Source organism: Puma concolor, chromosome C1, assembly GCF_028749965.1.
Source record: "Puma concolor isolate L17-30 chromosome C1, mPumCon1.1.hap2, whole genome shotgun sequence".
In the NCBI taxonomy this organism is placed as follows: domain Eukaryota; kingdom Metazoa; phylum Chordata; class Mammalia; order Carnivora; family Felidae; genus Puma; species Puma concolor.
In genome coordinates, this window is record NC_141674.1 from 85,796,498 (window position 1) to 86,084,855 (window position 288,358).

General features: G+C 38.2%; 7 protein-coding genes, 1 long non-coding RNA gene and 2 pseudogenes across 22 annotated transcripts in view; 5 read left to right on the plus strand and 5 right to left on the minus strand.

Annotated features, from left to right (window-relative positions):
• Positions 1–5,258: 5,258 nt before the first annotated feature.
• SLC71A1 (solute carrier family 71 member 1) lies at positions 5,259–49,735 on the plus strand. Its single transcript, XM_025930952.2, has 12 exons — positions 5,259–5,492; positions 20,737–20,832; positions 29,087–29,149; positions 29,905–30,032; positions 32,028–32,142; positions 36,683–36,901; positions 37,176–37,289; positions 38,050–38,121; positions 44,505–44,617; positions 45,733–45,830; positions 47,206–47,369; positions 48,411–49,735. The coding sequence occupies exons 1-12, from the start codon at positions 5,409–5,411 to the stop codon at positions 48,615–48,617; spliced, it is 1,473 nt and encodes a 490-aa protein (XP_025786737.1). The 5' UTR covers positions 5,259–5,408; the 3' UTR covers positions 48,618–49,735.
• Positions 49,736–50,002: 267 nt separating this feature from the next.
• SASS6 (SAS-6 centriolar assembly protein) lies at positions 50,003–107,927 on the minus strand. 2 transcript variants are annotated; one of them, XM_086717665.1, is made up of 17 exons: positions 107,722–107,927; positions 97,565–97,625; positions 95,915–95,994; positions 95,308–95,412; positions 94,172–94,343; positions 93,174–93,239; positions 92,191–92,310; positions 80,448–80,639; positions 77,758–77,952; positions 77,560–77,649; positions 77,305–77,484; positions 76,860–76,941; positions 75,790–75,926; positions 73,160–73,288; positions 54,603–54,700; positions 52,095–52,189; positions 50,003–51,995 (listed from the first exon to the last, which is right to left on the minus strand). In XM_086717665.1, exons 1-17 carry the CDS (start codon positions 107,784–107,786, stop codon positions 51,889–51,891), a joined length of 1,974 nt encoding a protein of 657 aa, XP_086573791.1. In that variant the 5' UTR covers positions 107,787–107,927; the 3' UTR covers positions 50,003–51,888. The 2 variants fall into 2 exon arrangements, with proteins under 2 accessions (XP_086573791.1, XP_086573792.1); XM_086717666.1 differs by lacking the exon at positions 97,565–97,625 and having other exon boundaries at positions 107,722–107,874.
• Positions 107,898–127,917, plus strand: TRMT13 (tRNA methyltransferase 13). Of its 3 annotated transcripts, XM_086717670.1 has the most exons (11): positions 107,898–108,273; positions 110,753–110,799; positions 110,888–110,954; positions 112,882–112,944; positions 113,137–113,206; positions 113,362–113,468; positions 113,816–113,987; positions 116,817–116,885; positions 121,867–121,941; positions 125,288–125,720; positions 126,024–127,917. In XM_086717670.1, the coding sequence occupies exons 1-11, from the start codon at positions 108,127–108,129 to the stop codon at positions 126,217–126,219; spliced, it is 1,446 nt and encodes a 481-aa protein (XP_086573796.1). In that variant the 5' UTR covers positions 107,898–108,126; the 3' UTR covers positions 126,220–127,917. The 3 variants fall into 3 exon arrangements, with proteins under 3 accessions (XP_086573796.1, XP_086573797.1, XP_086573798.1); XM_086717671.1 differs by lacking the exon at positions 113,816–113,987 and having other exon boundaries at positions 116,813–116,885; XM_086717672.1 differs by lacking the exon at positions 125,288–125,720 and having other exon boundaries at positions 126,024–126,231.
• Positions 125,847–155,426, minus strand: LRRC39 (leucine rich repeat containing 39). Of its 2 annotated transcripts, none has more exons than XM_086717679.1 (9): positions 155,284–155,426; positions 142,994–143,186; positions 136,818–136,923; positions 135,372–135,528; positions 134,666–134,802; positions 131,758–131,903; positions 130,881–131,033; positions 129,530–129,669; positions 125,847–126,499 (listed from the first exon to the last, which is right to left on the minus strand). In XM_086717679.1, the coding sequence occupies exons 2-9, from the start codon at positions 143,104–143,106 to the stop codon at positions 126,444–126,446; spliced, it is 1,008 nt and encodes a 335-aa protein (XP_086573805.1). In that variant the 5' UTR covers positions 143,107–143,186; positions 155,284–155,426; the 3' UTR covers positions 125,847–126,443. The 2 variants fall into 2 exon arrangements, with proteins under 2 accessions (XP_086573805.1, XP_025767925.1); XM_025912140.2 differs by lacking the exon at positions 155,284–155,426 and adding an exon at positions 146,745–146,897.
• LOC147578198 (ragulator complex protein LAMTOR5 pseudogene) lies at positions 149,644–150,400 on the minus strand (annotated as a pseudogene).
• A 4,540-nt stretch (positions 155,427–159,966) lies between the features above and the next one.
• DBT (dihydrolipoamide branched chain transacylase E2) lies at positions 159,967–213,078 on the minus strand. Of its 4 annotated transcripts, XM_025934967.2 has the most exons (11): positions 212,932–213,078; positions 207,434–207,557; positions 203,332–203,407; positions 186,937–187,118; positions 177,580–177,701; positions 172,579–172,795; positions 171,775–171,941; positions 167,778–167,855; positions 166,351–166,542; positions 166,120–166,191; positions 159,967–161,663 (listed from the first exon to the last, which is right to left on the minus strand). In XM_025934967.2, the coding sequence occupies exons 1-11, from the start codon at positions 212,980–212,982 to the stop codon at positions 161,496–161,498; spliced, it is 1,449 nt and encodes a 482-aa protein (XP_025790752.1). In that variant the 5' UTR covers positions 212,983–213,078; the 3' UTR covers positions 159,967–161,495. The 4 variants fall into 4 exon arrangements, with proteins under 4 accessions (XP_025790752.1, XP_086573794.1, XP_086573793.1 ...); XM_086717668.1 differs by lacking the exons at positions 186,937–187,118; positions 207,434–207,557; positions 212,932–213,078; XM_086717667.1 differs by lacking the exons at positions 186,937–187,118; positions 203,332–203,407; positions 207,434–207,557; positions 212,932–213,078 and adding an exon at positions 179,342–182,765.
• Positions 189,748–190,427, plus strand: LOC112871879 (large ribosomal subunit protein bL35m pseudogene; annotated as a pseudogene).
• Positions 213,079–219,105: 6,027 nt separating the features above from the next.
• Positions 219,106–245,252, plus strand: RTCA (RNA 3'-terminal phosphate cyclase). 3 transcript variants are annotated; one of them, XM_086717680.1, is made up of 11 exons: positions 219,106–219,382; positions 219,491–219,591; positions 221,359–221,502; positions 224,751–224,874; positions 227,606–227,664; positions 229,204–229,345; positions 229,953–230,077; positions 232,567–232,625; positions 238,728–238,822; positions 241,628–241,732; positions 244,889–245,252. In XM_086717680.1, the coding sequence occupies exons 1-11, from the start codon at positions 219,338–219,340 to the stop codon at positions 244,988–244,990; spliced, it is 1,101 nt and encodes a 366-aa protein (XP_086573806.1). In that variant the 5' UTR covers positions 219,106–219,337; the 3' UTR covers positions 244,991–245,252. The 3 variants fall into 3 exon arrangements, with proteins under 3 accessions (XP_086573806.1, XP_086573808.1, XP_086573807.1); XM_086717682.1 differs by lacking the exon at positions 219,106–219,382 and having other exon boundaries at positions 221,281–221,502; XM_086717681.1 differs by lacking the exon at positions 219,106–219,382 and having other exon boundaries at positions 221,344–221,502.
• Positions 245,253–281,115: 35,863 nt separating this feature from the next.
• LOC147578199 (uncharacterized) lies at positions 281,116–284,096 on the minus strand. Its single transcript, XR_015254920.1, has 2 exons — positions 284,046–284,096; positions 281,116–281,364 (listed from the first exon to the last, which is right to left on the minus strand). It is a non-coding gene; the product is annotated as an uncharacterized LOC147578199 (long non-coding RNA).
• Positions 284,097–286,080: 1,984 nt separating this feature from the next.
• The window catches only part of CDC14A (cell division cycle 14A), a 196,412-nt gene continuing 194,134 nt past the window's right edge, over positions 286,081–288,358 (plus strand). The window contains exons 1-2 of one of the 6 annotated variants that reach the window (XM_086717683.1): positions 286,081–286,201; positions 288,130–288,220. In XM_086717683.1, the coding sequence (XP_086573809.1) occupies positions 286,108–286,201; positions 288,130–288,220 (185 nt within the window). In that variant the 5' untranslated portion in view covers positions 286,081–286,107. Of the gene's footprint in view, positions 286,202–286,760; positions 287,322–288,129; positions 288,221–288,358 lie in introns of those variants that run through there. The other 5 variants (XM_086717686.1, XM_086717687.1, XM_086717684.1 and 2 more) reach the window with 5 other exon arrangements.

Here is a 288,358-nt window from a genome sequence, read left to right on the forward strand (position 1 = left end):
AAGTTTACTCAGAGAAGACTAGTTGTCATGCCATTCTTTCACCCCATTCCTAACCACCCCCCAAGGTGGTATTTGCACTAGTTGCTAGTTTATACTTCCTGTGTTTCCTTTTGAAAAATAAAGTTATGTATATTGCTATATTTACTGTGTTTCTTTTGCTATGTGGAACGTGTTCTCTGCTTTTAAGATTTTTTTTTTTTGTTTAGAAAGCTAGGTATGTTCTAGCAATTACATTTATACTGTTGACATTTTATGTAATGCTCTTAAAGCCCCCCTTTTGCTTATCTGGGTTTCTGTTTGTCATTTTTTTTAAGTTTTATTTATTCAAGTAATCTCTACACCCAAGGTGGGGCTCAAACTCACGACCCTGAGATCAAGAGTCCCATGCTCCTCCGATTTAGCCAGCCAGGTGCCTCTAGTTTGTCATCTCTAAATGTTCTTTGATTCTGGGGCACCTGGGTGGCTCAGTCTGTCAAACATCTGACTGTTGATTTCAGCTCAGGTCATGAGCTCACGGTTCATGGGTTCAAGCCCCACATTGGGCTCTGTGCTGACAGTGCAGAGCCTGCTTGGGATTCTCTCTGTCCCTCTCTCTCTGCCCCTACCCTGCTCGCTCGCTCTCTCTCTCTCTCTCTCTCAAAATAAATAAATAAATACATATTTTTAAAAAATATTCTTTGATTCCCATCTAATTGCCTCATGACACCACTGAACTTATTCCACTCCTTCCTCTAATCTTCATGTTTTTAGTTCCCTTATTTCTATTTGATTAGAACATGTATAACATTTACACACTATTTTCTCACTCTAATGCCTGCTTTTGTTATAATATTAAATATATTTTAAATCTACTTAATACTCTCCACTAGTACTTATTATTTCTTTTAACATTTATTTATTTTTGAGAGAGAGAAAGAACGAGCTAGGGAGGGGCAGAGAGAGAGGAGGACAGAGGATCAGAAGTGGGCTGACCACAGAGAGCCCGATGTGGAGTTTGAACTCACAAACCACGAGACCATGACCTGAGCTGAAGTCAGAGCTTCACCCGTTGAGCCACCCAGGCGTGCTTCCACTAGTACTTTGGCTGAATCCTCCCCAGTCAACTCATGGCTGGATAAAGCTCTTCCAGTAAAGTACACAAGGGAGAACGTCTAGGCACACTGTTCCTCAAGTTCTGGCATGTTTAAAATTTCTCCTGGAACCTGGATACTTTAAGTTCACCTTGACTGGATATAAAATTCTTGGCTCAAACTTTCTTGGGTTTTTTGGAGAATGTTGCTCCGCTATTGTATTGCTTGGTTTTAGTGTCAGGCTGGCACCACTTCTTATCTGTCTCCTTTGGCAATGTTAGTTTTTCTTTTTAAGATTTTAAGTGGTCTCTACACCCAACATGGGCTTGAACCCACAACCCCAGGATCAAGAGTCCCATGCTCCACTGAGTCAGCCTGGTGCCCCTGGAAATATTAGCTTTGTTGTTGACTTTTGCCTGGAGGCTCAGATAATTTTTGCTGTCATTTTCTCTTTGATGCTTTTTGTTGTTGTTGTTGTTGTTGTAGCTGATTTATTCTTCTCCCCCATGTTTCTTACCTTTATTATATCTGTTCTCTCTTAGAAACCCTGTAATTTAGTATTCATTTTTTTTAGATGATTTTATTTTTTCAGTATATTGGCTGAGTTTGATTAACTCTCAGTTCACATATTCCTGCTGGGTTTTAAACCTTGTATATGTTGCATCCTTTCACATCTGCAGTTGTATATTTAATGGTATTTAATTAATATTGAGAATGTTGTATGCAGTTTTCCTCTGCTTCATATTTTCTAGAGTGTAGTATCTTTTAATTGAAAAGTCTTCATTTTCTGTTTTCTTTTTATAGTAGCCTTGTATGGGCTTTTGGTGGCTTTTTTGTTCATGATAAAATGTTCTGGATTTTCCTGGATCAGCAAGAAAAGGTGGTTCTATGGAAGAGATGGGTGAAGGGGTATCAGTGACTCAGTTTTATAGTTAAAGAAAATGATCTTCTGTTGATATAGTGCAGTTTCTTTAATAAATGGTGCATTTTGAGGTTTGGATTCTGTGATATAATCTTAAGGTTTTTTAGGAATATTTAGCTTCAGCCACTTGTTCTTCTCTCCAAGGGATCCCTGTACCTTCCAAAGTACCTCTTGAAGTATTCTCATGAACTTCCCAAACCTTGGTTCTTACCTGTTTTCAAGCCTGATTTTCTCATTATTTTGGGGGACTCCCAATATCCTTAAAAATCATTACCTTTTGCTTATGCTGGCCAATGCTAATTTCTGTTGATTGTAACCAAAGAACCCTAACTGACCCACACTAACCACTTAATGTAAAGTTTGTGAATCTTCACAACCCCAAATAACATACAAAGCCACACATGTATACACAATAAGTCGGTTAGTACAAGACTGATTACTCTTGTTTACTATTGCAGCTCTTCCAGTGCAAAGCCTGAGATTCTGGACATTCAATATGTATTAAATTTCTCTTATTACATTATTTCCAACAGCACTTGCCACAGTCTGCAATTATCTGCCTTTTGTTTGTTTCATAACTTTTGTCACCCAGTATAATTAAGCTACATGTAGATAAATATGATCTCATTTATTTACATATCCTCAGTGTCTAGTAAACCAGTGAAACACTTAGAGTACTCAAAAATATTTTCTGAATGACTAAACAATAATCAGTTCTTGAGGATGGCAAAATTGGTATAGCTGAGGGGCTATGAAGAATCAGAGTAACCAGACAATAAATGATCTTACCAGCCCTCTATATCCATCCAAAACAAGCTCCTGGGAATTTATTTATGAAATCTCGCATGACTTTCTCTAAACAGTTTCAAGTTGAGGCTCAATGAAATGTTTCTGCAAGAGAATATTTTTATTTTTTATGGATTTTTTTAAAAGTTTATCCATTTATTTTGAGAGAGTGCACTAGCAGGGGAGGGGCAGAGGGAGAGAGAGAGAGAATCTCAAGCTTGAGATTGAGGGGCTCGAACTCACAAACCGTGAGATGATCTGAGCCAAAACCAAGATTCTGATGCTCATCCCAGTGAGGCACCCAGGCACCTCAGAGAATATTTTTAATGTTCTTATTTTTGAGAGAGAGGGAGACAGAATCTGAAGCAGGCTCCGTGTTGTCAGTGCAAAGCCCAATGCGGGGCTTGAAACCATGAACTAGGAGATCATGACCTGAACCAAAGTCGTTTGCTTAACTGACTGAGCCACCCAGGCACCTCCCGTCCCCCCACCCCCTCCCTGCCATCCCACCACCGAGAATATTTTTAAACAGGTGATCTGGGGTGTGTGGCTGGCTCAGTCAGTACAGCATGATACTCTTGATCTTGAGTTCAAGCCCCACCTTGGGTGTGGAGCCTACTTAAAAAATAATAAACAAATGATGGGTTTACTTATTGATGGGAAAATGTAACTTGAAGTATCCATCAGGCTAACTGCCTTTCTTCTCCCTTCCACGGAAAGTGGTTTGTTTTCTATTTCTAGTCAAATGTTTTACATAGAAATAGGACAGAAAATTCAAATTTATCTTTTAACATTTTATTTTGAAATAATTTCAAACGTACATAAAAGTTACAACAGTATTACAGAAACACATTCCCTTTACCCTGTGTATTAGCTATCTACAGCTATGTTACAAATTACCCCAAAACTAAGTGGCTTAAAACAAGTACTTTTAAAAAAAAATTTTTTTTTTTAATGTTTATTTATTTTTGAGAGAGACAGAGACAGAGCGTGAGCAGGGGAGGGGCAGAGAGAGAGAGGGAGACACAGAATTCGGAGCAGGCTCCAGGCTCTGAGCTGTCAGCACAGAGCCCAACACAGGGCTTGAACTCACAGACCACGAGATCATGACCTGAGCTGAAGTCGGATGCTCAACCGACTGAGCCGCCCAGGCGCCCCTAAAACAAGTACTTTTTATCTTACAGTTTCCGAGGGTCAGGGAACCCGGAGTGGGTAATCTAGGTGTTCCTAGCTCGGGGTTCCTGAAGTTGCAGTCAGGATGTTGGCATGGGTTGCAGTCAGCTAAAGGCTTAACCAGGACTGGAGGATCTGCTTCCAAGACTACTCGCATATCTGCTGGTAGGGGGCCTTAGTTTCTGGACACCTAGATCTGACCACAGGCTGTTGGCAGTGTCCTGACATGGCAGCTGGCTTCCCCCGGACTTGGGCCCACAGTGAATGAACAAGACCTAGCTAGAAGATACCATGCTTTTATGACCTACCCTCTGAAGTCAATGGTGTCACTTCTCCTATATCCTATTAGAAAAGAGTCACTCAGCCCAGCCCTACACTCAAGGGGAGGAGAATCAGACCCCACCTCTTCCAGAGAAGAGTATCAGTGAACTTGGGAACATATCTTAAAACCACCATACCCAAATACACTATTTTTAAATAATTTGCCATTTTGTCACTCTTACCCTCTCCTCACATATATAAACATGTTATTTCCTAACTATTTGAGCGTAGGTAACATGCATCACATCGCTTCACTCAAGACTTCAGTGTATTATGTAAGAAAAGGGATATTCTCTTAGCTAACAATAGTTAGGAAAATCTGACTTTTAACATGGGTGATACTCCAATCTGTAGTCCATATTCCACTTGTGTCAACTGTCGTTTCTATAATCCTCCCCCCCCCCCATTGATTTTTAAAAGCAATAGTAAAACAAGTAGTAGGTTACACAGTGTGACATGACATAGCTTATGTAAGTTTTTTATTGGCAGGGAATAAAGAAAAGGTCCTGGAACAGGCAGGCTCCACTTTGGGATGGCAGTGGCTGAGCACGAAGACAACATACTGTTTCTGAAAAACCAGTTTATCTTTATCCCTTCAGTTACCCACTATTTCTGGGAAACGATTTCAACTGTTCCCTTCGGTTCCCGTCCTGGTTAGAATACAGTTGGGAGATAGCTCTAATAGTTGAAGACGCCTGGTGAGAACTCCAGGGCAACCATTTATCAGCCGTATTTCCATGAGCAGGTAACTTTCAGAAACTTACATTTCTTTATCTGTGAAGACGAACTATAAGGGTCTCTATCGCCCAGGGCTGTTGTGAGAACCAAGCGAGCTGATGAGAGGAGAACACCGGCTGGCGCCAGCCGAGAGCCTAGCGGCTTCCCTCTGGGCTTCCCTCCCCGCGCGGCGAACGCACCGCGACCGAGAAGGCGGGGCGGTGTCACGTGGGTGGGGCGGGGCGGGCTCCTCCGCTGATCGCACGATGTGACGCGCCGCCGGAGGCAGGCCGGGCCCTCAAGATGGCGGCGGGCGCCCCGAGCGGCTCGGCCCGGCAGTAGCGGCGGGACGGCACTCGCCGCTGGGGCCGGCCGCCCCGGGAGTGGCTGCAGCAGCGCCAGGAGTCGAGGATGGTAAAATGACCCAGGGGAAGAAGAAGAAACGGGCCGCGAACCGCAGTATCATGCTGGCCAAGAAGATCATCATTAAGGACGGAGGCACGGTGAGCTGGGGTACCGCGCTGGGGAGCGTCCCTCGGGGCTCCCCATCCCATCTCTGTCCCCCACGCCGCCGCCACCAGCCTCCCTGAGTGCCCCTGCCCTCCCCCACCCTGTAGGCGGTGCCGGTGTCTCAGTCTCCAGGGCCCTCTCGCCTCTGCTCCGGGGGGCTTTCCTCCCTCGCCCCGGCCTGCGGCCTCCGGGGCCCGTCCTCTTGGGGAAGCCGCTTTCCTCTCCCGCACCTGCCGCCCTTTCCTCCGGCGGCCCCTGGAGGCCCTTCGGCCTCGAGCCCCACGTGCGCCTCCGCCGCGGGCTGGAATTGACGCCGGGCTCTCCAGCCGGCCGGCTCCCCGCGTCGCCCCGGCGGTGCTGGTCCCGCCGCGCCCCTCGCCACCGCAGCCTTGCCTTCGCCGCCGGGCCCCGCGCCGCCGTCGCTGCGCTTTCGAAGGTGCTGGGAGCTATCCCTGGCTTCCCATATGTTTCTAGCCGGGCGGTATCTGGTGCGACGACCCCGCTGGGGCCCCTTAGTGCCTTGGCTTTCTTCTTCCACCTGGTTCTGGGTCAGTGCTCCTGCTCTTAGCTTCTTCCAGTGCGGTAAACACTGTCAGAAGGTGGGCTTTCCTCTTCACTTCCCGGAGTCTCAAGCGTGACGGAGGACACCCGGGGCCTAGACTTAAATCATCTGGTTTCCAAAGAACACATACCACTCTGTTGTTTTAAAATCACCTCCTTTATTTTAAAATAAAAGCCGCTAAATACAATTATCATGGTCTGAGGATTAGAAGACACTTTGAAAGGAAGACAGAGGGTAAGAAATTGTGCTTTTTAGAAACAGTTGTCATCACACAATAAACTTTATGCAGTGTGCTGTAGTTAACCAGCAGGGGACGTAGGATTTTTAACTGAAAATTTAACTCGCCTATACTTTTATATACTGAAATTTCTATGTTGCTACACTCTCCGGTCTTTGTTGCATTCTTTGCTATCACATTCTGAAATAGAATGCAAAGGTGAAATACCCGTTTCACTTTCCTGAGGAGTGTGCAGAAATGATTCTTTTTATTCCGTATTTCTGTTTATTCCAACATATTTGTATGTGTATGTATATAATTGGAGCCCTCATCAACTGCTAGCATAGTGCTAAATATGTACAGTAATTAGGCCACCCCTGAGGATTTGCTGAATTCATTTGAAATAAATGACAAAGGTTTTTTGTTTTGTTTTGTTTTTGACATTTCAGAATAGGGGCCCCATCAATATGCTGCTAATATATTTAGAAGGCTTGGGACATAGGCAACAATTTCAGAATCTCCTTTTAGCTAACTCTAAAAATAATTAGATGTCATAGCTTTGACATTTGGTGAAAAAGAAACTTCATGTCCTTGGATCTTTTTGTTGTACTTGATTAATTAGGACATTACTTTGATTAAATCACTTATGAATAGTCAGGGCCCTTTTGATGAAGTTGGTTCAAACTACTATGTAGGGAGAGACATAGCATGAAAGAATACTGGTAGTCTCTTAACCAACAGGACTTGATATTTTAAGTTCTATATAAAATCTATAAAATAGAAGCAACAAAGGATTGTATTTTATAAAAGCAAGTGATTTTTAAGATCAGTATTCTTTGCAAAAGAATGAAGCTCTGATCAAGAAACACATCTTTTTTCTTGAGGTAAAGTTCAGTTGTGTTACCTCTTTGGAGTTTCATTCCATTCGCTTTACAGCAGATGCTTTTGTTCCAAATCCTAGGAGATTTGGAAGAGATTATTATTTTTTATCTTGTTATTAAAGTTGTAGTGAATTCATAGCTTGTTTTTGGAGGTAAAATACAATTTTTTTTTTACACTGGCAGTAAGTTTTTAAGAGGGCACATAGAATAAATGAAAGCTTTTCTTGAGAACTATGGGCATGTGGGTATTATTATTTGTCATCTTTATACACTTATGTTGCACTTTCCAATCTAAAAGCACTGGACACCTCTTTAGAATAGAAACTTGGTTAATGCATATTTTAATTTTATGGGGCCTAATATGAATTTAAAGTGATAAAAACACATTTAAAGTGATTTTTAAAAATGTGCTAGCACATTCCTAGTGTTTTTATTGTAATTTTATTTATTCCTATATTGATTATATGTATATGTATAGATGGAATATTTATATCTCTAGAAATATCAGTAATTTTTTGCAGTATTTGTGTTTTAACCTACTCTAGCTGTAAATGGAAAATAGTATAACTATTATAGTTTTTTAAATTTTAACATGGCATTTGCTTTTCTGCCTCCCTACTTATAATTGGTCAGACTACCCTTAACGTTTTTTAAAGAAAGGGAATAAATTGCCGTTTGGTATTGGTGTGTGTGTGTTTAAGTTCAGCTTGTGGATGGATTCATTTAGAGGCAGGTGTCTTAGACTATATGGTCATCCTTGACCATCTCTGAACAGTATTTCAGGTCCATGGCCAATGATACTGATCTGATTCCCTTCCATTTTCTTTCTAGTGTTCAACAATGTTAATAAAATTATTTTGCTTCATCTTGCTAATGACATCTTTGTAAGTCTGACTAATGAATGTTAATATTTATAAACAAAACTAATAGTTGTTAATGATTTGTCAAAAACTTAGATTTGTTACCATTTTTGACAGTTGAAGAGGTGAACCCTTCTAAATGAACCAGGTTAATCATAAGTTACTGTTTTTCTTTTCTTGAAATTGTATTTGATTAGGCTCTGAAACCAGAGTCAGGCTAACTAATACTTGCCCGTTTGAGTTGTATACAGTTAAGGGAAATTACATGAAGGTGTGTGATTCTGTGTCAGGAGTTCTTAACTTGGGTCTGTACACCCTGCAGTCATTTGCAAAATTTTCTTTGACTATCGTTTTTTTTGAGAGAGATTCCCAGAAGAGTCCATACCTCCCCAAAGTTTAAGACCGGTTGTCCTATTTGAAAACAACATGCATAACTACAAAATACTTCCACAGGTTAAATTCAGTAAATATGTATTTACTCATTTCCTGTATACCATTTTACTGATGTAAGTAATTGTAGCATTACTGGTGAATTTGCTTTCTGAAGCATCCGTATGTAGAAATACAGTCTTTGGTTACAAGTTTTAATGTATGTGGCATTTTGATGTATCCTTTAGTGCAGACCATTTAAGTCAGTTGAATTAAATGACATTTTAGAATACTTTCAGTTTTGTTGTTAAATTCTTACCGTGTATTACCAGATTGTTTGTAAACATTCCTGTTGGAGGCTAAGAGCTAAGGAGTTACATTCGTGAGTTATTTATTTGTGTCATCAAAAACAGAATTTTTAAATTATTTTTGAAGTTTGCTTATGTTTTTACATGATCTTTACTGTTTTGTTAATACAGTTGTGAGATTGCATCTCTGACAAAGCGAAAAATGTCCAATTTTTTCACAAATAAATTGGTGAAATGACTTTAAAGATTTGATAGAAAGCACAGCATGTGTGAATTAATTTGTTGGAAGTACCTGAAAAAAGTAAAAAAAAATGGGTATTTGCAAAACGAAATATACCCAGAGAAGCAGAGCACCAGATTTTTTTTTGTAACTCCGATTTTAAGTACATAAGTCAGAGTCACCACCGTTTCAAAAGTCTAAACTTAAGCTCTGATCCGTCGCATCCTTCACCTACAAAGATGGCTGAGGCAGTTGCAGGATAGCTCTTCTTAGTCCCCAGAGAGCCGCTAAGTAAACAGCCTCTAATTGCTAGCATACAAGCCATGAGGAGGCCCATGGTGCCTTCAAACAGCAACTGTTCTTCGAAGTCACTAGCCCATGCCTGGAAACATCAGGATGCATGTACCATCTTTGGCAAGCTTGTAGCAGGCAGTACCATGAATGACTTACCTCCTTTTCTCCGTGGTGTGCTGCAGCATTTGCTTTAGCTTAGTATGTTTGGGGATAAATTAGTAAGCAGTTTTTTCAGATTTTATATCCAGTTCATCCTAATATAGTTTGCAGACCTACTTCCCAATAATCATAGCATCTGCAGAAATTCACTAACAGTTGAACTGTAACTCATTTACAGCTACCAAAGTTTGAAGTTTAAGTAAAAAGAAGAGCTTTTTCCGGGTAGCATTCTGACAAGTATATATATGATTTACGTTTTTCAATTATTTAAAAATTCAAGTTGTCTTTTAGCATTATTTTGAATTAAAAGTGTCAAAGAAACATTTGACAGTTGCAGCCAGGATATATCCAGCTTCCTGAAATGGTTTGGTCTCTTTGAGGGCCAAATGTAGTAGCTTATTCTAAATAATGGGTCTACTTTCTCAATAATGTGTAAAAGCAATTATGAATTCTACCACATGAAATACTACCTTGTTAGTGAGTTCAGTTTGTGGTCATTTGAACCATGTAACACATTAGATGTTAATGTAATGATGGCTTACCTTGAGTTAGCAGTTACATCTTTTCCTCCTCAGAATGGAGAAGGAATACAATAGATTGTCATGTTGCTTAATCTTTTCAGAATTTACCACAAAGTAGGGTGCATGGCTGGCTCAGTTGTGGAGTGTGTGACTCTTGATCTTGGGGTTGTAAGTTTAAGCCCCATGTCGGATGTAGAGATTACTTAAAAATAAATCCTTAAAAAAAAATTTACTGCAAAGTAATACAATCTTAAACTCTAGTTTGTTTTTTTTAACAGTAAAATTTGGTCTCATCCTAATTTTGTTAAACGTGTTTAAGAAGTATATTTAATTTCTATTTCAGAGTAATCTTTTTTAAAAATTAATTTTTCTTTTTTTTAAGTAGGCCTCAGGCCCAGCACAGAGCCCAATGCAGGGCCTGAACTCAGGACCCTGAGCTCAAGACCTGAGATGAGATGAAGGGTCCGACGCTTGACCAACTGAGCCACCCAGGCACCCTTAGGAGCAATTTAACCAAAACCTCTTCACTTTTGTGATAACATACAAATATTAAATATGTGTCTTTAAAATTGATCTGTAGCCTATCAGTAAAATCTAAAGTCTCACTGCAAATTAAGCCAAAATGGTTTACTTAATGAGTATAATAGTGTAGCAACATGTTTATGGTGATTCATACTTCCAGGAAATTAAGGGTTGGTTTTGTTTTCTTTTTGCTCTACAAAACTAATGGATCTCGCTTTGCTTGATTAAAGTCAGAGGAAATAAGAAAACACCACTTGACTTTGTGAGAAAGGAAACATGATGCCTGCTTACATTTTCTCTAGTTATGCCATAATGTGTCAGTATCCCATGAAAGCAGCTTTGTAGTTACAGGGGTTTTTTTTAATGTTCTTCCATGAAAAGCTACAATTCTTAGATGCCTGTAACTAAGCACCTTTGTATTTTTTGTGTGTAAGACTTTTACATGATGTTATTTTAGCTTAGTTACGTATCATTCAGAGGAAATTCAAAGTTTCTTTTTGAAGCTATATTTTACTCTCATTTTAATTGTTTTTTAAGTTTATTTATTTTTGAGACAGAGAGAGAGCAGCTGAAGGGCAGAGAGAGAGGAAGAGAGAGGATCCCAAGCAGGCTCTGCATTGTCAGTGCAGAACCTGACGCAGGGCTTGAACTCATGAACCCTGAGATCATGACCTGAGCCAAAACCAAGAGCCAGACGCTTAATTGACTGTGCCACCTAGGTGCCCCTACCCTCATTTTTGATTGATAACTTGTCTGTATTAAATTTTAAGATCAATGGGGCGCCTGGGTGGCGCAGTCGGTTAAGCGTCCGATTTCAGCCAGGTCACGATCTCGCGGTCCAGGAGTTCGAGCCCCGCGTCGGGCTCTGGGCTGATGGCTCAGAGCCTGGAGCCTGCTTCCGATTCTGTGTCTCCCTCTCTCTCTGCCCCTCCCCCGTTCATGCTCTGTCTCTCTCTGTCCCAAAAAAAATAAATCAATGTTGAAAAAAAAAAATTTTTTTTTTAAATTTTAAGATCAAAATTATTCTCCCTTATACTTTATTTTTTAAATTTTTATTTACTTGTTTTAAGACAGCAAGCATGAGGAGGGGGAGGGGCAGAGGGAGAGGGAGAGAGAGAATCTTAAGCAGGCTCCATGCTTAGCACAGAGCCTGACTTGGGGCTCCATCTCATGACCATGAGATCATGACCTGAGCCGAGATCAAGAGTTGGTTGCTTAACTGACTGAGCCACCCAGGTGCCCCTACTTTATTTTGGTTTTTATAATGTTTTTAAAATTTTTCCCAACTTTGGAGAATTTTTAAACTACAGAAAAGTTGCAAAAATAGCATAATGAGTATTCATCTGCCCATCCTACAGATTCACATCACAGATTAACATTTTGCCACATTTTTTTTTCTTCTCTTTATATATGCTCACTTTTTTTTTGTTTTGTTTTGTTTTGAACCATTTGAAGAGTTCGTTGTAGATATCAAGACACTTTACCCCTATAAAACTGAGAATGTATCACCTAAGAAAAAGGATGTTCTCCCACATAACCACAATGTAATTACCACATTTGGGAAATTTTAATGTATTTTAAAAAATTTTTTTTAATGTTTATTTTTGAGAGAGAGCACATGCATGAACAGAGGAGGGGCAGAGAGAGGGAGACACAGAATCTGAAGTAGGATCCAGGCTCTGAACTGTCAACACAGAGCCCTATGCGCGACTCAAACCCACAAATCACGAGATCATGACCTGAGTTGAAGTTGGACGCTTAACCGACTGAGCTTCCCAGGCGCCCCTGACATTCAGGAAATTTTAACGTTAACATAATAGTATTAAGTAATATATTAGCTGTAGCCACATTTCTCTAATTGTACCTCCTTAATAGTTGTCTTTTTTTGGGTACAGAATTTAATCATTACATTTAGTTGCCTTGTCTCTTCAGTCTAGAATAACTTGTTTTTTTATGATATTGACACTTTTTAATAGTTTAAGCCAGTTGTTTTGAAGAATGAGCCTCAGTTTGGCTTATTCTCATTGTTTATTCACATGATAAATTCTGTTTAATAAGTGGGATTAAAATGCCCAGTTATAGGTAGAATTAATTCTGTCTTCTGGCCAAAAATCTCTATAAACCCCCAGTTCACACCGATAGATATACAACATAAGTTATTAAAGTCAACATCCTGTATAATAATTGCTGCATTCATAAACCCTATTGACTGGGCAAGCATAGACCCAAAATTTGGGAGCTAGATAAGGATTTAGGTGAGAGATTAATAAATCTCTTCCTGCTGAGAGAGGTAAAGTGACTAACTTAATTTCCCTAGCAGCTCAGTGACTGCATGATTAGGGCTATCAATCAGCCATGGTCATGAAATACCTTTTCTAGACCAGGCATTGTGCTACACATTGGATACTAAAATGGAAAAAAACTGGATCCCTACACTTAAAAGAGTAACAGTCTGTGGTAATGTATTCTGTATAATCACCAAAACCAGCATAGCTGTAGACTTGGGCTCTGGAATTGCCTGGATAGACTCGATTCCATCTCTTATTTGCTGTGTTAGACTATAAAATGGAGGTAACAGTGTCCAATCTGAAAGGTGGTCAGGAAGAGTAAGCAAGATTTTGAATGTAAACCGTTGTAAGTTTTCAGTAATACTTTCATTACTGTTTTAATCTAGTGTATGTGTGCAATAAATCTGTGTGATAGATGACACAGTGGGATATCAGATATTAGAGTGTAGAGGAGGGTATTAGTAGAGGAAGGTGCAAGTTTAACTAATAATAATTAATAAAAGTTTAATAGTCTTTAAATACAGTAATTATACTGAATACCTGTGGTGATAGAAGGGACTTACAGAGTAATTCACTTAAGTTCTACAGACATTTATTAAGCACCTTTGTGCTATGCATGGACCAGATGCTCCAGATCATAGAAGAATAAAGCATAGGGCCTGTCTCAGCAGAAGCCTAGAAAGGTAAGTTTAGGTTAAATAAAATGAAATAAGGACTTTACACAGTGAAATATAAATTTGTGGACGTTACCTAGGATAGAAGAATAAATGATTTTAAAAGGCTTGGCCCAAAGCCTAGATGGTGAAACCATACTTGATTACCAGTAGAAATTATGATTTAGAAAATGGGAATTAGATTGGAGGGTGGAGGTGAAGAAAGGAGATTGTCCCTGACTTCTGAGGTTAAAGCTAGAGGCGACTGTCATGAAACCATCCCTCTATAAGAGAGAAATTACTTACCTGAATGGAGGACTTTTGGTGTAGTAATTATCATGGTTGTAGATGGCATATCTTGGCTTTTGGGGTTGGACATGTGTTTATATTCCGATTTATCTCCTTCAAAATTTTTCACTTGGTACCTCAGAATTCTTTTAGCATCCCTAAATGTTATCTGTTGATATAATCTCATTGTGATCTAAACTCTCTACTCTTGATGCTGTAAACTACTTACTGGTCAGATATTTGCCCCTACTTGTCTATTAATTTCCCCTGGTCTTTCTGCCCAGGCCATGACCCTCGTATTCTTTCTCTAATTGTCCTAGAATTTTGCTTGTGGACAGATATTCCATTAAAACCACTAGTGCTTGTGTCAAAAGTCCCACCTGGAAATATTTGTATTTTAAATCAGTAAAATATTTTAAAAATTTGTCAATTTTATTAAGATCTTGTATTATTTTTGAATTCATTCAAAACAAAAAAGTTGAATATGGATATAATATAGCTCTCAAAATTACCAGTACTTTAGGACAAGCAAGTACCCCTACCTACCCCCCTCATCCCCTCCTTTAAAAAATATACAACACACACACACTTTTTCCTCCCACTTCTGGGAAATAATGAGAGAATGGCTCAGAAGGGGCAAGTATATGCAACTACCTATATTTTTCTATTCTAGTTTTTATCTAGTTTTTCTCTTAAACATTTCCCTTGTATTTAAAGTATAAGCATGCCTATTAAAAAAGATTTAGAAAATTCAGAACAACATAATCAAGTTTATGTCTCTTAAAAGTGCTATCTAATATAATTAACATTCAGATGAGTTTTTGTTTTGCTTTTCATAGTTGAAATTACTCTCTATACACAATTTTATATCCTGCTTTTACTTATTTTTTTTGTTTTTATTTTCCCACTTATATTTTTTAAATTTAACATTGCCATAAGCATTTCCACATATCATTAAAGATTATCCATAAACAGTTTTTGGCTGCATATTATTCTGATTTACACACTGTGATTTGATTATAGATGTTACTAAACGTTGAACATTTAGATTTCCATATTTCCCACTATAAATGATGCTGCCATGAACATCTTTATGATGGTAGAGCTTTTTCTGAATGTTTAATTATTTCCATAGGATAGAATATTATTAGCTGCTTTTAAAATTATTTGTTTTTATCTATTATATTTTTGTGGTGTCTTAATGTTGTTGTGTTTTCTTATGAATGCTTTACCTAGATATTAATCTTTATTTCTTCCGTATCTTTCTCAATTTGTTGCCTTCAAATTCAGCTAATGTTGTACATGTTTTTCTCAAACTGGTTTGCCAAAAATGTGTTAATCTCTTGTTCTTTCCCCTTTCCTCACTGCCTGACTAAGCCAGACACTGAAATCTTACCTTTTCATCTTTGATCTTCCCTTACTGTCCCCTGCTACATCTAGTCAACCACTGAGTCCTTTTGATTCAACCTCCTGAGTGTTTTTTGTTTCCATTCACTTTGCTCCATCCCTACTACCACTGTCTTATTCTAGTTACTATTACCTCTCTTGTGTGTTTCTTTCTTTTTTTTAATGTTTATTTGTTTTTGGGAGAGAGCATGAGCAGGGAACGGGCAGAGAGGGAGACAGAAGATCTGAAGCAGGCTTTGTGCTACAGCAAAATGCTCAGTGTGGAGCTTGATGCAGGGTTCGATGTGGGGCTTGAACTCATGAACTGTGAGATCATGACCTGAGCCAAAGTCAGATGCTTAACCACTTAACTGACTGAACCACTCAGGCGAGCCCTCACTCCACCCCACCCCCCCGCCATATATTTCTTCAATAGCCTGCTTTCTGGTCTTCCTCCCTCCCTCCCTTTCAAAGTCTTTGCCACAGTGCAGTGCAATTTTAATGTTCCAAGAAGACAGTCCTATGATGTGATGTTACCTTCTGTCTTGAATTGTTTCATTTACCCTGCTGCCTGAAAGTTAAAGGCCTTCATGTGACTTAAGAGACCTTTCTCCAGTCACCGTTTCAGTTTCACCTCTCCTCACCTCGCAGCCTCATCTTTTACCACTCTCCTCCTTAGACATCAGGTACTGAAATAGGTTTTGCTGTTACCTGTGTTCTGGCCTTTGCATATGCTGTTCCCTTTCCCTTTCCCTCAGATGCTCTTGGCCATCATTCCCCTCCACTGACATCCTGCACCCAAACACGTACACATCTGACAATCCCAGTATATTTCCCACTGAACTTTGAAGTCTCAGGTAATATCATTTACCTCCCTGAGAAGCCTTCCCTGACATTTTCCTCAATTGATTGAGTCCTCTTCACTAAAACAGCCACTAAAAAAATTTTTTAATGCTTATTTTTGAGAGTGAGAACGAGCATGAGCAGGGGAGGGGTAGACAGAGAGGGGGACACAAAATCTGAAGCAGGCTCCATGCTCTGAGCTCTCAGCACAGAGCCTGATGCGGGGTTCAAATCCATAAACCGTGAGATCATGACCTGAGCTGAAGTCAGACGCTTAACCAACTGAGCCACCCAGGTGCCCCTAAAACAGCCACTTTTAACACATCATTTCCCTCCACCTTTTTTGCTGTGTGTGTATGTTTATACACATTGTTATATAATCATTATCTTTTTTTAATTTTTTTTAATTTACATCCAAGTTAGTTAGCATTATAGTGCAACAATGATTTCAGGAGTAGATTCCTTAATGCCCCTTACCCATTTATCCTATTCCCCCCACCCACAGTTCCTCCAGTAACCCTCTGTTCTCCATAGTTAAGAGTCTCTTATGTTTTGTCCCCCTCCCTGTTTTTATATTATTTTTGCTTCCCTTCCCCTATGTTCATTTGGTTTTTTTTTTTAATGTTTATTTATTTTTGAGTGTCAGAGAGACAGAGTGCAAGTAGGGGCAGGGCAGAGAGAGAGAGGGAGACACAGAATCTGAAGCAGGCTCCAGGCTCTGGGCTGTCAGCACAGAGCCCGAAGGGAGGACTCGAACTCACGAACAGTGAGATCCTGACCTGAGTGGGAATCAGACACTTAACTGACTGAGCCACCCAGGTAGCCCCTCCCTTAAAAAAAAATTTTTTTTTTAATGTTTATTTATTTCTGAGAGAGAGAGAGAGACAGAGCATGAGCGGGGGAGGGTCAGAGAGAGGGAGACACAGAATTGGAAGCAAGCTCCAGGCCCCGAGCTGTCAGCACAGAGCCCAACACGGGGCTCGAACCATGAACAGTGAGAACATGACCTGAGCTAAAGTCAGACGCCCAACTGACTGAGCCACCCAGGTGCCCCATGTTCATCTGTTTTGTATCTTAAAGCGCTCATATGAGTGAAGTCATATGATATTTGTCTTTCTCTGACTAGTTTTGCTTAGCATAATACCCTCTAGTTCCATCCACGTAGTTGCAAATGGCAAGATTTCATTCTTTTTGATTGCTGAGTAATACTCCATTGTGTATGTGTGTGTGTGTGTGTGTATATATATATGTATATGTATATATATGTATGTATATATATATGTATATGTGTATATATATGTATATGTATATATATATATGTATATGTATATATATATAATACTCCATTGTGTATGTATTTTGATGGCTTCCTGTCTTATGATTAGGTCTTTCATCCATTTTGAGTTTATTTTTGTGTATGGTGTGAGAAAGTGGTCCAGATTCATTTTTCTGCATGTCGCTGCCCAGTTTTCCCAGCACCACTTGCTGAAGAGACTGTCTTTATTCCATTGGATATTCTTTCCTGCTTTGTCAAAAATTAGTTGGCCATACATTTGTGGGTCCATTTCTGGGTTCTCTATTCTGTTCCATTGATCTGAGTGTCTGTTTTTGTGCCAGTACCATACTGCCTTGATGATTACAGCTTTGTATTACAGCTTGAAGTCCGATCATCATCTTACTTTTTATCAGTATTTCCCAAATAGTTTTACAAGGAACTCAGATGGCCGTGAGATACTGTCTGTTGTATGAAAGAAGGATTCTGTCAAGTTTGGAATACAGTGTTCACTGTATCTTCTTGGAAATTCATAATGTAAATTAGCATGTTAAGGGTCCTGAGAAGTTCTAGGCTTTTCACTAGGTGCTGAGTATATGTGGTGGTAGACAAAACCAGTTTGGGGCTTAGCAATCCTAAAGACATGTTTTGACCTTGCCTTAACAACTTGCTCTATTTGGTACTGCACATCACCCCTTCCTTACTAAAACTGCTCCTTTATCTTCAGTAACACTGTATTCTCTTAAATCTCCTGATATTTCTCTGATTTGTTCCTTCTTTATATTCTTCATGGTTCATTTTCCTCTGCTCACTACTTAAATGTTGGTGTTTCTTAGAGTCTGGTCTTAACCCACTGTTCTTTTTCCACTTCTTCTCTCGATAATCTCACCCACTCTGGTGGTTTCAAACATCAGAATTCATGCTAATTAGTTTAGTCAGCCCTCAAAAAACAGTAGAAATTTTCAAGTACAAGGAGCAATGTCTTAGATAGTACCTGAAGTAAATCTGAGCCTTATGGGAGAAAAGAGCTGGGAAGTCTTTCTTCACTCTCCCTCCCAGATTTATCAGATGCTGCCTATTTCACATTCTAAAGACTATATCCATTCCCTCCCCTTCAGCGTCCTTGCCACTCCTCTGTTCCATGCCCTCATCATCTCTTGTTTCAACTGTTTGAAATAGCCTTATTTTACATGCAGTTTGCTGCTTGGTTACAAACTTGAGGAAATCATCATGAGGTATTGAAAAATGCAGGTCCAATCATGCCATTCCCTTGCTTGAAACCCTTCAATAGTTCACTATGGCTCTAATGAAGAGAAACTCCTTAACAAGGGTTACAGGCTACCTACCTCTTCTGCCTTCCTTTCTTTACTCCATGATGACTTTATTCTCCATCAGCCCTAAACTGTCATGGCCCTTGTCTATTTCATTATGGTTTTCTCTGATGAGATTGTCCACACTATCTCCTTTTCTCGCAATATTCCTTTCTTGCTTCCCAACTTGTACATATCTCTTTTATTGCATTTGCACATAAGCAGATGATTTATAATGAGGTTCCTTCCTCTCTAGACTGTGAATTCTTTGACACACTCCCTGGAGTGTGTCTTAATGGTTTTTGTAATCCCAGCATCTCTGTCACATAGTAGGTGCTCTGTTAATGTTTGTTGCATGAATATTGAACAAATTCATTCCCACCCATGGTCCTTCAACTCTTGTGTCCCCCATTCTCCACCCTACCTCTTGTGTCTCAAGTTCCTAAACTGCAAGTTCTACCAAAGGAGTTTTCAGGGACCTAAATTCTGAAGGTTGGGAGAGTTACTGTTTTTTTTAAATAATGATGATATATCATGACGATATTAAAAATGATGTGGCATCATTTTTAGTATATAGAGAAATCCAAACACTTCATAGTTTCCACATAAGACTATTGAGTATACTTTAAAAGTTAAGTATAACATTGTAATATGTGGTGGTTAAACTTTTTATTATAGAAACCTGTTAGTGGAGACTGAGTTAATGTTAGAGGTCATTTGCTTTCCATCAATTTAATATTTACCTTAGAATATGAAATTCAACAACTAAAGTAATTCTTAAGACATTGCTTGGAGCAGTATAAACTTAATTTTTGTATTTTCTTTCTTGTGTATATCAGAGAGAATCTTTTTAAGTTTGTTTATTTTGAGAGAGAGAGAGAAAGAGAGAGCGCGCGAGCGAGCATGGGGGAGGGGCAGAGAGAGGAGTGAGAGAATCTCAAGCAGGCTCCACACTATCAGCGCAGAGCCCCACACAGGGCTGGATCCCACAAATCATAAGATCATGACCTGAGCCGAAATCAAGAGTCAGATGCCTAACTGGCTGAGCCACCCAGGTGCCTGTCTTGTGTATATCAATTCCAGATCTCTCACGTATTACTCTGGGGACTCTTCTGCTTTTTTTTTTTTTTTTTTTTTTAAAGAAATTTTTTTTTAATGTTTATTTATGTTTGAGAGAGAGAGAGAGATCATGAGTGGGCGAGGGGCAGAGAGAAGGGAACACAGAATCTGAAGCAGGCTTCAGGCTCTCATTTGTGTCAGCACAGAGCTCAATGTGGGGCTCGAACCCACAAATCATGAAATCATGACCTTAGCCGAAAGTCAGACGCTTAACTGACTGAGCCACCCAGGCGCCCCAGGACTGTTCTGCTTTTGAGCCATGTTAATATCTGTTACAATTCTTGCCACCTGCTTCATTTATGCTTTGAGATTAGTGCAGGAGTCTCCTGTGTGGGTTGTTTTTTTTTTTAAGTTTTTTTTATTTTGAGAGTGAGAGAGAGTAAGCAGGGGAGGGGCAGAAAGAGAGAAAGGGAGACAGAATCCCAAGCAGTCTCTGCCTGGTAGCCTTGATGCCGTGCTCCGACTCACAAACTGTGAGGTCAGGGCCTGAGCTGAAACAAAGATGGATGCTTAACCAAATGTTTAACTGGATGCTTAACCAGATGTTTAACCGACTGAGCCACCCAAGTGCCCCGTGGAGCCTCCTGTTAATATTCCTCAGTTTTGCCCCCTTCTAATCCATCCATCTGCTACGCCTTTGCCAAATTGATCTTCCTTAAAACTTTCATCTGGTCGCATGAATCGTATCATCCTTTAGTGGCTCCCCATTGCCTTCAAATATAGACTCCTTTGCATGGAAGTTAGTCCTGTGTGCCTCTCGCTCATCTCTCGAACTCCTGGTATGCGGCCTGTGTTGTAGCTGTACTGAACTATATGAGTCCTGTAATGCCTCCTGCTTTCAAGCCTTGTATAGGCTGCTGCCTTGATCTCTCTTGTTCACCTTCCTACCTCTCAGTCTTGTGTGACTTACACCTTTTCATCGTTTTAGTGTTCCTCCTGGAAGTCTGATGTTCCTATCCCTACCTTGGATTCTGCACACTGTGCTTTTATAATGTATTTGTTCCTTGTCTGTCCCTGTCACTTTGAGGACAGGGATAGCGAGTATCCAGATGTTTGACATAGTGCCAATACATGTATGTTCTCAATAAACATATATTGACTATTGCCATAATTGTTAGTGATTCTGGAATGCACTGTTAACTTTTTTAAAATCTGTTTTTATAGCCTCAAGGAATAGGTTCTCCTAGTGTTTATCATGCGGTTATCGTCATCTTTTTGGAGTTTTTTGCTTGGGGATTATTGACAGCACCCACCTTGGTGGTAAGTAATCTTTTAATTTATTTATTGTGAACTTAAATCTTGTTGTTCAATTTTGGGGGAAAACGTGGCCCTTTTCACAGTTCATTCTTGTGCCAATATTGTCAACCCTTCAGGTACTATCTTTTCCTGGTTTAGTTGTCTTTTCCAATCTTTACTTCTCCTTTACTGTTTGGGAAGGCTTGGCTAGGTGCGGTTTTTCTTGTGAACGCCACACGTGGGTCAGCAGGGACTCAGCCCACACTCTGGATAGGGTGGATGGGATCCTTAAACTGACAGGCTTAGGAAAGATGGTATCTATGACCTGAATCACTCAGTATTATTATTTTGAGATTCATTAATGTAGCTGCATTTTCCAAATGCAAGTTTCTCTTAGTTTAGGCTAAGGCTGTAAAGGTAACCATCTAAGAAGATCATTTCTTTTCACAACCCTAAGCTGATCTTGCCCACATATTCCCAGGTTTGGAACCTTAGAAAAAACATCCTTGCCAGCCCAAATATCCTTGCTACCCCTGGATAGCTAGTTGTCTCCTATTGGTGGGGAATAGAATAAACAAAGGAGTCATTATGGCAGAAGTCAGTAATATCTTGAAAGATGTAATTAGGATAAATATACAACTTACCAGATCTAGAAGAGTAGAATTTTAGAGAGATATGCTTCCTTATATTTTTTTGAGATTGTTCATTGTTACACAAAAAGGGTTTTTACAAAAAAGTTTGTTTATAAATAAACTGGATGATCATATAAGTAGATATATGTTCTAAGAAAGAAAATTTATGTTCCATATATTTCCATATTTATTTTATGGCTACATAGTCATTACTGGATCTACATAAAATACACATGTTTAGTAATTATTTTGAACATATAGGGTATATTCATGAATACTGTTAAAACCAGAAGAAAAGAAAATGTCAAATAAATACAGTTTCTTCTATAATAAACCATGCATTGCAAGTGAGATTAGTTCCCTGAATAATGACAGTTCCTTAACATATAATTGTAAGAATGCTGATTCGAATATGTTTTCACTGAGATCTTTTACTTTTTAAGAAAGATTTACTTGTAGTAGGTCATCAGTTTTACATTAATATATTGTCAAGATTGAAATGTGGACTTTTAAAATGTCTGATCTTTTTGTTTGTTTTTGTTAATAATTTCTGATGGAAGTCCTTCAAAAATTAATGTACACATTTCCTGCCTTCATAATCCATGTAGTCTGATTTGGAACTTGATCAGGTGATGCAAGTTCATTATGACATTTGTAACTTCTTTACATTGTAATAACCTGATGTCGCGGGCCACTGAGGTGCTGTGATAACTATGTGGTCTCACACTTTTCTGTTAGCCTTCATAATGTTCTCATGTGCTTTTTTATAATCTACTACCAGTTTAACATATAAATGTCTGGTAGATCATCAGTCCTATGATTTAAATTACTTGAGCTTTGTGATAGTAAACAGTGTATTTTTATTTATGTTATGATGGGTCCAGACAGTGTCCTAGGCACTTTAAATACATTATAACTTTTAATCCTCAAAATCACCTTATGGGTGAGGTATTAGCCTGATAATAGAGTTGAGAAAATTAAGGTTTAGAAAATTAAGCAACTTACTTGCTACAACTGTGAAGGTAAACTGCAGAGTTCGTATTTGAAACTAGGCTTGCTTTGTTCCAGTGCTCAGCCTAGGGGAATGCTGGCAGTCGCTGGTTTATACCCAGGTTTTAGGTAAGGTTATTGGCAGTCCAAACAGTAGCTAAGTAGAGAGATTAAAATGTTTTGGGTAAATTGTTCACAAGCCATCAAAAAAGCTTTTTGTGATGTTTCCATATTTGTCAGCAGGATTTAAAGTGTGTATGGCAATTTTTAAAATTTGCTTCTGGTTTATATTCTTTAGATATGCCTGTTTTTTGTCTAACTTTGGTATTTTTCTTTCCTAATTGGACAGAGACTGTCTTCTTTAAGAACAAGGAAAGAATCCAGTTATTTAGACATAAAGGCTTGATTATTAGTTCATTTATCATAGTTATGGGAAAACTAACTTTGTGCTTAGTGTATTTTTAATTCTTTTTGTTAAAAAATGTTTAGTGCTTTTGATTTTTTTTCTTTTTTAAATACAGAATTTAATTCTGATCAGGAAAATAAAAGGTGCCAATTTGTGAGGACTTAATTTTTTTTTTTTGCTAGCATGATTATATTTTTTGTAATAATATCTATAACATTGCCAGTTGATGTATAGCAAGACTTTTCCCCCCCATGGTTGTTATAACAGTTATTCTTAATTCCCATTTTTGTCATTTATATCTGAATTTTTTTTTTAATTTTTTTTTTCAACGTTTATTTTTTATTTTGGGGACAGAGAGAGACAGAGCATGAACGGGGGAGGGGCAGAGAGAGAGGGAGACACAGAATCGGAAACAAGCTCCAGGCTCTGAGCCATCAGCCCAGAGCCCGACGCGGGGCTCGAACTCCCAGACCGCGAGATCGTGACCTGGCTGAAGTCGGACGCTTAACCGACTGCGCCACCCAGGCACCCCAATATATCTGAATTTTTAAATGGCGAAATGAGAATCCTAATCCTTTACCTTTTTCAGTTTTTACTTCATTAATATTTTTAAAGTCAAGTGTCCTCAGGAAAGAAAACTATCAAGTTTAATGAATATTAGGCTTAGAGTTTTATTTTTCTAATTCTTTTCTCGTCTATAATATATGCATGTTTTAAATAATTTCAGTTTTTGTGTTCTATATTTTTCTCGTGTGATGAGGAAATGCTTGTGAGGATGCTGTGGGACAGAACTAGGCAAAACAAGGATTGAGTTGTAGACATTAGATTGTATCTGAATGCTGAGATTTGTTATATTCCAGGTGCTTTCAGGTACTTTGGCCTTTAGGCATTGGATAAGAGAGCTTGGCTTCAGTATGAACTTCACTTTCACCATTAAGACAAATTAGCCAACCAGAGATGAACATTTTCAGCAGTTAAAAATGTGCTGTTAGTCAGTGATTTTTTACTAGAAGTGAATATCAGTGATATTTGGAGAGTTTTTTCAAAATATCTGGGCCTTATAACCTGTCCTGCTGAAATCTGAATTTTCAAGAGTGAGGCTCAGATGTGTATTTTTTAGAAGTGATTCTCCTATATCTAGTATATATCACTAATTAAGAACCAGTATATTAACTCAGCACAGGCCTGAAAAGGTTTTGCTCATTTTGAGGCTTTTTGCTTACAAATTTTTGTTGTTGACTTTGTTGGTAGTCTTCTTTGTTTTGGACTCCTGTACTTCCTTACTCCCAACCCCCGTGTTGGTATAGCGGGCGGCAGGGGTGCGTGTCGAGGTACAAGAAGGCACCGAGTCATAGCACTTCGCCCTCTTTCTAAAAATCAGTTAATCTTTAAACATTTTATGTCTTACGTGCTTTGAAACTGATTATAAATGGTGCCTCTTAGAGGGTCACAGCTCTTAACGTATAAAAGGGAGAATGAGGATGAAGTATAATTCAGTTTATTTATATGTTAAGTCAGTATCTTTTTTTCCATACATAGTTCTCAAAAATTATAAAGTTCAACATTTTAAATTTCAAAGATCTTTGAATTGATTCATTTAACAGAGAACCAATGGTAAGGCATATTTAATGATAATAAACAGGATTATGATGTTTTGAATTTTTTTTTTAAATTTTTTTTTTTTCAACGTTTATTTATTTTTGGGACAGAGAGAGACAGAGCATGAACAGGGGAGGGGCAGAGAGAGAGGGAGACACAGAATCGGAAACAGGCTCCAGGCTCTGAGCCATCAGCCCAGAGCCCGACGCAGGGCTTGAACTCACGGACTGTGAGATCGTGACCTGGTTGAAGTCGGACGCTTAACCGACGGCGCCACCCAGGCGCCCCTATGATGTTTTAAATTTTAATAAATTCCTTAGTTTTCAAAATTAATGTGAAGTTAAAGATTTTTTTAATTTCATGTGGTTTCAGTTGTCTTTAAGTTTTAAACTCAAAGAACTTCTAGAACCTTGTATTCTCCTAGAACACAGTGAAAGAACAAAAGCTGTGTGGAGGGCCTGCCCAGGAGAGGATGGTAAAGTCTCCACCAAGGGGATTTACATTAACCAGAAAGAAGAATTTTACACTGCCAAATATTTTTTAAGGGGTAGTGGATATTCAGTCAGTGATGATTAGTAACAGTAAGTTTAGGATCTATAATGCCTAGAAGTGGGTTACTTTTTTGACCTATGGTTCTGAAAATACTAGGCCAGTGTTTGATGGTCTAGGCTGCTTAGATGCACAGTCTGTGTTATGGATTAAGACCATACACTCAGATACATAGCATCTCTTCTATGTAAATGGCCTAGTGGCCTTTGCTATAGAGATAGTCCTAAGGCATTAATATTTTAAGGACTATTTACTCTCAAAAAATTTTTAATTCCATAAATTACAAGATTTGTAAAATTTCTTGGGAAATGTTACACCTTTTCCTGTTCAGCTCTAAGTCTGGTGCTAAAAGAGCCTCAGATCAAAATCTTTACATGTTAAAATTTTGTTTAAAAGTCAAACGGGGTCACCCAGGTGGCTTAGTCAGTTAAGCATCTGACTTCGGCTCAGGTAATGATCTTGGGGTTCGTGAGTTCAAGCCTCACATCGGGCTCACAGCCGTCAGCCTGTTGGCACAGAGCCCGCTTCACATCCTCTGTTCACCTCTCTGCCCCTCCTCCCACTTGCACTCTCCCAAAAATAAATATTAAAAAAAAAAATCAAACAGGGATTGGGGTGCCTGGATGGCTCGGTTGGTTCAGTGTCCGACTCTTGATTTCAGATCGGGTCATGATCTCACCATTTGTGAGTTTGAGCCCTGAGTCAGGGTCTGCACTGACAGTGTGAACCCTGCTTGGGATTCTCTCCCTACCTCTCTCTCTGCCCCTCCCTCTCTCTTTCTCTCTCAAATTAAAAAAATTAAACAGGGATGTTTGTTTATCTTAATTTAACTATACTTTTTTGGGGGGTTGTGAAGGTTTTTATTTTGTAACATTAACTAAATTGCATAATTGTTCTGTGTTATTAAATCACTTTGAAAGCAGTATTATCAGATAATTATGAACATTTAGTAAACAGTTACTACATGAAGGTACTCTGTGTGTCACTAATCAAGATAAAGATATACTAAATGCAAGGTATAATGGATATAGTACCTGTCCTTAAGTCTGAAATACAGTTGAAAGGAAATATATATTTTAAAAAACTGAAAAATATTAGAGCTAAGTAACTTAGTATGTGATAAAAGAAATTTCACAAACCCTATGTGACTGTCATGAGTGCTGTAATCACTTATTTTGGGCCCTAAAGGAGAAATTGATTGCTCTGTACAGGAAAGTTTGGTAGCAGAGGAGCAATTTGGAAGGTTTGGGGATTGATTTACATAGAGAAGATAAGGGGAGCAAACATTCAAAAGAAGAGGATGTCATTTATAAAAGTGTGAATATTGGAAAGCCCTGGAATATTGAAAACAGTGAAGAGACTAGATTGATTGGAATAGAAGGTAGCTTGGCAAAGTGAATCGTTAGCAGTAAGGTCTAGCATATTATAAAGCATCTTGTACATATTCATTATGCCCTTTATTCTTTGTGACACACATTTTTTTGTCCCTAGAAAGATTTGGCCCTTAGTACTTACTTTTTAAAAATTTTTATTTATTTTGAGAGAGAGAGCACACACACTTGCTTGTGCCATGAGCACGCATGTGGGGGCAGGGCAGAGAGAGGGAGGGAGGGAGAGAATCCCAAGCAGGCTATGCACTTTCAGCACAGAGTCCGATGTAGGGTTTGAATCCACAAACTGTGAGATCATGACCTGAGTTGGTATCAAGAGTCAGACGCTACACCAACCGAGCTATTCAGGCGCCCCAGCTCTTAGTAATTATTGGAAGAAAACTAGATTTGATCTGTTGCAAAAGGTTTCAGGATACCCTTTAAGGAGTTTCAGTCTTAAGCAAGAACTGGCAAACTATGGCCAGAGCAAATCTTATAAATCTTGTTAGTAGCCTGTTTTTCTTTTTTCTTTTTTTTTTTTTAAGCCCACTTATTTATTTTGAGAGAGAGAGAGAGAGAGCAAGCACACAAGCAGGGGAGGGGCAGAGAGAGAGAGGGAGAGAGACAGCATCCCAAGCAGGCTTCATCCTGTCAGCACAGAGCTCGATTCAGGGCTCAAACTCATGAACCGTGAGATACCATGATCTGAGCCGAAACCAAGAGTTGGATGCTTAACCAACTGAGCCACCCAGGCGCCCCAGTAGCGTGTTTTTCTCAAATAATGTTTAATTTGGGACACAGCCACATCCATTCATTTACATATAGTCTGTGGTTGTTTTTGCTGAGTTGAATACTGGTGACAGACTGTATAGCCTACACAGATATTTGCTGTCTGGTTCTTTACAGAAAAGTTTACAAACCTGCTCTTTAGATCCATGGGTCATTATTATAAGTAAAAACAGGGTTTCTCAGCCTCAGCACTTTGACATTTTGGGCTATTTGTTGTGGGGGGCTGACCTGTGCGTTGTAGGGTGTTTAGCAGCACCACTGATCTCTACCTCTTAAATATAGCTCCCCCACAACCAAGTTTTGACGATCAAAAATGTATTCAGACATTGGCATCTGATCCCTGGAGCTCAAAATTGCCTTCAGTTGAGAAAATATATAATATATGTAATATAAAACATAGAGAGACGCCTTGGTAGCCCAGTCAGTTGAGCGTCTGACTCTTGATTTTGGCTCAGGTCATGATCCCAGGGTCATGGAACCAAGCCCCATGCCGGGCTCCACACTGAGCACGGAGCCTGCTTAAGAATCTTTTTCCCTCTGCCCCTCTCCCCACTCACTCTCTCTCTCTCTCTCTCTCTCTAAAAATTAGAGAAATAAATGAGATAGAAATAATCCTCAAAAAATACAGACAAAATATACAAATATCATAAACACGTGATTTTTCCCATGTTAATGAGTTTCTTTGACTAAACATTTCTAATTTTGTTTGTTTTTACATATAAGTTAATTTTTGTTAGATTTCCAGTTTTTGGCAGAAGAGTAACTGAAGAAAAGGGAACATTGTAATTCTTCTAAAGGTTTTTCTTAAAAGATGTCAGAAAGTGCACTTGGCATAGTTTTTCTTCCTGTAGAGATTTCCCAACTTTCTTTTTCCCATGTTGCCATTCTCTCTTGTTTTTATTGAGAAATAGGATGGTATAATGGAGGAAGCACTGGCTTTTTTCTTTTTTTTTTTTTAATGTTTATTTATTTTGAGACAGAGACAGAGCGCGAGCAGGGAGGGACAGAGAGAGAGGGAGACACAGAATCTGAAGCAGGCTTCAGGCTCCGAGCTGTCAGCACAGAGCCTGACGCGGGGCTCAAACCCACGAACCGTGAGATCATGATGTGAGCTAAGTCAGCCACTTAACTGACTAAGCTACCCAGGTGCCCCAAGGAAGCACTGGCTTTTAATTTAGGCAAGAACTCAGTCGCCTCATCTGTAAAGTGGTATTTTATCTAATCCATAATGTTGTTAGAATGAAAAGTATATAGAAAGACTCTGACACATAGGCTGTAAAAATGATAGCTACTCTTTCTCATTTATTTAGTAACTTTTACCTTCAGTTGCTTTTTCAACCAGTGGCTTCCCAGTGGCTCACTTGCTGCCCATTGAACAAATCGATGCCATGTGGTTTTGAGGCCAGGTCTTAGAAAGAATAGAATAACTTGTTATACATTTTCATAGGTTGGATTTCTTTTTCTTACTTTATGGTATCTTTCTAGATTCATTTTTTGGCAATTAAAATTGCCCTGTTCCCTATCTTAAATAATATACCTGTCTGTAAAGGAGTTGTCAGTCAGTTATATGTGGCAAACAGTGAAGACACCACATCGTGATTAAAAGCATGGACTTTCAAGCCTGACTTCCTATGTTCAATTTCAGTTTTGCCACATACTAACTATGTAGTCATGTATAAGACATTTAACATCCGTCTGTATCAGTTTTCTTGCAGGGTCATTATGAGGAATAAAAGGAATTAATACATGTACAGTGCCCAATTTAGTGCCTTGTGACATAGTAAATGCCAAATAAATGTTTGGTACTATTAGTATTTACTCATATGCGTAGTGTCATACAAATCCAAAAATTTATGAGATAAAATTATATGAAGGGATGTTTTAAAATGTAAATGTGTAAGTTTTGCTGAGACTGAAATGTGGTATTTTGGTTTTTTCTTTAGGTATTACATGAAACCTTTCCTAAACATACATTTCTGATGAATGGCTTAATTCAAGGAGTAAAGGTAGGGTCAGTGATATAATGCACACATACACACATACACTTTCGTATGCATAATTCTGCCCATATATTATTGTTACTTAATGGACCAATTCACTGTTAATTTTTACAATTTTGAGTGTATCTTGAGGGATTACTTAACACTTTTAAAATGAACTGGCTTTTATTTATTTACTTACTTATTCATTGTTTACATGAACTGGGTTTTATATATGATTTGACTCAAATATAGCCAACTCTGTATAATGATAAATCACATCATTATAGACTTCTGTATTTTATGTGTTGGCATTTTTATCCTAGAATGCTTTTATAAACCAGCAACAAGAATATAGATTGAAGAGAAAAGAATTATTTGAAAAATGCATAAATAAGTATAAAACTGTATGGTAATGTCTTGAGTATTCTATAGTCTTTATTCTTGATTCCATTTCATCAACAAGGTTTATAAACAGATAATTAGCCTGTGGATATAAAAACAGTTAACATACCTTCCTAGAATTGCCAGTGTCAAATTATTGTGACTGAGAATTCATTAGAGCATTTCATATTAATATGCAACCACAGCCCTTCAGGTGATTCTAGATAATCTTCGGGAAGTTTTAAATTATATATAGAGGAAAAATAAGCTATCTAGTTTAGTGATACTTAACATTTATGTTAGAGATAAACTTTAAAAAATCTCTTCTAGGTTAGTAGAATGATTTCTTTTTGGTCATTGATATACATAGTATACATATTTTCATTTACTTTCTTTAGGGTTTGTTGTCATTCCTCAGTGCCCCACTTATTGGTGCTCTTTCTGATGTTTGGGGCCGGAAATCCTTCTTGCTGCTAACAGTATTTTTCACGTGTGCCCCAATTCCTTTAATGAAGATCAGCCCATGGTATGTACATAATCAGATTATAGCAGTTAAACATCATTCTGTTCATTGTTTTCTAAATATTCCTTTATTTCTTTCACTTTTTCGCCATCTTACCTATGTAGGTTTTAATTTTATTCTTCCAACATATTTATTCTTCAACACAATAGAGGGCCCTTAAAAATATAGTGGCTAAGCAATAGCTCATAAAGGTTATAGAACTGGATGCTACTGTAGGAAGTGTGTAGACTATTGGCTAACCTTTTTTTGGATTTCACAGCTCAAAATAATAGTTGCTTTAATATCAAGGAAACTTATTTCTTTCTCCATATAAAAGAAGTTAGGAGTTGAATGCGCTGCCATTCTCATTCCAAGGTGGCTGCCTGAGCGGCAGCTTGTGTCACATTTCAGGCAGCAAACGAGGGAGTGGCTAGAAGAGCACAACGCCTTCCTATATGGAAACTACAGAATTCCCACCCAACCTCTGCTTACATCCCTTTGGTCACATTTCAAGCATATGCTCCTTGTTACAAGATGCTGGGCTCATGACCACGTTAATTAAAATCAGGATATTTTCACTGAGGAGGAAGGGAGGGAAGCTCACAATGAGAATGATTTTCCTGAGATAATAGAGCTCAGTGTAGTTGTAGAGTTATTAATTCTCTTATGTTCTACTCCACTGCATATTAATGTCAGTTATCCTACATCATAGAATCCTACATTTCTTCCTATTGTAGGTTAGTTAGCTAAAATTCTAAAGGCCAAACTCCGGATGAATGCTAGTCACACAAATGAAATCTTACTAAAGGAGTCCAGAGGATGGACACAAAATTTGCTGTGGAAATCAGTGTGTTAGAAAAAATTTAGTAAGCAGTAAAGCCCTAGTAGAATATTCTGAAAGTTCATTATGATTACACATGATTTTTAAAACATTCAGCATGACAATAGAAATTTCTTACTCCTGGCCAGTTATTTTGAAATCATAAATACCAAAATGCAATTTCCTTTTTATTTATTTAAGTTTTATTTATTTTAGAGAGAAAGAATGCCTGTGCACATGCTCAAGGAGGAGTGGGGGAGAGAGCGGGGGAGGTGAGAGAATCCCAAGCAGCCTCTGTGCTGTCAGTGTGGAGCCTGACCTGGGGCTCAAACTCATGAACCATGAGATCATGACCTGAGCTGAAATCAAGAGTTGAACGCTTAACCAACTGAGTCACCCAAATGCTCCTGTAGTATGCTCTTTTTAAAATAGTTTTTGGGGCACCTGGGTGGCTCAGTCAGTTAAGCATCCACCTTCAGCTCAGGTCATGATCTCATGGAACGTAGGTTCGAGCCCTGCGTCAGGCTCTGTGCTGAAAGCTCAGAGCCTGGAGCCTGCTTCGGATTCTGTGTCTCACTCTGACTCTGCCCCTTCCCCACTCATGTTCTGTCCCTCTCTCTGTCTCAAAAATAAATAAAACATTAAAAAAAATTTTTTTTAATAGTTTTTGTTCACTCTTTATAGTAATTATTCTCAGTTTCATTTGTGAACTGACACACAGGTTTATTCTATGTAAAGTCTGATTTTTTGTTTTGCCAACATTTGAAAAGCTAAAGATAGCTTATAGAATAACATCTAGTTTCTATATATATGGCATAAAATAAATAGAGAGTAACATTCCTCCATTTTATTTACTGAATTTTGTTTTTTGTGTAGTGCTGTGGTGGGAAGTACTAGTGGATGAATTATAATAGACTTTAGTTTGTTGCTGTTTTTAGTAGAAACAACAACAAAGCCATTTAACAGTACACTACTTGGGTGAAATATTGACCTAAATATATTTTAAGTATTCCCGCTTAGTAGCTGAATTATTTTTGAAGGGCCACTTCTAATGCTGTTTTCATTATATCTATGGCTTATGATTTATAGATGACTTAAGCCGTTGCCTGAAATAAGCTGTTACTCTAACTCATTTACAGAAATAAAGGAAGGTTAAGGTAATGTTAATCTGTTTTTTGTCAATTGTCTTTACATCCTAGGTGGTACTTCGCTGTTATCTCTGTTTCTGGGGTTTTTGCAGTAACTTTCTCCGTGGTATTTGCATATGTAGCAGATATAACCCAAGAACATGAAAGAAGTATGGCATATGGACTGGTATGTTTGTTTATTCTTTGTAGCTGCAGGGAGACACTTTGTTTTTTTAATTATTTCTTTTTTGTTTTTTTTGAGATTTTATTTTTTATTTCTTAAAATTCAAATCTAAATTAGTTAGCATATAGTGCAACAATGATTTCAGGAGTAGATTCCTTAGTGCCTCTTACCCATTTAGCCCATCCCCCCTCCCACACCCCCTCCAGTAACCCTCAGTTTGTTCTCCATATTTATGAGTCTCTTCTGTTTTGTTCCCCTCCCTGTTTTTATATTATTTTTGTTTCCCTTGCCTTATGTTCATCTGTTTTTTTCTCTTAAAGTCCTCATATGAGTGAAGTCATATGATTTTTATCTTTCTCTGACTAATTTTGCTTAGTATAATACCCTCCAGTTCCATCCACATAGTTGTGAATGGCAAGGTTTCATTCTTTTCAATTGCCGAGTAATACTCCATTAATTATTTCATATTACAAAGAGTGCAAGCCTTTGCATTACAAAATTTATTTTTTTGCATAAAATACATTTCATAATAAAACCATCCATTACATTAATGGATGGCTTATATTAAAAGTTATTTTCAGGGGTGCCTGGGTGGCTCAGTCAAACATCCAACTCTTGGATGGCTCACGTCATGAGCTCGTGGTTCATGAGTTCGAACCCTACATTGGGTTCTGTGCTGACAGCAGGGGCCTGCTTGGGATTCTCTCGCTTACTCTCTTGCAAAAATAAATAAATACTAAAAAAAAATTTTTTTTAAGTTTTTTTCAATACAAAGCCTTGTAAGTTTTGATACTTTCAGTATTAGTCATATATGCCAGACTTAAAATTATAGAATATTTTTACCTTATAGAAGCTCTTTTTGGGGGCGCCTGGGTGGCGCAGTCGGTTAAGCGTCCGACTTCAGCCAGGTCACGATCTCGCGGTCCGTGAGTTCGAGCCCCGCGTCGGGCTCTGGGCTGATGGCTCAGAGCCTGGAGCCTGTTTCTGATTCTGTGTCTCCCTCTCTCTCTGCCCCTCCCCCGTTCATGCTCTGTCTCTCTCTGTCCCAAAAAAATAAATAAACGTTAAAAAAAAAAAAAAAAAAAAAAAAAAAAAAAAAAAAAAAAAAAAAAAAAAAAGAAGCTCTTTTTGAAAGAATACTGAAAATAAATTATTTACTATCATGAGTTTAAAACAGTACTAATATTTAATGGCTACTCTAAAATGTAATAGGCTAATATGTAGGTCAGGTATCAGCAAAACTTTCCTGTGACTTTGTGGGCTATACAGTTTCTTTCATATTTGTTTTTGTGTGTATCTCTTCAAAAATGTAAGAACCGTTCTTAGCTGGATTTGACCCATAGGTGGCAGTTTGCCAACCTCTGAATTTTGTTTTGGGAAATGAATTTTCAGTGGTAGTGTAGTCTGCTGTCTGTCAAATCTAAGAAGAAAATAGTTTACACGGGCATGATAGTATACAGATCATTATTAGATATCCAGAAGTAGGACAGTGATGAATTTCAACAAATAAAGGACAAGCATCTTTTTTTTTTTTAATGTTCATTTATTTATTTTTGAGAGAGAGAACGTGCATGTGCTTGCAAGCAGGGAGGGGCAGAAAGAGAGGAAGAGAGAATCCCAAGCAGCCTCTGTGCTGTCAGCCCAGAGCCTGACATGGAGCTCCATCCCACGAACCCTGAGATTGTGACCTGAGCTGAAATCAAGAGTCAGATGCTTAACTGACTGAGCCACCCAGGAGCCCAGAACAAGCATCTTTTGATAAATAAGGGCTGAATATTATGTCAGGCTGAATCTTCGTTTTATAAGAGACTGTTTTCTTGATTCAAAGGACACTATATAACAAAGAATCATGGAATTTGGAAGTTTTGAGGAGAAATACCGATAGTGAGAAACTTAAAAAATAACTAATGATTTCAGTTGTAAACTTAGAACATTAAATGATACAAAGTTGACAATAGCCAGGAATTTTTTTTTTTATATGTTTATTTATTTTGAGAGAGAGCAGGGGAGGGGCAAAGAGACAGGGAAAGAGAGAATCCCAAGCAGGCCTTGCACTCTCATGCAAGGCCTGACATGGTGCTCGGATTTATAAACTGTGAGCTCATGACCTGAGCCAAAACCCAGAGTCAGACGCTTCACTGGTGAACCACCCAGGTACCCCCAAAATTTTTAAATAGTTTTATTGAGTTATAATTTACATACCATAAAATCCATCCATTTTATGTGTATAATTCAATGAATTTTAGTAAATTTATACAGTTGTGCAACCATGGCCACAATCCAGGTGGTTTTTGTTAAAGGTTTTTTTTTTTTTTTTTTTTTTGGTCATAGCCAGATCCTTGAAATTAATATTCAACCTGGAGGCTTTATATATTAAAGGCATATTCTAGCAAATGGCAGGTAATTCTTGTAAAAATAATACAGATGCAGCTAACAGCGGGGAAAGTGTTCTTTGTGGTCCTCTGTCTAACCAGAAAAGTAAGGCCACTAGGTGAGCAGAATGGAGGAGAAGGGAAATGACATGAAACACCTACACTCTAATTGGACCTTTGCTCACTGCTTCGAATACATGGTCTCTGTGAATACGATATCTCAGTGACCGTCGCAGCGAGAGCCATTGCTCCTTTGTCCACTTAAGTTCCAGAACCATGCTTATACCCAAGTTCCTCTGAGACCACAGCCCACTGTATTTAATCTGCTAGAGCTGCCATAACAAAATACCTCCACTGTCCAGTTTTAGAACATTTCCATCAGCCCACAGCCCGTCTGTCATCTGTCTCCACCCCTCACCTCAGGCAACAAACCACCAATCATTCTACGTTTGTAGTTTTGCTTTGAATAGAAATTTGACATAACTGAAATGATACAACACGTAGTCTTTTGGGTCTACACTTGGCATAATCTTTTGAGGTTTATCCATGTTGATACATTTATCAGGAGTTCCACTTTGGTATAGTGTTCCATTGTATGGAATATACTACATTTTGTTCATTCATCAGCTGATGGATACTTGGGCCGATAGCTAGATATTTAAAGTTACTAGAATGTTATGTACTTGTCAAATAATTGACCTTTGGAAATCAAATTGCTTCTTTTGAGCAGTTTTTTTTTTTTTTTTTAATGTTTATTTTTGAGACAGAGAAAGACAGAGCATGAACAGGGGAGGGGCAGAGAGAGAGGGAGACACAGAATCTGAAACAGGCTCCAGGCTCTGAGCTGTCAGCACAGAGCCCGACGCGGGGCTTGAACTCACGGACCGTGAGATCATGACCTGAGCCAAAGTCGGACGCTTAACCGACCAAGCCACCCAGGCGCCCCTGAGCAGTTTTTAATAAACAGCTAAAAATAAGCACTCCTATGAAGTTAGATCCTCCATCAAAAAGTCAAAAATGGCCTAAAAACAGAATAAAACACAGGGTGGGGAGCAGAAACTCCTGCACTACAACATTGGTCACTAATTATCCTCTACAGAGTGTAGTCTCTGTCAGGTGTTACTTGCTGTCACATCTGCTGATGTGCAGGCCATTTTGTCTAATAGGCCAGACATGTCTGAGAATAAGTTACTCTTTGCTTTTTAAAGTTTATTTACTTATTTTGAGAAAGAACACATGTGCATGCAGGAGGGGCACAGAGGGAAAGCGAGAATCCTAAGCTGGCAGCATGGAGCCCGTTGTGGACACAGACACAGGGCTCGAACTCATGAACTATGAGGTCATGACTTAAGCTGAAATCAAGAGTTGGACACTTAACTGACTGAGCCACCCAGGCGCCCCAGAATTAAATTTTTCACCTGTGTCCTCTTTAATCTGCATCTTCACCAGAGGTGTCTGGACTTCCTCAGAGTTTTAGACATGGTTAGTGATGAATTAAATGCCAAGGACCTGTGATCCCATCCTTCCTAACTCCACCACCTAAAGAGATCGCCAAGTTCAGTTTTATAATAGCGCTTAACACTCTCTCTGATGAGAAGATAAATGTCAAAGTCTTTAAGCTTTATTTCAGCCAGTCTTAAATATGCATCAAGGTAAACATACATTTCATTTTAATATTGGGGAAAAAAGTCATAGTGACAGTGGATTTCTTCAGAGCATTGTTTTTTAGACTTCTTTCAGGCCATTACGTATTTTTTTTAGTTAAGAGTCTGATTCTTTTTTTTTTTTAATGTTTATTTGTTTTTTGAGAGAGCGAGCGTGAGTGGGGGTGGGGCAGAGAGAGAGGGAGACACAGAATCCAAAGCAGACTCTAGGCTATGAGCTGTCAGCACAGAGCCCAATGCGGGGCTCGAACTCACGAACCATGAGATCATGATCTGAGCTGAAGTCGGACACTTAACCCACTGAGCTACCCAGATGCCCCAAGAATCTAATACTTAAAAAATCTAATTCTTTTCTCTTCCTGCAAAAGAAGAGAGCATAAGACAAATGGCAGAGGCAGGAGAGGGAGGGTGCAACGGGAGGACTGACGGAAATCTGAGCTATGTGGTGCTGAGGTAGAGTCAGGCTGTACTGACTAATCTCTTCCTCTCTACCTTTACTTGTCACAGGTGTCAGCAACATTTGCCGCAAGTCTGGTAACCAGCCCTGCAATCGGAGCTTACCTTGGACGAGTATACGGGGACAGCTTGGTGGTGGTCCTGGCCACAGCAATAGCGTTGCTAGATATTTGTTTTATCCTTGTTGCTGTGCCAGAGTCGTTGCCTGAGAAGATGCGGCCAGCATCGTGGGGAGCACCCATTTCCTGGGAACAGGCTGACCCCTTTGCGGTAAAAAGTTTGTTTTTTCCTTTGGCAAAAAAGGGAATGTATGATTCAGTGCAATATTGATATTTTGTTGTGGATGTTTCTTTGGGGAAAACATCTTGACAGATTTTTAAAAATGTTTTAAATACTTTCTGGAATAGTTTGGGGAAGATGAAATACATTTTTAAAAGCTAGCTGAGTATCTGTATGTACACTGCCAGAAGATAACACTGCATATTTTTAAGAGCAGGTCAGTGTTTGGATATAAAACCTTATATCTGTCTTTTTCTAATTCTAGTCCTTAAAAAAAGTGGGCCAAGATTCCATAGTGCTGCTAATCTGCATTACCGTGTTTCTCTCCTACCTACCGGAGGCAGGCCAATATTCCAGCTTCTTTTTATACCTCAGACAGGTAAAATCCTATTCTGCCAAAGTGGACTTTTCTTCCATCGTTTAGTGCCTTAATAACAGAAATATTTAATCTTGAGAGCACTATAATAGAAGGGACTGTTTAAATGAGTCCTATTTTGTAAATAATGGCTCACTAGAACTCCTCCTGTGTAGTGTGGTTTATGATCCTTATGCATATCTCTTAAGATTTTTGGTTTATGCAGAAAGATATGATTATCCTGTCGATGTATGTGGCTTGAGTTTATGTGTTGCTTATAGACATGATGGGAAGCTTGAAATCCATTCACTTACTCCAGTCTCTTTGTGATTTAGAGCATGGATTAGCAAAGCAGCTAGCCATAATGAGAGTATTAGTTTTTGCTCCTTAACACTAATCTTACCAAGCATGGTCAAGCCTTTTTTAAGACCTGTAAAAAGCACAAAACAGCACGATATTTATTTGTAAAACGGACTCAGAGTGCTTGATAGCTGTCTCCAATTTATTAAATCTAAGTCTAGATCAAGGGACTTAGATTTACCTAATCTAAATTAAGTAGCTTTTGTTTTTAGTATGTTAACAGTTAGGATTGGGTTCTCAGTGAAAGCCAGATTCTTCCTCTGAAGAATTCTTTGGTTATAAATGAGTTGTATTTTCTTTTTCTGATGTTAATGTTCAAGTAGTTTGGTGCCCATTTGATGTTAATGTACAAATAGTTGCATTAGTATGGTGTTTCTTGTGCTTTTTTTACTAATTAATGTTGCTTTTTCTGGAAACCTTCTAGATAATGAAGTTTTCACCAGAAAGTGTTGCAGCATTTATAGCAGTCCTTGGCATTCTTTCCATTATTGCACAGGTGAGTTTCTTTTTAGAGTGATGAGATAGTTACTCCTGGTTGACCATCCACATGGGCCTTATGTGATACTCAGGTGACACTTTCTTGATGGAGTCACCAGTGTCAGGAATCTGAGATTTGTAGGTTCAGAAACTCCTGTTTTGTTAAGTGTAGTTAGTCTTGATCAGATTTTGGGGACTGACACATATATTAATCAACATATGTCTAAACCAGAAAAATAGTTTGATTTACACTGCTTACCTGCATAAAGTCAAATATTTTCTTTTAATTTTTTTTTTTGATGTTTATTTTTGAGGGAGAGAGAAAGAGTGCAGGCGGGGGAGGGGCAGAGAGAGAGGGAGACACAGAATCTGAAGCAGGCTCCAGGCTCTGAGCTGTCAGCGCAGAGCCCAACGTGGGGCTTGAACTCTTGAGCCGTGAGATCATGGCCTGAGCCTACATCAGACACCCAACCGATTGAGCCACTCAGGTGCCCCAAAGTAGAATATTTTATGTTAGTCCTTAAATATTTATTGCATACCTACCATGTGTTGCACACCGGGGATATACCAGTGAACTTAATTAAATCCCTGCCGTTGTAGAGTTTGCATTCTTGTGGGATAAGAGAGAAAACTAATAAATATGTCGATGTAAACATATCAGGTGTAATGAAAACTATAAAGAAAAATGGTACTGGGGATCTAGAGATTGACTGGGGGCTGGGTGTTAATTTTATTTGGAAGGGTTGGGAAGGCCCTGCTGACACAAGGTGACATTTGAGCAGAAACACAAAAGAATGGAGAACAAGCCATGGGAATATCTGGAAGAAGAGGATTCTAAGCAGCAGGAACAGAAATAAAACTCTCAGGACAGACTGTACCTGGCATGTGTAAGAAACAGCCAGGAGCCAAGTACGGCTCTCACACAGTGAGCAAAGGAGAGACCTTTAAGAAATGGAATCTGAAAGGTGGAGAGGGAGCAGATCATCTGGGGCCTCACAGGTTGTCCTAAGATGTGACAGGAAGATAGGAAGCCATTAGAGGATTTTGAGCAGAGGAATGGCATGAGCTATTTGTCTTGGAAACCCAGTTGGTAGCCAGTGGTTGTCTGATGAATAAGATACTAATCAGCCCAGGAATTTGGATCTCCTTAGGAGATGTTTCACCTTTGCCTCGAAACTGTGTCTGTTCCATAATCAAGTACTGTGCTCCAGTGGCCAGAATTTTCTGTCAGTCCTTCTTTCTGTGAAAAAGCCCCAAACATTTCTTCCTATTTGGCTTTGTTTTTTCTAGACTCTGAGATGATCTAACATTCTCTCCCACCTTAAATCCAGTCTTCTAGATTACAGCTTTGTTTTATTCTGTTCTCAAAATGAAAGGCAGAGTCCATTTAATAGGATTCTAGTATGTTTCACCATCTCTTAGGTGTAGGATTCCTTCTGCAGATCTCATCATTTATGAATTTTTTGGTAGGTCTAGTGATAAACGTCAAATTTAAATTTAAATTCTGTAATATCCCCAAGACCCACACGTGCGTACACATGGCAGTATTAGTACTATTTCTAATTTCCATTTTATCTTGAAGCTCCTTGATCAGAAGTAATGTTGCATTCCATCCTGGCTATCAGAAAAGTGCACTTGAGCTTTGGAGGAAAATATATTGTCGCCTGTATGCATAAATAGCTTTTGAAAAAACACCCCTCTGAAGCATAACACCAAGGAAACTGTACAAATAGAGTAGAGCTTGATGAATTCTCAAATGTTAAACCAATCTTTAATCCTGGGATAAATCTTACCTGCTCATGATGTCTTATCTTTTTCTTACATTGGTGAGATTGTTAATATTTTGTTGAAGGTTTAGATGAAGAGAACTAGCTAACATTTACTCTGACACTTAAGAGATTTATAAGCTATAAAGTGTTAGGAAGTTTCATTTCATATGTAACTGGTCATGGAAGCTGCAGGTGCCTAATAAATTCAGGCAGTAACCCTGCGGAACGCTTGAGTGATGTGAGGGTGCTTCAGAGGAAATTTTCCCTCTAGTCAGTAGATGGCACCTGGCACAAAGGACACAAGGTGGAAAACAGTCTCTAAGAGCTGAGAATCCAGAGGGGCAGACATGTGAATACAGGAGGCACGTGGTTGGGTTTGTATTTAGAGCACTCATAGTGCCTTGAGTCTGGGAAGAAATGAGGCACCGTCCATCCAGCGTTGATGGTACAGCAGACATTATGTACGCGATCCACAAGGAATATGGTACTTAAATGACCATTTAGTTTTCGAGGCCTACATAGAAATACAGTTTTTGAGATGAATTTTCACATTTAAAAATAAAGTCAGAAAATCAGTTGGACTTCAAAAACAGGTGAGAGGAAGTATGTGGCATACATAGAAATACTGATAATTACATTGCTGTGTCATTATATGAACTAAAATATTAAGTATAATATATAACCCCAAAGGTAGAAGAATTATCTTGCATTCTCATTTATGTCAAGTATACATTGAGAATAACTCATTTACTGTTGAACTCTAAAGCCAGTGGAAGATCTGTGTCTTTGAGCCTCCTCTGTAGCAGCACAGAGCTTACAGCTTCCCCTTTGTTCTGTTGTACTGCTTGCCCCTGTGCTTTTGCTCCTGCTGGCCTTTCTGCCTCCCATTATTCTGCCCTAAGTATCCCTTCTCTGAGCTCCCATATTAACTAGGGCATATCTATCACCATATAGAATACACTAGCTTTTACCTGTTTATTTCTGATTATTTTTGCCTTGGTACCAAGATTGTGAGTCTCTATAGTAGCAGAGCTCCGAGTAGACTGTGAGGTTAGGAGTATATCACATTCATCTTGGTTTTTGTAGCACCCTGTGCTGTGCCTGCACCCAAGTAAGTGCATAAATTAGAGGACATTGGTTTTTTTCATGGTGTTTTAAAAACTTTATTTTTATTTATTTTTATTTTTTAATTTACTTCTGAGAAAGAGTGCAAGCAGGAGAGGGGCAGAGAGAGAGGGAGAATCTCAAGCAGGTTCTGCACTGTCAGCACAGAGCCCGACATGGGTGTGAACTCATGAACCATGAGATCATGACCTAAGCCAAAATCAAGAGTTGGACGCTTAACCGACTGAGCCACCCAGGCGCCCTGGTGTTTTAAAAAGTTTAAAGGAGCACTTGGCTGGCTGAGTTAGTAGAGCATGCAACTCTTGATTTCAGGGTTGTGGGTTTGAGCCATATGTTGAGTATACAGATTACTAAAGAAAATAAAGTATTTTAAAAATAAATAAAAACTTTAAAAATTAGTAGGAAGCATTTCAAAATTAGGAGGTTAGAGGTGCCTAGGTGGCTCAGTTGGTTAAGTGTCTGACTTTGGCTCAGGTCCTGATATTGCGGTTCATGAGTTTAAGCCCCATACCCACATCAGGCTCTCTGCTGTCAGCACAGAGCCTGCCTCGGATCCTCTGTCTCCTCCTCTCTCTACCCCTCCACCACTTGCTCGCTCTCTCTCAAAAATAAACATTAAAATAATGAAAGAGTGAAAATTGGGAGGTTATGTGAAAATATGGGTATGTAGCTTCTCCCCCAAAACAATAAGGTCTGTAAACATGGACAGACCCACTTCCCATTGGGAGCCAAACAGTTGCTGTCTATCCCCTTTGGGGCTTTTAGGCCTTATCACTTCTTTGGCGCAAGGAGGCGTGAGTTCATAATGCTTGCACTAATTAAACGTTTACGTGAGTGCTCTCATCTAGTCCTCTATATGCTGGTGACTCCCACATTTCTACCTCCACCCCAGCCCCTGAGTTCCTGCTTGACACATCTGCTGGGCATCTCAAACCGGACATAACCAGAACTAAAATCTGGATTCCTTCCCCTTCGTGCTGCTCATCTCATTTACAGGCATGACCACGCTCTTGGTTGTCAGGGCCACAAACCTTGGTGTCATTCTTGTTGATGCTTGTCATTCTTTCTCCTTACCACACATCCAGTCCATCAGATGGTATCTCCTGTTACCTCTATCTCCAAAATACATTCTGAATTGAAGCTTTTCTCATCATCTCCATTACTAGTGGCCATTACTCACCATCTCCATTACTAGTCTCTCAGCTTCCATAATTGTCTCCCTACAGTTTATTCACTTGGCAAAGAAATTCTTGTGAAGTTTTAATCCTCTTTTTTGCTTAAAATTTAATTTCCATTGCAACCAGAATAACCCTAGACTCGAAGTGACCTCATTTTGCCCCATTCTCCATGTTGTTGAATACACTCCAGTTCAGGGCCTTTGCACTTGCTGTCCCTGCTTAGAGCGCTCTGTTCTCTGAGATATTCACATAACCACCCCCTCCTCTACCTCCTCATTCAGCTGTCACCTGAGAAGGTCCTTCCCTGTCCATCATGGTTAAAGTAGCCCCTCTGTCACACAATTCCCATTTTATTTTTTTCACAGCAGCTACAACCTGGAATTCTCTTGTTAAACAGTGTGCCTATGTCCGTCTTCTCTCCAAGACAAGGTATTCTGTTTGCTGACCAGTGCTGTGACCTATTCTCTGACCCTTGGGTCAGTGCCCTTAGACCTAGAATAGCAATGGGATATAGTAGGAACTTGGCAAATATTTGGTAAACTGACCCAAACTCGTGTCAGTTAACTGTTAGCTAGCTGTGTACATCTTGGTTAAGTCATAAGTTATTTAACCTTTGGGACAAAATGAGTTCTACTAAATTAAGGGACACCAAATAATTTTTCTTGTCTAGCACACTAAGCAATTTATTCCATCATTGAGAATATTGTGATGTATCTAAAAATCACACATACTTCCCATCAACACTAAGAACTTACAATAGGTGCTAGGGATACAAAGATTCAGATATTTAAGGAAAGTTCCTGCCCTGGGGGAGAAAACCCGTGTTCCCAGTTAGAGTGTCCTATAAACGGGAAGTTTTTCTTTGCTAACTGCTTACTCTGGGTGAGTTCCCTTTTGTGATTGTGGTTGTTGAAGAATGTAATCCAGTAAGGTCTGTGCCTTATGAAACCTGGTGGTATAGTCACTTGATTTAAGGGAAGATCTGAGAGAAAAAAGCTAGGAGTCTTAATTGTTCAAGAATCTTAACAAGAATCTTCATTAGCGGGGCACCTGGGTGGCTCAGTCGGTTAAGAATCTTCATTAGCTTTCCACTGGCTTATCTGTAATTAAATCTGAGTAAACTCTTAAATGGTTGTATCCATTTAAAGAATTTGAAACTTCTGTTTGATAATTGTACATTTAAAATGTCACCAGTGGGGTGCCTGGGTGGCCCAGTCGGTTAAGTGTCCGGCTTCAGCTCAGGTCATGATCTCACCATTCTGGAGTTTGAGCCCTGCATCGGGCTCTGTGCTCACAGCTCAGAGCCTGGAGCCTGCTTCGGATTCTGCGTCTCCCTCTCTCTCTCTGCCCTTCCCCCATGCATGCTGTCTCTCTCTTGAGAATGAATAAACGTTAAAAAAATTTTTTTTTTTTAATGTCAGCCAGTTATCCACTGGTGATTTCCTGAATTATTTTCACTTTTTCCTGTATGGACTTACTAGCTATTTTAGGTAGTATATTTAATACTTTCATTAAAATAGCAAAAAATATTTTCTAATGTCCCCAGATCATTGCTAAATTTGTTAGCTTTGAAAGAAAATAAAACCCATCCACTCATAATACTTATTAAATGCTTACTGTGTGCTAAGCACTTTATGTAAATATCATTTCATCTAACCCACATGACAGAGTTTTGAAGTAGGTAATATTCTTGCCATTTTGGAAGACACTGTTTGAGAGTGAGGTAACTTGCCCAGGGTCATACAGGGAGAGCCAAGATTATGATCCAGGCGGTTTTTCCAAAGGCGCTGTTTCTTAAACTGTACTTTTCCCATATGATACTTGTTACGTCTGTTTACTGTTTGCCAAGCATCATGGTGTCAGCAATAATTTGGATGAAGGATGTAGAGTAATTGTTGTACTGTTTTATTTGTATTTAGTCAGAACAATAAGCATTTTGGATTAACTTGGACTTGTAAAAACTTTTAAAGCTATTATGTAACAGGATCTCCAAATCATTAGTTTGATCTTTTTGATGCTACCACTTAAAATTTCTGATTTAGGTGGTCATTAGAAATGTACTCAACAGAAAGCTCACTTTGCTGTTTCCAGTTGTCTTTTTCCCTGAATCTGGATCTGTGTCAGCAGAGGAACCTTTCATCTGCTGTCTGTGACCTGGAATAATGGTCTCAAGATATATTCAGGGCAATTGTTGAAAAGCCAAAATGTAAAAAAAAAGTGGTAATCTTAGATTACAGATTGAAGGAAGTCACCAGTTTTTTGTTTTGTTTTTTTTTTTTAAGCTCTTTTCTGGTATAAACCGTTCTATTCTGGTTTTTGTTCTTTTCTAGACCATAGTCTTGAGTTTACTTATGCGGTCAATTGGAAATAAGAACACCATTTTATTGGGTCTTGGATTTCAAATATTACAGCTGGCATGGTATGGCTTTGGTTCAGAACCTTGGTAGGTATATCTTAATTTTTTTAATTTTGCTGTTTTTTTATTTTTCCAGCTTTATTGAGGTTATAATTGACAGACTTTTTGTTTGTATTTGCTTCTCATCTAAGGCTTAGTATTAGACTTTAATCTGTCTTCTCCTGTGCTTTTTTCTTTTCCTGTCTAATGTATATAATACAGATTTCTCACTTGGGTATTTGTATATTTGAGACTGGCTTGAGGATAGAAAGGTGTGACATTCTTTTGTATCTATGGGACAGGTTAAAATGGGACATTTTAAAATGAGATTTAGTTTTTCAGTCTCTACTGGACATTTAATCTGTATCTTCATTAGGAAAAAACATAACCTCAAAGCAGCAAAGCTCTGAAAGCTAGCGTTACTTGCCTTTTTTGTTCTTCTGGTTAGAAGAGAAGTATTGTGTAACACCAGTGGTCATTACTGATGACAATGACACACTGGAAGTTAACTGAGAAAAGCCCAATTGTTTTGGTCCCGGCTTCATGCCAGAGAAAAGTCTCTCTGCTTCTCTTGCCAGTCTGCACTGCAGAGCGAGGGGAAGAGCGACGTTGAGGTCAGGCTGCCTGCGCACACCTCTGTGTTCACAATCACGGGACCGAAGTCCACGCTTTCCACTGATGTTTCATTCACCTGAACGTATCATCTCTTTGGATTTGGATAGGAGTCAGCATCAAGAGCGTGTTGATGCATGTTTTGTTTTCCAGGCTAGTTTTTACCAAGAGGTGCTCACAATTTAAATTATCAAAAACATTTCACGTATCAAGCCCAGAACATCCAAGGCTTAGATCAGATCTGTATCCTCACACTGAATCACAAGCCTGTGGGAACACTGCCTGAAGAGTTACTGGCTTGGGAAACATGTAATGATGTTGCATTAGGTGTATTACCCACTATGCTCAGAGTGCCCCCATCCCCACCCAGTGCTCCAGACCTCGAAGTAACTTGCCCAGAGTCACACAGGAAGGAAGGAAGGAATAGAGCAAGTACAGTTCTCCTTTTCCCTGCACCACAGCCATTTTGCAGCAAGTTACTTGGATTTTTGTGTATTTTTACTGACAGGCACAGTGGAGAATTTATTTTTGTTTGGCTGCTTTGGTTACAGGATGATGTGGGCTGCTGGGGCAGTAGCAGCCATGTCTAGCATTACCTTTCCAGCTGTCAGTGCCCTTGTGTCACGAACCGCTGATGCTGATCAACAAGGTGAGCTGATAAGAATGCATGATGATAATTATTTAAAAGTTCAGAATATTCTAATGCTATGTTCTGTCTCCTTCCTAAGTACAGAATCATAAATGGATCTTTAGGATAAAGAATTTAAAATTGCTTTCACTGTTAAGAGGAAAAGCAGAGTCCAGGGAACTGTCTTTAGGTGGATACACAACTATGTCTCTCTCTCTCAATGTGTGGTCCTGTCTGTTCTCTCGCAAGAAGATCGAGTGATCTAGGTCGGCCACCGCATATTCACTATTAAGTGTTTACTCTGATGGATGGGCTGGACACCTTGGGTTTAAATAACCCTTTTATTTAAATCTTATGTTTCAGTTAAAGACATAGACAACATTGTCTTTTGTGGTAGGAACATTTGCCTCTTGAAACGCTAAAAGATAAATAATTCTTTGAAAAGGGTAGGTTTCCTCTAGTTATAAGGGAAAAAAGGGGTGTTACAAGAGTGGCAATGATCACTTGGTTGCTAAATGAGAAAGGAAAGGCCTGTGGCTAAAGCATAGTGCATTTTACATTTGGGAGAAGATCCCAGAGAAAAAAAACCAAACTCTTAAGAAAAAATTTTTTTGGGGGGGCGCCTGGGTGGCTCAGTCGGTTAAGTGGCCGACTTTGGCTCAGGTCATGATCTCGCAGTCCGTGAGTTCGAGCCCCGCGTCGGGCTCTGTGCTGACAGCTCAGAGCCTGGAGCCTGTTTCAGATTCTGTGTCTCCCTCTCTCTGACCCTCCCCCGTTCATGCTCTGTCTCTCTCTGTCTCAAAAATAAATAAACGTTAAAAAAAAAAAATTAAAAAAAAAAATTTTTTTAAGTTTACTTAGAGAGAACAAGCAGGGGAGGGGCAAAGAGAGAGGGACAGAGGATCTGAAGCAGGCTCTTTGCCAACATAAGACAGTCCAGTGTGGGGCTCGAACTCACAAACTGAGATCCTGACCTGAGCCAAAGTCAGATGCTTAACTGACTGAGCCACCTGCCAGGCACCCCAACCCAAACTCTATAAAAAGGGTCTATATTTGATGCAATGGGGTCTTAAATAGCTGCTTGGGACAGTTTTTAACAATTATGCTTGTGAACTAATGCCTTATTTTTAGCCGGCGATGTTTCAAAGGGAAATAAAGTGCTTTTGCCCACTTATTTAAACTAGGCCTGTGTATGGGTTGGGTATACCTTGACTTCATATTTGCTGCTTACGCTTTGTAGAGCTGATGGCCTCTAAGTACTTTTTAATGTCATCGTAGTAAATTGCTAGTGTCACAAAGAAAGCTTTGGTTTTAGATTGACTTACTGTTTGTATGGGTTCTAAGGTAGGAAAAAAAAAGTAAGCAGAGCATTACATAATTTGTGTAAACGATTTAGGTGTTGTTCAAGGAATGATAACAGGAATTCGAGGACTGTGCAATGGTCTGGGACCAGCTCTTTATGGATTCATTTTCTACATATTCCATGTGGAACTTAAAGAACTGCCAATGACAGGAACAGACTTGGGAACAAACACAAGCCCACAGCACCACTTTGAACAGGTAATTCCTCATTCACATGGTGAAAATATAGTTCATTTGGCTGGATTACAAGATAAATGGGTTTTGGTCACTAAAGTTTTTATGTGAGATTATTTTAGATCTACGACACTTAAAAACCAAAGCCTAAAAGGACTGTGTTCTCCTGTCTACCCCTTTTTGAAATTGGACATAACTTTTCCTTCGAGAATTGTTTAAACATTCTGGTTTGTCCTATTACACATAACGGCATAGATTAACAACCGTTTATCTGTAGTACAATTTGTGTCTCATCTGGGACTTTTGTACTGCGGGAGTTCCCTATATTAAGCCTGCCTTCTGTACGAAAAGTCAGTTAAGTGCTGATAAACGTCTTTTGTTCACTTGTTTGCTGTACTTTCCCCCCATACAACTGAAAACGTGAACGGCAAACATGATCATTTTAGCCAATACAAACAGCGCATCAGTTTCCTTGCTTGTTCAGCAGAGTTCCACACTGATCTAACCAGCTAAGACTACTTTTAAATGAAAATGAGTGTTTGTTTGTGGGCTATCCACAGGTTAAACTGGCAGTGCAAGTTTTTGCTAAGAATGAATGTAATTTGGACTAAAACAAAGGTTTGATTCTTAATGGTAACGGCATTAGCTGTATTTTCTTCACCTTTAGTTACTAGCGAATATATTTACCTTTTAAAGAAAATAGTCATGGATTCTGTTACTGTAGCTCATAGTGTATAATAAATTTTATTACTCTTGAGATCTTGAACAGATTAAGCGAAGGCTCATAGAACGTGTTCCGATTTTGTGATGACAGTATATTTTTGCATAGGCTGTTTTTAAAACAATCTTTTGGCTGTTTCTTGGGATCAGTTGTTATCCTCAGGATATTATAGTGAGCGTGTCCCTTTTCTTCTAAAAAGCAAATGCATGTTCTAACCATGGCTTTAATGGAGAGAGGTGGTCTTGGCTTATAATTCATGGCAGTCTGTTACTACGAAAAGATAAGCAGTTCTTAAGAGCAGAGATGCTCTGTACAAAAATCCTAATTCTCTTTTCCTTCCTCAGAATTCGATCATCCCTGGCCCCCCCTTCCTCTTTGGAGCCTGTTCCGTACTGCTGGCTCTGCTTGTTGCCTTGTTTATTCCAGAACATACCAATTTAAGCTTGCGGTCCAGCAGCTGGAGAAAGCACTGTGGTGGTCACAGCCATCCCCATAGTACACAAGCGCCAGGAGAGGCCAAAGAACCTTTACTCCAGGACACGAATGTGTGATGACTGAAATCAGGAAGACTTTTCTACCACACCCAGGTCTTAGTTTTCACCTGTAGTTCTGGATGTACATTCCATTTCCATCTCAATGTACTTTAAGATTGTCTTAAGAAATGTATCTGCATGAACTCGTGGGAACTAAAGAAAGAACCAGAACCGGACAGTTTTCCAAAGATGTTACAATTTCTTTTGAAAAGAAACCTTTTGTTTATTAGCACCAATTTCTTGCCACTAAGCTTTTTTGTTTTATTATACATCCTTTAATTAAAAACTATATACATACCTTCTTAGATACTAGCAACGTCTCTGCTACCATTTCCTTCAGGTGTTGAGCTTTAACTCTATGCTGACTCACAGTGAGACAGAGTAGGTAGTACGGTTATGGACCTGTTTTAACATTGTAAAATCTTGGGTCAAATAATTCAAAGCCTTAATGCAGATGCACTAAAGTAAAGAAATGGTAAATGAACTGTTTGCATTAAAAAAAAAAGAAAAAAACTTAAGAAAATTGTACTAAATCTGAATCATGTTTTAAGCTTGTTTGTAGTAATTTTATTTTAAAAACATTCACCACTGTTTTTGAAATGAGAAAGTATCAGCCATTTAGAATTTAAATTGGGGTAGAGTCTGTAAATCTAAACACTGGCTCGAATTTGTTTCCCCAGCTACTTCTACCACTATTCTTTTAATGTTTGCATAATCATAAGAACCTCAACACTTGAATACATAATCTAAAATTATATAGTAAAGCTGGTAGCCTTGAAAATGTCAATGTGATATCTGTATGTAGATAAATATATATAGTGGCCTTTCAGGACTGTCACAGTAACACTTTATTTACAGAGCTAATGTTTGTCCTAAATTTTCAGGACCCTAGAAGAGAGCTTTATACAATTCCTGATGTGAATTTCTCTAAAGTGTATATTTTTGTGTCCAGTTATATTATTTAAAAAAGTGTTACTTTGTAAAAATTGTACATAAAGTATTGTATAGTTTACACTGTTTTCATCTTGTGTGTGGTTATTGCGCAATGCTTTTTAAACTTGGAACATTCACTATGGTTAAATAAGGTCTTAAACGAAATGTAAATATTCTGTTAATAAAATTAAATATTTTAATGATCTTTTTTTAAAAGAAAAGTCTTGATCTGTGATTCCCTAGAAGGTCTGTTTGGGCTTTATTTGTTACCATCATCGTTTTTACAGTAACAAATCAAAGCTTTACACCTTTTCCCTTTCAATCCCTTTTTTCTCCTGTACTACAAAATACTCTTGTAGGAGGACAAAAGAAATGAAACCCTGGTCCATAAATTAAATGCAAGTAAATTCTAAGCATAGTCGGTAGTTGCAGATGAGTCCGGTTTATGTTTTCATATACTTTTACATGTCTCACTCCATAAATACTTTATTAACAGAGCTCACAGTTTACAGAAATACGTTCATTGCAACCTGGTGATTATTAACACATGTACAACTGTACACTGCAAAACAATTTCAAATAAAAAAGAACTACTTGTAGATAATAAATCCCATCCAAACACTGTCACGTTTTATACATATCACATAATATTTACAGGAAAGATTACCACCAAGAGGTTACTTTCCAGATGATTAGAAGTGCTCTGAAGTTAGTGTAACCAAGTATTCTTACTAATATTAATATAGTACATTTAAATGACAAAAATCCAACCCCATAATGGTTACTAAATGTTTTAGAATAAATCCCCTAGTTAAGATTGCTTGCAACTGCCAGCAACGTTTCACGGTATCATAGGATTCAATATCGTGGCTTCAGAAAAATACTAGCAAAGATTCTCTGTCTTACCGTGAACCCAATGATACTGGTATGCCATTAATGTCTTCAATGTCTCTTTCTTCATCTGTGTGGTGAGGGAGGTCCTTCAAAATAGTGTTTTTTTTTTTTAATTTTTTAATGTTTATTTTTATTGTGAAAGAGAGAGACTGAGGGGGTGGCAGGGCAGAGAGAGAAGGAGACACAGAATCTGAAGCAGGCTCCAGGCTCTGAGCTGTCAGCACAGAGGCCGACGCGCAGGGTTCAAACTCAGGAGCCTTGAGATATGACCTGAGCCAAAATCAGATGCTCAACCAAGCCACCCAGGCGCCCCGCTTCAAAATAGTTTTTTAAATATCACACAAGTATTAGCAATCTCTGCAAACAAAAACTGATTTATAGGTTTCATAAGAGAATGCTGCTCTGTACTGGGTGGTGGTCAGCAAGAAAACAAATTGGGGACCCTCTGATACTGGGTGAATTTTTTTTTACCTAATTTTTTCAAAGTAATTCTTACTTGAAACACTTGGTTACAGGGAAAACAGCTGTTAGCTTCTAACAGTTATTCAATTTGCCTACTTTATTAAGCAAACGTTAAAATGAACCCATTGATATAAAAAAACAAATACAATGAATATTCATGATGCTCTTCCAGTATTTTTCATAGTACTAATTTTTAAAATATTCTAATACAGATGTAACTGCAAAACAAACTCATGAAATTCAAAAAAGAGAAAAAAATAGATGTGTCAAGACTTCCAGAAAACATTAAAATCCTATAAACTACAGTTCAAATGATTAAAAGCACTTTCTGCCTAATCTGGTTATGTAAATATGCTGTCCAAATTATTTTTATAATTTATCAAAATAAGTAGACTTGTTTAATAGCTAATTTAAAGAGGTTGCAAGGAAAATATTTGCTATGAAGGATTTATTTTCATTCATTTAAGGTAATTTTAGGACTTTTCCCTTTACTATAAACATCAATAATATAGGTTATCTTTGGAGATAATCATTTTCCCTCATAATTCTCAGGTGTCAAAACTTTTATTTTACCAATGAAAATAAAATGAATTATTAACATTCTTTGGTTTCATATTCTGTCTGAGCAGGTTTTCATTTACCCAGATACTCAATAGAACTAGAATGTCCCTTAAAAGGACCAACTCTTTCCTTGGAACTTCTGAGAATTTCTAAGGATTCGTTTAAAATTCGTTTAAAATTCATACTATTCTATAAAACACCGTGTTCACACACTACAAAGTGTCATTTACTCAGAATCCTCACTCAGAATCCCCCATGGGCTCCTCTAGCTTGCCATAAAAGACAGCGGTCCTTTAAAAAGGATCCAAACGATCTAATACGTTAAGCTCAAGTAACCTTGGAAACTTGCTTGGCTTAGGATTTGATCTATGCTGTTCATATATTTTTAAACCCTGTGAATTTCTAAAATTTCAATAAAAAGTAAAAGGTCACACTAGCATCAACTGTTCGCTAACTGCCCAGGGAAATAGGCTGACGGTGCAGAAGGGAGCACAGGGGGCTTTGAAGATGTCTGTACTGCTCCGAAAGTGCCATCTTTCTGATGGTCTGCAAATGAGGACAGAAAAACATTATTTGTATTCACCAAGTCTTTATATAATACAGTGAATCCACAATGTACAAGCCATTTCAACAATGTCTTCTCACCTGGATTACTGAACAGATTTTGGCTGAGTCCGCGTAAAGGAATGCTATCTTCCCTTTTCTTCAGATATTTGGATTCCAGCCCTAAATTTGCACCACTTGAAAGGAAAATAGTATTTATTTTTACAAAGTCTTGTTTTCACCTTAATAGTTAATTCTGAAGGTTTGTCTAATCTATATATATATATACATATACTATATGTAAAATAATTGAAGTTATATTTATAGCTTTGTTCTTCAGTGTTTTTTTATATTTCTTTTTAATGTTTGTTTATTTTTCACATAGAGACAGAACGTTGAGCAGGGAAGGGCAAAGAGAGAAGGAGCTGCAGAACTCTAAGCAGGATCTAGGCTCTGAGCTATTAGCACAGAGCCCGAAGTGGGGCTCAAACTCACGAACTGTGAGATCATGACCTGAGTCAAACGACTGAGTTTAACTGACTGAGCACCCAGGCACCCCTCTTCAGTGCTTTCTTAAGCAAACAATTTATCCACAAGCCAAAATACCCTTCTTCCCAGTAAACTAAGTAGCACTAATAAGTCAAAGAGCTAAGATAAAGAATGTAGGCTAGTAGGGCATGGGTGGCTCAGTCGATTTGAGCATCTGACTTCAGCTCAAGTCATGATCTCGTGGTTCGTGGGTTCGAGCCCTACGTCAGGCTCTGTGCTGACAGCTAGGAGCCTAGAGCCTGCTTCAGATTCTGTGTCTCCCTCTCTCTCTGTCCCTTCCCCACTCACTCTCTCTCAAAAATAAACATTAAAAAAAATTCTTTTTAAGAATGTAGGCCAAACGAAAGTCTAGTACTATGAAATTGTAAAACAGCAGCACTTAAGTGATGATACATGATGAAAACACATGTTTATGCTCCAAGAATACCCTTATTATTTAACAACTTCTATTTCATCTTGTATTTAATGAGTAAGATTTTTCCTTTGCCAAAAGCTCTTCAAAGTTTTAATACTTCAATTGTCACTAATAAGCACTATTAAAATTAATACACAATAATGAATTCTAGTCAGATAAATACAAGTATCAACTGCGAGGAAACAGGGAGGGGCATTTATGTAGCCCTATATTACCCTTTTCTACTACCATAGTCCTACTTTCTAAATCCATCCAGTGTTAAGTTTCTCTAGTAGTTCCTTATAACAAGAATTTAAAGGCACTTGTAAAACAATGACATTACACTCTTAAAATTAAATGGTCTTTTTCCAATTTTCAGAGAAGAGAAGAATTAAGTGGGTGAACAGGTATTTCCTTCAATTTTAACTTTTAACCTTTGATATCCACTGCCACTTTTTCCTAGCTGACAATGAATAAAGGAAAACAAAACTAAAAGAGATAACAGTCAAAATAGCTGACCAGTCCTATTTTATGGACACACGATTATGTTTGATTTTGTACCACAAATATGATATTTTCTGCAAGTAAAACTGCTGTTGGGTGTATGAGAGTTAACTGTATCAACACGAAGTTCTACCATTAACACGATTTGCAGGTGCTCCACCTCCTGAACAAGTGTGAGATTATATAAAAATTTCAGGACTTCAAAGAATTCTGACTTTTTTTTCAAAAGAGGCTCACCAACTACCATAATACTAGCGTTGGTGCCAATTTTAGAAGCCAATGAATAAGAGCCAGCTCATGACAGGCCTTAAAGTGATTAAATTTTAACTAAGAAGAGTTAATAAGAAAAAAATATTACAAACATGAAGAATACCCAGAAACAAGTTTTCATGCGTTACAAACTTCACTATGTAAAACCTGTGTCAGGTCTAAAAAATAGGAAGGAATTTCTGAGTAGGCAAAACAGAAGTCACAAATTAAAGCTTATTTTGTTAGGTATGGGACAATCTCACAAGCCTTGTTATTCTCAGCAAAGAATTCTAGCAGTTTGAAAGAGCTGGCGTCTCAGAGCACTTTACACTAGCAGCATTAATTCAGAAAAATGGAGAGCTTTCCAGAGGCAAACACAGCCATACAGGAAAACAAAAACAAAAACCACCAAGTAAGAGGAATTAAAAAGATTTCTAATCTACTTGCCCAAAAGCATATGAAAGGGAGATCTTCAGTTATGTAGGAAAGTTTCTTAAAAAATAAAATTTTACTGTATGTTTAACTGTATCTTACAGTTTAAAAAAATTATGGAAAATCTTTTTTTAATGTTTATTTAGAGAGAGAGAGAGAGAGAGAGAGAGAGAGAGAATGAATATATCTCAAGCAGGCTCCATGCTGTCAGCATAGAGCCAAACACAGGGCCTGATCCCATGAACGGTGAGACCATGACCTGAGTCAAAATCAAGAGTCAGATGCTTAACCAACTGAGCCACCAAGGCGCCCAGGGAAATCTATTTCTTACAAAGAAAAGTGACTCTAGCTTCAATCCCACTGATCAGTAACTTAAAATGTCACAGATAAATAAGTGGGCATCAAAGCTTTCAAACACTGATAAAAATTATTTAGGATGACTTTCAAAAGTGCAAACATTAAATTTTATGACAAGTACTTACTTTTCCTTATCAGTTGAGCAAGGCATACTAATAGTTGTTCCTGTTTGAACATCTCCTAGTGACGTATTTGGTTTTGTAAACTGCAAGTTAAACTGAACCTGTGAAGAGGGAAAACACCTCATGTAACTGAGTTAGTGAGAACGGAGGCAGTTCCATATGGAGATGGATGGTTAAAACTTCTTTCTCATGTATCTAGAATATAGAAGAACAGGTTCAACAAGTTATTTTATAACACAAGAACATTTTCCTGAAGAGATTTAACAACAACAAAAATCCTATATCTCCTTGCCAAAAATATTCCTGTGATAGAAGCAAGATGAACAGTGCAACATGATCTCTTAACAATTATTTTGAAACAAAAACAAACACTAATGCAGCCAATCCTTGTACAACATGGGTTTGAACTGTAGGGGCTATTTATACGGACTTTGGTCAATAAATACAGTACACCAGTAGAATGCAGTACCATCTGTCTCCTCATCCCCGCCCAGTTAGCAAAGCTGGATCCTGAAGTAACACCTACTCCTTATCCACTTGACTCCCTAGTTTCTGCTTACAGGAAATGCTGGCAAGCAATAAGCTGCTAGTTCCCTGGGGATTTTAGCTCACCACCTCAGAGAACATCCACCATGGTGGATGGCACGGCACCCCTGCCTGCTGTCTGCTCTTCACTGCAGGCTCCCTCCTTGTTGTTCTGGGGTTTCCCCAGACCCTCCAGTGGTGTGGTATCTTTCGTTCTGTGATCCTTGCCCAACTACAACCAGTAACTGGCCCTGCCACTTCAGCAAGAATCTCTCTCCAGAGCCGGTTCCTTTACTGCCTCTCAGCTCAGGCCTCAGTGAACTAACCATGCACACAGGGAGTGGAATGAGGAGTGCCAAAAGCAGGGGAGAGTCCAGCCTACCCGTATGCTTCCTCTACATTCCCTTTGTTTGTAATCATTTGGCAACTTCTTATGTTTCAATCACAATATAAAATACATTCATGGGGAACACAGGGGGAAAATATATATATATTTTTTTCACACACACATACATATATATATGAAATACAGTAGTTAAATTTGAGAGAAGTCAAAAGTTATACATGATTTTTTGACAATGCAGGGGTCAATGCCTTCTAACCCCAGCACTTAAATAAGTATCAGGTCACCTGGGTGGCTCAGTTGGTTGAGCATCCAACGCTTTTTTTTTTTTTTAATGTTTATTTTTGAGAGAGAGAGAGCAAGCAAGGGAGGGGCAGAGAGAGAGGGAGACACAGAATCCGAAGCAGGCTCCAGGTTCTGAGCTGTCAGCAGAGAGCCCAACATGAGACTCGAACCCACAAACTGCGAGATCGTGACCTGAGCCGAAATCGAACGCTTAACCAACTGAGCCACCCAGGCACCTGGAGTATCCAACTCTTGATTTCAGCTCACGTCACAATCTCACAGTTTGCGAGTTTGAGCTTACTGCCCCCCTGTCAGGCTCTGTGCTGACAGTGCAGAGACTGCTTGGGATTCTTTCTCTGCCCCTCTCCTGCTTACGCTCTCTCTCAAGATAAATAAATATACTAAAAAAAAATTTTTTTTAATTTTTAACTTTTATTTATTTTTTGAGAGAGACAGAGCATGAGCCGGGGAGGGGCAGAGAGAGAGGGAGTCACAGAATCCAAAGCAGACTCCAGGCTCTGAGCTGTCAGCACAGAGCCAGACATGGGGCTTGAACTCATGAACCACGAGATCATGACCTGAGCTGAAGTCGGATGCTTAACCGACTGAGCCACCTAGTCACCCCAAAAATTTTTAAATAAGCAAGTGTCATAGTTCTAAAAGTTTTCTCCCTATTTATAACAATGATGCATATTACAGCATGTATTCTGAGAATTCTTCCCTTTTCAAGAATTTTCAAAGTCTGTTATATTTATGGTTTCTAAATGAAAGGCTAGGAATTAGAATTTTAAAACAAAAGTAACCCAAGAATCTATACAAAATCCAAACTAAAATAGATGACTGAGCATGTTTCACACCAGGAATTTATAAATGGGTTCTATATCAGAAAAATGTATACACATAATCAAACTAATAGATGGAAAAAAAATTATGACCACTTGCATACAAAAGGAAAAGGCAGGAGAAAACATAAAATATCTACTTTTGGTAAAAAGTCAATAAAATAGGAATAGATACTAATTTCATAGGTTAAAACTACAAATTAAAAAGGTATATACTACTGTACTATCAAGCTTCAATATTCCAAAGATATTAGTTCTCCCTACATTAATCCATGCATTTCACATGACAACCTTAAACACAAAAAGGAGTTTTTAAAGTGAAACAAGTTGACTCTAATATTCCTTATAGAAAAATAAATATGGAGTGCCTGGGTGGCTCAGTCGGTTAAGCATCCAACTTCGGCTCAGGTCATGATCTCTCAGTCCATGAGTTTGAGCCCCACATCAGGTTCTGTGCTGACAGCTCAGAGCCTGGAACTTACTTTAGATACTGTGTCTCCCTCTCTCTCTGCCCCTCCCCCACTTGCAGTCTGTTTCTCTCTCACAAAAATAAACATTGAAAAATTAAAAAAAAAAGACATATGGGTGAGGAATATTAAAGTATCAGATAGCAATTCATAAGATAATTTTCAGCACCAATCACAAATTAGAAAACTGTACAAAATAAAAAGAATGGTCTCAAATACTGAACAGACAATGCACAGGTTGTATGTAACCTTTGAGAGAAATGTAATTCCCCATCAATGACCCAGCTTTCCAACTGGAGGCACACCCTAAATTCAGGTACAGAGGGAAAACATAGATCAACATCAGAATTTAGGGAGTTTGGGGTAAGTGAAAGTTAAAGGGCAGAATTCTGATGAGAAAGAAGCTATAAAGGAAAATCCCTGGAAATCTGCACATGGATCCCTTAGAATTTTTGCTTAGTACTGGCCACATGCATAGGGAAAAATGCCCCAAGACTAAAAAAAAGAAATGGGAGGGGTGCCTAGGTGGCTCAGTCGGTTGAGCATCTGACTTCAGCTCAGATCATGATCTCACACTTCGTGGGTTCGAGCCCACAGTGGGCTCTATGCTGGCAGCTCAGAGCCTGGAGCCTGCTTCAGATTCTGTGTCTCCTTCTCTCTCTGCCCCTGCCCTGCTCGCTCGCACTCTCTCTCTCTCAAAAATCAATCAACATTAAAAAAGTTAAAAAAAAAAAAAAAAAGAAATGGGAATTTTCACATGAACAATTTCTAAGGTTCATAATCATGGAGACACATGGTAATCATTTAGGGCATTCAGTGAAGAGCCACAAAGGATCACAGCTTTGTAGAAGGGCTGAACTATCCCTTGAGTAAAAGCTACTTTAGATGCACCCAAGTAAAGCTAAAGAAAAAAAATGAAAGAAACCTAGAATGCTCCAAAGGGATCAAGGGAACCCACAACTAACTTAAACACCAGCCACTCTTTATTTTATTAAGAAAATTTTTTTTTTAAATATTTATTTTTGAGAGAGAGAGACAGGATATGAGCAGGGGAGGGGCAGAGAGACAGGAGACACAGAATCTGAAGCAGGCTTCAGGCTCTGAGCTGTCAGTGCAGAGCCCAATGCAGGGTTCAAACTCATGAACCATGAGATCGTGACCTGAGATGAATTTGGAAGTTTAACCAACTGAGCCACCCAGGCAATCCTACAGCCACTCTTTAAAGGAAGATAACAAAACACATACGGTCAACAATGTAACCACTGACAGTGTTCCACAGTCTATCAAAAATTACTAGAGATGACATTAAGAAAATGTAACACCAAGGAAAGAGTCAATGGAAACAGATCCAGAAATGACAGAAATGATAACAGGACAAGGACAGAGATGTTAGAACAAAGATAACAATCAAAAAGAATTTAATGGAAATTGAAAGTATGAGAAAAATGAAAAATATAAAAAAGAATGAAATGGAACTTGCAGCAATGGCAAATTCAATACCTCAAACACAAATTTCTAACTGGACAGAAATAACAGCATATTAAACACTGCAGGAAAAAAAAAGGTGACTTTAAAACACAGCATTTGACTGTAAAAGCATAAAATAATGAACAGTCTCAACAGAAAAATATGGGATCAACCATGTATAAATGGAATATTGAAAGAAAATAATAGGAAAAAAAGTGAAGAAATAATGACCAGAATTTTCCAAGTTGTCAACCATAAACCCGATACACAGATCCTCAATAAAAGCCCTAAGTGGATAACGATATACATGTACCACACCAAAATATATTATAAATAAGTTGCTGAAAATAATGAAAAAAAAGGAAATGTGAAAAACACCCAGAGAAAAAGTCACTTTCTAAAGAGGAAAAGTGCTAAAAAAATGACTACTAATGACTTGCCAGAAACTATTCAATCCAGGCAACACAGGATAACCTCTTCAAAATGCTGAAAGGAAACAGAAACTTGTTGATTTTGATGGCAACGTAGGAAGAGGACAATGTAGAAAGACCCTGAACTCACCTCCTCCAGAGACACACCAAATCTACCTCTTTATAGAGCAATTCCTCCTGAAGATGCTGAAGGCTGAATGAACAACTTGTGCATAACAAATATAGACAGAGAATGGCAAAAGGTGGAGACAGGGTAAGAAAGGGAAACACCCAATGTCAACACTGCGAACTACACTGGTGAAAGATAGTACTGAGTAACTGTGAGCTGATTCACCTGCCCTACGCACAGAAAAAAGCCTCAGATTAAAAGAAGAGCTAGAATATAAAAGATCAAGTCCTAGAAGGGCGCCTGGGTGGCGCAGTCGGTTAAGCGTCCGACTTCAGCCAGGTCACGATCTCGCGGTCCGTGAGTTCGAGCCCTGTGTCTGGCTCTGGGCTGATGGCTCAGAGCCTGGAGCCTGTTTCCGATTCTGTGTCTCCCTCTCTCTCTGCCCCTCCCCCGTTCATGCTCTGTCTCTCTCTGTCCCAAAAATAAATAAACGTTGAAAAAAAAAAAAAAAAAAAAGATCAAGTCCTAGAATTCTGCTAAAAGCAAGAGAGCTGCTGTACCCTCTCCGAGCCACAAGGACTGGTGAGGACTGTTTACATTCCCCCTCCACCTTGATAGCGCAGACAGGGGACAGGGTACCTCAGCCAGCCCTGGGCTCCTAGCCCACACCACTTCCAGACACCTTGGGAAACAAGAAAAAAGCTGCAATTTAAAAGAGCAACTAGAATAAAAGATCCAGCCCTAGAATTCTGCCACATGGTGGAGGGAACTGTTGGAACTCTCTCTGGGTTGGAGGGGCTGGCAAGTGGCACAGTTTATTTTGCTCAGCCCTGACAGTGTGGATGAGAACAGGGTTTGGCCACCCTAGCTGGAAGACTGCTTCAGCGACCCCAGCATGGTGCACACCAGAACACCCCTAATCAGCGCTCACTGTACTGCCGCCATTTGCCACAGTAACAGGAGGGGCAAAGCACCCCAGAACACTCCAGGCCCTCACCACTTTAGCTGCAGACATCTTGCCAGGGCACCCCTAGTAAAGAATACCTCAGGACCTCCAAACCCACTGCCACATCATCTCCAGATGACTTATCGGGGTGCCTTCTGTGTAGAGTGACATGGGAAGCCCTGGCCAGTGTCCACTTCAGTTTCAGTTGTCCTGGGAGGATACCCTCTGCATGGAGAGCTCTGGGACCACCGTGGTCCCTGCCTGCTTCAGTTCAGGACCTCCCACCATGGCAGCTGCAGGACAAAGTACCCCATGATGCGCAGCCCACACAAGCCATACCTCCAGCCAGCCAGCCCAGGTCACCAGGTATACACAATCTACACAGGAGATGACCATACACAAGATGATTCCTTTAAGTTTAGGAGAAATAGCTGTTGCACCAAATTCAGAGAAGTAAACACAGAAAGTCAAGCAAAAGGAGAGAGAAATATGCTCCAAATGAAAAGACCAAGACAAAAGCTCAGAAAAGAACTAAATGAAACAGAAATAACTAATCTATCTGATAAAGATTTTGAAGTAATGGTCAGAAAGATGCTCCCTGGACTGTGGAGAAGAATGGATGAACTCAGAATTCAACAAAGAGAAAATACACAAAAACTAATCAGAACTGTATTAACAACTGAATGTAAAATACAGAAGAATCAACAGCAGATTAGCAAATGCAAAGGAACAAATCAGCAACCTGACAGGGTAATGGAAAGCAGCCAAGATGAACAGCAAAAAACAAGCTTCTTTTAGGTAAACTCTACCCCCAACATGGGGCCTGAACTCATGACCCTAAGATCAAGAGTTGCATGCTCCACCAACTGAGTCAGCCAGGTGTCCAAGATAAAAGACTTTTTAAAAAATGAGGGGGCGACTGGGTGGCTCAGTCGGTTGAGTGCCCAACTTCAGCTCAGGACATGGTCTTGCAGTTCATGAGTTCAAGCCCCGTGTCAGGCTCTGTGCTAACAAACAGCTCAGAGCCTGGAGCCTGCTTCAGATTCTGTATCTCTCTCTCTCTCTCCCCCTCCCCTGCTCATGCTCTGCCTCTGTCTCTGAAAAATAAATAAATGTTAAAAAAAATAATAAAATAAAAAATGAGGATAGATTAAGGGATTCCTGGACAACATCAAGAGAGCAAACAGTCGCATCAAAAAGATCCCAGAAGAAGAGAAAGAGAAAAGTGCAGAAATCTTGAGAAATAATACCTGAAAATACATAACCTGGGGAAACAGATATCCAGGTCCAGGAAGCACAGAGAGCTCCAAACAAGATGAACCCAAGGAGGTCCACACCGTGACACATAATTAAAATAACGAAGAGTAAAGATACAGAACTTTTTAAATAGGAGAGAAGCAACTGGTTGCTACAAAGGAATCCCATAAAGTTATCGGTTAATTTCTCATCAGAAACGTTGCAAGCCAGAAGGGAGTGGCATGATATATTCAAAGTGCTGACAGGGAGGAAAAAAAAAAAGTACACCCAAGAATATTCTACCCAGCAAGGTAAGAGTGTTTCCCAAACGAAAGTTAAAGGAGTTCATCATCACTAAACCAGCCTTAAAAGAAATGTTAAACAGACTCCTCTAAGTGGAAAAGAAAGGGCCATAATTAAAAGAAAATTAGGAAAAGAAAAACTTTCATGAATAAAAGCAAACAAACAATAAAGATAATTAAGCAATCACTTACAAAGTTAGTATGAAGGTTAGAAAAGTACTAAATTCAATTATTTCTAAAAAAAAATTAGTTAAGGGGAGTCACAAAATAAAAAGATGGAAACTATGAGGGGCTCCTGGGTGGCTCAGTCAGTTAAGTGTCCGACTTCGGCTCAGGTCATGATCTCACGGTTCAGTTCTGGGAGTTCGAGCCCTGCGTTGGGCTCTGTGCTGACAGGTTAGAGCCTGGAGCCTGCTTCAATTCTGTGTCTCCCTCTCTCTGCTCTTCTCCCACTTGCACTCTGTCTCTCCCTCTCTCAAAAATAAACGTTAAAAAAATTTTTTTAAAAGATGGACACTATAAAAACTTATACAAAAAATGTGAAGGGGAGGGAGTAAAAATAAAGTTCATTTACAATGTCTTTAAAATTGACTACCAAGATAATATAGACTGTTATATACTCAGAGTGTTATATATGAACTTCATGGTAAGTATAAACCAAAAACCTATAGCAGGTACACATAAGAGAAAGAAATCCAAGCATAACACTAAAGAAAGTCATCAATCACAAGGGAAGAGAGCAACCGAAGAAAGGAACACAAAAGAACTACAAGAACAACCAGAAAACAATAAAATGGCAATAAGTACATACTTATCAAGAATTACTTTAAAAACGTAAAGGATCTAAATGGCCCCATCAAGATACAGGGTGATGGAATGTTCCCATAACATAACAAGCCCCATCTATATGCTGCCTACAAGAGACTCACTTCAGACCTAAAGACACATAAAGACTGAAAGTGAAGTGAAGAAAAAGATATTCCAGGCAAATGGAAACAAAAAAAAGCCTAGGTAGCAATACTTACATCACACAACACAGACATTAAAGTGTAACAAGAGACAAAGAAGGTCGTTACATGATAATAAAGGGATCAATCCTTAAAGGGAACAGAACTGTAAATATCTACCCACTCAACACTGGAGCACTTAAATACATAAAGCAAATATTAACAGACATAAAGGGAGAAATTGACAATAATACAATAATAGTAGGGGACTTTAACGCCCCACTTACATCAATGGATACTGTATCCAGGCAAAAAATCAATTAGGAAACAGGATCTTTATATGACATATTAAAATTTTTTTTATTTTATTTTTTATCTTTATTTGTGAGAGAAAGACCTCGAGGAAGGGATATGGGCGAGGAGAGGAAATAGTGGAGGAGAGAGGGAGAATCCCAAGTAGGCTCCAGGTTCAGCACAGAGCCTGACATGGGGCTTGATCCCATAACCCTAGGATTATGACCTGAGCCAAAAATCAACAGTCGGATGCCCAACTGAGCCACCCAGGCACCCTGACATATTAGACCAGATAAACTTTACAAATATATACAGAACATTCTACCCCAAACCAATAGAATACACATTTTTTTTCAAAACACGTGGAACATTCTCCAGGACATATCTCTTAGGCTACAAAACAAGTCTCAATAAATGTTAAGATTGAACTCCTATCAACTATCGTTTCTGACAATCATTATGAAAGAAATTACAAGAAAAAAATTGGAAAAAGTACAAACACATGCAGGCTAAACAACACACTACTAAATACCCACTGGGTAAATGAAGAAATCAAAGAGGAAGTAGAAAAATACACTAAGTAAAATAAAATGAAAACACACCAGTCCAAAATCTACAGGATGCAGCTAAAGCAATTCTAAAGAGGAAAATTTATAGTGATAAAGGCTTACCTCAAAAGACAAGAAAAAAATCTCAATCTATCTAACTTTACATGTAAAGGAACTAGAAAAAGAACAAAGCCGAAGCCAGTACAAGTAAAAAAATAAAAGATCAGACCACAAATAAATAAATGAAACAGAGACTAAAAAAACACTGGAACAGATCAATGAAATCAGCTGGTTCTTTGAAAAGATCAACAAAATTGACAAACTTTTAACTAGACTCATCAAGAACAAAAGAGGAACCAAATAAATAAAATCAGAAGTGAAAGAAGTAGCAACTGACACCATAGAAATACAAACGATTGTAAGAAACTAAAATGAAAAATTACACACCAACAAATTCAACCTAGAAGACAAGGACAGATCCCTAAATATACACAATCTTCCAAAACTGAATTAGGAAGAAACAGAAAATTTGAACAAATTTCCAGTAAAAAAAAAATAACAGCAACCAAAAAATATCCAACAAATTAAAACCCAGAACCAGATGGATTCAGAGGTGAATTCTGACATTTAAAGAAGAATTAATACCTATTTTCTCTTTAGTCTATTCCGAAAAAAAGGAACAGGAAAGAAAGCCTCAAAACATACATTCTATAAGACCAGCATTACCCTCATATCAAAACCAGACAAAGACACTACAAAAAAGGAAAACTATAAGCCATATCCCTGAAGAACATGGATATAAAAGTCCTCAACAAAATATTAGCAAACCACATACAACATTATTAAAAGGATCATTGACCATGATTGAGTGGGATTTATTCCTGGGATGCAAGGGATGGTTCAATACCTGCAAAACAATCAACATGTGAAACACCACTTTAACAAAAATAAGAATAAAAATATCATCTCAATCACTAAATAAAAATCATTTGACAAAGTCAATATCCATTCATGATAAAAAATTTTCAACAAAGTTGGTTTAGAGAAAACATTTCAACATAACAAAGGCCATATATGATAAACTCACAGCCAACATCATACTGAATAGTGAAAAATTGAAACCTTTTCCCCTAAGATCAAAAACAGCACAAGGATATCCACTCTAGGTACTTTTATTTGACATACCACTGAAGTCCTAGCCACAGTAGACAAGAAAAAATAAAAGGCATCCAAATTGGTAAGTAATAAGTTAAATAGTCACAATTTGCAGACGACATGATACCAAACATAGAAAACCCTAAAGGCTCTACAAAAAAACTATTGGAATAAGTGAATTCGACAAAATTGCAGAATATAAAATTAATATACAGAAATCGGTTATTCCTATACACTAATAATAAAGTAGCAGAAAAGGAAATTAAGAAAATAATTCCATGCACCCCTATATTGATTAGAGCATTATTTACAATAGCCAAGTTACAGAAGTAGCCCAAGTGTCCACTGATTGATGAATGGATAAAGAAGATGGGGTATATATATACAATGGAATATTACTCAGCCATAAAGAATGAAATTTTGCCATTTGCAATAAAATGGTGGAGCCAGAGAGTTTAAGCAAAATAAGTTAGAGAAAGAAAAATAACCATATGATTTCATTCACATGTAGAATTTAAGGGGGGGAAAAGGGAGGGGAAATAAGAGAGAGACAAATTAAGAGACTCTTATTTACAGAGAATTGATGGTTACAGAGGGGGGGGGTGAGGGGATAGGCTAAATAGCTGATGGGGATTAAGAAGTGCACTTGTGATGGGTGGCTAAGTTGGCTAAGCATCCAACTTTGGCTCAGGTCATGATTTCGTGGTTCATGAGTTCCAGTCCTGCATCGGGCTCTGTGTTGACAGCTCAGACCCTGGAGCTTGCTTTGGATTCCGTGTCTCCCCCTCTCTCTGCCCCTTCCTTACTCATGCTCTCTCTCTCAAAAATAAACATACATTAAAAAAAAATGGACAAAAGATTAAATAGATATTTTACCAAAATAAATACACTGATAACAAACAAGCACATGAAAAAATGCTTTTAGCTTCATTAGCTATTAGGGAAAATGCATGTTAGAAGTCACAATAAGAGATTTCTATATACCTATTAGAATGGCTAAAAGTAAACAATTCACCATACCAGCTGTTGTCAAGAATATAATATATCTTGAATTCTCAGACTGCTGATGGATGGTTCAACCACTTTTGGAAAAGTTTGGTAGTTTCTTAAAAATGAAATATATATCTCCAGCCATTCCATTTCTAGGTATTCACCTTAGAGAAATACAAAGACTCATACACAAACAATCACAAGCAGCTTTATTTGTAATAGCCCAAAACTGAAAGTGACTGAAATGTCTATCAAATGGTGAAGAGATAAACAAATGGTGGCATATGCATTCAATGATATACTATTGAGCAATTAAAAGAACTAGTGATACACACTACAACCTGGATAAACCTCAAACATGGTGAAAGCAGACAGACAACAAAAGCTTCATATTGTATGATTCTATTCATATGAAATGCAGTGAAGCAAATGTATAGACAGAAAGCAGATCAGTACTTGCCTAGGGCTGGGGGCAAGAGTGTGGATTAACTACAAATAAGCACTAGGGAACCTTCTGGGGACATGTAAATGCTCTAAAATTGGACTGTCATAATGGTTTCACAACTCTATAAATTAATTAAAATTACTGTACTGTAAACTTAACCATGGGAGAATTTTATGGTATATAAATTATACTTTAGTAAAGTTTTAATTTTTTCTTTAAAAAGTACCATAAAGAATAAAAAGACAAGGCAAAAATTGGAAAACAGTACGTTAACATATAAAACCCACAGCAGACTAGTGACCAAGATATATATAAAAAATGCTTATGATGCCATTTTTTAAGGGCTACGCATCTCAACAAATGGATAAAGAAATAGACATTTTATCAATGAGGAAACCAACTATAAATACAAAGCTGATGTTTCTCAATAATGAGGGAAATACTAATTTTCATCATAATCACCAGACAAAATTATCTTTGACCCAGTTACTTTTAAGAATTTATCTCACATAAAGAAGATGTGGTGTATGTATATATACACAATGGAATACAGCTCAAAAAAAAAATCTTGCCATTCACAACATGGAGAGAACGAGACAGTATAATGCTAAGTTCAGTAAGTCAGAGAAAAATAACATATGATTCTACTCATATGTGGAAGTTAAGTAACAAATGACTAAAGGAAAGAGACAAACCAAAAAAAAAGACTCTTAACTATAGAAAACAAACTGATAGTTACCAAAGGGTAAGGGGATGAGTGGATAGGTGAAATCAGTGAAGGAAATTAAGAGTACACTTTATCTCGATGAGCACTGAGTAATAGAATTACAGAATTACTATATTATACACCTGAAACTAACTTAACTATATATGTTAACTATACTAGAATTAAAATAAATTTTTAAAAAGAAAGAAAAAATGAAAATAAGTAAATAAGAATTTATCTTACAAATCTACTGGTAAAAGGACATAAAGATACATATTCAAATATAATTGCTGAAGCACGGTATGAATATCTAGATTGAAAACAACCTGATCATCCATTAACAGAGCACTAGTTAAATTAAGTATAGTACCTGCATATACTGGAATACTAAGAAGTCATTAAATAACAAAAATTAACATTCTAATACATAGAAACGGACCTATTCCATAATACTACTACTGAATGAAAAAAAGCAAGGCACAGAATAGTGGGCATGTACTATTTATGATTACATATACACTCATGTATACAAACACACATATTTATACATGTACACACATATATCCTGTGTATGTTTTAAATATTTTTGGAACATAGCATAAAAAACTCCGAACAATGATTTTCTCTGAGGAGAAAACTGGGGACCACGGGAGGGACATTTAGATAGTATATCCTCCTATACATTAGGAAGCTTCCCATGCTCATATATTATTTTTTAAAATAGTTAACACAAAATAAGCAAAAATTAATTTAGAACCACATGGTGAATGAAGTATTGAGTCTAACTGAGAAATGTTATCTCTAGATAAAATCTGTCTCTGAATACACATTGTGGGCTAAACATTATCAAGATAAACCAATCATCTGATCTTAGATAGCTACTTTCTCATGGGAGAAAATCCTCACATTATAGCCTCAATGATGAAAACTGATCATGTTTGACCCTAAAGGTTTATCCCACACAAGAATCAGAATGAGACACTCTGAAAGTGTTTAAGTGATTTCACCACAAGCAATTTCTTTGACATCAAAAACATCTTCTTGATAACAGTTCTGTTTAAAAGATACTCTAGTTAGCAATCATAATGGAGTTTTCACCACAAAACATAAGCACCATACAGGCAAGGACTTTGTCTTGCTCAGTGCTTTGTCTCTTGCAACTAGAACAATGTATGGCCATAGTAAAATTCATTAAATAAATATTTATTGAATGAATGAATCCTTGCCTACTGTCTTCAAAAACAAAGAAATTATTTTGTCCATCTTACTTAAGAAATTATCAAATTTGTTTTAAATGGAAGCTATTTATTCATTCGTTCTATTCATATGTGTAATGAGAAGGCACATGCAAACAGGGAAGAGGGACAGAGGAAGAGAAAGAGAGAATCTTAAGCAGGCACCATGCTCAGTACACAGTCCGACACAGAGTCAATCCCATGACCTTGGGATCATGACCTGAGCCAAAATCAAGAGTCAGGACACTCAACTGAACAAGACACCATGACATTATCAAATGTTCTATTTGTCAGCATGCCACAATCTTTTAAAACACTCCTCTCTATTTCCTTCAGCATGATTTTGTTTCTTGCCTAATTTATGTTAATTTAACTCATTTTATTTTACATCCTCACAGTTAAGCATCTACTTGAATGTACTAAATCCCAACAGTAACATTTAAAGACACCAGATCACAATTTCAATGTCATGAAATAAAATGGTTTCTTTTACTTCAACTAAAAAGATCATGTTTTAATCACAATATCTGCTAGCACCAGACTAACCAGATCTGTGGTCTCAAAGTAGGTGGTGGTGTTTTAATCACAATATCTGCTAGCACCAGACTAACCAGATCTGTGGTCTCAAAGTAGGTCTCAAAGTAGGTGATACTATTAGTAGTATTTAATAGATAAAATAATAAATCACTTATCATGTCCCAGGCACTATTCTAAACAAATATATTAACTTACCTAACCCTCACAATAACCCAGTAAAGGAGATAAAATTACTGCTTTACTTTACAAGTAGAGACACTGAAACATTAAGAGTTAGATGCCTGTTTTTTGTGTTTCAGTGGCTGAACCAATTCACATTGACAAAGACAGGATTTAAATGCTAACATCAGATTCTACCTTCTTAACCAGTAAACTATACTGTATATAATATGCATAGTAGTATAAGCATACAATTCACAAATAAATATTCATGTGTTAAAGATTCAAGCTCAAAGTGTTTTAAAACCGTTTTCTTTTGTTTTTTAACTGTTGAGGATACAAGATCAAAAGAATACAAAAATCAATGATATAGAAAACTCTAGAAGTCTTGCTTCTAAGAATACCCTTGTTATAATGACTTCTCCAATTCCAGAAGAACATTAAGAAAGGTAATCTTGTGAGCCATAATTACTCCTACAAACTAGGCAACTATGGAAAGAGTCTGTAGTATTTCTTGTCCTCATTTGGGACATCATATATTTTCTTGGAAAGCTGTTTAAAATAAAGAAGCAATATGGAAAACAATGTGGGGTTTCCTCAAAAAGTTACAGATAGAGTGGCGCCTGGGTGGCTCAGCTGGTTAAGTGCCCGACTCTTGATTTTGGCTCAGGTCCTGATCTCACAGCATGGATTTGAGCCCTGCATTGGGCCCTGTGTTAACAGCATGGAGGGTGCTTGGGATGCTCTCCCTAGCCCCCCACCCCACCCCTTCCTCACTCATGCACGCGCATACTCTGTTTCTCTCTCAAAATAAAAAACTTTTTTTTTTTAGGTTAAAAATAGAACCACCTTATGATCCTGCAACCAAACTACTGGATATTTATCCAAAGAACACAAAAACACTAATTCAAAGGGATACGTGCACCCCTATGTTTATAGCAGTCCAAGTGTCCACCAACTGATGATAAATGAATAAAGATGTAGTACATATACAAAATGGAATATTATTCAGTCATAAAAATGTGAAATCTTGCCTTTTGCAACGACATGGATGGAACTAGAGATTGTAATGCTAAATGAAATACATCACAGAGAAAGACAAATACCATATGATTTCACTCGTGGAATTTAGGAACAAAACAAACAAGCAAAGGAAAAAAATGACAGTCAAAGCAAGAAACAAGACTTTTAATTACAGAGAACGATCTGATGGCTACCAGAGGAGAGGGGGAAGGGGAGATGGGTTAAATAGGTGGTGGGGATCAAGGAGTGCACTTGTGATGAGCACGCGGTGATGTATGGAACTGCTAAATTACTGTAGTGTACACCTGAAACTAATAACATTGTTAACTAACTGGAATTAAAAAAAAAAAAGTTAGAAAAAAATGAAAAAGCAATTCAATTATAATTCTCAAGACAAAATTTGATCCCAAGATGCAACCACACTTGAATATGCAGATATTCATGAAGAAACAATAATATTCAAGAAACCATTAAAAAGAAAAGAAAAGAAAAGAAAAGAAAAGAAAAGAAAAGAAAAGAGAAAAGAAAGGAAAAACAGATGTTGGCAAGGATGTGGAGAAAAAGGAACCCTCATATACTGTTGTTGGGAACGCAAACTGGTGCAGACACTGTGGAAAACAGTATGGAGGTTCCTCAAAAAATTAAAAAGAAAATTGCCATATGATCCAGTAAATATCAGGTATTTACCCAATGAATATGAAAATACTAATTCAAAAAGATATATATACCCCTATGTTTATGGCAGCATTATACACAATAGCCAAATTATGGAAGTAACCCAAGTGGTCCATCAAGAGATGAAAGGGTCATGATGATGCAACACACACACACACACACACACACACACACACACACACACACACACACGCACTGGAATACTATTCAGCCATAAAAAAGAATGAATCTTGCCATTTGCAATAAATAACATGGATGGAACTAAAAGATATAATAGTATGTGAAATAAGTCAAAGAAAGACAAATACCCATGATTTCACTCATGTGGAACTTAAAAAACAAAACAAGCAAAGGAAAAAAAAAGAGATAAACCAGAAAACAAAATGATGGTTACCAGAGGGGGGTCAGGAGGGATGGATGAAATTAATGAAGAGGATTAAGTATACATTTATTTATTTTTGCCCTTGAAACTTTCCAGTATTCGCTAGTCTTTTTTTGTTTTCATCTTTTATTTTTTTTAATTTACATCCAAATTAGTTAGCATATAGTGCAACAATGATTTCAGGACTAGATTCCTTAATGCCCCTTACCCATTTAGCCCATCCCCCCTCCCACACCCCCTTCAGTAACCCTCAGTTTGTTCTCCATATTTATGACTCTCTTCTGTTTTGTCCCCCTCCCTGTTTTTATATTAGTTTCCCTTCCCTTATGTTCATCTGTTTTGTCTCTTAAAGTCCTCATATGAGTGAAGTCGTATGATTTTTGTCTTTCTCTAATTTCACTTAGCATAATACCCTCCAGTTCCATCCATGTAGTTGCAAATGGCAAGATTTCATTCTTTTTGATTGCCGATAATATTCTGTGGTATACACACAAACACACCACATCTTCTTTATCCATTCATCCGTCGATGGACATTTGGGCTCTTTCCATACTTTGGCTATTGTTGATAGTGCTGCTATAAACATTGGGGTACATGTGTCCCTTCAAAACAGCACACCTGTATCCCCTGGATAAATACCTAGTAGTGCTATTGCTGGGTCGTAGGGTAGTTCTATTTTTAGTTTTTTGAGGAACCTCCATACTGTTTTCCAGAGTGGCTGCACCAGCTTGCATTCTCAAAGTGTACATCTTGATGAGCACTGAGTAATACATAGAATTGTTGATTCACTACATTATACACCTGAAACTAATATAACACTCTATATTTATTATACTGGAATCAAAATTTAAAAATAAAATATGGACAAATAAAGTTAATGAACAGTACAAGAGTTACTTAACATTGTAAAAAAACAATAGTAATCCTCTGAACACACATATCTAATGCTCTTTAACAAGCAATGCAAGAAAAGCCACCTAAGTGCATCTAAATACTCTTTACATAATGATATTCTAAGCATAAAACTCAGGTTTAGTTCTCATTTCATTGAGAATTCTCAATAGCTCCAGACGACAATTAATAAGGCTTTGGCAAAAAGGCATATGCCTAAGCAACACAAGCAGCTTATTTTTAGAGCAGCCAAAAACTAATTTAACAAAGCGTTTATTTGTAAGTTTATTTATTTTTAGAGAGCACACAGGCAAGCAGGGGGCAGAGAGGGAGGGAGAGAATCCCAAGCAGGCTCCACACTGTCAGTGCAGAGACTGACACAGGGCTTGATTTCACGAACAGTGAGATCACAACCTGAGCCAAGATTAAGAGACACTTCATCGACTAAGCCACGCAGGTTTCTTTTGAGAAAGGGTTTATAATAGCAATTTCAAAGTCCTCAGTTATTTTATAAAATATTCTTTTCAAAAATGTTTGTCTTGGGGCGCCTGGGTGGCTCAGTCAGTTGAGTGTCTGACTTCGGCTCAGGTCATGATCTCGTGGTCTGTGAGTTCGAGACCCGTGTCTGGCTTTGTGCTGACAGCTCAGAACCTGGAGCCTACTTCAGATTCTGTGTCTCCCTCTCTCTCTGCCCCTCCCCAGCTCATGCTCTGTCTCTCTCTGCCAAAAATAAATAAACATTTAAAAAAAATTTTTTTTAAAAGTTTGTCTTCAAGATTTTTTTTTAATTTTTTTTTAATGTTTATTTATTTTTGAGACAGAGAGAGACAGAGCATGAACGGGGGAGGGTCAGAGAGGGGGAGACACAGAATCTGAAACAGGCTCCAGGCTTTGAGCTGTTAGCACAGAGCCCGACGCAGGGCTCAAACTCACAGACCGCGAGATCATGACCTGAGCCGAAGTCGGACGCTTAACCAACTGAGCCACCCAGGCGCCCCAAGATTTAGGAAAAAAAAATTTTTTTGACCTAAAGTTAGTAATGAAACGGAATCAGTGGTTGGTCTGGTGGATGAAATTATTGTGAAAATAAAATTATACATATGAAAACAATATATAAACCTAAGACATTAGTAATAACAATGACAATGAAGAACTCAAGCGGGTAGGAAAAAAGTCTCAGCAAATAAATCAGATTTGAGGAAATGTTAGCCCTATGCTATTTAAGATGTTGCCAGAACTACATTGTAGAATATGCTATAATCCTGCCTTTTCAGACCTTTAAATCCTAGCAAAAGGATCCAAAAAGGTCACCATAGTTAATACATCAACAGTATGAAGTCAATAATCCTAGTTAAATTTAAGAGTTGTAAAAGATTAAACACAGAATGAATAAAAATGGAGAAAGAGGTTGAATAGGAATCAAGTTTAAGCATACTGATGTCTACCATTTTATAAATTACAGCGATTCAAGAAATACCATATAGAGCAGATAGTATTTCCTATAAGAATGAACTAGATATTCAATACTTAGCAAGTGATCAAAGGCTAAGGTAATTTTTAAAATTAAAAATATTTAATAAGTTGCTACACCTTGCCTCAAAAAGGTATTAATGTGTCTACCTTTGGTCCTGAAACTGGATGGATGTTATTTTTGGCAGATATAGGATGAGGAAAGGTATTCTGGAATGCAAATGCAGAGGAGACAGGATAACCAATCCCACAGGCTGGGTAAGTAAGTCTACCATCAACCTAAAAATAAGAACATAAAAAAGGTTAAGGAGGAGACATTAGTATTTGCCAATCCAGGAGGCATCAGCATCTGTTATAATAATTGAGTACTATCTTAGAGGCTAATCTTATCATGACACCAAAACTCTGCTTTATTACATAGCATGAGGCTAGGATACCTTAAGGCTTTTTAAAGAGTGGCTATACAAGCTTGACAAAGTCAACCATTGGATCTGGCTTTGAACGGAGTTCAAACAGCGGCCTCTCTAAACCTCTCTGAACACCTGGGTTCCCTATAGGCCTTCCATTCCTAAAAAAAGGGATGCTGGAAGGATGGAGTCACAGTTCAATAAGCCAATCAGATATAAAATAAAAATAATTTTCCACCAAAATGAGTATAAACAGCACAGTGCCTGACATGGGGCTTGAACTTACGAAGAGTGAGATCACGACCTAAGTCGAAGTCAGACACTAGCTGAGCCACCCACGGACCCCAAGACATGTTCTTACATGGACTACCTGACACAATAACTGGCTTTGTCAGTGATTTTCAATATGGTGACACCACCATTAACCAATGTTACGAAAACAGTTTATTTTTATAAGAGCGCAACTGAAACACAAATCTTAGGAAGCAATTACGTACATCAGTGCTTACATGACAAAAAATACCTTTTACAAAGTCATGAAGGTCAAGCCTGTCAAATTTTTTCAAGTTTGTCATTCAGCAGTGGGCACTTCTTTCTACACCTTTTTCTATTTAGCAAAAATCCATTCCTCTCTTTAAACATCAAGTACTATCTGATTAAGTACTACTTGATTTATTGGGATAGATTTAAACTTCAATTAAGTATTTACATTTTAAATCCTCTGCCAGTGCTCTCCAACCAAAAACTACCAGAAACGTATCTTTAGGTGACACCCTGGGTTTACTGCTCCTTGCAAACAATGGAGACTGCACACTGTGGGGAACCTAGTAAAAGGGATGTGGCAGTATGAAGGTGTTAAAGGGACTTATTTATTGGACTTATGTGTTAGGTGGTTTAAGGGAGAGTTTAATAAAGTGTGGCTTTGTTGTGGGTTGGATGCTATCTGTAAATAAGGATAACTGTGTGACTATCTGAAATAAACCTTGTAAGTCAGGAAGAATGTACTAAGGCCAAAACAATAATTGGTAACGAAGCAACAACCAACCACATTAGCCAGGATAGGAGAAAACTTGTGGTTTTGTGGCTTGGCAATGATTTTTTTAAAATTGTGGTCTGACAGGATTATGAGGTGGTCTTGTTTTTGTCTTGATCCGTCACAGTCACAAAGTGGCCTTGCCTGATGTTGATTTTCTGTTATATTGTTTGTTCAACAGGAGAGCCCCAATGCCTAGTTGTGAGTGCCAGGACAGCTCTCCTAGCAACACCGGGGCGTTGCTGATAGCAGCAAGCCAGCTCCCAGACGTAAGGAGCTGCTCTTCTGTTTCCCCTAATTTCTTGCAAGGAAAAAGCTCCTGGTACTGGGAGCTAGAAAGCTTATATTTCCTAACTAGTTCCTTCGGGAATCTAGAACTGACAAGCTTGATAAAAGGACACTTCTTTCTCTCTCTGCCCCCCCACCTCCTATTTTTCAAATAGAATTCAGTTTAGGCTCCATCCGTCACAGTTCCAAACTTGAGCCCAAAGCCTATTCTCCCTTCTTAAGGCCCTGTGAATACTGTAAGCTTTTCAGCACATGTGGCATTACTTTAGTTATGAGTGATTTCTATATGAATAAAATCTTAAAAAGAAGTGTGCCCTTGAAAAATAGCCTCTTTGCTAAGAGCAAGTATACCTATGTCACACTTCCAATAACTATAGGACTAGTAACTGCAGGACTCTAATAATAACTGTGCTAATAACTGTAGGACTCTTTAAAGTTTAAATCCCATGTCTTACTGTTCTTATAATTTGCATACCTGAAATATGCATATTAGTACCGGCACCTGAAGTCATGGAAACTTCCTCCCAGTCTGGGAATATTTTTGTTTTAGGAAATGTACTAAGACCACTCACATCGGGGCGCCTGGGTGGCGCAGTCGGTTAAGCGTCCGACTTCAGCCAGGTCACGATCTCGCGGTCCGTGAGTTCGAGCCCCGCGTCAGGCTCTGGGCTGATGGCTCAGTGCCTGGAGCCTGTTTCCGATTCTGTGTCTCCCTCTCTCTATGCCCCTCCCCCGTTCATGCTCTGTCTCTCTCTGTCCCAAAAATAAATAAACGTTGAAAAAAAAAAATTTTTTTAAAAAAAAAGACCACTCACATCATTTTTTTTTTAAGTTTATTTATTTGAGAGAGAAAGAGAGAGAGAGAGAGAGCGCGCGCGTGCGCACAAACGGGAGAGGGAAAGAGAATCCCAAGCAGATTCTGCAGCCCCACACATATCTCGAACTCACGAACTGTGAGACCATAACCTGAGCCAAAATCAAGAGTCAGATGCTTAACCGACTGAGCCATCCAGACACCCCAACGACCGCTCACACCTTAGTTTAAATCTTACCACATTAGAATTAGGAGAAATCCCACTTCTGATTGCGTTGCTGCTCGAATGTACAGGCGGAGTGGTGGATGGTCCCAATACATCTTGCTTTCTCACTAGTTGATTTTCATTTAGTTCTTTATTTAACCATGTGATTACTTAAATAAAAGAACAAAACAAGATAAAGAATTTTGATTATTTTTTTCTAATTACTTTAAACATTTAAAAATTATACTGAGATTTTTAAAATGTTAAGTCTTTAAGATTACCTTATATCACAGGAGACTACAGGTTTACCTAAATTTTTGTCATTAAAGACTCTTATTTGAGCAACCACCACATACAACTCCTTAACCTATTACAATCCAAAACATGTATTTCTGCTGGTCAAGGATCTCTTTCAAGGCTTTCATTTCTAGAATAATATCTTAGTTTACTTAAAGTTCCCACTCTTATCTGATAACCAATACTAAACACTGAGAAAATGTTATAGGCTTGATCTTATATTTTAGTTTCAAATAATTCATGTTGTTACTATTAGGTAAATACAGCAATTAAACAAGGTGTAGTGAAGAACTTTAATCAGTGAAGAACTTAAGTTATCATTAATATTTTCAACACTTAATTTTGGGTTACTGACACATGTAATATGGTTTTCTTCAGAATGGTAACCGTTTTACAGGGCAGCTGATATATAAGTTACTGTAGCAAAGACATGGAGACAGTATATTTAAAACAGAAATTATCTGTATGGAGCAGTATCTTGATCTACCTGGACTTTTATGAATTCAAATAACATTTTCAGATTAAGAGTACAGTTACAAACTTCTTCTACATAAAAAGTTAAGGGGCGCCTGGGTGGCTCAGTCGGTTAAGCATCTGACTTCAGCTCAGGTCATGATCTCGCGGTTCTTGAGTTCAAGCCCTGCGTCGGGCTCTGTGCTGACAGCTCAGAGCCTGGAGCCTGTTTCAGATTCTGTGTCTCCCTCTCTCTCTCTGACTCTCCCCCATTCATGCTCTGTCTCTCTCTGTCTCAAAAATAAATAAATGTTAAAAAAACTTTTTTTTAAAAAAAAAGTTAAAATACTTACACTTTTCATTATTTTTTAGAAGCTGTTTGCTTTCTTCAAGTTTTTGAACTGTAGCTTCTAATTGTTCTTGTAATTTGCATACCTGAAATATGTCAATCCTCATAAGTATAATAAAAATTAAAAACTGAAACGTATTTCTATTAATAATTGATTACTGTTAACTGTTATTAAATAGAATGAATTATAGCTCTCCTGTGTAACTGTGTATCTATATATGTATATACACATATACGGTACATATATATGAACACTCAAGGTACCTGAGTCATGATAACTAACTTTTCAGGTTGTAACACATTAACTTCTGTTGAAAGGTTGGGGGGGGGGGGGGGGGAGTCAAAGATATTCTCGAATATAACAAAATGGAAATTTAAAATCTACATCTAAGAAAATTTGTTAAACTTTGCAAATAGTCACACATGCAAAAACAGAAAATATTCACCACCTCTTGCTCTTTAATTCGGAGAGACTGTCCAACATCTTGTAATTCCTTTTGTTCCTTTTGTAATTTTTCTTCCTTCTCAGCTAAGAGTTTCTCTTGCTGAATAGTTACTGTATTCTTCAGTTTCAATTTACCCATTAAAGTTTTCAGATCTCCCTGCAACTTCTTGATAATTTCATTTGCCTGTAAAAGAGCTTCATATGTATATCTCTACTTAATCCAATGAAATTTAATATTCTGTTATTTTTAAAAACGAACCTTAAGAAGTTCCGCTGATAATGATTTTATTGTAGCTTCAAGTTTTCCTAGCTGTACCTGATTTTTCTCACCATTTTCTTCTAAAGCCACCTGATACATATTTTTAAAAACATGAATAATTAATAAGATGCTTGTGTTTAAGAAAAGCATCACTTGTAAATGTAATCATCAATTTGTTTCAAAAATGTTTAAATAGACCTTTTGTTCCTGGATTGTATCAAATGCTTCTTTTGTTCTTAAAACAAGCTGGTCCTTATCCTTGATTTCCTGTTCTAAAACAGCCACTTTTGTTTGTAGCTGATTAATATGCTTTTCTTTTTCATGGCATTCAGCATCTAGGGTAGAATTTTCTCTTCGCAAAGAGAGGACTTCTTGCTTAGCCCGCTGGAGCTCCTACAGAAAGAAAAAAAATGCAGCATAAAAAAGAGAAGTTGGCCCACTATGGTTATTTATAATTAAGATGTTTAAAATATTTTAAAAATACCTTTAATAATTTTAAAGTTCTAGTATTGATTTTTTAAAAAAGGATTTGGATATCCCTCTAAAGGTATATGTAACTTGTAGATTTGAATAATAATTGTAAAATATACTAATATCTAATTCACTGACAACAAGGAAAATAATCCCCATTTATGAATAAATTACTACAACTCTAAAAAACTAGTAACAAGGATTTTTTGGTATCTTTAAATTTACACTTTAAAAAAATCATTTGTCATAAACACCCATTATAACAGAATTTCAAAAACATAAAATAAATAACTAAATAAAAAGCCCTAGCATTCTACCACATGAGCAGTGGTTCTCAAGCTACTATGCATATTGAAATCACCTAGGAAGCTTTAAAAACTACTGGTGCCTGGTACCCTCCCCAAGAGAGTCTTATTTACAGTTAGTATGAGGTATGTCCTGGGCACTAGGGCATTTGAGCATTCTCCAACTGATCCGAAGGTTAGCCAAGGATGGCAGCTATGACCTAGAGTTAACATTTTGCGCTTTATACATGGATTTTTTTTAGAAAGTGCTCATACTGTGCAGTTTTATAATCTAACTTCTTTAAATATTACAAATATCTTTCCATGTCAATAAATTTGTTAGCACTTCTGGATTCCCTCTTGGTTCACTCTTAAAAACAAGCAAACATAATTGTTAATTAAAAATGGGTTATTAAAAATCTAGGGCAGATCACTCCCGAATCAGCTAATATCACCAAATACGCCAGTATACACAAGTCTTGTATATAGTATTCCTACATAACTTTCATAACAAAAACTTTACAAAATAATTTTATAGTATTATGCCATAGTGGTTTTAGAAGCAGACTCTGCTGGATTTGAATACAAATCTAGGTTCTTCTGTGTAATCTTAGGAATTATTTTAACATAAATCTCAGCTCCCTCATTTGTAAAACAGAATTAACACTTCATCAATTACTTCACTTAATCTTCATAAGAACCCTAATGCACCTTGCTTACCATAATGCCTGGTACATACTAAATAATAAATGGCAGTGAGCATCAAGTCAGGCTTTAGAGTTTCCTAAGCACAATAGACTGGTGAAATGGAATGGGAAGTGTCATGAGCCCAAGTAACACTGGTGATCATTTTTTTTTTTTTTAAACGTTTATTTATTATTTTTTTTGGGGGACAGAGAGAGACAGAGCATGAACGGGGGAGGGGCAGAGAGAGAGGGAGACACAGAATCGGAAACAGGCTCCAGGCTCTGAGCCACCAGCCCAGAGCCCGACGCGGGGCTCGAACTCACGGACCGCGAGATCGTGACCCGGCTGAAGTCGGACGCTTAACCGACTGCGCCACCCAGGCGCCCCTGGTGATCTTTAAATATGATAGACTTGGGGTGGTTCAATCAGTTAAGCGTCGGACTTCAGATCAGGTCATGATCTCACAGCTTGTGGGCTCGAGCCCCGTATGGGGCTCTGTGCTGACAGCTCAGAGCCTGGAGCCTGCTTTGGATTCTGTGTCTCCCTCTCTCTCTCTCTCTGCCCCTCCCCCACTCTCTCTCTCAAAAATAAGTAAACATTAAAAAAATTTAAAAAATATACGATAGATTTAACAAAATCTACGTTTTCTGATTAATTCATGACATTAATGTATAATAATGCTAGGAAGGAGTCTAATATCAGGGCCAAAGCATCAACAATGTGTCACTATAGCAAGATTTAAGAAATGTCTCTGTTGACTGAAAGAACAAGGGAGTTCTAAAGACAAGCAAATAATAGAGGTTCCAATCCTTTCTCTTCTACTTACTGGCTATGTGACCTTGGGCAAGTTACTTAACTTTTCTGTGCCTTAGTTTATCAGATGGCATTAATAGTACCTTCTTTAAGAGAATTGGAAAAAAAAATAATTAAAAAAATAAAAATAAATAAATAAATAAAAGAATTGTTACAAAAATTAAATGGTTTACTATATGTAAAATAGTTACACAGTGCCTGTCACATAGCATGTGTTCAGTAAGCGTAGCTACTATCATTACTAATAAAGTATCATTATTATCATTAGACACAACTTCATATAGTTGTTTGGTATGTTAGGTAGGCTGAAAGAACCAGTCCTGTCAACACTGAGTATACGGACCCATAGACACTGTGAGGATATTAAAAGTACACTGATCACTGTGCCAATGACCTACCCCTCAAAACCTTAACTAAAAATATCCAATTTTACCTCAGTTCTGTTCTGAATTATCATTTTCTATCAGATTTTAGATTCTCAATTTTTTTGCATTGTCTGAACTGACTACCCTAACACCACCAAGAGAGCCTTGCAAAGCATTAGAGAAACACCATGCACACAAGTAATAAAGTCACCAAACTAAAACACTATTTTAAATTGGTGGTGGGGGGAACAAACTCAAAGTTCAATACCTCTTCAACACCAGAGAGTTTTGTTTTCAGTTCTCTGATGGTAGAGTCTCCTTTATATTTTCTTTCCATTAGGTCCTTATTAGTCGCTTCTAACTCAGATAATTTGTTTTGTAGCTGCTGGATGTTTCGTTGATGGAGGATTTCTAAATCTTTTTTCTGTTGTTCATGCTGCTGTTGACATTGTACCTGTGCCTATTATATAAAAATATAGTACCATAATTAAAACACACACACACACACACACACACACACACACACACACACACACACACACACAGGAAGATTTGAAGAAAAAAATATCTTAGTTGTTCTATATAATTATAAAATTTCCCTGTTTCAGAGGCTCTATTTTCAATTATGGATTTCATGAAGGAGAAAGGCCAACAAAGGCAAATTTACCATTATGATCTTGTTCTTAATTTCTGCTTTTCTTAAACCCACATACATTTACAAGGAATAGTCTTCAAGTTAAGGGAAGAATGACATGATTATGTTAAAAAACTCCAAAATAGTATAGTATGAACCTATTTGTGTTAAAAGTAAATAAGTGGATACACAGGGAATTTTCAGTATTCACTTTAAATACCATTATATTATTTCAGTTTTGTACAACAGTATATATTTTTTATAATTAAAAAAAGCCCTAAATTTATAAAATCGACAAGGTATTGTTCATTAGTTCAGTCTTACATTTAGTAGCTATGTTTTACCCATGATAAAATCTATTTAAGATTTTATTTTTAAGTAGTCTCTATATCCAGTGTGGAGCCTGAACTCACAACCCTGAGATCAAGAGTCACACACTCTTCTGACAGAGCCAGCCAGGCACCCCTATGCCATGATAAAATTTGAACATTGTAATAAATATGTAATCTTGTGCCTGTTTGAATCATACTACAAGCCTATCTTAATAATTCCTATTGATGAACACTATCAAATCCTAAATACCTTTCAAAAATACAGTATATTTTTCTGATTGTGAAAATACTCAGATATGTTCCGAATAAATTTATATTGACATCACCCATACACACAATAAACACATTTAACTAATTAAGACTAAGCCACTTACACAATTTAATCATGATTCTTATTCCTTTAGCATTTATACCTTCTCATACCACTAAAACACTCTATAAACACTTTAATAGCTGCATAATATTCCATTCCATGGATATATCATAATTCATTTAAACTCTGCATTACTATGGACATGGACTTTCCAATTTTTCACAATTAGATATAAAACTATGATTACTTTTATATGCAGACATACATCCAAAATTTGGATTATTTCCTTATGATCAATCACAGCTCAAAAAAATGTAAACAAATATAAAACTTGATGCAAGTTCCAAAACTGCATTCCAGACAAGTTGTCCCTATTCAAAAATTCCGACAGGAACAGGGGAGTGTCTCCCTCATAAAACACTTGGAGAATTTTATGTAACTACTTTAAAATTCCCTCATCTTTTTAAAAAACGGAAAGGAGAGGAGAAGGGAAAATAGATATTGATAAAACAGAAGAAGTTCACAAACGACTGAAAATGCAGTGCTGGAAAAAACACTGAAAGAGCAATCAAGAAGAATAAAGAGAATAAACTGGTAAAGATGCTAACTGTAACTGTCAAAGGTAAGCAAACACATCGAAGGCAATAAAGGCAGTAAAGAACTGGTTTTATCCCAGTGACCATTAGAATTTTGGAATTTTTGTTTAAAAAAAAAAAAGGAAGTGTGAGGGATAGGGCAACATTTACATTTTCTATTGTTTAATGCAGGTGATTCTGATGCACACTAAAATTTTAAAAGCACTGCCTATATAATATCAGCAGGAAGAGAAGAATGGTCGGATTTTAAAGTCTCAAAGAACGGATTCACAATCCTATTAGAATATATAGTAACAAATAACGAATACAAACAACGCCGTCAGTCACTTTGGAGTCATAAACAAACGTACTTGTAAGTGCATTTCTAGAATTTGAAAACAACCAAAAAAAATTGAAATGACAGAAATTAGTGAACAAGGAAAAAAATAGTATAGAATAAAATGAAAAAACGCATTCTTCAAAAAGGCCAAAAAACAAACCATCCAGTCTCATTAAAAAATAAATAAATTAGGGGCACCTGGGTGGCTCAGTCGGTTGGGCGTCTGACTTCAGCTCAGGTCATGATCTTGCAGTCCGTGAGTTTGAGCCCCGCGTCGGGCTCTGTGCTGACAGCTTAGAGCCTGGAGCCTGTTTCAGATTATGTGTCTCCCTCTCTCTCTGACCCTCCCCCGTTCATGCTCTCTCTCTGTCTCAAAAATAAATAAACGTTAAAAAAAAATTCTTTTTAATTAATTAATTAAATTTAATAAAAAAAAAAAAAAAAGACAAGGAGGGTCTGGCTGGCTCAGTCCATTGAGGTTGAGCCTCCAACTAGATTTCAGCTCAGGTCAGGATCCCATTTGGGCCCTGCACTGGACCACATGCTGGGAGTGGAGCCTGCTTAAGATTCTCTCTCTCTCTCTCTCTCTCTCTCTCTCTCTCTCTCTCTGCCCCTCTCCCCCATTCATATATTCTACCAAAAAAAAAAAAGACAAAACAAATTAAGAACATATGACAAATGATACAAAGATTTTAAATATCATAACAATGTGTATGATATTGTACTAATACATTTAAACACATAGATGAAATAAATACATGGCTCTTTAAGGAAATATAAATTAGCAAAACTAAAGAAATGATAAAAAAAAATCCAAGCAGACCAAGATCATGGAGGAAATGGGAAAAGAACCTAAAGATAAATGCCTCAAAAAGGCACTAGATCCAACTGATAAGAGGCTACTTAATTCTATCGAACCTTCAAGGAACAGATAGTTCCTTGTTTTCTGACTGTTCCAAAGCATAGAGAAAACTGGGAAATGTTCTCATTTCATGACACTAGCATAATTCTAACAAAATAGTCTATAGTCCATAATTTTAACATGCAGACTAAGGGTTCAGAAAAAGGATAATCTCAGACCAAATTCACTATAAATATACAGGTGACGCTTGAACACAGCTTTGAACTGTGCAGATCCACTTACATGTGTATTTTTTTTTTTTTACAGTATTGTACACGTATTTTCTCTTCCTTATAATTTTTTTAAACATTTTAACTTATTTTAGAGAGAGAGTGAGAGCACAAGCAAGGGAGGGACAGAGAGAGAAGAGAGGGGGACAGAGGATCTAAAACAGGCTCTGTGCTGACAGCAGAGAGCTTTGATGTGGGGCTCAAACTCATGAACCGTGAGACCTTGACCTGAGCCAAAGTCGGATGCTTAACTGACTGAGCCACCCTGGTGCCCGCTCCTTATAATTTTCTTATTATCTTCTTTCCTCTAGCTTACTTTATAGTAACAACATAGTATTTAATACATATAACATACAAAATATGTGCTGTTTATATTATTGGTAAGGCTGCCAGTCAACAGTAGGCTATTAGGTACTAAGTTTTTGGGGAGTCAAGTTATAGGTGGATTTTCAACTGCAAGGCAAGGTTGGCACTACTAACCCCCATGCTGTTGAAGGGTCATATGTAAATACAAATGTCCTATATTAAGTGTTCATAGATTGATTCAACAAGATACTAAATATCTCTTTGACTAAGTATTATTCTATGAATTCAAAGATGGTTCCACACTTATCCTTTTTTTTAAGTGTCTTTATTTTCAGAGAAAGAGAAAGAAAGTGAAAGAAAGAGCAAAAGAGAGAACTCCAGGAAGGGGCAGAGGGAGAGGGAGAAAGACAGAATCCCAAGCAGGATCTGCACTGTCAGCCAGGAGCCCAGTGCAGGTCTCAAACTCAAGAACCATGAGATCATGAACTGAGCTGAAATCAAGAGTCAGATGCTTAATCGACTGAAGCACCTAGGCGCCCCAAAAATCCATTATCATTTATTACATTATTAGATAAAAGTGAAAAAAATGACATGATCACTTGATTAAATCCCCCCGAATCACTTTATCTGACTTAGCACTCTTTGAATTAAAACTCTTTCATTGGAAGGAACAAAAGAAAACTTTTTCAGACACAGAACAAACATCATTGCTAATGGGAGATATTTTAAGTTATTTACCAAAAAAAAGAATGGAATGAAGAAAGTATTCCACTATTATTTAGCATTTCTCTGTATGAGAGGAAAAAAGACATTAATACTAAGAAAACATAAATTCACATTTTCTTCATGTTAATTTATTTTTGAGAGAGAGACACAGAGCGTGAGGAGGGGAGGGACAGAGAGAGAAAGGGCAGGCTCCAAGCTCCAAGTTGTCAGCACAAAGCCTGATGTGGGACTCAAACTCACTAACCGTGAGATCATGACCTGAGGTGAAGTCAAACGCTCAACCAACTGAGCCACCCAGGCACCCCTCACATTTTTATATATTGCATATCTACCTGAAAAACCTAAGAGAATCAGCTTCAAAACTATTAGGCTATATAAGTATAATCCACAATTAATGGGTGTGATATTAATATACATCAGCAACAAATAAAATTATCACAGTGGTGGGGCATAGATGGTCCAATTTATACAGCAAAAAACTGTAAAGTCTCTAGGCAACATTTAATAAGAACTGGAAAAGAAAAAAAGAAAGGAGACAGAGGGAAATAAAAGTAAACTATAAGCCTGTTTTAAACAAGTAAGACCTGAATAAATGAAAATATATTCTTGCTAGTGGATAAGAAAATTGCAAAGATATTAGGTCTCCCTAATACTCCAGAAACAAGCTAAAATACACAAGGAATTTACTATATATATTAACAGTTGCATTTTAAATAAGTGGAATATATGGTATTAGAACAAATGACTAACTTTGTGTTAAAAAAAAAATACCTATCTCATACTGCACTCCACAAAAATATACTCCAAACAGATTAAAAAGTTAAATACGACAGGGGCACCAAGTGGCTTAGTTGGCTGAGCATCTGACTTCAGCTCAGATCATGATCTCATGGTTTGTGAGTTCAAGCCCGGCCTCAGGCTCACTGCTGTCAGCACAGAGCCCGCTTCAGATCCTCTGTCCCTCTCTCTCTCTGCCCCTCCCCCATTCATGCACATTTGTGGATGCAACTGCTGTCTCTCTCTCAAAAATGAATAAAAACATTAAAAAAAGTAAAAACAAAAAAGTTAAATACAACAAAAAAAAACTATGAAAGTATTAAAAGAAAATACTGGAGGAAAATCTCTCATAGCCTTTCGGTGGCAGAGGCTTTCCAAACATGAAATGAAGCTTTAAACCATAAAAAAACTAATTAAAATAAAAAGAACTATATACAACAAAAGAGAATAGTAAAAGGCAAAAACAGGGTGGGAGTAAATGTTTATATGATACATAATAAAGATATAACATCCCTACTTTATACCATACAGAAATGAAAAAGGCAAGCCAGACCGAAAATATTCACAATGCATATATCAGACAAAGGACTCATGTCAAGAATATGCAAAAAAGTCCTACAAATCAATAAGCAAAATACTAAAAGTCCAATTTAAAAATGGGTGAGGGGCACCTGGGGGCTCAGTCAGTTAAGCATCCAACTCTTGATTTCAACTCAGGTCATGTGATCTCACAATTCACAGGATAGAGCTCCATGTAAGGCTCTGCACTGACACTGTGGACTCTGATTGGGATTCTTTCTTTCCCTCACTCTCTGCCACACCCCCACTCATGCACCACCTCTCTCAAATAAATATTTTAAAAATATATAATAAAAATTAAAATGGGCTAAAGATTTGAGCAAACAAGAAATTCTTGAATTTCATGAGAATACTCAAGTGGTCAATATGCATATGAAAAAGTGCACATTACTATGAAGTACTATCATGCACACCCAGAATGTCAGTGTAAACTGGTATGTCACTTTTTTTTCTTAATTTTTTTTAATCTTTATTTATTTTTGAGAGACAGAGCATGAGCAGGAAAGCAGCAGAGAGAGAGGGAGATACAGAAGCCTAAGCAGGCTCCAGGCTTAGCTGTCAGCACAGAGTCCAACGCAGGGCTCAAACTCATGAACTGTGAAATCATGACCTGAGCTGAAGTCAGATGCTTAACCAACTGAGCCACTCAGGCGCCCCTGGTATTCCACTTTAAAACAAAGACTGTAACAAGAGACAAAGAAGGACATGATTTATCATTAAGGAGACAATCCAACAAGAAAATATGAAAACTGTAAATATTTATGCACCCAACACAAAAACATCCAAATACATAAAAGCAGCTAATAACATAAAGGAGCTAATTGATAGCAATACAGTAATATTAAAGGACTTTAACATCCCACTTACATCAATGAACAGATCATCCAAACAGTACCAACAAGGAAACAGTGGCTTTGGATGACACATTGGACAAAATGGATTTAACAGATATATCCAAACATTCCACCTGGAAACAGAATAAAAATTCTTTTCACATAAAACATGTTCCAGAATAGATCACATATTAGACCACAAAGTAAGTCTCAATTAATTCAAAAAGACAGAAGTTGTTCCATTCATCTTTTCTAATTATGAAATTAGAAATCAAAGAAAAAATCTGGAAAGATCACAGATATACATAAAGGTTAAAAATAACATGCTAGTAAACAATGAATGGGACACCAAGAAATGAAGCAGATATTGAAAATTACATGGAGAAAAATGAAAATGGAAACAAAATGGTTCACAAATCTTTGGGATGAAGCAAAAACTGTTCTAAGAGGGAAGTTTATAGCAAGCAATACAGGCCTACCTCAAGAAGCAAGAAAAATCCCAAATAAACAACCTAACCTTACACCTAAATGAGACAAAGAACAAACAAAATCCCAAACAAGTAGAAGGAAAGAAATAATAAAGATTAGACCAGAGGGGTGCCTGGATGGCTCAGTTGATTGAGCATCAGACTCTTGGTTTCAGCTCAGGTCATGATCTCAAGCCCTGCATTTGGCTTCATGCTGACAGCACAGAGCTTGCCTGAAATTCTCTCTCTACTTCTCTCTCTGCCCCTTCCCCGCTTGCATGCAAGCACTCTCTCTCTTAAAAGAAAAAAAAAAAATTAGAGCAGAAATAAACAACATAGAAACTTAAAAAAAAAAAAATTAAAAATGAAAAGGAGAAATAACCAATAAAACAAAAATACAAAGGGTTATAAAAGACATGGAAAACTATATGCCAACAAGTTGTACAACCTAGAAGATATGGATAAACTCCTAAAAAACATATCACATCCCAAAACTGAATCAGGAAGAAAAACAAAAATTGAACAAACTGATCACCTACAATGAAATTGAATCAGTCATCAAAAAATTCCAACAAAAGTCCAGGACCAGATGGCTTCATAGGTAAATTCAACCAAATATTTAAAGAGTATGAATACCTGTTCTTCTCAAACTATTCCAAAAACCAGAAGAGGAAGGAAAACTTCCAAATTCATTTTAGGAGGCCTGTGTTACCCTGATACCAAAACCAGATACAGATATGTATTACAAAAAAAGAATTACAAGCCAATTATCTCTGATGAACATAGATACAAAAATTCCTCAACAAAATACTAGCAAACCAAATCCAACAATACATTAAAAAACAATCATTCACCACAATCAAGCAGGATTTAATCCTGGGTTGCAAGGGTGGTTCAAAATTCACAAATCAACGTAATACATCACATCAATAACAGAAAGGATAAAACCATACGATCATGTCAATAGACGCATAAAAAGCATTTAACAAAGTACAAGATCCATTCATGATAAAAACCCTCAACAAAATATGTTTAGAAGAAACGTACCTCAACATAATAAAGACCATATATGAAAAACCCACAGCTAGTATCATACTGAATGGTGAAAAACTAAGCTTTCCACCTTAGAACAGAAGCAACACAAGGATGTCCAATCTCACCACTTTTATTCAACATAGTACTGGAAGTCTTAGCCACAGAAATCAGACAAGATGAAGGAATAAAAGGCATCCAAATTAGTAAGGAAGTAAAACTTTCATTACTTGCAGATGACATGATACTATATATAGAAAACTTGGAAGACTCCACCAGAAGTTACTAGAACTGATAAATGAATAAATGAATTCAGTAAGGTCACAGCACACAAAATCCACATACAGAAATGCACTGCATTTCTTTTTGCTTTTCTCCCCACACCCAGTGCACAGCCCAACATGGGGCTTGGACTCATGACCCTGAGGTGAAGGCCTGAGATGAAATCAAGAGTTGGACACTTAACCAATTGAGCCACCAAGGCACCCTTCCACTGCATTTCTATACACTAATAATGAAGCACAGACAGAGAAATTAAGAAAGCAATCTCATTTACAATTGCATCAAAAATAAGACACTTAGGAATAAACTTAAGGAAGTGAAAGACCTATATTCTGAAAACTATAAAACACTGATGAAAGAACCTTAAGATAACAGAAACAAATGGAAAGATATTCCACGCTCATGGACTGAAAGAACAAATACTATTTAAATGTCCATACTGGAGTACCTGTGTGGCTCAGCTGGTTAAGCATCCAACTCCTGATTTCAGCTCAGGGTCATGACCCTGAGGTTCGTGGGGCCAAGCCCTGCTTTGGGCTCTGGGCTGACAGATGAGGGCCTGCTTGGGATTCTCTCTCTCCCTCTCTCTGCCCCTCCTCTGTTCGCATGCACTTTCTCTCCCTCTCAAAATAAACTTTTTTTTTTTTTTCAACGTTTATTTTTTTTGGGGGGACAGAGAGAGACAGAGCATGAACGCGGGAGGGGCAGAGAGAGAGGGAAACACAGAATCGGAAACAGGCTCCAGGCTCTGAGCCATCAGCCCAGAGCCCGACGCGGGGCTCGAACTCACGGACCGTGAGATCGTGACCTGGCTGAAGTCGGACGCTTAACCGACTGCGCCACCCAGGCGCCCTCAAAATAAACTTTAAAAATAGAGAAATAAAATGCCCATACTACCCAAAGCAATCTACACATTAAATGCCATCCTATCAAAATACCAACACCATTTTTCACAGAACTAGAATACTCCTAAAATTTGCATGGAAACACAAAAGACCCTGAATGGCCAAAACAATCTAGAAGAAAAAAAAAAACCTGAAGGTATCACAATTCTGACTTCAAATTATATTACAAAGCTGTAGTAATCAAAACAGAATGGTATTGGCATAAAAACAGACACAAAGATCAAAAGAACAGGACAGAAAGCCCAGACATAAACCCATGATTATACAGTCAATTATTCTTTTTTTTTTTTTAACGTTTATTTATTTTTGAGACAGAGAGACAGAGCATGAATGGGGGAGGGACAGAGAGAGAGGGAGACACAGAATCAAAAGCAGGCTCCAGGCTCTGAGCCATCAGCCCAGAGCCCGACGCAGGGCTCGAACTCACGGACCGTGAGATCGTGACCTGAGCCGAAGTCAGACGCCCAACCAACTGAGCCACCCAGGCGCCCCTACAGTCAATTATTCTATGACAAAGCAGGAGACAATGTCCAATGGGAGAAAAACAGTCTTTCCTATAAAAGGTATTGAGAAACTGGACAGTCACATGCAAAAGAATGAAACTGGACCATATTCTTCCACCATACACAAAAATAAACTCAAAATGGATTAAAGACCTAAATGTGAGACCTGAAACCATAACAATCCTAGAAGAGAGCACAGGCAATAATTTCTCTGACACTGGCTGTCAACATTTTTCTAGATAGGTCTCCTGAGGCAAGGGAAATAAAAGCAAACATAAACTATTGGGACTACATCAGAATAAAAAGCTTCCACAGAGCAAAGGAAACAATAAAACTAAAAGGCAACCTACTGAATAGGAGAAGATATTTGCAAATGATATATAAAGGGTTAGTGTCCAAAATATATAAAGAACCGATACAACTCAACACACACACACACACACACACACACACACACACACACACCCACCCACCCACCCACCCACAAACCAATGAAACCATGGACAGAAGACATGAACAGACATTTCTCCAAAGACGACAAATGGCCAACAGACACATGAAAAGATGCTCAACATCATTCATTAAGGAAACCTAAATTGAAAGCATAATGAGATATCCTCTCACACACCTGTCAGAATGGTTACAACTGAAACCACAAGAAACAAGTGCTGGTGAGGAAGTGGAGAAAAAGGAACCCTGTTGCACTGTTGCTGGGAATGCAAACTGGTGCAGACAAGGTGAAAGAGTATGGAGGTTTCTCAAAAAATTAAAAATAAAGCCGCCCACATGGGCACCTGGCAGGCTCAGTCAGAAGAGCATGAGACTCTTGATCTCTGGGTCATGAGTTCGAGCTCCAGGTTGGGTGTAGAGATTACTAAAGAAAATAAATAAACTTAAAAAAAAAACAAGATAGAACTACCCGCAATCCAGTTATCACACTACCAGGTATTTACCCAAAGAATACAAAAACACTAATTCCAAAGGATATATGCACCCTATGTTTATTGCAGCAGTATTTATAATAGCCAAATTACGGAAGCAACCAAAGTATCTATCAACAGATGATGGCGGGGTGGGAGGAAGGGGAAAGTGGGTGATGGGTATTGAGGAGGGCACCTGTTGGGATGAGCACTGGGTGTTGTATGGAAACCAATTTGACAATAAATTGCATATTAAAAAAATAGTAAAATAAAACAAAAAAATAGATGAATGGATAAAGATGTGGCATACACATACAATGGAATATCATTCAGCCATAAAAAAGAATGAAATCTTGCCATTTGCAACAACATGGATGGAGCCAGAGTATAATGTTCAGCAAAGTGAGTCTGTCAGAAAAAGACAAATACCATATGATTTCACTCATATGTAGAATATCAGAAACAAAACAAATGGACAAAGGTAAAAAAAAGACCGAGAAACCAAGAAAGAGACCCTTAATTATAGAGAACAAATTGAGTTATCTGAGAGGAGGTACAGAAGCAGATAGGTGAAACAGGTGAGGGAGAGTAAAGAATACACTTTTCATGGTCACCGAGTAATGTATATTACTGTTGAGTCACTATACTGCACATATACCTGAAACTAATATAACACTGTATGTTAAGTACACTGGAATTAAAATTTAAAGCTTAATAATAATAAAAAAAAGAATATGGGGAAATAAGTACTATCATACACTATCTTTTACATTCCATTTGGTATGACCTGGCTGGCAAATCTACAACATCCATTAATACCTTATATGGGTATACTGCAATCTCCCTTCTAGGAACAAAGAACATTCACTGTAGTATTCGTGTTAGCCAAGATACTGACACGTTGAAATGTCCATCACTTAGGTAAGTAGTTAAATAATTCATGTTATATCCAAATAATTCATACTATGCAGCCACTAAAAAAGAATACTTAAAAAGAATGATCTATGGTGTCATGTTACATGAAAAAAAGTTACAATCAATATATACTGTAGGACCTCATTAGCACAGAATAAAACAAAAACCCACTAGGTGTATACAATCATGATTTACATATTTCTAAACTTACAAATATATATTTTTAAATGACATTATTTACATATCAAGAGACAAGTCTAGAAAACATATATCAAAAAGTTTATAAATTATTTCTGGATATTAAGACTTATAACGAGAAACTTAATTTTTCACATACTTCTGTAACGTTTGAACATATTAAACCAAGCATATATTACTTTTACAACTAACAAAATAACAGCAACAAAAAAATAATTTTCTATTTTCTTTTAATGTTCATACCTGCAAGGCCTTTTCTTTCTCATTTGTTAGTTCCTGGGAATGTTTATTTGACAATGCAGCTGTGTGTGATGCCCATTCATTCTGTAACTTATCTAATTCTTGCACTTTTTCTGATAAGGTCTGTATTAGAGTTCAATACAAAATATTAAGAAAGTCTTGTGAATGTTATTAGCTTAGAACATGGCAATATTTACAAAGGATATTAAAGAAAAGGAATCACACTTTCCAAAATATACTAAAAGCCTTTTCCTACACAGAATTTTTTTTTAATTTGAGAAAATCAAGATTAGAATAAAAGCAATTTTAGAGTTAGCACAGCTCAGAAGTCAAGCTTAACTATCCTTAATCTTTTAGTTAAACTCGGCTCTTCACCACCAAATCCTCTCCTCTGATATTAAGAAATAAATGTCTACCCACGGTAGAGCAAGTCAGTCATAAGGAGTGGTTCATATATACACCTAAAACCCAGTAACACAGGTTTCCTAGATGGGCTATGTTGTGCAGGACAATTTCTGCCTGAAGTCATGCCACTTATCAGATACTTTGGTCCTCAGTTTCAAGGAGTATGGGCAAAAAGATTGTAGCTATGACTAAAATGATGGTAAGCCTATCAAAATAATTTATAACACAAGTATGGAAGAGGTTTAGAAGATGTGAACTGAAAAGTTATTTTCGACAGGAGGAATGAGGTGAATAAAAGAGTGAAGAAGTAACATGTGACAGGTACTATATATTATTTAATGAAGACTTGGAAGGAACGTGTCATATACTGAAGTTAACAGAAATGTTTGTATGGAATCAAACATCAGAGAAAGCATCAGATTAAGACAATTTACTGGTAGGGGAAGGATGTCAAAAAGGAGAAGGAATCCAAAAGTAACATACTTTTAAAAATTAATACACAAAAGCCTGGACAGGATTCAAGAAGCAATTCAGAGCCAATGTTTGGATGACATACAAAGACAAAATGAAATCTGAATTACCTTTTGTGTGAATTTCAGTTGCCTAGTAACATCATCTAGTGATTGCATCAATGATAATTTTTCTTCCTATTTATAAAAATAGTAAAATTAAGCAGTTTACAATTTAATCATCTATAGCTGTGCTACTCAAAGTATAGCAAAATATAGTGTCAGCATCACCCTGGGAGTTTGTTAAAAATACAGAATTTTAGGTTCCACCTCAAACCTTCTGACTCACTCTGAATGAGCAAGATGCCTAGAGGATTTGTGTACCACCAAAGTTTGAGATGCACTAATCTATAGCATTTGACTAAAGACTTTGTGACAACTATTAAGAGGCATCCCAATGTTGCTTCTTTGCTACATATACCTTACAAAGTTAAAGAGCACTTTGTAATTCTCAAACCACTTTCACACGTCTTTCCTCATTTGAGATAAGTGCAATAGGGTAGTAGATATCTCCATACTTATCTACAAATTGATAAAACCATCAACACCTTAAGTGAACTACCTCAGATTACATAAAATTAATAAAAATGATGGCACCTAGTTTTTCAATTTTTAGTCCAGTTCTAACCTCACTATATCTTGACTAAAAATAATAAACAACCAATAAAATAAAAATAAATCCCTTACATATTACAAAAATTTACTAGACATCTTTAAAAACACTTCACTCTGAAAACAAAAACTAATAGCAATATAGCTTTTCAGTGATTTATCAGAGACTTTTGGTATTTATTTTTTAAAAAATAAATTTAGGGGCGCCTGGGTGGCGCAGTCGGTTAAGCGTCCGACTTCAGCCAGGTCACGATCTCGTGGTCTGTGAGTTCGAGCCCCGCGTCGGGCTCTGAGCTGATGGCTCAGAGCCTGGAGCCTGTTTCCGATTCTGTCTCCCTCTCTCTCTGCCCCTCCCCCGTTCATGCTCTGTCTGTCTCTGTCCCAAAAAAAAATAAATAAACGTTGAAAAAAAAAAAAAAATTTAAAAAAATAAATAAATAAATAAATTTAAATCTTACCTTGCTACTTTTCAAACAGCTGGCTAAAAACTTCTTTATTTCCACATCATTTCCAGGTAAAAGTTTTAGTGAGAGGTGTGTAAGATGCTTAAAAGGATTTGTCTCTACCACATTTAAAAAGGCAGGTGAGTTATCCAATATAGGTGCTGGAGAAACTAACTGCAGCAAAAACCTTTGAAAAGAAAAGTGTCACAATATAACAATACTTATGAGACAGTGAAACTTTCCCATTGAATCATAAGCTCCAGCGTATCAGAAATGATTAGAAGTGTCAGGAAAGGGGGCATATAGAAATCACAGGGGCCAACATGAAAGGACTCCCAATGGTTAAAGTGGATAAACTGATGTAAATAGTAAAATGGAAAAATTGGGCAAAAAATAGAAAAAGAATTCACTGAAACAGTGAATATGCAAATGTCCAGGAGTTCATTATGAAAGATGAAAATATAAAAACAAAACCCACTGAAAGCACGTAGTAACTAGAATAACAACTCTTTACTCTAAAAAATTGACAATTTAAAAGAATTTAGTATTTATCCTTTTCTATATGAATTTTCAGAGTAATCAAATAGCCCAAACAGATGAAGAAAAGTTCTTTATAAAAAAATTATACCTAGTAAGTATAAAAAGAATGGCAGAATTAGAAATGCATAACTTTGTAGTTCCTAATAAAATAATTGATTCAAACAATCATCAACTGATGACACCAATAGATAAAAGGTTGGTGAATTTTACAATGAAAGGATCAGGCTTTAGCATCACACGAATATACACATTTTCATATGTGTATATGAATATATGAATATATATGCATGTATCCATATGTATATATGAATATACACAAACCAAAATCTTATTCTCCTTTTCCAAGTTCATTATAAAAACACATACTTGATGATGTTAAATATTTCAGATAATTTTAATGGCTCTGTCAAGACATGAAAATTAAGGGGTAAATATTTCTGATTTTAACCATGATTCCTTAAAAGTTGATATTTAATAGAGCCCTAAACCCAGTTTTAAAAATAGACAGAGATACTTTTAACACATAGAAAATATTTTGCCATCAATTTGGCTTACAAAGAAGAGTTTGTCTTGAGAGAATTTTAATGATATAGAGCTCTCATGAGACTTACCTTGGAATTTCTTTGGCATGTTCTTGAGTACATTGCTGAAGAAGATCTATAAATTTTTGTGGGAAAGCTAAGAAGTCTACCAGAAGGCCTTGTTGGAATTTTAAACTATACAGAAGAAAAGAGAATTTTAAAAATTTAATTACTATTTTTAATTGTAATTAAAACCCTGAAATAGTCTTTTTTTTATTTACTGAACATGCATTATAATCAAAAACTGAGCTAGGGAACTTTGATTTTTATAGAATTCATTCAATGGGAAGGAAAAGGTCAATATACTTAGCTAAAGCTCCAAAACTCTGGGCTGTTTTAGGCAGAACTCTGATAAGATATGAAATATTTACTTTCAAAAACATCCTGGGATGCCCGGGTGGCTCAGTCGGTTGAGCGTCTGACTTTGGCTCAGGTCATAATCTCACAGTTCATGGATTTGAGCCCTGTGTCCTGCTCTGTGCTGACTGACAGCGCAAAGCCTGGAGCCAGCTTCGGATTCTGTCTCCCTCTCTCTCTGCCCCTCCCCCACTTGCACAAGCGAGCCCGCGCTCTCTCTCTCAAAAGTAAATAAAAGGTTAAAAAAAAAAAAAAAAAACAGAAAAACAAATTTAATTACCTCTGAAAATCTTCCTCAGATATAACAAGGTTATACAGAAAAAATGGATCGGTATCATCAGTCAGACGGATAACTAAATCCTAAAAGAAAGATTGTTATTTTTTAATGTTTTCAATAGATCTGGCTTTTAGCCTAATTCCTTCCTTCTTAGAAGTAAAATTATCCAGTAACAACAATGTGTCACCATTATACTTCAGATGACTTTGTTTTTTGGTGCTGCTGGGTTTTTCATCAGTCTTTAAAAGACTTAAGATTCTTAAACAGGGGTAGATATTCTGCTCCATGGGATCCTTGTGGGGGTCTATAAAAACTAATTAAATGCCAGAATTGAAGTTAAGGACTATCATCCTCTTAGGAAAATTGAGACCCAGTCCTTGCTGTACTATACCATGACAAAAACACTCAACCACTGACCATATCATATTCAATTATATTTTCAGTTTTTCCCAAGTTAATTGATACTTCCAAAGTGGCAACACATCAGCTGAAACGACAAGCCAACGATCTATCCTAGAAAAGGAGCATTCGTCTCTCAGGCAGAGGGCAGGGGTATCAAGTAACAAGTTGCCAAGGCTTCATTCTGAGGGCCTATTCCTACTCCAGGTGGCGGTGGACGTGGAAGCCCATCTGTTTTCAGTTTCAAATGAAGTGAATGTCTTTCATAAAGACCACTTTCTATGTAAATTTACAGTGTGGTGGAGCACCACAGTAGCAAAAACGGATACAGAAGTACACAGAAATTACATACTTCAGTGAATAATGTAGTAAGGAAAACAGGCATGGCAACAAGATGATGGAGGCCTAATAAAGAAGTGAGGTTAAGAATAAGCTCTCACTTCAAAATAGAATCTACTCGTGTCTACTGAGGAACTGTTAGGGTAGAGTTCTAGAAAAATCTAAACCACTTATGAGCAGTTAGGAAATGAAGAGGTACAGCAGGTCTAAGGAATTAACATGTAAGAAATATATCATCTCTACCCCAGAAAATTCGCAATCTAGGAATTTGCTCTGCCTCAGAAGGTCCTGTTCTTAAAGCAGCTTCTACTTAGGTACTTCCTGAAATCCACCCAAAATGCTATTAAAAACTGAAACTACTACTAATAATAATACTACAAGGTCCTTGAATCTTCATGTGTAAGGAAAGCTCTGACACAAAGAAAATAGATGCTGTATTTCTTAGTCATCTATTCTGTATCCATATCACTGTTAATGACTCAGACTTTTGAAGATCACATAGGACTGATGCTCTAAATGCCTCCCTTCAAAAGGCAAAGATTCAAAAAACTATATCCCTGCAGTGTTTCAATTCATTCTATTCTCACATTTACACCATGAAATGCCAATTCTACAGGGTAGCAAAATATATATTCTAGCAACTTATAAGTGCATTGGTAAAACTTAACCCCCAATTCTCCCAATCCCCAATTCTTCCTGTATGCTTCAGAAACATATGGCATAATAATCTCTCAATCACTGTCTTTGTAGATTCTATCACCCCAGATTTGCAAGTTACAAACGGGCCCAAAACTAAAAGGCAAGGTGAGTGTAACAAAAGACCTCATATTCTTAAAGAACAAAAATAATTATAATGTACAGAAATTATATTTTTAAAAAAAGAAAAAATGTGTTTCAAAAGAAATTAATACCAACCTTTCTGTGAACTGGATTAGAAACTGATTGTAGTTCAATGCTCACTCTAACACTTACTCTCCTGTATGAAAAGATATACCCAACTGTCAGAAACATTTGCATGGAATGAGTTACCACTGTCATTTGTATTAGCTAAAGTTTTCTATATTAAGTTGCAAGATCTTTCACAGGTGCTCCCTAAGTTAAAAACAGTTATTTGGAAAGCACACTGGATTTAAAGTTTTAAGTTCTTGTTCTTCCACTAATAAGTAATCAGGTTTTTAACCGGGAACTATCTATATTTTTCTCTCCTGTAAAATGGAGTTGTTGTGAGAATTAAATGAAATAAATGATGTGAAATTCCCATTACTAGACTGAGATATAACCTCACAGCCCTGATTCTAAAATAGCATCTACTGAAAGCCAGACAAACTATCAATTTGTTAACTTCACATTTAAAAAAATCACCAATTGATCAAATTGATTTATGGGAGATTCCATTTGAAAAACTAAAAATGTGAAGCAGCATTAGAATACATGGCATGTTTATAATCAAGGAAATAGAGTAATATATTCCTTCTCTTATGCATATACAAAATCCACCAACTACATCTGCTCAATATTCAATATATCCACAGAAGTACTGTCAACAATTTTATTGTCGACCTTAACCCAGAGGCAGAGTAACTCTAAACTTTATTTTAAAACGTTAAAAAAAAATTTTTTTTAATGGTTACTTTTGAGAGAAAAAGAGAGACAGAACGCGAGCAGGGGAGAGACAGAGGGAGAGGGAAACACAGAATCTGAAGCAGGCTCCAGGCTCTGAGCTGTCAGCACAGAGCCTGATGCGGGACTCGAACTCACAAACAGTGAGATCATGACCTGAGAGGAGGTCGGATCCATAACTGACTGAGCCACCCAAGTGTCCCTAAACTTTTTCTAAAGAGACCATAACTTTCCACAGTATCTACTCCATCTTAGAGAATTCAATATCAGACAGAGGCATATAAATAAAGGTGCTCATAACCATTAATCAAACTGAGCCAAAATGCTTAATTAATTGAGGAAATAAAGGGAAAATTGGTGAAAAAACAGCTCTGCACAAGTGTTCTTTATCCTGCTAGAATTAAATAACAATGGCTTTTACCTGATGTGCAGGAAACAAAAGTAAAAGTAAAAATAGAATTTATTCCATTTTAAGCTACTCTTCTAAAAATGTGTTTTAGGGGCACCTGGGTGGCTCAGTCAGTTAAGTGCTCAACTTCGGCTCAGGTCATGATATTGAGGTTTATGAGTTCAAGCCCCGCATCAGGCTCTGTGCTGATGGCTCAGAGCCTGGAGCCTGCTTCAGATTCTGTGTCTCCCTCTCTCTCTGCCCCTACCTCACTCATGCTCTCTCAAAAATAAATAAAAACATTAAAAAAAATTTTTTAAAGATGTGTTTTAAATTTTTCCCACATTCTGCTACTTATCTACTACAGAAGTAAAAAGTATAGATAGACCTAGCAACTGAGTGTTGATGGAAAAACGTGGTAATAGTTGACCAAGGCTAAATTCAATTGTTCAGATTTTTTTTATGCTCTAACTTACAATTTTTATATTTCCTTAAAAAATGTCATTTTAGTTAAGTTTCCTATTGAACATGATTGGTTGCCTAATCTTAGTATGGTGAGGTTACCATATAGTAAGTTTACCATAACTTCTGTTATCTGAATAGGAATGAGCAGCAATGGCACAGATAGGAAGAACTAACAGTGAAACCTTAAACTGCGAGTAACTTGTTCTGCATGTGTTCTGTATGACAGCAAGCATTTCTAATAAATTTTAACTTCATAAACAAATGATATCTTGCAATACAAGTAGTATGTGACACTGAATGTCCCATGATCACAAGTGAGCCCATGGTTCTTCTCTTTCTTTGTGGGATTGCTAGTGGTCCTTTCCCATGCTCAGATGCTGTCTCAGGCCACAGTGTTTGGCAGAAATCAATGATTTTTCAGAATGTTGAAAGGTGCCCACAACTGACACTAGTGTATTTTTTGTCACTTCAAAGCACCTATGGACTGTCCCCTGCTTTTCCATATAAGAGTAAGCTTAGGAATGCTTTGCTTCATTCTAGGTCAGGCTTCCTGCAGAAAGAGACCCTTTCCTCTTCTGCTTTATTGCCAGTTACATCAAATACAGTATATGACAAAAGTTTATTAATACTGTACTATAGTCAACATCCATGCAAGCGTACACAATGGCTCCCATGCAGAAAAAGACTGAAAAGAAAGGCAGTAAGAAGAAGATGATTATGGTGAAGTTAAGAAGGAAATTGTATGTGAGTGACCCAAATCTCAAGATTTTATAAGTCTACATCAGCATCTCGTCTGCAAAGGAAGAGAAAAAGGCAGAGAAAACCTTCATTTCAAATGAGATTAGGGAGATGTGTAAAATGTGGAAAACAGTACAAAATTTTGTAGAAAAGCACCACCTGAATAAGGCTGTAGCAGTGCGAGTAATGAATCTGTTTAGCGACAATGCAATGTCACATTTCCCCGAAATCCTCAAAAGGAGGCAAAAGCAAGTGTCATTGGGTAGGTTCCTTGTTAAAGTTGCACGAAAAGAAAAAGTTTCCATTGAACCAACAGATACCAGTGATTCCGTTAATAACAGTCAAAGCTGTCCCACACAATAATCCTCCTCTCGTTTCCCTCACACCAGCCATGAAGTGCAGGTTCAAAGGTAAGTGCAGGTTAATTTATTTTTCTTTAAGTTTTGTATTTTATTATTTTGTATTATATTACAGTATTGTAATCATTCGTTAAAGTTTATTTATTTATTTCGGGGGGGGGGGGCAGAGAGAGAGGGAGAGAGAGAGAATCCCAAGCAGGCTCTCTGCACTGCCAATGCAGAGCCTGACTCAGGGCTCAAACTTACCAACCTACAAGACCATGACCTGAGCTGAAGTCGAGTCAGATGCTTACCAACTGAGCCACTCAGGCACCCCTCATAATCATCTTTATATGAATATTTTTTGGGTTTTGGACCGAATCATCTGAATTTCCATTATTTCCTGTGGGGAAATTTGCTTTAATATGCAAGTGCTTTGGATTATAAGCATGTTTCCAGAACGAATTATGCTCACAAACCAAGGTTTAACTGTATTTTTAAAACAAGAGAACGTTTTGTTTCTATTTTTCTAATATCTAGTGTATTATATGTGAAACAGATTAGATTTCTACTCCAATTCTGCAAATTAAGTTCTTAGGAAAAAAAAAACCTTTCAATTTCCTAATTTGTAAGGGAAGTGAACAGAGTTAGGTTTGTGAGGGCCTTTTCAGATCTACAATGTCATTATGTTTGGTTTTTGCCTTCTGAAGTTTTTTTCTAAAACATGCTGCCATAGAGGGTATGATACTGCAGTAGATAACTTTTTATGGTGATGTACACTTTCTAAATTCCTATGGGGGCAACTGGGTGGCTCAGTTGGTTGAGCATCCAGCTCTTGATTTCGGTTCAGGTCATGATCCCAGGGTCATAGGATAGAGCCCCACATCAGGGGTCTGTGCTGAGCAGGGAGCCTGCTGAAGATTTTTTCTCTCTCCTTCTGGGGCGCCTGGGTGGCTCAGTCGGTTAAGCGTCTGACGTCAGCTCAGGTCATGATCTCACAGTCTGTGAGTTCAAGCCCCGCATGGGGCTCTGTGCTGACAGCTCAGAGCCTGGAGCCTGCTTTGGATTCTGTGTCTCCCTCTCTCTCTCTCTGCCCCTCCCCTGCTCATGCTCTGTCTCTATCTCAAAAATAAATAAAAACATTTAAAAAAAAATTTTTTTTTTAAAAAGATCTTTTCTCTCTCCTTCTGCCCCTCTCCCTTGCTTGCGCTCTCTTAAAAAAGGCGGCGGCGGGGGCGGGGGGGGGGGCACCTGGGTGGCTCAGGCAGTTAGTTAAGTGTCCTACTCTTGGTTTCAGCTCAGGTCATGGTCTTGCAGTTCATGAGTTCAAGCCCTGCAGTGGGCTCTGGGCTGACAATGTGAAGCCTGCTTGGGATTCTCTCTTTCTTCCTCTCTCTGTCCCTCCCCCACTGGTGCCATCTCTGTCTTTCTCAAAATAAACAAACTTTAAAAAAAAAAAAAAGGAAAGAAAACCTTAAAAAAAAGGTCCTATCATACTTGATAAATTTGTTAAAAAAAAAAAGTCAACTAATAAAGTATTCTTTAGATAATACTGGAAGAATCACATTAATATAATTTTATAAGCTTATTAATGATACTGTTGCATATATTACAAATGTCTATATTGCATTAGCTTTGGGGGGAAAAGGGAGGAGGAAAGGCCCACAGAATAAAGTTCTTCCCCCAAACCCAAAATATGTTGTAGAAAAGTCTGAGCTTTCAGAAAATATAGTACTTGAAATCACAAATCATATTTTCTCCATTATAATGGTTGTTATGGGAACAATATAAAACATATCAATAAAAACTCATAAAAAACGCTATTTCCCAAAATAAATGTCATACTCTGAACAACACATAAATTCACATAACATCCTCCCTACAAGTTAGATTTCATATTAGTAGAACTGGATTCTAGCCCACCTTTGCCACCTAGGAGCAGTGACCTTAAACTCTCAATTCAGACATATAAAAGCTGCTCTAAGCCAGGTAGTATGATGGATGCTAGGAATACAAACAGAAATAAACACGGTCCATGTCCTCAAATTGAGATCAGATTAAATGACTCTACTCAGATTTGCTTGATTTAAGTGCTTCAAGAGAAGGAAGAGAAGGGTTACTAACACTTACTGACTACCCGTGCTTTACATGTATCTTACATAACAATAATCTTATTAAGTAAATATTATGTCTGTCTTAGAAAGGAAGAACTGAGATGCATAAGTTACAAACGTGGCTAAGGTCACCTTGCAGAGGTGACCAAATTAGAACTCAGACATTACACCTGCACTATGCTATCTGATAAATGAATAAAGGCAATTAATCTCAACCTAGGCAACTGAAAAATTCCGTATAGTGAAGGGATTTAAGACAGACTTTGAAGGCTATGAAAGAAAAAGCAGCTGGGGCAGGGAGAATAGCATGAATAAAGGTATGGTATTGAGATTATCAGGCACAATCAAGGGATAACAAATAGTCTTGTATGACTAGTATACAGGCAGAAGAAGTTACAACAAAAATGAAAAAGCAGGTGTCAAACCATGGGCTTCAAAATTTTGCATTATTTTCCTCCAGAGTTCTCTGAGCATTATCACTATCTTTCACTGAAGTTTCTCCTTCTCTATGACTTCAGAACATTGATGTCACTTCATGTATTAATCACACTTTAATAATAACTAATGTTTGGGCAATCCCTATCAATATAGCACCAGCATTCTTTTTTTTAAATTTTGTTAATGTTTTTATTTATTTTTGAGAGAGAGAGACAGACACAGAGCATGAGTGGGAAAGGGGCAGGCAGAGAGAGAGGGAGACACAGAATTTGAAGCAGTTTCCAGGCTCCAAGCTGTCAGCACAGAGCCTGACGTGGGTCTCAACCTAGTGAACCATGAGATCGTGACCTGAGCAGAAGTCAGACGTTTAACCAACTGAGCTACCCATGCCCCCCCAACACCAGCATTCTTCACAGGGCTAGAGCAAGCAATCCTAAAATTTGTATGGAACCAGGAAAGAGCCGGAATAGCCAAAGCAATCCTGAAAAAGAAAACCAAAGCTGGAGGCATCACAATTCGGGACTTCAAGCTGTATTACAAAGCTGTAATCATCAAGACAGTATGGTACTGGCACAAAACCTGACACACAGATCAATGGAACAGAATAGAGAATCCAGAAATGGACCCACAAATGTATGGCCAACTAATCTTTGACAAAGCAGGAAAGAATATCCAATGGAAAAAAGACGGTCTCTTCAGCCAATGGTGTTGGGAAAACTGGACAACAACATGCTTGAAAAATGAAAATGAAAATGAAAAATGAAAATGCATGAAAAATGCATGAAAATGAACCCGGACCACTTTCTTACACCATATACAAAAATAAACTCAAAATGAATGAAAGACCTATACATAAGACAGAAAGCCATCAAAATCCTAAAGAAAACAAGCAACAACCTCTTTGACCTTGGCCACAGCAACTTCTTACTTGACATGTCTCTGGAAGCAAGGGAAACAAAAAGCAACAATGAACTACCAGGGCCTCATCAAGATAAAAATCTTCTGCAGAGGGAAGGAAACAATCAGCAAAACTAAAAGGCAACCAATGACAGAATGGGAGAAGATATTTGCAATGACATATCAGATAGAGTTAGTATACAAAATCTATAAAGAACTTACCAAACTCAGCACCCAAAAAACAAACAATCCAGTGAAGAATGGGCAGAAGACATGAATACACATTTTTCCCAAGAAGACATCCAGATGGCTAACAGACACACGAAAAGATGCTCAACATCATTCATTATCAGAGAAATACAAATCAAAACCACAATGTGATACCACCTCACACCTGTCAGAGTAGCTAACATTAACAACTCATGCGATAACGGATGTTGGCTAGGATACGGAAAAAGAGGAACCCTTTTGCACTGCTGGTGGGAATGCAAACTGGTGCAGCCACTCTGGAAAACAGTATGGAGGTTCCTCAAAAAATTAAAAATAGAACTACCCTATGACCCAGCAACTGCACTACTAGGCATTTATCCAAGGGATACAGGTGTGCTGTTTCAAAGGGACACATGCACCCCCATGTTTATAGCAGCACTATCAACCATAGCCAAAGTATGGAAAGAGCCCAAATGTCCATCAACTGATGAATGGATAAAGAAGATGTGGTGTATACATACACACATACACACACACACACACACACACAAACACACACAATGGAATATTACTCGATCAAAAAGAATGAAATCTTGCCATTTGAAGCAATGTGGATGGAAACTAGAGTGTATTATGCTAAGCAAAATCAGTCAGAGAAAAAGTATCACATGACTTCACTCATATGTGGAACTTAAGATACAAAACAGATGAACATAAGGGAAGCAAAAATAATATAAAAACAGGGAGAAGGACAAACCATAAGAGACTCTTACATACAGAAAACAAACTGAGGGTTGCTGGAGGTGTTTGGGGTGGGGGGGATGGGCTAACTAGGCAAGGGACATTAAGGAGAACACTTGTTGGGATAACATTGGGTGTTATATATAAGTGATAGATCACTAAATTCTACTCCTGAAATGATTATACTATATGTTAACTTAGATGTAAATTCAAAAAAATAAATTACAGATAAATAAATAAAAATGATATTCCTAAGAAAAACAAGAACTACTGTTTGGGGTGCGTGGCTGGCTCAGTCGGTTAAGTGTCCAAGTCTTGATTTCAGCTCAGGTCATGATCTCATGGCTTGTGGAATGGAGCCCTGCGTCGGGCTGTGTTGAATCCCAAGCAGATTCTCTCTCTGCTCCTCCCCCACTCGCTTGCGCTCTCTCTCAAAATAACTAAACAAACATTTAAAAATAATAACTAACATTTGCTGAATGTTTATTATGTTCCAAGCACTGTTCTAAGCCCTTTGTATTAGCTCATTTCATGCTCATAATAATCACATGAGGCAGGTACTTTCATCATCATCAATTTTCTCATCACTTAAAGGTGAAACAGAGGGGGCACCTGGGTGGTTCAGTCGGTTGAGTGTCCAACTTCAGCTCAGGTCATGATCTCACAGTTCATGGGTTTGAGCCCCACACTGGGCTTTGTGCTGACAGTGGGAAGCGTGCTTTGGATCCTCTGTCCCCTTCTCTGTCTGCCCCTCCCCTGCTCTCACTTTCTCTCAAAAGTAAATAAAAAACAAAAAAAGATGAGACACAGAGAAAACGACTGTACAAAATCAAACAGTCAACGAGTGGCAGAAGTGGAATTTAAACCCAGAAAATGTGGCTCCAGAGCCTGAACTCTTACCCTGTGCTATGCTGCTTCTCCAAAGATCTTTTTGTTTCCCCTATTAAAGTGTAAGTTCCCTGAGGCCTGACATGAAAACTGTTTTTGTTGCTAGTGTTGGGAGACAGGAGAGTGAAGAGGAAGAAAGCTTGACAGTCTCAGCATGTAGGACAATTCCTAGTACATAGTATTCATAAATATTTGTTGAGCTGAACTGACCCTGAATATTTAACTAAAATCTGGGTTGTTTTCCCTATAGGTCAGGGATCAGCACATTTTCTGTAAAGGGCCAGACAGTAAATACTTTAGGCTTTGTGGGTCATAAGGTCTCTGTCACAATTATTTATATCTGCCCTGATGGCACAAAAGCAGCCATACAGGGGCGCCTGGGTGGCTCAGTCGGTTAAGCAGCCAACTTCGGCTCAGGTCATGATCTCGCAGTCCGTGAGTTCGAGCCCCACGTCGGGCTCTGTGCTGACAGCTCAGAGCCTGGAGCCTGCTTTGGATTCTGTGTCTCCCCATCTCTCGGCCCCTCCCCTGCTCACGCTCTGTCTTTCTCTGTCTCAAAAATAAATAAAGTAGGGGGCGCCTGGGTGGCTCGGTCGGCTAAGCTTTTGACTTCGGCTCAGGTCACGATCTCACCGTGAGTTCAAGCCCCGCGTCGGGCTCTGTGCCGACCACTCAGAGCCTGGAGCCTGTTTCAGATTCTGTGTCTCCCTCTCTCTGACCCTCCCCTGTTCATGCTCTGTCTCTCTCTGTCTCAAAAATAAATAAACGTCAAAAAAAAAATTTTTTTAAATAAACGTTAAAAAAAATTTTTTTTAAAAAGAAAAAAAAGCAGCCATACAATTCTTTTTTTTTTCATTTTTTAATGTTTATTCAAAAGAGAGAGAGAGAGCAAGCATGAGGGGAGAAGAGGCAGATAGACAGGGAGACATGTGAAGAATCCGAAGCAGGCTCCAGGCTCTGAGTTGTCAGCACAGAGCCCCACACGTGGCTCTAATCCATGAACTGTGAGATCATGACCTGAGCCCAAGTCAGACATTCAACCAACTATACCACCTAGGCGCCCGCAGACAATTCTTAAATGAGAATGGCTGTGTTCCAATAAAACCTTATTTACAAAAACAGGTAAGAAGGCCACCTGGCCCATGGGCCCTAGTCCGCTAACCCCTGCTACAGGTGATAAGAATATATCAAAGGTTTCTAAACAAGAGAAAAGGTTGACAGTGTGTTTTGTTTTGTTTTTTTAATATTTCTGAGAGACAGAGGCCACCCAGATGCCCCACAATGTCTTCGTTTTTAAAACCTCCCATTTCCACACTCTAGTTTTCACATACACTTTCATTTCCTCAGCATAGGCACCTTATGTCAGTTTCACAAATGAGGAAACAAGGTTCAGAGAAGAGTCAACTAATGGGTTGTGGAACAGAGACAAAACTGAAATGTCTTGACTTCTAATCAAATCTGGTAAGTCCTAACAGCACCACTTCCTTTGTCAAAGTTTTAATTTTGCATTGATCTGCGAGACTGGCTTTTATTTCCTCCCCGACTGGACTTCAAGCTCCAGGAAAACAAGGAATGTTCTTCCTGGCCACTACGGCCCCACTACGCAGCAAGGTGTTTTGCCAATAAGCAGTATTCGTTGAATGAATAAATGAAATTTATAATTTTCCCCTCCTGTTTTCAGGCGACTAAATGTAACTTATTTTTAGTAACTAATGTGAAGAAAAGACAATACACCATAAAAACCTTTTTAAGCTGCAGCTTAAATTTACTTCCCATATGATTCAAAGGAGAGCGAAAAAAAGGGCTGGGAGCGAAGCCCTGAGTTCTAGAGCCGGCCGTGCCGTGAACTTGTTATGAGCCCTTGGGTAAATTATGTGTAAATTACTTCGCTTCTCCGGACAAAATTAACTTTCCGTCTCAAAAAGAGAGAGTAGGGCTATAATTTGCCACGATTCGGTTCAGAACTAAGTTTTGTTTTTTGTTTTTTTTTAATTAACTCGATGCGGATCAGGTTCCTATTTCCTCTATACCTCCCTTCTGCGCCGTCAGCAACGGCCAACTTGGTGAGAGAAGTTAACACTGGGTTCCAGCTGCGGTTCTCTCCGCGTCCTGAGACGCCCGCCGCTCACCCAATTGCAACTGGGTGCTCCCTGGCCAGAGCCGCCATCTTCCCCCCCCCCACTTTGGCCCGACCCCAACCGCCACCCGCGGGCACGGGGTAACGCGGAACCTCACCTCTCCTCGCAGTCTTTGCATTTCACCTGCAGCGGGACTAGTTCCTGGAACAGAACCTGGCTCATGTTGGACCGCTGCCCGTGCCAGTGAGCGGAAAAGTCCAGCAGGCCCAGCCCGCGGAACTAGCCGAAAGGCGTCCGGGTCCTGCTAAAATTTGAGTTTGGCGCTCGGCTTCCGCTGAGGAGGCGGGGATAACAGAAACCGAGGGAAGGTGCAGGAGATTTGGACCTCGTCAGCCACCATCAGTTTTTTCCGGTTTTGCAGGAGACGGCCGGCAGTTCCGGGTATTAGCCTGCGTGGCGGGACTCGCGGTGGCCATATTTGTTAAGGGAAGAGGACCCAAGGGAAGCGGAGAACTTTTCTTCCCTTCGCCTAATGTTTGCCATCCCAAACGAACCCTGAATTATGGCGGCTTCTGCGTCGACCCCCCACACGACTGACTTTCCAGCTGAGGGTCGATGCAGTTACTACGTAGAAAAGAAGAAGCGGTTCTGCAGGATGGTGGTGGCAGCGGGGAAAAGGTTCTGTGGGGAACACGCTGGAGCCGCGGAGGTCTGGTATTACCCTACCCTCTCGAGAGTTGGAAATAAGTTTCTTGGTCCGGCCCCTCGCCTCTGACAGATTTCTGCTGTCACCCTGGATATTCTAGATTTTCCTGTACTAAGCGCAGTCCTGCTCTCCCTAGGGAGCGATGATGAGTCTTAGTGAAGTGCAGTGGTTTCTTGTACTAAGTAGAGCAGCGCCAGTAGTAACCCGTTCATTTTGATCCTAACTCTTGGCAATACTAGATCTTAATTTTACTCCAGACCACCGTCTCTTACACTCCGCCCACTCTCCCCTTTCCTGAGGGGTAAAGGTAGTTTAGAAAGAATAGTGGTCAAAGATCCTAAGGTTTCACTAATCGTGTTCTGATTGTTTTGTGAGTGATAATCACTTCTTTGTGAATGCGGTTGAGAAACTTTTGAAAAAAATTTATTTATACATACGAGTCTTTAATTGTTGAAAACAAACTGATGGTTACCAAAGAGGAGATGGGTGAAATAGGTGATGGGGATTAAGGAGTGCACTTCTAATGAGCACCGAGTGATTAAAATAAAAACGTAAGAAATATTTCTTTAGAGTACAATCTTTTGAAAGTAACTTATAACTGCTGAAAGGGGTAAGGAAAGATTTAAAATCATGTAAGAATTGGCTCTTTTTCAAATCGGTAACAGGAAGGGTACAATTTTGTTTGATAATACAGTTATACATAGAATTGTACTGTCAAACGATATACAGTTGACCCTCGAACACGTATTTAAACTGCCCAGTCCACTTACATATTTAAAGATGAGATAAACATCCCTTGATCAAAAAATGGGATTTCTGATAGAAGAAAGTTTTGTTCTCACTCTGAAACCTTCTACTTCACCTTAATGAGACATCTGGAAGATGAATGCAGTTGGTGACATTAGTAGAATATGACTAGATCCTTACAAGCTGATTGGTATTCCTGGAGAGGAAGGAATGTTGTTATTGGTCCCTTGAAGAAAAATTGCAAGATAAGTGAAAACACTTTGCATGACACGATTTGGTTTTCAATGTGGCATCCTACTGAATCTGTGATTTATGATATAATGGGGTGTATGTTTCCATCTTTTTGTCTTAAGTATCATATGTAGTTGAGACCACTTGTACACATTTTTACCCACTGTTTGTTGTTGTTTTCTTAACCCACTGCTTCTTAACTGAAGGTGATTTTGCCCCCCAGCAGACTCTTGGCAATGTTTGCAACATTTTGGTTGTCACAACTGAGGAGAGTGTTCCTGGCACCTAATAGATAAAGCCAAAGATGCTGCGAAATATCCTATGATGCAGAGGACAGCCCCTCACAAAACGGAACTACCCAGCCCAAAATGTCAGTAGCGCCAAGGTTGAGAAACCCAGTTTCTAAACCCAAATAATAAAAGTGCTTTTTTCCCCCAACTCTATGGTTAGGCTTTGGGGAGTCAACGTAGAGTCTTCCCTTTTCATGGAGGTTGTATTTTAGAGTCAGCAAATAAGGAAGAATAATGCACAGTTTTTCAAAAAATATTGAAAAGTCTCTTAGCTTTCCCATGAAATTCAGTCATTTCATGGGTATACTGGGAGGCATTCATAACTGAAATAAACTGAAAAAAGAATTGTTAATAACAGTGAACAGTTAGCATTTACTATATGGCCAACGACATGCCAAGAAGTTTTTTAAATGTACTTTTAATATTAGCTCACTTAATTCTTACAAGCCTTAGGAGGTGAGACATACTCTCATCTTTTAGATGAGGCAATGAGCCTACCTCGGGTCATTGAGTTAGAAGTTGATAGATCAATATTGGCAATCCTATACTGACCTATGGTTTTAACTATTACACTATCCTGTTGCATACAGATTCATAAGAATATTGAATAGAATTGCTAGCACTATTAATTCTCCTTTGGTTTTTTTCTAGCACATGTAGTTAAATTCACGTAACTTAGAAACAAATGGGCTATAGCTCTGCTATACTGAAAACTTGCAAAGTCAGTAGGATTATGGCCACATACCAAATGGTTAAAATACCATATTTTATTGTTTCTAAGATAACTTCTTTTTCTCACATTTTAACATTTCTGAAATCAGAATGCACCTTAAAATCCATCACATGTCATATTTTAAATCAGCAGCAGATTTTTCTTCGGGGTGCCTAAAGTAATAGTGCAAATTATAGTCAGTGCTATTGTAGATTCAAAATTCCATAAGTAGATCTTCTCTATAACCTATTTGAAGTTATAAACCCTTGTTGTCCAAAGCAGTATTTGCTCATGTATACATAAACCAGCTATGTTGGAGATTTTTGTTGTCAAACTCTGTGACCTGATTTTGCCAGTGTTTTATTAATGTCCTTTTAAGGTTTCCTTACCTTGTTTTGGGAATGCATAAGCTTATGATTACACTGAAATTATATTTAGTATCTGTAAGCAACGAACGTGATATTTTTTTTATACAAATAAATACATCATTTTTCTTTATTAGGAAGAAAATGCTCGGAAGAGAATTCTGTGTCCTTTAGATCCAAAACAGTAAGTATGGGTCAGATAAGGGTTTTTCTATGCTAGAAAGATTAACTGTCACAAGTCTTATTTTAAATAATTTTCTCTTTAAATTTAGCACAGTATATGAAGATCAACTAGCAAAACATTTGAAAAAGTGTAACTCAAGAGAGAAGCCAAAACCTGTAAGTGTTTGGTCAGTAAAACTGAGTGGTGAAATGTGTGGTATATAATGTTTATGTGTACTTAGTTGATTACAAATGTGAATATTTAACAAGGCTCTGGCCTCAGGAGACTTGAATGTAGTAAATGCATTTGAGTATATATATAGACTATGAATCCACTTGTAGTCCTAATTCAGATAATAGAATTTTATGCAACAGGAGTGTCATTTAGAAAATAATTTCACAATTTATTCAAAATATTTAGTGCTTACTAAATTTATTTCAATAAAATATGGTCCCAGCCTTTAAGGAGTTTGAAAGTAAACTTGTAAATAAGGGATATTATTTAATAAGTTCAATCAAAGAAGTAAATATGTGATAAGAGCACAGACTTGTATAAAACTTAAAATTATAGCCAAGGGGTCAAGAAAAACTTCCCAGAGAGAAAAACACTTGAGCTGAGTCTTGATTTGGCAAAGAAAAGGAAGAGGAGTCCTTCTAGGTGGAAAGAACTGTATGTGCAAAGGCAGAAATTGAGAAACTACATTGAAACTTTCAAGGAACTTGGACTTTATTCTGAAAGATGTGGGGAACTACTGAAAGATTTTAAGCTAGGGAATGGAATGGCCATATTTACCTCTTACAAAACTTTCAGAGCAGTGTGGAAGGATGGCTTGGAATTAGAATGACTAGTTAAAGGCTGTTGCTGAAATCCAGGTGGGACATGATAAGAGACTAAATGAAAGAGAATAGAAAAGGGTAGAAAATAAATGCAAGAATTATTTAGGTAGCAGAATCAAAACTCAGTGGCTAAAAACTGAGAGTTGGATATGTGAGTCTGAAAGTCAGTAGAATCGTTAATTTGGAGGTCAAATACATACAGGTTATAGGCCTTGGATTTTTAAGTTACCCAGGGTAAGAGATTAGAAGGGTGAGGGAGGAACTTGTTTATTCCACAGATATTAATTGAACATTTATGCCAGACATTGTACCAAGCACCCTGGCTATAAGAACATTACAGTCTAGTGGGAGAGACAAAAAATACAATATTGTCTATGTTAAAATTGATTAAGTACAGAGTGCTATGAAAGAATAAAGGAGATGAACCTAATCCTTTTTTTGGGAGAAATAGGGGGTGAAAGAGATGGGGAAGGAGTCAGGAGGCTTCTCTGAAGGAGTATCACATATGAGACCTACAGGTCAAAGGAGAACCTGCCAGACAGGGAAAAAAACATATGTAAGGGCCTAGAAGTGAGAGAGCTGATAGCCTTGTCTGGGATTGGGCATTGCACGTGACTGGAGTATAGAATATAAGGGGAGAGCTGAGTAGAAGAGGAGACTCAAGAGGTAGCAGGTGATAGAGCATGAGACTAAGGACAGAACTATAGGTGACACTGACATTAAAGGGTGAGCTGTTCCCACCGTTTAATAAAAAAATTAAAGATATTTATTATATCACACAAAAATACATAAAATAGAAGAAACCAGACCTAAAGCTTTGTAATATCTATATCTTATCTGCTTTTGGACCTACTGCTTCTCTGCTGAATAGCCGTATATAGTTGGTACTTGGTTGTTTTTTACTCTTACACCATACGCAAAATTGACAACTTTCAGTCTATATGCTATAGACAGGTGAAAACGTTAACAAAAATTACTAATCAGTTTCTTTAGACTATACACATTTATTCAGATAACGACTCACTAGAATATAAGATCCATGAGGACATAGAGATTTTTGTTGTGTTCTCTGCTATGGTGAATCCTTGACACCGAAAGCAAATTAAGGACCGCAGTAGGTGCTCAGTGATTATTTTATTCCTAAATGGGAGAAAGGAAGGATGGCAGGTACAGGGTATGGGAAAAAGAGAAGTATCAGTTTTTCAGCTTAATTTTTGTGAGCTCTTCACATTAATAACAGTATTGTTGTGGTTTTGTTTTTATTAAGGACTTCTTTATTCAAGATATTAATGCAGGCTTAAAAGATGAAACAGAAATACCTGAACAATTAGTAAGTACTTGATTTAATATTTAATTTTAAAAGGTGTTTGTAAGCTGTCTCCACACTGGGAATAAGCTATGTTCCACTTTTTGTTTGGAATAAATTAATTGTTTTGAATTTAGAATGTATTTTTTCTATAGAATCCATATTATTAGTGACGGTTAGTTCCCAAACCAGCTCATACCCCATTCTTGTATATAGGTTCCAATTTCTTCTCTCTCTGAAGAGCAGTTGGAAAACTTAATTAAGAAATTGCGGAGAGCAAGCGAAGGTAAGTCTGCCTCCAGTTGCAAGTTAAAATTTTTGGAATAATTAGGTGCTTTATGAGTTGATACCAATGTGGTTTAAAAAATGTTACTACCATTGTTCAGAGCCCTACGGTTTCATGTTTGGTTGCTTAAGCTATTGTGCTTATATTTGGCACAGGTTTGAACTCTACACTTAAAGATCAAATTATGTCCCATCCAGCATTGCATGATGCCCTTAATGACCCTAAAAATGGTGATTCTGCAACCAAACACCTGAAACAGCAGGTATGTTTAGGCCATAGTAACTGTGCTAAAATTGGCCTTTTGTTCATTTGTCAAAAGCTAACATTCTTTCTAAATATAGTTATTAATGAGATTTTGTTTAGTTTATCTTTCAGAGTACAGAATCTTTCCATTTCAAAAATATGTGGAAACATATATTAAAAACTTTTGGCATGGATATGGTTCTGAGTACTGTGTTTTAAAAATCTTAAAGCAAGAGAAAAATTTTAAAGCCAAACAAAAATTACCAATGTGCACATGCTGCCATATGTAGAAATTACCTTGATGTTTTCCCCCTTGAGCCAAATGTGTTTGCTCTAGTTTATAAAATAATCTTGTGAAGTTTGCAGGCTTCTATTTTAGGTAACATTGAAAAATTAAAGTTACTTGGTCCAAGAAGATGTTTTGTTGAGTTTGGAGCAGGAAAAGGAAAATTGTCTCATTGGGTTGATATTGCCTTAAAAGATGCTGAAAAAGTTCACTTCATCCTAGTAGAAAAAGTGACCACGAGATTCAAGGCAAGTGAAACCATGACAGTATATTAATAACCAAGCTGCACTTTTCTTATTAAAAAAAAAATAAGAAAGAAAGAATGATACTGAGAAACATGTCGTTTTAAGAAAATGAATGTTTTGCCTTAATTTGATGTAGCTTTTTATTCTGATTATATTCATGACCTAAACTGAAGGTCATTTCTTAATCTAAATTTTGATAGTCCATTGAGCTGTGTTCTTAAAACCATTTGCAGAGATAAGAAAATATGTGGAAAGGGCCAAGCTCAAGCTAGGAGTTAAAAGTCTTGGGTCCTAACCTACCTGTGCCACCTACTAACTATTCATTCAGTAAACATTTACTGAACATACCATTAGGCACCATGATAGACATTGAGTGGAAGTCAAGACAAGTCCCTACGCTCTATTATTTATATTTAGAAAGGAAAGACAAATGAATTACAGAGAAGTATCAAAATATGAAAAAAAAACTGTACAAAGTACAGTGTAGGTTCAGAAGAGGGAGTGACATGTTTTATTTCAGGGAAGGGATGCAAATGGCTATATAGGAAAGGTGATGCCTGAGCTCTGTCTTGAAAGGAGAATCACATTTCCTAGATAGAGGGTTTAAGAAGCATTCTAGGAAGTATGAACAACGTAACCAAATACCTGAAACAACAGGGAAACATGGAAACATTTCTCTATGATGGGAATGCATGGTTCCAAGTAGAGTTCAGTGGTGATGAGATGGGAGAGGAGGGCTAGACTCTGGAAGGTGTCATATTTTATGCCAAGGGAAGGCATTTGACTTGAGCCAGCTACATGCTGGGGATACAGGGGAACAAGTTTATTTCTTGTCTTTGAGAAGCTTACATCTAGGGGGTAGACTTACGAGTATTTCGGTTCAGTTTGCTAATAAGCCTCTTACGATAATGGTGAGTACCAGAAGCCCTTAGGAGCATGAAGATAGAACACCAACCTTAGTGTAGTGTGGGTCACAGAAGGTTTCCTAGAGGAAACAACTGCTGAGAGGAGATTGAAAGAATATGTAAATGTAAAAGTTGGTGAAGAAACTAAAAGGGCTTTTTATTGTTTTGTTTTATTTTATTTTATTATTTTTAATGTTTATTTTTGAGAGAGAGAGAGAATCCAAAGCAGGCTCCAGGCTCCAAGCTGTCAGCACAGAGCCCAACATAGGGCATAAAGCCACAAACCATGAGGTCATGACCTGAGCCAAAGTCAGACACTCAACTGACTGAACCACCCAGGTGCCCCAAGAAAGGCTTTTTAAATTTTTTTTTTTTATTTTAATTTTTTTTTTTATTTATTTTTTATTTTTTTTTTCAACATTTATTTATTTTATTTTTGGGACAGAGAGAGACAGAGCATGAACGGGGGAGGGGCAGAGAGAGAGGGAGACACAGAATCGGAAACAGGCTCCAGGCTCCGAGCCATCAGCCCAGAGCCTGACGCGGGGCTCGAACTCACGGACCGTGAGATCGTGACCTGGCTGAAGTCGGACGCTTAACCGACTGCGCCACCCAGGCGCCCCTAAATTTTTTTTTTTTAATGTTTATTTATTTTTGAGACAGAGAGAGAGCATGAACGGGGGAGGGACAGAGAGAGGGAGACACAGAATTGGAAGCAGGCTCCAGGCTCTGAGCCATCAGCCCAGAGCCCGACGTGGGGCTCGAACCCACGAACCGTGAGATCGTGACCTGAGCCGAAGTCGGATGCTTAACCGACTGCGCCACCCAGGCGCCCCAAGAAAGGCTTTTTAAAAGTTCATCCTAGGGGCGCCTAGGTGGCGCAGTAGGTTAAGCGTCCGACTTCAGCCAGGTCACGATCTCGCGGTCCGCGAGTTCGAGCCCCGCGTCAGGCTCTGGGCTGATGGCTCAGAGCCTGGAGCCTGTTTCCGATTCTGTGTCTCCCTCTCTCTCTGCCCCTCCCCCATTCATGCTCTGTCTCTCTCTGTCCCAAAAATAAATAAACGTTGAAAAAAAAAAAAAAAAAGTTCATCCTAACAGTACCATTAAAGATATAGCAGAAGATTAATGAGAGATTAATGATAAGATTAATTATCCAGTAATTCAAGTAAGACATGAGCCAGAGCTGAGGCTGTTGCAGTAGGATGGAGAAGAGAAAAAAAGCGTGAGAAATGCTAAGTATTTGGAAGCAAGGAGACTTGTTGATTTATTAGTCATTAAGTATGAGAGAGGAGTTATTTCGGGTGACACTTTATGGCTTTAAGTGACTTGTGGTGCCTTTTACCTGAAATAGGGAATATACAAGGAGAAGAGGAAGAATAGGTTCGGAGAGAGAAATGATGAGTTTAGTTTTGATTGATTTTGCTGTTGAAGTAGAACTTTCTAGTTCACAACTGGGTATGTGCCTGGTGCTCATCAAAAAGATCTGGGCCACAGTGTAGATTTGGAAGTCATAGGCACATAGACATAGATCAGAATGGTGATTGTGATCTTTCAGAGAGAGTAAACGGAATGAGCCAAAAATAGTGTATTATGGGCTAGCAAAGGCAAAGGAGCTGGCAAATAACCTTAGGTTAGTCACTTAACATCTTTGAACCTTAGTTCCTTCATCAGTGAATTGGGACATTTTAGAGTTAAAGGAAATAATGATACATAAAAATTTATAAAATTTTCAAGGCTTTTAAAAATGTATGATACTGTTTTAGAGTTTTCATCAAAGAATATATAATCTTAAATTTTTTAATTAGTGATTCTGTTTTTTAAGTATTAAAAAATAAGATGGGAAATTATTTCCTCCAAATTTTGAAAACAAATAGAAATCTTTTTAAATATAAAAAACCATTGTTATGATAATGTTATTTTTGTGCAGGTAGATGGCAAACACAGGAAGAAAAATTCAGTGTTTGAGAGACTTCAAATTGATATTCAGCACTTGTGTTTGAGTAAGTTGCATAACTTTCAGTTGCTCTACCATAAATCATAGAAGTTTCAAATTCTGAGGGTTGCTTAGAAATCCAATCATGCAGAACCGTGCTTCAATGAAGACAAACTAAAATTAATGCGTTGTTAACATAAAATGTTATATCTAACATTTGAATGAATGTAAATTGAATTAGGGTTGGAACTTTTTTCCCTTTTTTTTTTTTTTTTTTTTTTTTTTTTTTTTTAAAAGAGAGCAAGCATGCAAGCGAGGGAGAGGGACAGAGGGGGAGAAAGAAAGAGAATCTTAAGCAAGCTCCATCCATGCTCAGCATGGAACCTGACACGGGACCCGGTCCCAAAACCCTCGGATCACAACCTGAGCCAAAATCAAGAGTCGGACGCTCAACCAACTTGAGCCACTCAGGCACCCCAGGGTTGGAACTTTTTAAAATGGGGTTTCAGTATCAATTAGAAATGAAGTGTCGTATTAGGAAAGAGTTTAAAAGTGTTAATAATATGTCCCTATATTATTTGTTTGTCTTGTTTAATTATGAGTCTGTTCATACCATACACTAGCCTTCTACCTATAATTAACATGACTTTACCTAAACTGTTAAAGAATTAAGGTAGTTCTTTGTCTAGCTGATGGCAAAAGATACTTCCTAGAAAGTAGCAAAGGAAATAATTCATCTCTGTGTATACAAGTCCCATTTTGTACACACACACACACACACACCCTTCAGTCCTACTCTTTGTGCCTTTCTGTACCTTTTTGTAGTTTTTCATATTAATATAGACATGTCCTAGTAACCTCTTCCATCCCACCAATTAATACAGCTTTGTGAAGCAACCCAGCATTTATATATAAATCACTGTATTTAAAATTATTTAACTGAGTATATTACTTTTCTAAAATTGAAAATTCTAGACAAGTTTTTATGGTGGGTGTTGAATTCTTATTAAGCATACTGAAAAGTAGCCTACCATATTTCTTAGTTTCTATATGACTATTCTGTGCCCACTCTGTGCCCCCATTCCATATTTTAAACCAAAATAAGAGAGATTAATAGGGAGCAAATATCTACAATCTAGTTCACTACTGCCCTTTTAGAATTTGTACCAGTTGAAAAATCTCTCTCCTGCTAAACAATGACCTACCTAAAAATATAGCCACCAGTGAAAATGTGAATCATATGGGCGCCTGGGTGACTTGGTCAAGTAAGTGTCTGACTTTGGCTCAGGTCATGATCTGCAGACTTCCATACTTTGGCTTTTTCTTAATTTTGAAAATAAAAGACTTAATGACACACTGAGAGGGATTAAAGGTAATTTTGAAATGAGAAGATGACATTCAGTTAGAGGACTTCTCTTCCTGGGGGCACGGTTGGAATTGACTATTCATCATTTTAGGGAAAGAGAAAGAACAGGAAGTTTCTATTGAAACAGTTCACCGGAGACATCCCCCCTTTGTTTTTTCTTCATTTATTGTTTTTCTTTTTTGGGCTTTTCTTAAACTTACATATGTGTGGTCAAGAGTCAAATAGTGCTACAAGTTCTTAAGTTTTTATAAAAACAGCACCAACCACTTCCTCCCTGCCATGGTTCTCTCTTTAAATCCAACCACATTTACCTCTTACAGGTGAATTTTTATATTTATCTCAAGTGTCTAACAACAGGCTTTTGTTTTTGCTGCTCCTTTTTTTTTTTCAACCATTATCTGCTGGTTTTTCCCAGTGGAAGATAAAGATTTTCTACTCCTGCCCCGCCTCAAGTGCAAACACTTCCCAATCCTCATATTTCTAATATGCACTAAAGATTAAATCATCATTTTTTTTAATCGCAGGAACATGTATTAAATTACTTTTTCCTGTACAGTTTTTTGTTGTTGTTGATAAATTAATAATTTATAATTTTGTTTACTTGGTCTTTTAAAAATGTATTTGTTGTAAGACATTCATCAAGTATTCTATTACTTTCCATCTTCCTAAAATAATTCTCCCCTGTATCCTTCAGACATGTTCTAGTCCAGACTGGATGCCCTCTGTTCTTGGCGCACAATGATCAGCATTAAAACTCTCTTCAGTCTCATCCTAGGGATTTCTTCGACTCTCTGGATGGGAATTTCTTTTTCCATATTTTTTCCCCACATCTTCCTCTGTTGAGTTACTCTTTCTTCGGGCAGAGCACCTCTTCCTATAGCTTCCTGAGAAACAATGCATTTGAGACCTTGCCTTGTCCGAAAATATCTTTTATTTTGGCTTACACTTGACTTGCCTGGGGATTTGTATTTCAAGGTTGAAAATCATTTTCCTTTAGAATTTTGAAAGTTTATTCCGCTAGTATTGTTTAAACATTCAGTGCCATTCTGAATCTTGTTCCCTTGTATGTGATCTGCTTTTTTGTTAAAATTTTATAGGCCCTTCTTTGTTGTCAGTGTTATGAATTTTCACAGGGATGTGCCTTCATGTGGTTATATTTTTATCCATTGTGCTGGACTCTTCCGTTTATAGCAGAGGTTCTCAACTGGAGCCGATTTTGTCCACCAGGGTACTTTGGCAATGTCTGAGACATTTTTGGTTGTCATAGCTGTGGGTATGCTGCTGGCATCTAATACAGGCCAGAGAGCTTCCTAGACCAGAGGCCTGCTAAATATCCTGTAAGGTATAGAATAGCTCCCCACAACAAAATTATTGGGGCCAAAAAGTCCATAATGCCAAAGATGAAAAATCCTGATTTAGAGATTCTAGTACTCTCAGCTTTCTGGGAAATTTCCTTGGCATTCTTTCTTTCATGATTTTCTCTACACCACTTTCTCTTTTCTCCCTTTACATAAGAATTCCTATGATTTGGGGTGCCTGGGTGACTCAGTTGTTTAGGCATCTGACTCTTGGTTTTGGCTCAGGTCACGATCTCAGATCATGGGTTCAAGCACCACATCAGACTCTGCAGTGGTGGTTCAGAGCCTATCTTCCTCTCTCTCTCTGCCTCTCTCGCATACTCTTTCTGTCTCAAAAATTTTTTTTTTCTCATGATTTAGCTATTAGACCTACTGGGATGGTTTTCTACTCCTCTTGAATTCTTTGTTTTATGTCTTTTGGTCTCTTTTCTATACTTTCTAAAATTTTCCCAATTAATTTCTCCTATCATAGTTTTCATTTCTAAGATTTTTTTCTTTGAATTTACCTTTATTATATCTTGTTCTTTTCTCTTAATTGCCATATCTTACCTTTCTGAGGATATTAATAATGGTTTTTAAGAATTATTCTCCCTTCATAATCTGCTTTCACCAATTTGCTCTTTTCCATTTGTTTTGGTCTGTCTCTTTCAACTTAGAGGCTGTCCTTAAACAGCTAGTGCTCCTTGATGGTATGTTCTTAGGATTGAGGGACTCAGAACTCCAAGTCCTCAGGTGGAATTGTTGACTCTGAGCTTCACTTTGGGGTGATCTGCCTAAGATGTGATCTTTCCTCTTGAGTTGGTCAGATTCCACAGAGGAGAATCTTCTGATCACCTACCTACAGGTTAAAGATCTGATTGCAAACATTCTGGGACCCAGTGGGGAAATCCATATGCACAACTCACTTATTCCTGCTCCTTTACCATACTTCAACTCTCAACTTCCTATTGTCCCTCAATCCACTGACCTCCTGATGCTCCAGAGAATTCATGCATAGTCTTCTACCAAGTGGGAAAGAGGTACTCACCAAGTAGCTATGAGGTGGGGATCTGACTACTTAAGTAGACTTTCCACCAACACTATTGTAGCTACTCAGCTCCACTTCCAAGGTACCTGATACCCCCAATTCTTAAGCCTTTTGAAGATTTGTGGAATAAATTTGGTTAATTCTCAGCCTTTCCCACTTTTGTCTCCTTTTGACCTCTTTCAGATTTTGTGAGTTTATACCTTTTCAGAAATCCTTTAATTCTCATTTTGGTAGAGTTTTGGGAGGGAGCAAACCAGATACTTGTATTCAATCTACCATCATTTCCCAGAAGTTCATCTGTTCTATTTTCCAAGCCCGAAGAAATAGGGGAGAGAGGAAATGAGGTAATTTTCAAGCATAAAGCAGAAGGGCTTTCTTAGACACCCTTTCCCTTCACCCTAACTGATGGTAAGTCTCTTGAACTATCTTAATTTAAACTTCTATCTTCCCTGACACAGGCAAACTATTCCACTTGGTACCAATTTCTCCTGGCATGTAATATAATACATTTGAAAGCAAGCAACAGAAAAGTTGAATTTACTAAGTACTTCCATTGGACTGTTCTACTGTACTAGGTGCTGTGGCTGGATTTGTAGTGGGAAGCATACTTTTCATTTTGGAATCTTAGAAAAAGGAAAATGAATGGGGAAAAAATGGAGGCCATAACGAATGTAGTACGTTTTACTGCATTACCTTGTGGGCTTTTTTTTTTTTTTTTTACTTTTTCAGGACTGTTATGAATATTTTCTTTTTTCAAAATAATGTGAAAAGCTTAAGAAAACATTTTATTTTTGAACATGAAGATATATTTAAAACTATATAACATAATACGGTTATAATATCGAATATAATATGTTATAATACATATTATTAATATATGTTTATCATGTGTATTATTTGTTCAAAATACATCTTCTAGCAGGGAAAGTTTTGAGTTCTTTTATCAATGTGTTAATAATATTTAGCAAAAAAAGGCTTCTACAGAGGAAAGTCCTGGGTCAGTATATAAGAAATAACGTTGGCCTAAGAGTCAAGAAACTTTAACTTGAGAGGAAAGGCGAGAGGGAAAGAAAAGGGAAGAAAAGAAGAAAGAAACTTTAATTCTAATTCTGGCTGGTATTTATCAGGTCACTACATCTTTGAGTCTCTCATTCATCAGCAATAAAGTGAAGTTTTTGTTTCAGTCTCTTCACGCCCTAAAATCTAAAGGTTCAAATTGGTTCTCTCTTTTAGAATGCCATGTGAATGCCTTATCTCAGAAGAGAGCTAACTCGGTTCTCATTTACTTTTATTACAGACAAGATTCCTTTGCTAAGCAAAGAAAAACTACCCGTGGTAGGAATTGGAAAGCATCTGTGTGGTGTGGCAACAGGTACGTAAACATACTAATGATGTTTACATACTAGACAAACACATTAAGTTTTAGCTTTATATGGTCCCAAACATTGAAATAGTCTCTTGAGTAGTTTATACCACTTATGCTTAAACTCATTAATTTTCATAGTAGCACTGGCCCTGTGTTATATCAAATATAGCATTTTCTTATTTATCTGCTCATTTTGGCCATTTGACAGGATGAATTAAGAGTTTTTTGTGTAAATACTGAGTCATGAGACTTTGGGTTATATTTCAACCGAAAAGGAAACAAATCATTTATGGAGACTGTATAATTCCACCCCAGAAGCTACTGAGTTTTTTGTTTTTGTTTTTTTTTAATTTTTTTTTTCAACGTTTATTTATTTTGGGGACAGAGAGAGACAGAGCATGAACGGGGGAGGGGCAGAGAGAGAGGGAGACACAGAATCGGAAACAGGCTCCAGGCTCTGAGCCATCAGCCCAGAGCCTGACGCGGGGCTCGAACTCACGGACTGCGAGATGGTGACCTGGCTGAAGTCGGACACTTAACCGACTGCGCCACCCAGGCGCCCCAAAGCTACTGAGTTTTTTAAGGAGTTGCTTGGGAAGGATTCTGAAACCTCTCCCACCAGAAGACGTTTATGTACCAGGATTCTGGGGAAAATGAAAAAAGAAATGCTAGGTAAAAAATCTAAGATCTTATCTTAGCACTTAGATCTGTCAGGTGTAGCATGGTAAAGTAGAAAGAGCATCAGATAGTCTGGGATTCAGCTGTGCTGTGTAACCTTGGCAAATTACATAACCTTTCTGAGCTTTGGTTATCTCATCTGTAAAACAGGAATAATAACATATAACTTACCAGGTTACATGTGAGTATCTGGCGCATATTAGTATTCAACGAGTGTTAACTACTGTTACGTCTTCTTCCTGGCTCCTGCTGATTTCCTCATCTCCCATCCGGGGATCTTGGAGCCTCCATAGAATGTTACTCAATTTGGCCAGAAATGGCTTTGAATATTGTATATCTGTGTTGTCCTTCATAGTTTTTAAGAGGACTTTCATGTACCTTATCTCATTTAACCCTCAGAAAAGCCTCTAAAGTAAGCCAACTCTATCCTGGGGAGGAATAAAAGCACCCTCATTTACTCTTACCCATCTAACTCAAGTTTCTCCAAAGTATAATCTATATTGGCCATTTTTCCTTGTTCCACACACTTTCCCCTCTTTTTTTAATAAATTCTGTTTTTTTAACGTTTATTTTTTTTTTTTTTGAGACAGAGAGAGACAGAGCATGAACAGGGGAGGGGCAGAGAGAGAGGGAGACACAGAATCTGAAACAGGCTCCAGGCTCTGAGCCGTCAGCACAGAGCCCGACGCGGGGCTCGAACTCACGGGCCATGAGATCATGACCTGAGCCGAAGTCAGACGCTTAACTGACCGAGCCACCCAGGCGCCCCCACTTTCCCCTCTTGATTCACTCTATCTGAATTCTCCATCACTCTACTGTCTTACTGAAAAATCTCTGCTGCAGTTGCTTGCCCTTCTTAAAATTGTTTCCTTCTCCTTTGTGATTCTTCTTTCTTGATTCTTCCCCTACATCTATGCCATTCTTTCTGGTTTTCTCATGGTCACCTTCCACTGCCTGTTCTTTAAATACTAATATTTGGACCCATTGGCTGCACACCTAATATGTCTTTCCCCTTAAAACTCTTCAATGGTTCCTAATACCTACAGCTTAAAGTCCAAGCTCTTTAACAGGACAACCTGCTAACCTAACTAACTAACCTGCTAACTAACTAACCTAACTAACTAACCTAACTAACCTGCTAACAGACAACCTGCTCTTTAACAGGACAACCAGGTCAGTGTGGCCTCTGCCTTCCAGCCTTTGCTAGTTCCTGCTTGCCCCTTTACTGGTCAGCAAATTAAAAGCCTGTATACTTTTCCCATGTACTGTACTGTGTCAATTTCTAATTTCCATAGTGTTTATCATCATTCCATCTGCATATCTCTACCTTATTGTGTTTCAATTTGTTATATAATAGCTAATTTAGTTAACTATGTTTAATTCTCCCACTGGACTGTGAAATTTTTGAGCACAGGGAATGTGCTAACACAATGGTTGGCAAATAATAGAAACAGTAAGCATTTGAGTGAACGAATAATCTTGGCCACCACTTTGCTGTGTGTTCTTGTCCCTTTCTTTGGTGTGTGGCTTTGTCCTTTAAGTTCTTTGTAAAGCAGAGGTTGAAATAGATTGTTAAAGCTACTTCTGATTCTAAAATAACTTCATTCTTTTAATAGTTTTTCTGGGTATTCACATTTCTGAAAATCATTTACTTAGGTCTAATACAAATAAAACAGTGACTGAATATATTTTGTCAGGAAATAATAGTTTATGAAATAATAGATTAGCTATCCCTTTCTCCCAATAATGTTTGTCGACTTAAACTCATATATTGAATTAAATTTACTAGTAAAAAAATCACTTAATAGTCACTGGTGACATCTTAGGGTAATACAATTTTAAAATATTTATGTTTCTGATTGACTAAGCACAGCATGCCAGTCTAATCAGACAGAAAATATGGGTTTCACAGCATAATTTTGGGGTCTTTCCAATATTGTCATCAGTATAGTGGTCTTCAGTGGGAAATAGTCTTACTCATCAAAAATCTATTTGTTTAGCTTTTAGGTTTAAAATTTTCATTTTAATTTGGAGTACATTCACCTCTAAGTTTATGTGTATAATCATCGTTACATCGCAAAGCTTGCACACAAAAGGTTCTCAGTAACTAACTGCTGAATTAATACATAAATACCTGTAAGGCTGCTCAGTGAGGCCTACTTTCCACAGTCTGACTCCCTCTTCTCAACTCTTCAGCTCATCAGCTTTTTCTGTGAACACCTTACATTTCAGGACTCACACCTAACATTAAATCTCACCAGATGCCTTACCCCTCAATTTTTTTCTTTGGGTTTCTTAAACTCAAAACTTTCCTGGAATGTAAGTGTAGATGAATAATTTTTTTCTGTACAAGTCATTTCCTCAGCTAGAGCAGGAAAAATGAGAGCCAGTTCAAGTAGTTGGACTAAAAGTTTTTACAAACTCTAGATCTTAAGCTTCAGACAGTTTTGGGGGGAAGTAGATTTTATGCAGAATAAGTCACCAGAGAAAATTAGATGCTAACAAGAACACAGGAAACATGAACAAATTGATAATTCATGGATGAATTATTACAAGTATAAACCTAAGTAGGTTTTATTGTTGGGATTTTAGAAGCCATACTGCTGAATAAATGTAAAAAATACTTATTTTTAAAGATGATGTGGTTTGGGGGGCCACATAATTGTGTTTGCAGATCTTGCATTACGATGTTTGGTTGAAACCTATGCTGCCAGTTGTGAGGAAAGGAATGAAGAACCTTTAGCCAAACGCAGAAAGAATGATAAAACAGACAAAGAAATTAACCCTTTGGCCAAGGAAGGAAATGAGAAAAATGTCCCAGAGAAGTGGACCCCTGTGGCTGGCATTGTTATTGCACTCTGTTGTCACCACAGGTGTGATTGGAGACATTATGTGGGCAAAGAATATTTCAGGGCTCTAGGCCTTGGAGCAGTGGATTTCCACTACTTCCAGCGAATGAGTAGTTGGGCAACTTGTGGGATGCGAAAAACATCTTTGGAAGCCTCCAACGTGACCTCAAAGAGAAAAGATAAGCACAGTGATGACAGTGAAGAGCATGACGATGGGGGATGCAGAATCACGGACGACAGCACTGAGAGTTTGCCTGGGTAAGTGACTACTTTGAGATGCACAACACTAAGGCAGAAATGTTTTGTTATTGCTTCAGGTTTTTTTTAGATAAATGTTACCAAGAATCTATTGATGAAGATGCATTTTACCATCCAATTTTAGAATAAGTTAAAATACACTTTTATTGTGGCATAAATAAAATGTATCTTGGAAACATGGAACATAGCACCTAGTATATCATGGGTTACTTAGCAACTTTTATCAATAAATAGAAGTGACTACAATAATTTTTTCATAAACTCCTACAAATTTTAATGATGTTTTGTGTTTATTCGATTTAGGCTCCTTACTGTTGAAGAAAAGAAGAAAATAGGGCATCTTTGTAAATTGCTGATTGACCAAGGCCGAGTCGAGTATTTACAGCAGAAAGGTTTCAGTCCTGCTTTACAGTATTATACAGATCCTCTGGTGTCTTTGGAAAATGTATTGTTAACTGCTTTACCAAATCATTCTTCATCACCAGAAACAAGTGCTTAATGGAAAAGAAATTTTGAACATCTGTCTTCCACCAAAAAAAATTTTTTCAATTGTATTTTTATATTCATGAAAATATAATTTACATAGCAGATAATGTGAACTTTAAAAAATGTTGTAGCCTCATTGAACTTTGGTAATAGCTTTGATTTTTACTTTAGAAGTACAAACATTGAGTTCACCAAATTCCCAAAGTAATTCTCTTCAGCAGGGCATCTTGAGTTATATTATCCGTCAGTATTCATAGAGATTGGTAAAGTAGTTGAACGGTTGACTTGGTTATCTGAAACACACATAACATATCAGTACACAACCAGCACACTAACTTTCTATTTGTATTAATTTTGGAAATTTTTTTCCTTGGTTTTATTCACTGCTCTTTAATTCTCAAGATGTAATGATCAATCATCAGTTCATAACAAGGGCCAATTTGAGAATTTGGTTTATGTATGGATTTTTTGTCCATTTAGATCTGGTAAGGATAATCAGTTGTGATTTTTTTCTAATGTAAACAAATTCAGAGATGTTCACAATTAATGAATTCACCTTCCGACTTCCAGAGCCATACCTGTATTTATGTATTAGCTGCATTTATCCATGACAAACAACAAAACTAAAGAGATGTTTTCAAGGGAAATAAGCTATTTCACTTCATTTTTTAATTGATTACCTAGTTAGAATTTCCAAAAAGATAAGATAAACCTCATTCACAAATTAAATTCGAATTTGCAGATAACTTCTGAAGTTAATTAGCTATCATATCTTTTAACAAAGACAGTTTTATACATATAAGTACAGCTATAAGTATATTCTCTCCTTTTGGGGAAAGTAATTTGGAATGAAGTGGAAATTAGATAATGAAACCAAAAACAACTTCACATGTAGGCCTCATTTAACTCGTAAGCAGTTTCTATGCACAAGCAGATATTAAACTGAACCTATGGTAAGGACTGTTACTCTCTTCATATTATTCTTGAATTATTTCTGCCTTTACTTGTAAAAATTGTCTTAATCATTGGTACCTTTGCCAAGACAAAGATCTGAATTACTAATTTGAGATCCTATAATGATATTCTTAGGTAACTTTTTTATCCTGTAAATAGATCTATGATTACATGAATTCTAAATTAGAAGCCTAGCCCATTTTTAATCCCTGGCCTTTCTACTTTAATCTCTTTTGTTTTCTGAGACTGCCTAGATTCAGATCCTACCCTACCACCTCAGGGTATGACCTTGAGCAACTGCTTAATCTCTTTGTGCCTCAATTTTCCTTTTTAAATGAGGGTGAAGATAATAATACTACCTACCTCAGGAGATTGTTGTAACAAATGAGATAACGTATGTAAAATGCTTAGAACAGTTCCAAGCACAATGTAAATACTCAATAAATATTAAGTGTTATAGTACTAATTCACAAATCTATTTTTAATAACAATAGGCAGGGTTGGTCTTATTATTTCTGCTTCAGTTATAACCTTTTTTCTCTTTTATAATTTTTATGCAAATATTATTAAAGTAAGGTAGTTGGATTATTTCTAAGTTAATTACTCATCTTCCCAAACAAAAGAACATAAATGAAAGTAATACATCATTCTATAATTTACATGATTTTACTGGATCAGGGAATGCTAATTTGTGTCTTACAATCTGTTTTGCATCATTGAACAATTTATGCCGAGAAATAAAAAATATTCTACAACAGGCATAATCTCAACTATGTGTCATAAAACATACATCCACACACATAAGAGTTATACTGATAACAGCCCTGCACGCATTTAACTTAATGATATGTTTCTGACAATGGTTCCAAGTACTGTATGCGCAGGTAAGTTTGTCGTTACACAAGCTATACGTGGAGATTGTTGTTTTCCTCAACCTTGTTTATTTCCCTTACTACGATATCCTAAGGAAGTGACTATGTGGGATATGTATATTGGTATTCTCTTGACCTGCTGAATTTGCAGGGTCAGCAAACCCCTTCAGGAACTTTTAGATGGATCTACACAACTGCCTCTTCCTGCATGTCCCACAACTATGTCCAATTTACTTCTCTTCCACTTCTACCACCAAACAGCTTCTACGCTTCATTTCCCCATCTCAGCATCACCATCCATCCGGTTGCTCTAACCAAAAACAGATTAATCTTGGAGTCTTCTCTTTCTCATCATTCAATCATCAGTTCTGTCCCCATCTGTCTTACATAATTATACCCCAAACTAAGCCCCAAACTATAACTTTACTTATCTTCCTCCAATCTATTTTCTGTGCTATTGTTTCTATGACTTGCTGTCACAGATCAGATGACCATTTCCTAACATCCTCCACTGGATGTTGGTAAAATGATTTCTTCTAGCTAAAAAACTCATTTGTTTGCTTGGATTACACTTATTCTCCAAAGTAACTATCTGAAGATAAATTTAACCTTTTGATTCAAAAACTTCATATTTAAAACAAAAAAAATTCACATTTTAGTGAGTTATAAAACCATGATTTATATTACTCTAGTTTCAATGTTTTTATTAACAGAATTGTTTCTTCGGCTTCTTCTAATCTTGGTTTAAGTTAAAGGCTTTAGTTAAGTGATTTAATTCTTAATTATCAGAGACTAAGTGATTGAAATTTATATATCAAAACCTCACATTTTAACTATTGGTTAAAATCTCTGTTCTCTTAATAGTCATCCCTAGGCAGAATATTGTGTTGCTATTTGTGGATTGTAGAAAGAAAAAAGAAATGACAGGGAAGGTAGTGTCCCTGAGTACACAGAAATATATAATAAACTGATAGAATTAGGTAGTGAAGATTTAAAGAATCACATCTTCATTCATCTGGTTGTGCTTCAAGCGCTTGGCCAAAGAAATTTGTTTCCTGTCTGTCTCTAACTTGAAAAATTTTCTGTATATTTACAATTTCTCTCCAAGCCTTTATCAAAATTGTGAACAGATTTGAATTTCATTTTTTTTTCCTCCCACAATATATATATATTTTTAAATATTTATTTATTTTTGAGAGAGAGAGCATGAGCAGGGGAGGGGCAGAGAGAGGGAGGCAGAGGATCCAAAGCAGGCTCCATGCTGACAGCAGAGAGCCCAATGCGGGGCTCAGACTCACAAACCAAGAAATCATGGCCTGAGCTAAAGCCAGATGCTTAACTGACTGAGCCACCCAGGGGCCCCTCCTTCCACAGTATTGACCAAGAGACAAAATTTGACGGAAAAGGTAAGATGTAATGAGAAATCTATAAAGGAACTTATATATAAACACATTCTTCTACCAAATATTTGGCTTGTGTTATAAAGAAATCTCCTACCTGCTCTTCTCCGTGACTCCTGTATATATATATGCATAAACTGAAGGCCAAATAATTCCCGTTCCTCTTCTTCATCTATGCTTTCACTAGGAGGAAGTGTTACTTCCAATTTCAGTGGGTTGTCTCTGAAGTTAACAAACCTAGCAGTTCACCAAAAAACAGTATTTTTATAGGTGCCGTAGAAGTGAACATTTATTTCCCTAGCGAAAGATCAAATGATAATATGGTAAATTAAAAAAAAAAAAAAAAAAAAAACGGTTTCAATAACCAGACATCGTGGTGAGATGTGATAAATCCTAAGAATCTTTTAAGTTTCTTTTCTAGAAGGAAGAAACCTAGCTTTAGACAACTTATTTTCAAAGCTTATAGAAGCAACTGTTAGTTCCTACCATATATTTAATGTGGAACAGTTCAACTTCCCAGAGCAATTCCAGGGCATCTCAAACATACAATTAATGCTATGAAATTAAAGTTTCTGTGTCTGTGTGTGTGTGTCTGTGTGTGTGTGTGTGTCTGTGTGTATATTTTTTTTTTAAACGTTTATTTATTTTTGAGAGATAGAGCATGAGCAGGGAAGGGGCAGAGAGAGGGAGACACAAAATCCAAAGCAGGCTCCAGACTCAGCTGTTAGCACAGAGCCTAACTCGGGGCTCAAATTCACAAACTGTGAGATCATGACCTGAGCAGAAGTTGGACACTCAATTGACTGAGCCACCCAGGCACCCCTTAGTTTCTGTATATTTTACAGACTTACTTGTGTCTTATTTATCATTGTATCTTCACCATCGATTACATGACCCAGTAGCTGCTGAATTGATGAATGAATGAATGAATAAATGAATGTATGAATGACTCTGTTTTGGAAATTGTAGGATTTGATGTGAATTCTCATGTCTTACATTCTGTTAGGAAATTAAATTTTGGAAGTAAGACACTTGAGGGAGTTCTGAGAGTAATTAACTTACATATTTACTCTATAACATGGTTACCTGTGTCCATAGTAGTCTTTTAGAAGGAAAATAAGCACTATTTTTATACCTTTTGCTTTTATTTGTAGATGAGGTTTGTTAGCAGTTGCAAAGCGATTTTCATAAAAATGTCACCAACCGAGGGTATTCCTTAAAGCTGATAATGCCAGTTTGACTTTTGTTTCAAGGATTCTTTCTTGAATAATTTTAACCAGTGTTATATGAATCCTACTTATGTAATTATAGAATTTCAAAGTTGGAAAAGATTTTTAAATATATTCATTCATATGAATGAGAACTCAAATCAATTCATAAAATTGCTCTATATTACTTTGTTCTGCAACCAGAAAGGAACATGTCTCTTTTGGGTCTACAACTTTTACCTCAGATTGGTCATCTCTTCCATGCACACTGGAATATCTTGCAGTTTATTGTTGCTGAGAACAAGAGTACCCAGGTTTTTCATGTTGCTGATTGTTTCTGGCAAGCATGTTATTTCATTCCGTTGCAGCCATAATGTATGTAGAGTTTGCATTCTGATGAATTAAAAGAGGTTTCTGTGATTAATCCATACATAATATGAAAACCCTGATTCTTAACCTAAAATCAAAGAAAGGTAATCTTTTATAACATCTCCTTTAACCAGTATATCAGTTAACTGGTTTCACATTACCTGATTAGGGAAACTGCATCAGAGACAATCCCTACACTACAGTTCTCAGCATGTGGTGGTAGAAGAGAAACCAATGTATTTTAGTGAATTCTTCACTATTTGCATAGGATTTCTTAAAGAACTGCTGTAAATGTTATCTAATCTGAATTAGAGTGTTAGGAGAAAAATCAGAAATTATTAATATGCCCAGTTAGGGCAAGACAAGTATGCATAACAGACTCTGGGCCAGGCTGCCTACATTCAAAACCTAGACTGCACACTTACACTGTGATCTTGAGCAATTTAACATCTCCACATGAGTTTCCTCACACATTCGTAAAGTGCACAGAGTGCCTGGCATGCACTAAATAATGTTATTGTCTGGCATATTCATGTCAATATGGTCGCGTCAGATAGCCGGTTTTTCTCTCCCCAAACCCTTAGGCTTATTTAAGTAAATGAAAATATTCTGTTAAAAAGTAGCATATTAGTACTACATGGATCTATTGTGATTGATTAGGTAGGGTCCCCTTTGTTTTGTCTATTATTTCTTATTTATTACGGATGGCTTCAACACATCCAATAGCATAGAAAATTATTTATTTTACCTTTCTATAGTATCAGGAAGTTGTTCAAGTCTGTTGCTTCCCATGTCGAGCCACTCAAGAGCAGGCATGTTCAACACAGCAGGAGGGATTGTAGTAAAGTGATTCATACTCAGATCAAGGTGAGTAAGCTTTAACAAATTGCTAAGCTGAAGAGGAAAGCAAAATTTTTCAAAGTGAATGTCCACAACGTAAAGTACTAGAACACTCACATTGCTAAAGGAGATACTTCACATCAAGGAATGTTCAGATTACACTTGGGCTTTATTTAGTCCTAGTAGTCCACAATAAAATAAATTAATTTTGAAATAAAAATAAAGCTAAATAACCTCCAGTTAAATTAAAAACTTGTATAGAAAGTTCATCTATTCCAAGAAAACTTATCTTCCAAATACCCAAGTTCCAGGGTTTGCAGAACCTGCTTGTGTTTTCCTTTCATCCTGTATCTGAGATTTGTATGGGAAAACCCAAGCTTGAAAATATTATTATCTTTATTGAGCCTTCTTTTTTGTGCCTGATGCTTTACATGCGTTATCTCAATCACAGGATTTACCGTTTGGTAATTCTATTTTTTAAATGAAAAACATCAATAAAAATGTATTAAGAATAATATATCAAACACCAGCATGCTCAGCTTAAGAAAAAAATAAGAGGTGCCTGGGTGGCTCAGTCAGTTAAGCGACTGACTCTTGATTTCAGCTGAGGTCATGATCCCGCTGGTTCATGAGACTGAGCCTAGCATCAGGCTCCATGCTGTTGGCACGGAGCTTGCTCGGGATTCTCTCTCATCTTGGCCCCTCCCCCTGCACGTGCACGCTCTCTCTCTCAAACTTAAAAATATATATATATTGATATGACTGCCTCCTATGTACTCCTCCCTTCTTCCTTTCCAGAGGGAACCCCTCTCCTGAATTTGGTATTTAAAATTCCTGCATATGTTTTTTTGTTACTATACACAAATATGTTTTCTATATATTTTTCTATAATTACTATTATATATGTTTTTACAAAGTTTAATATTTTTATTTGAAGATTTTGATAGTGTACTTCTCTTTAACTTGCCTTTTTCTCTCAACATCAGTGTCTCAATGTATTCATGGATGCTTATAGCACTAGTTTATTCATCAGCTTTATAAGATGAATATCATATTTCTATTTTATGGACAAAATGGGTGAGAGAGGCCATGCAACTGGAAATGATGGGTGATGTGCACTCAAGTTTTCATGGACCTAAGGCCACAAACCTCTTGCCATATAACCCTGTAGTGAAAGTTTCAAAATGTGAGTAAAAATTTAGTTAACTTTTCCAAAAAACTTTCCATTTATCTAGGCAAGTTCTGTTTTATTTTTATCTCCAGGAATGTTGAGATTCCTTCCACAATTTTAACACCAAAAAAAAAAAAAAAAAAAAAAAAAAACCCAAAACAAAATGAAACACATACACACCCAGTGTTTTGTGGGTAATACAAAAAAAGCGGGAAGTTTCCATTTAGGAGGTGATGTTTCTCTGGCTTTAGAATTCAAGCCATGGACAAAACACTTTTTCAAAATCACACCTTTAAAATTTTTCAAACGGTTTAGAATGGAGTATAAAAAGATTGTTTTTACACTGGCATAAATATGTTTTGTGTGTATACATGTATGCAGTGTAATGGCTGAGAGAGAAGTCTCCTGTTGCTGATTTCTCAGTGATACTAGAACCCTTTGATTTTATCATATTAAAAATGTTATTATCATCTGACAGTCTCTATTTTGCATATGTGAACATTGAGACCTAGTTATATAAAGTGGTGTGTTTGAGGCTACACAGCTACTTAGAGGCCACACTTGGAAATGATCCCAGGCTCAAATCTTACTTTAGTATTAGTTCCAATAAAACCTATTTCTTATGTGAAAAAATTAAGGTAAACACAGGTTAACAGACATGTCCAAATTCATACAGCATTTTAAATGATTGAACCAATCCCAGAAAGAAAATCACAAGAGTTAGAAATAAAATATTTATTGGCCCTCTTATAAGTATAAATTGTCCCTGTATCATCATTTTTATCATAAGCAAGTGCATACATTTCATTAACTTGAACTGTTGTAAGATGAAGTAGATATAAATGTAGAAATTGTGTTTTACTTGCCAGAGTGATAATTATTGGTGACATATTTACTGCTCTGGGGAAAAGTGATATTCTCACCAAAAATAGTGAGTGGAGAATGGAAAAAGGGAATAGTCTTTCTACTTTGAGTTTTATTATTTTCCTTAAGTTTATTTTGCAAAGTTAGAACACCTTGGAAATTTCTTTGCTGATTGTAAGATCATTAAATATGTTTGAAGTATGTTTGAAAGCGTCTATATCTCTATGACCAGTTTGGCTTTACTAATAACAAGGTTATCATACCAAAGCAAAGTCTGAAGGCTTTCCAAACCCATTGCCTTGTTTTTACTTGGTAGAGCCAAAGAAGCTAGCAAAGAAACACTTCCTAAACTGAAGAATTCATTTCTTACCACTTCAGCTGTATCTCAAAAAAGGAACACTGTATAAACACCAACTAGTAAACAAAAGAGCTTTTCCATCACCACATTGTGCTTTATAATAACCATTTATTCATCCAATAAGCATTTACTAAGTAACAACTACAAGCTAGCCTGGGCCTTCAATAGGAAATAGAAATAAAAAAGACTCTTTGCTCTGGCCTTTTAGGAGATCACAAATGATGTCAGTACTGTGACAATATTTATGCTAAATAGATACTTCTCTAAAAATGTTATAGTAACAGGAAACGATTACCACTAAATATTTTCTGAAATAAAATGTATAGCATTTCTTCAGTAGTGTTATTTTTAATGATCACACAATTAAGAAGTAAACCAGTAGTAGACAGAGAATAAAATCATAGGCATTTATATCTTTCTGACCTCTTGTGGAAGATCACATATATCTCTGTTTACAGCAAGTTCTAGTTTCTCCAAGCTTGCACAATGACTTAGTTCCCTGGGGACAGTCTTGATTTTGTTGTAACTAAGAATCAGCTCCTGAAGTTTAGTGAGCAGTCCTACAAAAAATAATACACAATAGAGAGCAGATAGATATAAAACAATGTTTCCAGTTATGAAGTATTATAGCATAACTTACTTGTCAGTTTCGTATTGGCAAATTCACACTTCTTTTCCCAGTATGTGTCCTGCCTCTTCTAAAGATGAAGAGCAGGTTTATCAGTGCTATAAGCAAAAAATACATGTTTTTTTTTTTTTCCATTTTGCTTTATCTACACTATATCCTGGTCAATTTTCCATTTGGGGATTGTTTTTTTCTCATCTAAGGAATCTTTCTAATTTTCTCTCTTGCCTTCAACCTATTCTCTTCTAGGAGGATTAGCTGAACAAGAAATATCATTTCCAGAATCTATACAATAATATTTCCAAAGAGACTTTTCTTGCATTGAATTCTCATCTTAAATCACCTCAGTAAATCCTAGATGCTTGGATCCCCTGGAACCTTCAATTTAGGTGTTTATAATTTCCTCAAGGCTCGGGGCTATGTAAAGATGAGGTCTTTACTCCATGTATCAAAAAAAAAAAAAAATTATCAGTAAAAAACAGAAATTAAAGCAATCTTCCTTACCAATTCCTCGAGGTATCTCTGAAATTGTGTTTCGAGATAAATCTAATACAATGAGGTTCTGAAATCTTCCAATGAATTCAGGAATTTTCAACAAACCAGTTCTATGAAGTTGCCATTCCTGCAGCTGACTCAGTTTCAGTAGAGAAGAAGGGAGGGTCTAAACTCAAGTAAAAGAAATGACAGAATTACTATATTACTTAAATTATTTTAGTATCATGTCACACTGGAGTATAATTGTAGAGAGATTGATTTGTAAAAGAACTTTCCTTACAAATTTTCCTAAATGGTTATATTTCCAAGTGCTTTGTGTTACTTCTAAGTTTTAAGACCTTTACTTTGGGAGTGGGGGTGCTAAACCTTGGCGCTCCAATCAGAATAAACAAAAAGAATGTATTTTGGCCAATAGCGTACATACATAGAGCTATGCTCTAAAGATGTTGTTGTATTAGGCTTTTTTAAGAGTACACATATGCAGTTGAAATGAGAATATGATGGTTAGTTGAAATCACAGAGAAACCAAAAAATCATTTTAATCAATAATTCAAACTTCTCTTCCCCTTCTTTTTTTAAAAAATTTTTCATGTTTATTTATTTTTGAGAGAGAGAAAGAGAGAGTGAGCAGGGGAGGGGCAGAGAGAGAGGGAGACACAGAATCCCAAGCAGGCTCCTGGCCCCAAGCTGTCAGCTTGTCGTGGCTCAAATCCACAAACTGCGAGATCATGACGTGAGCAACACCCAACTGACTGAGTCACCCAGGCGCCCCTCTTCCCCTTCTGTTTTGAAATATTTTATAAAAGGTTTTTACAGATTTTTTTTAATTTAAAGATTTTAAGAGTTTCAACTATTCTGAACTCTTTGCCTTTTCTCTTTCAACCTAAAGTAGCCAAAAGGGAAAATAAAGGACCTACACCCTTAGCTAATCATACCTATATGTATGAACATAAACACTGACCCAAGGGATAGAGGCCCTTACAAAAATTAGAGTGTGCCTAATGTAATTAAGCGTGTGTGTGTGTGTGTGTGTGTGTGTGTGTGTTTATGAGAGAATATGAACTGGGTGGTAGACCTCGAAAAAAAATGAATATTCTGTTCCATTTTGTGGGTTTTAGCTGAGCATTTATTTTGGAAAAGCTGTATGATTTTTGTTAAGCAAATGGTCATCTTTTTATGGAAAATGAGAAATTGCTTATTAGTAGGATTAGTAGGAGAAAAATTGCAAATGACCTAAATTTAGACAGAGTTTCAGCAAATTGAATTTTTACCAAAAAAAAAAAAAAGTGAAGTTATATTTCTTTTCAGTTCATGTTGCCCCAATTCATTTGGTGTATTATTAAAATGAGAATTCTAACTATTCCAGACTTAATCACACAGTCTCAGAATCATTTTCTCAACTCTCCCATAAAATGCAAAATATAGAAAATCAAATAGTACTTGTATGAAGCTAACCTTCCATTCTTCTTTTTCTATCTTCAAAATGACTCTTCCATCTTCTCTGATGACCTTTTCCCTTAGTTTGGTTAAGCTTACTCGTTCTTCCCAGATTCGCACTAGCCTAAGAGACCAGAAAACATTTTAGTTGACCCATAATGACACAGGTAGCATTCACTTTTATGTAAAAAGTGACCCATCAAAACAACCACTTGACTAGTAGTATCTGGAAATCAAAAAAAGGATTCGTTTTGCAAGAATTATAAATATGATTACTTTCATAAATGCCCTATATTTAAGTTTTTGAAAAGTGTCACAATTTTTTTTTTTAATAACAGCTTTATTGAGCTATAATTCACATACCATAAAATCAACGCTTTTAAAGTATGCAATTCAATGGTTTTGGATATATTCACAGAGTTGCTCACCAACACCACTCTCTGATCCAAAACATTTTCATCACTCAAAAAACTCTATACCCAAGGCTAACTGGTGCAGCCACTCTGGAAAACAGTATGGAGGGTCCTCAAAAAATTAAAAATAGAACTATCCCATGATCCAGCAATTGTACTACTAAGTATTTACTCAAATAATGCAAAAGTACTAACTCAAAAGGTAGCATTATGTTCTATAGCCAAATTTTGGAAACAGCCCAATTGTTCCTCAACTGATGAATGGATAAAGAAGGAAATATTAGCCATAAAAAAGAGTGAAATCTTGCCATTTGCAATGATATGGATGGAGCTAGAGAATATTATGCTAATGTGCTAATGAGAAAGAAACACCACATGATTTCAGTCATGGAATTTAAGAAATAACTGAGCAAAGGCTCCTGGGTGGTTCAGTGGGTTAGGTGTGAGATTGAGCCCCATGTCAGGCTCTGCACCTGCAGTGGGATTCTCTTTCTCTACCTCCCTTCTCTACCTCTCTGCCCCTCCCTGCTCATGCTCTCTCCCTCTCAAAATAAATTTTAAAAAAAAGAGAGGGAGAGAGAGACTGCTAAAACACTTTTAAACAGAGAAATGAACAAAGGGGGGAAAAAAAGAGACAAACCAAGAAACAGAGTTTTTAATTATAGAAAACAAACATGGCTACCAGAGGGAAGGTGCATGGGGGGATGGGTTAATTAGGTGATGGGGATTAAGGAGTGCACTTGCTGAGATGAGCACCGGGTGTTGCATGAACTGTTGAATCACTATATTGTACACCTGAAACTAATATTACACTGCATATTAAGTGGAATTTAAATTAAAACAAATTAAAAAACAACAACAAAAAACCTCCACACCCATTAGCAGTCACTCTCCATTCCTTCCTTCCTCAGCCCATGGCAACCACTAATCTACTTCCCATTTCTATGGGATTATACAATATTGTGGTCTTTCCACATAGCATAAGTTTATTCAAAGTTCACCTGTGCTGTAACATGTTTCAGTACTGTATTCCTTTTTATCGAAGAATAAACATTCCACTGTTCTGTTGATCAGTTCGTCAGTTAATGGACATTTGGGTTAATTCCACTCTTTGGCTATTATGAATAATGCTGCTATGAACATTTGTGAACAAGTTCTTGCGTAGATATATGTTTTCATTTATCTTGGGTACAGTTCTAGGAGTAGAATTGCTGCATCATATTATAATTCTACTTTGAACTTTTCTTAGGAACTGCCAAACTAGGTCCAAATTGCTAGTACCATTTTACCTTCCCTCCAGCAGCACATGAGGCTTCATGCCTTGCCATTCTTGCCTACATTTGTTATTGTCCATGTTTTTGATTATAGCCATCCTAGTGAGTGCAAAGTGGTATCTCATTGTTCTTTTGACTTGCATTTATTAAACATCTAATCCATAGATAGTTAATAACTTTTTAATGACTTGCAAATAATACAGTCCAACTTCAGAGTTAAGTTATATGTGATTACATTCCAATTTTATTCAGATTTTGTTTTTCAGATATAAAAATGCACAAAACCTTCATCATTCTGGAATACATTCCTATTGATTTTTGGTACATTGCAAATATACATAACAATAATAGTAAGCTATGAAAATGACTAGTAAAAGGTTGCAAATGGTTTATTTCTATACCAGAAAATTTTTATATTCAATTACATCACTTTTCTAAAAATTAGAACTATTCAAACAGTAAACATGATGATTGCTAACTACTTGATACTCACTAAGAGATCTATGTATTTCAGAACAAGATTTAATGACAAGTGTAATCAGGTGTCTTGTTCCCCAACCTTTTACTTAAAGAACTCATTGAGCAACCATTATATGCCAAATGCGACGCTGCACATTGTGCATGCAGAAAGCTCCGTCCTTAATGAGTTTACAGTGAGGCTATTATTCAACAAGTCTATTTCCATCTCTACAATGATTCCTAAGTTATTTCTGGATCTGAATTTCTATGATCTAAGTCCAGAATGTATCACTTAATTTGGTGACCGTGGACAACACATACCACCTCTGTGGGCTTTGCCTATAAAAATGGGGTTTCAATTAAATAATGTCTAAGTTCCCTTCCAGCTCTGGTATTCTATAATTCATCCACTGCTTAATTCAAGCTTGATGTTCTTTCAATGTTACATAGAAATTTTCTACCTCCTATGAAACTCTTTTATCATAGTCTAAAGACTTTCCCAGATTTTGTCACACCAACACTTTCCTAAATGCTTGATTTCCTCAAGGCAGCTTGGCATCAAAAGACAATGAGGTCAATTTCTGTTTAAACTTGATGCTTTTTGAACTAAATCTTTAGCCACCTTTAGCTTAGAGAAGAAGCATTAGATTACATTCCTTTTTTAAAAGTTTTTGTAATGTTTTTATTTATTTTTGAGACAGAGCATGAGTGGGGGAGGGGCAGAGAGAGAGGGAGACACAGAATCCGAAGCAGGCTCCAGGCTCCAAGCTGTCAGCAAGGAGCCTGACGCTGGGCTCGAATTCACAGACCGTGAGATCATGACCTGAGCAGAAGTCAGAAGCTCAACCGACTGAGCCACCCAGGTGCCCCAGCATTAGATTACACTCTTAATCATTTTACCCCTTGTCTGTTTTGCACAGAAAGAACTTGAAGCTACTAAAATTAAATGGTTCTTAACTAAACACGTATGATAGGTGACATTCAGGAGTTTAGAAGCAAGTCACGATTCCCGCCCACTGTTTTAAAAAAGGAAATGATGGGGCGCCTGGGTGGCTCAGTCGGTTGAGCGTCCGACTTTGACTCAGGTCACGATCTCGCGGTCCGTGAGTTCGAGCCCCGCGTCAGGCTCTGGGCTGATGGCTCGGAGCCTGGAGCCTGTTTCTGATTCTGTGTCTCCCTCTCTCTCTGCCCCTCCCCCGTTCATGCTCTGTCTCTCTCTGTCTCAAAAATAAATAAACGTTAAAAAAAAAAATAAAAAAATTAAAAAAAATTAAAAAGGAAATGATTTGTTAAGAATACTCTAGAGTTGGGGCTCCTGATGGCTCAGTTGGTTGAGTATCTGACTCCTGATCCCGGTTCAGGTCATGATCTCATGGTTTGTCAGATCAATCCCTACATCGGGCTCTGTGCTGACAGCAAGGAACCTGCATGGGATTCTCTGTCTCTCTCTCTCTCTCTCTCTCTGCCCCTCCCCTGCTCATTCGCTCTTGTTCTCTCTCTCTCAAAATCAATCAATCAATTAAAAAAAAAAAAAAAAAAAGAGTACTCTCGGGGCACCTGTGTGGCTCAGTCAGCTAAGTTACTGACTCTTGATTTCAGCTCAGGTCATGATCTCATGGTTCATGGGTCCGAGCCACATATTGGGCTCTGTGCTGACAGTGTAGAGCCTGCTTGGGATTCTTGCTCTCTCCCTCTCTTTCTGCTCCTTCCCTGCTGGTGCTCTCACTTTCTTGAAATAAATAAACTTAAAAAAAATTTAAAAAGAGTACTCTAAAGTCAAGTTTATCATAATTGTAGAATACAAATATAATGGGTTTCATAAGAGTAGCTTTATATATAAAGGGCCAATCTAGGGAGATGTAAGACCTGAGGTGAATATCATGCTTCCTGAGTCAGATTGCTTGAGTAGGACTACCAGTTCTGCATTTATTAGCATTGTGTTCTTTGAATTAGGCCTATCTCTCAGGTTTTCTGTCTCTTTAAAAGGGAGAAAATGAACACTCATGTGTGGCAGAGACTGCTTGTCATTCCCCTGTATCTGTTACTCCTCTTCTTCCTCAATAGCAGATGCTCTAAATTCAACTGGGCACAAGACTTCATTTAGCCATCCTTCCTTGTAGTTAGATATGTATCGTATCAATGGGATGTTAGCAGAAGTAGTAGTGTGTGCCACTTCCTGCTAGCTGGAATCAAACATGTTGGCTGAGGTTGGTGAATCTATTTGGGGCCATTGGGTGACATCCATTCCATTAGGAATGGAAGTCATGCACAGTTGAGCAACAAGATAAAAGCCTGACCGTGGGCAACACAGACCATCTGACTCAGTGGAGTGCTATTCCAGCCATAGATCAAGTACCAGGAAAAGTTAACATGTCTTGTGTAGAAAATATTATTTTGGTTTTCCATCTCTCATAATGCAATATAATCCTCATCAAGACACTGTTTCAGTATGTTGAGAGGATTAAATGAGATAGTACAGATAAAACATTTAGCAGAGTACTTAGTAAACAGTAAGTGCACAACAAACGGCTGCTACCTCATCGTTGTCAGCATCATTATTCTCTTGACTGGCTTTGGTTGGGAAGAGTGGCCCTTCCCCAGCCGAATTTTTGTTTTTACAGATAGCGGACACAAAATAGTTGCTTATCAAGAACGTACCTTTCCCCCTCTTCTTTGGTGGGAGAATAGCTGTTATTTTCAAGTACTTATACTTCCCCCAAGTAACCCAGGTATAAATCTTAATTTATATAAACCAATCACATAGTCTCATTCTCCTAGAATGGAACTGCATTAGGGGAGTACAAATTACCCAGTTCTGGTCAATGAGAGGTGAAGGAGAGGTTTGCTAAAACACCTCAGAAAGGCTTCCTCATTCTTGAAGAAACAGAAATAGTTTCCACTCTTCTGATAACATAATGAGGTCTGGCTATGATGCCTGGAAGTACACCAGTCATTCTGTGACACTGAGGGAGGCTACCCTAAGAACCAAACTGAGACACTGAGATTACCAGTAGGAGGTAATAAAAAGAAGCTGAATCTCTAAAGCTGTTAAAGCTTTGGAACTGCCTTGCCTCAGGACTTCCCTATTCCTTAAGCCATTTTTAGTTGAATTTTATGGTATTTGCTAACTGACACAAGAGCATTTTTTCCACTGAAATATAATTGTCATATAACATTGTATTAGTGGCAGGTGTACAACATAATGGCCCAGTATCTGTATATATTGCAAGACAAAAGACAATTTAATATTTAGAAAGAGACCTAATGAATGATAATTGTAGGGATCCATGAGGAAAGTGGGTATTCTTGCAAGATTAGATAGAATACTTTGGAGACATCCAATCAGAAAAGTGGGCAGATCTCAAGAAGGCAAAGGAAATGAGAGCCCAATTATTTAAGTACAGCCCAAATCAAGGAATCAGGTGATCCACAGGGAACCTGGCTGAAACTCGCTGCTATTCAAATAGGTGAGAATCTATACTACCTAGCATTGCTAGATGCTGTTTTAGTACCTAGGGACTATTATACTGAACAAGCCATCAGTGAAAAGTAGACTAAATGATGCTAATCAAACTATGATGAATGTTGACCAGATTCCTATGAGGGCCCAAGATAACTATTTTTTTTAATGTTTATTTATTTTGAGAGAGAGAAACAGAGAGAGGGAGAGTGCCAGCAGGGGAGGGGCAGAGAGAGGGAGGGAGAGAGAATCCCAAGCAGGGTCTGCACTGACAGTGCAGAGCCCGACACGGGACTGGATCTCATGAACTGGGAGATCATGACATGAGCCTAAATCAAGAGCCAGATGCTTTAACGACTGAGCCACCTGGTGCCCCAACTACATACAGACAGTTGGGTTTTTTGTGGCCACCATCACATAGTCACACTTAATTGAGTCAGGGATATCCCTGTTAGTTATATTTTGACTTTTCAGTAAATAAAAATCTCTATCAAATTCAACAATAAGGCACTTAATAAGTGCTCTTTTCTAGAATGATGATGTTCTGAATTTTCACTAATTCAAAATAATGAACATGTTAAAGCATACTTCTGTTGAAATTCCTTCTCTCGCTTCAGGTCTTCATTGTGTTTCTTTATTCTTTCTTCCCAAACTTCCTTTACAGCATTGACAGCTCCAGTACAAACCACATTTTCTGACATGATTTCTCCACATTGTCACAGAGTCACCAACTTCATTAGGTTCTGAATAGCTGAATCACAGATGCCATCTCAAAAAGGACCTAATTGTTCCAGAGGGGGAAAAAAGAATGTGTTTCAGAACATTCACAAAGTTCCAAAATGATCCCAGTAGCGTATATTTACTGAACACTTTCCATGTTCCCAAAATTATTTATACACTTTACATATCATGTCTCATTTAATAATCCTCTTAAAAATCCTATGACATGGGTGCTTTCATTGTCTGTAATATACAGATGAGAGAACTGAGCCTTGAAGATGGGCAATTTGTTCAAGGTCTCATATCTAATATGTGGCAGAGGTGGGAATTGAAGCCAAGTCAACTTCCTTTGTTACTATGTAATTTGCAATAATGAAAAACTGCAACTAGTTTACGTGCCCAGTTATATGAAAATGGCTAAGTAACAGATATATAAATTTAAGACCAGCGTCTTGGGAGATCTACTTAATCTAGATGCTATAGGCACAGGCGGGAATTCAGTTAAGTGGCATTATACTAGGATTACTGGCTCTTCTAAAATAAATTGCAAAGGGATAGATGTAATATTGAGGATTGTGACCTGAATCTCAGAAAGGAAAGGAAAATAAAAATAGGGGATTGGTTATGTAAATTATGGTAGATTCATTTGATGGAATATTCTTTGCCTTACAAATAATTGTATTGATTTTTTCTTCAAATTGCATTAGCAATAGTGAAAGAACATGATCCACAATTAATCATTTCCTTCCAAATTCAGGAAGTCAAAGATGTCCACAATCACAACTATTCAACATTTACTGGAATGCTGTAAGGCAAAAGAAGCAAATAGAAACGTATAAAGTTTGGAAAGGAAGAAGTGAAATATGCAACAGTGTAGGGGGACAGGTACTTTTATACACTAAAGGTGGCCATATTTGTTATTCTCTGTGGAGAGAAATTCGGTCATATCTATCAGTCTTACAAATGCACATTCACATTCATAAGAATTTGTACTGCAAATATTTTCAATTGTAAAATTACATATTATAAAGTTATTCACTTCAGTGTTTTTCATAAAAGCAAAAGATTGGAAGCAATAGAACCTTTAATCAATAAATTATAGTACATCCATATCATGGGAAATATATAGCTCCATAAAGGAAGTAGAACATTTTATATACTGATGGAAGCCATGATCTCCAAAATGTATGACTATGCCATGATTTAATTTTTCCATCCCAATGAATATGGATATTTGGGTACCAGAGTTTTGCTATTATGAGCAATATTTTCCCCAAATTCTTCTCCTTATCTTCATGGTGCTCAAGTGGGTATTGCTTCTATTGGGTATACACCTAGGACTTGAACTGCTGGATCACAGTGAATGTGCATGTTCAAATTTATGAGATAGAGCCAAATTGTTTTCCAAAGTGACTGTGCCCATTTATACTCTTACTACAACTATACAAGGTTTCCATTGATGTACATCCTCACCAACACACTGCTGTATAAAATCTCATTATGGTCATAATTTATGGGGCGCCTGGGTGGCGCAGTCGGTTAAGCGTCCGACTTCAGCCAGGTCACGATCTCGCGGTCTGTGAGTTCGAGCCCCGCGTCGGGCTCTGGGCTGATGGCTCAGAGCCTGGAGCCTGTTTCCAATTCTGTGTCTCCCTCTCTCTCTGCCCCTCCCCCGTTCATGCTCTGTCTCTCCCTGTCCCAAAAATAAATAAACGTTGAAAAAAAAAAAAAAATTTATACTTCCCTGACTACTAAATGCCATAGTTTAATATATAAAGATTGTCCAATTAAATAAAATACAAAATCCTGTGTATTATTTATAAGAGGCACACCTAACATAAAAATAGGAAAAAATGGAAAGTATAACATAGAAAAAGATCCACGCCTAGATTTATACCCAAGAGAAATGAAAACGTATGCTCACAGAGAAACTTGCACACGAATGTTGAAGTTGCATTATTCACAATAGCCAAAAAGTGGAAACAAATGGCTGTCAACTGACAATGGATAAACAAAATGTGGTATATGCATACAATGGAATATTATTCTCCCGAAAAAGGAATAAGTTCCGATACATGCTACATTGTAGACGAACTTTGAATGAAAGTATACTAAGTGAAAGAAACCAGACACAGAAGACCATGTATATGGGATCCATAGAGAAAAGAAAAAAAGTAGATTAGTTATATCCAGGGGCTTTTCAGAGGGGGAAATGGGGAGTGACTTCTAAGGGTACAAAGTTTCTTCTCTGAGTGATAGAAATCAACTTTTGAAATAAATCAACCCATGACAAAGCAAGGAAGACATGTTTACATCTAAAGAGCAGAATGTAGTAAGTATAATACATCTTGAAAATATAAAAATAAGAATAAATGCTTTAACAGAATGTGAAAGAAGGAAATGGAGCTGTAGAGGAAAGAACACCAAAAGCCACATCTTCAAAGTGGGGAGTCATAGATACTGTCTCTATTTTATGGAATGAGAACTAGACTTAAGTATTTGTTTAAAGTTCTAAAGGTAATCAAGAGAGAATCTAAAACTAAGAATATAACTCTAGAAGGGTGTAAGTGAATTTGAGCATCATCTTTCATAATGAAGTTCCGTAGATTATGCCTAAAGTTGATCAATAATAACCCCCCTTGAACAACAGGAACAAAGATGGTGACTACTGAAAACAAAATCCTGTCACTTCTAGAGTGACAGAAAAGGGGCAGAGAATACTGCTTTTCATTATTAATCTCCTCTAAATTATTAATTTCTTTAGCAGTATGCAGTGCAAAAAAACGAAAACTATGCAATGTGAGAGAGAGAGAGACAGGGGTGGGAGAAAAACTCCATTACAGAGGAAAAAATGTTTACAATTTTAGGATGGATATATAATTGCCAATATTCAGCAAATTATTAGGAGAGGGTCCCTACTTTTAAGCAATGCCTGCACAATTAGCATAGGAACAGGTTGCAAGATCTTTTTGCCAGCAAGAAACCTTGGCATACAGGTGCCGCCTAATCCAAACCCCTAGGTACATCACAGTGAACCTACAATTTATTGTCTCAGAATTGAATAAGGTTGAAGTGTTTATCAAATAAGAAAACATTTTTTAAACTATCAGGTATCTACATGTGAATGTGTATTTTTTAAACATATATAACCACTCATATGCTAATTAGGTTTCTCAGTTTGTCATTAAACTTGATCCAGCCATCAGTTTTCCTTTACCAGCAACCAGTTCCCCTTCGAGGAAAACAAGTCAGTAATAACATATGTATTTCTGCTGCTAGCATAGGATTGTGTTCCCTCCAATGACTACCATAACACAAAAGCGCATAGTATGGCAAGGACATAACTGGGAGAGTCTGCTTTCTAAGGGCAAAAGAAAGCAAAACAAAAAACAAAACAACAAACAAAAACTAAACTAAAAAAAAAATGCTTAACTTTTACAGAAATCCATCTTCCAGAGGAAGACAATTACATGAATGACTATGAGACCCCAAAAGAGACTTGTAAATTCAATTCCAAGTTCAGTTGTGCATTCCAGCAGATTCAGACCCAGTAAAGGCATCATCAGCAATCTATTTCCATGTGAAGAATAGGAAAGAAGTGTTTTGGAAAAATACTTACCACTGTCAGAGGACGCAGAAGCTGACATGCCCAAAGTTAGTGGTTATCAGCTGAAAGAGGATTTCAGGGAGAATTGTTTTCCATGTGGCTTCAGATGATTAAAATCCTCAGTCAGACTTGTAACCAAGTGAAATGTAATGTCAGCCTAGTTCTAATTTTAGATCTTGGACAAAGCTGAGAATAGCAAGAATCACATGGAGCTTCTGTGCAAAGGATCAAGTGATAACGTATGTGCATGCATTCTGTACACTGCAAAATGCTGTATATGGGGTGTTATAAAACTATCAGGTAGAACTATTTGTAAGCTGCAGATATAAAGAACTCCTATTGAAAGTCCTTCCATTTTTCATGACTTACACATTTGGAATATTTAATAGAATTTATCTGTTCCCAGCAGAGAAACTTGAAAACTTGAGAATGTACGGCACAACAAAAACCCTACGTGGTAAACGATAGATCTGTAAATATTTAAACTAAAGGTAAATGCTTCAGAAAAGAAGAAAAGTAAAGATATAGAATAGTATGGGTAAAAGGGGAGCCCCAAGCTCCTGCTGCATCCAGGCTCAAATTTAATTCTCTCTCAACCTTTATCTCTTCAGCCTTCATAGGTAGGAGTTAATTCTGGGTTCTTTGAAAATAATTATGGGGGTGCCTGGGTGGTTCAGTCGGTTGAGCATCTGACTTTGGCTCAGGTCTTGAGCTCACAGTTTGTGAGGTCAAGCCCCACATTGGGTTCTCTGCTGACAGCACAAAGGCCACTTTGGATCTTCTGTCTCCCCTTCTTTCTGCCCCTCCCCGATTAGCATGCACGTGCGTTCTCTCTCTCAAAACCAAATAAACATTAAAAAAATATTTTTTGAGTTGGTAATATAAGCACATGGACCAAAATTCAAAAGATAATGAATCCTCACCTAAGCCCACCTCTAGCGATTTAGTTCTCTTCTCTGAAGGCAATCACTATGGCCACTTATTTGGGAGCCCTCCAAAGGTGGCCTGTGAAGTTACAAACATAAATATGCCTACATTCATGAAAAGCACACACACACATGCCATCACACACATACACACAAAATGCTAGCATACTATGTATATTTTTCTATACTGTGTTTTCTTCAGAATATCTTGGAAATTGTTTCATGTTAGTATAGAGTTATACCATCCTTTTATTTTATTTTATTTTTTTAACGTTTATTTATTTTTGAGACAGAGAGAGACAAAGCATGAACGGGGGAGGGTCAGAGAGAGGGAGACACAGAATCTGAAACGGGCTCCAGGCTCTGGGCTGTCAGCACAGAGCCCGACGCGGGGCTCGAACTCACAGACTGTGAGATCATGACCTGAGCCGAAGTCGGCCGCTCAACCGACTGAGCCACCCAGGCGCCCCATCCTTTTAAATGACTACATAGCATTCTGGTGTGTAGGTGGACCATCATTTGTTTAGTTATTTGGACACTGGCAATTTTAGTGCTTTTATTAATTTTTAAAAATATTTTTAATGTTTATTTTTTTGAAAGAGAGAGAGAATGGAGGAGGGGTAGAGAGAGATCACGACCTGAGCTGGTCAGACACTTAACTGACTGAGCCACCCAGGTGCCCCAATTTTAGTGCTAAAAGCACTTAAAAAATGCCTGATTATTCCATAGAAATTCTCTAATGCTTCTGTAACAAATAAACTCAGAGTTATGGGGCCACTTAAGACCACAGAAAGAGCAAAGATCACAGAACCTGAACTCTAATCTCCTATCCAGAGTGTCTGTACCATCACATAAAATGGCTTCCCTGAATATGTTCATACAGCAACATTAAGGTGCCGGGAGGAGTTTTGCTTCTGTTAAGAAAAGTACTAAATTGTCTCTTTGGAAACAATTTAGATTTATCGCTCCCTTTAGCACTGTCTACCGTTACATTTTAATTTGACAGTATTTCTATGAAACCCACAAATTCCAAGGTTCTCTCTCTTTTCCTTTTCTAGCTTATTTCCTATGCTCTCATCTAAAGAGGCAATACAAATATAAAGTGAGACCAACTTACACATTGTTGAAGTGACTTAATCTAGAGAAATGTCAGGGAAAGAAAAAAAAGTGAATGGATTCACGACCTATTTATGAAGCATTTTAGACAGAATTTCAGTGATTTGGGGACATAATGGGTGAGAGAAAAGGAAGAGACAAGGCACTGTATAGTGCCCTCTCATAGTCTGATCATCCTTCACGTTAGTGAGCTCCACTTTGCCAAAGTAGAATTAGGGGGAAAAGTCCCAACCTCCCTTGCTACAGAACTGAGGAATGTGGCTAAGGTTCTACTAATCATGTGCTTTGATTTAGAAGCAAAGAATGTGGGGAAACTGGCTGGGTGGCTACAGTTCATTTTTGCTGGTCTGACTACAGCAGAGGCAATATATTCTGGGGTGAGTTTTAACAGCAGGAGTTTCCTGGCCACAATGGATGCAGCTGGTTCTGGGGCAACCACAGCAGCTCCCTTACCAGGCCAGTTCTGTTGTAGAGTTCCAGGACTTGTTTGATGAATACCCCTTCTTACACAAACATGCCAGGGAGATTTCCATCATCTGTACGTAAGAAATGGATGAGAAACAGATATTGCTGTTTTAACTATTTCTTGGTATATGTCCAAAAATCTGCTTATGCTATCTTTTCACGTACTGATTAGGGAATCATCTATTGACTTCACACCATAGAAGATGAGAATTCTGTGGTCTTAAACCGCCTACTCAGTAACATACATTTCCCCTCCTCCAGTCCTCCCAATATAACATAATTTTTGTTAAATTGGTAGTGTTTGTTACTGTGTAAATGTTATTCATAGCTGATCCAAATAACAGAAGTAATTGCATTCATTTCTTTTCGTACTTTGTGGGTTTTTCTGGAGTTGTGTCCCTTTTTATTTGATTTTCTGTGTACCTATCACTGTATTTTTATATGTTTTTCTTTTCCTCCAACCAGATTTATTGAACATAACAAAATTCTGTACACAAAGTGACCTAGATCTTTCTTACTAATATTTTGATGAGTCAATCTGTGGAGGGTCCAAAAGTGGCTTACTGTAAAATTAACAGACAAGTGCCCAGTGCACACTAAATAAATGGCCTAACGACTGGAACTTTAGTAGTTCTATAAGATAATTAACATAGGTAGGATTGAACCCCGATGACAGGCTGATATAGAACTGATAGGGGACGTCAAGAGGCCATTTTGTGCACTGCCACTGTGATGCCATCATTTTCCGGGATCATAATGTTCCCAGTATCTGATTCTAGACACACCACAAGAATATCAGTGGGGACTGAGGTTAGCTTAGCTGCTTGCTGGTCTAGAACAATGATCAAACAGTTATCACCCCAGCATGTTCATTGGACTGGGCCCCATGGCAGCCCCGATCAAGCCCTTGTGAATCTGTGCCATAGGACCCCAGCAATGAATGGATTCCTCACTGTGTCTTCCAAGGGCTGCTCTAAGGTCATCTCCATCGTGTCTGCCATGAGCCCTGGCCCACATCTTTATATACCTGAATATCCTTGCAAAACTCACATACTCCCTTGGCACCTCAGTTTCTTATTGGCAAAATGTAGATAAAAATCAGAGTTCTTCATGGGTTTTTGTGAGGATTAAATGAGTTAGTATACAAAAGAACTTGGACAGTGCCTGAACACAGTAAGTATTCAAAAAAGGTTAGTCTTATTACTACCCTCCAATAGTAAAGCCAAGAAAGGAGAAGATGGGAATGGATATGATTGCCATATGATCATAGGAAGAAGGTTAGCTGTGAAAGGATTTTCTTCAGAGACTGAGACAAAAATCAAAGAAAAGACAATTTTACAGAGGAGAGGTAAATCTTAACTGTGTGAAGCATGAAGCCATTTAAGTATCTCATTGTATAATATTGCACAAATTGCTTTATCTTCTCCTTCTATTGTTGTGGGTTTTCCAGCTGCTTGGTGCCCAGGTTTGCATTCTGAGGTCCCACAGGGATATATTTCATCAGAATCCATGGCCCTGGGGCCCCTGGGTAGCTTAGTCAGTTAAGTGTCCAACTTCAGCTCAGGTCATGATCTTACAGTTCATGGGTTTGAGCCCCATATCAAGCTCTGTGCTGACAGCTCAGAGGCTGGAGCCTGCTTCAGATTCTGTGTCTCCCTCTCTCTCTGCTCCTCCCCTGCTCATGCTCTGTCTTTCTCTCTCTCAAAAATAAACAAACATTAAAAAAAAAAGAATCCATGGCCTTGACTGACTACAATTGCAATGCTTGTATTTAGAAAAAGGAAACAAATCTAGAAAAACACCAAGTGGAATGGTCAGGTAAGAGAGGCTATAAAAGCACATTACAGGGGTGCTTGGGTGGCTCAGTGTGTTAAACATCTGACTCTTGGTTTTGGCTCAAGTCATGATCTCGCTGTTTGTGAGTTCGAGCCCTGAGTTGGGCTCTGTGCTGACAGTGTGGAGCCTGCTTGGGATTCTCTCTCTCTCCTCCTCTTCCTCTGCCCCTCTCCAACTCATGCTTTTCTCTCTTGCTCTCAAAATAAATAAACTAAAAAAAAAATGCACATTACAAATAAAGTGTCATTCCAAAGAACTCAAAGCAGGATCTTGAAGAGATGTCTGCACACATGTTCAATGCTTCATTATTTACAATACCCAAGAGATAGAAGTAACCAAAATACCCACTGACAGATACATAAAGGAAATGTGGTGTATACACACAATGGAATGTTACACAGCTTTCCAAAAGAAGCAAAATTATGTCACATACTACAACATGGAATAAACTTGAGAACATTATGCTATGTGAAATAAACCAGTCACAAAAGGACAGTCAATACTGTATGATTCTACTCATGTGAAGAGGCTAAAATAGTCAAAATCATACAAACCCAAAGTAGAAAGGTGGTTCATAATATGAGGAAATATGCATGATACCCTGTTACAAGGCCTCTTCAGGCCTTCAGCTGACTGGATAATGCCCACCCACACTGGGGAAGGCAATCTACTTTACTCAGACTATAGATTCAAAGGTTAATTTCATCCTCTCACAGACACACCCAGAATGTTTGGCAAATGTCTAGGCACCCAGTCAAGTTCACACACAAAATCAGCCATCACAGTGGGTATACCTATTTAATGCACTAATAAATCAAAGCTTAAAGAGAGGGAGAGACTTTGTCAAAGACATACTGCTGAAAAAGCTGAGCTAAATTCCGACTCAGAAGGATTTGGCTCCTAGACTTGGACCATTGGGTCATTCTACTTCCTTTTAAAAACAAGTTTATGGAAGTCACACAAAATTACATTTGTAGTGGACACCAACAATATCAAAGCAATTTTATTATCGCTTAATACATCTTTAGAGGGGCAGTGAATAGAGACAGGGAGGAACAGGGGGCACTGAGATTCAGGCTACATAATTCCATTTCTTTTTCACTCTATTCCATCATGACCTGTGCTAATACATAGGCTTACATTTAGAGAAAGATTATAATGGTTTTAAACATGGAACACTAAGATAAAGTAGTTATTACTCACTCTGTTTTTAAAGGCATGTGTTTTTAATTTGCTGATTTATTTATCTTATGTCATCTCTACGCCCAATGTGGAGCTCAAACTCACAACCCTGAGATCAAGAGTTGCACACTCTTCCGATTGAGCCAGCCGGATGCCCCTAAAAGCATGATTATATCAGACCTAGAGCATTTTCTTTTACAAAGTGAAATAGAACAGTCGAACTACTGATCATTTAGTCAAGCTTCTTCCCATAAATTCTGACAACACTACAGTACTATAAGGAATCATATCAAGCATAGAAGCATCTGCTTTGTGTGACCCATTTATTCAAATAAGAAAAGAAAATAATGGAACATAGGGAGAAACAATGGAAAATAAGAGTATACTACCTTGGGATTTTAATCCGTAAGGCCCTTTTATGACTCCTTAGAGTCTTTTTTAAATTTTTTAAAATTTTTTAAATGCTTATTTTTGAGAGGGAGAGAGAGGTCACATGCACAAGCAGGAGAGGGGCAGAGACAGGTGGAGACAGAGAATCCCAAACAGACTCCATGCTGTCAGCACAGATGCCCATGTGGGGTTTGAACTCATGAACTGTGAGGTCATCACCTGAGCTGAAACCAATAGTCAGACACTTAACCAACTGAGCCACCCAGGTGCCCCTCCCTAGAGTCTTTTAATAAAACAAAATGTTAGTTGTCAGAATGGAAGTCTTTGAAGCAGAAACACCATGTAACTAGAGTTCCAAGAAACATAAATATGAGCCTTGCCCTCATCAGGTAAAAAATTTTCAGTGTTAGGAATTCTCTTTCAGAGATAGAATTTGAAGCCTCTGTAATTGTACTTTGTTTATATCTTTTCCTTTTTTTTTAATGTTTACTTATTCATTTTGAGAGAGAGAAAAACAGAGAGAGTGCACATGAGCAGGGAAGGGGCAGAGAGAGAGAGAGAGAGAGAGAGAGAGAGAGGGAGAGAGAGAATCCCAGGACAGAGCCTGACACAGGCCTAAATCCCACAAACCGTGAGATCATGACCTGAACTAAAATCAAGAGTTGGTTGCTTAACCTATTCAGCCACCCAGGTGCCCCTTAAACAAGAATATTTTAAAACTGATTTGTTGAGCTGTAGGGTTTTCTGGAACATTGATATTCTTTTATGTGAAAATGTTCCATTAAGGTCGTGTGTGTGTGTGTGTGTGTGTGTGTGTGTGTGTGTGTGTGTGTACAAAGGGATGGAAAGTAGACAACATGATTGCCAAACATTGCCAATGTGGAGTCACTATTTTCCACATTTTGATACTTCTATTAGGAAATTACAGCTGCATACTAACTTGTACCACTTGGTCCAACAAAATAGGGACATTTCCTCCAAGATGATAGGAAACACTATTAGATACCAAATACCTTTCCCCTGGAGCTCAAGTTCTCAGATTCTAGCCGGTCTCACATGACTTCTGCCGCATGACCCCACAGAGTTTCAGTCTTTAATAACTGACATATTTAAGTTACTAAAATGGCTGAGAAAAAAGTTTAGCTTTAAATGTGAATTATTTCTTTTTTCTGTCATTAAACATATGTTTTATAGCCAAAAATTAATGTATTTAACTAAGAATAAAAATGTAGTTCTGACCTTAGGATTTTGTGCCGGCTGTCATTTTACACACACACACACACACACACACACACACACACACACAGAGCATTTCACTAACCTAATCAACAGTGGAGACACAAGAAATTAGTGTATTCAGACACTCATTTGTTCTGTAGCCTATGGGGAATGGGCCAGAAACTAGAAGGTCATTTGAATTTGAGTTTAAAATCTTCATTTGAGAAAAGCATGCTGTGAGTCTAATATGTAATTTAGCAAACAAAATACACATGAACAAAACATCATTTCTCTTATGAATAAGTTGGTGCTATAGTTTTCTTGTGTAAAGAATGTTCTTACAGGAAATATAAAACCTAAGCAGTAATCAGAATATTATTCAACTTTCTGGGGCAATTTAAACCTCAAATCAGATGACCACAGAATAGAAGCCACTGCAGTCTTGTTTCAAAAGAAAAAAACAAAACAAAAGAAAGAACAATACCCCTCCTATATCCACCAAATAAGAACCCCAAAACTGCACTTTCAGTCAAATGAGGTATTTTGGGCCACATAACAAAAAGATACGTTCTTTCTGCTTTTATTTTTATGCACTGCTTTTCAGTTCTACAGAAATAAAAGTTATGCCAAACTTTTAACTCTTTAACTGCATAATTCTATATGAATTACATAATATTTTGTTTCTAGGATAGAGACCCAACTTTTGAGGACATATTGTATACATTTCAAAAGACAACTACAAAAATTGTTTTTTCACATTTCCACAAATACTATGCAATTACTAAACCTGTAACATCTAGTAGAGAAGCTGTGAGAAATGACAATGCATTTAGAAAAAATTACAACCCCCCCAACATCTTTTGTAAATACCATTTTATTACAATTAGAGTGCATTACATTTATATATCAATATTTTTCATTTTCACAACCTTATTAGGGAAACTAGTGCAGTAAATGACAATGGTGGTTTTAAAAAAGCCAATGGGAGCCCTTCTAAGCTCGTGACAGAAACATAATGGGACCAAAGCCAGGTTCTTGTGCAATTTGTAAAGCCCTTGGTTTGCAGTTATTAGTGCGGCGACTTAGCTCATCGAGGACTCCGTGTCGCATTTGAATAACTAATGTTTCAAATTATTAGTCATTCTGATTTATATTCATCCCTGCAGTTTCCATTAATTTAATTACCCCTGCCATCAACGTAGTTGCTTTTGTTACTGCAGTTTGAACTCTGGCTTCCTTTTCCCAGGGAATTAATTTGTTAGGTTTTTCCAGATGATTGCACTCTTGCAACTTCCACACAGATTTTATAACCTTGATTTTTTTTACTTTTCTTTTTGCCACATTTTTAGAACTATTTAACACATATTTAGAACATATTAAGAAGCTTCCTGCAGCAAACTTCAAATGACATAGCTTACCCCAAGTTTAGCACAGTCTGACGGTTCCTCTGGAAATACAGGTGGGTAGAGGCTTTGGGGCTTGCTGGAGGGACTTGGCCTCCCCCTCCTCAGCCTGGGATAAGCTTGAACCCTTTTTTGACCATCCCGACTTTGCCTCTTACCTAACCTAAATTCTGAATCTCCCACCTGTTCTCATTTCTGTCCTTTCTCTTGTCAAGGCCCAGAGCAGCTGTTCTCAATGCTTTGTGTTGAAACATTCCACATGATACTCAGTAAAAGCCTGAGTATCTCTTACTCTTGCTCGTGATTGGGTTTTGTGGCTCTCCTCTGGACCATCTCCAAATTCTCCTGCTCAGTTCTAGCAAGCTGGCCTAGAGTTCTCTCACAAGGGTCTGACTAGCACAAGAATTAGCTCGTGGTTAAAACCCTTCGGCTCAGGACTGCAACTGCCTCATACTGAAGTCATTTCCCTTTCATTCTGAGCTTGCAGTCATCAAGGATTAATGCTACCTTCAGTGTTTGCCTAAATGGTAATGCTTTCTGGAACGGAAAAGAGCTGTGGTAATTTTGTGGGGATAACAATGATAACATGAGTCACCTCAGGGTTTGGCGTAAATAATTCAGAGTTGACCTGGTCTCTCTGAAACACGTGATGACCTTGAGACACGAAAGAGTGAAAATGAGTGCCTAGAGCTCAGGAGAGTGATGGGGGTAGAGAGAACTATTTAGGAGACATCTGGGAGACAGGTGTGGCCAAACCTTTTGCTGAACACACTGTGATTACAAGTGAGCAGCTGGGAAGGAAGCCAGATCACAAGGAGTTCAAGACCATCCATTCTAAAAGTTAGGCAAAGGCAAGAAGGAACAAGACAGGAGTGTGTTCGTGCAGAGGCAGGTACAGGTAAAGCTAACAATGTGAGAACGGAGTGTTTTGATTCTTCTCTTAGGTAGAGGGAAATTGGCTTTAGAGAAATAGAGAATTTCTTGGGGGAGGGGATGATTTTAAAAATAAGAACAGTTTGGGGCACCTGGGTGGCTCAGTAAGTTGGGCGTCTGACTCTTGATTTCAGCTCAGGTCATGATCTCACAGTTGTGGGTTCAAGCCCCACGTCAGGCTCTGAGCTGACTCTGAAGCCTGCTTGGGATTCTCTCTCTCTCCCTTTCTCTCTGCTCCTCACAAGTGTGCACCTTCTCTCTCTGTCCCAAAATAATAAACTTAAAAAAAAAAAAGTAAGAACAGTTCTCTCCATATATTTATTAGGGCAGCACGATTCAATAGCATTTTCTATGGTAATGGAAATATTCGATGTCTGTAATGTCCAGTATGGTGCACACTAGCCACATATGGCTCTTCACATTTAAATTTCAATTAATTCAAATGAAATAAAGTTAAAATTCAGCTTCCCAGTTATACTAGCCACATTTCAATTGCTCAATAGCCACAATAATCAATTGAAATTTAAGTGTGAAGAGCCACATGTCGCTAGTAACTATTGCATTGGAAAGCTCAGAGTTAGGGTTATTACTACCTAAAGTAAAAGATTAATCTGAAAATACCAGTGTCTTCAAACAATACAAGTTATTTTACCTGTATCACATGCAAACCAATCAGTACTGGGGTGTGGTGGTGGGGAGGCTTTATCACCACCTAGTCATTTGGAGATGCTTGTTTCTTCCATCTTGTGTGGCTGCCACCTTCAACATCAAGTCCTCAAGGTTGCTGTGGAGAGGAAAGAGAGGGAGTACAGAGGATCTCTTGGGAGGTTCTATGGGCCACATTTAGAAATGGTTACATCACTTTACCTTCTCCAATGGCTAGAAATAAATCACATGGCCCTCCGTAACTGCAGGCTAGGCTGGGAAATATTTAACCGTGTGCCCAAAAAGAAAAGGAAACAGGTTTATAGACATACGACATTACCCTGATACATTTATCAACAAGAAAAAAAATTAAATTTGCTGAGAGTTCTGGGATCAGTCTCCAATAACTTCTCCATGAGGAACTGGAAATGAATCTTAACCAGTGTGCTGGAGACGTGCATCTGGTACAGTTCTAGATGTAAGGAAGAGACTAAAAGATCAAAATGGGCCCATGGGATTAAACATAAAACAAGGATCAGGAGGAAGAAAAGGAATTAAAATACAGAGTAGGAAGTGTGGGTTTTGCTGAGAGAGAGAATCACATCTTCCTCCAAAAGGAAAACAAAGGGAAAGTGTGAGAATATAGAGGTTTTGAGGTGAAAAGGGGAGAAATGACAGAACCTTGGGTTGAATCACTTTGTGTTCTCTGAAGACAGAAGGAGGAGCTGTCTGCTGGGTACAACAGGGCTGGGGAGCCATTTGTGTAGGTGCTTAAACGAAGGGAAGAGACTTGGCACAGTTACTGTGAAGAATGGCTGAGGCATTTGCTGAAGAATCTGGAAGGAATCAGTTTAACCTGGAGACCATGATCTCTCATAGGATGTCAGGTAAACTGGAATGCATATCTTCTTTTTCTCTTGATAGATATCCCTATGGTAAGCCATAGCATCCTGTTAATCTTGTTTTTTTTTCATAGCAATGGACTTGGAAAATATAACTTGAACTTTTTCCTTCTGCCATAATTAATATACCAGTATAAGCGTAAAACATCAAAGCTAGTGAATAGATTAGCATGCAAAATTTTCAAGAAAGATGAATAGAAACTACTGAAGCTAGTGATTCATATTTTGACATCGGATGAATTGTCAACACCGCATCATTTGATATTTGAGAATCACATCACTTCTTGTTACTAAAACTAGGAAGAAAATACAAATATTCTTTCTCGGAGATATTGAAAAATCTTGGAATCACAACCAATAGTTTAATATTATCTTCTGTATTTACCTCTTACTCCCTATTCTACCTCTTCAACTTCCTCTGTACCCATGGTCTTAAAGAGATCTCTTAGAAAACATTCATTATTGGGGTGCCTGGGTGGCATCAGACTTCAGCTCAGGTCATTATCTCACAGCTTGTGAGTTCGAGCCCCACGTTGGGCTCTGTGCTGACAGCTCAGAGCCTGGAGCCTGCTTCGGATTCTGTTGTCTCCCTCTCTCTCTGTTTCTTCCCCACTTGTCTCTGTCTCTCAAAAATAAACATAAGAAAAAAGAAAACACTCATTATTTAATATGAGGTGGGGTGGGAGGGCAATATCTCACTTCATTTGGTTGACTTTTATTTTTTAATCTGCCCAGATGTTCTTCCAGATCTCCTTTCTTATTAGTCCATGTGCATTGGGGCTGACTGACTTCCAGGCTCCAAAGGTGACCGTTAAGATCCAAGCCTGGCCAATCAGGCCATTATACTCCTCTGCCCACGTTAATGGGTGTGAACCAAGCCAGACCAATCTAAACTTCCCTTGAGATTTTAACTGGAAACAATGTGAGTTCTGAGGAATGTAAGTCTGGGTACTTGTAGGCATCTTTGTCAACACACTGGGACAGCTTGACCTGAGAATGAGGTCAACATGAGGCAAAAAAGATCCAATAGTTACAGAGTGACGAGACAGAGATACAGAGACAGAGGCAGACAGGGACAGCAAAACAGAGACAGTCTGGAATTTATTAAGTCCCTGGATCCAGCCATACCTGAAACCGATGCCCCTGAGGATTTCAGTTATATGAATCGAGTTCCCTTTGTAACATAACCTAGTAAGAATTAGGCTTTTGCTACTAATAGTGGAGAAAGTCCTGACAGTTAAGCTTTAAAAGTAAAGGTTCAGGCTGAAGAGGAGAGAAATTTGAACAATGGAATGCAACAAGTAGTCCCTGCATTTTTATCTCCCTCAAATCTTCGACCTTTTTGATAATGGTACTTTTGACATGTCCCAGGGGACAAGAGTAGAAAAGAAAACAAAAGAAATGAAACCGCTTTCTCAATTGCTGAGAAAGCTCAGAGAAGACCTGGAGAAAGATAATGTAAAGTCTGGGCTTTGTCAGGCAATTCACTTGATAGTGTCTCAACCCAATACTACTGCCTATTGGTTACTGGATTAAGTCAGACAAGTTGGTCAGAGTTGTGTTAAGACATAAGGGGATTCACAAGGGTTGAGCGTCAGTTTGCACATTAGTGGCTATGTGACATTAAAAAATTGTTATGTATCTTACGGTCTTCTGTAACCAGAAATGGATAAAATATCTTCTGTGGCAGAGACAGCAATTATCCCCTAATATCCATTATCTCCTTCACCCATAGTAACAAAATATTTAGCTAAGCACATGCCTTCTCATTTCCCAGTCTCCTTTGCAGCTAGGTGTGGCCATATGACTAGGTTATAGTTATAATCATGGGATGCAAGGAGCAATGTCCACTGTAGATTTGGGGAATCTTCCTTAAGAGACAACTGATCATATGGTTAGTCATTTAAAAGTCTGCAAATGCCATTAATAGGGAATTGGTTAAATTATGGTACATCCTCCCATAACCCTCCCAGACAGGATTAGCAACATTTATTAGACACCCTGATAGCACCCTGTTTTTCTCCCCAGTTAGACATGTAACGATATTTTACTTTTTAGAATTATTTAATACCCGCCTCCTCTATTTGACTGTAAACTAATGAAGGCAGGGACCATGAGGACAGGCATTCTATGCCCAGTGCTTAGCACCATGCTGAGTATACAGTAGATGTTTAATATCAAATGTCTAACAAACACACACAGAATATTATGCAGCCACTTAAAAGTATGATAATGTAGAATTGTTTATTGACATGTCAAGTTACTTGTGATATAATGTTAAATTAAAAAATCAAATTATAAAATAGTAGATAAAGCATGATCTCATTTTTATAAAAAGAATAGCTATGTATACAGATACCTTGATCAAAATGTTAATAGTGGTATGATCATGGATTATTTTATTTTCGACTCTTTGTACTACCTAAATTTAAAAAATAATAACATTCATTTGATCCATTATTTTCTAATCTACAGGTCATTTTCATTTTGAAAAAAATCAAGCAGATTTAAAACAACTTTTTTTCTCACAAAATTTCACTTGAACATATAGTAATCAATTAGAAAACATTAGAAGCAAACTGGATTTCTGAATGCAAATCAAAACATTGGATTATATTCACCTTGATGCTATTTCTGATTAAAGTGGGCCTCTTACAAAATGATCATTATGATACTTTCATTTCTGTATGAGATTCATTATTTTAATGTCCATAATTACTCATTAGATTCTTCTCTCTCTTGTTATGCACATTCCATCTTAGGATATGGAGAATGGAATACATCTTAATTTCTTATTCTATTCTATGTTTTAGCTGAAGACAAGAAAGATAAAAAATAGTTAAAAGGCAATGGACTTCTAAATGTAAGACAATGTCAGCGGCTGCTACATTTAAAGCACTTCTCTTACATGAGGCAAGTTTGCAGAGGTGGTTTTTTTCCTAACAACACACCAAAAAGTTACCAATTCTAAAAGAATATTCATTTTAAGCAAACACTTTTGATAGCCTTACTGGTTATAAAACTATAACTGGGATTTTTTTTTTTTTTTTTTTTTAATAAGCTCTATGCCCAAGGTGGGGCTTGAACTCATGACCTCAAGATCAGGAGTCACATGCTTTTCCGACTGAGCCAGCCAAGCACCCCTATAATTGGGCATTTTTAAGATTAGCTTATAATTTTCTCTTTTAAAAGATACTAGTTTATATAAACAAGACATTTACAGATAATCTCTACAAAGCAACATAACCGTGGATATCTTAAAAGTTTAAGTATAATTGCACTTTTTTATACAACAGTTAGCATTATTGTGGGGAAATGAAAGATACTTTTGTGTGTAAATTCCATTTCCCAACTAAGTGTAATTGAAAAGTTTCATTAAGGGGCAATCTAAAATTAAAAGAGGAAAAGAAAAAAAAATAGGGTAAATACCAGATATTGCAATCTGTCTTTTAGTAACGTTAATTTCGTTGTTCTTCCTAGTTTCAGTCCATGGACACAAAGACCTCAGCACCATAGTAAGAAGTCACACTATGACCTACAAAATGTGACAGCCCCGGGAGAACTATTACACCGTTATTCATTTTCTGTAAAATGTCTAACAGAACAGAGATAAATATTGTGCCTGGGAACCTGAATCACACAATACAAATCATTTATAATACAAATTGTGACGAAGAACGTGTGCTGTGCAGCAAGGCTCTACATGTTCTTTGGACACTGAAAAAGTTCAATGACGCCTTATACTCTTCATTTCAGATCTAGGAGCATAAAAGCTGGGTTCTCTAAGTAGGATTTCCACAAATTAGAGAAGCGTGACATTGTAGCACCATCGATAATTCTGTGATCAGCTGACCAGCTCACGTTCATTATCTGTGCCTTAAACACTTCTCCTTTCTCGTTAAATCGGGGAAGGACCTAGAAATAAGGCAAAGAACAGAGTCAAACTTCACTTGCTCCAAGTACAAGCTTTAGCAACAGCAATGGTGAAAGATTAGGAAACCCCCCTTCCTGTGACAGAAAAGAAAGGGGCATCCCAACGACTTGAAAATTTTTCCCATCTCTGTACCTGCCTCAAGCTTTTCAGTTTCTCCAAGGCACTTCCTGTCTCCTGTATAATTTCCTTATATACAGTAAATCTCTTCTCAGATTTCAATTTGTTTTTAACAGTTATTTATTGAGCAGCTACTATGTGCCAGGTACTCTTCTTGACTCTGGGGCTAAACCAGTGAACAAAACAAATAACAATCCTTGCCTTCCTGGAGCTAACATTGTATGGAGAAAGAGAGAAAACTAAGATAAATAAGCAAAATATATAGCATGTTAGAGAAAAGTACAAAGGAAAAAATAAAGCCATGTGGAAAGGGGAGAGAGTGTAGGCAGTGGCTAGATGTAGGCAGCATTTTTTGTTTGACAGGGTGGGCAGGGAAAGCCTCACCATCGCTTCCTTACTGAAGGCAGCGAGGAAACAAGCCAGATGTATCTTCAAAGAGAGACAGAGGGGAAACATGACTTTGGAGTGTTAGAGGAACAGCAAAGTAGGCAGGGTGGCTGCAGTGGAGGGGCAGGGGTGAGAGGTGGGAGATGAGGTCATGGATGGAGCAGAAAGTGGGGCACACTGTCAAGGGCAATGCTTCTCAATCTGTTTTTGGTAAATGACTTATTGTTATTAAAAAAAATTTTTTAATACAGGGGCGCCTGGGTGGCTCAGTTAGTTGGGTGTCTAACTTTGGCTCAGGTCATGATTTTGTGGTTCATGGGTTCTAGCCCTGCATCGGGCTCTGTGCTGACAGCTCAGAGCCTGGAGCCTGCTTCGGATTCTGTGTCTCCCTCTTTCTCTGCCCTTCCCCGACTCATACTCTCTGTCTCTCTCTCAAAAATAAATAAATAAAATAAAATAAAATAAAATAAAATAAAATAAAATAAAATAAAATAAAATAAAAATAAAATTTCTAATCCATTGCAAGCTATTTTTAAAAAATATATTAAAAGTAAATTACTAAAAGAAAAATTTAAAAGATATATAAAACGCAAGCCCTAACTTCTTGTATTAGATTCAATGCACCAAAAATCACCTGTCAAACTGCTGTGAAAGCATCTAAGCCCTACTCTCCCTTTCTGTACTGGTGTCCTCACAGTCTGGATACAACGTTCATGGCCTCACATGGGTACCTGATCACACTGCATAGCACCAGTGGAAGGCCATATAGGCCACTGCAGCTACTTTGGCTCTGATCTAAGTGAGGTGAGAAGTTATTGGAGGTTTCTGGGCAGAATGGTCATTTACTGAAAGGGGAAAACTTCAGGAGGAGTAAGTTTGAGGGTGGGAGGTGGTGAGGAAAGGAACAGGAAATTCAAGATGCCTAATTAGATATCCAACCAGGATATATGAATTTCCAGATCAAAGGAGAGATATAAACTTGAGTGTCATCAGTATATAAATGGCGCTTAAAGCCATAAGATGGGATCAGATAAAGAAAACGGCCAGAAGGGGGCCCAGGAATACCCCACAGCTTAAAGAGAGAATCAAAATCTTCCTTGGGAGATAAGGAAGTTTCAGCAAAGGAGCCTCAGAGGGAATCAGCAGTAAACAGAAGGAAAGCCACAATAGCAAGGTATTCTGCAAAGTCACAGTGAAAGAGGTTTTCCAAGGAAGTGGGATGGCTCAATTGACTCAGGTGCAGCCAATAGGTTAGGGAAGACAAGGACAGAGAACTGAGTTATGTGGGGGTTTTCGTAACTTAGACTTTTTGGCAACAAGACGTTCAAAATTTATAGTGAAAACAGAAAATGACAAAGGAGAGATGACACTATGAAAGAAAGGGATTGGAGACACACTATTTGTTCCCACCCAACAAATATTAGAAGACTTATACTCCAAGAAGTATTCTTCATAGCTTTATGAAATCATGGGTAACAATGATTTGGTAAAAACACACCTATTGAACAGATATCTGCACACCAATGTTCATAGCCGCACTATTCACAATAGCCAAAAAAAGAAAACAACTCAAATACTCATTAGAGATGAACAGATAAACGAAAAGTGATGTACACAAGCAGAGTTTGTTGGGCCAGGGAAAAACTTCAGGAGATGGATGGTGGTGATGGTTGCAAACACATGAATGTACCTAATGCCACTGAACTGTACACATTAAAATGGTAAACTTATGTTTTGTAGATTTTACCATAATTATACACACACACACACACACACACACACACACACACACACAATCCAGAAGAAAATACATCTTATCTTTAAGGAAAAAGAAAAACAAAACTTTCTCAGATAGGTATGATGCTTTGGAAACTGTAGGAAGTCAGAATTCTGTGAGATTCAAATGCTGGGTGGAGAATGGGCGACAGGGAAATTATATTCAGAGACACTCCTGATTTGTAAAGAACAGAGTCTCACTATGTGTTTCTGGATCTCTCTCCCTATCTCCTCTCTATGCTAGAAGGGAGAGTAGATGCTAGGAAAAAGGAGTAACGTAGTAGCTGAGGTATTATCTGTAAGAAAGCAAATCAAAGGCTGAATGAGGGACACCCGGGAGGCTCAGCAGGTTAAGCGTTCGACTCTTGATTTTGGCTCAGGTCAGGATCTCACAGTTTGTAGGATCCAGCCCCATGTCAGGCTCTGTGCTGGCAGGATGGAGCCTGCTTCGGATTCTCTCTCTCTCTCTCTCTCTCTCTCTCTCTCTCTCTTTCTTTGCCCCTCCTCTGCTCATGTGCTCTCTTGTTCTTTCTCTCAAAATAAATAAGTGAATGTTAAAAAAAAGTTTTAAAATATTGGAAGTGCAATTACAGAGGCTTTATATTCTGTTTTTGGAAGAGAATGCTTAACACTGAAAAATTATTGATCTGATGAGGGCAAGGTTCATATTTATGTTGCTTGGAACTCTAGTTACATGTTGTCTCTGCTTCAAAGCCTTCCATTCAGATAAGTAACATTTTGTTGTATTAAAAGACTCTAAGGAGGGGTGCTTGGGTGGCTCAGTTGGTTACATGTCCAAATCTTGGTTTCAGCTCAGGTTCATCATCTCACAGTTCATGAGATCGAGCCCCACATTGGGCTCTGCACTGACAGTGCAGAATCTGCTTGGGATTCTCTCTCTACCCTTATCTCTCTCTCTCTCTCTCTCTGTCTCTTTCTCTCTCTCTCTCTCTCACACACACACACACACACACACACACACACACACACACACACTGTCTCTCTCTCTCTCTCAAAATAAACAAACATTAAAAAAAAAAAAAGTCTGAATGAAAGTATCTGTGGAGGCTTGGATGCCGACACAAAAGTAATAAACTCATGAAAGACAAGTCCCAGAGATACTCAGTATGGAAGCATCATAAACATAAAGAAAAAAGATTCTTCTGAAAGCATGAAGACCAAAATCATAGTCAATGTGGCGATGACATTTAATAATGGTGGTACTGAGATGGAATCCAGGGGCTTACTTCTTTTAACTCTAGTGGTTCTCAACACTGAGTTAATAGGGATGCCCAAGCCCTATCTGCTACACCCCGCAATTGTGATTCAGTTGGTATAGGGTGAGCTTAGGCATTTTTTTCCCAAGGTCCCCACATAGCCAAGGTTAAGAATCATTGCAACCCTTATTCTAGGTCAGTGTCTCCTAAAACATGGCCACAGGTCACTCAAGTTGGAACCACCTGGGTTCTTATTTAAAATGTTAAGTTCTGGAAGCTCGGTCCCCAAGGCTAAGAATACTGCAATTTTTTTTTTTTTTTGAAGTTTATTTATTTTGGGAGAGAGAGAGAGAGAGAGAGAGAGAGAGGGAGAGAGAATCCCAAGTGGGCTCCACACTGCCAGTGCAGAGCCTGATATGGGGCTCGAACCCACAAACCATGAGATCACGACCTGAGCCAAAACCAAGAGCCAAGACGCTTAACCGAGTCACCCAGGTGCCCCAAGAATACTGCATTTTTAACTAGTACTCTCAACGATTCTTGAACAGAGCGAAGTTTGAGAAAAATTCTCTAAATGGTGTCTCACTGTGCTATAAATAATAATTTGTACTGGCCTACTATTATCTTTGGTATTCGGAAATAAAAATTTTTGATAGAAGTAGATTGGCTAGATTTGTGGTTATCCATAATGACTCACATCAGTGCCTGGCATAAACCACGATGGTTGATCCATACAGAACAATCCAGATCACCACCATGTTATACACAGAGGCAGACACTAGAATTGCAGGCCTACCTCTTAGGAAGAAATAACTGGCCTACTGAGCCAAATGTTATACTCAAATCTACAAAGCAAGGGAAAAACCGCTGAAATGTCACTCTGTTGTGTTTACTCTCCCAATTTGCTAAGACTCTTTTGCCAGTTAGTTGATAAACATACCTTGATGGATCCGAGAGCCCCAATTGCTACTTCGGGTGGCAGTATCACTGGTTTGGCATAGGTCCCACCAATCTGAAAAAAAAAAAAAAAAGAAAAGAAAAGTAAAAAGGAAAAGTAGAAAAAGTAAGCTTTTGGGGAACAAATGGCAAATGCAATATTGTATTTTTCATTGAATATATGATCAGAAACCTTAAGTTATGGTTTATAAATTTGAACATTCCTATTACTCACTGATCCGATGTTGGAAAGGGTAAATGTTCCTCCTGTAAGGTCAGTGGTACTGAGCTGACCTGCAGAGCCCAATTTCTGAAGGCGGTTCAACTCAGTGGCGATCTCAAATACAGAGCAGATCTGAACGTTTTTCACATTAGGGACAATCAACCCCTGCTCAGTATCCATTGCTATCCCAATGTTGTGAGAAGCCTAAAAAAAAATTATAGAGTAAGCCTTTTCATAAGTTAACAGAAAAGAAAAGAACAACCTTCACTATCTTATAAAAACAACTGCCAAAAACTGTTTCTACCAGATTGGTGATGATTTAAATAATTTTTAAAGGATTTTAAAAGGATTTTTTTGCAAAAGATAAATTTTTATTGGTAATAATATAGGGCAACAGGCTATTTCTATACATTACTAGTGGATATATAAGCTGGGGTGTATATAAGATTTTCTCGGGAATATTTATCAATATGTACCAACATTTATAAAACTTTGTGTTTAGGAGATAAATATAGAAGTATATAGAGATACACAGGGATATTGAGTTCAGACTAAGTCTGAGAAACTGCAAACAATCAAAATGTTTATCAATAATAAGCCACTGGTTAAACAAATAACAAAATTATGTTTATTGACATGTAATGATGTCCATTATATATTAAATGAGAAAGCAATAAGTTTAAAACCTTTAAGTTAAAAACACAATATGTATAAATACGTATGATTTTTTTTAAGTATGTGAAAATAAAATCCTGGAAGGATGCACGTCTCCACACAAACAGTAAGTTATTTTAGGGTCATAGGATTGAAGGTAAAGATGGTTACCTTCTTGTCTGAATATTTTTTGCAACAAGTATATACTTAATCAGGAAATTGTATTAAACATATGTATGAATCATATTGTATGGGAACATTTTAAATCCGACCAGCTAAAATATCTAAGCTCACTTTCTAATAAGAAGTATAAATAAGGATCAGCATCCCAAAAAGTGTTCTCAGTTTCAATAAATCTTCAGTCCAAACAGAAGAGTTCACTCAAGTGGAATCCATACTTTCATTACTTTTCCTATTTCTGGTTAAATTATTCTGGTTTTAAAAACTGCAGGAACTCCATTTTGAGAGAGGTTATTCCTTTGAGGGGAGGATATGCGCAATGGTTAATATAATCCATTGCTTGACAGCCATTTATTTCTATTATTTTAAGCGATAAACCAAAGGGGCTTAAAAATGGTACTCCATATATCTGAACAGTATCATTATTAACAAATAAAATCATTAACAATAGTAATAAATTATACTTCGGTTTAATATTTTATCTCATACCTTTAATTCTAGTCTAAAAAAACCCCACTGTTTGAGGTACAAAAGATTTTCTAACCTACAAGTTCATCTGCACTATTTTCTGTATTTGCAAGAACTTGCCAGAACACATAGCCAACCTTATATGTTATGTTCTGGCAGTTTTCATCCACAGAAGCATTAAGGATAGGAAACTGTAGTAGTCCCAAGGAAGCAGCCTGTTTAACAGAAAGAGAATGCAACATTAGTACTTTTAACTCAGGAAACTGGAAGCAGTAAGAGGTGTGAAGGAGAGAGGGAGCTTTATTTAATGATGCTTAATTACGCTGAGCTTAATTTCAAGTCTATATGTACCTAGGTATATTACTCCCCATGTTACCTCCAAGCAGGCGCGCAACTAGGTCACCCTAATCACTTAAGAATAAAAGATAACATTGTCAAGCAGCTGTAAACATCAAGATTTTCAAAATGACTATACAGATCAACCAAAATACCATAGAAAATATCTAAATTCTATGTGGTTTCCTCACTTGCACATAGAATCTTACATGAGAAGTAAACTTGTAGTTCAAAACACTGAATTAAAACACAAGAAGGTAGTAAGCTGTTTCCCTGTGGAGAAAGAACAAGTGATAAGCATTTCCAAGGGCACCAACCATGCTCGTGTTCCAATAGGTGTCTTTGGCCTAGTTAAGGGCAGAGCTGGTGTGAACATTTACTTTAGAGTTCACCTTCCCAAACTCTCCCTCCTCTGCCTTCTTCTCCCTTAATCTTTTTTCCTTTTTTTCCTCTTCTTACTTTGTAACGTTCCTCTTCTGTCCATATTCAAGTTTTCCTAACTGTCCGCTAAATGTTTTCTGTATCTGTTTCTCTGCCCATCCAGGATCTAATCAAAGTTCACACATTGCATTTGGTTGGCATGCCGTGTATTCAATTTTAAAAATAGGAAAATAAAAAATGCTTAAAACTGTCCTTAAAATCCAGCCCTCTTTATCTAGTCCAATTAAGAGTCCTTTATATGTACTGTGTTAAGTGTTATTTTTGCCTGTAGGTCAGCAGTCATGTCAGGAAAAAAAAAAAAATCATTTCCTTGGGGCGCCTGGGTGGCTCAGTCGGTTGAGTGTCCGACTTCGGCTCAGGTCATGATCTCATGGCTCGTGAGTTCAAGCCCCACATTGGGCTCTGTGCTGACCGCTCAGAGCCTGGAGCCTGCTTCGGATTCTGTGTCTCCCTCTCTCTCTGCCCCTCCCCCGCTCATGCTCTGTCTCTATCAAAAATAAGTAAACATTCAAAAAAAATTTTTTAAAAATCATTTCCTTGAACTAGAGAGTTAAAGCAGGTTTTACTAAGCATTTGATTTGACAACTGTAACTTTAATCTGCTCTATATAAAAGTCCATAACTAAGGTTAAAGTGTTACACATAAAAACACTATTTTGAATGTAATCCAAATTTTGTAAAAGAAAAACCAAAGTGTGTGTTCACAGATACGAGGTCATTTTTTCCTTCTACAGTACATTGTAGTATTTTCCAAATGTTCTCTAATTTACATAGGCAGAAAAAAATGTTTGAAAACAAATAAAGCACACTAAATTTTATTTTCAAAATAAAGATATTTCATTCAGATTGGAACAATGAAGAAAAATAATAAAAGAAGTTCAATATATTAAAAAGTTGGTCTCTGCTTGCTTCAAAACAGACATCACCAGTGTCACTCACATTATTTTTAACTCTCCATTTTCCAGCTCTTTCCCTCAGCCTACAAATCTGTTCCAGTTTTTCTAGGAGGGGAGAGGGCAGATGGAATCTTTCTTCACCCCAAACAAGCACTATAATTGCCCTCTGTGCCTATGCTCTATCTGCTTTTTACCAGATATTTTTAGTGTTTTCCTCAATTTCTATTCATTTACCAACTAACTGGAATCAAGCTTCTACCTCAACAATACTTTATTCAATCAGTTCTGGGTAAGGCTACTCATGACCTCTTCATTACTACTCCAATAGCCTGTTCCCATCCTAACTTTTTTTTTTTTAAGGGCTTTATATTTATTTATTTTTTAAGTAATCTCCACAATCAACATGGGGCTTGAATTCATGACCCCAATATTAAGAGTCACATGCTCTACTGACTGAGGCAGCCAGGTGTTGCCCATCCCAACTTCCTTCTTGTCTCTTGGTATGAGAAGCTGAAGAAATGGCCTCGATGGTTCAAGCCCCTCTTGTATCCATGCCCTCTGGTACTGCTCTGAGCTCAGTCATGTGACTTGCTTTGGCCAATGAAATAAGAACAAACTTGATGCAGCAAAGCTTAGAAACGTGCTTGACGTTTCTGCTTCCTCTCTTCATCCCTGACAGTACTATGAGACCACGTGCAGGCTAGCATGCTGGGGGGAAAAGAAACATGTGAGGGGAGAAATGAGTTATTTCTGCCAAGGCCATCCTACACCAGCCCACCCCTAGCCAACCTACTAGCTGTCTGTAGACAAAGAAATAAATCTGCCAAGATCAGCAGACTGGTTCTGTGGACTCATGAGAAGTAATAAATGGATGTTATTTCAAAGTACTAAATTTGGGGGTGATCTGTTGATACACTGACTTCTAGGAGACTCTTTCCTGGTTGTCATAGCACTGACTCCACTCACTTTCTTCCACCGTCTCTGCCAACTCAACTTGTATCTACCCCTTAAATGCTGATGTAAAATCTGTAGCCTTCTTTTCTTCTCATTTGCACAAAATTTGGGTGATTTCATCCATCTGATTCAATTACTGTGTCTCTAAAAATGACTCTATAGCTAAAATATAACCCAGATGTCTCATTTATAGACATCTATTACATTGCATGTTTATAGAGCATTCGCTTAGTTGTTTAGGGTAGTTGCTAAAACAATGGAGATTAACAGTTTCTGCCCCAAGAAGCTCAGCATCCAGTGAAGAGAAAACAGAGCAAACATGTGCAATACACTGAGATACACTGCAATGAGAAACAAGAGTATTTAACTCAAACTGTGACAGCTACAAAAGGCTTCTGGAGGAGGGTATTCCTGAACAAAATTTGGCATTTAGGATGTGCAGGCATTTGATCAAGGAGGAGGGGGCATTTCACGTGAAGTCTTAAGTCCAGCAGCCATGCAGGCTTAATCTGATTAGAACAGGAGTGACTGAGAGATAAGGCTGGAGAGGTAGGCAGTAGAGACTGCAATAATATTTGTATGCCAAACGAAGGAGTTTAGAAACTAACCTGAAAACAATGAAGGAGACCACTGAAAAGAACTGGGGAATACTACAGTAATTTCATTTATGGAAGGTCAGTCTTGGTACAGTATGGAGAAAGGGCTAGAGGGAAGCCAGCCACACTAGAATTAGAGATACCGGTATGCATTTTTGAGTAAAACAGACCAGAACCCAAAACTTGGCTTCTCCACTTATAAGTTCCATATATCCTTGACAGGCTTCTCAATTTCTCTGAACCCTAATTTCCTTAACTAGAAAGTGAATATGGCCATATTTACACGTCAGGGGTATTCTGAGAATTAGGAGAGATAATGTATATAGCATGCTTAGTACATAGTCTGCCACATGGTACCTGCTTCATAAATGGTTGTTAATGTGAGCTAGACGTTGAGCTGCTTAAGGTCAGCTGACTGTCTTGGTTTTGTTTTGTTGTTGCTGTTTGTTTTGATTTTGTTTTTGTTTTTTTGTTGTTTTGTTTTGCTTTGTTTTTGACTGTCTTGTTTTATAATGGTCCTAAGGCCTAGAAACAATTTCCAGGACGTTCAATAGAAGTTTGTTGAGTAAATGAAAACGAACACATGTCAGTGATATGCAAGAATGATACCAAGTCTCATTTTTGTCCAAATCAGGATTTTGCTGGAGTGATCTTTTCAGAATTAAAGGCTTTACTTAACTGGCAAGACAATCCTTTAGCTAGCTCAAAGAGATGAGTTGATAAATTATGACATAAATTTCAATTTTATAAATTCCTATGAAACAAAGAAATAGTGCACTTGTACATTTTTCTAACCATATGATATGGTGAAAAGTAATATTTTTATCTAAATCCATGGTTAACACATTGTATATCTGCAAAACAAAATTTTAATGGCCTATTCAAGCCCTGTTTGAAATGAATGAATCTCACCTTTAAGAAAAAGGGCAAAAAGGAGAGTTTAATTCCACGGGCAAAAGCAATGGGTTTTAATTCTTCTCGTAACTTAACCAGTTCAGTAAGGTCAACCTCATCACAATACCCAAAGTGAGGTATCTTCAGGGCTATAGACATGGTCTTGACCATTGCTTTATGAAAGCCTGGAAAACATTAAATACATATATTTTTTTGAATTCTTAAATCCTTTAAACCTTTTTACTAAAACTGAAGGTTCTCTAATGTCTTTTACTTTTCCAACTAAACTTTTCCTCTTGAGGCTACCATCTTTATTACGTGATTTGAAAGACACTAATTCCAATGCTGAAGCACTGATTACAGCATAGCACCCAAGGTCAAGTGTAATAACATTAGGAAGTAACTGCCTTCAATGCTGTGGTATATAGAAAAATATAAAAAGATGCAAGCCATGTATTTACCTAATGGATTTCTTGCAAAGCCACGCTTCTGGAAGTTAATTATCCTAAGAGTTTATAAATAACAAATCAGAGCTAGTTATTTGGAAGGTAACTAAAAATTATAACATCTTAAGTCTTCAAAAAGAGCAATTATCAGTATACATGTGTATAGTCCAAGAAACCTGCTAACCTATTACTCTTCAGAAATTAACAGAAATACACTGAATCTTTTCTGGAAAAACTATGTTATTTCACTGCTAAAAAAGGGGGAATTTGAACTTTCCCCTCAGTAAGAATTGAAAACACCATACTATACAGAACGATCTAGTGAAGTAAATGTCCCCAGATAACTTGTCCTAGTGCCTTACATTACTGTTATTACCTTTTATGGGTTCTGTTTTGTCTTTGCCTGTGAATACTGGAGGCTTTGATATTGGTACGGGAATAGTTCTGTCTTTTGGTTTGGGTGGAGGTGGCACGATTTCAGCTTTTGGTGAAGGAGGTAATATAGCTCCAGTCTGCTTTTCCAAATAGTTGAGAATATCTTCTTTAAGTATTCTGCCATCTTTTCCTGAGCCAACAACTTCACTCAGCTTAATCTAAAAAAATGACACATTTTAATGCTAAAAATAATACTATCTAAAAATAAATATGTCCATCATTTAAATCTCTAAATGGAATTTAACCAATTGAAAAAAAAAAGGCTTTCTGCCCAATAAATTAGTATAAGGAAAGAACATTTTTATAATCTTCATAGAATGCTAACAAACAATAGCTGCCCTTCATATGTAATCATTTGTTACTTTTTAAAATTCATTTGTTACTTTTTTTTTAAGTTTATTTTTTAAGAGAGAGAAAGAGAACATGCTGTCTCACGTGAGCAGGGGTGGGGCAGCGAGAGAGGGAGACAAAGGAACCAAAGCAGGCTCCTCACCGCAGCAGAGAGCCTGATTTGGGGCTTGAACTCAGGAACTGCGAGATCATGACCTGAGCCGAAGTTGGACACTTAACTGACTGAGCCAACCAGGCGCCCCACATTTGTTACTTTTGTATATACTGTTCATTTGCCAATGTTGTAACAATGCAGTATCTGCATTGCAGATAATCTGCACTGCACTGCATATAATCCATAGCTATGAAAACTTACATTTTTAAAGTCAACTATTTTTAAACTTCTTGCAGTTCTTACTAGATTTTTTTCTTTTTTGGAGACTATATAAGAAGAACTCAAAGTTTAAAGAGTTAAACACTGTAACAAATGTCAACCCATGTTTCTGACCTTAGAGAGCAAGATGGACTCACTCATGTCAAGCAGTGACTTAAGCAGCCAAAGGTATTGCAGCTAACAGCAGGCCGCATCACCCAAACCAGCGTAGTACTAAGGACTGATACCAGTAAGGTCGTGAGAATCTGGAAGAACCAGGAACTGATTCGAATCACCAGAGGCCTGTCAAAGCCAAAGACTAAACTCCTTTAAAAAGGGAAGACTTCTGTAGCAAACAGACTCTCCAGATGCTGAGCCTTCCACATGTGACTGCATTAAAAAGGCAGTTACCACCAAAAGTTCACCTGACTGATCTCTGAACAGAAGACATCTGATCCTCTACTTCCTGAATATAATAAGCAGCATGTGCCAAGAGGTGACCCAGGCCACAGCGAGTCCTCACCTCAACTCTCAAATGCATACCACTGACTTCGAGTTTGGTTTGTTAACCTCTTAACCCTTATTGTATCTTGTTTGTTGTGTTGTATTGTGACATGTATGAAGCCCAGTTAAATGCTTTATGATTGAATAAAGCTGACATTGTGGAAAGACACTCATGTACATGCCTTTATGGCATGTTTAAAGCAACCTGGCTATCAGTACTACTAATAGTTAAAATAATCATCATACAAAAGCTCTTAGTTTTTTCTGATAGTTGTTTAAGAAAGATTAAGTACAAAACATTGAAATTAGGGGTGCCTGGGTGGCTCAGTTGGTTAAGCATCCGACTTCCGCTCAGTCATGATCTCCAGGTTTGTGAGTTTGAGCCCTGCATAGGGCTCTGTACTGATAGCTCAGAGCCTGGAGTTGGCTTCCGATTCTGGGTCTTCCTCTCTTTCTGCCCCTCCCTCACTCATGTTCTGTCTCTGTCTGTCTGTCTGTCTCTCTCTCTCTCTCTCTCCCAAAAATAAACATTGAAAAAATTGAAATTAATTTTATTGAGGCATATTTGAAATGTTGAGTTTCTCAGCCCAAGTTAAATGGCACATATGTTTTATTATTGCTTCCTATAGAATAGTAAATGACATCATTCCACTTTCCACTAGACACTCATTGTGAGATGGTGATTTATGACAAGTATATTTTTGGTCTTCCTCCCCAGATCTGGCACGGAGCTCCTAAAATCCTTGAAATGACCAGTGATAAAAAAGTGTCTTTTATTATGCTAATGCACCTTTGTAAAGCCCTTAGGGAACCTAAAGATGGAGGCTGGTTGCCAGGGGAACCAACTGTGTGATTAGACATTTGTAACTTTCAGTACCCCTACCCCAGGGCAGGAGGTTGAATCAGTTGCTAACAGGCAATGATTTAATCAGTAGGGGTTATGTAATGAAGCTTCTAAAACACCCCAAAATGCTTGGAGGCATTTAGAGAGCCTCCAAGTTGAACACTGGAGATTTGGGGAGATGGGCACACCTGGAGAGGGCATGGAACCTGTCCACCTCTTTCCACATATACCTCTATGTCCCTCCATCTGGCTGTTCCTGAGTTGTATTCTTTTATAATAAATCAGTAATCTGGTAAGTAAATGAGTTTCCTACGTTGTATGAGCTGCTCTAGGAAATTAATCAAACCCAAAGAGGGGATTGTGTGGACCTCTCATCTGTAGCCAGTAGGCCAAAAGTATAGCTAATAACCTGGGCTTGCGATTGGCATGCTAAATTGGAGGGTAGGTCAATGGAACCTTGTCTCTGTAGGTAGTGGGTCAGAAGCATTGGTGATAACCTGGCTAGAGAGCATAGGAAGTGTTGTGGAGGAAGGGTGGGCAGTCTTGTAGGATGGAATCATTAATCTGTCAATTCTGGCACTGTCTGTGGGAAGACAGTGTCAGAACTGAGCTGAACTGTAGGATACCCAGTTTTGTCCAGAGAATTGCTTGTTGTTGTTGTGGGGACCACGCCCATTCCTGATCTACACATTGGAACTGGATCCAGGAACCAAAAAGGTTCATGATTTTTTTTTTATTAAAAAAATTTTTTTTAATGTTTTTATTTATTATTTTTGAGACAGAGAGAGACACAGCATGAGCAGGGGAGGGGCAGAGAGAGAGAGGGACACTAAATCCAAAGCAGGCTCCAGGCTCTGAGCTGTCAGCACAGAGCCCAACGCGGGGCTCAAACTCATGGAGTGTGAGATCATGAACTGAGCCGACGTCAGACGCTTAACCGACTGAGCCACCCAGGCGCCCCCATGATTCTTTCTGAAAACACTGTGATCTGGCTTTATTTAATCCCCTTTGTGTTTGGTTACAGAGATAAAATATTCTTGTTAAATTTAATTCTATTTAAATAGACACATAAGCTTAGATGATGGCCTCATACTTAGTGTGTATTAACTAATTTCTCAGGGTTAAGTCCTGCTTCATTCGTATTAGTGCTTCTCTAAGGATGACTTCAGAAGAGTAAGACTTTATAGTGTCAAACATTTAGTTTATAACAAAGAATTTTGAGAATTTAAGCAAATAATTTTAGGTAATTTCAAACAACTGTAAATGCCATTGGTTTTTAATTTGATTCACAATTTATAATTTAATCATTTAAATTATAATTCATAATTTAAATTCAATTAATAAATACATAAACTGTGAAAAAAGAAAAGGTGATTTATAACAAATCCAGTGATTTCCAGTAATTATACAAATCTCTAGTTATTATATACATCTTTAAGAAATGGCATAGGAAAACAAAATCATGCATTGTTATAGGTAGTTTTTCTATATAATTAAGAAAAAACATTAGTAAAAGAGTTTATAACTTTCAAAGCAATACACAAGATTATTTCATCTGATGCCCATAACAGTGTAGTGTTTCATACTATTATTTCTATTTTCTACTATGCTAAATAGTCTTCATATTTGAACACATTGAATCACTGCATAAATTTTCATTAAGTGTTTATAACATACTTTACCCAAGCATATTCCTCATTTTGAACCATATGTGCCTTCTCACTTTGGGCTATATAAAACACTTGGAAGAATATATCCTAGATTGTTTCCTTGGGACAGTTTCCCAATGTTAGGATAATTGTCTAAAGGGATATGAACATTTTAATGACTTATTACATATTTCTAAAATGTAAGCTTCTTTTTTTTTCCCACTGTGACTTAACTGCTTCTCTCAAAAACAGACAAAAATCCTGCATTGTGGGGTACAGTGGAAAGAACCCAAGTTTGAAAAAAGACAAATTCCCAGTTCAGCTACTTACTTGATTTTAGGCAGTTTAATCAACTTCTCTGCCTTTTGTCATCTGCAAAATGGGGATAATCAAAACCACCCTGCAGGATGGCTGTGAGGATTAGAGAGAACATGTACATGGTGTCTGACTCATAAACGCTCAAATAACAAAGGCAATAATTGTTGAGGCAGTATGTAATGATCAAGGGCACTGGTTCTGCAGTCACAGAATCTCACTTCAGGATCCTGGCCCCACCACGGTGTTAGTTGTGTGATCTTGGACCTGTTACTTGACTCTCTCCAAGTCTCTAAATAGCCCCCATAATTTACAGCATTGTTGTAAAGATCAATGAGATAACACGTACACACTTATTGCAGTACCTGGGGGCCACCTAGCCCTAAAGGGAAAGCACCAATGACTGGATGATAAGAAGGAATACAAAAGGCTGGTCTGCTAGCCTCAACTCAGTACAATTCTTTGGTGTTCTCCAACTCCTTTAAATCAGATCCTTGAGACCACATCGTTGCCTGGCCCATTTCCCTTTTCTTCCTTTCTCTATCTTGCTTCCCTCATTCCCAGAAAAGGTATTCTCTCCCTCAGTCACTCCATTACATGCACCCAAAACCCTGTCTCAAGCTGGCTTCTAGGGTGCCTGATCTAAAATGCTAGTATTTATAAGTGTTCAAAAAATGGTAGCCCTGACTATTAGGCTCTAAGGAAGAATAATAAAATCCCATTGCCCAATTAATATAAGTAAGAAGTTTGCAATTTCTTCTCATTTCTTATTGGTGCTTTTATGCAACAATCACTTCTCAGTAACACACATTTTCATTTTCCTTTAATCTCAAATTGAGTCATCTCATGGGAGAGCTGGCTACTTTTTCATAGACACAAATGTGTATCTTCTGTGTAATCTCGCACTTAAATACGAAGGAAACTTACATTGTTTTCCATTGCTAGGCGGCGAACTGCAGGGGTGGCCAGTGTTTTCTGGCCCTTTATCTCTTGGTGTGTGTGTTCATCATGGGACACAGCAGGAGTTTCAACAACATCTTCTTCTGAATCTGGCAATGAGGTAAAATGGTACTCTTTAGTTGAAAATGTTAAAAAAATAAAATAAGCTTAGTGGCTTATAATACACAAATGAATTCAACTTAAAATTTATAGTCAGAAGCATACTAGTCAGGCTACTTCAAAATGGGAAAACACAACTACATATTGGGAAACAATTGGGGGAGAGCAGAGGGGCATACTGGCACCTGGTAGTTTAATGATTATTACCTGGTGTTTACTTCATTTCTGTAAAAATCATGCAGCAGCTACAAGTTAAAAAATGAAAGCTTCTTCAATAAGTTTTAAACATTTTGTATTTTAAACACTTTCCTAATAAATTTCTCATATTTACAAATAGCATAAAATAAGAGTCAAATGTAAGACAAATTACATGAAAGAATCATGTAAAATCTGTGGCAATCTTAAAATGCTTTCCCCAAATAATAAAGTATTTATAATTTTTCTCTGCTTTGAATACAGCTTAAGGAATGCTGTGGAAGATTTTATTTTCATGGCTAATGCTAATTTGGTTGGACCATTCTCTAAATCTAGAATATCTATAGAAGAAAAAGTACCCCAGACTATTAGCATGTATTTTCCAGGCTATTAGCATGTATTTTTGCAACCCAAAATAAAAAAGCGTTTGAGAGCATTTCATTGGCAGAGTCTGATGCTTGGAAATCAATGCTGCATAGCAGAAGTCTCTGTGGGAATGAGTGCATTAGAGACTAAGCCTCTGAAAGCAGGCAACTGAATTTGCTTTGACATTCGATTCAAAGCCAGTAACAATTCTCCACTGCTCCACCTATGGAAACAGTCTCTTCATTCTTCCTCACTGGTCTATGAATTGGCCCAGTGGAGCTCTCACATTTTCCCAGAAGGAGACAAAGGGAAAACAAAACAACTCGTGTTGCGCACAAAGGGTAGCAGAATATGCCACCCCAAATATGCCACTTTGGTATAGTGATTATTTTGAGCTGCAAGCACTTGAAAAACAGCAAATGCAGGCAGAGACATTCTCTGAACTCTCATACACCTAAAGGTGGATCTTCCAGAAGCAACTCCACTGTCATAAATCCCCTCCCTAGGAGTTTCATCCACCAGGGAAGATTGATTCTTATAAAAGAGGAGAGTAGAAGTCAGCAAACTTTGTCCCAAACTGTCATACCTCCCATCTATTCTCTAAGGACCCATTCAACTTCCATGAAAACTACTTACTCTCCCCTAAGAGGACTTTTCCCATTTCCCCTTTCCCTATAGAAATGCTATTTAAGCCTGAACTCTAAAGCTACCTCTTTGAGTTACTCATCTTTCCCTGGGTGCCTCCCATGTATAGATGAGTATGTACACATGTTAATAAACTTCTCTTTCTCTCTTGTTAATCTGTCTTTTATTACAAGAGTCTCAGCTAAGAACTCAGAAGGTTAGTAGGTGAATTATTTTTCCTCTCCCACAAGCACCTATTATAGGTAAAATACTGCACTACATATACAATATCATAACTTAATCTTTACTCCAACTGTATAAGATAGGTGTTAGCATCCCATTTTATAGATTTAAAAAAATTGATACTTCAAAGATGAAGGATTGGCCCAAGTTCACACAGCTAATAAAACTGAAGAGCTGGGATTCATTCCTAGGGTTGACTCACCCTGTGCTGTTTCCATTAGTTCATGGCACTAGTGAATTTTCTTTGTAGTCAAAGAAGCTAGAATACAACTCCTATTGTTCAAGGCATAATTTTGTTGTAATTTGAGAAACCTGTAGTATTGTCCACATCTGTTAAAGTTACTGGAGAAACTAGTAAGAAAGAAGGAGCATTAGGAACTAAGGTGCAAAGGGAAACCAAGGGAATTCAAATGTAGGAATTCCAAATCTAACCTGATTTAATGTGTATTTTTGCTGAAAATATGAGAAATATATAAAAGCCCAAATATATACAAAAGCTACAGGTTTCCAAAAGATCACTGAATTTATTGCCACTCACCTTTCTGGAAAACATTCTGATATATGACAAAGTAGGACTGCCTTTTAGAATAATTTGAGTACAAATATGAGTAATAAAACACTGGTGAGAAGTCATTCATATTATATATTATTTGAAGCAGTCATATAATTGTTGGAAGAAAGCTCTCTTCAGCACTAAATTACCACCTATGTAGTACTTTAGATCATTTTCTAAGTGTGTATACAAACATTTTCTCCTGTGATGATCACAACACTGTTACAGGAATGCAGGGCAGATTTCTTACTTTTATCAATGTACAAACAGATTCTAAGGAGGATGGAGTTAAGGCTAACCTAAAATGTCATAACTCTCCCCAAGGGATGTGATTTTCATGGTTCTAACACTATACTCTGATATGTGGGATTTTATTCTTTTAGTAGTGGATTTAGGAATACAGAGTTTTAAAAGACTTAATTACATTTTTTAAAGAGCAACAAAAGAACTCTGGTAAATAAGCACTTTTTGTCATGAAAACTGTCAATTTAGTGTTGCTGATATTCCTCATGTGAAGCAAATTTATAATAGAACTATTATTTCAGATTAACTAAATAAAACATTTGAATTAGTAAAAATATTAAAACTGAAGGGTGCCTGGGTGGCTCAGTTGGTTAAGTGTCTAACTTTGGCTCAGGTCATGATCTCACGATTGTGAGTTCGAGCCCCGCATCGGGTTCTGTGCTGACAGCTCAGAGCCTGGAGCCTGCTTCGGATTCTGTGTCTCCCTCTCTCTCTGCCCGTCTCCCACTCATGCTCTTGCTCTCAAAAATAAATAAACATTTTTTTTTTAATTTAAGAAAATATTAAAACTGAAATTGCCACATTCTTAGGTATTTTAAGAAATATTTCTAAAAATGACAGTAAGTAGTCAATTCACATAATTGGGGAAATTTTTCTGGAGAAAACGTTTTGAAGCACTTGAGCACTCAGGGTGTTTGAAACAATGTGTTTTCATAAAATGTTTTAAGCTTTGGTCTCTGCAAAACTGCTTAGGAAGACCTTTTTTTGTAGAACAACTGTCTAGTTTAGTTCCTATATAAATCATCATGAATTGAGAATTGATGACACTCCAATCAATGATATCTCACTGCATTTTCTTTCTCACTTCAAATTACTGAAATAGCTAATACAATCAACTCAGTCTATAACTGGCTGAATAAAACTAAGTCCTACCTACCATTCGTTGTGCACTTAGTATGCTCGGGCATTATACCATGCAACTTATGCCACTGGGTGTAATTTAATTAAATGACATGTAATTTAATTAAATGACATCTTTAACTCAGAACATTGTATTAATTCTGGCAAACATTTTAATATTATAAACTCTGTGGGACACCTTAACTGATATTGTTATAGCAGAACTTCACAAACATGAGTATCAACAGTGTTAGGAATTCATTCCCAATGTTCGAGATGCAGAATGGCGCTGATACCCAGAGGCTCTGAATAGAATTTTCAGTGGAACAAAGTGGTTAGCAACATGGGCTTTAGAATTAAACAAAGCTGGGGTCAAATTGTAGTTCTACCAGTTACTGGCTATGTCACCAGAGGCAAGATATTAAATCTCTGTGGGTCTCAGTGTTGCACATGTCAAATGCAGATAAAAATCTACATAATTTAATCTATATGATTATATGAAATAATGTGTATATAGCATTAGCAAAGAGAAAGCATTCAATCAATGATAGGTGGTGATGTTAAAGGATAAATGCAATATAATCAAGAATAATATTAGTTTTATAAAGAATTCTGCTACAGTTTATGTTCCTTCCTCTCTTTCCTTAATATTTCCCCATGGTGGCAAGACTCCACAATTAGGATTACTTAGGTATAGTGACCTCTCAGTTATCTGGTGGTCAAACATTCTGGCAATTTAATCCTGCACATAGCTTCAGGATCAGAATACCTAAAACAGCTGCCATGTGGCCTCAGCATTAAAACCATGCCCTTGCCCCAGAAAATAGGAATTTAGACTCTCAACCAGATCCTACTTTCTCTTCGTAGTAAACACTTCTTAACAAACTTAGTTACCCGTGTTCCTGGAAATTTAGGAAGGAGAGTGTTGGCCTGGCACAATGATAATGCTAAGAAGTAGGTTGAAAAATAAAAAACCAGAAGCAGAATTATGTTGTTTCCAGAATAATAAATGTTCATTAACATGTTTTTGCATAATGAAAAAAGATTTTAGGCTATACTCAATACGCTCACTTTAAGAAGGAGTAAAATATATAAAGTTTAAAAGAAAATCAGGGTGCCTGGGTAGCTCAGTCAGTTAAGCACCTCTTTTTAAAATTGTTTTTTAATGTTTATTTATTTTTGAGATAGAGAGAGAGAGAGAGAGAGACAGAGCATGAATAGGAGAGGAGCAGAGAGATAGGGAGACAGAATCAGAAGCAGGCTCCAAGCTGTCAGCACAGAGCCTGACGCAGGGCTCGAACTCACAAGCTGCGAGATCATGACCTGAGCCAAAGTCGGATGCTTAACCCACTGAGCCACCCAGGTGCCCCAGCACCTGGCTCTTGATTTCAGCTCAGGGTCATGATCTCATGGTTTGTGAGACTGAGCCACGTGGTGGGCTCCATGCTGACAGCAGACAGCCCAATGCATAGCTTGAACCCACGACTGCGAGATCATGACCTCAGCTGAAGTGGGATGCTTAAAGGACTGAGACACCCAGGCGCCCCCAGTAAGCTCTTTTCAAGTAGAGGTCTGTCTACGGTCAAAGCACTCATAGATGGGACTTGGACATCACAAGTAGAGTTTCCCTCATCAAAATTACCTTGATGCTCCAGCCTTGGAAAGGAGACAACACCACCATGTTACAAAAGGTGGTGCCAGAGAATATCATTTAAACAAGCATTAGAAGACAGGATTAATCTCCAATACTACTATTAAGATGTCTAGTTTTGGGGCACCTGGGTGGCTCAGTTGGTTAAACGTTGACTTCGGCCTAGGTCATGATCTCGCCATTCCTGAGTTTGAGCCCCGCATTGGGCTGTGTGCTGACAGCTCAGAGCCTGGAGCCTGCTTTGGATTCTGTATCTCCCTCTCTCTCTGCCCCTCCCCTGATCATGCTCTGTCTCTTTCTCTCAAAAATAAACATTAAAAAAAAATTAAAAAAAAAGATGTCTAGTTTTGATCATATACTCTTAATGGTTCTATGTTATAATTATTTTCCACCTGTAAAATGGAAATAATATATTTTATACTTCTAAAAGACTTTTTGTTTGGTAATTTTCTATTTATAGTATAACTGGTTTTACTAGCACTAAAACAAAAAAACAATATAAATTCAATATTATTACAAATTCTTAAGAAAAGGTTCACAGAATATTTAGAAACTGTCCCATTTCTAAAATTAAAGAGAGGGATATATAAATGTTTCGTAAATTGAATCTACTGTTCCATAGGCTTGCTTATATATAGGTTATGCTTTACAGTTTATTCTTATAGTAAAAAAATACAATAAAACATAAATGTAAAAGCAAAATGAAACTACAGTGCGAGGTAACTGTTCAGAATACACTCTGGCAAACAAACCAGAATAGCTAGCAAATGATCAGTTCTCTATGAGAAATACTATCAGATACTTTTCACTCTGAACATAACCAACACAGTCTCATTTTTTTACAGACATACAATAAACTGCACAAACATAAAATATAAAATTTGATAAACTGTGAAGTATGTATATACACATAAGCCATCACCACAATCAAGATAAGGAACATGTCCACCAGCTCCAAAAGATTCCTTATACCAAGGAAAACACTAATCAGTTTTCTGTCATTATAGATTAGTTTGCATTTTCTAAAATTTTACGCACATAGATTCTACAGCATGTTTTCTTTTTGGTTTGGCTTCTTTTGCTCAGCATAATTTCTTTGAGAATCATTCATGCTGTACAGATTAATTTTTGTGAAACAATTCTCTAGAAAAAAATACCCGTATTCTGAAAAAGTTCTATAATTTTGTAATTTGCTATATATCAAGATTTATTAAGTTGAATGTCATTTGAAACGCCAAAATAAACTCTAAAAATAAAACCGAACAATAAAAAAACCCATAAATCTCAGGGTGCTGAGATAGCTCGGTCAGTTGAGTGTGTGACTCTTGATTTCGGCTCAGGTCGTGCTCGTGGGATCGAGCCTCGCATCAGGCTCTGTGCTCAGTGTGGATCCTGCTTAAGATTCTCTCTCTCTTTCCCTGTGCCCCTCCCCTCAGCTCATGTGTGCACTCGCTCTCTCTAAAAATTAAAAAAAAATTTTTTTTAATTTAAAAAATCCACAAATCTCAATTGTTTACTTGTTCGTATAAATAATTCTTTTTTTTTTTTTTTTTTGGATGGTCTAGATTGGTATCTAAATCTGGTTTAAAGCGCCTGTCAGGGTGTTCTAATTTAATGACATCCATAATAGTGTTCAGCATTTTGCTTGCCTCAGTTTGTGCCAAGACTGCTGCTTCCTAGTGGCCTAGTGGTTAGGATTCAGTGCTTTCAGTTTGTGCCTCTTTCCTTTCTAGGTCCTAACTAAATTAAAAAAAAAAAAAAAGTCATTGATCCACCATAATAATTTTGTGTTTCAGGTAATTTTAAAAGGTGAATTCTTTTTTGGTTTTAATATTCTTAAATCATGCCTTTCAATAGAAGTTTGGCAATCAAGATAAAAGAAACACCCCTACTACCTACTTTATGGTCTCTTGTCCATGCCACATTAAAAGGAACAAGAGCCCTGAAGAAATAGATTAATTCCAGATCTGGGGCAGGGAATGTACAAGGTGACTTTCAGATCATCTTCCTGTGTCAAAAGCAAGGAAGCTTTTGAAAATTAATGGGGTCATGTTAAAAGAACACCCAGGAGCGACCTTGAAAGGGTCACTCCTACTAACAATTTGAGCATTAAAAAGAATGATTATAATAGATTAAACACAGCAAATCAACTGAATAGACACAAAGAGAAAGTTGGAAATTTAATATCACTATTTGAAGGGGCTATCAAAGCAACTCCTTGGCAAGGGAAAAGGATGAACCATTTATTCTGTTTTTCCAGCAGGAACTGTATTTCAGGGTAACTAATAGGCCCAGCTGATGAGGGTGAAGTGCCCCTTTACAGAATAATGCCAGCTAATAATGTAAAGATACTGACAGAATAAAAAAAAAAAAAATCATCATTCCACAACCACTAAAGCAGTTGTTGATTTAGGCCAGGATTCTCAAATGATTATAGTGCCAAAGTGACACCACCTGGGTAACTTTCAGGCTGCAAAGGATAAAATGTAACTGTACAATGACGGGGCAAGGGAATCATTATCCCAATTCACTGTTTACACTGAGCGTCACTACAGCAGGTAATCTAAATGTTATGGTGCCCTGATGTGAAGCAATATGAAGTACACAATATCACCCATGATATATTCTAGCCAAATATTTAACTTGAACCTAGCCTTTGAAACTTGCTTTCAGTTTACAGGAACTTACCATGGTAAGAACAAGTCAAACACCGTCATGGAAAAGCAACAAGACACAAAGTGTGACGTTCTGCAAAACAAATGGCACAGTCCCTTCCACGAGTCAGTGTCGTGAAGCAACATGTGGGACAGTGTAAGTCATGTGAAGAGAGACCGTGGGCAATGTAGACTCCCATATTGGACCCTAGTTTGAACAAACCAACTGAAATTTCCAGGACATTCTGGGGGTGACTGGGGAGATTTAAATACAGTCTGATCATCAGATAAAATGAAATCATTGTCATGAAAACACGTACGTAATTAAGCAAACATTCGAATACAGCAAACACAACATATTACTCTGGTAAAAAATGACTTCAGTGCGTATGTGTGAGCTTAGAAAAATGTCTGGAGTGATACACATTCATGTGTTAAGAGTGATGATTTCTGAGTAGCAGGAATATGTTTTTATTTTCTTATTTTCGATTTTCTGCATTTTATAGCTTGCTACATGCACACATATCCTTTTATAGTAGAAATTAAATAAATAATAGGAAGACTTCAATAAGTCATCTTCCACCTTCTGGAGGCAACATGTCATAGTGGAAAATAATCTGGACAAAGACAGGCCATGGAGCTCAAAATTTGGCTCAGTCACTGACCATTGGGCAAATGCAAAAATCCATTAACCTGGAATACTTCACAAGTAAGGATAAATAAAATAACAGTGAAACTTTTCATAAACTGTCAAGTATGACTGTGGAATTAGTGATTGTTGTTACTGTTAGTATTAAGTATATAGTCTGCAGAACTACAAGTCAACCAGCCACTGTAATTCAGAATTCTTCTGGACTTTCGAATGATACTACTAAAATTCTATTTGTATTCTATTCTATTTCAGCACTTCTCAGACAGATTGCTGGCTTAGGACTACATCACAAAACTTAAGCCACCTCCAGCCCCATCCCCGCATCCCCCATACAGGGCTGTTTCCTAGATGACATAACTTTAACGTATCACAACAATGCCATAAGGAACTTCCGAGGTAGACAGCCATCTAGCTGTCTGCCAATACCAGGAGAGCCCACTGTTTTAGCTTTCCTCTGCAATATTTTCACAAGGAATTCGCTTTTGTTAGGACATCTACTGCTTATAAGTTCCATGGTTGTTGCTTTTTCTAAATGCTAGTTTCTTCACTTTTCACTATGATTTTCCTTCCTTTCTCTTCCACTTCCCTTCCAGAAGTTTGGCCTTCATAACCATTACTAATGAAAGTATTTTTTTTAATATTTCTTTTTTGTTTTTTTTAGTAATCTCTATCCCCAAAGAGGGGCTCGAACTCACAACCCCAACATCAAGAGTTGCATGCTCCACTGACAGAGCCAGCCAGGTGCCCCAAGAAAGTGTTTTTGTTTTTGAATCAGTGGAAAATACAACAATCCTATTATGTTAGATTTAATCTTTTGCATACTCCAGTTTTTGTTATTAGTGACTAGTGTTCAGGGCCTGAATCTTTAATTCCTGAGAAAGCCCATCAGTTCTTTGAATACTAAGGTTTCCAGAAGGCAGGCCCCCAGATAAATTCAGTGTTAATGTGTACATTTCTAACATGGTAACTGGTCAAAAGATAATCATTCATCACAGAAGATCTTTTCTATTTTCCTGATTACAGCTTCAAACCACCAAATTAAACCCTGTAAGTTATTAAAAGTAAACATCTCTTTTAATTGGTACCAATGACAAAAGGACAACAGTAATCAATTTGGCAAAACAGATGAACACATTTACAATACCTTTTAAAGCTTCCGTTTCTATGTCTACTAATGGCTTTCCCACATAGGCAATATCGTCTAGATTATAATACAGTTTTTTAATGACTCCATCATAACGACTAGTGATAGTAACAGAAGCTTTATCACTTTGAACTTCACAGATGCTATCAAACTGAGACACTGTATCTCCTTCTTTTACATACCTAAAAGAAAAAGACACAAAACACTTTTACATGACCAATTGTAAGTATATAATACTAATCATCCTAACAATGTTACATGCTACACTGAATTAGATTGGTATCCATCTAGCACAGCAATTAGTCCCAGATGTGCACCAAAGAATGTTTCAGAAAAGACTATAAAGGCTTCCAGAGTTTCTTTAATGTATCCTCAAGAAATACTAAAACTTTAAAAACCATCTATAGATCTATAATCCAAAAATTTAATTACTTTTCAGGGGTTATGCCTCACCCAATTCTTGGAAGCAGTTATAAAAATGTTTTAAAAATGTTATTTCCTTTCATTATTTTATATTAGCCTTACCAAACTTTAAGAGATGCCTATTATTTCTATAATTAAGTCCAAAAATTGATATCCCTAACGCATATTCTTTGTAATTTCATGAATTTTGGATTGAGTTCTCTCAATCTTTGTTTCTACAATTATTTTAATATGTCCTTGTATAGGAGTCTCTTTTCCTCCTTAATCATCTTAGGTATGCTTTATGAGGCTCTTCTAGATACTCTTATTCAGCAAACAGAATAGGAGGAATGGCACCAAATCTGAACTTCAACATATAACTTTGATTCTAATACCATTCTTGATGTGTCTAGCACATTTCTGTCTCAGTACCATCAACTCTTCATTAAGATAATTGCTCAGTCATTCTTATTCCTTGTCTTCCTGTCTTAAGCAGTTCTTAGTCCATAATAAAACATCACCCTTGACATAGAAACTAGGTTTAAAAGCACATATAGAAAACTTACACTTCTAGAATGGTGGGCTAAGGACCTCCAGGATTCTGCCATTCTATAAATGTAACAAGTATACTTGGAGAAGTTGTTAAAAATTGCCTTTTTCAGAATTCTAGAAATTACAATAAGGCCTGTGACAACCAAGAAAGACTTATTCAGGAAAACTGGCTGAACCTCATTAAAAACAGCTAGTTTTATTATTTTAACTGGTTCTATTCTCATTCTCCTTTCCCCAGCTCAGCATTAGTTGTGAAAATCAACAGCCTTACAGCCAGGGATGCCTGGGTGGCTCAGTCGGTTGAGCATCTGACTTCGGCTTAGGTCATGATCTCGCGGTTTGTGAGTTTGAGCCCCACGACAGGATCTGTGCTGACAGCTCAGAGCCTGGAGCTGCCTCAGATTCTGTGTCTCCCTCTCTCTCTGCCCCTTGCCTTCTCGTGCTCTCTCTAAAAAATAAATAAACATTAAAAAAAAAGAAAAAAAAGAAAAAAAAATCAGCAGTCTTACAGCCATAGCAAGGGCAGACCCAAGTCTGGAGTTCCACAAAAAGCGATACTCCCAGAGAACACTTACTATTTGACTCATTGGGCAGTTTTCTGAAAAAATGTCACTCACAGAGCTTGTTCTTGTTTGATCTGACTCAGCTTTCTCAGGGTGTTTGCTGAGAAACAGTCCACAGCAATTGTTTAAAATTTTGACTGGCTGAGGCAGTGAAAAAGTTGAGGCAAACAAGAGGTTCTAAAAGGAAGATCTGGGTAATGAGATGTCCATACATCTTACCACAGATTTGCCACATTATTTTACGTAAAATATCCAGTTTTCAACATAAAATTACAAGACATGTAAAGGAATGGAAAAGTATGGCACGTGCACAGGAGGGAAAAAGTGGTCAACAGAAACCATCCCTGAAGATGCCAAGATGTTAATTAACGATAATTAATATTATGGGGCACCCGGGTGGCTCAATCAGTTAACTGTCCAAATCTTGATTTTGGCTCAGGTCATGATCTCACAGTTTGTAGGACCAAGCCCCGCATTGGGCTGTGCACTGACAGCATGGAGCCTCTCCCATTCACGCACATTCTCTCCCTCCCTCTCTCTCTCAAAATGGATAAACTTTAAAAAATAATAATAATGTTACTAATTAACTTTAATAAAAGTTAAATTAAATCGACAATTAAATATTCAAAGAACTAAAGGAAACCATATCTAAACAATTAGAAGGACACAGGAGAAAATGGTGTCTCTCACCAAATAAAGAATATCAATAAAGAGAATCTTTGAAGATATAATGACTAAAAACTTCCTAAACTTGATGAAAACACTAACGTACACATGCAAGAATCTCAACAAACTCCAAATAGGACAAATTTAAAAGAGCCACACCTAGACACATCATAATCAAACTGCTGAAAGACAAAGAGAGAATCTTAAAATCAGCAAGAGAAAACCACATTCATCAAGTACAGGAACTCATTTATAAGATTAACAGATGGCTTCTAGTCAGAACCATGGAGACCAAAAGGTAGTTGAATGATACATTCAATGTGCTAAAAGAAAAAAAAGACAGTCAAGCATCTTATATCTACGAAACTATCTTTCAAAAATGAAGGAGAAATGAATATACTCCCAAATAAATGAATTTGTTCCTAGCACACTTGCCCTACAAGAAATGCTAAAAGCAGTCCCTTCAGGCTGAAATAAAAGGACAATAGCAACTCAAATTCACATAAAGAAATAAAGAATATCAATAAAGGTAATTACATAGGTAAATATGCAAGCTGTGATATTTTGTTTGTGCCCCGTTTTAATTCTATCTGATTTACAAGACAAGTGTATAAAGCAATACTTTAAAAACTATTGGTGTTCGGGGATGGCAAGATGGCGGCCTCTGCCTTTGCCCGTGCCTTCAGAGCTGCATCAGGGGTCTTACGACCCCTGAATATTTTGGTGTCTTCAGCCTGTCAAAACGGTGTCAAGAATGCCTGTCTTAGTTCTGCACTGTCCACCCGGCATTTTAGTTCTCTGCAGACACCAGTTGTTTCCTCTGCTCCCAGACTTGCCACGTCTGTCAGAAACCTGACATGTGGACATACTGCAGCAATCCTCAATAGAGCGGCCCCCTTGCTTCCAAATGTCCTCAAGCTACCAGTCAGAACCGTAACATACTTCAGTTCACGGAAAGGGAAGAGAAAGACTGTGAAAGGTGTCATCTACAGGTTTCTTCGACTTCATTCTGGCCTGTGGCTAAGGAGGAAGGCTGGTTATAAGAAAAAATTATGGAAAATGACAACTGCAAGAAAAAGGCGCTTGAGGGAATTCGTGTTCTGCAGTAAAACCCAGAGTAAGCTCTTAGATAAAATGACAACATCTTTTTGGAAGAGGCGAAACTGGTATGCTGATGATCCTTATTAGAAGTATCATGATTGGACAAACCTGAAAGTCTAGATTAGAAGTTTTATGACTTCCCAGTTACTGAATATGTATCTTTGTGTATATGATGTCTTTGCAAAAATGAATAAGTGTAAAACTTGATGTAAATTGTGCCAATTGGTATGGAAACATACAGTTCCAACATTAAACTTATTAAAGTTTTAAAACTTAAAAAAAGTAAAAATAAAAAAAAAGCTATTGGTGTTCTATGTAGAAAACCCCAAAGAGTCGATCAAAAAAATTGCTAGAACTAATACATGAATTCAGCAAAGTTGCAGGATATAAAATCAATGTGTAGAAATCTGTTGCATTTCTATACACCAATAATAAAGCAACAGGAAAAGAAATCAAGGAATCAATCCCATTTATAATTGCGTCAAAAATATTAAGATACCTAGAAATAAACCTAACTAAAGAGGTAAAAGATCTGTACTCTGAAAACTATAGAAGATTTATAAAAGATACTGAAGAGGACACAAAGAAATGGAAAAGCATTCCACGCTCATGGATTGGAAGAACACTGTTAACATGTCTATACTACCCAAAGCAATCTACACATTTAATCCTTATCAAAATACCACCATACTCTTTGCAGAGCTAGATCAAACAATCCTCAAATGTGTTGGGAACCACAAAAGATCCCAGATAGCCAAAGCAATCCTGAAAAAGAAAAAAAAAACTTGGAAGCATCACAATTCCAGATTTCAAGCTATATTACAAAGCTGTAGTCATTGAGACAGTATGGTACTGGCACAAAAACAGACACATAAATCAATGGAACAGAACAGAAAACCCAAAAATGGACCTACAACTATATGGTCAACTCATCTTCGACAAAGGAGGAAAGAATATCCAATGGAAAAAAGACAGTCTCTTCAACAAATGGTAATGGGAAACTGGACAGCAACATGCAGAAGAATGAAACTGGACCACTTTCTTACACCATACATAAAAATAAATTCAAAATGGATGAAAGACCTAAATATGAAACAAAAAACCATCAAACTCCTAGAGGAGAACACAGATAGCAACCTCTTTGAGCTCGGCTGTTCCATGTTCTTACTAGACATGTCACCAAAGGCCAGAGAAACAAAAGCAAACGTGAACTACTGGGACTTCATCAAGATAAAAAGTTGCACAGTGAAAGAAACAAACAACAAAACTAAAAGGCAGCCTACACAACGGGGAAGATATTGGCAAATGACATATTTGATAAAGGGTTAGTAACTAAAATCTATAAAGAATTTATCAAACTCAACACGTAAAAAACAAACCAGTTAAGAAACCAGCAGAATACATGAATAGACACTTTTCCAAAGAAGACATCCAGAGGGCTAACAGACACATGAAAAGATTTTCAACATCACTCATCATTAGGGAAATAGAAATCAAAACCACGATAAGATACTACCTCACATCTGTCAGATGGCTAAAATTAACAACACAAGATACAACAGGTGTTGAAGATGCAGAGAAAGGGGAAGCCTCTTGCACTGTTAGTGGGAATGCAAACGGGTGCCGCCACTCTGCAGAACACTATGGATATTCCTCAAGAAACTAAAAATAGAACTATCCTATGATCCAGCAATTGCACTATTAGGTATTTACCCAAAGGATACAAAGATACAGATTTGAAGGGGTACATGCACCCTAAATTTATAGCAGCATTATCAGCAATAGCCAAACTATGGAGAGAGCCCAAATATATACAACTGAATATTAGTCATCAAAAAAGTGAAATCTTGCCATTTGCAACGTCATGGATGGAGCTAGAATGTATTATGCTAAGAGAAATAAGTCAATCAGAGAAAGACAAATATCCTATGATTTCACTCATATTTGTAATTTAAGAAACAGAACAGAAGAACATTTGGGAAGGCAGGGGGTGGAGGGAGAAAAGAAAGGGAGACTCTTACTGATAGAGAACAAACTAAGGGTTGATGGAGGGAGGTGGGTGGGAGATGTGCTAGATGGGTGATGTGTACCAAGAAGGGCACTTGTTGTAATGAGCACTGGGTGTTGTATATAAGTGATGAATCACTGAATTCTACTCCTGAAATCAATATTGCACTGTATGTTAACTAAAATATAAATTAAAAAAATTATTGATGGGCTTATAATGTTTAAATACATAATACATATGACAATAATAGCAAAAGGGAGGGGAGAAGGAAAAATCTATATTGGAGCAATGTTTTTAATGCACTATTTAAACTAAGTTGGTATTAACCCAAATTACATTGTTTAAAAAAATTTTTTTTTAATGTTTATTCATTTTTGAGAGACAGAGACAGAGGAGGAGCACAGAGAGAGGAAGACACAGAATCTGAAGCAGGCTCCAGGCTCTGAGCTGTCAGCACAGAGCCCGACACGGGACTCGAACCCATAAATGGTAAGATCATGACCTGAGCCGAAGTCAGACACTTAACCAACTGCACCACCCAGGCACCCCTACATTGTTTTTTATTAAGCCACAGGGCAACCACTAGGAAAGTAACTAAAAATTATATATAGTAAAAGAAACAAGGAAATTAAAATGGTACAGTAGAAATATCGATTTATCACAAATGAAGGCAGTAATGGAGAAATACATAAAGAAAAAGCACATAAAACATATAGAAAACAAACAGCAAATGGCAGATGTGAATCTTACCTTATCCATAATTACATTATATGTAAGTGGCTTAAACATGCCAATAAAAGGCATAAATTGGAAAAATGGATTTCAAAAAATGATTTCACCATATGCCATCTACAGGAGACACAAATAGGTTGAAAGTAAAAGGACACACAAAAAAATGTCATGCAGGAGGGGAAGATGGTGGTGGAGCAGGAACACCCTAGGCTCACCTTGTCCCACAAATACAATTAGATAACTATTAAATCATCCTAAATACCCCAGAAATCAATCTGAAGACTGACAGAACAAACTCCATAACTTACAGGTAGAGAAGAGGCCACATCGATGAAGGTAGGATGTGTAGAGTCATGGGTTGGGAGAGAAACAGATCAGCCATTGCAGGAAGGAGGGAGCCACAGTGGCAGAGAAGGGTGAGAGACAGATTAGCACACAGGGGAGTGCATGGATAAAACTGATTCCCATAGCAATTGGTTTGGAAAGCGAGATGGGCTGAATTTTGGTAGTTCCTGCAACCAGAGGGGCGTAAAGCCTAGAGCTTTAAAGGTCAGCAGGCTTGGCTCAGACAGAGTCTGAAGGCATTGGGGCTGCTGTTAGAGAGAAGGCAGGGCAAGCAGCCTGCAGAAATACAGCATGGAAACAGTGATCTCAAGAGCACCTGGGTCACAAGGTGGGGAGGTTATTTGGTCATCTCAGAGTATGTTCCAGAGAGGCAGCATTCACATATAGAACCCTCCAGAAACAAAGGAATTGACGGTGCCATCCCCACCTCCACCCAGCAAAAGCACAAGACCACCTGCAGGAGGCAGAGCAGTGCTGACACTCATAACTTAGCTTACTTACAGCAAGTCCCACATCTCCTACTCCACGCTCCAATGGAACCACCCTTCTTTGTCATGCTTGCCTCAGTCCCAGCACAGTGGGACCCACCCCCCAGAAAACTGGCCCAAACCCCTACCACCACTGTGTGTCCCAATTTGGGAGTTTTGCAAAGCCTCAGTTCCAGCAGTGGTGGCAACAGGTGTCATTTCACAAGCAGACCAGAGCACACCTAATTAAAACATACCACAGTCAGGCCAGGGACCAAAGTCTGCCCACAACAGTCAAACAGAGTCTCGGCAGACAATTAGCCTGAAGGATAAAGTGGCCAGAAAAGAACAGCAGAGAACATTCCATACACATTGAAGAAACCCCAGAGGCACTAGGCCCTGTGGAAGAGGGGACACTACATGGCAGGTCACTACAGGACCTCTTCTTCATAAGGCCATTACCCTCAAGAACAGGAGATGTAGCTGACTTTCCTAACACAAAGAAACAGGCACAGAGACTTAAACAACATGTGAAGACAGAGAAATCTGACCCAAAGGAAAGAGCCGGAAAAAAGCCATGGCTAGAGATCTAAGCAAAAGAGATACAAGTAACATGCCTGATGGAGTGTTTCAAGCAATAATCATAAAAATATTCATTGGATTTGAGAAAAGAAATAAAAAGAACCAGTCAGAGCTAAAGAGCAAGATTAGATATACATTTAGTGCAATGTACAGCAGGCTGGAAGAAGCGGGAAAATGAATTAATGATCTAGAAGACACAGTAATGGAAAGTAATCAAGCTGAACAAAGAGTGAAAAAAGAATTATACAAAATGACGACAGACTTAGGGAAATCAATGACTCCATCAAACATAATAACATTCATATTATAGGAGTGCCAGAAGAAGAGAGAAAAGGGGGCAAAAAATTTATTTGGAGAAAATATCTGAAAAATTCTCTAATCTGGGGATGGAAACAGATATCCAGATCCAGAAGGCACAGAGAACCGCCATCAAAATAGACGAAAGCAGATCCATACCAAGACATATTGTAATCAAACTGGCAACAATATAGTGATAAAGAAAATTTAAAAGCAGCAAGACAAAAGATAGTAACATATAAGGGAAAATACATAAGGTTATTAAGGGATTTTCCAGCAGAAAGTTCCAAGCCAGAAGAGAGTGGCATGGTATATTCAAAGTACAGAATGGGTTGGGGCGCCTGGGTGGCGCAGTCGGTTAAGCGTCCGACTTCAGCCAGGTCACGATCTCGCGGTCCGTGAGTTCGAGCCCCGCGTCGGGCTCTGGGCTGATGGCTCAGAGCCTGGAGCCTGTTTCCGATTCTGTGTCTCCCTCTCTCTCTGCCCCTCCCCCGTTCATGCTCTGTCTCTCTCTGTCCCAAAAATAAATAAAAACGTTGAAAAAAAAATTTAAAAAAAAAAAACAAAGTACAGAATGGGAAAAATCTGCAGCCAAGAACACTCTATCCAACAAGCCTATCATTCAGAATAGAAGGAGAGATAAGGAGTTTTTCAAACAAAAACTAAACAAGTTCATGACCACTAAAGCAGCCCTGCAAGAAAAATTAAAGGGTCTCTTTGAATGGAAAGGAGAGACTGAGAGTGACAGTATAAAGGCAGGAAACACAAAAGCAGTAAAAATGAATATTTCTATTAAAAAAATCAGTTAAGGAATTCACAAAATAAAAGGCTGTAAAATATGACACCATATATTTAAAACATGCAGAGGAGAGAAGGATGTGTTCGAATGACCATTAATTTAATATAGACTGCTATACACAGAAAATGTTATATACAAACCTAACGGTAATAACAAATCAAAAACCACTAATAAATATGCAAACGATAAAGAGAAAGAAATCCAAATATATCACTAAAGAAAACCAGCAAACAATGAAAGAAAGACAAGAAAGGTTCAGGGAAAATTTTCAGAAACAACCACAAAACATAATAAAATGATGAAAAACACATATCTATCAATAATTACTTTGAATGTTAAGTGGGCTAAATATGCTAATCAAAAGACACAGGGTGAAAGAACGGATAAAAAAACAAGACTCATCTATATCCTCCTGCCTACAAGAGATTCATTTTAGACCTAAAGACACCTGCAGGTTGAAAGTGGGGATGCGGAAACATCTATCATGCAAATGCATGTCAAGAGAAGGCTGGAGTAGCAATACTTATATCAGACAAAATAGACTTTAAAACAAAGTCTGTAACAAGAGACAAAGAAGGAAATCACATAATAAGAAAGGGAACAATTTAACAAGAAGATAGAACAACTGTAAATATTTATGCACCCAACATGAAAGCACCCAAATACATAAAACAGTTAATAACAAACATAAACTAATCAATAATAATAAAATAATAGTAGGGGACTTTAACATCCCGCTTATATCAATGGACAGATCATCTATACAGAAAATCAATAGGGAAATAATGGCTTTCATTGACACTTTGGACTGCTGTATTTAACAGATATATTCAGAACATTCCATCCTAAAACAGCAGAATACACATTCTTTTCAAGTACACAGAGAACATTCTCCAGAATAGATAACATATTAGTCCACAAAACAAGCCTTGACAAATTCAAGACTGAAGTCATACTATGCATCATTTCTGATCACAATGCTATGAAACTAGAAGTCAACCACAAGAAAAAGTATGGAATGACCACAAATACATGGAGATTAAATAACATGAATGGGTCAAACAGGAAATAAAGGAAGAAATTTACAAAGTACATGGAAATAAATGAAAAGGAAAACACAAGGTCCAAGCCTTTGGGATGCAGCAAAAGCAGTTCCAAGAGGGAAGTTTATAGCAATACAGATCTACATCAAGAAGCAAGAAAAATCTCAAATAAATGATCTAATCTTAGATCGATAGGAGCTAGAAAAAGAACAACAAACAAAACCTAAAACCAGCAGAGGGAAGGAAATGATATATATTAGAGAAAAAAAAAAATGGTATAGAAACAAACAAACAAACAAAAAAATCCACTAGAACAGATCAATGAAACCAGGACCTGATTCTTTAGAAAAACCAATAAAATTGATAAACCTCCAGTCAGACTTTTCAAGAAAAAAAAAGAGAAAGGACTCAAATAAATGAGAGAGGAGAGATAACAACCAACACCACAAAAATACAAACAATTATAAGAGAACATTATAAAAAAAAAATCTGCCAACAAATTGGGGCAACCTGGAAGAAATGGATAAATTCCTAGAAACATATAAACTACCAAAACTGAAATAGGAAGAAATAGAAAACTTCGACAACCAGCAAAGAAATTGGATCAGTAGTGAAAAAACAAAAGTCCAGAACCACATGGCTTCACAGGCAAATTCTGCCAAACACTTAAAGAAGAGTCAATACCTATTCTTCTCAAACTATTCCAAAAAATAGAAAAGGAAGGAAAACTTCTAAACTCCTTCTATGAGGCCAGCATTACCCTGATACCAAAACCAGATAAAGACTCCACTAAAAAAGAGAAGTACAGGCCAATATCCCTGATGAACATATATGCAAAAATGCTCAACAAAATACTAGCAAACCAAATCTAACAATACTTTTTTTTAAAAAATCACTCACACAATCAAGAGGGATTTATTCTTGGGTTGCCAGGGTGGTTCAATATTTACAAATCAATCAACATGATACATCACATCAATAAGAGAAAAGATAAGAACCATATGATCATTTCAATAGACATGGAAAAAGCATGTGACAAAGTACAATATCCATTCATGATAAAAACCCTCAACAAAGCAGATCTAGAGGGAACATACCTCAACATAATAAAGGCCATATATGGAAAAACCCACAGCTAACATAATCCTTAATGAGGAAACACTGAGAGCTTTTCCCTAAGGACAGGAATAAGATAAGGATGTTCACTCTCACCACTTTTATTTAACATAGTACTGGAAGTCCTAGCCAGAGCAATCAGACAAAAAAAAAAAAAGAGAGAGAGAGAGAAATAAAGGGTCTCCCAGTTGGTAAGGAAGAAGTAAAGCTTACACTATTTGCAGATGACATGATAGTATATATAGAAAATCCAAGACTCTACCAAAAAACTGCCAGAATTAAAGAACGAATTCAGTAAAGTTATAGGATACAAAATCAATGTACAGAAATCTGTTCCATTGCTATACATCACTAATGAAGCAGCAAAAAGAGAAATTAGGAAAACAATCTCATTTATAATTGCACCAAAAATAATAAGATATTTAGGAATAAACCTAACCAAAGAGGTGAAAGACCTGTACTCTGAAAACTATAAAACACTGATGAAAGAAACTGAAGATGGTACAAAGAAATGGGAAGACATTCCATGCTCATGGATTAGAAGAATATTATTAAAATGTCTACACAACTCAAAGCAATCTATATATTTAATGCAATCCCTATCAAAATACCAACATCATTTTTCACAGGAGTAGAACAAATAATCCTAAAATTTGTACGGAACCACAAAAGACCCTGAATAGCCAAAACAATCTTGAAAAAGAAAAGCAAAGCTGTAGGGATCAAAATTCCAGACTTCAAGTTATATTACAAAGCTGCAGTAACCAAAACAATATGGCAACCGGCACAAAAATAGACACATAGATCAATAGAACAGATCAGATAATCCAGAAATTAATTCACAATTATGTGGTCAATTAATCTTTCACAAAGCAGGAAAGAATATCCAATGGGAAAAAGACAGTTGCTTCAACAAATGGTATTAGGAGCACTGGACAGGTATATGCAAAAGAAGAAAACTGGACCACTTTCTTACACTATACAGAAAAACAAACTCAAAATGGATTAAAGACCAAAATGTGAGGCCTGAAACCATAAAAATCCTAGAAGAGAACACAGGCAGTTATTTCTTTAACATAGGCCATAGCAACTTCTTTCTAGATATGTCTCCTGAGGCAAGGGAAACAAAAGTAAACTATCGGTACTACATCCAAATAAAAAGCTTTCTGCATAGTGAAGGAAAAAACCAACAAAACTAAAAGACAACATACTGAATGGGAGAGGATATTTGTAAATGACATATGCAATAAAGGGTTAGTATCCAAAATGTATAAAGAACTTATAAAACTCAAAACCTAAAAAACAAATAATTCAATTAAAAAATGGGCAGAAGACGTGAACAGACATTTCTCAAAGACATCCAGATGGCCAACAGACACATGATAAGATGCTCGTCAACACCTACCATCAGGGATACGCAAATCAAAACTACAATGCAATATCACCTCACACCTATCAGGATGGCTAAAATCAACAACACAAGAAAAAACAGGTGCTGGTGAGGATTGGAGAAAAAAGAACCTTTGTGCACTGTTGGTGGGAATGCAAACTGGTGCAGCCAATGAGGAAAACAGTATGGAGTCTCCTCAAAAAGTTAAAAATAGGAATCCCTACTCTCCAGCAATCACACTACTGGGTATTTACCCAAAGGATACAAAAACACTAATTCAAAGGGATACATACACCCCTATGTTTATAGCAGCACTATTTATAACAGTCAAGATATGGAAGCAGCCCAAGTGTCCATTGATTATTGAATAAAGATGCTGTGGTATATACATATAATGGAATATTATTCAGCCATAAAAAAGAATGAAATCTTGCCTTTTACAACAACATGGATGTAGCTAGAAAGTATAATGCTAAGTGAAATAACTCAGTCAGAGAAAGACAAATTCCATATGATTTCGCTCATATGTGGAATTTAAGAAACAAAACAAATAAGCAAAGGGGGGGGGGGAAAAGACAGAGGCACAAGCCAAGAGACGCTTAATTACAGAGAACAGTACGATAGTTACCAGAGATGGGGGTGGGTGGAGGGATCAGTTAAACAGGTGACAGGGATTAAGGAGTGCATTCGTCCTGATGAGCACCAGGTGAGAGATGTAATTTTGAATCACTATTTTGCACACCTGAAACTAAAACTAACATGACACTGCATGTTAACTGGAATTAGAATAAAAATTAAAAAAAAAAGAAAAAAGAAACAGCATATACCCAACACATATCACCATACTTACACCATATACACTTACCACACATATATTACACACACACCACCAGACACCAAACTCACATTACACATGCCCTACCCATATACCACTCATACTACACAAACAACCACACAACACACACAAAAGACACAAACACATGGATCTCACTAACGCACAGCATACATATAACCAACACACAAGAAACACACAACACTCATACAACACACACACCACACATATAATACCATAGACACACATTTCACACATAAATATATTACCTACACACCAGGCATACACACCACACAGTCACACATAAAACATACCCAACGCACACACCACACATATACCACACATAGAGTAGACACAAACACAAATACTGCACTTACAACACTCACACCCTGCATACACCACCACACACAAAAAAACACTTCATACATACCCAACACACACACCATACACATTACACATACTAACACACTCCACACACACAACACTCACAAAATGCATAAACCACATACCAACTCAAGACATATACCACATTATTGTCACATAAAGATCACACATTTAACACACACACATCACAATAACACCACACATTCACAACATACACAAAACACACATACCACACAAACACACACGCTAAAAAAAATCATGGAAACATTAACCAAAAGAGAGCTGGGAATGGCTGTATTAATATCAGACTAAATTAGTTGTATTAATATCAGACTAAATTGACTTTAGGATGATAGCACATATATAATCCAAACTTTTGTTGTGGAAGTTTGTCAAAAGCTTTTTGAAATTGAAGTGTTTTTCTTCTTTATCCATATATTTGCTCCTACAAGTTCTAAGAAAACATAAGGTTTTAGTGCCACTTATATAAACACACCCTTCTATTAAATCATGTTTCCTATATATTCAAATTTCTATTCTCTGTGTGTGGCACAGAATTCTGCTTTTTAGCATTTTACAAACTGCATTAAAATATAGATTTTTTCCCTTGAGTTGAGATTTATAGATTAAAAAAAAATTTTTTTTTTAATGTTTATTTTGAGGAAGAGAGAGACAGAGTGCAAGCAGGGGAGCAGCAGAGAGAGAGGGAGACACAGAATCTGGAGCAGGCTCCAGGCTCTGAGGTGTCAGCATAGAGCCTGACACGGGGCATAGAGCCATGAACCATGAGATCATGACCTGAGCCGAAGTTGGATGCTTAACTGACTGAGCCACCCAGGTGCCCCGAGGTTTATAGATATTAAGCTAGAGAAAAAGCACACAGAATTCAAGACAGCTGTTAATATTTCTTAAAGAACTTGTAGAGGTGCCTGGGTGGCTCAGTTGGTTAAGCATCCAACTTCGGCCCAGGTCATGATCTCATGGTTCATGAGTTAGAGCCCTACATTGGGCTCTGAGCTCACAGTGCAAAGCCAGCCTAGGATTCTCTCTCTCCCCATCTCTCTCTCTGCCCCTTCCCCACTTGTGCGCGTGCTCTCTCTCTCTCTCTCAAAATAAAGGAATAAACTTAAAAAAAAAAGGAATAGTCTGAAAAACTTTAGTCAAATATGTGTTTTTAATTTAATGAACTATTAATTTTCATTAGGAGTGAAATTATCTCCGTTTCCAAAACCCTAAAACCTTATTTCAAGTAAATAACTCTAGAGATTTAATAAGAGGTAGAAATTAAGAAATGTGAAAAAATATCTACAATCTACAAAGACTAGTCTTGGTCTTAGAACATATCAGTAACTTAAATGTACATAACACTTCGCAGATTTTAAAGGCATTTTCTATACATTGCATTATATGATTCTTTCAAGAACCCTTGCCAGATGGCAGAGTAAGTACCATTACTCCCATTTTACACATTAAGAATCAATGGCTCAGCAAAGACAAAGTAAGTCCCAGGCAAGATGGCTAATAAGTTTCAGAGTTGGGCTCTTCTGATTAGAGGTCCTTTGGCATTTCCTAAATCTCACAGTGCCACTAGAGACATAACTGTAAGGCACAATTATGCTCTTCTCCTTTTGTAATTTACAAAGCAATAATAGGGAGAGCTACAGAGAAAGAATGTTCAGGTGGCTGAATCAGATTCTTAAGGGGATCTTCAATAGTATAAGACTATGGGGAGAGACTATCTATTCATCTTAACTGCTACTTCTAGATACCTTTAAAAATCCGTTCCCTACCAAGAAGTGTTTCTTTTTTTCTAAAAAGTGAAAGAAGGTAAAGAGGTAGAAGGAGGACTAAGGCAGTAGAGGATTTTTACTTCTGTTTCAAGCCTTTTTCTGAAAAATCTTTAGCCTTTTCAAAAATTATTAAAAAAAAATTTTTTTTAATGTTTATTTTTTGAGAAAGAGTGTGAGTGCAGAGGGGCAGAGAGAGAGGGAGACACAGTATCTAAAGCAGGCTCCAGGCTCCAAGCTGTCAGCACAGAGCCCAATGTGGGGCTTGAACTCACAAACTGCGAGATCATGACCTGATCTGAAGGTGAATGCTTAACGGATTAAGCCACCCAGATGCCCCCCAAAACTACTTTTTGATTAATACTTTTTGGTATTAAATTTGAATCTATTCTAAAAATATAGGCAAACTGTCAGAGAATGGTGAATCAAATGTACTTTGCATTCTTACTGAGGTCATTTCCAGTACAGTAAGGAGAGCTTAGCTTATATTATGATTTTAAAATAGTCTGCAAATTAATAATAAGTTCATACACAAACGCCATTCAAAACACCTGGTCATATCAAGTTAATATCTGTTAGAGGTTAATTTCTCTTTTTTAGCTGATGGGGCGCCTGGGTTGCTCAGTTAAGCGTCTGACTTTGGCTCAGGTTATGATCTCACTGTCCCTGGGTTCAAGCCCCGCATCAGGCTCTGTGATGACATCTCAGAGCCTGGAGCTTGCTCTGGATTCTGTGTCTCCCTCTCTCTCTGTCCCTCCCCTGCTCACATAAATAAACATTAAAAACATTAAAAAAAAATTTTTTTTTTTAATTCTCTTTTTTAGCTTAAGTGATGAGTGGGCAGTGAAAAAGTTTTTTAAAAGAAGAAAAAATAGGGGCATCTGGGTGGCTCAGTCAGTTAAGCGTCCAACTTTGGCCCAGGTCATGATCTCACAGTTCGTGAGTTTGAGCCCCACATCAGGCTCTGTGCTGACAGCTTGGAGCCTGGAGCCTGCTTCGGATTCTGTGTCTCCCTCTCTCTCTGCCCCTCCCCAGCTCATGCTCGCACTCTGTCTCTGTCAAAAATAAATAAACTTCAAAAAAAAAAAAAAAAAGAAAGAAAAAATAAAGAAAAAAAAGAAAAAAGAATTCTTAATAAATTACATCAAATAAAATATCCTGATGTATGATGAATTGTGTTAACAACATATTAGCAATACAAACTACCTTACTGCTTTAAAAAAGAAAAAAAAATCGTTAAGAAAGAAGTTTCTCAACTTAAACAACTCCCACTTATTTTGGCACACATTATTTTTACATTGACTGAAAATTTTTTTCAGAATAACTTACCATTCTTTAATAGTTACTTCTCTAATCCCTTCTCCAATGTCTGAGAGTTTGAATTGAACAACTTGTCCCTGCAGAGCTTCAAAGAAAAATGAAAAATGATCTCATTAAATATGTAATATACTTCTAATAGATGCTTTTAAAGCTAAAATTAGAAAATATTCTCAAGCAGAAGCAGAAACCATTGCATTTCACAGATAAAAAAGTGTTGCATAATTTTTAAAAGCGTAATTGTCATTCATAACCATCAAAGATTTAAATAAATTATTCAGTATCACAGACCTACTGATATTGTCACAGCACTTACATTTTCCAACTTCCAAAATAATGTTCCTTTACAAGGGTATAGAAGGCCCAACTAGCTGGATAGCCTTGTTTTCTGTTATTAAACTGTAATAATCACTAGTGTCCCACTCTTAGATCTCTTCTGACTTCATATAACTATTCTCATTTTTAGTGGCTAATGATCAGGCATACACATCTAGAAAACCTGATGAAAAATTTCTCTGTCCACCATGTTCTGCCAACTTATCATTAAATTTCAGTCCTCTTTCCATTTTTCACCCCTTTTTGAATTTCTACCCCTCACTTGTGTAACAATTAGATACAAATGATACTTTATGGTAATTATTCCCAAGAGAAAGTATTTCTGGTCAACAACCTATGTTCCTCTCACTTTTCCACGGTAACACGTGACTCTGAATGGATTCCAGAGTGCTCCTCTAGGGGGCACCTGGGGGGCTCAGTCAGTTAAGCCTCTGGCTCTGGCTCTGGCTCAGGTCATGATCTCATAGGTCATGAGTTGGAGCCCTGTGTCAAGCTCTGTGCTGACAGCTCAGAGCCTGGAGCCTGCTTCAGATTCTGTCTCTGTCGCTCTTTGCCCCTCCCCACTCGCACTCTGTCTCTCTCTCTCTCTCAAATATAAGTAAACATTAAAAAATCTTTTTTAAGAAGTGCTCCTCTATCTTCAGACTGCTGTTAATTAAAATTGCTTATAAAACACACAACAAGCTGATTAAGGTAGTAAAACTTTCTTCAATAAATATGAGGAGTCAGTTAATGGTTAAGAAATACAAATACATTTCTGATATAGAGGTATTAGGTACCTCTTGTTTCCTCTCTATCTAGTAAGTTGGGTCCTCTCACAGCCTGCTGCTCGTAGTATAAACTGGAACCTCTCTGAAAAAATAGTTTGGTGTTAAGTATCAAAAGCTTAAAGAAAAAAAAAAAAAAGAGGGGGCGCCTGGATGGCTCAGTTGGTTAAGTGTCCAACTTGGGCTCAGGTCATGATCTCATGGTTCACAAGTTCAAGCCCTGCATTGGTCTCTGTGCTGACAGCTCAGAGCTTGGAGCCTGCTTCAGATTCTGTGTCTCCCTCCCTCTCTGCCCCTCCTCCCCCACCCACCCCCCATCTCTCAAAAATAAATAAATATCAAAAAAAGGAAAGTCCTTCTCTTTGACTCAATAAGCAATTCTGCTTTTAAGACTTTTTCCCCCATGAGGAAACAATTAAGATAGGTACAAAAAGATTTATGCTCAATAATAGCTTTCATAGAGTTAAAATGAAGACTTGGAATATCAATCTAAGTCACCAAAAAATGACAAGTAAATATACTATGGTACTTCTATACAAAACAATATTATGCAAGGAACAACATGAGCAAGAAGAACATGGAAATATAGTGCACAGTATGGTTAGGGAATAACACACAGCTCCATATAGCTGAAGATAGTATATGTGGCAAGAAGTCAGTCCAGATTTAAAAGACTTTCTTCGTGGTGCCTGGATGGCTCATTTAGTTAAGCATCTGACTCGTTATTTCAGCTCAGGTCATGATCTCACGGTTTGTGAGATCTCTCTTTCTCCTCTGCCCCTCCCCTGCTCACACATGCACTGTCTCTCTCAAAATAAATAAATAAACTTAAAGAAAAAAAAAAAGACTTTCTTTGCCATGCCAAGGTGAGGTGTCTGGAATTTATCCTAAAGGTAATCAGGAGCCAGATGTAAGTAAAATATGGTCATAAATTTTTTGCAGCTGCTCCCATAAGACATAAAGTCTGATTCACCACAACTTAAATCTATGCTGGCCTGTCACTTGCTTGGACAATAGAATATAGCAGAAATGAAGTTGTACAAATTCTGGAGCCTAGACCTCAAAGGACCTCGCAGCATCTTCTACCTTCTCCCTCTTGGAATACTGCCTTGAGATCCCTGAGTAAGGAAGCCTTCTAGTCTACTGGAGGATGAAAGGCTATATGGAGAAGAAATGACAGGCCCCACCTGAAAACCAGCACCACTGTCAGACATGTATATGAGACCATCTTAGACCTTCCAGCCCAGATGATTCTCCAGCTGAAGACAGCCATATTAGTGAGTTCAGTGAAACCAGCAGAGGAAGCACCCAGGTAACCCTGAGAATACTGAGAAATCATAACTCACTGTTGCTTTAAGCCACGAAGTTGTAGACAGGGTTATTATTCAGGCATAATAAATCAATAGGGCATACCATCTGCAATTTCAGATCTGTAACCTGAGATCTGTAATTCTGGAAACAAATCTCTCTGGCAGGAATGTGGTGGATGGGGTTGGGGAAGGAGTGACAGACAAAGCAGTTAGGAGGCTACTACAGGTAAGAAACTGAAGTATGGAACTTAATATATTTATATATTTTCAAAGCTGTCTAAAAAAGAGAAGACAAATTTAAAAATCATGTAAGATGTAAAATTAATAGATTTACGTAACCAATTTGATATGAAACAGGAATCAGGAAGACTTCAGGTTTCTAGCTTGAATATTCATTTAGTGAGGGGATATAGGAAAAGAATATATATCCAGAGCACCAAAACAGTGCCTTGGCAGATAGTAGGTGATCAATAAATATCTGTGTTAAATGGATTTATTCTCACAACAATACAATGACTTAGATACTATGATTAATCCCATATTACAAATGATGAAATAGAAAGAAATTAAGTAACTTGCTTAAAGTTACACAGCTAGTAGGAGTTTCCACTTGAATGGCTTCTATCTTCTCTGAGAAGACAAAAGATCAACTTTTAAAATAAAAATCTGAGCCTGGATGGCTCAGTTCGTTGAGCGTCTGACTCTTGATTTCGGCTTAGGTCGTGACCTCAGGGTTGTGAGATCAAGCCCCTTGTTGGGCTCCATACTGGGTGTGAAGCCTGCTTAAGATTCTCTCTCTGTCTCTGTCTCTGTCTCTGTCTCTCTCTCTTTCTCTCTCTCTCTCTCTCTCTCCCCCTTCCCCCCGCCTACGCCTCTCCCACACACATGTGTGTGCATGCACATGCTCTCTCTCAAAATAAGAAAAATAAAAATAAAATAAATAAATAAATATTTTTAAAAAGCGGTGAAGATAGGGTTTATATATCTTTGGATGTTGTGAAAGATGATCTGTAAAAGGCATGGAAAGACTGACTGATCTCAGGGGCTGGATCTGCCTGGAATTTCCCCAGTTTTCACTGCTAGCACAGACTAAGGCACCAAGTATATGTCAAAAGCTTAATGATATAACAAAAGTCTAGGGTTATCAAAGTTCTAAACAGAACATCAGGAAAAAAAAGTTTTAACGTACTTGCCAAATCTAATACCTAAAGCCTCAAATTCTTTACAGAGGGTAGAAAAAGGGGACAAAGGTAATTAAATGGTAAAAGTCAGGGATCTTTCTACTCAGAAGCACCTTGGGCTGGTTTTATCACACAATCTTAACACAACAGACTGAGGTAAGTGTTCCATCCAACCAAAAATATACTGACAATACAAGGATACAATCTGTTAAGTCAACAATTTACCTGGCTATTGCACTTAGCTGAGTCAGATGACAAAGAACAGGTGGCCCAAGACAATCCATTCCCCACATTTGAAGACACAAGCATTAAGGGAAAGATGTGAAAGGGGTGAGGGGGCACAAAAAAAAAAAAAAAAGAAAAGAAGAAAAGGACAGATTCGGGGAGAGCAAGGAAGCTCAGGCTAGACAGAAAAGGTTAACTTTTTTTTTACTTTGGTAAGTCTTCAATTACTTTTTAAAAAGTTCTGGGTAAGATACAAAACCTTATTTCATATGGGCTATTTTGAGATCATACTTACCAGCAGTTGTTTTCAGCAACTGATGTGGATGACTATACTTGAATGAAGGATAACCAAAGAAACACACATATTTTGGCTTCAAAACATGAACATTACTACAGGTTTGAAAGTAGCGAACACAAATCTAAAGATGAGAAAACAAAAAAGTAAAAGCTTTTATGAATGTTCTCGATGGCTTTTCTCTGTAAGTATATATTCAGTTTCAAGTTTATTCTAAAGGTAGAACAGTCATTATCAAAATACAAACAATATGAAAGTATCTAGGCCAAAATCTGAACTGGCTAAAACCTGGTGTCAGGGACAGTCAAGTTTATTAAGATAGGTTATTTTTTAAGTACTGTATGTCTGTTCGGGAAATCAAAGGAATTTAAACCCCAGAACCCAAAGAACATTTTGTTGTTCTTTTATTTAGTAAAATTATATCCCTGGAGTCAGATTTATTTATGTGCTTATGATCCTTGCCTAAAATTTCTTATAAAAGTAAAGAAATTTTAACATATTCTGTACAAACACATTGTAAGTACAGTTGAGTCAGTAAAGACTTCCTAAAATAAAACTTAAAGAATTCAAAACTGACTTTTAGTATCTAAAGACACTGAAAAACATATGTAGTGATGTATGCAAAGGTTTTCTTACTGGAATTTATGGATGACTCTTTAGATGCAACTATTTTATAGACTATCCTAGAATAATACATGACAATATATAATAGAAATAAGTGTGCCTGAATCTATTTGACTTGATATCTTAAAACCTAGGTGTTTGAAATGTAGACTATTTTATTTTGAAAGTTAATATTTCAATGTTATTAATACCTGGTTAACTATATCACACTTTTAAATGTAATGTATAGAAATTTTTAACCTCCTTAATGTATCTGAGAATATTGTCATGTATTTTAAATTTTTTTATTAATGTAGGAGAGAGTTACTTTTACTTAAAAAAATTACTTTATTATCATGTACTTTATATTTTAGTGATTAGCTCTTAAAATTTTTAAATTTGGGGGCGCCTGGGTGGCGCAGTCGGTTAAGCGTCCGACTTCAGCCAGGTCACGATCTCGCGGTCCGTGAGTTCGAGCCCCGCGTCGGGCTCTGGGCTGATGGCTCAGAGCCTGGAGCCTGTTTCCGATTCTGTGTCTCCCTCTCTCTCTCTGCCCCTCCCCTGTTCATGCTCTGTCTCTCTCTGTCCCAAAAATAAATAAACGTTGAAAAAAATAAATAAATAAATTTAAAATTTTTAAATTTGTAATACATATACGTTATGTATTGTAGCCATATTATAATATGTATTTATAAATAAGAATTTTGTTCTTTTTCTGACAGCAAATAATATAAAAACAAATATTTGGTTTACTAATAGGAATAATATATTTAAATTATTATGTGATATTTCACCTTAATTTCCAAGATGCTACTCATTTCTGAAGGCAAAGAAAAACTAAAGATCCCCTTCCTAAAACACAAATAATCTTAAATCATGCATCTTAGTTTTACTTTAAGAGCTAATCCAAAAGCAACTAATCTTTATAATATCTATATTTTATTCTTATTAAAATTAACGTTGAATTAACATTCAAACCTAACTGAAATTGATAGCTTAAAACAGCAGATAGTGAAAGAATGCTCTTTTCCAAACCCCCATTTTCTATGTTCATACTTTCTACTTCAACTCCCATAACCGTGGCTCTTGGTCAACAACAAAATCAAAATTAAATAAATTTAATTTTGGGCGAGTAAATGGATGTTTTGAATTATACAGGTTCACCTTGATTTTAAAAAAATAGTTCTTTTAAAAATAACCTTTGAAAGAAAATTAGACTATTAGAAGGTCCTACCTTCAACAACACAAGTTTTATTGAAGAACTACTAATCAGGCAAAGGAGGGACAAACTACCAAACGTTTACTGAATGCCTACTATGTGCTGGGTACTTTACAGGTCTTTAAATGCATCACCTTCCTTTTACCTCATAGTTATCTTCTGGAATAGGCACATTAGCCCTCTTTAACACATGAGAAACGAATGATCAGAGAGGTAAAGTGATTTGTCCAAGGTCCTATAGCAAACAAATGGCAAAATTCAGCTCTGAAACCAAGTAAATTTGATTCCAAAGCCGAGGCTCTTTCTATCACACACTGTAACACACTGTTACACGTGGGAGAAATAACCTCTGCTTTGAACTTATAACTTAGCTGAAACAACACACACACACACACTTGCATGGGCATGTATGCTCTTGTTTTTTGTAGTAAGTATTGGCAGCAGGTGTTAGAAGAGTTTAAGAATAGAGTCTTTTGTGTTTTGTTTTGATTTTTCAAGTTGGTTTGACCTAGGAAGGCTTCTTGGAGGAAGAGTTGAAGTGGACCTTGCATCATAAGTATTAATAAATAAAGAGCAGAAATGCACTTTAAGGCAGAGGAAACAGCATAAAGAAAGGAACTGACGCAGGAACTTGTCTCCCGGGGCAGAGTGGCTTGACCAAATTTATAAAAGGGAGCAGCGTAAGTGGCTCAAGGACCAAATTACTGATGACTGTAAATGTCAGGATAAGGAGTTTGAACTCATACACTATAGGTTATTGAAGAAAAAGAACTAAGAAATTAATCTAGTTGCAGCTTATTGATTAGATTATAACAGGTAAAGCCAGGTAAGAGAGGAAAAAGAAAGTAGAATAGTATTTGAGGCATGAAAGAACAGGCTCCTGAAGTGATTTACAGTGGAAAAAGAGAAAGCAACAGGCATTATGCGATAAGTAGCAACTACATGGATTAAGAGAAGGCTAAAAAACATTAGTGAGGCTGCTGAATGGAAAGAAAAAAGCAATAGGAGGGAGAAAGAGAAAAAATAGTTTTTCAAGCTGAAAAAGACATTTTTCCTGGAAACAAAATATAAAAAAAAATAGGAGATGAAACAAAGGTTTAGCAGATTCAAGTAAGGAAATAAATAATAGTTGTTTATTGAGCAGTTGTTGAGCACTCCCAAAAACAGGGATTGTGCTGGGCTTGGGAATTCAAAGCTAATTGGCTACAGAATATAGTCCCTGAATTCAAGTTGCTTCATTACAGGAAGACAGATAAAATAGAAAAATTCAGGGTTAATTCAGTATTGGTTAATCAAGAGTCAAATGCATGATGCATAGGTAGATTAGAGAACAAAATAGATGTTAATTCCTTCTCTTATGGAAAGTACAGTCCACACCTTCACAGATAAAGACAAGGACATAGGTGATTATGACATAGTGTTATAATAGGAGAAATAGAGTATTAAAGGAACACAAAGGAGGGAGAAAGTAAAGATCTAAGGGATGAGTAGGAGTAATCCAGGTGATGAGGTGTGTTAGCAGATGAGGCCATAGGGAAGGAAGGCAAGAGTCTTTAAAGCAGAGGAAACACACGTGAAAAGATCTGGAGTCTGGAGTCGAGAGAGGGCAGTGTGCTCAATTGACTTAAGTTCAATATAGTTCCAGTGTAGTTTAGTATGGGGTAAGGGTGAGGGAAGTGTCAGAGTGGGGGTTGGGATGGGTAAGTTTCAGCAAAAATGAAGCCAGAGAGATTTGGAAAGGTCCAGATCATAAATTGCCTCACAGTCTTTTAAATTTTGGACATTTTGCTTAGGGCAGTTTCAAGTGAGGAAATGACATTCTCAAATTTGTGTCTTACTTTTTAAGATCATCCTGGCTACACTATGGAGAATGGGTTGGAGAGCCACCAGATTGGAGGCAGAAAGTCCAATTAGTCCTTATCCTAGACGGACCAGGATAGCAGCAGTTGGGGGCAAGGCAGAGAATTACAACTAAATTTGGGAGATTTACAGGCTAGAATCAAAAGAGAAACAGGTCTGAGAGTTTAGTTCTGGAACCTAGAATCCGATGTGCCATTGAGGCATTACGGCAGAACTGTGATGCGGCTAAATGCTAGCTCCTTCAAGACTCCGGGTGTTAGCAGTGTGGCCATGTAACATAGTCCTGATCAATGAGTCTGAATGGTACCACCCCTTCCTCCTTCCTGCCCTGAGTACGAAGTTGTAGAAGCTCTCTTGTAACCATGAAAAAGGGCAAACTTGCTGAAATGACAACCTTGATAAATATGAGCCACTTAACCAATACCAGCTTCCATCTAACTTCGGGATGCATAGATACTTAATTTCCCATTTATTGGCTAGGTTTTTATTACTTGCAGCTGAAAAATACTTAATATGTAGGCAATTGGAGATTTTCAGGACGGTAGAATATATATGGGTCTGGAGTAGAGCTGGCTTGAAGACTGGGGAACTTTAGGAATCATCAGCACATACATGGCAACTAAATTCAAATAAGTGGCTGAAATAGTCCAGGAAGTGCCAAAAGTGCTGAGGGCCAAAGTCAGAGCCTTTAGAAACACCAATACATATTTAAAAGTTTGGGCAGGAAAACAGGAGATTGGGATGAAGTGGAAAACATATAGAAGAAAAATATTGGGAAGCTGGTGTTACAGAAGCCAAACAAGGAGAACTCTCAAAAGAGAGGCCAATACCTAGCAAGGTACAAATTTCAAGTTACACGGTATCCTCTGAGAACTCCTTTCAGACCCCCATCCCCCCTCCTATGTGTTCCTGTAACTCTATAATGTCCCATCATAGCACTTCTCAAGCTGTTATAATTGCTTGTTTGTCTGTCTCTCTCTCTTTCCTCTGTCTTCCACCACAAGGCTGTAATTAATCTGGGACCACAGGGGTCCTATTCATATTTGCATCCCTAGTGGCTGCACAGTACCTGGTACACAGCAGGCTCTTGACAAATTTTGTAAAATCGGGGTTTGATCACTGTAAGACCTTAGGGAAGAGGAGTCCCAGAAAGAAAAACCCTACGCAGATAGGATAAAACACTATGATTACTAGGATGTTAGGTGTTTGGTGCTAAAGGGTTGTTGAAAGGGAGGAACTTCAGGGAAGATGGTGGTGGGTCGTAACTCTGGTGATAAAAAGGTTGGAAAGATACGTGGCGCAGACACAACAGAGAAATACAGGTCCACAAAATAAAGCTTAAGCCTCTGCTCCTCGGAGGCAAGGGCCCATGGTGTTATGCTTTGCTTCATGGGTCTCTTCCTCTAGACTATAAATTCTCTAAGGCAGGGGTCGTGTTGTCAGTGTTTGGCAGAGTGGGTGTCCAATAAATGCTTAATGATATATATCTGCATATCCCCAGCGCCTATCACAATGCCCAGCACCTAGACAGTGCTCAATAAAAGGCTAACGGGCGAAAGGTTAGATGAGCCTGGGTGTAGACAAAGCTGGAACGCGACCGAGTGGCGAAAGAAGCATGGCCAGGTAAGGCTGGGAGTGGGTCTCCAGACCGGTCTGCTCACCACCTTCTCTGCCCTTCATTTAGCATACATCCTTTTACCTCTCCGTCACGCGTGCCCTTTCCGCGTGGCACTCGGAGGACAAAGTAACATACCTCCCCGGGAATACTCCCGACACATTATCCCTTCCTGAACTCAACTCAAACCAAACCGCTTACCAGCCGCCCAGCATTCCGGCTCCAGATTCCCAGCACTCGCACTGCGGCCATCTTACCCGGAAATGACAAGTGCACCGCGGTTGTTAGACTTGTCTCGGAGGTTGTTAGACATGTCGACCTATCCGGAGCCGGGAAACGCACCTCCCCCTGAGCGGCCAATGGCGAGGGAAGGAACGAGCCTCCCACCGGACAGCCAACCAGGGGGCGGGGCGGGGCCTGAGATAAACACTAGGGGGTGGAGAGTCCCGCGTGGAGGTAAAAGAGCATGCTGGAGGGGAAAGAAGTGGGGAGGAGTCAGCCCAAAGTTAATTTCAGGGACAAAGTTGGGCAAGGCATTGCTGTGCTTACCAACGATCATCTTTTGAGTCCATAAAGTGGAAATAGAATGTTAAGGGAACACAAAGGAAGGGCACTTGTCTGGAGAGAGTTATGGTGGAGGGATGAATTAGAAAATATCTGCTTTCAGCTTGTATTATAACCGCCTTGATTACAGAAAATGGGACATTTCTATACTCGGTGGCAAGGCTCTGTGCCACTAATTGAGTCACAAATCTATGCTGGAATACTATCTAGTGATTGATACTTCTTACTCCCACTGAGTGTTCTTGATTAATGAAATTGCTTTTTCAATATCCCTCCCCCCCCCCCCCCCAGAAGTTAAAGTTTACCCTACTGTCTAAAATAAAGATACCAACACTATCTTTTCTCCTTAGAGAATGTTGTCAGATGCAGCTGCCCGGCGTACGCAATATATCACAGACCTACAACCTTTATCTACTTGCCTCTTGGAGAAATGTTGAGGTCAAGTTGATAGGGGGTAGATCAGAGTATTGACGGTCAATCTTTATCAGAGCAATTAAGACTCCAATTTCTAGAAATGTTCAGGATGACATTTGTCTGGTTCTTGCTTTTTACATGGGAATTAAAATCTGTACAGATGTCTAAAGAACTAAAGAGAAAAAAATGGGAACAAAGACAACATTGTAAGTCCTCAACATTGAAGGTTAGTTCACAGTTATTTCACAAATTTACTGTCTAATATTACCCAAACTCACACTTTTTTTTTTGCTTTATTTGCTTTTCAGTATATTTCACATACACACTATTGTAAGCAATAATCCAAATCATTACTTTTATAACAAATCTGGGACGGTTAAAAGAACTTCAATTTTTTAACTGCCCTATCAACAAAACATTTTATAAGTATTATTAATACATTTGATAATCCCACATGCATGTGTGTTTTTTAACTTTTTTATTTTAGACAGAGCACATGTGAGTGGAAGAGGGGGAGTGGGGCTGAGGGAGAGAGGGAAAGGGGGGCAGAGAATCTCAAGCAGGCCATACTCAGTGCTGAACCCCACGTGGGCCTTGACCCCATGACCCTGGGATCATGTCCTGAGCCCAAGTAGTCAGATGCTCAACCAATTGAGCCACCCAGGCACCCCACACATGTGTGTGCATTTTATAAAGTTGAAGTAGCTGTGCCTTTGAAGTGAATTATTTTTCTTCCCAGAGCCCCTATACTACCTTCTTCGTCTAAATTTTCCCTTGAATTCTGCCTTCTCCTAAGAAAATATTTGGTTATTCTTTTCTTTTACCCTCTTTTTCCCTCAGTGGATTACTATTTCCACATTCAGTAATTGTGTGTGTCCTTATCTTTTAGCATTAACAGTTATGCCACCTACTCACTAGTTAATCCTTTCACTTGATCTCAAAAGAACCAAAGAACCATTTTCCCTTTTTTTTTGTAAATAAATAAAATGACTGATTATGACCCATTAATTCCATTGCTAGGTATCTACCCAAGAGAAATGAAAACATATCCACACAAAGACTAGTACAAGAATAATGGAAATAGCATTCTTTTTAATAGCCAAAAACTAGAAATAGCCTAAATATCTTTCAACAAGGGAATAGATGAACAAAACGTGGTATATCCACCTCATAAAATATTATTTATCCTTAAAAATTACTGAAACACTGGTACATGCTATAACATAGATGGACCTCAAAAATACTATGGGAAGTAAAAAAAAAGCGAAACCCAAAAGTTCATATATTGCATGATTCTGTTTGTATGAAATGTCCCCCCCCCAAAAAAAAAACCACCCCAATCTACAGAGATAGCAAATTAGTGGTTGCCTGGGGCTAGGAATGGGAATGGGAAATGACTGCACAGGAGCAAGAAAAAATTTTCGTAGTGATAGAAATTTCCTATTATCAGACTGTGGCGATGGTCACATAACTGTAAAGTGTACTAAAAATCACTGAATTTTATAGTTAAAACAAGTGAATTTTATGGTATACCTCAATGAAGCTGTTAAATTTTGTGTTCTATTGTATACTTATAAAAGAATAATGTAACATATAGATAAGTCATACATAATAACAAAAACATTGGACCCATTATACAATTTAAGAAATAAAACATTTCCTATGCTGGTGAGGGTCACACTGTCTGCTCCTCCTCTAAACCCTTCTTTCACCCAAGGTAAACATCATCCTGCATTGTGTGTTCAGCATTCCTTTGTTTCCATATGTTTTATACAGATCTCTAACAATATCTTGTTCACCTCTGCCTATTCTTGAGTCTTATAGAAATGATATCAAATTGTATCCTTCTGCAACCAGCTTTTATGACCATACCACAACTTATTTATCCATTCTTTATGTGATGAACATTTGTGCTGTTTCTAGTTCTTTGCCACTGCTATTACCACCAGTGCTGCTACGTGAATTCTTTTCTCTTGGACATGTGCAAGAGTTTTTTTAGGGCAGTGTTTCTCAGATTGTAATTAACATTCATATCAACTGGGAATCTTGTTAAAATGCAAATTCCAATTCAATAAATCTGGATGGGGCCTGAAATTCTGCATTTCTAGCAAGCTCTAGACGGTACAATTGCTACTGGTTAGCCAACTACACTTTGATTAGTAAGACAAAGATATATACTTGAACATAGAATTGTGTGGGGCGCCTAGGTGGCTCAGTGGGTTAATCATCTGACTTCAGCTCAGATCATGATCTCACAGTTCGTGGATTGGAGCCCTGTATCGGGCTCTGTGCTGACAGCTCAGAGCCTAGAGCTTGCTTCAGATTCTGTGTCTCCCTCTCTCTCTGCCCCTCCCCTACTCACGCTCACTTCTCTCTCTCTCTCTCTCTCTTTCTCAAAAAATAAACAAAAAAATAGAATTGTGGAGACTTTGATTACACTTATCTTTGATTACACTTACTCAAGATAATGAAATATTATTTTCCAAAATGATGGTGCAAAATACACAGTAGCTGTTTAAGGGAATACCCATAATTTCTGATTTGATATTGTCACACTTAAAACAGCATCAATATTTTTCCCAACTTAGTAGTTGTAAACAGGTATCATGGTCTTAGTTTGAAGTTCCCTAATTGTTAATAAGGTTGGACACATTTTCATATGTTTATCAATCATCCTTGAAGTGCCTGCTCATGTTTTTAGCTTATTTTTTCACTATTGTGTACATATATTTTTCTTATTGATTTGTGTAGGATTTATTTATATATTTTAAATTATAATGATCTTTCATTTATATGTGTTTTTGGTGTCTTCTTCCTTGTCTTTGCTCTTTTGAAACTGTGTTTGGTGGGGCGCCTGGGTGGCGCAGTCGGTTAAGCGTCCGACTTCAGCCAGGTCACGATCTCTCGGTGCGTGAGTTCGAGCCCCGCGTCGGGCTCTGGGCTGATAGCTCAGAGCCTGGAGCCTGCTTCCGATTCTGTGTCTCCCTCTCTCTCTGCCTCTCCCCCGTTCATGCTCTGTCTCTCTCTGTCCCAAAAATAATAAATAAACGTTAAAAAAAAAAACTTTAAAAAAGAAACTGTGTTTGGTGTACAGACTGTTTCCCTTTTTTTTTTAAGTTTATTTATTTATTTTGAGAGACTATGAATAATGATGGTGTGTAAGTGTAAAGACACTTACATCTGTCTTTTATCTTTTCCTTGTAGAATCTGGCCAGACTTTCACCATCTGTTGAAAAGAAGCCATAATCGTGGGCATTCTTATCTTGTTACTGATTTTAAAAGGAAGATGCCTAATGTTTTTACTTTTTAGAAATCATACATATTCTCAATTGTCTCATTTATATCATAAATTCTTTATTTTTTTTACAGTTTGTTTGAATCAAGTTCCAGATATTACCATCAAAAATTTTTTCACACAATTTGCTTGTTGAAGAAAATGGGTTTATTTCTTCAGCCAGTTTTAGTAAGTTCTATTTTTCAAAGAATTCGTCTATATCATTTAAGTTTCAAATTAATTGGCAAAAAGTTGTTCAGGGTATTCTGCTTTAAAAAAAGGTCTGTTGGGGCACCTGGGTGGCTCAGTCGGTTAAGCGTACAACTTCAGCATGGGTCATGATCTCAAGGTTCATGAGTTTGAGCCCTGCATCCAGCTCTGTGCTGACAGCTCAGAGCCTGGAACCTGCTTCAGATTCTGTGTATCCCTCTCTCTCTGCCCCTCCCCCACTCACACTCTGTCTCTCAAAAATAAACATTAAAAATTTTTTTTTCTTAAAAAAGGTCATGACCGCGAGATCGTGACCTGGCTGAAGTCGGACGCTTAACCGACTGCGCCACCCAGGCGCCCCGGAGTAGAGCTTTTCTATCCCATTCCCACTGCTACTGCCTTCCTTTAAATTCTTATTATCTCTTGCCTAGATTATTACACCTTTGTCATTTTTCTCGTCAGGTTCTTAGCCCTATTTTACCCTCCATATATTGCCAAAGCCAACAATCTAAAATGCAGGTATTAGTACTTCCCTGATTAATATTTTGTGGCAAGTCCCTCATATTGCAATGTCCCAGATTAGGTTAAATACATGGAATATGTGTCCCCAGAATGTCTCTGTCACAAAAGTAGTAGACACAAATTGTTAGGGTTAGTAGACAAGGGTGTTTACATCAGATCACTAGGTTCATACCCAGTCTTCTAGTTAACAACTGTGAGGACTTGTAGCAAATTGTTTAACAAATGCACCGGAAAACAGAGGTAAAAATAGTAGTACTTCAACAGGTTGTGAATGCATGCAGTGGCACCCAAATAAATGCTCAATAAATGTTGTCTGTGGGGCGCCTGGGTGGCTCAGTCAGTTAAACCTCTGACTCTCGAGTCTGACTCAGGTCATGACCTCACGGTGGTGAGATCCAGCCCCAACATCAGGCGCTGCTCTTCCAGCATGAAGCCTACCTGGGATTCTTTCTCTCTCCGCCTCTCCCACTCTCACTGTCTCGCTCTCAAAATAAAACATTAAAAAAAAGTTGTCTGTTATGCTCTGCTTTATCATATTCTAATTTCTGTCCTCCCCACTTAGCTGTAAGATTGATAATATGTTAAATATCATTTATATTATTATTGAGGATGACATTGTAATTATTACTTCTCAGTGTCTCAAATACACCTCCAATAAATTCATGGTTGAAAGTGCCTTACTCTTTGCTTACCCAGAGGCTTGCATAGTATATGATACTCTGTTATTGCTGGAATTGAGCCACAGGCAGGATCAAGAAGCGGACTATTGTTTCTGCCATGGCCTAAGGTGAATGGTGTTAGTTGCACTGTTCTCGGGAGTCATGAACTTGCCCTTACTCTTGGACAAGGCACCATAACTGGCTTTTTAGGTCATTATATTACTGATTCTGATTCTTCCCTTTTCCACCCACCCCCGAATTAATCGTGTTTCACAAGAGAAAACGAATACTATTATTACTAGTACTACTACTACTGCTACACCCACATACCCACACCAGCCCCCTTGTGAGTAATCACAGGCTCATGGGTATCGAAGAACAGGCTGCAGAGAGGCAAACCCGACCAGAGAGAAGGACCCTGCAATGCAGACCTTTCTTACATCTTCAGCTCTAAATGTCTCCAGCTCTGGATACAGCAGCATCCTCGAGAAAACAGACATAAGCACAGATGTTTGCAAAGGCTGAGAGACAACTGGAGAATCCAGTTTGAGTTGAAACGTAGGCTTTCTTCAATCTCCATGTTTTGCTGTATTCGGGGCTCCAGTCCTCAACCCGCACATTTCCTACCACGCCCCAGGGTGCCTCCGGGGCCGCCAAGGCCTTCTCGGGAGAGCGTGGGATTTGACTGAATGGGTTTGGCACCGCCTCTTTTAAGCACCGCGTGGCGCGCACGCGCACTGCCGCTGGGCGGGGAGATCCCGGGTTCTGGACACTGAGTGCCGGGGTTCGTTTCCGCTGCCTCCGGTTTTCCGAGAGCGGGCGCTGCTTTCGCGCTTCCGCTAGACCCCCGCGGCCCCCGGCGGGGACGGGGGTTTCGGAGCTGCGGTGCCGGAGCGAGCGTCTCTTCTTCCTCCCACTCGGGCGGAGGCTTTGTCGCTGCGGGCCGGGCCCCAGGACGCTCCCAATGGCCGGGCAGCGGGTGGAGGTGGATGGCGGGATCATGGAAGGGGTGAGTACGGGGCCCGAGGCAAGGCCGGTGACCCTGCAACCCAGGCTGGGAAGGAGAGCGTTCTTGTCTGATGTTCTCGCTCTCCTCTCCCACCCGCACCCCTGGCAGGGCGGCCAGATCCTGAGGGTGTCTACAGCCCTGAGCTGTCTTTTGGGCCTCCCCTTGCGGGTGCAGAAAATTCGAGCCGGCCGCAGTACGCCAGGCCTCAGGTAAATCGGGGGCGCTGGGGGGCGGAGCCGCGGGACTGGGAGATGCGGCTGGGCGGGCGCAGGGCTAGGGGACTGGCGGTGTGGCTGGAGGGGCGGAGGGGCTGAAGTGGGGGGAGGGGCTGGGGGGCGGGCTGCAGTCCTTGGGGTCTGGGGTTTGATCGGACTTTGGCGCTGGGGAATCGGGAGCCTGGGTGGTGATGCTTGGAAGATCCTCGTCCTAAGGTTGAGGAATGTGTAGCCAGCCGGGCCTCAGGGTCCCGGGGGGAGCATGCTCAGGCCTGGACGGTTAGCCATAACCAGGGCTGTGCAATCTGGAAAGCCTCAAGGGGCAAGTTGAGAAAATAGGCCATGTTTTCTCCATATGGCTAGAGTTCTCTCGCTTCCTGATGCGTTATCTTTTAAAATGTTTTCCCGCGTCATCGGGCATTCCGAGTACCTGGAGAACTTGCAGCAGCCAGCCGGCAAGATGGATCAGGGCAGAATAGCCTGCGTGGCCAGAGAAAATCCCACTTTTTAACCTGCTTATTTTAGAATCATAGCTCAGGAAAGGGCCCTGAGATGTTATTCTAGCTTTCCTTAAGACCTCTAAGAAGCTATGAATACAGCCAGAATTATTAGTTGTGGACAGGGAAAAACCTTAACATTTGACCTTGTTTCTTCCGTCTGGGAAGCTAGGCGTGCCACTAGCTAAATTTCAGGTATGTGCTCCTGTTAGAAGGGGACCCAGGTTGAAGCCAAACTGATTCCTTTGGGCATTGTAATAGATCAGCAATCTGTTAGAGTGTTCTTTTATCCACATTTCATTTTGAAATTATTAAAAGGCAATTATTGATATATGTGCACATTCATTCCCTTAGTCACAGCAGTCGTTTGCAGCAGTGAATTTATTAGTTTGCTAGAGCTGCCATGACAAAATACCAGACTGGGTGGCCTAAACAACAGAAATTTATTTTTCTCATGGTTCTGGAGCCTGCAGGTCCAAGATCAAGGTGGTGGCAGGGGTGGTTTCCTGGTTTCCGGGAAGATTCTTTTCAGGTTTCTCTCCTTGGCTTGGAGATGGCCTCTCTCTTGCTGCCTCTTCATGTGGGCATCCTATGGGCATGTGTACCTCTGCTGTCTTTGTATGTGGTAATCTCCTCTTTTTATAAACATACCACAGAGAATAGATTAGGGCTTACCCTAACTCTTTTTAATTTTTTTAAGATTTTATTTTTAAGTAATCCCTATACCCATCATGGGGCTCAAATTTACAACCCTGAGATCAAGAGTCACATACTGTACTATCTGAACCAGCCAGGAGCCCCCAGATTGTCTCTCTTTAACATAATCATCTCTTTAAAGGCCCTGACTCCAATTACACTCACATTCTGAGGCAGTAGGGGTTAGGGCTTCAACAGAAGAATTTTGGAAGAACATAATTCAGCCTGTAACAGGTACTATAGATTATTGAATGACATGCAAGTGAGATTGGCGGCATTTAGTTTTATCAGTTTTCCTCTTTGCACACTTCTCATTCGCAACAATGTATCAGCATATGTGTTTTAGCTAAAATAAGTGGTCTGGAAGGACCCCTAAAAGATGCCTACTAGCAGGCAGTCTAGCTAGGTACATAAAAACCCAAAAGAAGCTCTGACACTGAAGATATGGCACTTGTTGTGGTTAGACCTTGCTGTTTTCTGGCCATTGCAGTTTTATAAATGGGTCATAAAATGTGGGGATATAGGCAGTCTGAATGCACACGTTTTGATGCAGTATTATGACCTGAAGGCCTCAACATTTATCTGGACTGGAAATGATTCGAGATTTGTGTGATGGGCAACTGGAGGGGGCAGAAATCGGCTCAACAGAAATAATGTTTACACCGGAGAAGATTAAAGGTGGAGTCCACACAGCAGATACCAAGACAGCAGGGTATGTGTCACTTATATTCCATTTAAATATGGGCTTTGGAGCTAGACCTGGATTCACATGCAGGTACTACCACTTACTAGACAAGTTGCTTAACCTTTGAGCTTTCGTTTCCCCACATTTAAAAAATATTTTTTTAATGTTTATTTCTGAGACAGAGAGAGCACGAGCAGGGGAGGGGCAGAGAGAGAGGGAGACCCAGAATCCGAAGCAAGCTCCAGGCTCTGAACTGTCCAGCACAGAGCCTGATGTGGGGCTTGAACTCACTAACCGCGAGATCATGACCTGAGCCGAAGTTGGACGCTTAACCAACTGAGCCCCCCAGGCGTCCGTTTTCCCCACATTTTAAATGGAGAAAACAGTAACCTTCCAGGGTTACACTTTGTGTAGTTTTGGATAGCTGTTATTATATCTAGAATTTTCTTATGTGCATAGTATAGCATATTTGTTTCTTTTTATTATTTAGAAACTGAATATCTGAAAACGACTAAATTTTTATGCATTGTAGTAATAGTAGTTTTTGCATTGTATGTAGCATATTTAGTTCTTGGCTTACAGCTAATTATGAGTCATATTCTACTTTTAGTCTAAGTATTTTTGTTGTCTTTTTTTTTAATGTTTATTTATTTTTGAGGCAGAGGGAGACAGAGCGCGAGTGAGGGAGGGGTATAGAGAGAGGAGACACAGAATCTGAAACTGGCTCCAGGCTCTGAGCTGTCAGCACAGAGCCCAATGCAGGGCTCCAACCCATGAACCGTGAGATCATGACCTGAGCCGAAGTCGGACGCTTAGCCAACTGAGCCACCCAGGCACCCCTTGTTGTCTTTTAATAGATAACTTATGCTACCTTGTTTAGAAATTTGTAGGTTTGATCTTGGGTTTTTTTCCCCCTTTGCAAAAATAGATATTTAACAATTAAATTGAGCCTTTATCCTTTTCCAGGAATTCTTCCTTTTATCGACAAAACATAGAGAGCACTTTTGTGTTTTCTGAGTTATTTGGCTGATTGTTGTTGCAAACCATATCTTTTTACCAAAATCCTATCCATTCACTAGGAAATTTGATAAAATAGGAACTAGTAATGGAAACCTGATGCCAGTTTGTTTCAGAAACTGTTTTAATAGATTTTTATTATTTTAGTTTATGAAAATATTTAGTGATAATTGATACTTGAGTAATGCTGTGAATAGACCTCTGTGAAAAGGGACCTGCTGCCAGGCCCAAGGCAAGGTTTGCCAAATGACAACTTTCTAAGGGGATTAAGGAATTTTGAGGTATCTTTCTTTATAGTCAGCATATTATTTTGGGTATTATCCTGTACAGAAAAGGGAAAGGGGATTATAGTTAACCAACTATCTAAAAATGAACTAAAATAGAATTGTAAAATTTTGAAGCTGCAAGAGGGAAATTAGAAACCATGTATTTCCAATCCTTCCTCCACTTAGTGAATGAGAGAATGGTATTAGGTGATGTACCCAAGGTGATGGAGTCAGAGACACAACTAGAATTAGAATGTAGGCCTTTTGACTTCTAATCTAATAGACTGTAAGAGAGATGAGTTTAAAGTTGTGAATCCAGCTCAGTTTAGGAGACTAAAACCAGCTTTTTCCTGGCAAGAAAACTTATCTTACTTCTTCACTTTCTAACATTTTTACCCTTAACTGTGATTACAGTACCATGTGTTTTCTCTACTGTCTACCTTTGTTTTTGCAATTTCCTATTCCTAAAATTAAGATTTTCTGTACTATTCTTAGAATCTGATTTTATCAGGGGAGTAGGGAGAACATTTAAATGTTGGGTTCCTCAGAGGGAATAAACACTGAGAAGTTTAGTAGTTTTAACCTTACAGTTTATTGTAAACTAAACATTTTCTAGTTTTTTCACTTGCTCCTAGGCTTAACTCCTTGAGAACAGGGATTATATTGTATACATTTTCTCTTATGATATCTACCACATTATGCAGTCAGTAAATCTTTACTAAATTAGTGAAATGCATTGTCACTTATAGAAACTGTTTATTTCAGTACATATGCATTGTTACTATAAGAAAGTTAAGTCTTTTTGTATTAGAGCCTATGTCTAATCTATGCTTCATCTATGTCTATCTATGCTATATATGAGTGTGACAGCTCATTTAGAAAATCTGACCAAGTGTTTCATTTTATAAAATATATTCTATAATTATGTCTCATGACTTCTCACATTATTTTATTAGAATGAGCAAACAGAGGTGAGTTACAGCAAAGATTATTTCCTTTAAACTTATTTCCATGTAAAATATTCAGCTGTCAGTCTTTGTGAAATGTTATCCTATCATATCATACACTCCATGATGGTAGGATCTGTATCTTAACTTGATATTTGGAACAATGCCTTGTGCATGGTAGAGATTCAAATAAAATTATTTAAGTATTTCTAGACCTTGACTTTGTGTGTGTGACTGTCACTGTATGAATGTTATTACAATTTAATTGACCCTATTTCCTCTGGTGTGTTTTTAGACTTTGCATTAAATGCATTTTCATAAATTGTACTTTCAAGAATCCTTTTATGAAAATGTTATAAAAATTGGGGCACCTGGGTGGCTCAGTCGGTTGAGCGTCTGACTTTGGCTCAGGTCATGATCTCACAGTTTGTGAGTTGAGCCCTGCATCAGGCTCTGTGCTGACAGCTTAGAGCCTGGAGCCTGCTTCGAATTCTGTGTCTCCTTCTCTCTCTGCTCCTCCCCTGCTCATGCTCTGTCTCTCTCTCGCCTTCAAAAAAAAAAATAAATAAAAACATTTAAAAAAATTTTTAAAAATATTATAAAAATGGTGTCATTTAAAAAAAATCTTTTTTTACTTTGTAAATTAAAGAAAGATCATACAACTAATGTTTGATTCAAACCCAGATTTGCTGATCATTCAAGGCCAGTTCCTTCTCCTATAAAATACTGTCTTTCTTTAAGAATCAGGATTTTATCATTCAGTTCCTGGGGTGGTGGTGTTTTTTTTTTTAAAGTAAGTTCTACACCCAGCGTGGGGCTCAAACTCATAACCCCAAGATCAAGAGTTGTTGCATGCTGTACTGACTGAGCCAGCCAGGTGCACTGCCCCCCTCTTTTTTTAATGGGGTATTTTTAAACTTTAGACTTGGGTATACACCTGCCTTCCCAGTTGTCTGTGCCTCAGCAAATGGTGCTGTGTAGTAATACCATGATCTTAAGACTTTGAAAAGAAAATTCATTGAAGCCTGTTTTGTGTTCTCCTTAGGAGTGTGTGCCTCTTGATGCAGGTCTCAATGCCCTGTGTTCTCTTTGCTGCTTCTCCATCAGAACTTCGTTTAAAAGGTGGAACTAATGCTGAAATGGCACCACAGATTGATTACACAGCCATGGTAAGGGCTTGTGTTGTTATTGATGAACTAAAGATGATCTCATGTATTCTTCTGAATTTCCATTCTCTATTGAAATATATCCTGAGTGGTTTCTGTGTATGCCTGTTTATTTCTTTATGGTGTGTAGTTCTGTTGTGGGAGAAGGTAAGAGATTGTGTTTACTTTAGATTTTGTGTTGTATCTTGGAACAGTGCTCATAGTGAATTCTTTTAAAACCTCAAGTGTAATTGTTGCGTGAATTACATTACGTATTATATAAATCAGTCATTTTATAAATACAGGAATTATGTTTTGGAAGAAAAACTTCAAAACAAAAATTAAACATGCGTTTGACAAGAATTGAGGAGGATGCGGAGAAATTGGAACCCTCGCACAGTATTAGTGGGAATGCAAAATGGTGCAGACATTATGGAAGACAGTGTGGAGGTTCCTCAAAAAATTAAAAACAAAACTACCATATAATCCAGATATCCCACCTTTGAGTGGGATTATCTTCAGGATCTTGAAGAGATATTAGCATTTCCGTGTTCATTGCAGCACTATTCATAATAGCTGAGATGAGAAAACAACCTAATTGTCTGTTGATGGATGAATAGATAAAGAAAATGTGGCTTATACATACAGTGGAGTACTATTCAGCCTTAAAAAAGACATTCTAGAATATGTGACAACATGAATGAACCTTGAGGACATTATGCTAAGTGAAATAACCAGTCACATGAAGACAAATACTGGCATGATTCCACTTGTATAAGGTATCTAAAGTAATCAAATTCATAAAATCAAAGAGTAGAATAGGGTAGAGGGAAGAGGGCAATGGGGAGTTACTAATCAACAGGCATACAATTTCAGTTAAGCGAGATGAATAAGCTCTAGAGAGCTGTACAACATGTACCTATAGTCAACAATAGGATATACTGCATTTAAAAATTTGTTAAGGGGCGCCTGGGTGGCGCAGTCGGTTAAGCGTCCGACTTCAGCCAGGTCACGATCTCGCGGTCCGTGAGTTCGAGCCCCGCGTCGGGCTCTGGGCTGATGGCTCAGAGCCTGGAGCCTGTTTCCGATTCTGTGTCTCCCTCTCTCTCTGCCCCTTCCCTGTTCATGCTCTGTCTCTCTCTGTCCCCAAAATAAATAAACGTTGAAAAAAAAATTAAAAAAAAAAAAATAAAAATAAAAATTTGTTAAGAGGTAGATCCATGTTAATTAGATAAACTATAAAAAATTAAATACCATATTTTGACTATAAATTTTCAAAATGATGACACTCAGTGTTGGCATACTTAGTAGGAGAGAGAAGTGGTATCATCTTTCTTTTCCTCCAGATTTATCGAGGTATAATTATTTATAGTAAAATACACCTTTTTAGTGTAAAGTTCTGTGATTTTTGACATATGCTTGTGAACCAGCCACCACAATCAAGATACAGAATTACCGTAAGAAATTACCTCAGACCCCTTTGTAATCAGTCCCTATGCCCCAGTTCTTGGCAACTACTCATCTATCTTCTGTCTTGGTTTTGTCTTTTTTTCAGAACACCGTATGTGGGAGTAATACTGTATGTAGCCTTTTGAGCCTGTTTTTTTTCCCCCCACTTACCATAATTTGTTTGAGATTCATCAATGTCACTTGTTTTAGCAATAAAAGAGAAGTAGTATTCTATTATACGGATGTCCCAGTTTCTTCATCCATTCATCTGTTGAAGGACATTTGGGGTGTTTCCAGTTTCTGGCAATATGAATAAAGTCTGTATAAACTTTTACATACAGGTTTTTTCGGTGAATATAAGTTTTCATTTCTTTTGGGTAATTACCAAGGAGAGGTGTTGCTGGTAATAGTAAGTATAGATCTAATTTTACGACAGATTGCCAAATTGTTTTGGCTTCCAAAGTGGCTGCATTGTTCTGCATTTTCACCAGCACTGTATAAGAGTTTCAACTATTCTGCGTCTTCACAGAACTTGATATTTAATTTAATTTTTTTGCCATTTTAATAGATGGTATAATCTTTTAGAATTCAATTTAATAGGGTGTATAATGAAAGTTAATCTCTCTTCACCTAATAATTCCACTTCAAGGAAATGACCCTAATTAAATGTTACAGAATGCAGCCAAAGATAAATGTTAAAGGTATTTGAGCAGAGCATTATATACTATAATCATCATTATATAATATATATAATTATGCAAGTGAACACTTGGGGAATGGCTCAGTAAATTATGCTAGAATTCCATACAGTTATTCAAATACTGTTTAGGAAGAATTTTATGATGTCAGGAAAAGGCTTTTGTTTATAATGTTAAATGGAAAAAATGCGGATAAAACCTTGAATATGCAGTGAAATTTCAAAGTATAAAAAAATTGAGAAAGCAGAATGGAATGCTATTTATCAATATCCCCTAATTTCTTATGTATTATATTGCAAAGGATTAGTTAGGAAATACTGTCCTGTGGAGTAAAATAACCACTGGGATCAAGGATCGTGAGTTCTGGTATTTTTTTCATTAGATAGACTTGCAGAACCCTGATTAATTAAATGTTAAAATTTTAATTTAATTTACATGTCAGTTATTTTATTTGAGAAATAGAACTACCCTACACATTTTTATATCAGTGTTTATCTGTAATACCTTCTTGTCAGCTCAGTGCAGAACACTTTTGTTTAATAAACTGTTTAATACTTGTTGAATCAGTGAATATTTGTGGTTAACGTAACAATAAACTGATTTTCCAGGTTTTCAAACCAATTGTGGAAAAATTTGGTTTCCAATTTAATTGTGATATTAAAATGAGGTAAGTTACTTATTTGTTAGCCCTTTGACCCACTATTTGTGCTAAAGATAGTGGGGAAGCTTAGACCTTAGAGAATTATTCTGGAACCCACTACTTCTTGTAGAAAATAATTATGTTTTATGGCTTAAAAACAGTAAGCAGCAGGCGCATGGGGACTTGAAAGCAAATATATATGGTATTTGCTTGTTTCTTCGGAGAAATATTTTCAAGGGAATTGCTACACTGAGGGACCTTCATACCTAGTGTTGTTCATGTTCAGCACAGATTGAATACTTTCTATGCGCAGACAACTGGACTAGGCACTGCAGGGTCATAAAAGGGATTCTTCCCATGGTGCAATCAGAATTGTTTCCCTAAGAAGCACATTGGACTTTCAGGCTATTTCCCTTCAAGGCTTCCCTTCTGCCACATAATAACAAGGCCAGATTTCTTGGTGTGGCATTTAAGTGTGCTGCAGTCCTGTTGCAGTTGACCTTTCTAACTTCATTCCACCTTCTCCATGTGTTCTTTTTTCTTTTTTTGGAAGACAGAGAGAGTGAGCATGAGTGGGGGCAGGGGGTAGGGGCAGAAAGAAAGAGAGAAAAAATCTTAAGCAGGCTCCAACGCTCAGGATGAGCCTGACTCACGGCTTGATCCCATGACCCTGGGATTATGACCTGAGCTGAAATCAAGAGTTGGACACTCAACCAGCTAAGCCACCCAGGTGCCCCTGTCCTCCATGTATTAATATGTTAATATGATTGCTTACTATTCTTTAAACTTACTTTGTGCCTTGGGCTTTCATGTCTTTGTTCATGTTTTTTCTTCCCTGCTCTCCTAAAAACTGGAAATCCTATATTTTTTTAAAATTGAACCTGTTATTTCTTGTGTGAATTGTCCATGAGTGTGTCTCAGTTGGAATTCATATTTGCATCCCTCTTGTAGTCTTTTTTACAGCCTGACTTGTGTTCCAGTAAGTTGTATGTAGAGCCATCTCTCTACCAGATGAGGGAGCTCCTTGAAAATAGGAACAGTTACTCTCATCTGTATGTTCCCATCCTCTTCTATAGAATAAGTGACACTAAATATTTGAGTTAAAATTTTGTTTGTGTTGACTTAATATTCATCGTATTTTATTGAGTATCTCCTACGTATCAGACATTGTTTTAGGCACTGGAATATTGCAGGAAGAAAACAGACAAACTCCTGCCATTAAGGAGTTTATATTCTAAAACAGCACTGTCAAAAAGAATTTCTCTTCATTGATGGGTATGTTCCCTATCTGTTCAGTAAGGTAGCCACTAGCCACATAAGACTGTTGAGCACTTGAAATGTGGCTAGTGCAACTGGGAAGCTGAGTTTTAAATTTAATTTAAATTTAAATAGTCACATGTAGTTTGTGGCTACCATATTGGACAGCACAGATCTAAAATGTTGCTTGGAAATTTCAAACACGAGTTGTATGTTTGGATATAATTCATGTGTTATTTTATTGTAAATGTTGAGCTGTATTTTTGTCATATAATAAGTTTATGTGAGTATTTGTCATACTCTTTGTAGGGGCTACTACCCAAAAGGGGGTGGTGAAGTGATTGTACGAATGTCACCTGTTAAACAGTTGAACCCAATAAATTTAACGGACCGTGGCTCTGTGACTAAGATATATGGAAGAGCTTTTGTTGCTGGTGTTTTGCCATTTAAAGTAAGTTGTCTAGAAGTGTATGTGGGTCTTGGTAAGTATTATATCATCTAAATTTTGAAATTATTGAAAGTACTTAATATTTTTTTTTTATGATTTTAGTTTTAAGTAATTTCTACACCCAGCATGGGGCTAAAACTTAGAACCCTGAGATCAAGAGTCACATGCTCTATGAACTGAACAGGCCAGGCACCCCAAAAGCACTTAATTTTTTTAATGTTTTATTTATTTTTGGAGAGAGAGCGCAAGCGAGCATGTGAGCAGTGGAGGGGCAGAGAGAGAGTGGGGGACAGAGGTTCTGAAGTGGGCTCTTTTCTGACAGCTGATAGAAGCAAGCCCAATGTGGGGCTTGAACTCATGAACCGCGAGATCATGACCTGAGCTGAAGTCAGATGCTTGACTGACTAAGCCACCCAGGTGCCTCAGAGCACTTAATTTTTTAATAAATCTTTTAATTAAAACTTTCCCCTGAACTTATGTGTTACACTTGAAGATCAAGCTTTTTCTTAATCCCTGTAAGAGATATTCATTACTGTATGTGTCTTTGAAGGCTTGAAAACAACTCAAAATAATCCTTATTTTACTCTCTTTTTCTGTCTTGCCAAAATAGGTGGCAAAAGATATGGCGGCGGCAGCTGTAAGATGCATCAGAAAGGAGATTAGGGATCTGTATGTTAACATCCAGCCTGTTCAGGAACCTAAAGACCAAGCCTTTGGCAATGGAAATGGGATAATGTAAGACAATGTACTTTTTCCTGGATACTGATTGAGAGCTCTGAAGTAATTATCCTGTTTAAATTAAATATTTGTAGTTCTTTTGTTTAAGTTTTACAGTTTTAAAAAGGCACATTTTTAAGGATAGTCCTATCCAAACCAGTAGTGTGATGAATTAAGATGATTATTTTATTCTGGATTTTTTTTCCTGAGGATGGTTTGCCTTTTATTACATTGTAAGAGCCCTTTTGCTGTTAACATTTCTCTTAACATTTAAGAGAACTTAAATGTTTAAGCTAATCAGAAGTTAGCCTTTGAAGCTGATCCTGAGAGAAATATTTCTAGTTGTTTTTCTGTACTCCAAATGTGAAGTCCATGTACATGTAAATATTAGATATGGCAAAGGTCTATTTAGAAAAAAATTATAGGGGTGCCTGGGTGGCTCAGTTGGTTAAGTGTCCCAACTTCGGCTCAGGTCATGATCTCACGGTTTGTGGGTTCGAGCCCCATGTCAGGCTCTGTGCTGACAGCTCAGAGCCTGGATCCTGCTTCAGATTCTGTGTCTCTCCATCTCTCGGCCCCTCCCCTGCTCATGCTCTGTGTCTCTCTGTCTCTCAATAATAAATAAACATTAAAACAAATTTAAAAGAAAACATTATATTATTTAATTACAGGTTGTTGATTTAATATAAAAATGCTTTTTTTTTAAGTTATTTTTTCATGAATTTATTTATTTTGAGGGAGAGAGTATGCACACATGCACGCGTGCAAGTGGGGAAGGGACAAAGAGAAAGGGAGAGAGAATCCCAAGCAGGCTCTGTGCTGTTAGTGCAGAGCCTGACGCAGGGCTTGACCTGAGCTGAAATCAAGAGTCGGACACTTAACTGACTGAGCCACCCATGTGCCCCTAAAGATTTCATTGTTAAGTAATCTTTACACCGAACTTGGAGTTCGAACTCACAACTCTGAGATTAAGAGTTGCAGGGGCGCCTGGGTGGCGCAGTCGGTTAAGCGTCCGACTTCAGCCAGGTCACGATCTCGTGGTCCGTGAGTTCGAGCCCCGCGTTGGGCTCTGGGCTGATGGCTCGGAGCCTGGAGCCTGTTTCTGATTCTGTGTCTCCCTCTCTCTCTGCCCCTCCCCCGTTCATGCTCTGTCTCTCTCTGTCCCAAAAATAAATAAACGTTGAAAAAAAAAAAAAAGAGTTGCATGCTCCACTGACTGTACCCCAAATTTAAGACTGCTTTAATTGAGTTTTTGAAGTATGAGAGTATCTCTTATGGATAGAAAGTCTCTTTTTTGGAGTTTCTACTAAAGGTTTTAAATGCAGATTTAAACATTCTGCATTTGATACTACTATCTAAAAACTGTAAAATGAAAACAAAAATTTCTGTAGAAATACAGTTGTTTTTTTTTATTATTGAAGTATAGTTGACACACAATGTTACATTAGTTTCAGGTATACAATGTAGTGATTTGACAATATGTTATGTTTTGTTCACAACAAGGGTAGCTTCCATCTGTCACCTTATAGTGCTATTACAATACCACTGACCGTATTCCCTTTGCTCTGGCTTTTATCCCTGTGACTTATTCATTCTGCAGCTGGAAGCCTGTATCTCTTGCTTCTCTTCACCCATTTTTCCCATCCTCCTATCCCTTCCCCTCTAGCAACCATCCATTTGGTTTCTGTATTTATGGGTCTTTTGTGCTTTTTGTTTGTTTTGTAGATTCCACATGTAAGTGAAATCATGTGGTATTTGTCTTTCTTCATCTGACTTATTTCACTTAGCATAATACCCTCTAGGTCCATCCATGTTGTTGCAAATGGCAAGATCTCATTCCTTTTTATGGTTGAGTAATATTCCATTGTGTATACCACATCTTCTTTGCCCATTCATCTATTGATGGACACTTGAGTTGCTATTGGCTACTGTAATTATTGATAGGTATGTAATTATTGCCATTTTGTTCATTGTTTTCTGGTTGTTTTTATAGTTCTTCTCCCTTTCTTCTTCTTTTGCTTCTCTTGGGAGTGATGACTTTTGGTAGTGTTCTTCCTCCTTATTTTCTGTGTATCAAAAGTTCTAGTTTTGTGGTTCATATATAACATCCTAAGGATATAGCAGTCTACGTTAAGTTGGTCACTTACATTCAAACATGTAGGAAGACCTTTTCACTTTAGATAATAATAAAACACTTTATAGTACAGTAGAAATGGTATCATTTAGTGTGAATGATGTAACTTCAAGGAGAGCCATTCCTTACCTGTGAACGGATTAGAATCTAGTGTGACTTTTGTCAGATGAGCTGAAGGGTACTAATGCCCTGATGAAGATGGAGAGTGCTAATCATCCTGCTCTCTGTGTGAAGAATTTCACTTTTGCAGTTTACTAAGTAGATCTGATTCTACATATTTAGTAACCACTATTCCCCTGGTTGAATTTGTGTGTAATTTTAGAATATTTATTGCATAGATAGTAATCCTTTTTTTTTTTTTTTTCCTATTTAGCATTATTGCTGAGACATCTACTGGCTGTTTGTTTGCTGGATCATCGCTTGGTAAACGAGGTACAGATAAATGAAGTGGGTTCACAGTTCCCAGTGCTAATGTAAAAATTTTTAATTATCTGTCAGGATTAGAACATTATAGCATGATAGATGACAAGTATAAAAGGATATGATTAACTGGTTCTGTTTTAGAGTCAGTTAAATTTTTAGTATTTCTCCTAACTTTATACTTTGAAAAATTTCAAACTGATAAGAAAGTTGAATGACTAATTAGCATCCATACACTGTTCTCCTAGATTTACCAGTAGTCAGCTGTTAGCTACAAGTTGTGTATGTTTCTGAACTATTTCAGTGTAAGTAGGAGATACCATATCTCTCCCCTGAATACTGCATCATGCATGTCCAACGAACAATACCTGTCTAACCATGATACCATTTTTATGCCCAAAGAATTTGTCTTTTATATTCAACCTAGTCACTTGCCTCCAAAATACTTTTTAGAGCAATGGGGGATTTTTTTTTTTTTTTTTTTTTTTGGAGCACTCCCAGCAATTGGTCATCATTTCTGTTTAGTTTCTTTTCTACTACAGAAAATATCACCTTTTTTTCCCCCTTTCATGATATTCACGTTTTGAAAAGTCCAGGCCATTTTCTCACAATTTGGACTTGTCTGATTGTCTCATGATTAGATATATTCAGATGAAACATTTTTAGTAGGAATATTGCATAGGTGGCTATGTACATTCCATTGTATCACAACAGGGTTAGTGATAAGGTCAGTTTGTCCTTTATTGGTAAAGGTGACTGTGATCATTTGGTTAAATAGTATCCTCCAGGTATGTCTGCTATAAATTCTTTCTCTTTTTATAAGTAGTAAGTCATCTGGGATAATACTTTGATACCATCCGATTATCTTATTCCTATACAACTTTCATCCAGGGGCTTTAGTGTCCATTGATGATTTTTCCCTGCATCAGTTATTACATTGGTGATTTCAAAAAACAGTATTTTTGTGAAAGGGAAATGTAGTTAAGATTGAGCATATTTGGAAGAAGAGAGATGTGTATACTTCTGACTGTTAATATTTGAAGTTACTTTTGCCATCGAGGCAAGGCGACTTCTAGTTGAATTTCTTGATGTTTGTGTGGTAATTGATTGCTTTATTCCTACTTTGTAGATCTTTAAAAGATGCTTACCCTTGCTGTGCTGTTTTACCACATTATTATTGCTGAATACAAAAAAATTCAGATAATCTTATTCTGCTCATTTGGTAGATGTAGATACTAGTTAGGTATCAAATCTTAACACCATAATAGAATAAATAAAATTAATGTCTCCAGTTGACCTGGCTTAAATGAATTCTATTTAAAACTGTGCTATTTAGGGGCGCCTGGGTGGCGCAGTCGGTTAAGCGTCCGACTTCAGCCAGGTCACGATCTCGCGGTCCGGGAGTTCGAGCCCCGCGTCAGGCTCTGGGCTGATGGCTCAGAGCCTGGAGCCTGTTTCCGATTCTGTGTCTCCCTCTCTCTCTGCCCCTCCCCCGTTCATGCTCCGTTTCTCTCTGTCCCAAAAATAAATAAACGTTGGAAAAAAAAATTAAAAAAAAATAAATAAATAAAACTGTGCTATTTAAACTATGGTTGGTGGACAAGTAACATATCAGCATCATCTGAGAGTTTGTTAGAAAAACACATTTTGGGACTTATTCCATACCTATCAAATTAGAATCTCTGGAAGTTGAGCCCAAGGATATATTTTAACAAGCTCACTGCATATTTCTGAAGTACAATGAAGTTTGGGAAGTAGTGATCAAAAATACGTATTTAGAGTACACTAATTACTTGTTAGGGACAGTGAAGAATCAGTGTGGATAGTGAGCTACTGCATACAGGATCTATGGGGACTTGAGGAAGCAAAGATAATGCCAAATATAAAGCAGAGACTGGGAGCCCATGTAAGTAATAAGTGCTTGGCAGACATTGGGTGGAATATGAGTTCATTGAGCACCAAGATGTGCCAAGTACTATATGCTAGGGTCATAGATATCTGAGCCACTGTCCTGTTTCCTGGCTTAGTCTGGTAGAGGAGACAGACCATGGTATTCCCAGGGCATCATAGGAACACAGGGGAAGAACAGCTAATACTCCTGTGGGGGCTGGTTGACCCCAAATCTGGCTTCTTGCATTCAACAATCCTCTAGTATGTTCTGTAGATAAGTAGAAATTATCCAGATGAAAAAGTGAGTTAAGGAGGAAGGACAAAGGACAGTGCTGACAAAAACAAGTGTTCTGTGTTTGGGCAACTACAACTATGTATGATGAGTGTAGGGTCTGGAGCAGGGAACTGGAGATGAAGTTAGAGAGGTTGACAGAGGCCAGATTTTGAAGGACTTTGTTGACAGGTCATATAAAGGAATTTGGGTTTCGTCATGAAGACATAAAGATTAAAAAAAAATTTTTTTAAGTTTATTTTCATAGAGAGAGAGGGGGAAGGCAAGGGCGGGGCAGAGAGAGAGAGAGAGAGAGAGAGAGAGAGAGAGAGAGAAAATCCCAAGTAGTCTTTGCACTGTCAGCACAGAGCCTGACATGGGGCTTGAACCCACAAACCGTGAGATCATGACCTGAGCCAAAACCAAGAATTGGGTGTTTAACTGACTGAGCTACCCAGGCACCCTGAAAGCATTAAAGATTTTAAGGAGGAATGTAATATCAGATCTTTGGAAAGGTAATTCTGATAGCTATGTGGTTGATTACAGGAAAACCTTATTGGAGGCAGGAAGACAAGACTGTTGCAGCTGTTTAGGTCAGAAATGATGAGGCCCTATACAAAGGGATTCAGTGATTGGGGCTAGAGAGGTGAGTACTGATGCAAGAATATTAGGAGAGGGAATAGATATGGCCAGTTGGATATGGGAAGTGAGGAAGGCAATGTGAAGAATGACCTTCTAGATTTCTACCTTGGGTACCTAGAAACATTTCAACTTGTGACATAGGAGGTAGAGTTAGTTTGCCAGGGTAGATGATAGTTTTAGGTATATCGCACTGAGATTGTAAATCAATCATTACTTTGTTATTAGCAATACTTAGAATTAACTTTGCTGACCAGCCCTGAAAAAATTGCTCATATTCCAACAACACTTTTCTTACTTTGTCATTTGAGACCACTTTTACTTTGAAGTTGTCTTTGGACAACACAGTTTCAGAATGCACAGCATTTATTTTTAGAATTATAATGGTAGGAGGGAATAGGTGATAGAGCAATATACTTGCTCTGATTGGCTTCTGCTGGTGCTCTCCCTTGTTTCCTGTCAGCCACAGATGTCAAATGAGATGGGATTAGCAAATGTAAAAGCAGCTTGGGGTCTTGTCTCTTAGTCTAGATAGTATATATATTAAGGATATCAGAGAGAATGTCAGCTTCCGTTATCCCCTTTCATTTCTTATTTAAATTAACTAGAAAATTATCAGACCCTGAATCCTAACATCTAAGAGTTACTACCAGAAGTAACATTGGCTAGTTGTCCATGACGTCATCTGTGGTAGAAGCAGTAACCTGTAACTGATGAGTCATGTTTGTCACTATTTCAGCCACTAAAACTATTTTGATCTTAGTTTACTTATCTATTTTTTTTAAAAATTTTTTTTTTCAACGTTTATTTATTTTTGGGACAGAGAGAGACAGCATGAACGGGGGAGGGGCAGAGAGAGAGGGAGACACAGAATCGGAAACAGGCTCCAGGCTCCGAGCCATCAGCCCAGAGCCTGACGCGGGGCTCGAACTCACTGACCGCGAGATCGTGACCTGGCTGAAGTCGGACGCTCAACCGACTGCGCCACCCAGGCACCCCTTAAATGCCTTTCAATAAAATTTGTAATATTTTCTATGAAAGGTTTACATATTTGTCTCTAAATTTTATATATGTTTGCAATTATAAATGAATTTTTGAAATAATTAGTTTCTGGGGTGCCTTTGTGGCTCAGTTGGTTAAGAATCCAACTTTTGATTTCGGCTCAGGTCACAATCTCACAGTTCATGGGTTTGAGCCCCACGTCGGGCTCTGTACTGATAGTGCTGAGCCTGATGGGATAGTCTTATCCCCCTGCACATGCACACTCTCTGTCTCACTCTCAGAATAAATAAACTTTAAAAAAATTTTAAAAATTAAAAAATTAGTCTGATGTTGATGGATCATTCATATCATTGATAAAATCTTATGTGAATCATTTTCATACAGATTCTTTTAACTTGACAATATAGAATATGCTATTATTTACAAATAAAAGTAATTTGTTAGAGTTTCTTTTTTCCTTTAAAGTTCTTACATCTTTCATTTCTTTGTATTTTGTACTGCAACAATAAAAAACTACTGAAATGTTGAGTATAGGTTTTGCCAATCAAACCCTTTTCTGATCTGATTTTTCAATAATACAATGCTTGATGTAAAAATTTTGTACTGCCCCAGTTTACTTATCTATTGAGTGAGAGAATTAGCCTGGAGAGTCTCTCAAGTCCTAGCTTATACTGTAGAATTTAGTACCTACTGATTCTCTGGTTCTGCTAATATAGAAGTGTATTTTTGGGGCGCCTGGGTGGCGCAGTCGGTTAAGCGTCCGACTTCAGCCAGGTCACGATCTCGCGGTCCGTGAGTTCGAGCCCCGCGTCAGGCTCTGGGCTGATGGCTCAGAGCCTGGAGCCTGTTTCCGATTCTGTGTCTCCCTCTCTCTCTGCCCCTCCCCCGTTCATGCTCTGTCTCTCTCTGTCCCAAAAATAAATAAACGTTGAAAAAAAAAATTTTTTTTAGAAGTGTATTTTTATGTTGTCTTAGCAAAGGAAACAGTTCCTGTTACTTAGTACGGGACACACATAGTAGGTACTCAGTATTAACTGTTATTATTAATAGCTTATTTTGAACCAGTCATGGTATTATATGCTTTGTAAGTATTATCTCTAATTTCTTTAACAAGTTTTACAACTTAGGTATTACCATCTCCATTTCCATTTTCATTTCCATTTCCATTTCCATTTGGAAGAAGCAACCTAGTTTACCCAAGAAGTTGAGATTCACACCACATGTTCCAAGCTACTTCATTCAGTCATGTACTTGACTGATTGATGTTGTAAAGATAGTTAATTTATTATATTATAATGACTGCTGTAATGAGAAACAGTTAAAATTTTGAAAATTCCACTTTTCTGGGAAATCTTACCAAGGTATACATATAATCAAATGAATTTCCAAATATAAAATAGGAACAAAAATTAACCACATGTCCTTGAAAGACATTTTTATTTGTAGCCGGGGCTTCTTTTAGTTGAAAGTAAATGCTTTAAAAGCATCATTTGACATTCCACTGCTTCTGACACACTTATTTTGTATTCAGCATTGTATGAAGATTTGGGGCATGTGTGGAGAAGCAGGAAGTGGGATGTGGGGATAAGTATTCTGTATTATTTTCAAAATAAGGTAATGCCTATTTAAATCTTAAAGGAATAAAATTTTACAATAGTTGATATGAGAATTTTTATCAGCTTTTCCTTACATGAAACATAATTCTCTGACTTCTAAAAAATACCCTTTAATTCTAATGGATTGCTTACAGACTAATTATAACATGTATAAATTGCAAATTTCAAATTTTGACAGGCATAGCGTTATAGGATTATAGCTTTTTTTAAATGAAAAAATGTTTTTAATGTTTTTATTTATTTTTGAGAAAGAGAGAGACAGAGTATGAACAGGGGAGGGGGCAGAGAAAGAGGGAGACACATAATCCAAAGCAGGCTCCAGGCTCTGAGCTGGCGGCACAGAGCCTAATGTGGGGCTCGAACCCATGAGCTGAAGTCGACTTCAACCGACTGAACTCAACCGACTCAACTGACTGAGCCACCCAGGTGACCCCATAACTAATACTTTTAAAATAGGGCCAAATACAGCCTGGTTTTTCCTCCTCTAGGTTCATTTAAAGATATAAACCATTTGCATGTGCTAAGCTCTCAGAAGATTAAATATATTTAAAAATCTTGGGTGAGTTGGTTGGGTGAGTTCAGAGTAGGTGCCTAAAAAAAGTTATACCAGTGCTAACTGAGATATATTAATTCAACTCTTTGATTCTTAATAATTGGTGTGCTTTGTTGTGTGTTTTTACATTGTGTCTGTTGTAGGTGTAAATGCAGACAAGGTTGGAATTGAAGCTGCTGAAATGCTGTTAGCAAATCTTAGACATGGTGGTGCTGTGGATGAGTATCTGCAAGACCAGGTAACAATGCTTTTAGGATAAAACCTTTGAATCTATTAGATTTGAGTATTGGATAATTAGATTGAATATACATTTTATTTTATTTATTTATTTATTGAGTTTTAAAAATTTGTTTAAGTAATTACTACACCTCATGTGGGGCTTGAACTCTTGACCATGAGATCAGGCGTCTCATGCTCCTCCAGCTGAGCCAGCCAGGTGCCCCAGACTGAATATAAATTTTATCACTTGGGAATGCAAGCTGGTGCAGCCACTCTGCACAGTATGGAGGTTCCTCAAAAAAGTAAAAATAGAACTACTCTACGACCCAGCAATTGCACTACTAGGCATTTATCCACGGGATACGGGTGTGCTGTTTCGAAGGGACACACGCACCCCAATGTTTATAGCAACACTGTCAACAATAGCTGAAGTATGGAAAGAGCCCAAATGTCCATCAATGGATGAATGGATGAAGAAGATGTAGTGTGTGTATATATATATATATATATATATATATATATATATATATATATGCAGTGGAGTATTACTCAGCAATCAAAAAGAATGAAATCTTGCCATTTGTAACTACGTGTATAGAACTGGAGGGTATTATGCTAAGTGAAATTGGTCAGTCAGAGAAAGTTAAAAATCATATGACTTCACTCATATGAGGACTTTAAGAGACAAAACAGATGAACATAAGGGAAGGGAAGCAAAAATAATATAAAAACAGGGAGGGGAACAAAAACATAAGAGACTCTTAAATATGGAGAACAAACAGAGGGTTACTTGGAGGGAGGGGGGATGGGCTAAATGGGTAAGGGGCACTAAGGAATCTACTCCTGAAATCATTGTTGCAGTATATGCTAACTAATTTGGATGTAAATTTTAAAAAATAAAAAATAAAAAAAAATTTTATCACTAACTTTGAGAGACTGATTGGCATGTTCTAGTTCAATCAGTTTTTAAATATTTTTCTGGAATTTATATTCCTCAGATTTCAGTTTTCATCTTGACCTGGCCATGGCATTTGGTACAGTTGGTCATTCTTTCCTTCTCTAAATTCTTTGCTCACTTGGTTTCTGAAGCACTGTTTTCTTTTCATCTCCCTGACCACGTATTCTAGTCTTTTGGTAGTTTGTTACTGTTGTTTTCATCTCAACTTCTAAGTTTTAGAGAATCCCTAGGCTCAGGCTCATGCCTCTTTCCTTCATCTGTATTCACTGGCTCAGTTGTTTTGTCCAGTCTCATAGCTTATGTCCCACCTGTGCACAGACAACTCCCAAATTTATATCACCTAGTTCAGGCCTTTCTCCTTAACTCTATCCCTTGTGCCTGTCAGCATCTCCACTTGGATGTGTCATAGACCTCTTAAACTTAACACATTTATTCATATGGAGAAATGCTGGTGAATATTTCCAAGTAAGATCTTTTTATGGTCCCCTGTCTTGATAGATTTTCTTTTTCTCTACCATACTTTTCTCTCCTTAATCTCAAACCATCAATCTGCATTTAGAAATGTATTCTTTAGGATTTCTTAACTGGTTTCTTTCCTTTGTTGTTGGTTTGTTTTTTTTTTTTAAGATTTTATTTTTTAAGTAACTACACTCAGTGTGCAGCTCAAGCTTACAACCCCAGATCAAGAGTCTCATGCTTCACCAACTGAGCCATCCAGGTGCCCCTTAACTAGTTTTTGTTTTTATTTTTATGTTTCTTTTTCTTTTTTCTTTCTTTCTTTCTTTCTTTCTTTCTTTCTTTCTTTTTTTTTTTTTTTTTTTTTTTTTTTGAGAGAGAGAGAGAGAGAACAGGGGCAGAGAGAGAAGGGGGAGAGGATCTGAGGCAGACTCTGTGCTAACAGCAGAGAGCCCAATGCAGGGCTCAAACTCATGAACCATGAGATCATAACCTGAGCCGAAGATGGATGCTTAACTGACTGAACCACCTAGGTACCTCTCCTTAACTAGTTTCTTATTTCCCTTATTTCTAGTCTCTCCTTTCTTGCCCAAGTGTACTCTATACTCTAAGGAATTCTGTATTAGTGTATTTGTTTACCCACTAAAATGTAATTTTAGGGGCCGCTGGGTGGCTTGGTTGGTTAAGTGTCCGACTCTTGATTTCAGCATCAGGGCCTCCTTGGGATTCTGTCTCTCCCTCGCCTCCTTCCCTCCCCCTCATGTGCATGCTTGCTCGCTCTCTCTCTCAAATAAATAAACTTAAAAAAAAGTTGTAATTTTAGACAATGGAAGAAGCTTGTCATATTATATATTCCACCTTGTAGAGACAGTTGGTCTGATATATTAACTTTTAACTCTCTGTTTTATTCTTAAACACAAATTTTATTTTATTTATTTTTTTTAATTTTTTTTTTTTTTTTTCCAACGTTTATTCATTTTTGGGACAGAGAGAGACAGAGCATGAATGGGGGAGGGGCAGAGAGAGAGGGAGACACAGAATCGGAAACAGGCTCCAGGCTCTGAGCCATCAGCTCAGAGCCCGACGCGGGGCTCGAACTCACGGACCGCGAGATCGTGACCTGGCTGAAGTCGGACGCTTAGCCGACTGCGCCACCCAGGCGCCCCAAACACAAATTTTAGAAAGGCTGTATTGACAGCTGCTACTGAGCATTTCTGTACCACAACACAGACTGTGGGTGACAGAGGTTTTCTGTCATCTTCTTAGGACTTCTGGAAACCTAAAGAAGTAGAAATGCTTTGAGCTATTTTGATTTCTAGTAGTATTTTCATATGGTAAGCAGTAGAATTTTAACTCCAAATATTAGTAAATGTGTGAAAATTTTCTTCTTTGTTCTTTTTTTTTTAATAGCTGATCATTTTTATGGCATTAGCCTGTGGAGTTTCCAGAATAAAAACAGGACCAGTTACACTCCATACACAAACGGCTATACATTTTGCTGAACAACTAGCAAAGGTGAGTATTCCTTTAGAAAGAGTAATTGATTTTTTTTTTTTAATTTTTTTTTTCAATGTTTATTTATTTTTGGGACAGAGAGAGACAGAGCATGAACGGGGGAGGGGCAGAGAGAGAGGGAGACACAGAATCGGAAACAGGCTCCAGGCTCCGAGCCATCAGCCCAGAGCCTGACGCGGGGCTCGAATTCCCGGACCGCGAGATCGTGACCTGGCTGAAGTCGGACGCTTAACTGACTGCGCCACCCAGGCGCCCCAAGAGTAATTGATTTTTATCATAGCCAGTTTTTGGGTCAGATTGTAATAAACATGATACTTGCTATTCCTCACCTAGTACTTCTTGTGTGGCAGACACTGAGCTGAGTCAGCAGTTGCCCTGAATCATCTTACTCTGCATAACCGTTTTATTTTTTAAAGTTTATTTATCTTGAGAGAGAGCACATGTGCGTGCAAATGGGAGAGGGGCAGAGAGAGAGGGAGACAGAATCCCAAGCAGGCTCCGCACCACCAGCACAGAGCCCGATGAAGGGCTTGAACACACTAACCATGAGATCATAACCCTAGCCTAAATCAAGAGTTGAATGCTCAACCCACTGAGCCACCTAGGCACCCCAGCTCTGCATAACCATGTTAGGTTGCTGTTTATTTTTATTCCCATTTTGCATGTGAGTAAAGTGCAGTAAAGGGATTAAATTAACTGCTCAAGCCCACATAGTTTGTTAGTGGCAGAGCTGGGCTGTGAACAGACCTGGGAAAGCACACGGCAAAGCGCATGTGTATTGCTGCCTTATAGAGTAAAAATACTTCCATGAGAACTATGAAATCAAATCATAAGGAATTCATGGTTGGCCAGAAACTTAAATATTTATATGAAATTTTACATGTTTCATTTTCTTTTGATTCTACGATAGAATAGAATATTTGCTGAAATTTTAACACCAGTCCCCTAAACTTTTATAAGAGTAGATTTATAATTTTTTAGTGAAACAGGGTTTATTAGTATATAAGCTCATATTAATACCTTTTCTGCAGGATTCTTAATTTTAAAAAAATGACTAAATTTGTATGTTTTATCTGAAACTAATGTAATTTCCTTATAGCAAATTTGGAAAATAAGGGGAAAAAAACCTACCTATAGTCCCTTTTGCCAACAACCACTATTGACATTTAGGTATTTTCCTCTTAAAAGTGTTTCTCTTTTCATTTTTTTTTTTTTTGCATTTACTGCATATAGCTTCATTTCTTGCCTTTTTCAGTAATTGCATGTTCCTGTTTTGCTATAGTCTTTATAATGTAATTTCATAAAGTGATCTATAATTTATAACTCAGAATTTTATGAAGGAAGGTGACCTTAAGTAGTTTTAAAAATTATAAAAATAATGCACATTATTTAAAAAAATAGCTATTATAGAAGGGTAGCAAGCACAAAGTTGGGAGTTGCCCTGCTTCTAACCGTTTATTTGTATGATTTTTAATAACATACACCTTTTTTCTTGTTATTAGGAAGCATAGATATTGATTCAGTTGTAGGAAAAGGATAATAGGAATTGAAGGTAAATTATATTTCATGTCAAGAGATAGTTAACTGTACTTTTTATTATTCCATTTATGCTGTATTATCATTTTTTCTTTGTAAACTATGATCTCCTTGATGGCAGGGACTAAGTTGCATTCATATAGTCCTCACTTTTTTTTTTTTTTTTAATTTTTTTTTAACGTCTATTTATTTTTGAGACAGAGAGAGACAGAGCATGAATGGGGGAGGGTCAGAGAGAGAGGGAGACACAGAATCCAAAACAGGCTCCAGGCTCTGAGCGGTCAGCACAGAGCCCGACGCGGGGCTTGAACTCACGGACCGCGAGATCGTGACCTAAGCTGAAGTCGGACGCTTAACTGACGGAGCCACCCAGGCGCCCCTAATCCTCACTTTTTATAGTACTTTGCATGTAGTGGACACTGACATGTTATTTGAAGTGAATACATAGTGGAGAGTGCTGTGAACTGGAATTTATAGCTCTGGTTTCGTGTTCCGCTTTGTGGTATCTTACTGAGTGACTTGGGGCAAGCTGCTTTTTCTTTCTGTGCCTCAGTGCAGATAATTCATCTGTAAAATCAGAGACTGGTGCATAGTCCATTAAGACTCCTTGTAACTTTAAATTTTTGTAGTTTCAGTATATTTATATATAGGCTAGAAATGATTTCATTGAGTGTTCCTGTGTTTCATATTTACATAATGCTTACAATTTGAAATGTATACATATATATAATTACACAAGTAATTGGCTATGTAGCTCAGAATTCAGTGCTTATTCATTCAACAGTAATTTTCAGTGTCTACTATATACAGTATACTGTCACATAATCCTGAAACTGGAATAATTTGTGAATATTACTATGCAGTAGGCCCCAGAATGATGGTTTTCAAATTGTGTTTCATAGAATCCTAAGGTCTTAGGCGCATTTGAAATCCATTTGCTACAAATTCAACCTACTCAATTGTTTTGATTTTAATTGTTTTATCAAATGAATGCAGTAGCTTTAAAAAAAAATCATGTTTCCAGAATGCAGTGATAGAAACCAAATATTTCAAAGCCAAACTTCAATTCGTTAACAAGTGAAAAATACCATGTTAAGGCCAATAAAGATGAAGGGCATCCCCCCACCTTCCTTCTTTGAACTAGATTTTTTTGAATAGCATATTTAGGGAATTAAATTGACAAGAAAAATTTGAGGGGATTTAGAAACTTGATCTTGACAAGATCAGAGAAGTATAAATGCTTCAATGCTATGTTTTAGAAAAAATATAGGAAGTAGGTAGTAAAGGGGTGTTATAGTTAACAATTGGGATTTTGAAAATGGTATTTACCTAGCTGCAAATATCCTGGGGATTTTGATTCAGTGGATACGGAGCAGGGCCTAGGCTATACATTCTGACAGAACTCCACAGTATATATTACTTTTGAACAAGAGTCATGCTTCTGGAGCAAAATATTTTATATTTAGGTTATTGAATTTCTCATGAGTCATTTGATCTTTGTGCCTCTAGCTTCCTCAATAAAATGAGTTTGATATTAACTACTTGCCTATTTATGTTGGACTTAAGGGCTTTCTATCTCTCTTTATATTACTTATATACTAAATGCTTCTCTGGTTTCAGGCTAAATTCTCTGTGAAGAAATCAGAAGATGAAGACGATGCCTCTAAAGACACTTATATTATTGAGTGCCAAGGAATTGGGATGACAAATCCATATCTATAGGGTATTTGCCTTTTAAATAATACCTCAATGATATATTGCACTAATTCATTTCATAAATATTACACAGCAGTGAATAAGCAGTAACTTATTAAAGGACCTGACTTAAATTTGGAGATGAAGTAAAGAGTGTTATAGATTTGCTGAGAATGCTTCATCTAATTAATCTCACTTTGACTATCTCCTGAGATAAAGACAATGAAATACAAGAGTTGATGGATATGTATGATAGCTGATTTCAGTATTAAAGTATGGAAATAGAGTATTTTTTCTACCTGAAGTGTGTTCTTTCTTATATAATAGAGTAAGTCAAGGCTGTAGATTTGGTCTGTAATTTGTGTCTGGTTTTAATTAGGTTACTGAAACCTCATGCATAATGAGACAACTTTTTGCACAAGTATTTGCTGTGTCAACAATAACATTTAATAAGCATTTTCTCATTCTAATTATATGTCTCTTCTTTCTAGTGGGCACTTGGTAAATATTTATTTTGAATCTGGTGAATGTTTTGAAAGCTGAACAATGAGGATTGCAAAATTGAACCCTAGTAAATTTGTCCAAATTCAGCCCAGATATGTTTTTGTTTGGCTTTCAAAACATTCAACAGATTCAAAATCTAATTAAAATATAATTGAGCGCCTTTACAACAGAATGTGCTTTTCATCACTCACTGTTATCTTATACCTAGTCTGTTTCCTCATTTAGATTACTTCCTGGTCACTGTAGGCAGTTGAAATTGTGACTCAAATTAAACCAGTTTGGTGTACCAACTAAACATGCTGTCCTGTAAAGTAATGAGGAAGGTTTTTTTTTTTTAATTTTTTATATTTTTTTAGAGGGTTATTTTTATTTTTTAAAGTTTATTTACTTTGAGAGAGAGAGAAGGAGGGAGAGAGAGAATCCAAGCAGGCTCTGTTCTGTCAGCATTGAGCTTGACTCAGGGCTCAATCCCACAAACCATGAGATTGTGACCTGAGCCGAAACCAAGAGTCAGATGCTTAACCAGCTGAGCCACACAGGTGCCCCAATATGAGGAAGTCTTTTAAACGTGGTTCTGTCTTAGACTTTATCTGATGATGATTAAAACATAGTTTAGGGGCGCCTGGGTGGCGCAGTCGGTTAAGCGTCCGACTTCAGCTCAGGTCACGATCTCGTGGTCCGGGAGTTCGAGCCCCGCGTCAGGCTCTGGGCTGATGGCTCAGAGCCTGGAGCCTCTTTCTGATTCTGTGTCTCCCTCTCTCTCTGCCCCTCCCCCGTTCATGCTCTGTCTCTCTCTGTCCCAAAAATAAATAAATGTTGAAAAACAAAACAAAACAAAACAAAAACATAGTTTAAGGTATGGATCCAGGGGATGGTATTATAATACATTCAGAAAGTGCTGAATTAGTCTGTATAGAACAACATAATGAAAAAAAATTACTCCTAGGTACATAATCATGATGATGATAATCAATGATTTTTGTGGCCTTGGATCGTTGGGTTCAGTTTGCTCTAAAGATGTGATAAAAGTATTGCTTACTATTTATGTTTTCATGAAGTAGGTAAATCTCATTTGTATAACATGAGATACGGAATATCTTTCTATTTTATAGTAAAACTACACTTTTAGTATAGTTTTTGGAGGGGTTGTGATAAATTTGGAGGTCTTTAGGGTAATCGTATGCTTGCTGCTTCTGGCCGGGTGTGCAACAGTGTTGAAGACGTAGGCTGGAATACAGAAATTGGGAATTTTGTAGAGCGAGATTTAGGGTCAACCCAGTATACACGATGAGTTTATGATTAATCTTGGCTTTGGTGTGTCACTGTTGTTGAGTCTCAGCTCAGGTAAAATGAAGGTGGGACAAATGCAAAGAAATTTTTGCTAAGTCCTAGAAGTGATTTGAATTTCTGTTTATTTTTCCCAAATAAAATTATATTTCTCTGTTTTTTCCCCTCTTGTTGATTTTATTTTGTTTTTTCTTTTATAATCTTAATAATGCTGTGACTGTGCATTTTCTTTACTTAAGCCCTTTAGAGTTTTTTTGTTGTTGTTGCCATTTACACTGTCTTTCCAGTTCGATTTCTGTTCTTGTCTTTTTTTTAATCATTTATTTATTTTGAGGGGGGGAGATGAGTGGGGGAGGAGCAGAGAGAGAGGGAGAGAGTATCCCAAGCTGCAATGGCAGTGCAGAGCCTGAGTGGAGCTCGATCCCACAAACTGCCAAATCATGACCTGAGCCGAAATCAAGAATCAAACACCCAACCAACTGAACCACCCAGGTGCCACTCTGCTCTTGTCTTAATGCCTTTCTGCTCTCTTTATTTTATTTTATTTTATTTTATTTTATTTTATTTTATTTTATTTTATTTTATTTAAACTTTATATCATTAGTCCTCTCTACACCCAACATGGGGCTTGAATTCATGACCCAGATATCAAGAATTGCATGTTCTTCCCACTGAGCCAGCCAGCTCCCCCCGACCCCGCCTTCTGCGCTTTTTAGATTTATTTTGCTTATATGCTATCATTTATTATCCATCGAGCTCTTACGATGTGCTAGTCATTGTACGAGGTAGGACAGTAATGTTAAGGAAGACAGACTGTTGTACTTGAGTTGGAAATTGTATTTTTATTTCTACTTCTGTATCTAAAAGTCTCTTACATGTTTCTTTCTTCTGTTTTTTAAGACCTCTTAATACAAGTAATTCTGTTGATTTGATACTATATGTACAATGATTGTTAAGAATATTTTTTAAACCAGTGACCTTCAAATAGATATTCATACCACTTGAGTTTCACAAAGCCTTCCCATGAATTTCAGGTTTGCAGATGACAGTAGTTTTTAGAGAATTTGTTCCTAAATTTCTCTGCTAAAATATGTACTTCCTCCTAAAATTGAGTTGCCTGCTGTCAAGGTCTTTGCAGTTTCTTGTTTTTCATAACTTCTCTTTCATAACTGCCATTCTTCCTTTTTACAAAAGAAAAGTTTATTTTTATTTATTTTTAATTTTTTAATGTTTTATTTATTTTTGATAGAGCAGGGGAGGGGCAGAGAGAGAGGGAGACAGAGGATCAGAAGCAGGCTCTGTGCTGACAGCAGATAGCTTGATGTGGGGCTTGAACCCACAAACCAAGAGATCATGACCTGAGCTTAAGTTGGACACTTAACTGACTGAGCCAGGTGCCCCAGTAAAGTTTATTTTTTTATCCATTTTATTTTTACAACAGTGCATTCCCCAGAGTATAGAAAAAGCTTGAAGGCATCAAATAAAAGGACAGTTTGAAATATTAGTCTCTGGAAAGCCTACTCAAACTAAGATATAAACTTGCATCTTATTTATATATTTGCATGATTTTAAGTAAGGAGATAAAAGTATGAGTGTTTACTTTCTACAGATCAACCTTAAACTTTAAGTAAAACATTTTTCTGGGGTTCCTGGGTGGCTTAGTTGGTTAAGTGGCTGAATCTTGGTCTTGGCTCAGGTCATGATCTCACCATTCGTGAGATCGAGCCCCACATCAGGCTCTGCACTGATATCAAGGAGCCTGCTTGGGATTCTGTCTCTCTCTGCCCCTCCCCAGCTCGTGCTCTCCCTCAAAAATAAACTTAGAAAAAAAAAAAAAACACAACCTCTTGGGGCACCTGGGTGGCTCATTTGGTTGAGCATCCAACTCCTGGTTTCAACTCAGAGTTCTTGAGTTCAAGCCCCTCTTTTGCAAAATAAATAAATAAATAACACCAAAAACTCTTAAATAAAAGATTTTTGTGATTATCAGGAGATATATTTTCAGTAGCTTTGCCAAGGCTACTAGAAAGTTTTTTTCTTATATATTTATTTTTGGGGAGAGAGAGAGAGAGAGCATGCACACACAAATGAGGGAGGGGTAGAGAGAGGGAGACAGAGGATCCAAAGCAGGCTCTGCACTGTCACTGTAGAGGCTGATGCAGGCCTCGAACCCACAAGCTGCGAAATCACAACCTGAGCCAAAGTCTGACTCTTAATTGACTGAGCCACCCAGGTGCCCCGTAAATCCGTTTTTTTTTTCACTTTGGAAGTTTATTGCTTAGTAGGAATAAAGAATTACTTCTTTGTTTTCTATTCATTCCTACCATACAGAGTTGTGTTTCAGCATCTGGAGATTATTAATGTTCTATAAATATGCATAGAATTATTAACATATATTTTAAGCCCCACACTTGCTTGATAGCCTTTTTTGCTGTTGATTTCCAGTGAGCTCTGCCTCATCCCAGTACCATATATACATGATCTATTTTTTTAAGAAAGAGCCTCAATCTGGGGCAACTGACGGGCTCATTCAGTAGAGCATTGGACGGTTGATCTCAGGGTCATGAGTTCAATCCCCACGTTGAGTATATAGCTTACTTAAAAAAAAAAAAAAAGAAAAGCATCAATCTCATTAAGAGATATATATCCATAAAATTTTACTTTTATCAAAACATGTATTTGTTATGCTCAGTTCTGTGGTCATACTAATTGTAATTAATCAAACCAGGAGAAATTTAAAGCATTTTTAAGAGTCTTGTGTTCACTGAAAGTTTTAGAACAATGCAAATTAATATGCATATTTTTATTGCAGAAAAATAGGACAAGGTGAACTTTTTTTTTTTTCTTAAGTTTTTATTTATTTATTTTAAGAGAGAGAGTGTGCTAGTGGGGAGGGGCAGAGAGAGAGGGAGAATTCCAAGCAGGCTCCATGCTGTCAACACAGAGCCAGATGCCGGGCTGGAAGTCATGAAACTGTGAGAACAGGACCTGAGCTGAAATCAAAAGTTAGATGCTTATTTGATTGAGCTACCCACATGCCCCAGGATAAGGTGAACTTTTAAGCATAAAAATATGATAAAATTATGGAGGAAGTGGAATGTATTTCTTTTCATGAAGATGGGAGATATCAAATAGCTATGGCATTTAGACTCTAGTGGACAAGTTTGAGAGTAATGGAACAGTTTTATTTGAAAATGGCAGTATTTATTTATTTATTTTTAAATGTTTATTTATTTTGAGAGAGAGAGAGAGCAAATTTGAGGAGGGGAAGGGCAGAGAGAGAGAGAGAGAGGGAGAGAGAGAATCCCAACCAGGTTCCGCTCAGTGCAAAGCCCATTTTGGGGCTCCATCTCATGAACTGTGCGATCATGACCTGAACTGAACTCAAGAATTGGATGCTTAACTGACCGAGCCACCCAGGTGCCCCTGAAAATGTCAATATTTATAATATTGAAATGAGATTCTTTGCTGTAACTGTTGAAACTTCTGATGAAAAATTTTGATGTCCAGGTAACTGGTTAAACAGTATTTCTCTGTGTATCTGTCTGGTATTTCCAGAAGAGATTAGCATTTGAATTGGTGAACTGAGTAAAGCAGAATGTCCTTCCCAATGTGTTGGGCCTCATCCAATCCTCTGAAGATTTTGAAGAGAAAAGGCAAAGGAAGGTTGAGTTCCTCCGCCTAACTGTTGGACTGGGACATCAATCTTCTCCTGCCGTCACTGTTCCTAGTTCTTAGTTCTTACCCAGACTGGAATCTACACCATTGGCCCTTCAGCTCTTGGGCCACTGAACTATACCACTGTCTTTCCTGGGTCCCCAGTTTGCAGATGGCAGATCGTGGGACTTCTCAGTATCTGTAAATCAGTCTCTCTCTCTCTCTCTCTGTCTCTCTCTCCTTTTTATGTGTGTGTATAAAACCTGTCAGCTCTCCTTCTCTAGAGAACCCAGAATAATAGAACTGTTGTCACCAGAACCTGTGAGTTTGAAGGAGGTGTTCTCTGGGACTGGAAATCAGATCTCTCGAGAAGGTACATTTTAGCTGGATTAGACTGCTGGGGCATTGCAGCTGGTGCTCAGACTCTTAGTTGGGAGGGATGCAGCCAGACAGGTGCACGTGGCATGGCCCTGCAGGTGAGGGAGCACAGCGGGGCTAATATTCCTACTGCCAAGGAGGCACAGCAGAGCAGGTGGCAGGGCCAGCTGAGAGAAGCTTGGGGCCATGGTTTGCTGCTGCTGCTGCTGGAGCCACACTCTTGACAGGAACTGGAAGGAAGAGTCCTTTCTCTCATCCTGTCTCCAGGCTCCACCTGGGTTTGCCTTTTGCAGAACCTAACCAGAAGACAGCGGACTTTGAAGTTATAATTTACACATGAAAATGGAACTGGACAGAGTTTGGAAAGGTGTATTTGGAGCTGAGAGATAGTAAATAGCAGAATCTTTCTGGTCAGTCATTATCCATTTACATTTTCTCTCTTACGACATTAACATCTTTTTGCTTTTGCCTAGCAAGGTACAACCATCCCTTTTACAAAGATATTTCCATCTTTTTCCTCAAAAGAGAAGCCCAAAGTCTCAACAGTCCCATCGCCATCTCTGTGTGATGTTCTTTTCTTTTTTTTTTTAATTAATTAATTTTAATTTACATCCAAGTTAGTTAGCATATAGTGCAATAATGATTTCAAGAGTAGAATCCAGTGATTCATCCCCTACATATAACACCCAGTGCTCATCCCAACAAGTGCCCTTCTTAATGCCCTTTACCCATTTACCCATCCTCCTACCCACAACTCCAGCAACCCTCAGTTTTTTTCTCTGTATTTAAGAGTCTCTTTTGTGGGGCGCCTGGGTGGCGCAGTCGGTTGAGCGTCTGACTTCAGCCAGGTCACGATCTCGCGGTCCGTGAGTTCGAGCCCCGCGTCAGGCTCTGGGCTGATGGCTCATAGCCTGGAGCCTGTTTCCGATTCTGTGTCTCCCTCTCTCTCTGCCCCTCCCCCGTTCATGCTCTGTCTTTCTCTGTCCCAAAAATAAATAAATGTTGAAAAAAAAAATTAAAAAAAAAAAAATAGAGTCTCTTTTGTTTTGTCCCCCTCCCTGTTTTTATATTATTTTTGTTTCCCTTCCCTTAACGTTCATCTGTTCTATATCTTTTTTTTAAAATTTTTTTTAATGTTTATTTTTGAGACAGAGAGAGACAGAGCGCGAGTGGGGGAGGGGCAGAGAGAGAGAGGGAGACACAGAATCTGAAACAGGCTCCAGGCTCTGAGCTGTCAGCACAGAGCCCAACGCGGGGCTTGAACCCAAGAACCGTGAGATCATGACCTGAGCCGATGTCAGATGCCTAACTGACTGAGCCACCCAGGTGCCCCATCATCTGTTCTATATCTTGAATTGTGATGTTATTTTCTATTACTGAATCCCATCTGAATATTCTATAACATAAAGACTAAATTATAAAGTTAATAATAGTCCTTATTCAAAATAAAGAGGGATGATGAAGGGGAGGGGAAAAGTAAGTAAATATATATTAATATATATGTAACAACCAAAGAAGAAAATTTTCGTAACTGCTACAGTCCTGTGTGTTCATTCATATCTGGTATACGCTGTGTGTTCCCTTTACCCTCAGTGGGCACCGTAGCCAGTCAAGGTTCTTTTCCTGGTGGAGGTAATCCATATCCTCATTCCCAAAGGGTCTAAACCTCTGTGGTCTGTCTAATGCATTGCTGTAGTTTTACCTTAACTTTCACTACTGGATTTGAGAGTACTCAGAGGTACCTCAGAGAAGGCCTTGGGCTCCAGACATAGTGCTCTCTGTTTCAAATGTTAGAACAGCCACTCAGTTTACCCTGAGTAATTGGGAGCAATTGCCCCAGCAAAAACAATGATCCTTCCTTTGTTATTTCAATAGCATGTGAAGCTCTACATGGCAAATGGAAGTCTCATCTTCCAACTCCCTGGGACCATTGTTATGACCTCGTGGAAGCATTTCTTCTTTGGGAATTAAAACCTCTAAACCAACAACAGAATTTCAGAGATGGGAAGAAATTGTGGGAGATTGTAATTAATTGCAACAGTGGAGGAACCACTCTCCTTTCTGCCCCTTGGTCCATGTATTCTGGCTGTGGAAGAAAGAGTACTCTTTATTAGTCTCTGGTCCCAAGAATAGCATACATCCTATAGAATAGTGCTCTGACCTTTCACAGTGTTTGTTTCGCAACTGGAACTGCAGCTGAATCTTCAGTAGGCTGTTTTCAGCTCTGCTGCTTCTGAGGAATGTCATACCTGGCAAGACCAGCATACTCTGTGGGAATGACCTGATTGGTATACTTTTTTTAGCTGAGAAATGAGTTCCTTGATCAGAAGTAATGTGTAAAACATCCCTAAGTCAACAGATAGTCACCATATTTACTGTTGCTGCATAACAGATTGCTTCAAAACCTAACAGCTTAAAACAACAAACCTTTCATAATTTTTGTTTGTCATGAATATCGCTTAGCTGGGTGGTTCTGGCTCATTATAGCGTATGAGTTGCAATCAAGCCAAGCCACTGGGTGGAGCTACAGTCATTTCAAGACTTGAATGGAGTTGAAGTATCTACTTCCAACCTCACTCATGACAAAGTATTGCTTCCTTCCAGGCAGATAAACTGAGGGCTTCAGTTCCTGGCTATGCCACATGGGCCTTCCCACAGGGCTTCTCACAACAAGGCTGCTTGTTTTCTTGGTGTGAGTAGAGAGAGAGAAAGAGCAAGTGAAAGCCCCCAAAATGGAAGCCAAAGTCTTTATAACCCAATCTTAGAAGTGGTATTCCATTATTTCTTCCATATTCTATTAGTTAGAAGCAAGCCACTAGTCCAGCTCAAGGGCGTGGATAACAAGAGGTAGGGATCCTTGGAGGCCATTTTAGAGGCTGCTAACAAGAGCCATACAAGCAGAAACAGAGACCATTAGGGTTTTAGAAAAGGTAACTCTTGGGGTATCTGGATGGGTCAGTGGGTTAAGCATCTGACTTGATTTTGGCTTAGGTCATGATCTCGCAGTTTTGTGAGTTCAAGCCCCGTTTTGGGCTCTGCACTGGCAGTGCAGAGCCTGCTTGGGATTCTCTCTCTCTTTCTGTCCCCTTGCTCATGTGCACACACATGTAAGTGCTCTTTCTCTCTCTCTCTCTCTCTCTCTCTCTCTCTCTCTCTCTCAATAAATCTACTTAAAAAAAAAATAACAGAGCTATTTCTTTTTTCAGAAATAGCTTTTGGTTTGCTACTAGGCCCTGATAGAATTTGAACTTCTGTTCTGGGACATCTGGAGACCATATGACCTGAGCTTCCCATGATGAACTGGATGCTTTCTGACCCACCAAGATCTAAGGTTGGCTGAAGGCACCAGCGATCCAACATCAAGTGGGGATGATATAATTGAGATTAGATGCAGAATGAGGTTAGCTCTTGAAGATAAAAGCATGTTGCATAAGAGGTGGCTCAGTCTCCTGCACACCTACTCCTGCTACATTTCTGCCTCTTTACTAACCTATGGCCTTCCTCAGTTTACTGAGGAAGAAAAAGCTAAGGCCTAGTTTACAGATGGTTTTGCACAATGTGTTGGCATCAACTTGAAGCAGCATTACAACCCCATTCAAGAGTGGTCCAGCCAGACAGTAGTGAGGGAACATCCTCCCAGTGAGCAGAACTTTGACCAGTACACTTGGTTGTCCACTCTGTCTGAATTGAGAGATAGTCAGAAGTGTAAATAAACTGATTGACAGCTTGGCTGAAATGTTGGGGACTGAGAAAAGATTTGGCAGATGGTAATGAAGAAGATGGGGGAAGAGGCATGTGATGAAACTTTCAGAATGAGCATAAAGTGTGAAAAAAAGTTGTGCCCCATGTGAAGACTAAGCAAAGGACATCCACAGGGAGGAGACTTTCAATAACCTTGTGGACAAAATGAACTGTGTGTGTATGATAGTCAGCCTTTTTCCATAGTTACCTTAGTCCTTGCTCAGCAGCCACAGTAGTAGGGATAAAGTTATGTGTGGGCCCAACAACATGGACTTCCATCAGCAAGGCTGGCCTTCCCTCACTGTTGAGCACCTAACTTGCCAACAGCAGAAACTTACAGTGAGCCCTCTATACAGAACCTTTCCCCAAGAAAGACCAGAAAACCACCTCATGGTTGATCACAATGGAGCATCAATTTATCCTCACTTGGAAATAACTTATTAAGGATATGGATTTGCCTTTCCTGACCACAGTGCTTCTGCCAATATAACTCTCCTTATACTAATGGAAGTTTGACACAGTATTGCTTCTGACCAAGAAGCTCATTTCTGAGTCATCCTTATGTTAGGAAAAGGCAGCTTTCTTTAAAGAAGGAAAGGAAGAAAAGAAGGAAGGAAGAAAGAAAGGGAGGGAAGAAAAAGGAAAGGAAGAAAGGGAGAGAAAGATGAAAGAAACGAAAGAAAAAAAAAGAAAATGAAAGAAAAAAGAAAGAAAAGGAAGAAAGGGAAAGAGAAAGAAATGGAAGGAAGGAAGGGAAGGGAAAACACAGAAAGGTAATATTTCAAAATGTTAAAAGTCACTGTCTAATGGAAATTAGGGTGATATGTATGTGTGTGTGTGTGTATATATATATATATATATATATTATAATATATATATATTATATATATATATACACTGCTGGTTCTCTATATATACTGCTGTTTCTTTCCATTTTTTTCTATATCCCAAATTACAATGTATCTCGAATAATATATTGAAATATAAAGGCCATTGAAGGTAGTTTTTAAACTTCATTCCTGAAAGATTTCAGTTTCCTGACTGAGAAAGGATACTCTATTGGAGGCTACTCTATATTAATCATGATTTCAGTTCTATTATTTTCAAATCACTCAGGCACAGACTATTGCAGTCTTAGCCCATGATATTTCTCTATAATGCTAGTGATTCTCAAATGTCTGTGAATACAAGGATCTTCAGGGAGACATAAAATACAAACAAACTCCCTCCGCCCAGGACATTCTGACTGGGTCATTCTGGGTGGGACCCAGGAATCTGTATACAGTTGACTCTTGGAACAACTCAGGGTTGAACTGCACAGGTCTACTTAGATGTTTTTCAATGTTACTTTGTTGCATGAATAGAGTATATAATACATGTAACATATAAAATACTTGTTAATTGACTTTTTCTGTTATTAGTAAAGCTTCTGGTCAACAGTAGTTAGTAAAGTTTCTGGGGAGTCAAAAATATACGCGGATCTTCAACTGCATAGGAAGGTATCGGTATCCCTAACATCACCCACCCCCAGAAAAGAAAAGGCAAGACCCCCAAGCAAGTGATCCTTGTCTAGATGGTCCATATAACATGGTTTAAAGAATACTGCTTTGGATTTATAGGAGGCTCCAAGGCTGAGGAAAATCTAGGAAGAATTCAAGTAAGACCGAGGGGAAATACAGGTGCAAATTGTTATTCTGTTGTCAATAGGATCAGATTCCAGAAACACAAGTAGAAAGACAACCCCAAATCCTATTTGCCTTTGGTTCGCATTGATTCAAAATGGAGCACGTCACTGCACTCACATTACCAATCTAGGTATACAGAACAAGTCTCTATCTGCATGAGAAAGGCTGCGCGACAGAATGGGCGCTATCAGATTGCTCTTTCACGACCATATCACAGCTCCCTCCCAAACCAGTGGAAACAGATAGATCTGAGTTTGAATGCTAGCATCATCATTATTAGTTGTTGGTTTAGGTGAAATGACTAAGTCCTCAGAGCCTTGGATTTTTCATGGGAAAAATATTTTTGAGCTTTTACAGAAGTGTGACTTAAATTGAAATACATAATCATTCTAGACTTCAGTTCTTTTATAGAATAAAGAGGACTAGAATCTCTGCTACTCTCTTCGGCTCTGACATCCTTTGTATATTTTACTAGAATCCTATTTCTATTATAAACTAAGGGAAAAACATTCAGATGAGACTTGCAGAAAACATAAAATCACAATGTTGAGATAGAAGTCATTGAAATAATTGTTTCCTTGGCAGAAAAACTTGAAATAACCAGTGTATATTCCTCAATTGAATAATGACGGATAAGGCAATGATTATTACTTCAGGTGAAATGAGACTACATGGTGAAAATGTAGGGTTTCCCGAACTGAAGGCAATCTTTGGCCCAGCCCCCTAAATGCTGCCTTATCAGATAAATCCTGTGAATGTCCTCAGTGGACTTTCTCATGGAAAAAGAGTGTCCAGTGATGAGAAACTGGAGTTCTGTCACAGTGACCCTGAAGTTAATGGCTGCAAAGCAGGGTGTATGAAGAGTGGGTGATGCTAAATTCCTAAGGAGCCTTTGAGCTAAAATAGGGCATGGCATCTCATCTCACTCCTGATAGGTCTCAGATTTCCCTCCTGTCTCTGTCACCACCAGAGAATACAAAGGGGAAAGATTTTCCTATCAGAGGCCAGGAGCCTAGAGTCCTGCCTTTTCCCACTTTCTCATACTTTGCTGGCACTGACCTTGTCCCCTCCAGCACACATTGTTTAGGTTTATGTAGACATCTATAAATATTGCATGGTGGGGATTCTGAGGCACAAACTCTCCATAGTTGAGATTTTTTTCTCAAGTGCACTTCACATCATTCAGTTGGCTTTGTATAGTTATTAAAACTCCCAGTTATGCATACTTGTCAAACAGACTCACAGGTTTAAAGTATCAAACAGATAGTCTTCTTGGCATTCCACTTAGCCAAGTGGTCTCTATATGGACCCGACCCTTGGGCGTGTAGTTACGCTGATGGTCCTTTCCCCTCTCTGTACTATGGGACTTCCTGTTTGGTGGAGGACCTCCCCTCTCTGAGGTGGCAGATAACACCATTGAACAGACAGTAAGTAAGTAAGCCAGGTTCAAGAAAAGGCCAAGAAGGAAGCACAATAGAAAATGGAAGGGCTACTCTCAAGTCACACAGTGGGAAAAAGTTCGTGACCATGAGGATTCATGGAACAATTGCAATTCAAACCAGGAAAGGTCGCAGGAAACTAGAAGCAGACACAGAGCACCACAGACCAGAAGACCTAGGAACAGAGCTGAAGCCTACTTCAGAAAGGAAGCACCACATAGTGTTCTCTTTTTGTTGTCTTGCTGAATTTTTGTTGTATGAGGGATCCAGTTGACATACTTTCCCAGGTAGCCTGGTCCAATGCAAAGCTGAAAAAGTTACCTTGCCTCCTCTGAAAGAACTTGATTCCATCCAGATCTATACTGTTCTAAATTCTAATAATGTGTCTGTACATTATTTTCTGTCTCCTATTTTCAGGCAATCATATTGTCTGTGAGTAGTACCCCTTTTACCATCATGTTTTACGCAATTATCTATTGAAAAAGAGGATTAACGTGATTAATATGAATAATGAAGAATTTGAGGCTTCTGTTATAAGGCTCCATCAACGTAGACAACTGTTTTCATTGCTCACATTTGCCAAGATGGAGATCACGAATGGTCATGAAATTGTAGCCAAAGAGGTTCTTTAATAATTACTCTAAGATTCTCAAAGATTATAAGTTCTGATTCTCTAAACTCCCTTTGATGTCATTAAGGGAGATGTAACAGCAGGAATGACATATTTCCTACAAAAGAGAAGCAGAAGCCTTTTTAAAAATTTTTAATGTTTATTTATTTTAGAGAGAGAGAGAGCATGAGTGGGAGAGGGGCAGAGAGAGAGAGAGAGGGAGACACAGAATCTGAAGCAGGCCCCAGACTCTGAGCTGTCAGCACAGAGCCCAACGCAGGGCTTGAACCCACCAACCATGAGATCATGACCTGAGCTGACACTTAACTTACTGAGCCACCCAGGTACCCCAGAAGCCTTTTTAAATAGGGGCCGAAGTCTTAGAGATATGGTTTATCCATGTTTCGTTTCTTTTTTTTTTTTTAATCCCCAGGTGTCTGCTGAAGCAGGGCCTGAGCCTCTAGCCCTATATAGCTAAGTGGATATTTTGACAGATTAAAGGTATCTTCCTTCTCTCCCCATCAAGCAGGACTCTAGTTCTGTGACCCTACAGAATAAGGAACTGCTTATGTTCAATAGGAAGAGGCAGGGTAAGAGAATGAGGGAAGCAAGCAGGTTCAGCGGAGGGAAGTGCAGCTGAAAAACAACTCTGAGTTGTGGTAAAGATGGAAGGAAAGCAAACAGTGAAGATGATTACGTTTTCATGAAACATTACATTTAATGAAAACAGTAAAGGTTAAAAAATACAAAATGAAGTCATCCATGGTTCAACCACCATTGGGGCTTAACATTTAAAAAAAAATTGGGGGTGGGGCACCTGGGTGGCTCAGTCGGTTGAGCATCTGACTTCGGCTTAGGTCATGATCTCACAGCTTGTGAGTTCGAGCCCCGCATTGGGCTCTTTGCTGACAGTTCAGAGCCTGGAGCCTGCTTCGGATTCTGTGTCTCCCTCTCTGTCTATCCCCTGCTCACACTCTCCCTCTCTCTCAAAAATAAATATTAAAAAATAATAATAAAAATAAAATTGTTTAATTTATTTGAGAGAGAGAGCAAGTGGAGGAGGGGCAGAGAGAGAATCCTAAGCAGGCTTCACACTGCCAGCACAGAGCCCGATGCGGGGCTTGAACCTACGAACCCTGAGATCATGACCAACCTGAAATCAAGAGTGGGACACTTAACTGATTGAGCCACCCAGGTGTCCCAGGACTTACATTTTTGAATGAATATTAAAGTAGAGACAGATAAGTAAACATTTGAAAAAATAAAATTGGGATCACAGTCAATACAGGTGTGTCTAGCTTCCCCCCCTATTTATAAATCATGAACATTTCCTCATGTGAGTAAACATTCTTTAAAAATGTTGTATCCAAATCTGATAATCCAGAACAGAAGCAGAGTTCACCAAGAAAGACCAATGTGACATCTAGGCCACAGATGAGTCTAATTCTCTTAGGGTGAGCAGGACTAGAAAAGATACCAGAGTAAGCAGAGATGAAGGCTGTATTGTTCTTCAGTGGACACGGAGTCTTCCCAGGCTCCACCCCAAGATGCTGTGAGAGACTGGAGCCACTCCTTGAAAGGAGACTTTGTGCCCTTGTCTGTGCTCTGGATTTAACTCTTCCCTGAATGAAAGTCCTAGACTTGAGACAAAGACACAGCTCTTCTGGTGAGGAAAGAGAAAACAAGGAATATGATAAAAGAGGAAAAGAAAGAGGTGAAGCTGAAGGAAAAAAAGAAGTAAGGAAAGAACAAACTTAGAAGAGACAGTGAAGCCTGCCCTGTATAATTTTTGCTTAGTTTGTTGTAAGAGAACAGATGACAATGAAAACCTTGATAACAACTGGAAAACTAGGCAGTTTTGCTAGGTCTGACTTTGTTATACAGAGTCTCCCCTAGAAACTTGAGCAGTAAAAGTCATCTTCATGTAAATGGGAGGCAGCATAAGGTCATTGAGTGATAATGTCAATTAATCATTCTCATGTCTCATAGCCAATGCTGCCTTCTTTCTATTAAAAAAAAATTTTTTTTAGTGTTTATTCTTAGAGAGACAGAGCATGAGAGGGGGAGGGGCAGAGCGAGAGAGGGACACAGAATCTGAAGCAGGCTCCAGGCTCTGAACTGTCAGCACAGAGCCCAGTGCGGGGTTTGAACTCACCAGCTGTGAGATCATGACCTGAGCCAAAGTGAGGCACATAACCGACTGAGCCACCCAGGCTCCCCGACAATTATTCTTGAATGGTGGGAAGTCTCAGTAGAAGATAGTGCCACCTATTATTCTGCCTTGATAAGAATATTTTGGAAAAGAGCATTTTGTGGCAAGGATCAGTACAACTTTCCCCTTTAGGTAGGAACACAAAGGAGTCAAGAAGTTTGATAGATTCACCTCTAAAGAAAAGAACAGCAGGTATCTCACTGAATTCTGTCCTAACAGTAATCTGAAAGGCCATGGGTTTGAGAACTTTTTGGATTTCTCAGTCTTTGTAACACTCTTGGGTTTTGTTTTAGTTTTTCTTTTTGTTTTTTTACTTCGGCATTTTACTTTCAATTTCCCTAATATTAATAGTAAAATCCTCATAGAGAGTTCTTGTGTTTTCTTTGAGGGCACCATGATAGGGGTAGGTGGAGAGACCACAGTCAACTCCGAATTTTGTGCCTGTTACAGGATCCCAAGAAATAGTGTGGAGAGTGTCTGAAGACTGGGTCCAGTGAGGGGATAAGCAGAACAAACACAAACACAGAGAAATGCTCTGGGTCCAAGGAAGAGCCAGGTGGAGCCATAGGAAGGTGCTCATGGGACTTCCCAGCAATTGGTTGTTTTCATACATCAGAACTGATACTTTCCTGAGAAAGAGTGTTTCAGTAATTTTTTGCCTTTACAACAGAGATGTCACCAACTATATTTCTAACATTCTAGCTGTTTCTATTCCTCTTTTTTATTTCACAATTCCGTGACATACTGAAGAGCTGGTGGTGGATTGTCAGGATGCTCTGTCAAAAATTAAGTAGAAAATGAGGGGCGCCTGGGTGGGTCAGTTGGTTGAGCATCCGACTTTGGCTCAGGTCATGATCTCGTGGTTTGTGAATTTGAGCCCTGCGTCAGGCTCTACGCTGACAGCACGGAACCTGGAGCCTGCCTCAAATTCTGTGTCTCCCTCTCTCTCTACCTCTCTCCTGCTCACACTCTGTCTCTCTCTCTCCCCAAAATAAATAAACATTAAAAAATAAAAAAAAAAAAACAAAAACGAAAGAAAGTTAAGTAGAAAAGTTAAAGTAGAAATTTGCCAAAGAATTCCTTTGGAACTCAGAAATAATAGTCCCCACCCCCACCCCCAGAGGGTCATGGAATGGGGTGAGGGGTTACCCGGAAATCATGAGGGAGTCTCCCTTAGATCGCTCCCATGGACTAGAATCATTAAGGGAAACTTCTCTTGGAATCTTGGATTTGGTGGGGAAGAGCACTCATTGTCCTGAGAGAAGAAAAGGTACGACCCGGGGAAAATTTTCTTTTGAAACTGGGTTTGTGGGTTGAAGTGGACAAGCTAATGCAAATGATGAGACTGAAAATTCAAGACAGAATTAACAATAGGCAAGATCAAGGTCTTACACTAGCAGAGGGAGAGGATGGAATTAAGGACTGTAGCCTTTAAGGATTAAGGGAAGAGGAGGAATATTTCTTTTTCTCAAATTTGTGGGGATAAATAAGCAGTAGTTAGAGACACAGGGAAACACTGAGGTGACTGGATAAAAGTCACGACCTTTGGATTTAGGTGTTGAGTCTTCAGAAAGACTTTAAATGCAAATGCCACTTTGGAGGAGAGTCATATTGGCCAATTAGCTTAGATAATCACAGATCATTTTGGCATTGATCAATTTTCAGAATAATTAGCCACCACCTCAGAAAGCATAAGAAAACAAGAGGGCTAGAGGCCGTCCCTAGACAAAATTATGAGATAGATTTCTTCCTCTTCTCACTTCCCCATTTAGTACATTTATTGTATGTTGAATTCTACTTACCCTCACTTTACTTTTTTCTTCAGAAGTGAATTTCCATGTTCTTCCCCAAGGATTTTACTTTAAGGTAAATGTCAGCCAAAATGGTAAGTTTAGCTGCAACTCTCTGTGTTTCTGAGGTTCAAACTGCCCTTAAGAACTACCTGATTGACTCTAGGAATGATGCAGATGATGGTGGGAACTCAAGATCATGTTTATTCAACCGATTTCACCCAATTACTAGAGAATACACATTTTTTCAAGAAAACATGAGCATATAGAAAAATTGACCATATGTCCTTGACTGTAGAACAAATTCTTAAGTTTGCAAAGAATGAATTCCAAATATAACATGTTCATAGACATCAGTGCATTTAAGTTAGAAATCAATAACAAAGACACCTTAAAAATCACATACATTTGGAAGTTAATCCATGGGTTAAAAAGAAATCACAGTAGCAATTAGAAAATACTGATAACCAAATAATAATAAAGATTGTAAACACTTGTAGGAGGCAGCCGGAGCACTACTTAAAAGAGACAAGGAAGTGCTTGGTTACATTATCACCATAGAAATGCAAGTGAAAGCAATGAGGTGTACCATAACACACTCACCAGAGGTTGGCAAAATTTTAAAATCTGAAGTGTTAGCAAGGGTGTGGAACAGCAAGAACTCTCACGTGCTGCTGATAGAAGTGTAAATTAGTCAACTGCTTTGGAACAGAGGCTGATATTACTCAGTAAACTTGAAGATGTGTGTATCCTACAACCCAGAAATTCTCTCTTAGATATATAACCAATGGACTCGTATATGTGCACGAGGGTATATGTACAAGAATGTTTATAGGATTATTATTAAAAATAGCTCAAAAAATGCAAACAATTCAAATTCATTTATGGGGAATGGCTAAGGAAAGTGGGCACATTCATACAATGGAATATTATATAGCAGGAAAGGGAATGACCAATGAATTACTGCTACATGACGAATATCAAAACAACTCAGAGCCGAGAAGGCAAGTCATAGAGACATACATCCAGTGTAATTCCCTTTATGAACATTTCAAAATATGCAAAACTATTCTATTTTTTTGGGATACAATAAATCCCAAGATAATGGGAGATCTCAATTTTTAGAAAAGCAACTACTCTCGGGTAGAAGGAAGGAAGGGACAAACAAAAATGCACACAAAATGGGTTTCCAAAGTGCTGATGATGTTCTGTGACTTAAACTGGGTGGTAGGCACATGGAACGTTATATTAATATTCTAGAAAACATATACATAAGTCATGTGGATGCCACTTTGTATATATGTTTATATTATATAATATATAACATATATTTATACTGTATATTTTATTATAATATATAATATGTTATAATATTAATATAACATGTTTATATTATAATATATAATATATGTTTATATTACATATATGAATCCTATATTTCACAACAAAAAAGATTACTCTGGTAGCTATGGGGAAGAGATTATTTAATAGAGTCAGGGAGACAGGTAAAACTGTTGATGCAGTAGTGATAGAATAAAAAAGGACAACAAAGTTTACATGCCTTTTCAAATAGAATTTAGGACTTTTGAATTAACTGGATGCAGAAGATTGGAAGAAAAAAATGGACAATTATTCAATTTTTGAACTTGTGTGACTATACATTTTTATGAATTAACAGAAAGTTTCTGAAAGGCTAGCTATAAACTAGCAACAATGTTACTTTCATTGGAGAAGTGAATAGTTCCAGGCCAGGAGGGAGGGAAACATAGTTTTCACTGTCTCTCGAATTCTGAACCAAGTTTGTGTATTAGTTGTTCTATAGTAGCAATATGATGATGGAAATGATTGCACCTGTGTTCTGTGATCTGCTGCTGAATTAGGGTAAACAGTCAATCTTTTGTATTTACCCTAGGCCAGGGTGGGCTGACCACCCTCTGAGGTCAAGGACTGAATCTTGCTGAGGTAAATCACGGGTGCTAGGGTTGCCCCTTCAGTAGGGCTGTGGGTGGGGCAGTCACCATGGTTGACATGTTTGGTATAACATCACGAAGAAACTGGATAATACTCCCAAGGCATTCCTTGTGGCTGCAGTAGCACCATTTAAAAAGTATGAGTACAGGTTGGTCCTTGACGCTATCTTACCCGTCCTTTCTGTGTTTTTTCCTTTCATAATTCTTTCCTGTACATAATCCTACATACATGTTAGCTAGTCCTCAGTAAACAGCTGACTGATGAAGGCTTGAGGTATTAACCCTCCAAGCCATTAATGCTCTAAGGGTAGTCAAAAACCCTAAACAAACAAACAAACATAACCTCAAAATTAAAAAAAAAAAAAACAACCCACAAATGCTATTGTGAGTTTTCTAATATTTATGTCTTTTTCATTGTACTATTTGACTAATTACTAAGGCTAATCCTGCCTCCCATTTTACAATCTCATTTACATAATATAAACATTTTGATCATTGTTTTATTTAATTTTTATTCATACCTTGCCTCATTTCACAAAATATTTGAGGTGCTTATAATATGCATATAATATGCATAAAATGGTGAGTTTCAAATAAGAAATTAAAAATCAGGCCCAGAGAAATAAAGACCAGAGAAGAAAGTCATGTCCAGGCATAAAAGTAGAACATGAGTGAACTACTAGAATTGAGTTTCAATCCTAGATCTAGGATTCCTGGCGAGAGAAAAAAAGGGAGGCATGATAGGTTATTAGTTACCTGCTCTCCCTTCCCCCATCATGCCTCCAAAGCCCACTATTTTCTTCCCCCACTGTGCCTTCAAAGGGAAGTATGTAGCTTTTCCTAACACATGACCAGAGAAGAAACTTCTCACTTGGGGCTATAAGCTTTTATTATTACCTCTGAGTCTGCATACCTTTGCATAATAAAGGCACAAAGATAAGAAGAAAATACGTTTTAGCTGAATTAAAACTGAGCAAATGGTTAACTTGTGCATTGGGCAATGAAGGAAACAGTAGGTGTAGCTGACATAACTTGAGCGAGCATGTGTTTGTTTACCAGTTTATATCTCCATAGCAAATAACTAGGGATTTAAGAATCCTCATTTGTGTGCTTCAGAAATATCATGCAATCAGCTGTTACGGTTGCATCATTTTAGGGGGTTTGTGTGAAAATAGTCAAAGGGATGTTCGCTTGAAAATTCTGTTTGTTGAACTTTATGATTTTATGTAACATGTTTAAGTTATTCTCTGCGTGGCCAAACACCTTCGTTTAATGGGCCACTGGGGAAATAATCCTAGTTTCTAAGGAAAAGTTTCCTTCAGTGTGTTTATCATTGATCTGGATGAAGACCGAGTATATTTATTGAAACAGTTATAGGTTAGTTCAAACAATGGATGACACAAGCCAGGTCTCATTGCATCTTGGGCCCTTAAGTGACCGTATCACAAGTTGTCTGAAACATACTCAAATCCAGCCAAAGGCGTTTCTGCCTGTCTGTGGAATTTTTCCACCCCACTTCCTGTTCTGAGCTTCTGTTCCTTGCCGTGCTCCTCCACTGGTTCAGCCCCCTCTCATCCCAGGATTTTGCTGCAGGTCTTTTTGCTTCCTGACCTATTTGGACTCCCTTCTCCAGCTACGCCCTTGGCACTGTCTCCTGCAGATGATCTGGTGTTCCGACTTTGGCTCTGGGCCCTGAGGCTCCAGCCTCCCCTACTCTTGTGAGCCTGACCCAACTTGGCCTAGCTTGCTGTGCACCCTCGTGGTATGTAAGTGTGTGTGGCATGATCAGTGTTCATCTCCTTTGTGTGTGGACTGGAGTCAAAGAATGAGGAAACACTCAGAATTGTTTAACAAAATGAAAAAGCTCAAAAGTGCATTCATTCATTCACCATTTGTTCATTCATTCATTTGTCTGTTGTGTGCTGGGCGCTGAGAACACTGAGGTAAAAATGAGAGACGCTTTCTTTACAGAGTTGAATTAATGGCAAAGCAGGAAGTAATTTTAAGGCAGCTTTTTGTGTGTGTGATTTATTCACTATTTAGTTACACGGTGGACATAGCTGATTCAATCGAGAGCAATTTGACAAAGATGGTGTGTCCTTAACAGCAGCTATTACTTGATCTAGCACAGTATCCTCGGACTGGGGTGATTTTGCCTCTCCCCCCTGCCCCAGAGACATTTGGCAATGTCTGGAGACACTTTTGGATGTCGCAATTAGTGTAGTGCTGTATGGTAGTTAGAAGTCAGGAGTGCTGCTAAACACCCTCCAATGTATATGGTACGGTGACCCATCACAATGAATTATCAAGTCCAAACTGTCAGCTGTACTGAGACTGAGAATCCCTGGCTAATGTAGGTGTCAATCAGCATGTTTTTGAGAGAGTAACCATTAGGAAGGGTTTGTTTAGCTTGGTATCTGTTATTATTACTAATGGCTGATGTTTATTGAGCCCTTACTGCATCCTAGGCATTATGGTAAACACTTTAAGTGGATTATCTCACTTAATCATCAAAAACTCTATGAAGTGGGTATTATTATCAGCTCTATTTTACAAATGGAGAAACAGGTTTAGTGGGGTTAAGAAATTTGCCCAAGATCTCATTTATAACAAGCAGCAGAGCAGGGAGTTGAACCCAGGAAGTCTGGCTCTTTACTCTTCACTACCACAAACAGCATCTCTAACTTAGAGGCCAGGCCCTCCCTTCAGCTGTTCCTTAGGTCGTTAGAAATTGCTTCAGTGACACACTGAGCTGGCTCAGCCCTCTGTTGCTTATAGGCTTCTGCTGGAAGCCAGAGAGGAAAGAGAGATTGACGTGACAGTGTATAATTCAACCAATTTGGAATAGAGAATTTAACATTACCTTAAAACATCAACCTCTAGTTTATGATTAATGGTTCTCCCAAATGGGTGTGCAGCTGGCACATTAATCTGACTCAATTAAGGAGAATCAACCAAGACTCTTAGTCATATCAAATTCAGCTATGATTGTGTTGACACAGAATAAACCACAATACTATAAATAGCAGAATCGAGCTAGCAGGCTCTGATGCGGTCAGCTTTCATTATCTTGCACTTTGGTTTTACTTTTCATTATTTTACATGTCTGCTTTACCAAGAGCCTCTGGGCAGTTTTCGGTAAAATTTTAGGATCAGATCGTACTTTTTTTGTCAGTTGGTGTTTTCTGAAGGCGAACCAGCAGCCCACTGTCATCCATACCTTTACTTGCATTACAGTGCCTGAATACTCCTACACGGGAAATTTGATCTAGTTCCTCAACCCTACAGTTGAACTGATAGAATGTAATTGAACACTGTGTCTGCCCATGTGATAGGGCAGAATTCTTCTGTCTTCTCACCTGAGTACAACAGGCTTGTGCCACCCAGAAGAATGAAAAGGTAACTCAGAATATGTGGGGTCCTTATAGCCCAAGCGGATATCCTTATGAAGAAGAGGAAGTATGGGCCCCACAAATTGCAGGTCAGTGTGAAGTAAGTGTGGTTTTGGCCCCAGTAAATTTCTAAAATGACTTACTTCTGAGAAATATATATGTGGGTACCTATGGATTTGGCTATTTCATTTTGAGGTTCTTTTTTATTTTATTTTTTTAATATGAAATTTACTGTCAAATTGGTTTCCATACAACACCCAGTGCTCATCCCAACAGGTGCCCTTCTCATTGAGGTTCTTGAGGTATGTGTGGGTATGGGCATCTTTAAGAAGCCCTAGTCATGTTTAGAAAGAGCCGCTTCCCTAGAATTCACCCCTGGTGGCCTGACCGTGAAAACACCCTTGTTCTCAGAGCCAGTAACAACTTCTAGCAGGTTAAATGTCAAGAATGTTGACTTTTCTTTCTTTCTTTCTTTCTTTCTTTCTTTCTTTCTTTCTTTCTTTCTTTCTTTCTTTTCTTTTCTTTTCTAATTATCGCTGTAGTATGAACTGTTATGTAAGGAGGAGGTTGGCAGGTAAAGAGTTTTTGTGGGGAGGTGCCTTTCTTCTTGCTTGTTATCAAGAGTGGTTTATTACCTTTGTCCCATATAATTCAATAGGTCTCATAGACGCTATTGCCTTAATCACCTTTGAATTCCTGGGGTATGGCAGCCTGGTGTTTTTTGTTTGTTTGTTTGGTTTTGTTTCTTATTTTGTCCTTTAAAAGTTACAGAGCAGATACACAAGTTAAACTGAACAATAATGTAGTGATACTAGCTAGCAGCTACCATTTATTGACTGCAGTGGGCCAGAGCACCGTACCGGCCGCCTTACGTGTGCCTGCTCACTTCATCTGCATGACAGCTCTTTTACTTATTTATTCTCCTTCTACAGAAGAGAAAAGTGAAGTTTATATTAAGTAATACAGGTTGGATTAAGTCACATAGCTGGTTAGAAAGCAGCTAGGCTAGAATTTGAACACAGGTCGGCTGCAAGGTTCATGTGATTAACTCCTCTCCTGCCCTGAGCTCCCTTCTTAGGCTCAGCGTTTAGCTAAAGGATTGTGGAGCACAGAGACAACGCCATAAGAAGCGAAAGAGTAGAGTCAGGGCAAAGAAGCAGAACTTTCTTCCGGAAGACTAATTGGATATCAATTTGTTCCTAATTTTTCTCAGCCAGGTTCTGCTTCTGCCTTTCACAACAGTTCTAAAAGTGTCAAATTGCTCTGGGAAAACAGATGTCACTTTCTAGATAGATAATGCAATATTTGTGAATTTCATTTTTAAGGGCAGACACTTGAAACATTTTCCTAGTGTTATAGATCTCAGGCTTATTTCAGATAGAATTTCCTACGCTGTCTTTTTCCCATTAAAAGGCAAATAGCGTAATGAAGACTCTTAATTAAGAGGCTTAATTACTACTAGTGAAGTAGTCATTTGATCAGAGATAATGGTGAGTTATATGTAATATGCTGAGTTTTAATTTCCATGCAAAATTCTATACGTCTTTAGAAGGACGTTTCATAATACTTAAGCTTTGTGGTTTTTACACAGACCGTAAAAGTTTAGGAGAAAATAGGAAATATAGATTCTTGAATGTTTTCCCATACTTCTTGACTCTTACCTGCTTTTGACTCGGTTGTTATACCTGCAAAATTTTCACCTGATTCATCTGCAAAAGGAGCTTGTAGAGTTGGTAGGTCTATAAACTGATGCTTCACTATAACGTATAATAAAAGTTCACGTTTATTGAACACTCAACTATCTGGCCCTGTGCCAAGACTAGGTACCCTCACAACCCAATATGTAGGTATTAGTGTCATCCCTGTTTTATAGATGGTAAGTAAGAGGTTTAGAGAGGTTTGGAAGCCAGCTGAGATCACACAGTTAGTGAGAGTCTAGACTCAATCATAGTCTGACTCCAAAGTCAGGATTTTCAGCTTTGCCTGAATGGTATCCAGGCTTCAGATTAATGAGGGTGAAATGTATGGCAACATTTTTCTTATATTCTCTGCTAAAAATTTGCATTATTTTTTAACCCCGACACAAACTTACAGCTTTAAAAAACACTATTAGCCTCATTTACTGTAAATGGAAGATCAAGCAATCAGGAGACTTAGGTTTGTGCTGCAACAGCCCAAATGCCTCAGCTTGGTGTTAGTAAGTCTCCATTCTTTTTCTAGTTTTATATACCTGAACTTCCTTTCACATGCCCTTTGCTCCAGCCACACTGGGTCACTCATCATACCCCAGACATGCTTCACTTTTTTATGTAACGAATTTGTCAAGGGCTTGATAGACGCAAGGCACTCATTAAATTGGGGAAAATTTAAAGAATAAACAGTCCACAATCTAGTGGGAATGGCAGTCATCCATTTAGATGCCTTTATTGCAGATTTTAGTATGATAAACATCCCCAAAGAGAGGTACAGATAAATTTCTGTAGGGACACAGGAGAGGGAATAACTAAGTCTGACTAAGTCCTCTGCTACTTAAGTCTCAGTAGTATTTGAGCTGGTTCTTAGTCAAGAGGATTTCAGCAGGTAGAGTTGGTGGAAAGGGCATCATGGAAGGCACTGAGCTACTAAGGGCATGGCATATCCAGGGAAGAGACATCTTCATGGCACGGAAGAGGACAGGTATGAAATCTGACATGGCTGAAGACAGGCTTGCTACGTGTTGGGGTGGCCAAGGGCTTCAAGTTCCTGATAAGGAATATGGATTTAGCTCTATAGACCTAGATACCATTAAAATCCTAAGAGCTTCCCAAAGCCCACAGATTCTCTAAGATCTGCTGCATCCACCCTCCCTACTACCCTTCTGCTCTCCTTCCCTACCCTTCTTCCCTTCGTGCACTCAGCTCCATCCATCTTGATTTTCCTTGACTGCTCCCAAGGCTCACTGGTTATCATTTGGTGTTTTCTCTACCTGGAAAAATGACTCCCTAAATATTTGCATAGTGCACTACTTTTTTTTTTCTTTTTTCTTTTAGGTCTTTGCTCAAATAACACTTCATCAGAGAGAGTCCTCTGACTGCTGTTGACCTTAAAAGTAAAGCAGCCAGTTATTATTTTTTTTTTTTAGGTTTTATTTATTTTGAGAGAGAAAGAGAGGGAGAGAGAGAGAGAATATCCCACACAGGCTCCTCAGTGGCAGCATAGAGCCTGATGTGGGGCTTGAACTCACAAACCGTGAGATCATGACCTGAGCCAAAACCAAGAGTAACATGCTCAACTGACTGAGCCACCCAGGCACCCCCAAACAGCCAGTTATTTTACTAGCAAAATGGATTTATTTGGGGATAGCAAAGGAATTGCAATTCAGGACACACAAGCTGTGGCCAATTATAGGCAAGTCCAGAGATCAAAGGAGAGAAATTTTATAGAGAAAAGGTGAACATTGGAAGGTCACTGCTATGAATGACAGATTTTCCACTGAAGGAAAGCAAGAGTTCAGGGCAGTGACAGTTTCTCATCTCCCAAGTTGTGGCATTTTCTTATTGGCTGAGCTTGTTGCCAGGCAGGAAGAAATTCTTCCTCCTGGAGTAGTAAAGTAGACTTCTTTCTGCTGGGAATATGAGTAAATCTCTTCCCATTGGAGTCTGCAACTGACAATGAGTGGTAATGCATGAGAGTTCCCCCTTCTGGCCTCCCAACTCCATTTCAAATCAGGTTTCCTTTACTCCATTTTAAACTATCCTATGTAAAAATAGCATCCCCTTGGGGTGCCTGGGTGTCTCAGTCAGTTAAGCGTCCGATTTCGTCTCAGCTCATGATCTCACAGAGCCCGATGTAGGGTTCTCTGCTGTCAGCATGGAGCCTGCTTGGAATCCTCTGTCTCCCTCTTTCTGCCTCTCTCTCTCTCTCTCTCTCTCTCTCTCTCTTGCTTTCAAAAATAAATAAACATTAAAAAAATAGCATCCCCATACCAGGTACCCTTGAACCCAGCTTTATTTTTTTTTTATAAACCTCATCACCATCTGACATGTTATTTTTTTACTCTTCTTCTCTCCCCTTCCTAACTCCCCAACCTGAAATGTAACCTCTTTAAAGGGAGATTTTTTTTTTTTTTTTGTCTATTGTTCACTGTTCTATTTCCAGCATCAAGAACAAGGCCTGGTACAAAGAAGATGCTCAATACATATTTGTTCAATTAATGGATTAGTTAAAATGTGTATTTCCAGTCTCTGGAGCCACTTAGAATGTTCTGCTTTTATGTTTTTCATCTTTTTTTATTTTTAATTTTTTAAAAAATGTTTATTCATTTTTGAGAGACAGAGAGACAGAGTGTGAGTGGGGAGGGGCAGAGAGAGAGGGAGACACAGAATCTGAAGCAGGCTCCAGGCTCTGAGCTGACAGCACAGAGCCCAACATGGGGCTCGAACTCACGGTCTGTGAGATCATGACCTGAGCCGTAAATGGATGCTTAACTGACTGAGCCACCCAGGCGCTCCTTCTTCTTATCTTATCTTTTTTTTTTTTAATGTTTATTTATTTTTGCGACAGAGGGAGACAGAGCGTGAGTGGGGGAGGGGCAGAGAGAGAGGGAGACATAGAATCTGAAGCAGGCTCCAGGCTCTGAGCTGTCAGCACAGAGCCCCATGTGGGGCTTGAACCCATGAGCCATGAGATCATGACCTAAGGGGAAGTCGGACGCTTAACCGACTGAGCCACCCAGGCGCCCCAGCTTTTTCTTATCTTTTAAGGCCATGTGCCAGAGCAACACCTGGAATGCTTGTGTAAAATGCAGATTTCTAATACTTACCCTTAGATATAATTATGCCAATAATCCCAGATCATATGTTTAAAAACAGTAAGGTCTGTGTCATTTTGGACTTTTATGTAGCTAGTTACAAACAACAAAACTCAAATGGACTCAAAAGGAGAATTATTGGCTCACAAAATAAAAAAATATATATATATATCATGTGCAGCTTCTTCAATCATGGTTGATCTAGTGATGTCACCAAGTCCTATTTCTATTCCTCTCTCTGCTCTGCCTTCCATGGGCTGGCTTTATCCTTGAATTCCACTTGATGGCAAAAAAGGTGGCCACAGTTCTAGACATCAACTTTTCTCCCCACATCATTCATCGTTCAGTGTTTTGGAAGTTGCTCTGGCATAGAGTTTGGGATTTATTCTCTGTCTTTGGCTCTGTTCTGTGAGAGAGAGGTCTACACAAATGACCTTCAAAGGCCTAAGGAGCTGTAAGAAGGAAGAAAGAGTCCAACAAGTCCAGCTTGATAAGGAATTGTTCATTAAGGGGACTTGGGGACAGAAGCATGTCTTGGGTAGTTGCAAGATGAGTAGATCCCCACCACCCCACTCTGTAAGACCTATGTTTATACCCTAGAGACTGGGTGTTAAGTGCCAGGAGACCACGTGGGAGGAAATGTTTGAGAATCTTTGTCATATCTCCAGAGCAGATCAAGGACATTATGACCCAAGGGTGTACTTAAGGGTGCATTAAACAAGAAGAAAGAGGGTTGCCTGGGGGCTCAGTTAGTTAAGCAGACAGATTTTGGCTCAGGTAATGATCTCTGGTTCATGAATTCAAGTCCGGAGTCAGGCTCTGTGCTGACAGCCCAGAGCCTGGAGCCAGCCTCGGATTCTGTGTCTCCCTTTCTGCCCTCCCCCTCTCATGCGCTCTCTCTCTCAAAAATAAATAAACATTAAAAATTTTTAAAAAGGAAAACAAGAAGAAAGAACAATTGGTGGGAGGGGGTGTGTGTAGTTGGTGCACTCAAGAAGGCTTCAGGTCACAGAATGACCATCAGGGGAGATTTGTCCAAGATGGCATTAGACTGGTTCACACAGACCCAAACTGTGTTCCTTCTTCATCCCCACCCTAGTCACTGTGGCCACTATGGGGGACAGGATGTGCTGAATGGCTAAGCCGGCCAAAGCCCACCTCTAAGAGCTGAGGGGGAAGGCTGAGGTTAGTGCTGCCACAAGCATGTATTTGGGAGTGGTTGAGGGGTAAATGTTTCAAAGGAAAATTAGGGTGCTGTTGGAGGAAGAAAGGGAAAGGGGGGCAGCCGGCATAAGACTAGCTTCATTAAGTCTTTTCTTTCAGGTAATTGACCTTCTCTGTTCCCAAGACTGGTCCTGATAAACCACAATGCTGTGGGTTGGTTTCTCGTCTCTTTTTGGCAATATTTCCCCCCATTCTTTGCTGTATTTCAAATATTTCCAATGTTCACTACTCTCCACAAAACGCCTACATAGTCCCTCTCATCTCTTAGGTGATCCCAACTTCTTTTTTTTTTTTTTTTTTTAATTTTTTAAAAATGTTTTTATTTATTTTTGCGACAGAGAGAGACAGAACAAGAGCAGGGGAGGGCCAGAGAGAGAGGGAGACACAGAATCGGAAGCAGGCTCCAGGCTCTGAGCTGTCAGCACAGAGCCTGATGTGGGGCTCGAACCCACAGACTGTGAGATCATGACCTGAGCCGAAGTCGGATGCTTAACCGACGAGCCACCCAGGCGCCCCCCCAACTTCTAATTCATAGAGAAAATAGAGGCAATAGGAGGCAAGTATACCATTTCCACCTCTCACCAATCCAATTCATAAACTTATAGTTTACTGTCATTCATGCCACCTCCCCCATAATCTTAAGAGTTGGGGTTGGCACCCTGCAGTCGTGGGCCTGCCATATGTTTTCGCAAATAAAATTGTCTTGGAAGACAACTATGTCCATCTGTTTATATATTGTCTATGGCTCCTTTTGCAATCCCAAGGCAGAGTTGGGTAGTTGCATCAGAGACCCTATGACCTAAAAACCCTAAACTATTATCTGTCTCTAAAAAGTTTGCTGATCCCTGTGTTAGAAGGTGGGGGAGTGATTCTCACACAATCAAGGTTAATCTTTCTCATTCTTAATCTTGTCCTGTTCCATTTCTTCAGATTATTTAGGCTTTCCCTCTGCCCTTGGCCTTTCCAACACTGTTGGTCTCTTTCCCTCAATCTATCAGTGTGCTCAAAGATATCAGCCTTAAAACAATAAAACAAAACAAAACAAAACATTCCCCTTGTCCTTCAACACTCTCATGTGCCTGCCTTATCTCTCATCTTCTTTCTGACCCAACCTCCTTCTCCTTTTTTTGCAAGTAAGTTTATTTATTTATCTTAGAGAGAGAGAGTGCAAATGGGTGAGGGGCAGAGACAGGGAGAGAGAGAATCCCAAGCAGGCTTAACACTGTCAGTACAGAGCCCCATGTGGGGCTCGATCCCATGAACTGTGAGATCATGAACTGAATGGAAATAAAGAGTCATATGTAACTGACTGAGCCACCCAGGCACCCCTGACCCAACCCTCTTAAAAGTGTTGCATTCATGACCAGTCTTATATGTCTCACTTTCTAGTCACTTCTCAAACCACTTCGGTCATACTTCTGTCCTCACCAGTCACTGTTAGTTAATTAAACCAATCAGTTTAATTAATTAATTACACATTTAGTGAGTTAACTAAAGTATTTGTTGAGGTACCACCACATGCCAGGTTCTGTACTAGGCTGACACAATGGTGTCACAATGTGATACGGATGACACAATGGTGAACGAAATTGGCAGAAATCCTGGCCATGTGGAACTTATAATTTAAAGGCACAGACAGACATTGAACCAAATAAGTAAAGTATCCAGTATGTTAGGACATGATAAGTGCTATGAAGACAAATCAGTCAAGGAAGAGAGAAAGGTAGTGCTGGTGGAGGATGAGAGTTCCACATTTTAAAAGTTGTCATGAATGGATTCACTGAGAAAATGACATTGGAGCAAAGAGCAAAGGTGATGAGAGTGAGTCCCTGGCAGAGGGAACAGCAAGGGCACAAGCTCTAAAGTGGGAGGGTGTCTGGGATGTTCAGGAGACCACAAGAACCAGTGTGGCTGGAGCAAATAGGAATAAGGGGCAAAATGATGGGAGGTGGTGTTGGAGGGGCAGTGAGGGGCTGTGTCCCTTAGAGCCTTTTTCATACCATTTTAAGGGTCTTGGCTTTTACTCTGAATGATTTGGGCAGTATTAGAGGGTTTTGAGCCAAGAAGTGATCGGATCTGACTTAGCATTTTAAAGGGATCTCTTGGGGGCGCCTGGGTGGCGCAGTCGGTTGAGCGTCCGACTTCAGCCAGGTCACGATCTCGCGGTCCGTGAGTTCGAGCCCCGCGTCAGGCTCTGGGCTGATGGCTCAGAGCCTGGAGCCTGTTTCCGATTCTGTGTCTCCCTCTCTCTCTGCCCCTCCCCCGTTCATGCTCTGTCTCTCTCTGTCCCAAAAATAAATAAATGTTGAAAAAAAAAATTAAAAAAAAAAAAAAATAAAGGGATCTCTTGGCTGCTCTGTTCAGACTAGCCATAGTGGACAAGGGCAGAATAAGGGATGCCAGTTAGGAGATTGTTACAGTTATTTTATCTAGATCTTTACAGATAAAGAGGGGAGTCCAGGATAAATCCTAAGTTTTTGGCCTGAGCCACTGAAAAATGTACAATCACCTGAGATGAGAAAGCTTGTATTTGGAGCAAGTTTTGGGGGAAAGGTGAGGAGTTTGTTTTGTGGCAGACTGCTTCAGGTGCCTTTCAAACATTTAAGTGAAAATGTCTAGCGTCCAGTTGGATATACAAGTCAGGAGATCGGTGGAGAGGTCAAGGTTGGAGATAAACATGTGCAGTGCAGCATACACGTCAGAGTTAAAGCCACGTGAGGAGAGGTGGCCACAGCGAGAGTGGCTGAGATAGAGAAGTGTATAGACTCTGAGCCGTGAGGTACTTCATTGTAAGAGGTTAAGAAAATGAGGAGGAATAGAGTCTAAAGAAGCAGCAGTCAATGAGGCAGAAGGGGACCCAGGAGATATGGTGTCATGGAAGCCAAGTGAGGAAAGTGATTCAAGGAGAAGGAAACAAACAATGGGATTCAGTGTTGCTGGTAGGTTAAGGAAGATGCTGAGAATTGACTGTTGAATTTAGCATTAGGTGGGTCACTAGTGACCTCGACAAGAGTAGTTTTGGTGGCATGGTGGGTACCAAAGCCTGATTGGAGTGTGCTCAAGAAAGAATAAGAGGTGAAGAATTGCAGACAGGGAACACAGAAAAATTTTGAGGGGTTTTGCCATGAAAGACAGCAGTGAAATAACTTCTAATGGACAAATCCCAAGACACATGTCACTTCTAATTTTATCTGTTATCTTTGACACTGTGTACTCATACATCCCCTGACTGTGAGAGAATTAACATCCTCAGGAGGAGCCCTCAACCAGTAGTTGGTAAGGAGGTGGTAGATAAATATTAGAGCTCCTTTGCCCTTTGGGTGATTTGGGAGGCAGGTGGTTTTACACCATGACCCAGTGTACCCAGGGTAAGCAGCTCCAGTTGCCTACAATGGTAGCTTGGCCTGAAGACATCCTGTACTGGGGCAAGGAAGGGAAGGCAATCACTCCTCATTCTCTGCACCTCGCTAGTAGATGTCTTGCACTTGAATCCTTGTTTCGGAATCTGCTTCTTGGGGAACCTAAACTAAGACACATAATCTAAAACAAAGCTTCAAAGGGCCCATGTTACCCAATAAATACTGACTTTTGGCTCATAGGTCACATGTTTGCAGTTAAAAGCCCCTTCTTAAAGAGTTTTGGGCAATTATAAAATGGAAAGATTGAGAAATCTTCCTTTCCCAAATAATCCCTACAATTTTCTTTTTCTTCCTGTGTGAAAAAGAAATATGTATTTGGTCTTCTTCCCATTTCTGACACAGAGTTTCCAAAACCTTGGAATTTTCTGAACGATAAGGGCAACAGGTACATCTTTGGTTGTTCCTAACAGGTCATACCTGAGTGTGTGATATGAGGTGACTTCTAGTGGGCCCCTAGATTGCTTCAGGATGGGGCTGGTTACCAGAGGAACCAACCATGAGAATAGAGGGCTGGAACTTTCAGCCCCACCCCTACACCTCAAGGGAGGGGACAGAGGCTGGAGATTGAGTTCAGTCTCTAATGGCCAGTGATTAAAGATGGGAATCAGAGAGCTTCCAAGTTGAGGTGCTATCAGAGTAACATGCCCAGAGAAGGCACAGAAGCTCTGCGCCCCTTCCCCATACTTTGCCTTATGCGTCTCTTCCATTTGGCTGTTTCTGATTTGAATTCTTTGTAATAAACTGGGAATAGTAAACAAAATGTTTTCCTGAGTCTTGTCAGCTATTCTAGCAAATTGCTGAACCTGAGGAGGGGGTTTGGGGAACCCCTGATTTATAGCTGGTTGATCAGTACAGGTGGCGGTCTCAAACTGGTGACTGGAGCCTGAAGCAGGGCAGTCTTGTGGAACTGAGCCCTTCATCTGTGGGGTCTGTGCCAACTCCAGGGAGATAGTGTCAGAATTGAAGTGAACGGTAGAACATCCAGCTGGTGTCTGTGGATAATCAGAGAATTGCCTTGTATGGAAAGCTCCCACATATTTGGTGTGAGAAGTGTTGTGAGTAGAAATGGTAGAGAGCTATCAAAACCTAAATTCTTTTAAAAGGGTATGTTTTCTGTATTTTAAAGGCATTGGCACACTATGAACATTGCCTGCTATGGGGATGAGAGCAAAGATCTGATTTCATGCCAGGTATATTCATTTTGTATCTGTCGTTTCTAATCATGTGAAATCTAGGAAATTAGTAATTAGATGGTAATACTCAGTACTTTTAAGAGATTTTCCTTTTCGAACATTTTAGAAGGTTATTTAACCTAGAATCTGAAGTAGACACATCATTTTATAGTCAAAGTAGTAATCAGCATGCCATCCAAGAAGTCAAGTAATCAAATCAAAATTAATTCATTATTTCCGAAAGTTTTAAAAAGTCTTTTAGAAATCAACTTCTTACAAATCCTAAATTACTTTTGTTGGTTAATTGACATATTTTAACCAAGTGTATTTCTTGTATATCCTATTTTTTACATTCATTTAGGGTCTTTTTTACTGAAAATACAGCTTAAGAGAAATATACATTGTCTTCTCCACATTTATCTCCAGTATATGCAAATTAAATTTCAGGCATCTCAGACAACTCTTCCCTTTGTGCACTTAATTATGTTTTGTAAAAAAAATGGGCAAGTTCTGCTTTGTCTTTTTAATTTTTTTTTTCAACGTTTATTTATTTTTGGGACAGAGAGAGACAGAGCATGAATGGGGGAGGGGCAGAGAGAGAGGGAGACACAGAATCGGAAACAGGCTCCAGGCTCTGAGCCATCAGCCCAGAGCCTGACGCGGGGCTCGAACTCACAGACCGCGAGATCGTGACCTGGCTGAAGTCGGACGCTTAACCGACTGCGCCACCCAGGCGCCCCTGCTTTGTCTTTTTAATAGTGAGAGGGGGAAAAAAAAAAGAATGGAAGATCCTATTAAGTGAGTCTGAGTCTATATTTTTGTTATGATTCTGCTTCTTTGGGGATTAATGGAGGAAGCTCCAATCTATTTACAATTAGTTTAAATACTTTGCAGTCTATTTCTGGCAATTTAAAAATCCCTGCCTGATGAGGCTTTACCTACTTAATATATTTCATTTTGGGGCCCCATTACCCTCTGGATAAAGTCCAAATTTTTTCTACCAAGATTCTTTTCCCTTTCCTCCTACTTCATTCTTTATGCTGGAGCCAGCATAGTTCTCTATGCTGGAACTACTTCAGGTCTTTGACCTAGTCTTTTCTCTATTACATCTCAGCTTATGTACATACACCTCCCTCAGTATGAGACTTTCTCCTGTGTCTTTCTCCTTCCCACCTCCCTGCTACCTTGCTGCTCTATAATCTGACTTCCTCCACCTGGCGAGCTCCTATTCAACCTTCAAGTCTAGGACTCTTGGGTTTTGTGTTTTTGTTTTTGTTTTTTTTTTAAAGTAAGTTCTATGCCCAACGTGGGGCTTAAACACACGATCCTGAGATCAAGAGTTGCGTATTCCAATGACTAAGCCAGCCAGGTGCCCCAAGTCTACAATTCTTTAGGGAACTCTTCCCTGGCTTCTCAGCTTGCTTGCTTACCTATATCCCTCTCTGGAATGTTGCTTCCTTAAGAACAAGAAGTGTGCTTTGTTCTTGATTTCAATCCTAGCACTTTGCACAATATCAGGCACCTGGTATGCAGTTAATATTTGCCAAATTAATGGATGCATAAATATAAAAATGTATACTTGATGTTATGAGAAATAAAACATGGTTATGAAGAGAAATATTTAACCTAAAACATGCTAATATATTTTAGGATAAGCAGAAATTATTTTTGTTTGTGTGCCTGTCAGATTTCTCATATCATGATTATCCTACATTAATAAATCTCAATTATGTTTTGGATATACTCTGAAGAATGACATAGATCCTAATGCAGGAAAGCTTGGTCCATGGAAGATATAAAGTGTGTTTTTCCCCCTATGAGAATCAGCACAGGTATAGGTGTTAATAACAATAACAGCATTACTTACTATCAGGAATCTGTTCAGTAAGTGTGTGTGTGTGTGTGTGTATATATATATATATATAATACTATATATATATAATACTATATATATACTATATATATATACACACACATATATATATTGTGTATATATACACAATATATATAGTATTATATATATATAGTATTATATAGTATATATATAGTATATAGTATATATAGTATTATAGTATATAGTATACAGTATATAGTATATATAGTATTATATATATATATATATATATATATATATATATATATATATATAGTATTTCGTGATTGGAAAAATGGAAACCAAGGGTCTCCTGCTAGTTTATTGAAAAGATTATTTTCTCCTGGAGTTTCTGCACAGGAAACCTAGCGTTACAAAGGGGCATCAAGGGTCCCCGCGGTAACTGCAGGGAACATGTGTCCTAGGCTTCTGGAACAGATTGATTAAAAGAATGTGAGCCAGAGCAGAGGAATTTAGGAATCCACTAAGGATGCCTGAATGGGGTCATTGGCCCCCATTACACTCTAGAGATAGTACCATGGCTACAGGCAGTTAGAAATGGAAGATGAAGTTAACTTGTACACTGTGGGGATGTCCTCAGTTGATAAAAAGAGCTTCTCTGTGTCTGTTTTGTTGGTGGCTAGGAGTAAATTAAGTAAAAATACCTAGATCCAAAGAGATATAGTAGTTTGAGTCTTGTGAATATATGATTTTGGAAATAATTTTGTATTTAATATAAGCTTTAACATTAATAGCAAATATTTATACAATGGCATCACAGCATAGCACTCTTATTTAATTTTACTATTATTCCTGCGAGTTACAAATTATTTTAGTCCTTATTTAATGACAGAGGAAACAGTCTAAGATAACACAGGTGGTGAAAGAGTGATGCCTGAAAGCTGGGCTTCTGATTATAAATGCAGTATTTTTTCCATGACTCCAGGCTACAAAGAAACTGCTTTCATGTTCAAGTGATTCACATAAGTTCATTTCCCAACATTTAAAAAAAATTTTACCGTTTATTTTATTTTGAGGGAGAGAAAGGGTCATGGAAGGGCAGAGAGAGGGCAGAGAGAGGGAGACACAGAATCCAAAGCAGGCTCAAGGCTCTGAGTCATCAGCACAGAGTCCGACGTGGGGCTTGAACTCACGAACTGCGACATCATAACCTGACATTTCCCAACATTTTAATAACTCACTTCTTTGTTCATTTTCCAAGTATTTGTTGAGTATATGTTTTGTAGTAGTTTCCTCATCTATAAAATGGGAATAATAATTCAGTAAAACCTTGGATTGTGAGTAACTTGTTCTGCAAGTGTTCTGAAAGACCAGCAAACATTTCTAATAAATTTTAACTTGATACACGAGTGATGTCTTACAATACGAGTACTATGTGATGCTGAACGTCACACGATTACAACTGAGCCAATGGGTCTTGAAATTCACTTTGGTACACAAGTGCTTTGGATTGCAAACGTTACAAGCATTACAAATTTGTAATGCTACAGAGTGTAGTAGGGACATGTATTAAATGGACATGTAAGAGTGAACACTGAAAACTTGAGATCGAAATGTGCCACTAAGGTGATAATGATGAGGGTAGTGATAGTTGAGGCAGTAGTGATGGGGGTGAGGAGTGGCACAAGGAATATTATTTTATATATTTTTGGAGAAAAAAAAGTTTACTTCTTTATTTCTTCTCCAAAAAAAAAAAAAAAGAGTAGAAATGACAAATAAATGTAGATGGATAAATTCTGTAAGTTTTAAACTGTATTGAGTTGTCAGTCTATTTGAAAAATGTAGCAAATTGGCTAATAAACTGAGCACTGTTAAGTATACTGACCTGGCCATAGAACTTTCTTTCACCTTCTAAAACTACGTCATTCTTTCCTGGCTGCATTAGTCAAAGATAAGATGATTATTAAATTGCATTGTTGTATTTAATGTTCACTAACTTTCTCAGTTAGTGACCAGACTGTTAGTGACAGTATTCTGTGGAATACTGGTTATACTATTAATAAATAGTGGAAATAATAATTCAGATTTTTAAAGAAGCCACGTGGCAACAATAGCAATGGCCAATAATGCAACATCTCTTATTTTTTCATTCTGAGTTTACATTATTTCAATATTTTATCTAAAAATTTGAAGAAAAGATATTATACATATACATTATTGTTGCTTGATATTTTATTATCTCAAAGGTTTAAGAACCCATGAGCTAAACAATGTAAGATGAGCTAAGTTAGGAGAAAATTGAGAAAAGATTGTTGGTAACTGGTCTTATTTCTACCACTAATCAGCTATGTGACTTCAGAAAATTAATTACCCACCATGGACCTCAGTTTCTTCCTCTCTTTTCTTTCCTCTATTTACCACATCATTTTTAGGAGTGAAATACTTTGTAGTAGCCCTGTGTGCTCATCCATCACTCTCTGCCCCCATCCCCAGGTCAGGTTTCTGCTGCCTGAAGCCTTATGGAGCCTGTTTGAAAACTGGAAGTAGCTGATCTCCCAGGTCCTTCCTGGTTTTTACCATCTTTGATTCTGGTTTGGAGTTCTTAAACAGGCATTGGTGATTAGTGCAGTGCTGGGTTAGGCCAAGATCTTAGCATCTGTAGGCAGCTATCTCATGAGTTACATTATCTACATATTTTTGGTATTCTGATTACACCGTAATAATTTATCTATATAATAAAAAATTGCCTTAAAATATTTTTGGTACCAGGCAAGGAATTATCAAAATATTTAAACAATTCACATTTTAATAGTTTTTTTTTAAGTTTATTTATTTATTTAGAGAACGAGAGAGCGTAAGTGGGGGAGGGAGAGAGAGAAAGGGAGAGAGTCCCATGTAGGCTCCACGCACTCAGTGTAGAACCCCACGAGGGGCTCCATCTCACCACTGTGAGATCATGACCTGACCTGATATCAAGAGTTGGATGCTTAACCAACTGAGCTACCCACAGGCCCCAAATTACTTTTTTTTAAAGATTTTTTTTTTTTAAGTAATCTCTACATGCAATGTGGGGCTTGAACTCACAACCCTGAGATCAAGAGTGGCATGCTCTTCCGACTGAGCCAGCCAGGTGCCCCAATAATTCAACTTACTTTGAATTTCAAATTACTCAGAAGGGCAGGTTTCTACTGCTCCTTGTTTCACAACTAAACAGAAAATTAATTTTTAGAAAGAATTCAAAATATGTATTCTATGTATTTTTTACTTGCTCATATAACATCATCATGACTGAACAAGCAACTAAAAGAGCATCTTCTAATAATATATTCTAATAAGAAGTGATACTTTGAATAGAATAAGTGAATATCACCGTTGTCAAGTCTTTGATTAGCCTAACCAACTTTTTCCTTACCCTTCTCCAACAAGAGAGAATATTTTTCCCTTTTATTGCAGCTGAATGATAAAACTTGGTTCTTTTACATTTTTCATTGCTTTTCTCTCATCTGAATCTTTTCTCAGTGCTTTTTTCCAATCTCAGAACTAGTCACACTAGGTCACCACCGGGACATTAAATTTATGAGGGGTATAGACAGATTGGAGAAGACCGTGACTAGACTTGAAGCCATGTAATTTAAGAAGAGGTTGAAAGAAAGGTTGAGGATTTTAATCCGGGTAAGACTAAGGGGAAGAAGTGGTCTGAGGGAGCTGCCTTTGCATTTTTGAAGAGGTGTCATGTTCAAGAATGACTAAGGGTGTTCAGGATGGCCTCAAGGAGCAGAATTAGAACCAGACATATTTTGGTGCCATATCGTATTTTGGAGCTGCCTCCAGCAGTGAGTTTTCTAGCTCCAGTGTGCACAAGCATAGTCTGCAGACTGTTTTTCAGGGTGTGAAAGGCAGGATTCAAGGGATGTTCAAAGAGTCACTGTTGTTGAGACATTTCTATACTTAACTGTTAAATGTCTGTGTTTAACATTACCTTTCTTTTCTTCATTGAGTGACATCTTAATTCTCTTAGCATTTTCTTTATATGTGAAATAACTTTCTTTATGGTTGTTTAAAATAAAAGTCATTTCCTACCACTTCTGTTAAGCTGGATGATTGGAAAGAAGTTTCTTCCATTATCTTCCTCCACAGACTGAAATCATGCCTTTATTATGAAACCACAGCCAATAGGAACACTGACCTCATGATAATTGAGAGAATAAAGTGTTTTATGATCTCATTAGAATCTTGACATGGATGTGTGCTGTGTGTGCACTAGCTTGTTTACAATTTTCCTTGTAGAATTTTCTATATCATTTAGATTGTGTAGATTTTGGTTTAGAAAAATTTGATTATACTGATAATCACTTATTTTTCTTTCATGCAACATTAAAAAATTACTTATAGAGTCTTAACTTCAAAAATTTCATTATAATATACATACTGTGAATATGATAAGGAAAAATAAACTTTTTCTTTTTGAGTTCTTAATTTGCAGGATTTCTTTTCATTCAGGTCATAATTCCTTTATAACCAAATTTCTTTATAACCAAAATTTCTTTATAACCAAAATTTCTAAACAAACGAATTATATGAAAGAAATGTTTTTTGTATATTTTGTATGTGTATTTTGTTCAGTTGAAGCTACTGTCTCTGAAAATACAGGTTTAGAGTTCATTTAGACTATTTGTGAAATTAAAAGTTTATGTGTTGAATGAGAACGTGGGCTTCTTTTTCTCATGTAATTTTTCTGACACAACACTGGGATGAAAAGTTGTTAGGAAATTTGCAAGTGAATTTAGATTCTACCCAAATTTAAATCGGCGAATTTGGAAACAGATTGCCATCATTGAATTCAGACTTTGAAACAAAGGGGGTAAGTTTATTGAGACATTCATTTGCTTTGCTTTTCTATCTTTCACATATAAAACCTGTTAGAAATTTTCAGTAAAATAATTTGATTTGGCCAACATGATTGTTGACACCAAGACTGGGAGAATATCAGGCAAAATTCAAGTAATTGTATGACTGCGGACATGTTTGAGAGATGTCTTCTCCTTTAGAACTCCACAGCCATGACCAGTGGACTATAAAACATGAAATGCATCTCAACACTGAAGAACATTACAATTCACCTTTCAGGACTTTTACAGTTTTAAAAAACTCTTTTGAGGTATTTTTTCCTCATGTGAAGATTAGGGTACAGATGATGCTGTATAGGTATAGGTTATAGTAAGTACTGGTTAATGATTCTTCCAGCTTTAAATTTATATGGTTCTGTCCTTAAAGATTTGGATGTTAGGGTTTTGTTTTTTTTTTTTTTTTTTGTTTTGTTTTACTCTCTTACAAGGACGTGTTTGATTAGAATTACTGACGTGTTCTCTTTTTTCTGAATAGCTAAGAAATATACACACACAGACATATAACTTATGAGAGCAACAACAAAAAAATCAAACCATTCAGGTTTCCAAAAGCACTTCATATTTATTTTTTGTTCCTATTTAGCTTTTTGGAGAATCGGCAAAGCTGATTAACGGTCTAAGACCAGGGAGTTGAGTTTTACTCGCTGGCCTCACTGCGCTCCTTCAAAGTCCGCCCGGCAGCTCTTCACTTGTGCGCCCCCTTTCTCCCAAAGGCAGGCGCAAGTCCCTTTCAGTTTCTGAGAAACCACACAGAGCGCATGCTCTTACGATGGTGGATCTGTAGCGCCATTTTCATACCGAAGGCTTTAATTAGGCACGTCTGTAGGGTACCCAGTATTAAAGTTGTTCAAACAGTGTGAGGAGCCTCATAGAAACAAGACAAGGGCTTTTTGGGACGAACCACTCCCTGCAGCACTTCAGCTAACACGTAAAGAGATTCTTTTGTGTTAATTTCCCCCGTGGACGAGTGGCCCTCTCGTGTGTCGCTAGTTCCCTCCCCGCTCCACCCCTCTCCCGCCCCGGCTGGCTTCGCTTCCCCGCCCCCCTCCTCGACTAGAGCAAAATAAAGGTGAGGCATTTGTGATGATTTTGCGGCCACAGTGGCAGTCCAAATGAGAGGACGTGGGGGACCGGATGGGAATGTTTTCCCCAGTGAGAAGAAAGCACAAGTTATTTCAAAGTCCAGTATGTGTAGAGGAAACCGGTACATGTTCTTTTGAGCTAGGAGGTAGCGCTTTTTTAATTTTATTTTTTATAAAGGTGGAGATCCGTCAGGGATGGGGGGCTAGGGTTGCTACAAAGATTTGCTATAGATAGGAGGCGGAGCGCGGAGCTCTGAGGTCTTTAAAGTGTGTGTGTGCGTGTGTGCGCGCGCGCGCAAGAGTTTAAGAGAATGTGGGTGATGGGGCGCGCAAGAGAGACAGAGAAGAAAAATCTGGAGTGGGAGAAGACTTAGTGCAGAAAAGGAAGGGGGGCCGGCGCATCCTTGCCTGGGAAGCCGCAAAAGCGCCCTTCCCTACCTACTCCCTACTCCACCGTTTCATTCATAAGTTTCTAGTCTGGAGGCCCCGCCCGGCTCCCCTGGGCCCAGGGCCCCGTTTCCTGTACAGCAATTGGTGGACGGCAACAAAGCCTTAGCAACTGGCTCCTAGAGACATGAGGGCCGCCTGGTAACTGGGGCGCGGGGTCGGCACCGAGAAAGGAGCGGGGCTGTCCCTTTAAGGGATGGCCGCGGAGCCGTGAAAGTGGAGGGGGCCGGGGGAGGGCGGGGAGGAAGGTCTGAGGGCGGACCTAGGGGGAGGAGGAGGAGGAAGAGTTGCTGCTGAAAGGAGGTGGCGAAGGAGGAGCCGGAGCAGCTGCTGCCAGCCCGCGGGCACCGGAGTCCTGCCCGCTGCCGCACGAGTAGCCACCAGCGCGATCGGGGCAGACGTCTCCTCCTCCATGATCACTTTGGGAGCGGGGGGAAGACTTTGCCCTGCCGTGAGAGCTGGTCTGCGTTTTCCAGGCGCGGCGGCGGCGGCGGAGCAGCCGCAGCAGCCGGGTCCGAATCGGAGCGGCCACAGCCTGGGGCGTGTGCGCCCCGCGCGGAGCGGGCTCGGGTTCCCCACGGAATGTCCCCGGGGCGCCCGGCGCGCTGACCCCCCAGCCGCCTCCGCCTTCGGCGCCTGCTGCCTCTCTTCGGCGGGCGCGGTGTTCGGGACTGCAAGCTTCCCGGCTCCTGGGCAGTGGGGAAGCCCCCGGGGGCGGGTGACCTCAGCTGTCCACGACCCAGCCCTCCCCCGTGCGTATCTTGCTTAAGATGGCAGCGGAGTCAGGGGAACTAATCGGGGCTTGCGAGTTCATGAAAGGTGAGGAGCAGCCGCCCCACATCCTCCAACCCTACCTCACCCCCAACTCTTCACTTCTAGCCCTATGTCCCAACCGCCGCCTCCGGCTTCTCTTGGGGCCCCCAGTGTCCTGCAGCGGCTGCGCGCGCTCTCGTCTCCTCTCGCTACTGTCCTCTCCCAGAGGACCCCCTGCTTCCGGCTTCTCTGCCTTTCTTGCGTCCCAGGTTCCCTCTGCAGCTCCCTCGGATGGCCTCCCTGCCCAGTAGTGGGACGGCGCGGGGTTCCGCCGGACTTTTGCACGCAGGGGCTGGTGGAGATCCCGCTCTGGGTGATTTTTTTTTTAGTCTCCTTTATCCCGCTCGGTTTTCGGGACACCCCCTTCCTCCCCCCCCCCCCCCGCCCCCGCATCACACCTCCCTGTCTCTTACTCCTTTCCTCTTCTTGAAGTCTTCGATGCTGCAGGCTCGCCTCTCTCTTCCCCTTCTGCAGTGGCTGAGGTCTGGAGATTTCTGAACCAAACTTGCATCTTCAGTTCTATGGGTACCCCCAGCTTCTATCTGCGCCCGTTCGCCTGGAACAGGGGAGATATGGGAACTGCCCCAGCTGAGTCTCTCAGTCAGGTCCCCTCCTCGCCTCTCCGTTGTGCTCTTGAGTCTCTGGGTTTCTGGGAGAGATCAGGTTTCTGCAAGAATTCCACGTGTTAATAGAATCTTTAAATAATGGGTAGCAGTTATTAGTTTGATCTTTCCTGTGTTACCACCACCCCTGCCCACGTTCAGCTTCCCTACTTCTCATATGTTTTCTCCCATCTTTTAAACTTGTCTTTCAGATCGGTTATATTTTGCTACTTTAAGGAATAGACCAAAAAGCACAGTAAATACCCACTATTTCTCCATCGATGAGGAGCTGGTCTATGAAAAGTAAGTTTCTATTTTTTTTCCCCCCTCAACCGTTTAGCTTGTTGGCTCTTTGGTGAGGGAACAACACTATGTGCCTCTATGGCAGGTTTATTCAGTTTCCCCCAATGGTGCAAGTAAGAATACCATTTTCCGGAAGAC

Coding starts and splice junctions, on each gene's coding strand:
- SLC71A1 (XM_025930952.2), top strand. CDS start 5,409: ATGACCCAGGGGAAGAAGAAGAAACGGGCCGCGAACCGCAGTATCATG. Junction 44,618..45,732: donor GGCTTTGGTTCAGAACCTTG/GTAGGTATATCT, acceptor CTTTGGTTACAG/GATGATGTGGGCTGCTGGGG. Junction 45,831..47,205: donor CGCTGATGCTGATCAACAAG/GTGAGCTGATAA, acceptor TAAACGATTTAG/GTGTTGTTCAAGGAATGATA.
- SASS6 (XM_086717665.1), bottom strand. CDS start 107,786: ATGAGCCAGGTTCTGTTCCAGGAACTAGTCCCGCTGCAGGTGAAATGC. Junction 97,626..107,721: donor TGCAAAGACTGCGAGGAGAG/GTGAGGTTCCGC, acceptor CTTTTCATACAG/GAGAGTAAGTGTTAGAGTGA. Junction 52,190..54,602: donor TGCTCAACTGATAAGGAAAA/GTAAGTACTTGT, acceptor TTTCCTTTCAAG/TGGTGCAAATTTAGGGCTGG.
- TRMT13 (XM_086717670.1), top strand. CDS start 108,127: ATGGCGGCTTCTGCGTCGACCCCCCACACGACTGACTTTCCAGCTGAG. Junction 108,274..110,752: donor AACACGCTGGAGCCGCGGAG/GTCTGGTATTAC, acceptor TTTCTTTATTAG/GAAGAAAATGCTCGGAAGAG. Junction 121,942..125,287: donor TCTGTGTGGTGTGGCAACAG/GTACGTAAACAT, acceptor TTGTGTTTGCAG/ATCTTGCATTACGATGTTTG.
- LRRC39 (XM_086717679.1), bottom strand. CDS start 143,106: ATGTCAGAAAATGTGGTTTGTACTGGAGCTGTCAATGCTGTAAAGGAA. Junction 135,529..136,817: donor TAGAAAAAGAAGAATGGAAG/GTTAGCTTCATA, acceptor ACTTGAGTTTAG/ACCCTCCCTTCTTCTCTACT. Junction 131,904..134,665: donor TATGTGATCTTCCACAAGAG/GTCAGAAAGATA, acceptor TTTCCTCTTCAG/CTTAGCAATTTGTTAAAGCT.
- DBT (XM_025934967.2), bottom strand. CDS start 212,982: ATGGCCGCAGTGCGAGTGCTGGGAATCTGGAGCCGGAATGCTGGGCGG. Junction 207,558..212,931: donor GCCGGAATGCTGGGCGGCTG/GTAAGCGGTTTG, acceptor TCTCATCTTTAG/ATTTGTGTTCGCTACTTTCA. Junction 177,702..186,936: donor AGAAACGGAAGCTTTAAAAG/GTATTGTAAATG, acceptor CCTCATTGCCAG/ATTCAGAAGAAGATGTTGTT.
- RTCA (XM_086717680.1), top strand. CDS start 219,338: ATGGCCGGGCAGCGGGTGGAGGTGGATGGCGGGATCATGGAAGGG. Junction 219,592..221,358: donor CGCAGTACGCCAGGCCTCAG/GTAAATCGGGGG, acceptor TATGACCTGAAG/GCCTCAACATTTATCTGGAC. Junction 229,346..229,952: donor CTGGTGTTTTGCCATTTAAA/GTAAGTTGTCTA, acceptor TTGCCAAAATAG/GTGGCAAAAGATATGGCGGC.